Here is a 256418-nt window from a genome sequence, read left to right as displayed (position 1 = left end):
CACCTTCTTTGGATAGATCTACCCTCCGGCAAGTTTTTGTAAGCTGGGATGGTTGGTCAGCTAGGGTATCCAAGGGCAAATATTTGAATTGATGAGTGCTGCTTGGGACATGGAGGACGTGAAGCCCTCAATTGCGTCGCTGGCTTGGCTGATGCGTGCAAGGTTTGCTTGTGGTGATTTAAGCAAGGTCAAGAGGACAATGGTATCATACTGTGTCACATACTGAGAATATTTAAGTTGAAGTGACCTTTTCTTCTTCAATTTCTCATTGATGTTTTGTTCTGTGTTTGTGGAGCTGAATCTTTGTTTCTACTTGCAGTGTTGTGGATGAAGGCAGGCTACATATTAAGTGGTTTTTATGGTTCAGATTGGGAGAAGAGGCTTGAGGTATAAAAGGCATTCAACAACTGGGCACTGATTTTAGATTGTTCTCTTCTTGTACATATGGTTCCATATAGTCAAACCCCAGATGGTTGGAACTCATGTCTTGTTGTTGTTGTAGTTGGATAGGTGAAAGAGCTACAGGTAAACATTGGCCACTTATGTCTTCTTAGGCCTTAGCAGGTGCTCTTTCAATTTTACTTATATAGCGCAGCTTGTGCTTTTGGCTGTCAGTTCAAGCATTACAAGATTATGTTTATGCAGCAACATTTGCTCTGCAACTATATAGCTGATAATCACCACTGACATTTTGCTTGTGGATAAAACTACAATATAGACAACTGTATTGGATCTGTGACAAGGAAACTTGGTATTGTTGACTCAACTGAATTGGATCTCAAAAAACTAGTTGAAAACAAATTTATACATCACCATTAGCTCCTTCACATTACACGTTTATTAGTGACCAACTGATGAATAATAATATTATACAGAGCAATTTATTGTTGACAATTAAAAATAATGACTTAAAGAGTGGAGGATGAAGAACACTCACCCAAGGAAAAGAACTTGATGGCATCCTATCTTCCTGACATCAGATTGACTAGCGATTGGTTTGCGAAGGTGCCCATGTCCCAATCTTCAGTCGCCGAAGATAGTGTCATCAACGATACTACTATTTGTCTCATGCTTGGCCTCTGCAGGGGATTTTCTTGAGTGCAACACTTTGCGAGCCAGGCCATCTAGAGTAAGTGAAGAGATCATAAATGACCTACTGTTTAAGAGATAAAGCTTACATCCCTTCACTGTGAAGGAGGCTTAAAATAAAAGCGGATAAATTTATTTGTGCCAATGTCAAAGCATTCTAATTTATTATTCTATTTGTACTACTAACAAGTAGGAGTGACCTAGGTTGTAGTATTTGGGTAAGCCTATTATTCATGCAGGAGACTTGGGTTTGATCCCTGGCAACATTAATTTATGCTTATATCATTTTTTTTTCAAAAAAAATACAAATGGGCAGGTGTTTTGATTCTTGCATTAATTTTAACGATGTCTGTTTTTACCACTTGTAAGCAGGTGTCATAGTTATATTTATTTAGGTGCGCTATGGTTCCATTTAACTTGGCTACTGTTTAAGCATATATCTATGGTAAAAATAAAAAATAATACATTTCAGTTGTTTGGTGAAGGAAGGTTTCATATTATCCTATTTGAGTGGCTAGTTCCTCACCGCAAGAACAGAGTCGAGTGGATAGTCCTGACCGAGCCTCGGATCAACAAGCTTTTTCAGTTCTTCCTTTGGATCAGGTTTGCCAAGGGTCTCATCAAACTGCAGTATTTTGATATAAATGTAAATAAAATATTTTTTCTTAAAACTTCCTAAAGATCAAAATATGGATGTTACGGATAAAATGCTTAGGGAAGTGGAATACAACCAGAGCAACCAATCCCCTTGATTCTGTAGCCGAGCTATCGGTTTTCACAATTGCGTCTTTCGCAGAAATAAGTTCATAAAGAACAACTCCAAATGCATAGACATCCACCTTTGGAGAAACTTCACCATACTGTGCGTATCTGCAAGGGAAACCAACCGTTGCAAATTAGTTCTTTTATTGCTACATTATATACATGAATATGTGGTCAAATTGATAATAAAAAACAAAAACCAGACTGTCATTCATTCCTAAAGATGAAAATAGTGAAAGCAAATATGTATCTCAAAGTAGAGAAAGGCTTCCATGCTTCTTACTCTGGAGGCATATAACCAAATGTACCAACAAGCCTTGTTTGCAAAGATGCACCTACTTCAGTGAGTTTTGCTAAACCAAAATCTGCAACCTTCAAAATACGTGAATTATCAACGTTTGACGGGAGCATTTATCTTCCAACTCAACAACAAGGGCTACCTTTGCTCGGAAGTTCTTGTTTATCAAAATATTAGGTGATTTAATATCACGATGTATATACACTGGAACTGTATGCTCGTGGATATACTCCAGACCCCTGGCTGAATCAAGGGCAATTTGTACCCTTGTAAGCCATGGCAAAGGCTCTCTACTACCTACATGAAAATATATAAATATATGCAATGAAGATACTTCATCAAGGATTTTTTTTTTCAAATTAATAAATTCAAGGTAGGTTTCGTGCTTTGAGTATACTCTTTACCTAGCCCACGCAAATGCTCACTTAAGTTACCATTTTCAATGAACTCGTAAACAAGGAACAAGGAAACCTCAGTACAGTATCCAATCAAACGCACCTGCATAACATGGCAACATATTCTAAAAAGTTAAATTATTTGACAAAGTGATTGTGAAGGATTTAGTTTATAAAACATAAGTATTCTATCCACTTTAACAGTCCTAAACATTGTTTAAATTTTTAAATGCCGACTCGTGCAGGTCAGCACAGGCAGAATTTACCATTCCGCCCGCTGACTTGTGCAGCATCGTTGAACCATGAGATCCGCCACGACCTCACAGCCAGGGACAGATTTAGGAATTAAGATTTGGATGAGCTTGAAATTAATATAATAAATTATATATTATTATTTAAAAAAGTATAAAAAATTAAAAAATCACTACATTATATTATTGTATTGTTCAATAAAACAACTATAAAGATGAAAGGAAAAGAGAATGAAAATCTGATCCTCTTTTTCCACGGTCTCGATAAAACAAGAATGACTCTTGTTGAAGAGGAAGGAGGACTAGTGTTACTGTTGGTAGGCTAAAAAACAACAAAAGGAATGGAAGGAGGAGGATTGCTGCTCTTGAGAAGAGGAAGAAAGAAACGAGAATTGCCCTTTAAAGCGGTGGGAGCAAGGGTGCTGGGAGATAATAAAAGGAAAAGAGAGGACAAAAATAATCTTTTCAAAAATTTCTTAACTCAGTTTTAAATTGATTGAACGGACTTAAACCAATTAATCTTGGTTTGGTCATAACTTGACCAAATAAAATCCAAATCACCCCCGATTTGAATCAACATACTCCTTATCTGCGCACCTACCCATGGATTTTGTTTGACCTCAATCTAATTTTAAATTAACATCTTCATTTCGTGTTTGCTCATGTTAAATCAATTGAACCAACTTAAACCAATTAAACTTTGTTTGGTCATAACTTGACCAAATAAAATCCAAATCAACCCCGATTTGAACCAACATACACCTTATCTTCGCACCTATCCATGGATTTGTTTAACCCCAATCTAATTTTAAATTAACATCTTCATTTCGTGTTTGATGATTCGATTCAATTCATTTATTTATTTATTTTATTAAAAATTTAATACTTAATCAAATTTATGAATGAAAGGCCAAGGAAGGTGCAGCCACGTAAGGGATGAGCTATAGCCCAGGACTGCCCTTACGTGACTCTGCTCACGGCGGGTCACGGGGTCCGTCGCAACCTTGTCCTATTTATCTAAGATTAATTTTTTCCCTTCATGCTTCCACAAGGTAAACAACGTCCACAAGGTAAATAATGAAAAAGTTATTAGAAAAAGCTAAAAAAATATAAAAAAATTTCTAATCTTATCAAATATACTATTATTAATAAATTAAATTATTTTGTATATAAATTTAATTTAATTTTAAATTGATCAAAATAAATCCAAACTCAATCCAATCTATATCTACTTAATCATGCCATAATTTACTTGGTGAACTTCATTTAACCCTAAATCAACTTTTACTCCATAAAGATCAAATATTTCACAAGACAATATCAAATCTAATTAAAAATATACATCTATAGTAATCGAATATTCATAAAAATATTTCTAATTAATATATTTTATATTTAAAAAAGTACCAAAACCATCTTGGTATAACACGATACGGTACCGAAATCATATTATTCCGGTCATAAATCAAAACTCTGACACGGTTTAAAATTTTAAACCTTGGTCCTAAATATAAAAAATTTATAACAGATAAAGAAATGGTATGCAATCTCAGACTAACATGGGATCAAATTCCAAAATATATGCTTTTGGGAAAATAATGATGTGCTCAACTTAATGATTCCCTATGAATTCCCACAGAATTTACATTCAAATATTTGATTGCAAAAATAAACTTAAAATACTAAAGCTCATGAATTATGATTCTTAAAAACAATTATTTCTTCTCTATTTTATTCAATACATATTTTTATTCAATTTAACCCTTCCAAAAATATCTACTATGAATGTCGACCAGCACAGAGATAAAAAAGTGATCAGGCATGCCGAGGCATAAGATGGACTAAGAGAGTCAGACAGTCTGAACAAGCCTAGTGGGTTGAGCATGCTAGCTGAACCAGTTTGGTCGAGCACACCAATAATGTTCAGCATGCCAATGGTCTAGTAGGGCTAGGCACATTGGTCATGCCAAACCGATTAATTGGGACACTCATGTTGAGCAGGCCTCTTAGGTTAGATTAGTCAATCAGCCAAGAGGGCACCTGACTAGCTTAGATCATGCTAGCTGAGCGAGTCAAACAAAATATTTCAGGTGGAAATTTATTATTGTGAAAACAATCCCTTATCTATTCTACATAAGATTCACATTACTAGCATAAGAATTGTTATTTCGTGTCTATTCCAATCCACGAACCAAACTAAGGTACTTAGTAAGTTCCTTGTCAATTCACTTTGGCAAACCATGCACACAAGTCTTTAGCTTACCGTGATTTAAAAATAACGATACAGGGTGGGGGCATTCCAAATTCACCTTTTTTCTTTTTAAATTTTTTTCCAAAAGATAAGAGTGAACCATAAGCCATTAACTGGAACAGGGGCATTTCAAATTCTACTTACGTCAATGAGGTTATCTAAGGCTATTATTGAGTGGTGTCATATTATGTATTCGTAGCAACATGCTGGATAAAATAGAATACAAATAACAAGTAACTTAACTATTTCAAATATGTTGACAGGAAGTATCATGGTTTGGGCGGTAGAAACTTTTTTTGTGTCCAAAAAAAATAAAAACTTAAACATATAGATAATCCTTGGTGAGGGAAAAAACTTGCTGGAGGGTTGCAACTGTATAACTGGAGAAACTATATAAGGTAAATGTTCACCTGTTCAATATGGCAGGTCAGCTTGGTAAAACAGGCAAACAAACATATTCCAACATTTAAAAATACTTTTTAAACATGGTTAATCTAGTCATACAGGTCAATCAATAGGATTCATATATGATTGGATTCAGATGTATCCAGAATTTTTAAAAAGGTCATGAAGCTAGAACCAATTGGTTTGATGAGATATAAGTAGGACAACTGACACCGCTGAGGTTTCCAGCTGCTATTTAGGATTAGCTATATCAATTTTATCCAACCATTGGAATAAAATAAAGGCCAATTTCAGAAATTGATTTATATCAAAATGCTTCCGCAAGATTTGGCAACAATCAGGATCCCCAAGTGAAAAAATAACTCTCGAACTAGAAAATGGAAAATGAAAAAGGCCAAGCAAAATGTGTGAGTCGACGCATGTTGTATAGAATAATTTAAAACTTACCAAATTCAAGTGATGGACATTTGTTAAGACTTTCAATTCAGCAAGAAATTCATTAGTTGCCTGCATGTCCATTTTCTTGATTGCAGCTTTCTGCAGAAGGAAGATCAAAGATTAGGAGAGAGATTCTGAAAGGAAGAACAAGATAAATTGAGTAGAGGAAAAGAAAAATAAACATTCTTTAGGTGCACTTACAGAGAAGTGATCTTAAGATAAAAACTTATTGGATAACAAATTACACTCTTAATAATCCAAAGCCCATACTCAACTTGTAGGCTTTTTCCTTCAAAACTCCTTAACTGAGTACTAGAACATATTCAATTGCCTAAGCTATAGGCATTATTACACAAACTTTCCATGGATGAGAATATCAGGCAATCATTCAATGCCGTTACGTAAAAGCAGTCCGAGAAATCTCTAATTCCCACCTCAAGAAATTTCTGCTCACAACTAAAGAGTACATCTCTGACCTTGCAAGTTAAATGGAGGTTGGTCCAGTAGTCCAACTATTGATGGTATGGTTAATGAACTACTCTAAATAGTAAAAGTTGATCCCTCGAAGCTTTGTTATCATTTTTTTTCCTGAAATAAAAGATATTGAGTGACTAATAGCTACTCTTTTCATTGAATCTGAAAAGAGAAAAGACATTATGACCCAACACCTCCTCTTGACATATTCTTCCCAAACACATTAGCCCCTTCCAGTCCTTTCTATTCTATGAGAACATGGGGCAACTGGTACATCCTACAGGACCACATGACCCAAAGAAGAGCTAGACAAAACCTGAGCATAATACTCAAGACTCATAAGCATCTCCCAATACAGGAACAGATTTGCTATGGGTATCTGCACCCTCCAGTGTTTGTTATCATAATCATTAGTGAATCTAGTAGCCATGTTATAGAAAAAAATAAACCAAATAAAGTGGTATAAATAAAATAATCTGACTTAGTTTGGTTGGTGGGTGTCACCCCACAACCTAGGGGATCCATTGATAAAAGCAGTTCAAATTCAATGGTATTGTAATTGCGTCATGCAGCTAACCTCTCCTCTAAGCTCCGCATAATAAACAATTCCAAAGCCACCCCCTCCAATTTTATTTGTCAGACCAAAATCATTGGTAGCAGTAGCAAGCTCTTCATAAGGGAATTCCACTGATCTGTCAACAGTAATGCCTGCAAATGGGGAACTATCCACACGGGATGTAGCTCCTGCACTGTATATTGAAGCTTCTGCTTCAAAAAGAAAAAGGGTGTGTTAGCAACCAACAAAGTATTATGACCATACACTCTGAAGCAAAGTTAGGGATAATGAATTAATGGTCTTCATCACAAAGGAGTTTAGAAAGTTTTTCCAAGGTGGATAATCCAAAATTTAGAGACCTGAGTTAATTTCAGGATATTCAAATGTGATCATTCACAATCCCAACATAAACTAATCTCGCCCATATTCATTTGACAGAAAGATTCCAATTGAGGCAAGCTGACCAAGCTCATAATGATTCAAAGAAGCCTCAGCCCTTCCATTAAGATTACAATATTTAATTATAATAATGGCTAGAGTATCAACTTAACTAGGTACGCTAACACTAGTTTTAACCTTACTAATTTTATATCCCCATTAAATGGAAATGGAAAATACATTGATTAGTTCTAGTAACTTCACACTGATTTTATCTTTTATGGCCAATTTCTTACAAAGGATCGGCAACAGGAAATGCCTATTCCCCACCATTTTCTTAGGGCAAAATTGGCAGAATGGAAGCAATGTGCTGGGAAATGTTTGTGCAGCACATGCCCAAATCGAGCAAAAGAGATACTATGCAAACTTTGACCAGAGTCAAAATCTGACCAAAAGCATTTTTTTAATCTGATAAATAAATTAAAATTTACATTTTTAAACAATAAATTTTGTGAATCTAAACTTTCCTGCTATCTTTCTTTACTTCCAAGGAATCACAAATTAAGGAAAATTTTCTTTATTCATTTCTGCAAACTTTTTTTAATGCCTACTTTCTTTCCCTAGCTATTTTACCTCAATGTTGGAGACTGGCCCTACAGTGATAGCATCTGATTGGTGATCCTAGCAAAGAAAAAATAGTATGTGCTTGAGCTATTGTTTCAGCTATTATTGCTAAATTATTTTCATCACTAATTCCTTTTTTTCCATTGTTTTTACGACAAAATGCTCATCAGTAAAAATCTCTGATACTTCAGTTTGGAACTTCGTCACTGCCGTTTACAATGAGAATCCTTATATTAGATCAGAAGTTCAGAACCAGATGAAATATGTCAAAAATCTCTCAGACTTCTACAACATATTATTGTTTGTAAAGAGAGTTCGATGCTTGCATTAGCTGCATCTCTGTCTAATCATTATGCAACTGTGTGGTATGTAGATTTGGGATCTTGACAAGAGGTCCAGAAGTACCAATAAATACTCCTTTGTATGCAGTCCATAAATTATAATGTATCAATAATGTGCCGTAGATGTCTCCGTACATATAAAATATAGGTTAGACATCTTGTCACGATTGGGCATTCCGTACCTGACCGCATCCATTTCCTATTTTGTTTGCATGCAAGTCCCCAAATAGTGACACATGGCAACAGCCTTTCGGGCAGCACATTCTATGATGCCATATTATGCATAAACCAAGAATTGATTTTTTCAGTGATCATAGTAAGCGTAAGGTGAAACAAACATTCCTTTATTTTCTATTTTTTAAAAATCATTGTTCTGCCATAAAAAACTGAACGAAATTGAGAATGTAGAAAACACCAAAAACTCTGAATTTCCAATTCTAATGTAGTCTCAATATAGAATTATGATGGGCATGTAGCATAAGATACCTTCTGTTGGTGACAGGAACAAGGCTTTCTTTGTCTTCTTTCTCCTTCGATGGTATATGTATAAACAAATTCCCAATAGTAATGCAACAATTAAAGCTACAATAATCCCAGCAATAGCACCCCCAGAAATTCCTGTCGATTTTCACAACAGCAACAAAAACCTCCACATGAGTTAGTAATCCAAGGAGATTTACTTTTCCATGACAGATTTATACCCTTCTGCTACACAGATAAAAAATCTTTAAGGTAGAACAGCTAAGAAGACCTATAACCTGCACTGAATAGCATAGTGCAAAATTTGTATTAGATTACATTTAGAACCGTGAAAGTCACTACCGGTGAACATCAATATTTACCTTGAGGAAAGAGGGCGATAGCTTCCAGTTGGGTCTGCAAAATCAAGTAACAAATATTGTAGTCAGTATAATGAAACGAAAATGAACAAAGAAAGATAAGAGCCTGCTACTCTGGAAAAGCAGATGTACAAAATGAAACACAGTTACACTTCATTAAAGTCAGTGGTATGGTTTAAGAAAAGATACTCCAACAGCCAAATTTCCAACAGGGTCCAATAAGCTATATCCCAGTGCATTGAAAACCCTATGTTTGGCGGATGTGCTCAATCGGGTGTGAATTATCTTACTGCCGGAGCACTCTAGACTTTGGAGCTTAAGAGGCACATTTGAGAGCATATGGTGGCTGTGAGAAAATAAGAGACCTGTAGAAAAAGAAATTTTCTTCTTGTGGAAAACTTTGTTGTTGTATAAAGAGCACTTGAAGTGAGGTTTTCCACTTTTCTGAACCAATGATGGAGAGAAGTCTAGGGTTGACCAAGAGCCGAGAGGAACAGTATATAGGTTGTATAAGGTGGCATTGTTTTCTCTTTTCTTGTATTATTATTCATATATTATAGTGTTGTATTCTACCCATCTTAAATTTCTCTTGTTTTGTTCATGTGTGTTTGTGTCCTACTAAGGAGATAAAGATTTCAACATATACCCTTGTGGTTTTTAGCATGTTTTTGAGGTTGTGACGAATATGCACATGAGGGTTGTGAGCTTTTTATCTAAGAGAATTATGGATCCTAGGAGATGCTTTAAAGAGCATATAGAGATTATGGAAAACCAAGAGGCTTCTAAAGAAAAATGTACTTGCTTTCCATTGAGAGCTTTTTTTATGTATGAGGAACACTAGAATTAAGGTTTTCGCCTTCTTTATCCTAAGAGACGCCTTATTGAAGTATTTTGTCTATTTTTCTAATATTATTGCTCTCATATTATATAGACTTAGATTCATGGACTTCATGAATGTGGCTTACAAAAAACCATATTAAATTGCTTTTGTTCTCTTTTTATATGAATGTGCTATTCTACCAAGGGTTACAAAAATTACATTATGCGGCCTTGTGGTGAAGATTATTCTGCAACTTAGATATGCTAAATTTGGATTTATAAGTGTGCAATTTGAGGCGGTGGGATCTAGCAAGTGACATTAAAGCAGTCTTAAACTCTACATTGTGGTACTAAAGACATGCAATCCCATCAAGTAATGCCACTCAACAGTCATGAAGTTTCCACTAATTGAGTCAGTTCCTTGTTGAGGTTTAACAGATTGACAATCCACATACATATTGTTATTGTCACTTTTACCAGGGATATGTACTCAAACAGTGAACTTACTAAACCTCATCAACTCCTATGAAATTATAGAGGACCAAAAATCTTAGGCCTTGTTCACTATAAATTAGGAAATATAATCCAAGATTCCTAGAAAAGTTTTAGGAATGCCCTAGTATTCATAAAACAAGTTTGGCAAATCCAAGAAATAGGTATATTGTAAAGATACTTAGTTTAATTTCCAACACCATTAAATTGATAGCTTATATAATTATACTTCATTAACTAGTCACGGAAAAATCATAATCATAATAGCATCTCTTAGATAGGTTCTTTAATCCCGCCACCTCATGAGATTTATAATTTTTTCAAGTCTCAGAGCATGCTAACCAAACATGGATTTTATTCCATCACATAAATAAAACTCTCAGATAGTAAATCATGCAGTGCTATCTCGTAGGAAGCAGGGTAGGTGATGAAGTCGATTAGGCAAACATTTTTTTTAAAAATGATTAAAAAAAATCCTACTTTCTTGCTCGAGCGAAGTTACTAAATGTCTAAATCGGAATCCAATTTTCTCCCAACATGAAAAGGCCTCACCTGTGGTTGGTATAAACACCGTTCCGGAAGTGAAATTTGACCCGGGGTTATAATTCTGCAGCAAAGCCTCCTGCGAGGTGAAGTTGTAAGCGGCGGCTATGGATGACAGGTTGTCCGGCGGGTGGATTGGGTAAGTCTCGAACAGGCCGTAGGCACTCGACACCGCCTTATCTCCACAAGAGCAATTGACAATCACATTGATGTTCGCCCCAGCCTGCACGTTATTCTCTGGGAAGCTGTTGAAATGGGCGAGCGCAGCCACCGTGGTCAGGCTGCCGTACACGTCGCTGGCGATGCTTGTGTAGGTATCCCCCGAGACGACTTGGTAGGAGAAATTGTGGCCCAGAAATTCGCCATTGATGCAATCGCAGCTGAAGAAGACATGCAGTCGGTTACCGCTCAGGATGCTGTTGAGGTCACGGACGCTGGGGTTGTAAGGTCCGAGAGCGTTGAAGCTGGGGATGTCGAAGAGGGGTGCGATGTAGCTGGCGTTGACGTTGGGGGTTACGTAGTAGGCCCCGAGGGCGAGTTCGCAGCCGCTCCGACAGGCGGATTCCAACGAGGGAAGGAAAGGGGCGAAGGCGAGGATGAGGATGAATCCTAGCGAGCGAAAAGGCGCCATCTCGGAATGTACCTGGAGGAGGAGAACAGGGCCGATCGGAAACCCTAGCGAGTTTCCATGACGATGCTGCGCTGCTGCTTCCCGGGGACAGAGAAAGAGAGCGTGAGACGCAATCACGAAAGTCGTCAGCGGAAGTGAAGTCGTCGGTTGAAGATATTTTAAACTTGACAAATGAGAAACGGCCACGTACAGAGGGGGAACTCAGTACCTTGGTCCGATGGAGCACGGCAACGGATTTCTCGTGCCGGCGCGCGTCCTTTGCTTTGGCGGTCAAACGAAGTTAGTTGCCTTGACTGGTAAGCGTAGATTAGTAGCCGTCAGGAACTCGGACATAAGGGCCCCATAGGCCAGCACCAATTATAAAAGGGTAAGAATTATTGTATAGTGTTGGGTTCTGGTCGTTTTCAAAATATAATTCTAACTGAGGAGGTGAAGTAATTTTTTGAAAAAAAAACATCATAAAATACACGGTTGCTAAATTGGGCTAAAAACAAAACTATTAATATAATAATTTTAGACTAAAATTATATTAAACTTTTATTATAAATCTAATCATAACTATGAAAAATTTAGATGAATATAATATTTTTATAGGTAAAATTCAAAAGGGCTCATCCCTTTTTTCTAGTAACAACTAATTATCGTCACATTTAAATAACTATATAAAATATCTTTGAATTAGATTTTAATATTTAAATCGTAACAATAAGATGCACCGAGATAATTTTGATGTTCATTAATCAAATTAAGTTATGTTCTGTTAGTTTGAAATCATATCAAATTCAACATAGGATTTCGATCGATTTTAGTTGAAATCTATTAATCGATCTAAAGAGTTTTGATTGTACTCATTTTAGGTCTTGTGAATTTTTGAGGTTGCAAAGAATCCAAATATATCCTTCATTGTTTATTTCGATTTCTCCGAAGGTGGAATTTTATATCAGGCCTAACGTTTATGAGATATCAACTGATTCTTTCAATATCATTTTAATACCTTTGGAAAAACCGAAATAGCCAATGAATAGCATATTTGAACTTCTTGCAACCTCAGAAATCCACAGGACCTGAAATGGATGCGATCAGAACTCTCTAGGTCAATTAGTGGGTTTTAATCAAAATCCACTGATTGACCTAGGGAGCTTCAATTGCACTCATTTCAGATCCTATAGATTTCTTAGGTGGTAAGGAGTTCAAATGTTATCCATTATTATTTTTTGTCTTCCTTGGCGGAGATATTTTGAAAAAAATAAATTTGAGTCAAATAAATCGATAGTTGAGAGAGATTAGCTTTCCACGAGTGGAGAGGGAAGGAGAGAGAGATTGAGATTGCATGCAGTTCGCAAGAGGGGAAGAATGAAAAAATTAAATAAATTAGTATGTCTTTGGGTAATTACCAAAGTATAGTACGCTTTTGGTAAATTCAAAAAAATAGGTGCACCTTTTGATAAATTGCCACAGAAATAATATTTCTCATTTTAATACTATTTTATCATGAAAATAGGAAGTATGATAGGATTAAGGAAAAATATGTAGTGTATCATGCTAGAACTACCTTACCTAAGAATAGGAAGGTAGAAAATAATTTAGGTAAGAAATCTAAGAAAAATATATATTTACCTAAAAAGAAAAATATCCAAGGATTTAAGGAAAATCTAAATTTGAGTACTTAAAGAGAGAAAACCAAATCTTAAAGTCAAGACTTAAAAAATTAGAAAGGACTCTTAAGAAAATGACAAATGGAGAAAAGGATCTAAGAACAAAAATCTAGGTTAAAATAGACAAGATCCATCAAATGGTTGTAGGGGTTTGGAATACAAACCTAATGCAAGAAGGATGTACCTTCTTATCATAGAGTTCCATTTAGCTATGAAATCAACTCTAGGTATAGAAGTCAAGTCAAAGTCACAAGGAAAGTTATCCCTAAAGTTGACTTTGAGGAGACTAGTGTGACTAAGGTTTTAAAGAAGTTTAGGAAAGTCATTATGAAGGTTTCTAGGGAAATGATCCCTAGTAAGTACCTAGAACACCTAAAGAACACCAATAGATTTTGGGTTGCTGAGAGTGTATTCTCTACACCCTAGATGGGTTTAAAGGATATCAGTCCTAATTAGAAAGGTAGTTAACCTAACCATGAAAAAGTTGACATCTTAAGACATTTTCAAGGTGTTGTGACACTTTGAAAATAAAAATTTGATTTTTTACTCTTGAAGAGTAAATGTGTCAATTAAAATATTTGAGGAATTGAGTTTAATTAAATTAATATAACTAGGATAGAAGGTAAAATGTGCTAAGTTGGGATTTTAGCATATTTAATGAAAAGGGGGGCTTTTAGGTCAAATTATGCTTAGCTTAGTAAAAATGGGTCAAGGACAAAACTTAGATAAACGTGTAGGTATTCTTATTTATACAAAATTGTCATGCTTTACTTACCTTATCATATGTCATGCTATCATGACATCATATATATATATATATATATATATATATATATATATATATGATATATTTAGAGTACATTTTTTGAAAGTATGCATATGATGTATATCATGAACATTTTCATGCATTATTTAAATTTTTTTATAATTAAGGATAATAACATTAATTATCAAATGACATCCTAAGTGGATAATCAAAATTTAAAATACCTAGTTAAAAATGTATGATCCCTTAAATTAGGAAAAACCAATATTTACATCTCACAAGGGCAATAAGTTGACTTATATGTATTTTGATGCGTATAGATACAAATGAGATGTTAGGAGGATAAATAAAACTCAAGATATTGATTTATTGTATTTATTTGAGTCTTAGTTTCATCAAAATACATAAATTATGTGTTATTCAATCATGAGAAAAATAAGTATACAAGTCATATGCATTTAACCCAAATATCATGGTTGGAAAATAGTTTTTGAAAACCTTAGTAAAGACTATTCATTGATAGTAATCACCGTTGAATAGTTAGATACAAACTTAAGAGAAACATTTAAGTTTTCAATAATTTCCAATTACATGTCAATATTTAAAAATGAGGGTTATTATCATAGATTTTTTTCCTTAATAGTATATGACATAAATAATGTCTACCCAAAGTTTCATGATTTTTAAAATTATATAGAATTATTTATGGATTTTTGAAATTCAGTTTGAAATTGAAATCAGAAATTCAATTATGGTAATCGATTGGATCAATTAATTACCACACCCCTATCAATTAGGACAATCGATTAAAGTGAATTTTCGCGAGCACAAAGGCTCACGGAATCGATCAAGTGATCGATTAAGAGGTACTAATCGATTAGGTCAATTGATTAGAACTACGATAATTGATTGAAACTCAACTTTAATCTATTCAGAGAGGTTGTGATCAATTGGCTTTAGTACACATAAATTATGTGTTATTCAATCATGAGAAAAAAAGTATACAAGTCATATGCATTTAATCCAAAGATCATGGTTGGAAATTAGTTTTTGAAAACCTTAGTAAAGACTATTCATTGATAGTAATCACCGTTGAATAGTTAGATACAAACTTAAGAGAAACATTTAAGTTTTCAATAATTTCCAATTACGTGTCAATCTTTAAAAATGAGGGTTATTATCATAGATTTTTTTCCTTAATAGTATATGACATAAATAATGTCTACCCAAAGTTTCATGATTTTTAAAATTATATAGAATTATTTATGGATTTTTGAAATTCAGTTTGAAATTGAAATCAGAAATTCAATTATGGTAATCGATTGGATCAATTAATTACCACACCCCTATCGATTAGGACAATCAATTAAAGTGAATTTTCGCGAGCACAAAGGCTCACGGAATCGATCAAGTGATCAATTAAGAGGTACTAATCGATTAGGTCAATTGATTAGAACTACGATAATTGATTGAAACTCAACTTTAATCTATTCAGAGAGGTTGTGATCAATTGGTATCTAAAACCAATTGATTAAGAATGTTAATTTTGATTGAAATTGTCTAATTTTAGTCCATTAAGCATGTTTAGTCAAGTTAACCATCCCTAACTCTATGAAATATATTTGTAAGTATTTAAGGGAAATTTTCTTAATGAAAACAAGAACAAAATGGTTAAGAAAGACTAACTTGGAGTTTAGGAAGAGGTGTAGTTTCAAAATTAAATTTAAACCTCAAAATTTTAATTTTGGATTTCCTAAAGGTTTAGGAATTCTAAATTATTATTGGTATAATGATAGACCTTTAGGAATTCTAAATTATTATTGGTATAATGATAGAAGTTTGGAACATGTTTTGAGGGAGAGTTTCTCCATAAAAGCATGATTTAGATGTTTTTTTAATGAAAATTGGAAATCTTCATTAAAACGAATGAATGCTCTAGGGTGAACATACAATATATACTCAATGGTGAACATAGGATAAAACGAAGGGTATGAGACTTTTATTGAGTTACTTTGACAAAATTGACTCTTAAGGGAAATGGTTTTTGATGTTTGCCAAAGGGGAAGAAAATGTAGGATTTAAGTTAGAAACTCACATTCATGCTTTGAGCATGGGATAAAGTTGGAGTTGCCTAATATGGGTTATCCTAACTTAAAATATATTATTAAATATCAAAAGGAGAGAGATTGTTGGTACAATTGTCCCTAAGTCAAAGTTGACCAATTTGACTCAAGCTTAAGTTTTAATGTTTGACAATATATGAAGATTGCAAGTGCAATTATCCATTTGAGAGATTATTGGTGCAATTCTTCACTGGTCAAAGGTTGACCAGTTTGATATGAGATAGTAGTCAAGTAGGTCAAAGTTGACTAGATACTTGACTGGGAAAGTCCTAATTGGAGGTTAGGTAAGGGTAAGACTGACGAGATGGTTAACAGAGTAAGTCAAGATTGACTGGATACTTGACTGAGGAAGTTCTAACTAGAGGTTAGGCAAGGGCATAACTAACGGGATAGTTGGTAGAAGAAGAAAACCTAAGTGGATTATGGATGGTCGGACACTTGGTGTGAGAAGTCTTAATGAATGAAGTCAGGCAATGAAGAAAGTCTTAGTAAATGAAGTCAGACAGATGGAAAGTCCTAGTGAGTGAAGTCAGACAATTAGGAAGTCTTGGTGAGTGAAGGCAGACAGATGAAAAGTCCCGGTGAGAGAAATAAGGTAATTGGAAAGTCTTGGTGAGTGAAGCCAAACAATTAAAAATTCCTAGTGAGTGAAGCTAGACAGTGAGAAAACCCTGGTGAGCGAAGCAAAGTGAAAAAATCCTAGTGAGTGAAGTTAGATGGAAAAAAGTTCTAGTGAGTGAAGTCAAACATTAGAAAATCTAGGTGGGTTAAAAGTTGATCAGACACCTAGTGTTTCGAAGTCCAAGTGGTTCGTGGAGGACTGAACACTTGACACGAGAAGAAAAGTCCAAGTGGGTCAAAGGTTGATCAGACACCTGATATTTGGAAGTTCAAGTGGGTCATTGAGGATCAAACACTTGGCACGAGGAGAAAAGTCCAAGTGAGTCAAAGAATTAACTGAATACTTGGTGGAGAAGTCTCAATAGGTCACAGTTGACCGAAAATTGGATAAGAGAACCTTAGATTTGGATTAAACAAGTTAGGGTTGGACAATCGATTGGCCCTAAGTTAATCGATTAGGAGGTGTTGGTGCATGTTGCATTAATAATCTGATTTTGATGTATGACAAATATGTTAAAGTTAGATGTAGTGTGTGTCTAACCTTTTTATCAAATGTGCAGGAGTTGACTGGTCTGAAGGACCTGATATCAGACTGAAATTCAGCTAGATCTGTGGGACCAGATAGCTAGTGTGAAGTCTAGATAGGTCAATGAACCGACCTGACATCGGGCAAGAAGTCCGGTGGATAACCGACAGAAGTCCAGCTGGGTTTGTTGACCTGACAACTGACATGAAAACCTGGTGGGTCAAGATGCTAGTCAAACCGACTGCAAGTTGGTAAGTAAAGGTAAGTTACTAGAGAAGAGTGACTCAGTGAGGACATGCCTCGGTTGAGAGACACTAGTTTAGGACCATTTCAAATCCCTAAATTAAAACCTTGACTAGATCCTGGTCTCAGGGAGACAAAGTCTAATTACTACTCAGTATTATTACGCTAACACTTGTCTTGCAAGTTATTATTTGATTTATTAGACTAACACACTCTGTTGGACAAGAAGAACGAAAAAAAATCTTGGATGAATAGTACCCGAGGTGCTTTCCAAAGGATGGAAGGTGCCTTCAAGCAGTGGAATGCGCCTTCAATAAGTGAAAGGTGCCTTGGCACTATTCATAGAAGGCGCATTTAGTTCTTTGAAGGTGCCTTCCGCAAGACTAGTTTTGGACCTCGTCACAGATAAGGCGCAGCAAAATCGTGATAGAGTTTGTCACATTGAAGGTGCCTTCTACACCCTTTATAAGGGGGACTCAACCAAACTTCAATATACAACACTCATACGATCATTTGCGCTTCCGATTGGACTTTCGAATGATTCGGCTTCCTGCTACAACTCTGCTACAACACTGCCACGCTCGTCTATTGCTAAGAAGCCGACCAAACACCGAGCTCAAGCCGACCCTATTGAAAGAGTGGTTGGTAATCTTTTTCATTTATGTACTTAATTACTACAAAGGGATAAGTGCAGTGTGTTTCACTTGTTCCGAATTCTTTTGTATTCAATTCCCTCTTCCGGAGGTATCGAAAGATGTATTTTAGTGAATTACCCATTGATAGATTTGCGGGATCTGGGTCTTGGAGTAGGAGTCATCGAAGACTTCAAACCAAGTAAACCGACCGTGTCTGATTCTGAATTCTTACTTGTGTTTTTTTTTTATTTTCGTGTCTTCCACTACATGTATTTTATTTTTCAAAATCGAAAAGAATGAGTTTTTCAAAACCATGTGATTCACCCCCTCTCACGTTCGACTCGATCTAACAGAAGGTTCTTGTGAGAACACAGAAAGGGCATGAATCAATTGGGGAGAGCCTAATTGATTAGGGCCAAGAGATTCATGAAAGAGGAATTTGTAAAAAATAAAGTTGAATCGATTGACCCAATCAATTCAACCCTAATTTTCAGCCACTTCTAATCGATTACAAAGTGCTTTTGTCATGAGAAGAGGGAATCAATTAAAAAGACTTAATCAATTGGGCTAATCGATTAAGGTTTTTTTTTTTTGAGTGAATAGAGAGTTGCGGAATTGATTTGGTAATCGATTAAGACTCTCTGAATCAATTGGAAAGACTCACCATTCGATTAGATTTCGAAAAAAGAGTCGTTATACAGGTCATGAGCAAGTTGCTGATGTGATAATCGTTTAAGGAGAAGCTTAAGCGATTAAGATGACTGAGGTAACCCTAGAAAAGGGTTTTTTGTGACCGTTCTTCACAGAACTTTCGACGCCAATTCTTGAGATTTGGGGAAGATAAGTGTCATTGCATTTCCCACCTTCAAAAGGCATTCTAAGGCAAGAAAAGCTTAATCATAATGTATGTGTGAGAGAGAGCCGAATCCTCGGATTAGTCATCTCGAGAAGATGTATACCAAGTAAATTCTCGTATTAGCATTGAAGAGTTCTTCATTTTAAGTATTCCGCTGCAATTCATTTTCATCGAAGCGAGAAAATCTATTCACCCCCCTCTCCTTGTAACTCTCCTTGGTCCCAACACTTTCAATCCGCCAAATCAGAAAGATGTTGGCTATGATAAGGATGAAACTTATCCAACTAGAGGCACCTCCAACTGCTCGAGGTCGATGTGTCATGTTAGCAAATAGTCACTTCAACTAACGACCTATAAATAGCATCCTAAAGTCAGTTATAAAAAATACATATGTACTCATTTTCTATATTTTTTTTTCGAACTTTCAACTGCTATAAGGGGCTTCTCTGCTTTGACCTTTATCGAAAGAGTTAATTAGTGCACTTTTAAATTACCTTAAATTAACAACCATTTAGGTTATAACCAAATAAAATCTTTGTTTGCTTTCTATTCTTTTTATGTTAATTGTTTTTAATAAATCAGCGTGTCTTTGCTAGCAAGTTAGCAAGAGAAATTTCAATTTTAATTGTAAGTCGTCTATTCACCCCTTCGAACCAAGTAAACCGACCGTGTCTGATTCTGAATTCTTACTTGTGTGTTTTTTTAAATTTTTGTGTCTTCCACTGCGTGTATTTTATTTTTCAAAATTGAAAAGAATGAGTTTTTCAAAACCATGTGATTCACCCCTCTCACGTGCGACTCGATCTAACAGGAGGTTCTTGAGAGAACACAGAAAGGGCATGAATCAATTGGGGAGAGCCTAATTGATTAGGGCCAAGAGATTCATGAAAGAGGAATTTATGAAAAATAGGGTTGAATTGATTGTCCCAATCGATTCAACCCTAATTTTCAACCACTTCTAATCAATTATAAAGTGTTTTGTCATGAGAAGAGAGAATCAATTAAAAAGACTTAATCAATTGGGCTAATCGATTAAGGTTTTTTTTGTGAGTGAATAGAGAGTTGCGAAATTGATTAGGTAATTGATTGAGACTCTCTGAATCGATTGGAAAGACTCACTATTCGATTAGATTTCAAAAAAAGAGTCGTTATACAAGTTCTGAGCAGGTTGTTGATGTGATAATCGTTTAAGGAGAAGCTTAAGCGATTAAGGCGACTGAGATAATCCTAGAAAAGGATTTTTTGTGACCATTCTCCACAGAGCTTTCGACGCCAGTTCTTGAGATTTGGGGAAGATAAGTATCATTGCATTTCCCACCTTCAAGAGGCATTCCAAGGCAAGAAAAGCTCAATCAAATCAAGGTTCAAAGTGCTAAGTCATGTTTCGATTTGCATTTGCATTTGTTTCCTTATTTTGAGTTATATTCTTGTTCTTGAGCTTGTACGAGGTTTCTCTACCTCTGGATTATTTCCAAGAATGAGCTCTTTCATAATGTATGTGTGAAAGAGAGCCGAATCCTTGGATTAGTCATCTCGAGAAGATGTATACCAAGTAAATTCTCGTATTAGCATTGAAGAGTTCTTCATTTTAAGTATTCCGTTGCAATTCATTTTCATCGAAGCGAGAAAAGCTATTCGCCCCCCTCTCCTTCTTGTTGGGACCAAAAGTAGCTAGAGGGGGGGGTGTGAATAGCTCGTCCCTCGCTCGTTGCTCGGCGTTGCTTGTTTCTTCTAAGATGCGCAGCGGAAGTACAAGAAACAAATCACACAACGCTAACACGGTTGGTTTACTTGGTATCCACCTCACAAGAGGTGACTAATCCAAGGATCCACACCAACACACACACCCTCCACTAATAAAACCCTCCTTTATGGTAACTACCAAAGGCGGAAAAGCCCTACAAGACTCAATACAAGAAGAGAGGAAAGGGATACAAAAAATACAAGCTTACAAGCTTACAATGAGTGCAAACCCTAACCCTAGTTTATTCTTCTTGGCTTTGATCCGCCTCTTGACTTGGAGAACTTCCAAGATCCTTCAAGAACTGGCGATCTGAGCTTTGTGAGTGCTGTGGAGGAGCTGGCGAGAGATCTGAGATGAATCTGTGAAGTAATGCTGAAGAAATCGCACGCCAACAGCTATAAACGACGCCAACGGTCGAATCCCAATCGATTGGATTGCTCCCAATCGATCGGGGAGGCTTTGGATCGATCCACGGATCGATCCAGAGTGCCTCTGTATCGATCCACGGATCGATCCAGCGCTTATCGCGCGAAGCAGCAGCGTCCCAATCGATCCACTGATCGATTGGGACCTCTGGATCGATCCACGGATCGATCCAGAGGGGTTCTGTTCGCTGGGACTCACCGGATCGATCGGTGGATCGATCCAGATCTTCTGGATCGATCCACTGATCGATCCACGGATCAATTCAAACCTGCTGGATCAATCCACGGATCAATCCAAACCTGGTGGATCAATCCACGGATCAATCCAAACCTGCTGGATCAATCCACGGATCAATCCAAACCTTGGTTTTTATCCAAAACCAAGTCTAAAGCCCCCTAAACCAACATCTAGCCAACCATGACTTGTTGGTACATAAGACCTAGCATCCGGTCACCCTTGACCGGCTAGGACTCTCTCACCAAGTGTCTGGTCAATCCCTTTGACCCACTTGGACTTTTCTCTTCTTGCCAAGTATCCGGTCAGTCCCTCTGACCTACTTGGACTTTTCTTTCTCGTGCCAAGTATCCGGTCAATCCCTTTGACCTACTTGGACTCTCACCAAATGTCTGGTCATACCTTGACCCATTTGGATTTCTCTTGCCTGGCTTCACTCACCAGGACTTTCCCAATTGCCTAGCTTCACTCACTAGGTCTTTCACCTGACTTCACTCACCAGGACTTTCCCAATTGCCTAGCTTCACTCACTAGGTCTTTCACCTGACTTCACTCACCAGGATTTTCCTCCTGCCTAGCTTCACTCACTAGGACTTCCCAATTGCCTAGCTTCACTCACTAGGTCTTTCACCTGGCTTCACTCACCAGGATTTTCCTCCTGCCTAGCTTCACTCACTAGGACCTCCCAGTCAAGTATCCGGTCATCCTTGACCTACTTGACTCTTCTTCAATCAACCTTGCATTGTCAAACATCGAAACCCAAACCAAGACTCAAGCTTGGTCAACCAGTTCAACCTTGACCTAAGGGATGTTGCACCAACAATCTCCCCCTTTTTGATGTTTGACAATACCAACACTATCACTTACAATACCACATGTAAGTTAGGCTAATCCCATAGCCTAAACCTTCTTCATGCCACTAGGTAATGAATACATAAGTTAAGCCCTTCATTCTCCCCCTAAGAGGGCAAACTCCCTCTAGGTAATGAAAGTCTAACTTACTCCCTTTCATTCTCCCCCTATTGGCACATATCAAACCATCTTTGAGCACACATCAACCCGTGCCTCAATTTTGGGCACTCTTCAACAAATGCCCCATTGTTGAAAACTCTCCCCCTGAAGAGTTGCTCATCGTTGTTCACAACTTCACTCGTTGTGACCAACACGATAATGAAGGTCCCATACCCTTCATTAACCTTAACCCTACATTCTCTCCCAATGTAGGCAAATGCCCATCCTTGAGCATTATCCACTTGAAACCACTTTAACAATGAGGATATCCACTCCCCATTAAAGTTCAAATGCTCAACCTTGAGCATGTTCTTAACGGAAGGTTGACCACCTTCCAAGGTTCATGAAAAATAATTTTCATGTCTTTAAAGAGTCCCTCCCCCTAAAGACATGGTGGTGACTTCTGTCATTGCACCAACAATGACTTGGAATCCCCAAAACTTTAGGAAACCCAATTTTAGAAGTTTTGAGGTTCAAATATTCAAAATTTGAAACAAACCTCAACCTAAACTTCAACTTAGCCTTCCTTAACCAATCCATCCTTGTTTTCCACACGAAAACACCCTTTTTATGTATACAAATGTATTTTCAGGGGTTTGGAATGGTTACCTAGACTAAAATAGGTTCAAAATGCTGAAAATAAGCTTTCCCAGCCAAAATCAGCATCTTCGATCGATTGGAGTTGGGTTCCAATCGATTGAACCCTGCTGAATCGATCCACCGATCGATTCAATCTTCTTGGATCGAGCGATCTGCTGCGCGCTAGAATTGCCTTCTGAATCGATCCACTGATCGATTCAGACACTCCAATCGATCCATGGATCGATCGGAGCTCTGATAGTTGCTGAATTTCAAATTCAGCCAACTTCAGAAACCCCTAGAAAATTCTACAAAAATCCAAAAATCATGAAATTTCGTGTAGACATTATTTAGGGCATACTTTATCATGGAAAAATAGTTTTCTATGAAAATATATCATATCTTCAAAGATTGACACAAGCTTGAAAACTTGCTAAAACTTTAGCGTTTTCTTCAAGTTTGTGTCTAACTATTCAATGGTGATTACTATCAAAAGATAGCCTTCACCAAGGTTTTCCAAAATTCTTTTAAAATAATTTTCAAAACCAATATCCCATCACATTCCTTGGGCTTAATGCACATGACTTGTACATTAGCTTTCCCAATGATGGGAAAACACATAACTATGTGTTTTGATGAACCTAAAACTCAAAAGAATGCACTAAATCAACATGTTGAGTTTTGTTCATCATCCTAACATCTCACTTGTATCTATTGTGGACAAAACACATACAAGTCATCTTATAGGTCTTTGTGAGATGTAAAATTTAGTTTTGCCCTATTCTAGGGATCATGCATATCTATCTAGGCATTTTAGAGATATTAGACATCCACCCAGGATGTCACTTGTTAATAAGTGTTGTTAAATGCCATTTGTCCTTAATTACAAGGAATTAAACTTAATGCATGATTATGCTATGACATACATCAAAATGAAATAACTTTCAAAAGAAAGATTCCTATAATTACATGATGTATGTATGACATGACATGGTATTTTTGTATTTTCATAATAAGGTATGAGTGTAAAAATAAACATGATGTCATGACATATAATGGGCAAACAATCATGGCAAGATTCAGCATAAATAAAATATACCTAAATTACCTTTCTAAGTATCCTTACCCACTTAGCTAATCCCACTTGTTTTAACTTAAAACGTTAAACCTAGATTGCCCTAAATACTTCAAAGAAATGCCAAAACCTAAATTGACATTTCTATTTCTCTTGATTTGTTTATGCCACTTAAAAATTAAGCATATCCTCAAATGTTGGCATATTCTTAAGAGTAATCACATAAATCAAGGCCCGGATTGCCTTAAATTTCTAGGAGAATACCAAAATCCCAACTTGGTATTTCTCTAGGTTTTCCTAAACAGTGCCATTTTAAAATAAGATCAAGACTTCTCAAATTTGGCACATTTTACTCTTTTCGAAGAGTAAATAATAATTCCATTTCATTTTCAAAGGTTAACAAAAACCTTGAAAATGCTCCTTGAGTGTCAATTTCCTCAAAGTTGGGTTAACTACCCTTCTAATCGGAGTTGACACTCTCTAACCCATCTATGGGGTAGAGAAGATGCTCCTAGGAACCCAACACCTATTGGTGCTCCTTGGATGCTCTAGGTACTCACTAGGGATAACTTCCCTAGATACCTTCCTAAAGACCTTGTTGGGCTTCTTAGAAGCCTTGATCACATTTTCTAGGTCAACTCTAGGGATAGCCTCCCTTGTGACATTGTTAGTGACTTTCTTAGACTTCTTAGAAGTCTTAGTCACATTTTTCGCAAAAATACTCTTAGGGATAACTTCCCTAGTATTCTTGGCTTGACCACTGGACCTAGGGTTTGTTCCATAACTATATGGAACTCTATGGTACGAGGGCACATCCTTCTTAGCCTTTGGTTTGTATCCCAACCCTCTATGGCCATTGGATGGCTTTGATTTTCCTAGCCCTAGGTATTTCTCATTTTGCCCTTGTAAAATATTTTCCATCCTCTTTAGGGTCTTTTCCATTTTATCAAGTCTTGACCTCAAGACTTGATTTTCTATCATTAAATCCTTAGGTTTTGGTCCATGAGCATTTTTGTTCTTGGGCATGTATTTATTATCCTTAGTGTTCCCGCCCAAGTGTCTATCTACTTTCCTAACCTTAGGTTGGGTAGTCTTGGCATGTAGGGCCACATGCTTTTCCTTAATGCCCTCATGCTTTCTATTCTTATGGTAAATTGCATTAAAATGATAAAAATTAGAACTATCATGCTTTTTACCATAACGTAAAGGGGTAGGCTCAATAAATGTTACCTTCTTCTTTACCTTGGAGGCTCCCCCTTGACTAGTGCCTCCTTGAGCCTTGACCATCTTCTTCCCCTTGAGGCATTGACTTCGGTAATGCCCTTTTTGTTGACACAAGAAGCACACAATGTGCTCCTTGCTCTTCTTTGTCCCGGGGGTGGTCTCCTTGGGCTTCTCCTTGCCCTTTTGTGTCACTTGACCCTTCTTCTTGGCCAAGTTGAGACACTTGCTCTTGTAGTGCCCACTTTCCCTACACTCAAAATATATTATATGATTTTTATTTTTATTTGAAAAATTTATACCTTCTTGTGTAGGGGTGGTGCTTTCTCCTCCATGTGATGTGGATGTAGAGGCTTCCTCTTGATCCGATAGTGATACTCCTCCATTTGATTTTTCTTGACTTGTGGAGGTGGAAGCTTCTTCATCCTCTTCTCTTCTTGACCCGGATGTAGACGATTCTTCTTGCTCTTGATCCGGTGTCAACGAAGATTGCTCCCCCTCAATCCTATAGGTGGAGGCTTCATCATCTTGTACATGGAACAAGGAGTATGCTCCCTCCTTGTTCTCTTCATTGCACTCCCTTGAAGATGAAGCTTCTTCTTGGACTTCTTCTTCGGAGGTTGAGCATCTCTCAACCTCGGAGTCCTCCTCTTGATCTCGCTCCAATGAGTCTCCCTCTTTGGATTCCTCTTGATTCGGTACAGTGGAGGGTTCTTCATGGATTGTTGCCAATTTACTCCAAAGCTCCTTGGCATCGTTGAATTCTCCGATTTGAGCCAAAATGTGGCTAGGCAATAAGTTGACCAAAAGCTTGGTCACTTTATCATTTGCCTCGCTCCTTTGAATTTGCTCCAAGCTCCATTTGCTTTTCTTGAGAAGCTTGCCCTTGGAGTTTGTTGGAGCTTTGAAGTCTTCCATTAGAGCAAACCATTACTCTATCTCCATCATAAGAAAATTTTCGATTCTTGATTTCCAAGAATCGAAGCTTGTGGATGTGTACGGTGGAGCCACCCTCGTGTCGAATCCGAGCCCATCTCGAAATTCCATTGTAGAAGTTGAGCTTTTGAATTTCTTTGACTTTGACAATTTTGCTTCAACTTCTTCACCCTCTAGCTCTTCTTGTTATGCTTGACCCTTCCGGCGATGATTCCGGTGAAGAGCGGCCTCGCTCTGATACCACTTGTTGGGACCAAAAGTAGCTAGAGGGGGGGGTAAATAGCTCGTCCCTCGCTCGTTGCTCGGCGTTGCTTGTTTCTTCTAAGATGCGCAGCGGAAGTACAAGAAACAAATCACACAACGCTAACACGGTTGGTTTACTTGGTATCCACCTCACAAGAGGTGACTAATCCAAGGATCCACACCAACACACACACCCTCCACTAATAAAACCCTCCTTTATGGTAACTACCAAAGGCGGAGAAACCCTACAAGACTCAATACAAGAAGAGAGGAAAGGGATACAAAAAATACAAGCTTACAAGCTTACAATGAGTGCAAACCCTAACCCTAGTTTATTCTTCTTGGCTTTGATCCGCCTCTTGACTTGGAGAACTTCCAAGATCCTTCAAGAACTGGCGATCTGAGCTTTGTGAGTGCTGTGGAGGAGCTGGCGAGAGATCTGAGATGAATCTGTGAAGTAATGCTGAAGAAATCGCACGCCAACAGCTATAAACGACGCCAACGGTCGAATCCCAATCGATTGGATTGCTCCCAATCGATCGGGGAGGCTTTGGATCGATCCACGGATCGATCCAGAGTGCCTCTGTGCTCTGGAAAAATGCCTGGATCGATCCACGGATCGATCCAGCGCTTATCGCGCGAAGCAGCAGCGTCCCAATCGATCCACTGATTGATTGGGACCTCTGGATCGATCCAGAGGGGTTCTGTTCGCGGGGACTCACCGGATCGATCGGCGGATCGATCCAGATCTGCTGGATCGATCCACGGATCAATTCAAACCTGCTGGATCAATCCACGGATCAATCCAAACCTGCTGGATCAATCCACGGATCAATCCAAACCTGCTGGATCAATCCACGGATCAATCCAAACCTTGGTTTTTGCCCAAAACCAAGTCTAAAGCCCCCTAAACCAACATCTAGTCAACCATGACTTGTTGGTACATAAGACCTAGCATCCGGTCACCCTTGACCAGCTAGGACTCTCTCACCAAGTGTCTGGTCAATCCCTTTGACCCACTTGGACTTTTCTCTTCTTGCCAAGTATCCGGTCACTCCCTAAGACCTACTTGGACTTTTCTTTCTCGTGCCAAGTATCCGGTCAATCCCTTTGACCTACTTGGACTCTCACCAAATGTCTGGTCAACCTTGACCCATTTGGATTTCTCTTGCCTGGCTTCACTCACCAGGACTTTCCCAATTGCCTAGCTTCACTCACTAGGTCTTTCACCTGGCTTCACTCACCAGGACTTTCCCAATTGCCTAGCTTCACTCACTAGGTCTTTCACCTGGCTTCACTCACCAGGATTTTCCTCCTGCCTAGCTTCACTCACTAGGACTTCCCAATTGCCTAGCTTCACTCACTAGGTCTTTCACCTGGCTTCACTCACCAGGATTTTCCTCCTGCCTAGCTTCACTCACTAGGACCTCCCAGTCAAGTATCCGGTCATCCTTGACCTACTTGACTCTTCTTCAATCAACCTTGCATTGTCAAACATCGAAACCCAAACCAAAACTCAAGCTTGGTCAACCAGGTCAACCTTGACCTAAGGGATGTTGCACCAACACTTCTAACTCTCCTTGGTCCCAACATTTTCAATCCGCCAAATCAGAAAGATGTTAGCTATGATAAGGATGAAACTTATCTAACTAGAGGCACCTCCAAGTGCTCGAGGTGCTTTCGATGTGTTATGTCAGTAAATAGTCACTTCAACTAATGACCTATAACTAACATCCTAAAGTCAGTTATAAAAAATACATATGTACTCATTTTCTATAATTTTTTTTTAAACTTTCAACTACTATAAGGGGCTTCTCCTCTCTGACCTTTGTCGAAAGAGTTAATTAGTGCACTTTTAAATTACCTTAGATTAATAACCATTTAGGTTATAATCAAGTAAAATCTTTGTCTGTTTGCTATTTTTTTATGTTAATTGTTTTTAATAAATCAGTGTGTCTTTGCTAGCAAGTTAGCAAGAGAAATTTCAATTTTAATTGTAAGTCGTCTATTCACCCCTTCTAGTGTCATTATTTTATGTTGATTTTACTTATTAGAGTGTGATAATTTAGTTAAAATAATATTTCAATAAGTGAGACAAATTAAAAGAGACTCCATAACATCTATTACATTTCAACTGAATATTATATGATTTTGATCAACTATGTAGAAGTTAACAAGTAGCTATTATGACGTGTCATGTATGAGTTACTTGTTAGGTGTTATAACAATATCATTATTTTATATTAATTTTGCTTAATTGAAAATAACAACTTTATTAAACTAATATTTTAAATTATAAAACAAATGAAAAAACTCCACAACATTATAAGTAAATGTCATTTTTATTAAATATTATTTTAAAAAATGAAATAAAATAAAAGGGCACCTTTACTAGTGTTTTCACTATGGTGTCCTTTTCATAACTGTATCCCAATGTATATCCAATATCAATTTTGATTAATTTTAAATTATTTTAACTAAATGGTTGAAGAGTTTATTCCATGTATATTAATTTGGATCAATTTTGATTAATTTTATTTTATGTCATAGTAATTATAATAACATTATTTTACTAGAATAAAATATTTTCATAATTCATTTATCTGTATTTTATTGTGGGACTGATAATATGGACGGCGGGACGATATCATATTTTTCTCCCATTAATAAAAATATTTTTTAATAAATAAAATGTTATTTTAATAATAAAAAGGTAACTTTTATTTTTTATATATATTTTAAAAAATATTTAAAAATATAATATTTTTGCATGGCTCTTAGAGATGTAGAACCTTCTCTGACTAAGCCTTATGTGATGGTGTTATGTTATCATTAATAACTTTAATTCACAATTTTCATTTTACTCTCATAAATGCTTTCGTTTATTTTTTAAATAAAGCGCACTCTAATTTTCCACCAGGACGGGTTCGATTAGGCGTTTCAAGCACAGGTCGCACATGGCGGCGGAGGCGGAGGCCAGCGTGAGGAAGCGGAAGGCCGGCGAAGATGCCGACCACGGAAGCGGCGTCGACGTCCACGTCGAAGCAGTTGACTCGGCAACGGCGGAGCCGCCCTCGACGGAAGAGATTCCCAAATCATCGGACGATACGGCCTTCAATTCCAACCCTAACCCTAGCGAAAGCTTCCTCTTCGAGGACGATTACGGCTACTCCTGTTCGTGCGTCGACGATGGTGACATCATGAAGCAGTACACCGATATTCGCGCTGTGGAGGCCGCCAAGATCCCTTACCTCGGTGACAAGGTAGATCGACCTCTCTCGACCATATTGACATCGGGTTGCTTCTTTCAACTTTTGACTTTGGATTTGTACATCACGTTATTCTTCTTATTTATTTCATAATTTTAGCTTTTTTAAGTATGCCTGTGTATCTGTTGACACTATGGGAAAGAACTTTACCTTTCTTGGGAAGGGAATACTCTTTTTAGGAGAGCATCTGGAATGCAATTCCTGACTTTTTTGTTAACTTGAAATTGACTTCCACAAAGGTAAAAATTTTGCTATATCCTTCTTGTGATAAACCGGGCAGTTGAGAATTGCATTTATAGCAATGAACTTTTTTTTTTTCTTTCTGAGCTGTGCCACATGATACTGGAAAGCTTTGCAGTTGAATTAATATCACTACTATGGCCTTTTAACCTAGCTATGGTTCTTTATACCCTGGCCTATTGAACACAGAGTGATTTTGTGACTTTTATTTCAAAGGAAAAATGAAACATGAAGAAATTTGTAACACCTAAGTTGCTTGTTAAGTTGACTTGAGAGTTTATTTCGAGAATACCTTATATTATGCTACATCTTCTATCTTAGTCCCGGAAAAATTAACAGTGGTATTTAGACCAGAAGGCTGGGTTTACTTGGATGAACTACTACTTAACTAGTAGGGGGGAGGGGGGAGTGAGGAAAAATATCACAAAATTCTATACAAGTGAAGAAGTGATCCATGATTATATGATCTTCTCCCTCACTTCCATCTCCCTGTCATTTTTCTGCCTAAGTAAATCATGCCAAAGTGTACCTAAAACAGAAACATGGTTCTCATTTAGAATGCCGTACAAAGTTGAACACACATGATATTTTACTTTATTTAGTGAAGCCCACAAAATTGGCTAGAGTTTAAATTAATACCACTATCTGATAAACATAATTTTCTTGTATTGCACAACTACATTCACCATCCTGTAAATGGTCTTATCTTTTTCTAATTTCACAGGAACCCCTTTCCTCATTGGCTGCTGAGTTTCAATCTGGTAGTCCCATTCTTCAGGAAAAGATTAAGGTTTCAGTCGAGATGATATTTAACAATTCTGGTGTTAAAGTATTTTCTTTGCACCGACTTTATGTGAATATATGATTTCACTTGCAGCTCTTGGGCGAACAATATGCTGCAATACGACGAACACGAGGAGATGGAAATTGCTTCTATCGAGGTTTTATGTATTCCTACCTGGTAAATTTATGGTTCAATGGGCATTGTAATTGCTGTGTCCTAATTTCTGTGCATTAGTCAATGATATTTTTAAGATGTAAAACCAGGAACATATCCTTGACGCACAAGACAAGGCTGAAGTTGATCGTGTTCTTTCAAATATCGAACAGTGTAGGAAGACATTACAGTTCCTTGGTTATGCAGATTTTACCTTTGAGGACTTCTTCTCAGTAAGTTTTGTTACTTTGGTATTGGCTTGCGACATAATTTCCTGCTCCAGGCATGCGATTAATAAGCTAATTGCACTAAAGAAAATGGTGATTACTAGTGTTATTTTCATTTTTCATCTCAGATCTAATGGTGCACATCTCAAGATTGAGTGCTTTCATGAACTCTTTGTCTTCTCATTCAAACCTCCTTATTTTATTGTAAACAACTAAACATCTGTCTTCCATCTTTTTAACCAAGTCATCATGATAACCATGTGGCTTTTGAAAGATTGAGCTTGCAGATGCAAATGTGTTGGCCATACTTTTTATGTAATTTTGAACAATCATGATCTACCAAAAATTGTTTCTTTAGTTAACTCGGGGATTTCCCTTTTCTTCCTTGCAGGTAGATTTTGCATATGCAAACACAGCCATTTAAATCTGCAACTAGCATTAGTAGAATTTGGCTCCACTGTGAATGAGCTCGTAGTTTGATGACCATTTAAAGACAATTAAACTGCTGCAAATAGTATATTTCTGCAGATGCTATTTGCAATTGACCAAATAATTCAAAAGTGCCAGACCTTTATGATATGGATTACTCTTTGGAGGTTTTCTGTTGTCACTTTGAATTCCAGTGAAGGATATGCTTAGAACCATCATAATGCATCATGGAAATAGAATAACTACAATAATTTATACTTTTATTTATTTTATTCATCCTTGGATGACTTTTTTTTTTTCTATTTCACCTACTGCCCTTTGCAGCTCAGCTCTTTGATGGGCTGTGCCATCTTGCTTAACCTATATTTTGGTTCATAGGAACACCTATTCAATTCCAAATGGGATTTGATCAAATAGCTATTCTTATATTCAATATAATGGATAGATTTGGATTATGCTAGAATAATTTTTATTTTTAGTACAGCTTAGTTATTTATTCCTCCCATTAACCTAAGTAATTGTTAATCTGAGTTTTCTGGTGGAAATCAATACAAAGAGTAATCTCAGTATTCAAATACTGACAAAATATTTTTTATTTTTAATACAGCTTATTAAAAATAGGAATGAGAACAATAGGAATGAGACCATGCTTATTTCTATTTTCATTACTACTATTCTCCATTCACCAAGTATATAACTATTCTTTTATTGTCATTTGATGAACTAGATATGGTGTTAGATTTTCAGTATCATCAACACAATGTTAATACAAGATCTAGAAGAAATTAAGCTTCATGGGCAATGATTCTAACCGAATCTGTTCTCCTGACTGTTACTTTAACTATTAGCTTATTATGTGTGATTATTGCTTTCAGTGCATTCATCCGTGGCCTTTTTCATGTTTACCGTAGCTTGTTTGAGTACCTTTAATGAACACAAATAATGCCTTTGCTGGGCTTGATAATATAACCATCTGGGCTCGATAATATAGCCTAGAAGAAAATACTCTTTATCCTGAAGCTATCCTGATGCTGTCTCAGATATTCATTGAGCAGCTGGAAAGTGTTCTGCAAGGAAGTGAAACCTCCATAAGGTATATTTTCAACAAGAACAATTTGTTCTGTATTTGCCACCAACTAACAATATCTTATCATGTTAACCATTGAGCAAACTGTATATCAGCGCAACTAACATGCTTATCTTGCATATTAAGTCATGAAGAGCTTCTAAAGAGGAGCCGTGATCAATCAATCTCAGATTATGGTGAGATAAACTTCATCCTGTTTAATCCATACTTATCCTTGACAGAATAATTTCATCTAATGTTATTTCCTGTTCAGTCGTTATGTTCTTTAGATTTGTAACTGCCGGTGAAATACGCAGACGAGCAGAATTCTTTGAGCCATTTGTTGCTGGGTTGTCCAATATGAGTGTCAATCAGGTTGGTTCTGATTTCTGATCATTAATTGATTTTCCAAAATGGGTTTATTTGATATGGATCTCATCATGAGTAATATATTGAGAAACGAAACAGTTTCCTCTTTCAACTAGTTCATACAAGCAACAGTCAGATTTCTTTGATGGGTTTTATTGTTTACAGTTCGTCAAAGCTTCTGTGGAGCCAATGGGGGAGGAAAGTGACCATGTGCACATTATAGCTCTATCCGATGCCTTAGGCGTGCCTATTCGTGTGGTCTACCTTGATCGAAGCTCATGCGATTCGAGTTCTCCAACCATAAACCATCACGACTTCATCCCTTCATCATCATCATCGTCTGCATCTGATCACCTGACAAAATCTCGAGTGACTTTGCTGTATCGGCCTGGTCATTACGATATTCTGTATCCTAATTAAAAATTCAAGTTGGGTTCTTTCTTGCAGGGTGTGAGTTCCTTACTTAAAATTGTTATTTGACTTCTGATCATTGACTTGCACTCACCAGCTATCTATAGTTCGGCACTAGTTGCTCATAATTGTGATTTGTCATCAATTGTCCGTAATGCACCTTTATGTTTTCATAGCAAGACTTTTGTGCCTTAGGGTTTTGGTTTCAGTACTTTAGGTGCTCGTGTTAACCATCCCGAATGCATGCTTCAAATCCTTATATACCACACTGAAGGGATATGAAGTTAGAATTTCACAGAAATGTTAGGATGACTAAGAGGGTTTTCAATAATTCTATAAAAGATTGATTTAGCTGATTAAGAGTAAGGCAGATCTAAAACAATAATATTTTCCCACCATATTCTTTTTCTTTTTCTTTAGCACTGTCGTCGCTTTCAATCGCTGCTTTTGATCCCTTGCTAATCCCCTTAACAGTGGGAAGACAAGTTTTTGTTGGCTGGCTTTTGCCTTATTACATTGATTTAATCCTGTATATTGTGTATGTGTGTGTGTTTTTTTTTATGTTTGTTCTAAAAAATGAAAAATAAAATTTTATTAGCAGATGCCAATTAATCATCATTATCAATTTTTTTTTTTTTTTTGGATAATAGAAGTATTTACATCTTATGATTAGACTAATCTTTGTGATGATTGATTCGATCTCATAATTTTTCATCGATTACTAAAGTAAATTTAGAAATGTAAATAATAATTCACATACAACGATTTTTGTCTTGCAATAACAGTATTGTAAATCGCAAGATCTCCAAACTGAGGAAATTTCTTGAACTTTTCAATGTAAGAATGCAATGCTTGCTTTGCTTGGAAGGAAGTGAGTGAATGAATGAATGAGTCAATGAGTATGTGAGGGACTTTATTTATACATATGAAAGGGTATAAGAACCTCTTGGTTCAATTAGATCTTATCCATCCATTTCAAAATGGGTGATGTAGATCGCTTCCTTTCCTAAGAGACATACTACAAATGGGTGATGTAGATCGCTTCCTTTCCTAAGAGACATACTACCTTTGTTAGGATGTATACTAAAAGTCTAATTTTTTGTATGAACATTTATTTTGAAATGAGAATCACTTTGATCAAATGTTTGCGTTTATATATTAAATACAGTTGTCTATTTAATTTATATTATAGATAACATGATGTGTAGTGTCACACAGAAGATCATGTTATCAGTTTCTTATAAATTATAAATAACAACTCATAACCAAGATGAATTGGGACAAACCATTTGAATGGTTGTATTGTAATTTGATATTAGTTTATCTTGACTATAAAATTACATTAGTACACTATGTGTGTATTGAGCAGGACCATTTGATGTTGTTCCTTTTATACTGACTGCATAAAAGAACAAAACCTTTGTTATTATAGATGTGCATACTCTTAATCCTGATATAATAACAAACACATATACTTAGTATTTATTTATTTAATTTATCAATGGGTGAGATTTATTTCGTTAAATCAAGAGGCCCGATAAGTTGGGAAATAATATTATTTATATGGTGTGTTGTTGATTATAAAATGAAATTGTGTCCTAGTAATTTAGGTTGATGATGTTCCCTTGAGGAGCTCATAAGAATTGTCATGTAAACCCTGCAGGTGGACTTAGTCTGACATGACAATAAAGTTGAGTGGTACTACTCTTGGAGCTAGATATTAATTAAGTGAGTTGTCAGTAACTCATTTAATTAATGGACATTCGACATCTTAAACACAAGGAGATTAATGCACTCATGATAAGAAGGAGCCTATAATGTAATATGAGATTGGTGTGGTAGTTCAATAATAGCTCTTTAGTGGTATGAGTTATTATTGATGAACTTAAGTTGGGTGTTCGGGGCGAACACAAGAAGCTCAAGCTCATTAGGAGGCCAAAATCAATTCCTCCTTTAGGTCCCTGTTGTAGCCTCTTATTAAAAGCCTTTTTATCCACCCAAGCCCAGCTTCTTACCCAAACTTAGGGGCCGACCACATCCTTACTTGGTGCCCAAGCAAGGGGCCGACCAAGCCTTGCTTGGTGCCCAGGTTGTGGCACCAAGCAAGGGGTCGGCCAAATAAAAAGGGACTAAAAGTTTTTTTTAATTTTTAAAATCTTTCTTTTTTAGCCATCTACAAAGATTTAAAAGAGAAATTTTAAATTTTAAAAATTTTCCTTTTTTGAAAGCGTTTTTAAAAGAGAATTTTAAATTTTAAAATCTTTCCTTTTTTTTTACCATCTATAATGGTTTAAAAGAGATATTTTAATTTTGATAAAACTTTTCTTTATGGTAACCATGATTAAAAGAGAAGTTTTAATTTTAATCTTTCCTTTTTTGTAGTCATCTACAATGTTTAAAAGAGAGAGATTAATTTTTAAAAGTTTCATTTTGTAGTCATCCACAATAAGAAATTTAAAAGAGAGGGATTTTAATTAATTGTTAAAATTTCCTTTTTTAAAAGCCGGCCACAAATAAATGTTATGATCGGTTGAGTTAGAAGGGGGGGGGGGGGGGGGGGGGGGGAATGACTCACTTCGTTTTCTTGATCAATTTACTCTTTCGCAGCGGACACTTGAAGGCAATGCTAACTCTTGTATTTACTTGGTATCCACCTCCTCAAGGAGGTGACTAGTCCAAGGATCCACACCACTCACTATTCTTCCACTATCAAAACCCTCCTTCTCGGAATCACACCGAAGGTGGAGAAACCTTACAAGATTGCAACTCTCCCTCTCCAAAGTAAAGGACCACACTCACCACAATGAAGAAGAATAGGAAGATTACAAGCTTTAAAAATGCTTCTTCTTCGCAGAGTGAGATTTGAGAAAGTAGCGAGATAGAGATCTTGAACTTGAGCACTTTTTGAAGATCTTGAGCACTTGAGAGAGTTGAGACCTTGGAGAGCAATGGAACAGTATATGTTTCTTTTCTTATCTCTTTTATTTTTCTTCCATGCCTTTAAACATTGAGAAAACTAGCCGTTTCTCACGTAGCCGTCGTCGTGAATCGATCGGAGTCATATTTGGATCGATTCATAAATATCCGTTGGAACCCATCGTGTCACGATCAACGACTTAGATTGCTTCACTTGAGTTTAAATCGATCGGTGCAGTTCTTGAATCGATTCAGACCTCTGCTCGTGAAATCGCAGCTCTGTGAATCGATCGCCCGATCGATTGAGTAACCTCAATCAATCGGCTGATCGATCCAGGGGAAATCTGTGCTTCGCACAGAGGCTTCCTGGATCGATCGCTCGATCGATTGGATTGCCCCAATCGATCGGCTGATCGATCCAGAAGCATTCTGTTCTTCGCACAGAAGCTTCCTGGATCGATTGCTCGATCAATTGGATTGCCCCAATCGATCGGTTGATCGATTTAGAAGCATTCTATGCTTCGCACAGAAGCTTCCTGGATCGATGGCTCGATCGATTGGCTTCCTTCCAATCGATCGACTGATCGATCCAGAGGCATTCTGCCTCACAGCCGTGTCTAAATCGATTTTCCAATCGATTTCTGATACGTGAGGGATCATGCATCCAGCTTTATGACCTGCAGGAACTTCTCTTGCAAAAAATCCGGTCCTCGACCTTCTTGGACTTCTGTTGCCTTGCATCCGGTTTTCTGACCTGCAAGGATTCTTTTGCCAAGAATCCGGTCTTCGAACTTCTTGGACTTCTCTTGCCTTACATCCGGTCTTCCGACATGCAAGAACTTCTCCTGCAAACTCACACTGTATGTTAGATCCAACGTATTAACCTAAACTTAAATAATTGGCAACACATTGAAACTTCCAGGGCATGATTACACTAACAATCTCCCCCCTTTTTGATGTTTGATAATCTATTTAAGTTTAGGCCAATTTCCAATATACCATAATAAATAATGATTGCAACAACGCTGAAAATCATCTAAGTTAAACATAAGCAGTAAGTATGAGCATACACAGTAATCTTGAGTTTCAATTTAAATTTTATTTAGCATGAACTTCAACATATATCTCCCCCTTTGTTAAATATCAAAAAAACAGAACTCCCCCTCAAAATGTGTACTAAGCAAACACAATAAACCCAAGGATTACTTCCCCTAAACCACACAGATATCAACAAAATATAACCACGTGAATTGTATAAACAAAATAAAAGGTAGAACAAGTAGCATATCAGATATCCAAAAATAAAATAGAGTTCACATAAGAACTCCATAAGACGTACAATAATATATCACAAAGAGACATAAAACTCGATGAGCTCGTCTCCCGAAGGAGTGGGATCAGGATCAACAGAAGGAGCAGACGTAGTAGCTGGAGCAGGAACCGTCGCAGAGTCAGCACCAGCAACATCCTCAGCATGGGGGAATGGGAGCTGTGGATGGAACAGACTGAGACGGATGACCCGTCACCCAGGAGCTCACTAAATCCACTAATGTATCCATAGTCGCCTGCATCGAAGTCTGTCGATGGACCATGGTCTCCATCGTGGAACGCAGGTCGGCTACCTCCATGGTCAGCTCCTCCAGGCGAGTGTCGACAGTCTCCTCGAATGTCGGAGAAGCTGGCTCGAGGATATCCTCCTCAGCATCATCTGCCGCAGGAACCAATGCCTGTGCATCCCCCCTGCGGCGAGCCCTGGGTCCCTCACCAAAAGCACGTCCATCGCGCCATCGAACTCCCGCTGGACCACCAACTAAGCTCGTCTTCGTGAAGGAGCGGGAAGAAATCCGAGAATAAGCAACAGTCATGTGCTCCAGCCGTCCCCGGGAGACATCTATCTTCTGGACTCCAGCCAGTCTGTGATAAGATGGCCGAAAGGCATGTGGACCGTCTGCTGCACTGGCTGGGTAAAATGAATGATGCAATGAAAAATGTTCAGAGCGATGTTGATGTCAAGTGAATGACGAATGACATAAAGGGCAAACATGTGAGGGGGTCGCAGAGCGGCTAAGGCACGAGAAACAATGGGGAAAAGACAGTTAATGATCACTTTAAACAAGGCGACGTTCTCAGCCGATAACTCAAGTGAAGAAAACTTAGTGATTTGAGCATTTGGCCCATCCGGACGAGGACGACCAAAAAGAAACTGATGCATGGATGCAATGCTAAGATGCTCAAAAGGTGGAGGCAACTCATCAGGTAGAGTGGGATAAAAAATAAAGTCATTGTTGGATGGTAGACAACCCAGAAAAGATTGAAGGATTTCATAGGAGAAGTCCAAGCTCCGTTTTGCAACACGAGTGCGATAATTTACACTATCAGAAGTGTGCAAATTATTATAGAATTCAGAGACAAGACTTACATTGACATCCATCTCACAGGTTAACAATGAGTCAAGTTTATAGTGCTTGAACCGGTTATAGGTATCAAAATAAGACGTCCTATAGTATCGAAAATCAATAGATCTAGGAGTTATGTGTTTGAAGGTGTGTTTGCTAAAGGCTTGCTGCATAGCAGCATTAGGGAATCTCGAATCAGTAGGAGGTTGAGGACGTGATGGAGGTACGGACGATCCTTCGCCCGATTCACGAACTTTTTGTTTCTTTCTGTGGGATAGGAAATGAGAAAGAACAAGAGGTGGCACACGATTTTGCAGTGCAACATAAAGATGCAGAGAAAGATATGCAAAAATGCAAGGTTAGGGCAGGTAATGCAATGCATGAGGGATAATGCAAAACAATACACAAAAACACACAAGACATAAGTGGATTAGTTCAAGTATAGGAGCAAGAACCAAAGAAAAATGAGAAAGAAGTAAAGACAGTACTTAGGGTTTTGAGTTCGCATTGTGTGTGAGCGACGCGGAGAAGAAGAAAAGGGGCTGCCCTGGTCGTCAAGAGAGGAAAAAGGAAGCTGAAGGAAGGTTGAAGAGCGCCCTTCGTCAGAGAAAAACCTCCAGAGTGACCAGTCGATGCAGGCGGGAGAGTCGTCGGGGAACTTGCCTCAGAGCTAGGGCACGAAAACATCGAGAGAGAAAATGAGGTGGAGTGAGAGAAAAAACTATGGTAATCGAGTTTTAAGACGGGTTTTAAATCTCCAATCGATCGACCGATCGATTGAGAGCAGGTGAATCGATCAGTCGATCGATTCACGAAGCTTCTGTGAAAATTGGGAGATGCGTCTCAATCGATCCAACGATCAATTCAAACGGGATGAATCGATCCATTGATCGATTAATATGCATTCTGTGAAAATCGAACGAACGTCCTAATTGATCCATCGATCAATTGACCCTCTTTGAATCGATCCAGTGATCGATTCACCTTCTCTGAATCGATCCATTGATCGATTCAGATGCTTTCTGAAGTGAAATGCGAGCCTCTCAATCGATCAACTGATCGATTAGGAAGGCTGATATTTCTGCATTTTTGAAAACTTTCAGATCCAAGGATTGGAAATACACAAATAATTGTACACGCCTCTAAAAATCATGAAATTTTGTGTAGACACTATATATGTCTCATATTATCAAGGAAAAATAAAGGTAGACATAAATTGATTCTTCTTAGGGAAAACTTACACAAAATTGAAAATTGTCAAAAACTTTAATACTTTGAGTAAGTATGTATCCAATTGTGCAATGATAACTCTCATCCAACAACAAACTTCAATCAAGGTTTCAAACAAAAGGTTTATACATATTGTAAATTTGAAATTTCCAATCATAATCGTAGGGCTAAGTGCACATGATTTGTGCACCTGCTTTCCCTATGATTGGACAAATGAATGTTTCATATGAAAACCACTTTTCTTGACCAAAATAATGCATCATAACAAGCATCATGACCAATATAAATGTCCCTAACCTCTCACCCCATCTAAATCATAGTAAAAGAACAATCCTATGTTCTTGTGAGAGGCAATTTTAAGGTGAATAGAACTTAAATAGCTTTACCTATAAAGTGATCATGGAGGATGTGATTTAATCAATACAACACATTCCCAATTCCCTTCTAAGAAAGCTAAATTCAACTTCGGGAAGAGGTTTAGTGAAGATATCGGCTAGGTTTGATTTTGATCCAACATAATTTAAAATGATATCACCTCGAGTTACATGATCACGAATAAAATGATGTTTAACCTTTATGTGTTTCATTCTTGAATGATGAACATGATTTTTGGTCAAGTTGATTGTACTCACATTATCACAAAGAACTTGAACATTGTTATAGGTAAGTTTATAGTCCTCAAGAGTATGAGTCATCCACAATAATTGTGATACACACTCTCCCATGGCAATATATTCCGCTTCGGTTGTGGAGAGAGCTACACAATGTTGTTTTCTACTTGACCAACTTACTAAAGAAGATCCTAGAAATTGACAACTACCACTAGCACTTTTGTGATCCAATTTGCATCCGGCATAATCGGAATCAGTATAGCCCACTAGGTCAAAAGTTTCGGTTCTAGGATATCAAAGACCAACATTTTAAGTTCCCTTGAGATAATGAAGAATTCGCTTAACAACACTCAAATGTGGCTCCTTGGCACAAGATTGATACCGTGCACATATACCTACGGCAAAAAGTATGTCGGGTCTACTAGCCGTAAGATAGAGAAGACTCCCTATAGCACTACGATACACCTTGGAGTCAACTTCTTTCCCCTCAATGTCTTTATCCAATTTAGTACTAGTGGCCATGGGAGTAGATATTTCCTTTGCATTTTCCATTCCAAATTTCTTAAATAGCTCTTTGACATATTTAGATTGATAAATGTAAATACTTTCTTTTGTTTGCTTAATTTGTAACCCTAGGAAAAATGTCAATTCACCAACCAAACTCATTTCAAATTCACTCTCCATGTGATTAATGAATTCATTTAAATAATCTTTATTTGTAGAACCACAAATAATGTCATCTACATATACTTGGGCCACAAACATATCATTACTACTATTTTTCAAGAATAGAGTAGGATCAATTTTTTCTCTATGAAACCCTTTTGATACTAGGAATGTTGACAATCGTTCATACCAAGCTCGGGGAGCTTATTTTAGCCCATATAAGGCTTTTTTAAGTTTATATACATGATTTGGACACTCCAAATTTTTAAACCCCGGTGGTTGCTCAACATATACCTCTTCTTTTATAACACCATTCAAAAATGCTGATTTTACATCCATTTGGTATAATTTGAACCCCTTGTGGGCGGCAAATGCCAACATCATCCTAATTGACTCCAATCTTGCTACGGGTTCATAAGTTTCATCATAGTCTACCCCTTCTACTTGATTGAAACCCCTAGCAACCAATCTAGCTTTGTTTCTCACAACTATCCCCTTATCATCAAGTTTGTTTCTAAAGACCCATTTTGTATCAATAATCGATTTGTTTGTAGGTCTAGGAACTAAATCCCAAACTTGACTTCTCTCAAATTGAGATAGTTCATCTTGCATTGCTAAGATCCAATCGGGATCAAACAAGGCATCATCAATGGTTTTTTGTTCTATTTGAGATATCAAGGCGACTTGGCTTCCTTCATTTCTAAAGTAAGATCGGGTCCTCACTCCTTGAGTGATGTCTCCTACTACTTGATCTAAGGGATGATTTATATAAGTCCTAGTAGATCTTGATTCTTGATTTATTATAATTTCGAGTTCAAGTGGCAAAGATTCATTTTTATCACCATCACTTTCTTGATTTTCTTCTCCTTGATGATCTACTCCATCCAGTGTTAATTTCTCTAACTCAAAACGTATTTCTTCATCGTTTGTTCTTATAGAGTTCAAAGAAGGATTTTCTTCAAAGACAACATTTAGTGATTCTTCAACTAATTTTGATCTTTTGTTGTAAATTCGATATGCCTTGCTATGACTTGAGTAACCTACAAGGATCCCCTCATCCGCCTTAGCGGAAAACTTTCCCAAGTGATCTTTGGTGTTTAGAATATAGACCTTACACCCAAAAACTCTAAGTTGCTTAATTGTAGATGGTTTACCAAACCACAACTCATGAGGTGTTTTTCCTAGAAACCTATGTATTAATGTTCGATTTTGCACATAACATGCCGTATTAATTGCTTTGGCCTATAGGAAACTCTGAAGCGAATATTCATTTAACATGCTCCAAGTGGCCTATTGCAAAATCTTATTTTTCCTCTCAACAACTCCGTTTTGTTGAGGAGTCCTAGGGGTGGAAAATTCATGTTTATAGCCTTTTTCTATACAAAAATTTATGAATCTATCATTTTCAAACTCACCTCCATGATGACTTCTTATCTTGTTTATCTTATGAGCCTTTTCATTTTCTACTCTATTACAAAAAGCAATCAAGGTATCTAGAGTTTGATCCTTATGTTTCAAGAAAAACACCCATGTATATCTAGTGCAATCATCCACAATCACAAAGCAATATCTACTACCATTTAAAGAAATATATTTGCTACTATCAAATAAATCCATGTGAATGAGCTCCAAAGTATTTGAGGTACTTACAACGTTTTTACCTTTATGAGTAGCTTTGGTTTGCTTACCCATTTGACATGCATCACATATTTTGTCTTTTTGAAACTTCAACTTTGGCAATCCTTGCACCAACTCCTTCTTTAAAAGGTTTTTGATATTCCTCATGTTGGTGTGAGCAAGTCTCCGGTGCCAAAGCCACGTCTCCTCTTCTTTGGACATGTGACACTTAGCAAACACATTAGTAGCACAAAATAGTTCAACTTGATAAATATTTTCTCTTCTATGGCTTATGAGAATATTGATGTTTAGTTCACTATGCTTGATTAGACATTGTGATGAGTTGAACTCAACTCCATAACCCGAATCACATAGTTGACTAACACTAAAAAAATTAAAGACCATGCCTTTCACTAATAACACATTTCTTATTACAAATTTATTCGAAATTCTAATATCTCCTATTCCTATAACTTTTAATTCACCACTATTACCAAAAGAAATGGTACTTTTACTTTTGTGTCTAAATGATGAGAATTTTGAAGAATCCCCCGTCATATGCTTAGAACATCCACTATCTATGAACCATGTTGTTGGATGCTTCCCCTTGGCGCATGCCTGTTTAAACACGATAAACTAAATGTTTTGGTACCCAAACCTTGGGTCCGGTAGCATCAATAACAAATTGCTTGGGTACCCAAGCTTGAACAAACTTAACCCTTGAAGCATGATTTCTACTAATTAGAGACATGAATTTAACTTCCTTATCTTGTGATTTAAAACCTAGTCCCGCTTTGTTGTACACACCCCTTTGAGCTCCTAGAATCATGTCTAAATATTTTGAGCTTGAAGTAAATTTTTCTAGAGCACATCTAAGATCATCAACTTGTAATTTCAACGATACATTTTCCTTTTTAAGATCATCAAAATCATTTTTGTCATTTTCATGAAGCATGCAAGTTTCACATGACACAATTTCATTTTTTAAGTGATTTCAAGTCATTTTGCAATTTCTTAACCTTCCCTTTTGATTTAGCTAGTGCGTTGGTTAAGCATGCAATGGTGGCATACATCTTATCAAGCTTGGGAGAAATTACCTCGTCATCACTAGATGATGACTCACTTGAAGACTCTACATTCTCTCCATGACTATCTTCATCTTCACTATCTTCAACATGGCTTAAGGCCATGAGAGCCATGTGCTTTGAGCTCTTCCTTTCATCTTCTTCCGATTAGCTTGACGATGAGTCATCCCATGTGGCTTTCAAAGCCTTCTTCTTTTTCTTGATCTTTTCCTCTTGCTTCTTCAACTTTGGACACTCCGTTTTGTAGTGCCCCTTTTTCTTGCATTCATAGCAAATAACATCAGTTTTAGTCTTAGAATCCACAAGAGATTTACCTTTTTTCTTTTCATCATTGAAAATCTTCTTAACATCCTTTTTGTCAAACTTCCTTGAATGTCTCATCATTCTTCGAATAAAGTTCGCCATTTCATTAGAAGATAGCTCTTCATCATTGTCACTATCACTATCTTGCTCAGATTTTGAAGATGACTCCTTCTTCTCCTTTTTCTTTTCCTTGTGCTTCTTTTTACTCTTTTCACCTGCAACCAAGGTTATACCTTTCTCTTTGTAGCTTGTGTTAGCTTGCTCATGCAATTCAAGTTCACAAAATAATTCATCCAACTTTACTATTGACAAATCCCTTGATACCTTATAGGCATCCACCATGGATGACCATAATGAGTTTCTCGGGAAAGATTTCAGGGCATACCTTATGAGATCTCGATTCTCTACACTCTCTCCAACTGAATGAAGACCGTTTAAGAGTTCCTTGAACCTCCCATGTAGTGAACTTACCGTTTCTCCATCCTTCATTGTGAAAATTTGAAGTTGATTTATCAAGAGGTCTCTCTTTGCAATTCTTGAATTCTTGGTGCCTTCATTTAGCTCAATGAGCTTGTCCCATAAATCCTTGTCACTCTTGAAAGGTCCAACCTTGTTGAGTTGTTCCGAGCTTAATCCACATTGAAGAGTCACAATCGCCTTTGCATTTACTTGAGCCTTCATTTTTTGTTCAACGGTCCACCTTGATGATTCAAGCATTCTTCCATTTTCGGTTGGCGCCGTGAATCCCTCCGTGATTGAGAACCACACGTCAATTTCGGTTATGAGATAGTGTTCCATGCTGCTCTTCCAATAAGCAAAATTACTGCTTTCATAAAATGGTGGTCGTGAAGTACTATGTCCCTCCTTCAATGACATCCTGTAGCTCTTTAACTTGTGTTTTCTTGGCGATGAATCCTCGAAAACAAACCAATGCTATGATACCACTTGTTAGGATCGGTTGAGCTAGAGGGGGGGTGAATGACTCACTTCGTTTTCTTGATCAATTTACTCTTTCACAACGGACACTTGAAGGCAATGTTAACTCTTGTATTTACTTGGTATCCACCTCCTCAAGGAGGTGACTAGTCCAAGGATCCACACCACTAACCACTCTTCCACTATCAAAATCCTCCTTCTCGAAATCACACCGAAGGTGGAGAAACCTTACAAGATTACAACTCTCTCTCTCCAAAGTAAAGGATCACACTCACCACAATGAAGAAGAATAGGAAGATTACAGGCTTTAAAAATGCTTCTTCTTCACAGAGTGAGATTTGAGAAAGTAGCGAGATGGAGATCTTGAACTTGAGCACTTTTTGAAGATCTTGAGCACTTGAGAGAGTTGAGACCTTGGAGAGCAATGGAATAGTATACGTTTCTTTTCTTATCTCTTTTCTCTTTCTTCTATGCCTTTAAAAATTGAGAAAACTAGCTGTTTCTCACGTAGCCGTCGCCGTGAATCGATCGGAGTCATATTTGGATCGATTCATAAGTATCTGTTGGAACTCATCGTGTCACGATCAACGACTTAGATTGCTTCACTTGAGTTTGAATCGATCGGTGTAGTTCTTGAATCGATTCAGACCTCTGCTCGTGAAATCGTAGCTCTGTGAATCGATCGCCCGATCGATTGAATAACCTCAATCGATTAGTTGATCGATCCAGGGGAAATCTGTGCTTCGCACAAAGGCTTCTTGGATCGATCGCTCAATCGATTGGATTGCCCCAATCGATCGCTCGATCGATTGGATTGCCCCAATCGATCGCTCGATCGATTGGATTGCCCCAATCGATCGGCTAATCGATCCAGAAGCATTCTGTGCTTCGCACAGAAGCTTCCTGGATCGATCGCTCGATCGATTGGTTTTCCCCAATCGATCGACTGATCGATCCAGAAGCACTCTGTGCTTCGCGCAGAACCTTCCCAATCGATCGGCTGATCGATTGGCTTCCTTCCAATCGATCGACTAATCGATCCAGAGGCATTTTGCCTCACAGCCGTGTCTAAATCGATTTTCCAATCGATTTCTAATATGTGAGGGATCATGCATCCAGCTTTATGACCTGCAGGAACTTCTCTTGCCAAGAATCTGGTCCTCGATCTTCTTGGACTTCTGTTGCCTTGCATCCGGTCTTCTGACCTGCAAGGATTCTTTTGCCAAGAATCCGGTCCTCGACCTTGTTGGACTTCTCTTGCCTTGCATCCGGTCTTCCGACCTGCAAGAACTTCTCCTACAAACTCACACTGTATGTTAGATCCAACGTATTAACCTAAACTTAAATAATTGTCAACACATTGAAACTTCCAGGGCATGATTGCACCAACAATAAAGAAGTTTTATTTTTATTTAAAACTTTTCTTTTTAGCATTCACCAAAGATTATAAAAGAGAGGTAGAGAGTGCCTCATGGGGTACAACCCAAGCCTTGCCTCCTCTTCTATTGTGGTCGAAACTCTTCTCTTTTCTTTGGTGGCCGAAACTCTTTTTTTCTCTTCTCTCTTTTGCTTTCTTCCCTTAAGGCCAGCGGCACATCAAGCTCCATCTTCTTGTGACCGATTTGCTTGGAGAGGAAGAAGAAGAGAAGGAACTTTCTTATTTTGGCATCCCTTGGTGGCTGAAACTTGTAGGCAAAGAAGAAGGTTCGGGTGGATTTTATCTTGGCAGATCGTCGTCCACACGACATCCAAGAGGAGGAGAGGAATACAACATAAAATCAAGAGGTCTTTAAGGTACAAAGAAAGATATAACTAATTATTTGTTTCCGCTGCATAATTAGTTCATGTTCTTTGCATGGATCCTGAAATACCAACACAAGAGGCTATCGATTTTGTGTTTCGATTTTGTGCTTCTATTGAGGTCTCTGTAGTTAAAACTAGGGTTACTGTAAGAAGTTTAAATATTCAATTTCTTTTAAATACTTTGTTTAGGAAATGGTGGATGATCTCATACCCAAGAAGGTCTAGTGTATTGCTATGTTTAACCTGGAAGTCAATCCTTGAAATAGATATTTAATCAACTTCTGTAATATGGTTTAACTTCTCAAGAACACATAGGTTGAACTTGGAGTAAAAATGTTAAGTTTCGTTTCCAATCCAAGTTTAGCTTCTGAAGAACAACTTGGATTTAAAATGTTAAGTTTCGTTTGCAATCCAAGTTTAATTTCAGTAAAGCACATGAGTTGCTAGGAAAAATTTTGTACTTGTACAAATTTTTGAACAGGGAAAACAAAACAGAATTCCAAATAGCAACCAACAACCTCTTCATTAGATGCACCATTTAATCATCCAAAAGGCATTTAAATCTTTTTGATTATTTTTCATTTATAATTCCTAACAATCCCTCACATAAATGAAAAATAATGCATGCATGTTATCACCTAAGGAGAGTTCAATCGATAAGTTAATGCATCGGGAGAGGTAGCTTGTAGCCTTGAACCTTCCGTAGTGGAATGTTATCGAGCATACTAGGTTGCGCAGTAAACGTGATGTCTTGAACTGCTCAGCTATTTGTGTATACTAAGACAATAACACCCACACAAAGATTTATCTCACTTACTTTGGTTTCTCATGGTTGGTTCCGTTTTGGCCATGGATACCATCTTGGATTCATGAGTGTTTCATTGAAACGACTAGTTTTCACACTCACATAGGTGACACTTCTATCAAGAGTATCCTACCATACTTCACCTTATAAAAGTATAGAAGTCATTAAAAGCATAAGTTTAACCTCACTACATGTGGTAGGACAACACAAGTTTATCCTAGGATTGAGATAGAGATAATGATAATATATTTCGTGTGCTGTAACACAACTTCTGTAACTTCGTTGTCCCATTGAACCAAGATCTTGGGATCTCCAGTCAATAAGGTTGGGTTACCGCTACAGTCATTTTTAGTTGTAGATTTTTAATCTCATTCCTCTCGATGAGCAGTATACTTGATCTCGACTTAGCTCCTTCGTAAGAGGATCTGTCAAATTATCTTTGGACTTGACATAGTTGATTGCAATCACTTCGTTCGAGATCAACTGCCTAATAGTATTGTGTCTACAACGTATATGTCGAGACTTACCATTATACATACTACTCTGTGTCCTTCCAATCGCCGATTGACTATCACAGTGTATAAGTACGGCGGGCACAAGTTTCGTCCAACTCGGAATATCTTCCAAGAAATTCCGCAGTCATTCAGCTTCTTTAGCTGCTTTGTCTAATGCTATAAATTCTGATTCCATAGTTGACCGAGCTATGCATGTCTGCTTTGTGGATTTCCAAGATACCGCTCCTCCACCGATTGTGAATACATACCCACTAGTGGATTTGAAATATTTTGTATCTGATATCCAATTAGCATCACAATATCCCTCTAAGACAGCGGGATACTTTCCTTAATGTAATCCATAGTTCATAATATATTTCAAATATCTAAGAACTCACATCAGTGCTTTCCAATGGGTGTCGTTTAGATTACTCGTAAAACGACTCAGCTTGTTGACTGTACAGGCAATATCCGGACGTGTACAATTTGTGAGATACATCTAGTTGCCTATTATCCGAGAATATTCCAATTGCGATATGGGTTCATCATGATTTTTTGCTAAGTGTTGACTTAGATTCATAGATATTTTTACTGTAGAGAAATCGTTCACATTAAACTTTTTTTAATACTGACTCTACATAAGAGCATCTCTCTCACCTTTTTGACATTGACTTGGTACAAATGTATGGTGGCTGAGCTGTGGCTTTGGAGTATTCAAGATGATATAAGATGCCAATGTGACAAGATATGAATAAAGTATGTTTAACTTTGAAAAACTAGGATTAATGTGATAAGTTTTTAGGGTTTTCTGCAGATAAGTTGTGAACAAGTATAACATTATTCTAACCTTTACTATCATAAGTGGTTTAAGCAATAATACAACTGTTCTTTTCCACAAGATTACCAACTGAAGCATGCAACTTCTCGTGAGAAAGCGAATCAATGTGCAAGGATATACATGCCATGTGCTGCATCACTAGTTGCTCCATCTAATTATTTATTAGTAATAATGAAGTGTATCAATGGGTTAATACTAGAAAGGGGTAACTAAGGGGGTGATCATTTTGAGTCTGTGAATTGAAATGAGTTGTCTAATTACTTTCTTCAGTAATTACATTTGTCTTTCATATCTCCGTGCATGTTTAAATAGCTTATAGACATGGGGTGTTGTTACATGAGGTCTTGAGATCGAAATTTAGCGTGCTCGAGCATAACCTCCCTCATGTCTTGACCATTTGCACTAATGGCTAGTAGCCATCCGTGATTTACCTCCTCCGTGTTGACCTAGGGACGGATTGACGGGGGCGCTGAGGGCGAACGAATCACCTTTTGCCACATGTTTAAATAGCTTATATTTTCACCAAACCATTGAGCAACAATTCAACATGTTAACTATCAAACTTAATATCCTTAGCCTCTCATTTGATTTATAGGGATTGCGATATTTAATTTGTAGCGGATGCTATTGCCTATAGCTGTAGTATATGTTATTATTCTATGTTGTTAGGATACTATGCACAAGCTAACTGTGTTGAAGCTAAAAATGATGTTGTATGAAACAAATGCAATGACTAAGAAGAGGAGGATTTACTTATGCTTGAAGAGAGGAGAATTTAAGGTGTCGGAGGCTGCAATTCGAGTGCAATGAGCATTGCTAATCCAAATGATGAAAGACAAATTGTAGCATATATGATAAAGATAAGTGATAGTGATACCAACGATAAATTAAAAACACTATATATGTTTATCAAAGTGATTATATATATATATATATATATATATATATATATATATATATATATATATATATATATATATATATATATATATATATATATATATATATATATATATATATATATACTATTTTAAGTTATTAAAACAAATATATGTACTATTTCAAATTGTTAAATGCCACATATTTTTAGATTTCAAAAACAATACATTTGTAAATTTTGATAATTTCATTCTAAAATGATTTAATTTTAAATTTTACAAAAAATTAAAATTATATATATATATAAATATATAATTGATACCCTGCACACCCACAGTGCACCACAGTTGTGGATGATTGAGTGCACATTTGGACGCCTCGTATACTCAGTCGCCCATAGTGGGTGCACATCGTGGGTGTGTATATGTGTGAGATTTGTTATCCTGGACGACACGCAGTATGCACTTGTGCGTTGTCTATTTTTTTAAAAAGAATTTTGACTTGTGGTTAAGTCATTGAGGATTTTATTTTTATGATTTACTTTAGAGGTCAAGTTATAATATTAAATACTCACAAGGTGTATGACATAAGGTATGCGGGGTAACAAAATCTCTCTCTATCTATAGAGATAATGCCCTACACACACTCTTGTGTGCATGACTGAGGGCAGGTGCCACGTGAGCATCTTTTTTTGGTGCTTGCCACGTGGGACTTGCTATCAGAAGATATCATTCCATTCAATGTAGTTCTATAAGCATGTGAAGCCAAAAAAGATTGACTATTTTAGTAAAAGAACTAGTTAGGACGGGAAATCAAGTGATGAAATATTTTAGGTAGTTGAAAATAAACATAGATCTGGAGATTTCTGAATAGGTCAATCTTTTGAACTGTTGCTGAATTCATCGGCAATTAAGAGACAATCAACTGAAACAGCTTAGCAGTCAGAGGAAAAGAAAACAGAAACGATTCCTAATAATAGCACCGAGCAAAATACTCATATTTCTTTTCAGGTCATATATAAAACTAACTCAAGCAGTCGAGACCAGGCCGAGACAGTATTACAAAGAGTGCCAGGCCATCAACCATATTGTTTACTTGTTTCCAGATAGACGGAGTCGTTAATGAACCATAAAAACTAGAATTAAAGATATATAGTCCTATGTTTGAAAGGCACATACAAAAATATCAAATTAATAAACTAAGCTATTATTATATATTAAAATTTCATTGGTCACATTCAGATTAATCATCCTAAACAATTCATACTTCAATACAAATTATTTTGCAGGTGACAAAATATATAGCACAAAAATATAGCATTTATCATGCATGTCAATTATGTAACACAAACAATACATATATCACAAAACTCATATCATTTAATAAACATGTCAACCAATCAACCAGCACATCTGAAGGAAAATTTACAGGATAAGATAACCAATACAACGAATTTAGATCTTGTTTATCAAGGTGGCAAGTAATCAAGTCATTAACGTGGACATGACTTCCATTTTAATAAGATAGGGTTAATTTGGCCTGCATAATTCTTAAATGAGCATGAGAATAGGCAATGTGATACACTCATAGCCGATGCATCCATAGAAGTTGTTTTTGTGAAAGCATTTAAAATAGTAGATAGAAGAGAACAAAATAAAATATAACTCTAAATTACATTTTCCTTTGGAAAATAAGGTAGTCTAGTTAATAGGAAGCAATTTGATGCAAGGATTAAAAAAAATAACATAAAATAATAAATAGATCTTGTAACCTTTCTCAAATCAGAAATTCATGTCATTATTAGAGATTTAGTGACACAATCAAAAAAAACTCAAACTAACTGGAAAAACCATTGCATAGAAAAGAAATATGTTAATGAAGCATATATCGGTATTAATTGTGGTTATGTATTGCCTTGTAGCAGAAAGTGGGAAAATAAACAGTGGTCTTCAGGTGATGTTTCATGTCATTTTCCCCCCTTTGTATGGAGCTCAGCTAGGGGAGTTATATAATGGGATTCATCCTCTCAGCAATTGTCCATATTAAAGGATACATGGATAACTAGAATATATATGTCTGAGATGAATGCTTATGCAATGAAGTGGCATTTCTTTGTTTATTCTTACCACTACATTTTGTGAATGTTAGCATATTTTCACCATATATCATCAATACTAAGCATTATAACAATTAGGGGTGAGTATTCGATTAATTCGGTCCATAAATTAACCGAATTAACCGAAAACTGATTTAGTATTGGCTAATCGAACCAAATCAAAGTTTTACTAAAACTGAATTAACCGAATTAGCTATTCAGTTAACACCGAATTAATTAAATTTATTTAAAATAATAATAAAAAGAATTTATACAAAATTAATATCAAATTAACCGAATGCTCACCCCTAATAATTAACAATAAAATAACTACATTTATTTTCAACCATAATAAAAAGAATCCTAAGAATTAGCAAGAACTTTACCTTCACAATCATCATCAACTGAATGGCCGTCTGAATCTGTTCTCTTATTTTCTGCACAACAGTAGCATAAATACCAAGTGTTGCACTAAAATAGGCATAAAGATTGGTATATGGGACTCATAGCTACCATAGTAAGAAAATATAACATGATTTGACATATATGATGATATGCCATCTTTATCTTCAGTTCTTTTCCTTTTTCTCCTATCCATGGAACTTTTCCAATTGTTTCTAGATGTGAAGGGCACTGATCTAGAGATAAAATTATCCAACGATAATCTTTGACTGAAGTTCCTTTCCATGTTGTACATCGTAAGCTCCTTATCATACATTGAAGCTTGTGAGAAAAATTGTTTCATGCGTAACTCACTTTCTTCTTCCTGGAAAGTTGCTTGTCATGTCAAATTTGTTTAATATTGGCCATTTCAAACAGCAAATTCATTTTGGAAGTCAAGAGATATTTTAACCACTGAACAACATGCATAACTAATGGATTATATTGTCATGACTACCTTTGAGGAAATTAAAACTGAAGAATCCTAGGTTTATTATACACACTTTTAATACTGAGCACAAAAACTTACTTCATATAGGTTTATTTCAAGAAGGGAAGCTTTTATACAACGGTAAAATTGTTTCAAGTCGCGGAAATATTTTTTTATAATACAGGATAAGACTATGCACAATAGATTTAATATGGTCTGACCCTTCCCGAGGATCCCGTATTGATGGAAGTTTCATATATCGTGTTGCCCTTTTATACAAGTTTACCTCAAATCTAAAACTAATCGACCTTAAGTTATCATTTTTCACATTGTTCAGCTTTGTAGTTGCATTTTCCATAGATTCCTTTCTATGACTACATGTATTTAGAATTTGTTTATTTGATATAAAAAAAATGGTGCATTAACCTGTAGGAGTAAGAAGTGATAATTAATAAGTGAATTAGTATCTGAATGAATTCTAGAATGTTGATAGATCTGACAAAAATAGGTAGACTTTTGTGGTAAAAGGTGATTCGCTCGTCCCCAGCGCTCCCGCCAACCCGTCCCTAGGTCAACACGGAGGAGGTAAATCACGGATGGCTACTAGCCATTAGTGCAAATGGTCAAGACATGGGGGAGGTTATGCTCGGTCACGCCGAATTTCGACCTCAAGACCTCATGTGGCAACTCTCCATGTTTTAATCATAAACCATCGTACCGCCCCGAGGGGACAACCGAGATCGGGATGAGGGCGGGCGGACTCGCAACTCGATTCGAGCTCCGTCCACCTCCAGATCTGCTTCCTAGTCTGATCTACCTCGCACATCACAAAAATAGGTAGACTCTTGGTCTCCACATAAGAGGAGAGATGGAATTTAATTTCTTCAATGAGCACTCATTTTTTTCTCCCAGGAAATTAATTGTCAAAGTTGATATAGGCCATATTTAAAAATAAAAAATCATTGTAAATATGAAGAGTATCTTTGACCACTGAACAACAATCATTGCTAACTTATTCAAGTTATATTTGTGTGACCAGCTTTGTGGAAATTAGAACATGATCTGTTTTTTTTCTTTTTATAAGAAGTTAGTTCACATAGCTTATTCTCATATCTAATATATTTAACTTATACGATATAGATCAATAATAATTTGCTAAGGATATAATTTGTTCACTATTAAAATTTTATATATATATATATATATATATATATATATATATATATATATATATATATATATATAGTGAAAACTATCATCGAATACACAAAAGTAATCAAAAGATATAACTAGTGTGATATATATGCCTTATCACACTAAAATATAACAATGTTAATGTTGGATAAAAAACTATTGACATCAAATGTAAGACCACATGGTCTTGGTCGATAATACATTACAATAGTAAAAGTGAAGATAATTATAAACCATCGACATTCAAAACTTAAGATTATTTGATACAGAGGACGAAGTAAAAATATTTGATACAGAAGAAACCATCAAATTGCGTGGGCTTTAATTCCCATTAAAGCCTAAGTGGATAGATAGTTAAATAAATTCATTTATTTTATATAAAAAAAAAATTCACACACATATATATAATCTTGAATTGTAGTGAACTGAACCATAATCAGTGGTTTCGAACCATGAACCATAATCGAACCGTCGAGCTGTTCGATTTTTCGAACCGTCGAACTGTCAATTTCAAACCATGGTCGGATCTAATTTATGATGCATCTATTGCAAAAAGGCACACTATTTGTGAGCAGTGTTGGGAACTTCATAGTAAATTGCACAATTGAGAGTGTGAACATATAGCGAATAAACAACAAAATGAAGCAACACTAAAGGGGTCAATTGGACTCAATCAAATAAAAGTTGAGAGGTTGACATCTCTTATTGATAACCTTAAGAAGCTTCTAGGTTCTAATTTAAAAGTTGAGAGTGTAATCATCCGCCTTCTACTACTAGGCTATAAGGCCGATCGCTACAGTTATGCTGTGCTAAATGACTAATGCGGAAAAACTGGATTGATGAAAATCTTACTAAACTGATTTCTATAAAATCTAAACTTAACATTCTAGGTGTACTTAAGGGTTGTACACCTGTTAGGGAAGACAATCTATGCCTCTCAGATGACCTGCTAGCTGTAATCAGGCATTTCAATCGATCCCTAGATCGATTGGGCTGTCAGATCGATCCCGTGATCGACTCAGCTGATACTGGCACGGAAGAAAACTCTCTGGATCGGTCGGCTGACCGATCCATAGGCTGTCGCTTCTGTACGTGGCTGGATCGGTCTACCGATCGATCCAGAGGTGCACTGATCGGTCGGCTGACCGATCCAGTGGCTCACTGATCGGTCGGCAGACCGATCAGCAAGCTTTGGTAACCTCTGTTCGCGAAGGCCAACTTTCTGTTCGCGACTGGATCTGACCGATCCAGTGGCACAGCACAGACTCTGATCGGTCTGTAGGCCGATCAGAGTTCTGATTTCGCTCCTGGAACTCTGATTTCAGCACTTGTTCGTGCTAAAACATCACACAACAGTTATAGAATGCATGTAAAGCGTTCTAATATCTATTAACTAGCATTCTAACATGATCTAGTGCAAAGCTTATTAATTCATAGCATTTAAAACCACTAGAACTGCATAAAAGTATCTTAAAACAAAAACTAAGTTCTTAATCTGCTAACTCCCTAAGGATCTTTTATTCCAGTTCCTGCCACACACATCTTGATCTGCATTGACCTCCAACCTCCACTGCTAGTCCATCTTTCCTTTACCTTTATCTGCAGTATAAGGAAAAATAGTATCTGTAAGCTTAAAACTTAGTAAGAAACCATCTACCTCACAAAAACATGCAACGATGCACATATGATTTTAAATCATGCTGTTTGAAACATATGCTGGATATACTGAATAAACTAGCATGGCATGACATATAAGCATACAATCATGACATATCTAAACCTGAACATAAAAACATGTATAACAACTGCACATAAAGTTATCATGCATATTCACAGGGAAAACTAAACTGGAGCATGATACTGAACTGAAACTGAACTGCGCTAAAACTGATCTTAAACTATAATCACTGGATTAGATTAAGAGTTTGAAAGCTAATATCATAATAAGTGAAAATAGTAATCATGCTGTTTGGGCCCGGCAACTGTACTTGCTATGCGCGCATCCCTAACTAGACCCGGGTTTGCAAGTCCCGAATTTAGTAGGGTTAACTAGGTTATCTAAACCTAGAACTAGGTTATCTAAACCTAGGGACCGACTATGGGAGCCCAGCCCAATGGATATCTAATCCAGTACAGTACCACTGAAAATAAAATACTGAATATAGCTACTAATTGCTTATTTTGCTGTTTCTAGGTTATCTGAACCTAGAGCTAGGTTATCTAAACCTAGAGGCGACTGTGGGAGCCCACCCATTGGACCGTAGTCCCATGTAAGCTGAAACTAGACTAACATACTGATTTAAATGCTACTAATGCATTTAACTGAGCTGTTAAACATAACTGAGGTGGTATTTAGCTACACTAACATTTTACCGAACACTTGGTGTGCTCCAACTCTCTCCTCTAATAGGGAGATCACCTCTAAGCACCCGACAACGTCTAGAATCTCCAACTAAAGGAGACCAACGTGTCCGGCCCGTCTAGAGGTGCTCAACTAGATCCCTAATCCTCGAGGAGGGTTCAAACACACCCTATGTGCCGAAAAACCTGCATATAACTAAAACTAATGCGTAGAAAACCAAACGGAGCTATTATACTGCAGGTGAGGGGTTTCTTACCTCCTATTCGTAATTTCTTACGATTCAAACCGCTGGTTTTCCGATGGAAACGGTCCTCTCGACGATCCACTTGCGTCTTCGCGTTCCTCTCGTGGAGAAGAACCTTTTTCGTGTTGGAGTCGTCGTCGGAAGAAGTTCCCTTGGCCCTTGGGGCTTGGTGTGCCGTGAGAAGGAGGAGAGGGAGAGGCGACGGTGAGGGTTTGAGAGAGGAAGGTGGCGTGAGGTTTTGTGAGGAGAGTTGCCGAACCAACACAAAATAAACCAAACCAACTTATGTTTTCCTAATTATACTAAATAATTAACTCGGCCAAACCAATTATAAATATAATTGATCCCCTTTCCTTTCAGCACGGCCCTGCTGGGTTCAACCGGTTACTAACCTTATCCCGTATACTATAGGTCTCGAGTTCGATTCCCGCCTAAGCTATTTTGCGGTTTTAATTATTTTTGCTACTTCCGATACTCGGAAAATTCCGGAAAATATCTAAAAATTCCAGAAAAATTATAGAATAATTCTAAAATAGTTTTGAGAATTTTCGGGTGTTACAATCCCCCATACCTTATAAAAAGTTCGTCCTCGAACTTAGAACAATTCTGGGTACTTCTGTCTCATGCTGGCTTCTGTCTCCCAAGTTGCCTCTTCTGCTGTGTGACTGTGCCAAATGACTTTGATTAATGGTACTTCCTTGTTCTGCAATTTCTTAACTGCTCGGTCTATTATCTGAATAGGCCGACTATCATAACTGAGGTCCTCGCGGATCTGTACCGACTGGGGCTCAATCACCTGGGTGGCATCTGGGTATGCTTCTTCAGCATGGAGACATGACATACGTTGTGGACAGTTGACATTTCCTGGGGTAGCTCTAGCTCATATGCTACCTTGTCCACTCTTCTGCTAATAAGGTATGGTCCCACATATCTGGGACTAAGCTTGCCCTTCTTCCCAAAACGCATCACTCCCTTCATGGGAGCTACTCTGAGGAACACTGTATCCCCGACTGAGAACTCTAAGGGTCTGCGCCGTGTATCAGCATAGCTTTTCTGGCGGCTCTATCCTCTGGCGGATCTGCTGTATAGCTGCTGTGGTATCTGCGACTAGATCTGTCTGAAGCTCTAGTTCCTTCTGTTCACCACTCTCATACCAGCAGATTGGAGATCTACACCTCCGCCCATAGAGAGCCTCGTAAGGTGTCATGCCGATAGTGGCCTGATAGCTGTTGTTGTAGGCAAATTCTACTAGACTCAGATATTTGCACCAACTTCCTTTGAAATCTAGGGCACATGCTCGGAGCATATCTTCGAGTACCTGATTTACTCGCTCTGTCTGACCATCTGTCTGAGGATGGAATGCTGTGCTGAACTTTAACTTCGTGCCCAATGCTGACTGTACACACTCCCAGAAGTGTAATGTAAATCTGCTGTCTCTGTCTGAAATGATGGTTCGTGGGACTCCATGTAGTCTGACGATCTCCTGGAGATACAACTGAGCTAGCTTCTCCATGGAGTAGGATATCTTGATAGCTAAAAAGTGGGCTGATTTAGTCAACCTGTCGACTATTACCCAGATGGCATCAAAACCATTCGTGGTTCTGGGTAGTCCCACTATGAAATCCATGGAGATATCCTCCCACTTCCATTCTGGAATCTGTATAGGCTGCAGAACTCCTCCTGGTCGCTGATGTTCTGTCTTGACCCTCTGACAGGTGAGGCAGATGCTAACATATCTGGCGATGTCTCGCTTCATCCCGGACCACCAAAACGGTTCTTCGTGTCTTGATACATTTTGGTGGAACTCGGATGCATCGATAGGGAGTCCTGTGAGCCTCATCTAAAATCCGTCTCGTAGCTCCTCCCGATCCGGAACACGTAGTCCGTCACCAAAATACAACACCCGCTATCGGACACTCGAATTCTGATTCCGCTAGCCCTTGCTTGATTTTCTGAATTTCCTGAGCTGACTGAATATCACCAAGCAAGGTAGACTCTAAGGTCATAGTAGAGAGCTGTCCCACGATGAACTCGAGACCGAAATCTACGATCTCCTTCTGTAGGGGCGGTGACATAGCTGTAAGAAATAATAAGGTAGCACTGGATTTTCTGCTAAGTGCATCTGCTACCTTATTGGCTTTCCCTGGATGGTAGAGGATGTCCACATCATAGTCCTTGACCAGCTCAAGCCACCTGCGCCGTCGCATGTTCAGATCCTTCTGAGTGAAGAAATACTTCAGACTCTGATGATCTGTATACACTCTGCACTGAGCTCCATATAGGTAATGTCTCCAAATTTTGAGAGCGAACACTACTGCTGCCAGCTCAAGGTCATGAGTAGGGTAATTCTTCTCATAATCCTTGAGTTGTCTGGAGGCATAGGCAATCACCTTGCCATTTTGCATCAGTACTGCTCCTAGTCCCAACTTAGAGGCATCACTATAGATGTCAATGTTAGAGTGTATACTAAAAGCTTAGCTTTTGGTATAAATATTTATCTAGAAATAAGAATCACATTGGTCAAATGTCTATATTTATGATAAATGTAGTTGTTCAATTAATTTATATTGTAGATAACATGGTGTGTGGTGTCACACACAGAAGATCATGTTATCAGTACCTTATAAATTATAAACAGTAGCTCACGACCATAATGGAAAGGAACAAACCATTGGAAGGTCGTAGTGTAATTAGGTATTAGTTTATCTTAACTATATAATTACACTAGTACACTTAGAGTGTATTGAGTAGGACCATTAGAGGTCGTTTCTTTTATACTGACTTTATAAAGAAACAAAGACCTCAGTTATTATGGAAGTGTGTGCTCTTAATCCTAATATAATAACAAGCACATATATTTGATATTTATTTCTTTAATTTATCAATGGGTGAGATTTAGTTCGATGAATCAATAAGCCCGATAAGTTGGGAAATGATATCACTTATAGTGTGTGTTGTTGATTATAGAAGGAAACTGTGTCCTAGTGATCTAGGTTGAGAATGTCCCCAAGAGGAGCTCATAAGGATTGTCATGTTAAACCCTGCAGGTGGACTTAGTCCGACATGACGATGAAGTTGAGTGGTACTACTCTTGGAGCTAGATATTAATTAAGTGAGTTGTCAGTAACTTACTTAATTAGTGGACATTTGTTATCTTAAACACAGGGAGACTAACACACTCATAATAAGAAGGAGCCCAAAATGTAATTTGGGATTGGTGCGGTAGTTCAATAATAGTTCTTTAGTGGAATGAATTATTATTGATGAAATTAAGTTGTGTGTTCGGGGCGAACACGGGATGCTTATTTTCATCGAGAGACCAAAACCAATTCCTCCTCTCGGTCCCTATCGTAGCCTCTAGTATATAGAGATTTATACCCACCTTCTTACCCATCCTATAGGGGCCGGCCAAGCTAGCTTGGAGACCAAGCTAGGGCCGGCCATGGGTATGTTCATGGGTGAATTCATGTGGCCGGCCCTATTAAAATAAAAAGGAATTTTAATTTTAAAAATTTTTCTTATGTGGATAATATAATTTAAAAGAGAGTTTAAAAATTTAAATCCTTCCTTTTATAAGATTCTACAAAAGATTAAGAGAAGAGTTAAAATCTCTTTCTTTATTTGTAGATTAAAAGGTTGATTTTAATTTTGGTAAAAACTTTCCTTTTAATTATATTCATGATTTAAAAGAAAGTTTAAAAATTAAAAATTCTCTTTTATTAGTTTCTACAAAAGATTAAGAAAAGATTTAATATCTTTCCTTATTTGTAGATTGAAAGGAGATTTTAATTTTTAGAGATAACTTTCCTTTTTGGAAATTATCCACATGTTTAAAAGAAAGATTTTAATTTATAAAATTTCTTTTTATTAACCAATCATGAAGGGATGAAAATTATTGGAGAAATTTTTATAAATTTCTAGAAACAAATTAGGAAGTTTTAATTTTTGTTTTAATTAACACTCTAATAGTTTTGGGGAAAGTGGTGGCCATTGCAATTAAAAAAAGAAAATTGTTTTAATTAAAATAATTTTTCTTTTTCATGGCAAAGGAATTAAGGAAATTTTTATTTAAATTTCCTTATTTGCCAAGACCAAGGATTATAAAAGAGGGGGTAGAGGAGGCTTCATTGTGAACAACTCTATTATTTTTCTCCCTCTTTTCTTCCTTGGGTGTGGCCGGCCCTTTCTTTCCTCTCCTCTCCTTTGTGTGGCCGAAATTTTCTCATGGTGGAGATAGCTTTGGTGGCCGGAACTAAGAAGGAGAAGAAGGAGAGAAAAGAAGCCTCTTTTCTAGCATCCCTTGGAGCATGGTGGTGGTGGTCGAACCTCTTCATCCTAGAAGAAGTTTTGATGGCCGAAATTTGCAAGGAAGAAGAAGGTGCTTGGTGGTTCTCATCTCGGAAGATCGTTGCCCACACAACGTCCGAGGTTAGAAGAGGAATACGGTAGAAGATCAAGAGGTCTTTCTAAAAGGTATAACTAGTAATTTTTCTTTCCGCATCATACTAGTTATTTTTGGAAATAATACCAAATACAAGAGGCATGCGATTCTAGTATTTCGAATATGTTTTTCGATGTTGTGTTCGTTTGTTTTTTTCCTTGTGATTTGATTGTTCTTTTCGGTTAACCTAAAGTTATTTTAGGAAATTAAATATTACCTTTCCATAAAAGGTTTTGTCTAGTCGGTGGTGGTTGCTCCCATATCCAAGAAGGCCATGTGCCTCGCCACGTCAGTACTGGGAACAAATTATGGAAATTAATATTTAATGGAATTAATAACTTAAGGTGATTTGGGTCGAACGTGTTAAGTTCCGCAGGAGACCCAAGTCAAAACCTAAAAGAACGAATAGATTAAGTTTTGGATCAAACGTGTTAAGTTCCGCAGGCGATCCAAAATTTAATTTAAAAGAACACATGGTAGCTAGAAAAAGGTTCAGACCTTTGTACAAAATTTTTGTACAGTGGAACCTCTAGGTTTTCCGAGTAGCAACCAACAGTCAAAGCTGCTGGTGTTGTCTGGTAGAGACAAAATGGGAGCACTGGTCAATCTCTTTTTTAGCTCGCTGAAGCTGTTCTCACAGTCCTCTGTCCACTGAAATTTCCTGTTCTTCCTGGTAAGAGCTGTCAGTGGGGAGGCTATCCTGGAGAAGTCCTCTACAAACTTCCTGTAATATCCTGCTAATCCCAGAAAGCTCCTGATCTCGCTGGCGTTCTTAGGTCTCTTCCAGTTACTTACTGCTTCTATCTTATTGGGATCTACCATAATACCATCCTTTGAGATGATGTGACCCAGGAAGGACACCTGGTCTAGCCAAAATTCACATTTCGTGAACTTGGCGTATAGCTGGTTCTGCTGAAGGGTCTCCAATACTAGTTTCAGGTGCTCTGAGTGTTCTTCCTGAGTTCCTGAGTAGATAAGAATGTCATCGATAAAGACAATAACAAACTTATCTAAATACTCCCTAAATACTCTGTTCATGAGATCCATGAATGTAGCTGGAGCATTTGTCACGCCAAAAGGCATGACTACGAACTCGTAATGTCCGTATCTGGTCCTGAATGCTGTCTTCGGTATATCACCCTCCTTGACCCTGACTTGGTGATATCCTGATCTGAGGTTAATCTTAGAGAACACTGCTGCTCCCTTTAACTGGTCGAACATGTCATCTATTCTGGGAAGAGGATACCTGTTTTTGATCGTGACCTGATTCAGTGCTCTGTAGTCTATGCATAGTCGCATGCTTCCATCCTTCTTCTTCACGAACAGTACGGGCGCTCCCCATGGTGAGTGACTAGGGCGTATGAAACCCTTGTCAAGCAGCTCCTGTAGTTGCTCATGAAGTTCCTTCAGTTCTGCTGGAGCCATGCGGTAGGGCGCCTTGGAAATAGGATTGGTGGGGAAAAGCTCTATCTCAAATTCAATCTCCGACTGGTGCTAGGCACTCTTCAGGGAAGACTATTGGTAGTCACATACAACTCGGACCTCTGCTAGTTGTCCTTGTCCCGGCCGGTATTGACTACATGTGCTAGGTACCCCAGACATCCCGAATCCATCAACTTCGTGCCTTTCATTGAGATTTTCCGCTTTTCTCTTTGGTTCTCCGAGGTATTCAAACTGTATTTGCTCGGGTTGGAATATAATGTACTCTATGGAAGCACCGTATCTGATCAGAAAGTCCATTCCAAGGATGACGTCATAGTCAGTCATTTCTAGCACTATCAGATCACAAAAGAGCTCTCTGTCTACTATAATGATCAGCACTGCTCTGAGCCAGTGCGTGGATGCCATGATCTCTCCCGAAGGTAGTGCCGTCAGAAACTGACCACTGAGTACCTCTGGGGGTATTTCTAATTTTTCGGAGAACATCCTGGCTATATATGAATGGGTTGCCCCAGTATCAAATAGAACAGTAGCACTATACTGAAAAATGCTAATCTGACCTGTGACAACTGTCGAGGCATTGGCTACGTCCTCTCTGGTGAGTGAGTAGATCCTCGCATTCGCCATAGCTGGAGGGGCTTCTAATCTACCCTGGCTGATATGTGGACCCTCTAGAGCGGCCTGCATCTGATATAACTGAGCTGGCTGGCCTGCGTACTGAATCTGCTGTGGCTGAGGAAGACCGGTCTTGTTCGGGCACTGCTTGGCCATGTGCCCTTCTTGTCCACATTCAAAGCATCCTCGTGTGCCCTTGCGACAAACCCCTGGGTGGAATTTCCCACAAGTGGCACACTTTGGATAACTGGGTCGCTTGCTAGATGGTCCTCCTTTTGAGTCACTCCCTGATTTGCACTTGTTGTTGGAGTTCCCTTTCCAGTTGGAGCTGTGGCCTTGCTGTTTTTGAGTGTGAGAGTTTCCTTGGCCTTTGGACTCTGAGGGGACTTGCTTCTGCTGCTTTATGCTGTTCTGGTAATGCTCTGTGGTCAAGGCACTGCTCACTAACTCCTCTGTGGTTTGTGGCCTATGTATGCCACCAGCCACGTTCACTGCTATCTCTGGCCTCAGCATCTTGAGCATCAACCGGATTCGTTCCTTCTCTGTGCTGACTAGCTCTGGGTATAGACGAGCCAACCTGTTGAATTTCTTCACGGCTTCCTCAAGCGATAGGTTGCGACGAAACTCGGTGAACTCGTCGTAGTGGCGGTTTGTAACCCGCATGAGAAAGAATTCCTCGAAGAATTTCTCGAAGTCAGCCCATGTCATCCGGTTCACCGGGCGCTTCGATTCTTTCCACCACATACGTGCGTCTCCTATCGCAGAAGGAGGCACACTTCACCTTCTCGTGTTCGGGCCAGAAGCTCCATCGTGCTCTCCAGTGTTTTGAACCGGCTTGTGCATCCCATGGTTCACTAGTGCCCGAGAAGCTCTGGCTTGACCCGCGCCACTGGATCGGATAGGCTTCCTTTCTTGGCTCAGTTGCTGGAGGCTGGAGTGGTGGAACCTCTAAGACTACCGGAGTCGCCGATTCGGTTCCGGGGTGATTGGGTATTCTACTGGTTAGCCTTTAAGGTGGTTATTTCTGTCGCTCACCAGTCAGAATCGAGCCACTAATCGTAAGGTCGGGAGGAGGCACCGAATCGCCCGCTTCTTTGGGGCTCAGAGCTAGTGCCCTTCTAGTGGGCGTCCTCGTGCCATTTCTAACAACATAGAGAACATAACATAACTAAGGTAATTGCAGTTATAAAACTACTGATATCATGTTAAAAGACTAGCACAGACTAACAGGCAATAGACATATAAACATGAACTGTAACTAGAAAGCAAGAAACAATAAAGAGAGTAGAGGTATCCTTACTTGGAAGCTGCAGGTACAATGCTGATGTGTGTGTAGGAAGTATGGAATACTGCTCTGATACCACTCTGTAACCACCCGCCTTCTACTACTAGGCTGTAAGGTCGATCGCTACAGTTATGCTGTGCTAAATGACTAATGCGGAAAAACTGGATTGATGAAAATCTTACTAAACTAATTTCTATAAAATCTAAACTTAACATTTTAGGTGTACCTAAGGGTTGTACACCTGTTAGGGAAGACAATCTATGCCTCTCAGATGACCTGCTAGCTGTAATCAGGCATTTCAATCGATCCCTAGATCGATTGGGCTGTCGGATCGATCCCGTGATCGACTCAGCTGATACTGGCACGGAAGAAAACTCTCTGGATCGGTCGGCTGACCGATCCAGGCGTAGCCATATGCGTCTGGATCGGTCACCGATCGATCCAGAGGTGCACCGATCGGTCGGTGACCGATCCAGTGGCTCACCGATCGGTCGGCACCGATCGCCAAGCTTTGTAACCTCGTTCGCGAAGGCCAACTTTTCGCGATCGGATTGGTCGATCGACCGATCCGGGCGTATGTCAACCTTCATTTGCATACGGATCGGTCGGTGACCGATCCGATCCAACTGCACTACGATCGATGCAGTACGATCGAGTTCGATTTCGCCCGAACTCTGATTTCAGCACTTGTTCGTGCTAAAACATCACACAACAGTTATAGAATGCATGTAAAGCGTTCTAATATCTATTAACTAGCATTCTAACATGATCTAGTGCAAAGCTTATTAATTCATAGCATTTAAAACCACTAGAACTGCATAAAAGTATCTTAAAACAAAAACTAAGTTCTTAATCTGCTAACTCCCTAAGGATCTTTTATTCCAGTTCCTGCCACACACACCATCCTTTGCATTGACCTCCAACCTCCACTGCTAGTCCATCTTTCCTTTACCTTTATCTGCAGTATAAGGAAAAATAGTATCTGTAAGCTTAAAGCTTAGTAAGAAACCATCTACCTCACAAAAACATACAACGATGCACATATGATTTTAAATCATGCTGTTTGAAACATATGCTGGATATACTGAATAAACTAGCATGGCATGGCATATAAGCATACAATCATGGCATATCTAAACCTGAACATAAAAACATGTATAACAACTGCACATAAAATTATCATGCATATTCACAGGGAAAAACTAAACTGGAGCATGATACTGAACTGAAACTGAACTGCGCTAAAACTGATCTTAAACTATAATCACTGGATTAGATTAAGAGTTTGAAAGCTAATATCATAATAAGTGAAAATAGTAATCATGCTGTTTGGGCCCGGCAACTGTACTTGCTATGCGCGCATCCCTAACTAGACCCGGGTTTGCAAGTCCCGAATTTAGTAGGGTTAACTAGGTTATCTATGATGGACCGATGCGGCCGGTTAGAAGGGGGGGTTGAATAGCCCTGAAAAATCAAACGCAACCCTTTCTCGTACGATTAAGCTAACACATAAAAAGTAGATTAAATAGAAAATAAAGCATAAAACCGAGGCACCGAATTTGACTTGGTTACAACCGGGGAGGTTGTTAATCCAAGGATGAAGATCGCACTAAGAGCTCCTTCAGGCGGAGAAGCCTCGTTTACAGCAAGACAGAAGCTAATCTAAACAGTGAAAGCACACAAGTGTTGTTTACAATTTCTGAACTGATTCAAAGCTTCTGGACCAAGGCTATATTTATAGCCTTGGTCGGGGCGCCTGGAAAGGTTCCGGGCGCCCTGGGGGGGATAAAATTTATCCCCCAACGTTCAGATCGAGATAATTTTCGATCTGGTCAAAATTACTGTTCCGAGCGCCCGGAAGGGTTCCGGGCGCCCCGGTCAGTTCCGGGCGCCCCGGACCCCGAAAGTCAACACAGTTGACTTTTTTATCCGGGACCGCTTCTCTGGTTCAGTCCCGTTTCGGTACGGTTCTTCCGCTCCGGATCCGCTTGATTGGGTGATCTCTGCTATCCGGAATAGGGCTCACCCGAACCCAACTTCCGGTCTTCTCGAGCGGGCTTCCCTCCGGCTTCTCGTCCCTCGGAACCGCCGCGTGTTTCCTTCTCGTCCGCCAGCGTACTCATCCGCAGTCTTCGTCCCTCGGATCACTAGCTGCGTCTCTTGCTCCCGCTTTCGTCCCTCGGAACCACCGCGCGCTTTTCCTTCTCGTCCGCCGGTGTACTCTTCCGCAGCACCTCGTCCCTCGGACTGCTGTCCTTCTCGCTAGCTGCGTCTTCCGCTCGAATACCTGTGTTCCTAAGCTCCTGCTTACTTAGACACAAGGTTAGAAAACAACAGAACCTAACTCAACTTGTTGATCACACCAAAACCAACCTTGGGGTTCCAACAATCTCCCCCTTTTTGGTGTGATCAACCCAAGTTAAGCTAGGGTTATCTAGATAAAAAATAAAGTAACTAAATTTACAATTTAGTGCACAAAGATAGAAAAAAAATAGTTTTAGGCTACCTCCCCCTAAACTTATACTTATCCTTCTCCCCCTTTGATCACAAAAAAATGGGGTTCCAAGGAAAAATCTAAGGGTTAAAGACTTAGAAAATTTTGAAAAGCTACCTGAAAAAAATTTCTAAGTCAAAAGATTCTAAAAAATTTCTAAGTCAAAAGATTCTAAAAAATTTCTAATTCAAAAGATTCTAAGTAAAATTTTAAGTAAAAGATTTTTAATATATATTTTTTTAAAGATTTTAACTTAGGAAAAAATAATTTTTGAAAATTTTTCTAAAAACTCTAAGTAAAAATTATTTTTGAAAATAGAATTTAAAAAAATATTTTAAAAAAATTTAAGTCAAAATTTTGAAACATGTTTGAATAACTTTTTTTTTTAAAAAAAAACATTAAGTAATTCTAGTATTAATGCTTTATTAATTAATCATTTATTTCAATATTGGCTTCCAGGCAGTGGCGAGGCACTAGGCCTTCTTGGTTATTGGAGCAACAACCACTTTCTAGTCAAAGCCCATAAAGAAATTTTTAATTTTCTCACTTAAAGTGCTAACTTTGATTTTAGAATTTACACTAAGCAAGATTTAGGAACCCAATAAAGGTTCCAACCGACTGGATTAACTAAGAATTTCTTAGGGACATATTTTCTAGAGATATTTTTAATTTGTCCCTGGTGATATCTATAATACCAATTCAAATTATTGAACCTTCTAAAATCGGTTTTAGATGAGCAAGCAAAGTTTTTTAAGTTTTCTACTTGAATTTTTAAATTTTGAATTTCTAATTTTAATTTTTCATTTTCTAAATTTGATTTATCTAGCATTTCTAACAGACAAGATGTAGCTAATATTGCTTTTAAATCTTTATTTTCATTTTCTAATTTGCAGCAACCTTTTGTTAAAATTTTAATGAATTTAAACATTTTATCAGGAGGAAGAGATCGTACCTCACTTACCTTGTCGATCTCGTTGTCGGTTTCTCCCCCTGAACTGCTGCTCTCTTCGGACGTGGCTCCCCCTTCATCGATGCTTTCGATGCACATTTCGGAAGAGCTTGACTCGTAGTCGTCGTCTTGATGACTCGCCATTAACGCGAGCCCGGAGAACTCCTCGACTTCCGATTCCGACGACGTATCGTCCCACGTCGCTTTTAGGGCCTTGCGCTTTTGGATAGGCTTCTTACCCTTGTCCTTTCCTTTGTTCTTCAGTTTAGGGCAATTGTCCTTGACATGCCCTTCTTCATCGCAATGGTAGCAGCGGATGGTTCTTTTCTTTCTTCCCTGCGGATGGTTAGATTTCCTAGATTTACAAATATTTTTAAATCGTCTTACCATCATTACCATTTCCTCGTCGTCGAGAGAAGATTCTGACTCAGGTTCGTCTCTCGAAGCTTTAAGGGCGACATTATTCTTGGGCTCCTTCGGACCTGCACATCTTGACTCATGCACTTCAAAAGTTGAAAAGAATTCGTCTAATGAAATTTTTTCTAGATCTTTTGAAATGTAAAAGGCATCTACTAGTGATGTCCATTTTGAGTTTCTAGGAAAGGAATTTAGGGCATACCTTAGCGAATCTCGGTTACTTACCTCTTCTCCGAGATTCGTAAGTCTAGTGATGAGTTCCTGAATCCTCGAGTGTAGATGTGCAATTGTTTCACCTTCTTCAAATCGGAGGTTTGTAAGCTGGTTACGAAGTAAATCCCGTCTTGCAAGTTTGGCTTCGGATATTCCTTCGTGTAACTCAAGGAATTTCTCCCAAAGCTCCTTTGCCGAGTTGTAGGTACCGACTCGATTGACTTCTTGTGTTGGAAGTACACTTAGCAGATGGAATTCTGCTTTCTTGTTTGCCACGTGGTCAGCCTGCTCCTTCTTTGACCATTGATTTCTTGCTTTGCCCTCTGGTGCTTCATAGCCAAATTCCATTGTTAGTAATAAATCATAATCTGTTTCAAGAAATACCTCCATTCGCTTTTTCCAGCTAGCGAAGTCCCCTTCGAATTTTGGTGCGTGGATGTTAGATCCGGCCATCTTGTTGCTTCGTTCGGCGGTTAGTCCTCCTGAAGCGACTTGGCTCTGATACCACTTGTAGGACCGATGCGGCCGGCTAGAAGGGGGGGTTGAATAGCCCTGAAAAATCAAACGCAACCCTTTCTCGTACGATTAAGCTAACACATAAAAAGTAGATTAAATAGAAAATAAAGCATAAAACCGAGGCACCGAATTTGACTTGGTTACAACCGGGGAGGTTGTTAATCCAAGGATGAAGATCGCACTAAGAGCTCCTTCAGGCGGAGAAGCACGAAAGACAGAAGCTAATCTAAACAGTGAAAGCACACAAGTGTTGTTTACAATTTCTGAACTGATGAAAAGCTTCTGGACCAAGGCTATATTTATAGCCTTGGTCGGGGCGCCTGGAAAGGTTCCGGGCGCCTGGAAAGGTTCCGGGCGCCCTGGGGGGATAAAATTTATCCCCCAACGTTCAGATCGAGATAATTCTCGATCTGGTCAAACTTATTGTTCCGAGCGCCCGGATGGATTCCGGGCGCCCCGGTCAGTTCCGGGCGCCCCGGACCCCGAAAGTCAACATAGTTGACTTTTTCATCCGGGACCGCTTCTCTAGTTCAGTCCCGCTTCGGTCCGGTTCTTCCGCTCCGGATCCGCTTGATTAGGTGATCTCTGCTATCCGGAATAGGGCTCACCCGAACCCAACTTCCGGTCTTCTCGAGCGGGCTTCCCTCCAGCTTCTCGTCCCTCGGAACCGCCGCGTGTTTCCTTCTCGTCCGCCAGCGTACTCATCCGCAGTCTTCGTCCCTCGGATCGCTAGCTGCGTCTCTTGCTCCCCGAGCAATCTTCCGCTCCGGCTTTCGTCCCTCGGAACCACCGCGCGCTTTTCCTTCTCGTCCGCCGATGTACTCTTCCGCAGCACCTCGTCCCTCGGACTGCTGTCCTTCTCGCTAGCTGCGTCTTCCGCTCGAATACCTGTGTTCCTAAGCTCCTGCTTACTTAGACACAAGGTTAGAAAACAACAGAACCTAACTCAACTTGTTGATCACACCAAAACCAACCTTGGGGTTCCAACAATCTAAACCTAGGGACCGACTATGGGAGCCCAGCCCAATGGATATCTAATCCAGTACAGTGCCACTGAAAATAAAATACTGAATATAGCTACTAATTGCTTATTTTGCTGTTTCTAGGTTATCTGAACCTAGAGCTAGGTTATCTAAACCTAGAGGCGACTGTGGGAGCCCACCCATTGGACCGTAGTCCCATGTAAGCTGAAACTAGACTAACATACTGATTTAAATGCTACTAATGCATTTAACTGAGCTGTTAAACATAACTGAGGTGGTATTTAGCTACACTAACATTTTACCGAACACTTGGTGTGCTCCAACTCTCTCCTCTAATAGGGAGATCACCTCTAGGCACCCGACAACGTCTAAAATCTCCAACTAAAGGAGACCAACGTGTCCGACCCGTCTAGAGGTGCTCAACTAGATCCCTAATCCTCGAGGAGGGTTCAAACACACCCTATGTGACGAAAAACCTGCATATAGCTAAAACTAATGCGTAGAAAACCAAACGGAGCTATTATACTGCAGGTGAGGGGTTTCTTACCTCCTATTCGTAATTTCTTACGATTCAAACCGCTGGTTTTCCGATGGAAACAGTCCTCTCGACGATCCACTTGCGTCTTCGCGTTCCTCTCGCGGAGAAGAACGTTTTTCGTGTTGGAGTCGTTGCCAGAAGAAGTTCCCTTGGCCCTTGGGGCTTGGTGTGCCGTGAGAAGGAGGAGAGGGAGAGGCGGCGGTGAGGGTTTGAGAGAGGAAGGTGGCGTGAGGTTTTGTGAGGAGACGAACCAACACAAAATAAACCAAACCAACTATGTTTTCCTATTTATACTAAATAATTAACTCGGCCAAACCAATTATAAATATAATTGATCCCCTTTCCTTTCAGCACGGCCCTGCTGGGTTCAACCGGTTACTAACCTTATCCCGTATACCATAGGTCTCGGGTTTGATTCTCGCTTAAGCTATTTTGCGGTTTTAATTATTTTTGCTACTTCCGATACTCGGGAATTTCTAGAAAAATATCTAAAAATTCCAGAAAAATCATAGAATAATTCTAAAATAGTTTTGAGAATTTTCGGGCGTTACAGAGAGGTTGACATCTCTTATTGATAACCTTAAGAAGCTTCTAGGTTCTAATTTATTAGTGTAGTCAACTATGTTTCTAATCTCTAGTAGATTAAATGTCTTGAGTACAATCCTTTTCAACCCTTAAATCATCACATAACTCACACATCAAATATCTTTTCTGCATATCCCCCATGTCCAAGCAATAAGAAATTAGACACAACCGATGGTTCTTTGACTAATGTAGCAAGTGTAGATGTTAAAATAAGTCCATAATTCATGTCCCCATATTATCCACAAACTTTATCTTTATTAAAAAGTTTGCTCTAGACTTATGTTGCAACGTGATCTTTCATTATAATTATCATGTATTTCACACAAGGATTCAGGAAAGATGATGGTAATAAAGTACTAGATGGACTCTACCATCTTGAGACATAGATTAGTCAAACATTACCAAAAAAAGACAAGTTGCCTTCCTCTATAGTTTAAGAACTTTTTTATTTAATAATGATAAGATTTAGCTCATCATCAGTGGCATACATCCATCATTTACTACCATTTTTATGATCTAAAGCATAGATAAATGTTGAGAGTTTCCATTAATTATAAAGTGCGTGACTTGCTAAACACAAACGTGTCTTTTCCATTAAGTAATAAAAGAAGCTCTTTTCTCTTTTATCTCATTCACAGTGATATTTGAAGTCTTACTACTAATGTTTCTAGGGCAAAATAGTTTGTATCATTCAATGATGATTGTACTTATATTACTTGGATTTTTTTACTTAAACATAAATCTGAGGTTAATAATGTTATTCCAATTTAGGTTCAATATCAAAATGTTTAAATAAGATAATACTAGATATTATCTCAATCATGTCCCAACTCCTCATTTTAAAAAAGAATGCATATTGCATGAGTACTCATCTTATGTCAATACAACACAACAACTCATAATTGTAGAAAGAAAAAATAGTCATTTCTTAAGGGCAACTCAAGCCCTTTTATTTTTCAAAAATGTGCTTAAATCTCTTCAAGGGAAAGAAATTCTTACAATTGTTCTTCTTATAATTTGTTTGCCTTCCAAAATCCAGGGATTCAAGAGTAATGGAAACATTTTCAACATTCTATCCAAACATACACACTAACTGTCCCTAGCAGATTTGGATGTGTCATTTTTCATATGCATAGTTAAAATAGAGGGAATCTAGACACAAGAGCATTAAAATTTGTATTTGTAGGTCATTCCTCAACTCAAAACAGGTGTTATGATATCAATTAAAGAAGTTCCATGTGTTCACAAGCGTTCCACAAGCATCTTACTTTAGCACACTGCACCTTATCTTCAAGCTTATTTTCAAAGAGAGAATTTCATAATGAAAGATAAGGACACAAATTTCTATTATTATTTCCAACATCTAAGTCAGTCTTAATATATATCAAATTCTGTGTAAATTTGTGTCAAATTCACTATGAACTTGTGTCTAAGTCTGTGCATGAAAATTCTCTTATCATTGAAAATCCTCAAGCCCTCTTATTGTTGTTTTGAAGAGGCAAATCGATGGTGTTGCTCAATTGCGATCCCAGGATTACAAACCGTTTGCTTTCAATTATAATACATTTATATTAAATTTTAATTTTTCTTATCAAGTGAAATATATAAAGTAATATTACCTCTTTTTATAAAAAAATATTTTAATTCTTAAATACTCTGTTAAATATATTATTTAAGTTCCTCAAACTTAAAGTGAATATATGATAGATCTTCTTGGTCTTCTCTTCGTTCTTTTAAATTTCTATGTTGATGTTGAAAATAAGGATTATAGAGATAAGTTGACTATGTTACACTTTTTTTATTATTTCCGTGTTAGGATTTTATGTTACATTACTTTACTTATTTCTTTACATTATTGAGTTAAAATTTTTGTCGTAATCAATGTTCTTTTACTAAGAATTCATGATTGTTCTTTGTAAATACTTCTTTCAGAATGAAATTGATTACAAATATAAATATTATTCATGGATGATTTAATAATGTAGGATGAAAAAGAATTTATATCCATAATTTTAAAATTTTCATTCATATTTTTATGTTAAAATTATAAAAAATTATGTATAAATAAAAAAGCAACAACAATAAAAAATTCAGTTTACAGCTAAAAGTCCAATTATACTTGCAAACCAAACATGTATTTAAAATTTCACATATACTTACTTTTAATTATTGATAAAAAATAATATTAAATCTATCACAAATAATGCAAACTCAAAAGAAGTCGTACTCAGAAAATAAAATTAGAATATAATTTATAATTTCACCTAAACCTTTATTATATAATAAGGACTTGCTTTTGTGTAACAGTTATATTATTATAATGTGATTTAGAGAATTAAGTCTCAAAAATAATCTCATAGGTAAATTTACATATAATTGATAGACTTTTTGTTGAGATTGTCTATTGACAGCAGTTAAGTTCACGCTCTAACTCTCCCGTTACAATGCAACGATCTGATTTAGATTAATAATAATAATAATAATAATAATAATAATTTCCCACCATTTTCTTTCTCTTTTTCCTTTGAACGGCGTCGCTGTCAATAGCTGCTTTTGTTCCCATGCTTACCCCTAAACAACATTGGGGAAAACAAATTTTTGTTGGCTAGCTTTTGCCTTGGGTGTTTTTGTCTTTTTTATTTTTTTAATATATCTTTGTTCTAAAATTTGAGAAAATAAAATTTTATTAGTCCGCCTATCTGATTAAACCCATTAATCATCATGATAATTCAATAATGGATTAAAAAAATGATAGTAAAAAAATAGAATCTATCATTCTAATCTTTTTACATAATCAATTTCATGATTACCTATGAAGAAATAAATCAAAAAGTTATAGTTGACCAATATGAAGGAGGATTTTTTTTCCTCCTCCATACTGATCAACTATAGTTAGATCCTGATTAATTCGATTTGATAAAAATTAGTGGATTAGAAAATGAAGAAGGGAGAAAGGGATGATTAATTTGATTTGTTAGAAATTTATATTGACCATCAGAATAAATCAAAAAATACAGATAGATCCTTTCAAACAATTCAACATCATAAAATTTTTAAACTCCCTCTGAAAAACATATTCGGGATAAAATTCAAAAACTTATTGTCTAAGAAGTGTACCCTACCTCTTATCATTGAACTATAGTCCCGGGACACCATGACAAGGAGATGGCAATTAATCATCATTATCAAACATAATTGAGCTTTGATTATAATGATGAAGTTTATGATAAGGAGGATCCTTTGTAGGAAATCCAAATGGAGCCCATCGAGTACAGATAAGGGTTCCCTTTCATCGATTTGATGGCTCCTTCAGTAATTTGATAGGTTAAAGCTAATTTCAACCGGTTGTTCCATTGAACGGTAACGGAAAGAAATTAGGGCCCCGGATCCTCCTCGCTGCTTGAATTCCCCCTCCAAATGCGGTCAATAATTTAATCGCGCTTGGAAGAGAAAGGAGGACAATAACAAAAAAGAAAAAGGAGCTTCCTTTTTTTCCCCTTTCCTCCTCCTCCTCCTCCCTCCTCCTCCTCACCGTTTTCTTTGCGTCCTTTTTCCTCTCCTTCGTCCTCCCGATCTCTGCGATTCTTCCCTGGACCCGTCCCGCGGACGCAGTTTTGGTTCTGGATCGACGTCGTCGATCTCCTGCGACCGAGCAATTTGGCGGCGAAGGACCGGCGTGTTCGACTTTGTGGGGGACGGGGAAGGAAGCGGATTTGGTGGAGAAAATTAGATTTTTTTTTTTTTTTATCTTTAGGTCATCTGCCGGGATCTCTGAACGCGTTCCGGTGGTAGCTCTTTCCTCATTTTGGAGAGCGTTTTTGTTCGATTTTGTGGTCTGCGGGAGAATGCCAGCGCGTGGTTCGGGTTGAGGGCGGGGTGGAGTGTGCGTCCGCGTTGATGAGGATTGACTCCGGGGAGGAAAGAAAGGTCAACGCTTCGCCATGTTCTTCGCCAAACTTGACGATTCTCCTATGTTCCGGGAGCAGGTGAGAGACTTCTTAGCTGATTCGGTCTTGATTTTATGCAAGTTGTATGGGGATTGTGGTTGATTGACTCTTGGATTTGGGAAAGGTGATTACTTTCCGGACGAAATTCTGCAATGTGGCTACTTCGTTAACGCAATTTAGCAACTTCTTGGCATTTTAGATTCTTTTGTTTCGCCGAAGGTGAAAATTAACACCTGTAGTTTTCAGCAACTTGACTATGATCATTTGTGATCCAGCAGAAATGCGGTGTTTGAAGTCAAGTCTAATCACTCCATCACTGGGTCATAATTGTTTTCACTTTTCTTCATGAGGGTTATTTTCTTCAAATTGAAGGGCCCTTGGGATAAGTTGTTCTATGTTCATCGAGTTTTGGGGAATCAAGCACAAGATCTCATACCGAGTACTTGGATAATTCAATATGGGTTCCATCTGAGTGGATGGAAATATGGTGAAAAAAAAATTAAAGGGATTGTAGATGCACATTGTGCATATGTCATAGTAATCTAGTTTCCCTTGAGGCAAAAAAATCCAGTGTGAAGGGTGACAAGAATACTCATTTAGTGCCTTAAGTAGAATTTGTTGATTAACTATCCTCGAACTGAATTTTAAGGTTCAGCCCAAGTAATGCACTGGTAGGGTACAAAGAATGTTTCAAAAATCCAATAGTGACAAAGACTCACTTAACACCATAAGTAGACTGTGGTGATTAACTATACTTGAACTGAATCCAGCTCAAGTAATGCTGTGGTATGGTACAAAGTGAGCTCTTTAGTACTAAAAAATAAGTAAACTGTAGCTAGGTTTTTGAATTTTTCTTACATGTATTAAAATTTATTATATTTTCGTTTATTTTTGAATTTTTTCATTGGTTCAAATAATACTGATTCGAATATCTTTTCAAGTGACCAATACTGATATGGCTTCCATGATCTAATAATGGCACAACCTCATAGTTTTACAAGTGCACCAAGCTCACTTCCACACTGCCCATTTTAAAATAATTCTTGCTACAGTTAGGTTTGATATATCTGATAATGAGCTTGGCTGAGAAAGAATCTGTTTGCCTTCTTGTGTTTTGCTTGCTTTGTTACAGTCCATAAACTAATTTTAGGACATAATAGGGAAAATTTACTTCTGTAACTGTTGCTCAATACAAATATTAGCTTTCGTGGTGCCTAGTCATAGCATGAATAGTAGACAACAAACAGTTCTTTGGGTTTCTGCTTTTCAATTTATTTCTTGTCTTTGTTATACTATTTACTGTTGCTCTTCTGCTTGACAGATTCAGTCACTCGAAGAAAGTGCTGAGTCATTGAGAGACAGGTGTCTAAAGTTTTACAAAGGCTGTCACAAATACACGTATGTTCATATTTACAGAAGTTGCAAGTGTCTTTTTTTAGCTGAAATTAATTAATTTTCTCATAGTAAGAATACATTAGAAGTATACTTTATCACATTTTTCGGTCTTTGGTGTTCAAAATTTCTTGCTGGCAAAATAAATTGTAGGCCTTCCTGCCCATTTTTCTGACAGTTTCCTAAATTCACAAAGTTTGATGGCAATCCTTGTACCCAATTGAAGGCCTATCCTTACCAGGACATTTATCGACTAAAAACAAAGGTTGTATAACTGTATGTTATTTTTTTTATCTGAGAACCTTCTAATCAAACTGGAAACCATCCGAAATATGATACCTATTTGACAGGCTGTCAAACTTAACCATCTGTGCCGAATGTAAAATAAACATATGTTATTTTCTCCATTTTTATCTTTGTACTATGACATTATTGGATTGCATGGCATAAAATTTGTTCTCTTATAACATTATTGGATTGCATGGCATCAATCCTTTCCTCCCATACAATGACAATGTTGGATCAGACAACAGTTGCAGTTCAACACTCAAGCCAAAGTCTTCACCATACGTTCATAGTGCCTTTTAGTTATTTTCATTCAAAATTGTTGTCTATTGCCTTGTAGTGAAGGACTTGGAGAAGGATACGATGGTGATATAGCTTTTGCAAGTTCTCTTGAAATGTTTGGAGGAGGCCATAATGACCCCATTAGTGTTGCTTTTGGAGGTCAGTATTTTAGTTGCATAATTTCCTCTTTTCTTTCATTTCTTTATTTTTCAATATTATGTGAACATTGATTGTTTTGGATATCACAAGGTGGTAGAGCTTTGCATACTGTTGAATGGAGGATAAAATCTATGTAGCTAACTCCAAATACTTGGGGCTTGCTTGGTTTGATGACGGCGAAGATGATCATGATGTCCACGTTAACGTTTCCATTCCAACTTATTTGAGCTTAAATCAGGGTCAGCCACAAGTGCTGTATTATAAAGATGTAAAATATGTAACAATATAGCCTTTTTATAGAGTTCAATTGATGGATAAAATCCATGTAGTTGATCCCAAATAATTGGCACAAAGAAGGCTTGATGATGATGATGAGCAGGAAATATATATATTTTTAAAACATTTTTTCTTCTACAGAAAATTCTGTTTGCTTGGCCTGTAATTTCCATCTTGAGGTTTTTATCTACTCTAACTTGTGAAAACTTAGCTTTGTAAGAGCTATTCGTAGCTCCTAATTTAATCATCTGATTGCAGGCTTTTCATAAGTACATATTTTTTCATGCTTGGGAATCTGACTATTTAAACAATTATTTCCTTTCCTTTTCTTTTTTATCTATGATTTTAGTGTGGTATTTTAAAATAAGAATATCCTTGTTTACTTGTATGTTATATTATTTTCAGGGCCTGTCATGACCAAGTTTACTATTGCTCTGAGAGAAATAGGCACCTACAAGGAAGTATTACGTTCCCAGGTAACCTATCTGAATAATTTTATGCAAAATTTACTTATTTGATTGGTGGTGATTGGCTCATTGTCGTGTGGTCCTCATTTAGCAAAAACACAGCTTAGTTTCTGAATTCAACCAGGATGAAAAACACCATTTTCCATTTCCCAAGTTTAGATTTACCAGGAAACCTTTTGATGCAATTGGAAAATGTTGAAAGTGGGGTAGAGCCCATTCTGTTCCAAAATGACTATCCATTTGGGAGGAGAAGTCCCTCAATAGAATGCCATGAATTGGTACAGTTATTCAGTATTCACTTGGTACTAGGGCATCAAAAGTTCGACATTAATTCATCCCCTCACGCCCATCATAGCTCAATTTATGAGTCTGATTTTCGTACCATGTTGAGGCAGGAAGGTAGTCATTTGATCCAAATTTATAGCTACTTGGGAAGGGATATCCCTCAATATAAACACTATGGACCATGGAGCTTTCAGATATCTTTAATCGTTAACTAAAAAATGGATCTCGTCAAAATAATGGAGACTATGTTTCTTGCAAAATTGTCAATCTTTAGGCTGGAGTCATTGAAATTTCTCTTTTAGGGGGAAAATGAAAGTTTGATCATCAAGTTAAGATTTTTGAATGAAGGATAAAATCATTGAATTATCCCGTTTTGTAGGCATATATGTAAGCAAACCCTACAATGTTGACCTAAGGTTTAATATGGTATTTGTTGTCCCCACGTTTTAATTGATTTTAGTATTTAGATTGATCATTTAAGCTATTATTATCCTAGTTACTCCATATTCTATGGCTATGCTGATTACTTACTAATCAATGCTTATTTGGTTTATAGTTGGGGAGTAAGACACACAGGAAAGGAAATGAGGGAAGAAAAAAAAATTGGTTACATTTTGCATACGCTCTCTTCTAAAAGAAAAAGGAGAATTATACCAGGGATACATTTCTTCGCAAGTGGAACTCTTTAATAGCATGTTAAAACTTAATTTTGCTTTCTTCTTCCTGGTATTGTATAGTTTAAGTATGACATTTATGGTTATCTACATTTAAGTAATTAGAGTATGAGGACCTTCTAATAAGAGGTTGAAGGAGACTAAGAAAACTCTAGTCAAGTCAATATAAGTAAAATATGATTTAATTGATTTGAATATTTCAAGCGACTGTGATGTAGCTATAGATAGATAGAGGTAAGGTGCATGTAGCTATCTAAATTGTTGAAGCAAACTTGGTTTCATAATGTTTATGATTATCTATGAAAGTTTTTGTAGTATGCAAATGTGTTTGCCTGATCTAAAAGTTCAATTTTTAGATCTATGTTTGATTTTTGTTCTAAGATGTGAAAATATTGACTTGACCTAACTTCATTTGAAAAAGTTAAAATGAGTTGTTTTAAAAATAATTCAAATGATTGTATTATGAATATGCAGCATTTTGTTTCTTCAGGTGTGCTTGTGTATGCACATGTAACCACATATTTCTGTAATCTTTAATTGGTTCACTCTACAAAGTCAATTGTTCACTTCAATGAATCTAACTTAATATGTTTGGAATAAATTAGAAAAGAAAATAGTTTTCTAGTTTTTTTGAAGAGTAGACAAGAAGGGAATACCAGATAGATTTTGATGAGTCAATGAAAAGAGATCCCTTACTTGAGATGCAATATTTAATGGAACTATTGTTTTATGGTTTACAATAAACTGAGACCATACTAGCATCTAGAGCCATTGAGCAACTAACTAATATATACTGGATTCACTCATTGATGCGAATAATGATGGATCTGTTCAAAATTTATTTTGCTTGGAAACTTAAATTCTACAGACGAACATAATTTTGAAAAGTTGAGGTTGGGCTGCTTGGAGTTACTTTAATTTGGATCAAATCTCTGATTTATCTTTCAAATGTGTTGGATATTTCTCCTATTAACACCTAATCTGTTCCATGATACTCTTAAGTGATTGTTTACATGATTCATGATGCTCTCCTTTCTATAGATAGTGTGCATCTTCAGTGCGCTTGTATCTTTTTTAAGTCAGATATTTTTCTTCCCTTTGCTTTTGGATTTTTATGCATACATTGTATTTTATTTGCTTATCTTGTTGATCATTCCAGATTGAACATATATTAAATGACAGATTGCTGCAATTTGTTGAAATTGATTCACATTCAGTCAAGGTACAGTAATAGTCACTAATTTCTGTGAATATATTGGTAAAATTTTCAAACCAATGTTTTCTGTACTGAAAATATCACCTGATGCAGGATGCTCGCAAGCTCTTTGACAAAGCTACCCTCCAGTATGATCAGGTTTCTTATAAGATTATGATTTGGTGTAATCATGTTGTGTTTTGTTGAGCATCATTACTTATTCCTGTGACTGCATTCAAGTATCCTTGATTTCTTTGACAGGATTAGATGGCAAATCACAATAGCCTTCTGAGTTATCAACCTTTAATCTTATTAAAGTTGTTTGTACAATGAATAATGTAGTTGTTGTACTTAATCTGGAACTGCTGCTTGGAAGTCCATAATATGTCATTGCTGTTGAATCAATTCAACAATCAAATTGCTGCAGATTAAAATGGTTACTTTATGGCAATTGGTAAACCTAAATGAAATTTTGGTTTACTTTGTTCCTATGAAGAGCAGAGAATTTACTAGTGCTCAATTTCTTATGAAAGGAAAGAGTAGCGGTTATAGATCTATACAATAGAAGATATTGCCTGGACTTCTAATCTTTATAACAAGAATCAATAGATAAAGTCAGGCCAAAGCATAATATAGAAGAATAGAGTCTATATTGAGTAATCACAACTCTCAAAAGTTATGCACAAACAATTTGACATCCATATCTGAAGATGCTTTGTAGAACTTCAGTAAGGAAGGGTGCATGCATGTTAACTATCATAAGATTGCAACAACATCCATGCATTTTGCTTAATAACTTGAGTAAGGAAGTAAGGAAGGGTGCATGCATGTTAACTATCATAAGATTGCAACAACATCCATGCATTTTGCTTAATAACTTGACTCCATGCAAACCAATAAACATGATAGTGCAAAACATCACAACTAATGTGATACATCCAGAACCACAAGTGCAACAATGGTATTGACAAAATGCAACATATCAACTACCAACAATTTAAAGGACAACACTTACAATAGTATAAACCATATCAATAAATGAATAACACTGAGCAAAGAAAAAGTGGGATCAACACCCACAAATTTGAACCACAACTAAATATACAAACTCAGTTGTTGATTACAGTAAAACCACCCTAATGCAAATTGGATGGATTCAATCTGAACAAGTTCTAAATCTCATATCGAAGAAGATCCAATGAGCCACACTAAGACATCTTGTGAGATCATGGTGGATCAACAAAAAATGGCAGTATTCAAGTCCATCAAGAACAATGCAAAGGTCGTATTTCTTAAGTCTTTCTGCTACCCTAGCTTTCAAAAAGTTTTATGTAGGTAGTATACAATGCAGTCATTGCATAACCCGTGGTATGCTAACTAATATGGTCTAACATTTTTTTATTGAAAAAATACATTTAATATATGGCAATAATGTATAATATCATGTACTAAAAACTATGAGTTTATATATACGGTATTAGATAAATTAATCAACCTAAGCAATCAATTTGTAAAATGCTCACATCTGTTGCTTTTCATTCAATTTAATCATCTTAAGAAAACAATAATCTTATATACAATATCTATATGAATCTAATCAAAAGCAATACATATAACAAAAAAATATATAACATTTAATTAATGATGTTCACCAACTGATGTGGCTTATATATATATATATATATAATTTGACCTAATGAATACATAAAATTCCCATCTTCTTTTTTTATTACTTTATTATTCCTTTTAATCTACCTTAGATATTCCTTCCATCAACATAAGATAGTTATTCTGAACTATCGAATTTGTTGTTTTTCAAAAATACTCCTTTGAGGTCACCCATCTTTTGCCTATTATTCACACAAAACCTGCAAACCAAAGATAAGAATTATGTTATTCCGGCTCAGTTCCATTCGCCGTTCCTAGCCAATTTCATTCCATGAAATAAACATTAACTTATATCATTGCTATCATCACACTACCCTTAGTATTTGGTAAATGTCAGCTTGATTTTGATTGTTTTCTTTTGCACTTTTGATATGAAGAAAATTTTCTTGTCAATGTTCTTTCTCTGGCTTATTAGAAACTTTTATTTGTAGTAGAATATGTGATATTGATATTTACAGAAATTATTCAATATGGCTTTCTCAATTTTCAATACTTAGTTTTTGTTGTTTTATTTTTTGCCACAGGCCCGTGAGAAGTATCTGTCATTGAAGAAAGGCACAAAAGCCGACATAGTGACTGTCTTAGAGGATGTAAAGACAAGACTTTACCTTATATATATTTTTTGCATTAGTCAAATTGATTTGCATTCCTGTCATCACCCTTACCTTTCTCATAGTTTATATCAAAATTTTTGAATCTAAATGTAGTTTATGTATTGTAGGAGCTCCATAATGCAAGGTCTTCATTTGAGAAGGCTCGTTTTAATCTGGTAAAAGCATGCCTGCTGATTTAGTAGTTCTCAACTTGACATTCACTTTGACTGTTCTCATGTGATATACTAATTACTAAGTTGAGATCCTTGCTATGCTCAGGTTACTGCTCTTTTTACAATTGAGTCCAAAAAGAAATTTGAGTTTTTGGAAGCTGTTAGTGGAACAATGGAGGCTCATCTTCGCTATTTCAAACAAGTACTATCTGTTTGGCAATTTATTGTGTTAATCTTCTTTGTGGATCAAATTTGCACCTTTTTCACTGGCCACTTGTGCAGGGATATGAGTTGTTACGGCAGATGGAGCCATACATCCATCAGGTTCATTCTTTATTCTTAATAAACTAACTTATTTTGTTGGTTGCCTTTTCATCTCATACTTACAAACTCCTTGATATCCAAAGATATGTTTGTGGAACTAATAGCTAAATAGCTTTTAGCCTTTGTTTGACAGGAGAAATTCACTTCTACTTGCCTGACAATTTTATATGATGAATGATTCTTTTCATATGGGTAAATAATTATTTTGGCTTTTGTTTCAAGAACCATTTAATCAGAAGTTCTAGAAGATAACTTTATGATTTTGTCTTATATTGATTGAATTGTTGATCTGAAGGTAACAATACATCTTAATTATATATGTAAGTCTCGCTGAATCCCCTTGATGAAATGTCATTGAGGGTACTAAGTGAAACACGGATTAGATAAGAAAAGGACTGTGAGTAATAAAAAGAAGTATGATTTTAATATGTAGGGATATTATTGGGCTTAGGGGACCTTTGTCCCACTTGCATCATGTGTAGACATGAGAGCTCTATAGTGCCTTGAAAGAAACATGATTATGCTTTTGGTTTCCTTATCAGCCCAGGCATTTGGAATGTTTTATTACTTGAAGGAGCACTATTGACATTTCTTTTTTTCAATAAGTAAACATGTATTAACCAAATGTAATGTACAACATCAACCTTGAACATTTTATTACGTTTGACAAAATGCCCGATCTTAGTAGATGTTCAAGGTCCTGCATACATGAATCTGTATCCTCCTGAAGATACTCTCTACATCCATGAGCTCCCTCTAAATAAGACACCTGTTCCTGGTCATCCATGTATAATGTATCATGCATGGTGCTTTTGTCCAAAGTCAATTGTGTCGATTGTGTCTCTTAAAGACTCTGAACATTCTTCTATATGTAGTCATTTCTTCCTGCATCTCTAACCAACCTTAACTTTCCTCCAAAGTACCCTGGGTTTCCTCCGCCACTGCAAAGAATGCATATTTTCTCTATAACATGTGGTAACCAGTCTCGAGTAGGTAGCCTCCCATGTGCAATCGGATATTACTCCTATTTTCAACCTAACATCTAGTGTATAACTCCTATTTTGCTATTGGTAATGGAGATTAAATGAAGCATGGAATTCTATTCCTAGATGATGACTGTGGCGTTCATTTCTCAATGTGAATCCAACCAGATTGAATTTGTTTGGGTACTGTACAAAAAGCAAACCAAACTGTGTTCCTACAAAAAAAAAAAAAAAACTAAACCCTTTGTCTTGCTGCTATTTTTCATTTGTTTTGGTTTTGAATTTAATTTGGGTTGATTCAGTTCTTTGGTTTGAACTGAATAATGGACTCTTCTAATGATGATAAATTAATGCCTTTTTTGTTTATATCTTGGCTGATGGTATGTGTCACTATGTAGATGGAATTATGATTCTAAAGATCGGGAGTCTACAATTACTAGGCTTAAACTTTTGAACAAACCATGTTTCTAAGTTGGTCGCTATTCTTCTTAGTCTTACACAACATTCTTGCTATTATGCTTGAAATTTGAATCACAGCTATGATTTAATTATTCGATCCCTTGTTTCTTTCATTCCTCATCCAGGCTCATATTTGTTATGACTTTATCTGAAACTGTCATGCCACTTTTATTTGCCTTTCTGTTGAAAGGTTCTGGCTTATGCACAACAATCAAGGGAACGGTCTAACTATGAGCATGCAGCTCTCATAGAAAGGATGCAAGAATTCAAGAGACAGATTGACCAAGAAAGTCAGTGGTCTCCAAATGGGTTAATGGACTCGTCTAATGTTGATGGTATGCAGGCCATTGCTAGAAGTTCTCACAAAATGATAGAGGCGGTGATGCAATCAGCTGCTGAGGGAAAGGTATATTGCTGGAAAAGTCCATTTTATGGCTCTAATTTATTAGCTACGTTTGTCCATATCATAAATAAGCTTAACTACAGTTATTAAACCAAACTGTTCTACTTTCAATTCTTTGTTTCTTAGTTTGCTTTCCTATTAAGATTCTGCATATTATGTTTTTGTAGGTTCAAACAATTCGCCAAGGATATCTATCAAAACGGTCATCGAACCTGAGAGGTGATTGGAAAAGAAGGTTCTTTGTACTTGATAGTCAAGGAATGCTGTATTATTACCGGAAAGAGTGGAGTAGAGCCTCTGTAGGTCTTTAATCATGATTAATTGAGGTTTATTTTGTTAGATATGCATTTATTTCTAGGACTTTATGAGTTAGCCCTTTTTAAACCTATCTATCTTTGAACCTTGTTTGCACTTCAGGGAGGTAATAATTCCATTCAAAGGGATCAGTCTGAACATGGTCCTGGATTGCTAAGCCGTTGGTTCTCTTCTCATTATCATAGCATACATGATGAGAAGTCTGTTCCGCGTCATACTGTGAATTTGCTGACATCAACTATAAAGATTGATGCTGACCAGTCAGACTTGCGGTTTTGTTTCAGAATTATTTCTCCAACAAAGAATTACACTTTGCAGGTGATGTTACCATACTGAAAAACCATTGGTAGTTTCAAGGTCATTCATTGAATTTTTTTTATCATTAGATCTAAATTTTAGAGTTTTTCTGTTGGATATTTCTGTTGTTGACTATTGTCCCTCAGGATGTAAGCCATCTCCAACTATCTTATGATACCAAATACTTGAATGCATATTTTACTAATGCAGGCAGAGAGTGCAAAGGATCAAATGGATTGGATTGAAAAAATTACAGGCGTTATTGCTTCTCTGCTTAATTCACAGTCACCTGAACAGGTCTGTAACTGAACCTTCATGAATCTTCTTGTCCTCAGAGTTTATAATAACCCCTCCATATTATTTCCAGCACCTCGCTCAGCCTACAAATATTGGCTATCATCATTCATCTAGTAGGAGCAGCTCATTTGGTAATCTTGATGATGCTGTAAATGAAGAATTAACAATGGAGAAAAACTCAGCTAGCAGGAACTTTGGATTTCATGGTAGAAGCTCACAGAATCACAGGTTCAACTCAAAGCAAGAGAGGACAATTGATGTTCTAAGAAAAGTACATGGAAATAATGTTTGTGCTGAATGTGGTGCCCCTGATCCTGACTGGGCATCCTTGAATCTTGGAGTGCTTCTCTGCATTGAGTGCTCTGGGGTTCATCGCAATCTTGGTGTGCACATCTCTAAGGTAAGAATCACTGATAATGCATATTGCACACTATGAATAAGATGTTACATTCGAAGAACAACAATTATGCAACCAACCATGCAGCATGCTGAACATATTAGACTTGTTCTTCCAATTCTTGCAATTTATCGTGTTCCATTATGGTTTCTGCCAATATGCTGCCCCAACTACATTTTGATACTGTGATTGTGTTTTTAGTAAATGGATGATGCACAACTAGTGCTGTCTTTTTTCCATATTATGTTGGTGTGCTATTGGCACATTGTTGGTGCAACATAAATGTTCTTAATTCCAACCGCGTTTGCTGTTTTGACTGGGTAAGAAATATGATACTTAAAATAAGAGATCTAAGGAAGACATATAAGCTTAAGGCAGAATATAGAGTTCAGAGGTAGAATTGGAAGTTCCTTTGCTGACCGAACTTCAACCACATTTTTTTTACTCATCTGATTTTACTGTCTAAATGAGTATTATAATCCTGTATTTCTAGTCTTCTTTTTTTTTGGCACAGTTGGTGTACCTCAATTACGAAATATTTGAAAAGTCTTGCTATGGTTTTTAAAATTCGATTACTATTCACTTAAGCATGAGCATAAGGATTTGCATGTGTATTCACATAGAAGTGGCAGGTGTTCTACATCTGCGCTTAGGATAATTTTAAACTAATAATGGCCATGAACATTCAGTAGTATTGAGATTACTATTCCATTCTTCTTTTAATGAATTATCTTATAATTTGTTCTACACAAAATAAAATTCTTTAGTCCTGTGGGATTTTGCTTTGAAGTTTATAGGAAACCGTTCTTTGATCAGTGTCAACTGTGAAGAAATACTTTTACATTGACAAAATGTTCATTGATTGTGGTACAATTCTCTATGTTTTGTAGTTTTGGCATGCCTTTGCATATTATTATCATGTTTTATTTGTTCCAGGTGAGATCTTTGACCCTTGATGTGAGAGCATGGGATCCTTCAGTTATCAACCTGTTTCAATCGTTGGGCAACACATTTGCAAACTCCATCTGGGAGGAATTGTTGCCATCATCAAGGAATGGAACATGTGAGAATGATACTAGGTAAAATTTTATCTATAGAAAGGAGGGAAAACACACACAGGCACACTTGTATATCTACTAATGTAGATGCAAAATAGAGTATGCTTATGTCACACTTTCTGGATTAAAGATAATGAAATTCCATAATCATTCCATGTAGTTCCCTTGATATTGACAAGAACCAAGAGCACATACCTATTAGCAAGCCCAGGCACCTTGATCCTATTTCAGTGAAAGAGAAGTTCATTCATTTAAAGGTACGTTCTAATTTAATTTCTACATGCACATTATTCTGCAAAAGGCGAAATCCATCATCCTTGCGGCCCCTCACAACTGCCCCACACTATTGGACGGGAGTAAATCAGGTACCGAGTAGGCCCCATGTAGGAGGGTATTTCCACGGCTTTCTCAGGATTTGACACCTGCTCAATTATGCAAATCTACCACATGGTTACCGGCTTGGCTATGTCCTGGGGCTGACATGCACATTATTGATTATATTATGGATTGATTGAAATTATCTTTTTATCATTCGATTCTTAACCTTTACATTTGGATTATCAAAATTATGAATTAGAAAAATTAAAGTCCATAGAGAACTTAAATTCTGATGAATATGTGGTTCTGGTGATGGTGGTGGTCAATATAACACTTAAATAATTACAACACAAGCATTCTATGTTGGAGATGTGCCAATAACAGTTAAGAGGATATTTATTTTAGATACAAGAATTCTATACTGCCGTACCTTGGGCATAATCAGCAGTAACTGTAGATGATTATCTTCCTATCCCTAAATGTTTGAGATGTGCTTTGTGCTTATTATTGTTCTCTTTTGATCATTTGTCGCTATATTGAAGGGAAGCCTTGGCGCAACGGTTGTTGCTTTGTGACCAAAAGGTCACAAGTTCGAATCTTGAAAATAACCTTTTGTAACGAAGCGGGTAAGGTTGCGTACAATGGATCCTTTCTCGGGACCCCGCATGGCGGGAGCTTCGTGCATCGGGCTGTCCTTTTTGATCTCATGTCGGCGTTGTTTATATGCTAGTCCCTAGTTATAGCAGTCTTGTATCTTGCCAAAGATTCTGCAGCCATTTTGAACTGAAAATTCTGTGTTCCTTTTGATTTCTTCGTGCTCCGATTCTTCCAGTATGCAGACAAGTGTTTTGTTAGTAGACCAGAGGCAAATCAGCTTCTAGTAGCACAACAGATGTGGGAGAGTGTCAATGCAAATGACAAGAAAGCAGTGTACCGCCTCATCGTAACTTTCAATGTTGATGTCAACATTACATATGAGCAAGCTTCTTTGAATTCAAGTTAAGTCCTGTGAATTTATGCTTCTGCGAGAGTGACCAACTGCATTGCTTGATTGAATATTATCTGTTTACTAGGTTATTCTCAGCAAAAGCCTTCCACCACAAGTTTTTCTAGTTCAACAAGCACAAACGACGACAGAAACGAGTTGGATGACTGTTTCCAAGGTTTCTCCCTACTTCACCTGGCTTGTTGGACAGCAGATATTGGAATGATAGAGCTCCTCATACAATATGGTGCAAACTCAAATTCTACCGACTCGAGAAGAAGGACGCCTCTTCATCATTGCATTCTCAAGGGCAGGCATTTGTTTGCTAAACTACTGCTTTCCAGGTGCTATGGCAATTCTGATTTCCTAGAATCTTGAAGTATGTCAAAGTATTTGAGATACTTCTACAGTTTGACTTCACTTTTCTAATTAGTTAAATAGGAAATGTTTTGATAATGATTAAAACATTATCAAAATGTTTTAATCATGACTAATTAAGAACTTTTTTATGTCTACTATGTTTAATGAATGATCATGATGCAGGGGAGCAGATCCACACGCGACTGACGACGATGATAAGACCCCCCTACAATATGCAATAGAAAGCGGCGACATTGACTATGAAGATCTTCTGGCCCTCTTGGATAGATAGTTCAATGGAAAGTTGGCAGACTTGCAGCTAGAAAAAGGATTTCCCAACAGCAGGTGAATTACTATCACTTGAAGCAATGCTCCGGCCTTGGAAATCTGGACAATGACTTGAATGTATACGGCGAACATATCGGCTACTGGCTTGGCCCTCAATTGTATGCAGAGTTTTGAGTTTTGCGAATTTCATTCTTCTAATTGTATCGAACTACCTGGCCTCTTCTTCAAGATTATCACGAAGTTTGTACATATTGTTATGATGGATTAGTACTAGTGTGAAGGTGTTGTAATATCAATGCAAAGTCTATGTCGATTTCGTTTACTTTCTTGTGACTCGCTATGTTTGTTTTGATGTCGAATGAGCTTGAATCTCGCGATTGAATATCTATGGCTAACAAGGCTTCATTCTCACAGGCTACAGAACTCCCTTAGCCAACCCCACTTAGTCTGACTGATACGATCGTTCTATTTGGCTAACCTGATTACGAGGATTGCTGGGTTCCTAAGCCACCAGTCAGACCAACCTGCTACTGAGTTTAATTGAATCAACTGACTTAAACTGCCTGATGAACTCAGCCAGATCAATCAACCTGCTTGAACGAGGATGAAAGATAGAGATTAGAAATTAGAAAATCGATCACCTACTTCAATTGTTATTGCAACCATAAGTCATTGCAACAATAGATTATAACATTCGAACCGACATCAAACAAGAAGAAAAAGCTGAGAAATGTTGTAAATCAGTTTACACTTGAAGAACCATTAGGACATGAATCTGCTTCCTCTACTTGCGATAAAAATCCATTCTCGAAAAATGCCAAATGCAAAGCTTCGGTACACTGCTTTGCCTCATTGTCATGAACGACCAAAGAAATGTTCACCTGTAAAAGAGACAAAGAATCGCAGCATCAGAAGGGAACACAGCACAAGTTAATAAATCACACAATCAAGACCAACAGGCCAGTCGGTTTCAACTCAGCCATAGGCCAACCCGATCCTGTTGACGTGGTAGAATACAGATTGTTAGTTAATACCTTCGATGCTCCCTGAGAGATCATTTGAACGTTGATTCCGTTCTTGCGAAGAACATTGAACGCCTGAAGACCAAAAGCATTTCATTAATCTCTATCACTAGCATGATGATGAATTGACATAGAAATTGATCGGCAAGAAAGCAAGGGAGAGTCGATCGTAAAGAAAAATGAAAGTGCAAGTGTCTGCTTTAATCCATAAATGAGATCCAATTTGACCTTCTCTAGTACTAAGGAAGATCTCTGCACGTTCCCAATAAGAGAGATTATTGATCTGTGTTGAAGGAGATGAACCACAGCAATCTTCTCCAGCTCTTCGATCACATGATCAAGCTCCTGCATTTGGTTGTTTGAGATGCATAAAATTTTTGGTCAATCTGAAGTGTCTTGTGATAATAAGTACAACTGTGTAAAGTTGAATGACTAGATATTGACAAACAAAAACAGTATCGTTTGGCAAATGACTCCCGTAGACTTGGCAATAAACACACGGCCATATTTAGAGACAGAGTTTCTTTTATAGTTCGCTAGTGGCAAGTGAAGATTTTGATGGAAATCAAATTTAGCAAACCTGTTGAATTAGTTCTCTACTCCATAATTTCGAAGGATCTAACGTTAACGATATACTGACTTCGCTCGTGGCCACACAGTCGACAGAGATTTCCAAGTCTTCAAATATAGAGAAAACCTAAATGATATCATCAAAAAACAAGTGAAACTATGATTCTACGATACCACTAAGCGAATGAAACGATCATAAACCTACCTTTGCTAGAAAACCGTACTGTCCAAGCATTTGAGTGCTGACAATATCCAACATGGTAACGTTTGACTTCAAAACAATGCTCGTCAATACAGCCTTAAATGTCCAAAATGAAGGTCATGTGTAAGGAACAAATAAAAAACCAGTATCATTTCTTCAAATAATCGGTATTAGAAAAAAAAAATATATTTCACTACTGACCTTGCTCATGTCTCTCGCTTTAGTGATGACAGTTCCAGGAGCTTGAGAATTGTAGGAATTCTTGACCCTAACAGGTATATCACCTTCTCTGGCAGGCCGCATTGACTGGGGATGCAACACCTAAACTCGCAAAATGACTAGCATATTAGAAGATATACAACTAAACAGTCAAGTATAGAACATTGATTAAGGAACCAACACACAAACGGTTTCAAGCTTAAGAGGTACTAGGCTCTTGAACCATCAAATAATCTGATTTTCCTAAAATTTCTGAAGCAAACAAACCAGGAATATACCTGTGCTCCAAAATAAGCAAGCTCAGCTGCCTCTTCAAATGTCAAATGAGGAACAGGCTTCGCATTTGGACATATATTAGGATCGCATGTCAATACACCATCAACATCTTTCCAAACCTGTTGCATTATTTTTTCAAAAAAAAAAAGATAGAAATGTGAGATATTCTGACACACGACAAACCTGTCATGTATACAAATTGCTCGAGCAAGTAACATTAGAACTGACCTGGATTTCGCGTAAGCCCAATGCTTTACCTATTGTTGTTGCAGTCAAGTCACTTCCACCCCTGCCTAAGGTAGTGACCGCACCAGATTTCCACCCCTGTAGTTTTCAAAATATGCACAAGCATTTCGGTGTTTCAGTGTCCAATTATAATATTATATCAGCAAAACTACAAGAAATTAGGAATATGTTAACCACCTTTCCAAGAAAGCCAGTGACAATGGGAATTGAAGGGTCGATGGCCCAATCCCCATGTAATCTCTTTGCAACAGCTGGATAAGTTGCTTCCAAAATATCCGCATTGGTAAAATCATCTGTCGTAATAAAGCCAATGTCGAATGCATCGTACTGCAAATGGTTTAAAGTCATGTAAATAGCAATTCATTACATTTCGAGTGACAATTCAAGACATGGAATTCAAACAGGAGAGGTTGGCAATACAGGACTAGATGAAACACGCATCATTTATTTTCCATCCTTATCACTTTTTCACTCGTCAAGAAAACTGTTTTTCCAAACATATGACCAACTGGGTTCGTGTGCACACAAGAATTTATGCTATAAGATCAAGGATTTCATTTGTCAGTGTGATTTTTCCATGTCAAGAATGCAGACAATCACATGGCGAAATAGCCACCAGAAAATCACTAGTAAAGTTGACACCAATTGTTTCTACGTTAATATATTGTTCATGAAATAAAAGCTATGTAAACGGCAAATTCACCATGTCAATATTCCAAAAACATGAACTAGTACACCATATTATCTAACATTACCTGTCGTGCTTTGATACCCATTTTGTTCAAATATGCAGCAAAAATCCGTGTAGACATACATTCACCAAAAGAAACTAGATAATCGCGTGTACGAGGTGTTAACTCTTTCATGATGGCAATGCCTTTCAAAAGTTGCTCTAGCTGAATCAAAAAACCTGCAACCATTTATTCAGATGCTTTTAAAAATAGATTACTCTGCATAAATCCCATTCTTTTATTGACACTGACTGGGAACTGACTATTCATGTATACAGAAAATAAAAAATTAAATGGAGAATGAGTGATAATTTAAGGATAGAGATTTTCACCCTAAGATCAATTCAAGGCATTGAAAATTTACTAACGCTACCATTGGTAGACTGAAACCAAGTACACCTCAACAGACCAGTTGGGTAATCGCTATCTCAGTAACTGCCATTTGGAAGTCTGAAGTAGCTGAAACAGCCAATTCCATTGTCATCATTGAAATACTTTTAGCCATTTCGTTTAACAAATAAAGCTACAAGCATTTTGCAAGCTTTGGATGGAGCAAGATTTGTGTCCCTATATACATTTTTACAATTTTGAAACTTATTTCTGAAATCACAGGACTCCTGACACCGAAGTTATGTAAATGAATGTGCAATGACAAATATATAGCCTGAACAAGTGTATTTTGGATGATAGATCAAACTGTTTGTACACGCAAAGATGAAGTTGGTCTGGATATGGATAGGGAATTAGAACAGAAGTGCCAGGTTTCGCTCATAATATCACTACCAACATAACATCACTAAAAGGCGGTTCTTTGATCTTCAAAATAATAATGCTAACAAAATAATAAGAACATTTATGAGACTAAGGTTAATTTGATAATACTTGTCTCAAAAAGAGGTTGGCTTATATAATAAACTGTACAAACCTAACTAAGTGATAAGATAAAGCTTCATTCTAAGCAAAGATGAGGAGCCAAATTGATTATTTGTGAAACAATCAATGAACTCACCAGAAATAACCGATTTATCAAGTCCAAGTTCATCAACTGTTCTGGACCATAAAACAATATAATCATCAGAAGAAAATCTCTAGAGCAATTAAAAGAACCACTAGAATCTAAAGAATGCATAGGTTCATACTTGAGATGCAACTCTTGCACGTGAAGAAATTCACGCAACTCAGACACTTTAGAAACACCACAGCAGACTGCTTTTTCTCCAGCCTAAAAGCCAAAAAATATTTCAAAAGACGAGAAAAAAGATCAAGGCTCGGGCCACATGCATAAGAAAGGATAAATATATCACCAGAAGAAGATTGTTTGTTGTCTTGCCCATGGCGGATAGGACAATCACCGGCCGTTCCTCCGGAAAGCTGAGAATGAGACCAGCAATTTCTTTCATCCTCTCAGAAGAAGCCACCGACGACCCACCAAACTTCATCACGACGCTGAGCTGTGCGGCATTTCCAACAGCAAGTTCACTCAAGGAGGCATCTTTTTCCACAATGGCAGAAGCCCTTTTCTCGCAACTCACTTTCAAAGTTCTCCTCTTTCCAAAGCTCCTTTCATCGTTAAACGTCGAATACAGCTCAAATTCAACCTTACTGCGCAAGCTCGCCGACAAAGCGAAAGAAGTCGATAAATCCCTCTTAACTCCTGGGCAACAGGTTCGGCTACCAAACCGCGCTGTGGTCACTGCCATGGCTTAGTGAAAAAACGAATTTTTCAGGTGCTCCTGCAATCGAAACAACTCAATCCGTAAGAAAAAAGATTTAAGTATAGCTCAATCACACCTCAAAATCCATTTAGTTCCGATTTTAAAAATATAGACCAAAAAACGAACCTAAAAAACCTAGAATGAGATATAAAGAAAATGCATCGCATTGGAAACCCGTGAGGTAGGATGAGAAAACCTAATTTTTCATAGTGAGAACGATGATGATCAAGGAGGTAACAGAAAGCGAGAAAAAAAACTTACTTTTTGAAGCAGAATCGGGAAGAGTGTGATCAAGGGATGAAAGGATTAAAGAGAATGGCTTCTTCCACTTCCTCTCCCTCTCCTCCCTCTCTTCTTGCTAGAGCGGGAGAGAAGTTGAGTGGGAAGGAAGCGCGGCGGCGGCGGCGAACGTGCTGTGTGACGAAGAAGCCTATTCAATATTCATTTCGAGAAACTTTCATTTCCCCCCCTAAATTTTCATTTATTTCGCATACAATTTAAAAGCCTTCAGATCAATTTTTAAAGGCAAATTTCTCAAATTAAATGAATTTTTTATTTCAAAATTCAATTATTTGTATTTCCTTCTGTATTTTTCTCCCATGAAAATTATTTAATACTCAGAAAATCAATTTTTCCTTTTTAAAATGAAATGTTTTCCAATTTGTTATAAAATATTCAAAACTGGTATTAGGGCAGTTTTGGGGTTTGGATTCTGATTATTACTGGTGAATATTAATATTAAATATTAAGGAAGTATTTAAATGAAAAACAGCAGAGATCTCATGCCAGTCAAAGTTTGCTAGCTGAAGTCTATTTAAAAATACCTTTAATATTTAATAAATTTTAAGAATACTTTTAAATTTTTAATTAATGATTAGAATACCTTTTCTAATTTTTATTTGAATAAAAATATTATTTAATGCCTATATTAAATCAATTCCATATATCAAAACAACTCTAAATTAGGGTTGTTGGACTAGGACAAGTTCTCCTTAATTTATTTTTTCTAAGAGAATGTGAGTCTCCATATCGGTAAAGAAATATGAAAATAGAAATATTTCAAGATAGAAAATCCATCAGATTTTTATCCTAAAATATTGTTGTCCTCGTGTTTTTTTATCGATCGAACGATCATGATATCCTTAAGATGTGTATGGTATCCTCGTGATGTGTAAGATATCCTTAAGATGTAATCTGATCCGTCCGATCGATAAGGAGACACGGGAATAGAGATATTTCTGAATAAAAGATCCAAATTCCTAGAAGCCGCTAATATAATTAAAATTTCCACAATTTAAATAATATAAATTTAGATATAGTTTTCTCTCTCTTTTTTTCTTAAAAAAAACAACATTCTATTTTTTTTTAAAAAAATATATATTAAAATATTTTATCATTTTTTAAAATTATGAAATATTTTTATTAGTATTATTATAATAATTTTAAACAAAAGTACTATAATAATATTTAATTTAATCTAATCAGAATAATTTTAACTAAGTTAAAAAAATATTTTACTATAATAGTTTTTTATGGGTAATAATAATAATAATTAAGAAGGAGCAATTTTAACTTTTTATTAGAGTAGTTTTAGTTAAAATTATTAATATTTTTTAGTTGAAAAATTAAGTAGGGGTGTTGTTCTGATATTTTTAAAAGTTAGAGTACTTTTTGACTATATAAAAAAAACTTAAGCCCACCAAAAGCCTTCCTCTATATATATATATATATATATATATATATAATTAAAATTGATGGATTAGAGGGAAGTTGGGATGAGTGTATTCATCTTTTACCATCATATATAATTAAAATTTTTAAATTTATAGATAGAATCTTAAGATAAAAATTTTGATGATTATTTTTCAACTGAATTAATAGTATTTTTGATGTTAGATATTATACTATAAGCTAATGAAGTTGTCTTTGGCCTATTAAATTTTTCATTTTAAGTTTTAAAAATTTTTTTCTCGACCTAGGGAATCAATCCAAGTCTATTTAAAAAACATATGGAATTATCATATCAGCTGTTCATAGAGTTAATAAAAAAAAATGATCTGGATGAATTTTTTATAGCAATTCATAGAGTTGATAAAAAAAAACGATCTAGATGAATTTTTTTATAGTGATCTATTTCATCGTCAAAATGACCCTTATAAAAAAAAACTTTTTATAATGATCAATTTCATTATCAAAATGACCTCTTATTAAAAAAACCTCTTAAGAAATTTTTTAGAGACACAATACTACTATGTTGATAAGAGATATCATTATCGAGACAACACCTCAATCAACAAACTCTTTCAAAAAAAGTTTATTTGTTACTTAAAAAAAACTCATACCCAGAATTCAGATAACATATATCTCTATACTTACGATTTGCGTTAAGTTACTTGGACAATAATGCAAATCTATCACGGTCTGACCATATACGTTACAGTCCATCCACTCGATCCATCTGTTGCTTAAATTATTTAATGGGCAGATCAATTCGATCGATCCAATTTAAATACGACTCTAATATCATACCATCTGTTGCTTAAATTATTTAATGGACAGATCAGTTGGATCGATCCAATTTAAATACGACTCTAATGATATCACGCCAGTCATCTTCTAACTAAGTTGGTGCACAAACACATGGATTTTGACTAGACATTTAATTGTCGGCCAACCTGAAACAAAAGTTAGTGGACGAATTGACCACCACATTCTCACTATAATAATAACAATAATAAAAAATATATATTTTTTTCGAGAATGTAAATTGGAAAATCATAAATATATTTATAATCCAAATTCAACATTTTCAAAAAAATAATAATAAACTGAGTTTCATGTGCAACCTCGTTTTCAGAAAGCTCCATTGAAAAAAATAATAATTAATTTACAACTGCAGAAAACCTGATTCATGTTCTTGCTGTTGCACTTTTTCATATGGGAACCTGATTCATTTTAATGGTCGATCAAAAATTTTCATGGATCCTTGGGTGAATCAAGAGGAAGGAACAGAAGAATCCAAAAGATTTAGCCACAGCCATGTGGTGGGAAGGCATCCATGTGCATGGTTTGTTCCCCCAGCATTATCTATCCTCTTCCCCTGTCTCATGCCTCATTTCAGATCTAGTTTATAGCTAGCTCCATTTGTGTTGCAGATGCAGCACGAACAAGCTTTTCAAGCTTGTTTATGTTGAAGAATTAATCGCCATGAAGATCCTGTTCCAGTGCCCTTGCTGTTCCTGCTTCTGCTTCTTGGACAGAGACAGAGACAGAGACAGAGAAACAGAGGAGGAGGATCGATGAGGAGGAGAAGGAAGATCGAAATGATCGAGTGAGTTGCTGGCGTTTCTTCTTCTTCCTCTTCTTCATCTCCTCACCTCAACTCTCGCGTTCATCTGTAAAATGGTTGCAAATTAAATAAAGTTTGAATTGTTAAGAGATTCTAGGCTTTGAATTTGTGTGAGATTGATGTGGAGTTTGCCAAGCTAGCTAACTTTGACTTAATAGGGGAAGAAGATAAAACTTAATCAACTTAAATCTAGATGGTAGAAATCTGAAATCAGTATTATCATAAAAACCTTAAAAGTTACCTCCACGGTACATCTTGAAATTAATTCTCAACGGATACAAAATATCTTAATTTACTCTTTTTCACTCTATACAAAATATCTTAATTTACTCTTTTTCACTCTATACAAAATATCTTAATTTACTCTTTTTAAAGAGTGAAGCGCTCTGAAGAAGCCGTTAAGTTGATGGTCTCATCTTTCACTTAAGGAGTTGTTAAGTTGATGGTTCTCTCAGATGAATCTAGTGGTTAACGCGTGAGGTGTTATCATAATGAGATATGAGATTTAAATTTCAACAAAGTCGAGGTAAATATCTCCCTTATATGCTAATCATTATTCCAAAGGCTAATAATCATCCGTAATTTATCTCCTTCATGTTGAGCTTGAAACGGATTGACGGGAGCACTAGGAGCGAACGTATTCATCTTTTTTATCACAATTGCCGCAACGAATACTTCTAGATTTATCCGGAGACGAATCGAGAGGAGAGCTGTCTAAATGTAGGCACGAGGAAATAGTGCGGATATCTGGCAAATGATCAATTAAAGTCAAACTAAAATCTTATCATTTTTTGACTTTGGTAACTGCTTTATCATGCATTTGCTTCTGAAAGAAACACAACGAGCAAGCCTTTTCATTTGTTTCAACGCATGATTCCATCGCTGTTTTCTGGTTTAACTAAAAAAAAATACTAAGAAACAGAATTTCCACGTTTACCACGAGGGATCCGATCCAATCCCACCATTACACGATATGTCTGAGTGAGTGGCCTTTCCCTTTCACAAGTCACAACTTGTCTTTTGTCTTCCCTCTCCTTCATTCTTCTCGTGCCATATTTCTCTCGATATATATCTTCTTCTAAGAATGAGAAAGAAGAAGAAGAAAAAGAAATAGTGATAGCATAATGGATTCTTCTACAGAGCACGATTTCTTAGGAGCGGAAATTAATGGAGGCCGGCCAAAGAAACCCATCATGGAGAGGAAGAAGTCCTTCAGAGGTACTTCATCAAGTTCTTTTTTTTCTACTTCTTTTCTTTAGTAAGAATTTTTTTGACAAAAAGGAATTAATACCAAATATACATAACTATTTTCGATAATATTCATGAAGAGATATCGAGGATGAGTCCGGAAATCATAAGAAGTGTGATGGCAACGACCTCTTCCTCCTCCCCAACAACAAGGAAGCCCGCACCACCTTTGCCACTTCTCACCTCCTCATCAAGGTACTAATCACCTTAATTATCTACTAAAGTAAACTCTTAATTATTTTAAAAAACTTAATTAGTTGGCATTTAATTGAGTAGTCTTAATTGTAGATCAAAGAATGATAATATTTGGGGTCCAGTGGCTCCCTTCACCATATTCTACAATGGCTCTGTCTTAGCGTTCAATCTTCCACATGACAAGGTAGATAACTACTAATCACTGTTAATTAATTAATTAATTATCATTAATCCACTTTTGGGCATGTGTTTACTTTGACTTGTGTAGGCAGAAACCCTTCTGAAGCTGGTGGAGGGAGAGGAGATTGCAGGTCTGGTTGATGAAAGAAATAATTAGTTAGGGTGGTAAATGTGATGTTTAAATTTATTTGATAAGATAATCGAATTTGAAATAAATTAAGTTGTCGAAATGATTGTTTAAGTTTTGTTTAGTTACTTTTTTTTGAGTTTGAGTTTGATTCATTCATATGTTACTGAACTTTTCATTCAAGCTTGTTTGATTATATGTAATTTTGATATTTCTAAATTTATTTTAGTAGTTAGTGAGCTTAATAATTAATATAAGTATTTTTGTTCATTTTAAAAGTTTCTTTATTTATTTACTAGGTCGATAAAAATTCTATTGATGAACATGATTCACAAATTTTTGTTTATAAATATAAATGTGTTCAAACTCATTCGTTCAACCTTGTTCATTTAATTGACACTGTGTGTATTTATCAAACAAAAAATAAAATTTTATTAAATCGAATATCAAATTTATTCACAAACGCTTAATTCATTTACGGTCTTACAATTAGTAGTCTTTCTAATTCATTAGAATTTGATTGTAATTTACTTGAGTTGTGTTATTGCTCTCGAGTGACTAGGGCCGATTTAGTTGATCTAGTTGAATGGTTAGGTCGAGAAGATCAAGCGGATCATATTAGATTATATATTTATTTGTTTATAGTTTTTAGGGCAATTTGATCCTTTCCCCTTTTATATTTAGAATTTAGGTATAAAATTTTATACTCTGTATTTTTAAGTATCAATTTTGAAATCAATAATATGGTTAGTTTTTTTTTTTTTTCTTAATTTCTACATGGTATCACAGCGGTTCTCCTTCTCTGATCTAATTTTTTCTGTCGTCCCTGTTACTACCTCCTGTTGTCATTGTCGTCTCCTACCGCTACTATCAATTCGGCGCCGACGCTCTTTTCTATTGATTTCAGCAGCGACGTTCTTTTCTACTGATTTTGGCGCCGATGCTTTATCCTACCGATTTCAGCGTCGACGTCCTATCCTGCCGATTTCGATGTCGACGCTCTTTTCTGCCAATTTCGACATCGATGTTCTTTTTTGCTGATTTCAGTGCCAACGTCCTATGTTGCCAATTTAAGCGTCGATACTCTTTTTTATTGATTTCAGTGTCAACACCTTGTGTTACCGATTTCGACACTGATGTCTTTTTCTACTAATTTCGACACCGACGCCATGTGCTGTCGATTTCTACGTTTGATATCCTTTTCTGCCTCTGATTCTTTGTATGACCACGGGTTATCTTGACACCAATTTTTACGGATCGTACAAATGTATGTCCTTACAGTTTGATTATTATGAGCATTATTCGTTCTGTCATCATGCCTAGTTGTGCATATGTTTCATGGAAATCTAATCCGTATATGTTGGAGCAGTTTCAACAATTCCTTGCTACACAACATTTTGTCATGTCAGCTTTCCCTCATATAAGTTTGTCATCATCTGATATTTCAGGTATATCTTCATCCTTGTGGATTTTAGACTCTGGTGCCTCTCATCATATGTCATCTAATTTATCATTTTTGTTTCTTTTTCTCCCTATTCTTATATATCTATTGTGACTGTTGATGATACTCCTATGTCATTAGTAGATGTCAGCTTAATTGTTACATCTTATTTATCTGTTACTAATGTTTATTATATTCCGAGTCTTACTTTAAATCTTGTTTCTGTTAGTCAATTATATAAGTCTAGATACCTAGTTTTTTTTTCTTCATCCAATTGTTATGTTCAGGACCTGCAATCTCAAAGGCTAATTAGGACAGGTCGTAGGCAAGAAGGACTCTATGTTTTAGATTAACTCAAAGTACTAGAAGTTGTAGCTTTGAGTATGAATTTATCATCTTTTCATCTCAGTCGTTCATCTTCTGATTTTTATTTGTGACATGCTCATTTAGGTCATGTTTCAACGTCTCATTTGCAGTTTTTAGCTTCTACAGAAGTATTAGGACCTTTAAAAAGCTCTTATATTTCTGATTGTAGTAATTGTAAACTGGCTAAACTTTCTGTCTTACCATTTTCTAAAAGTCTTTCTTTTTCTTCTGCTTTATTTGATCTTATCCATTTTGATATGTAGGGACCCTCTTCTATTCCTACAAAGGGGGGGGGTCAAGGTATTATGTTTCATTTATTGATGATTGCACTCGTTACTCTTAGGTCTATCTTATGAAACACGGATATTATTATTTACCATTTTCAACAACTTCAGAGCTCTTGTGAAAATTTAACATTCTCGTGTCATAAAGTATTTTCGTTATAATTTGGGAGTGAATATACTTTGAATCATTTTTCACATTTACTTGCTTCTGATGATAATATTTATTAAACCTCTTGTACAGATACTCCTAAACAGAATAGTATGGATGAACGAAAATATATGCATCTTGTTGAAATAACATATTCATTTTTATTGCATGCCAGTGTTCCTAGTACCTTTTGGGGGGAAGCAATCCTTATTGCTGCTCACGTGATTAATAGAATTCCAAACTCACATAATTTAGGCTTATCACCTTTTGAAAAATTATATGGGCATGCTCCTCTCTATTCCTCTTTACGTCTTTTTGGTTGTATTTGCTTTATCCTTTGTCCACATGTTGAGCTTAATAAATTAGCCTCTCGATCTGCTCTTTGTGTCTTTTTGGGTTATGGTGTTACTCAAAAAGGATATCGTTGCTTTGATCCCGTTAGTCAAAATTATATGTATCTCGTCATGTTGTTTTTCTTGAGCATATTCCATTCTTTTCTATTCCAGCTAGTTCACATAATATGTCAAAGTCAGATCTGCTTTGCATTGATCTTTTCAATACTGATACTGAAGAAGTTTCACCCATGACTCCTACTGGTAGTTCAACTGAATCTGGTACTTTGATTCCTGAGATATCCGCTCCACATGCTCCTCTTTCTACCACTACCCAATCATCTCTTGAGGTTGCGGATGATCCTTCTCTCCATCGTCGTCAATTCACTCATGTTAATAAGTCTACTAAACTATCAGATTTTTTCTTATTCTTATTATTCTCATTCTTTTGGTTCATTTGTTGCATCTATTCATTGTTTTTTTGAGCATGTATCCTATAGAGAAGTTGTTTGTTGTTGGTGCAGCGGGCCGGCAAGAGGGAGGGCTTGTATTCTTTTGGTTCTTATTATTCTCTTTTTATTTCTATCAAATGATAAATATCTCCCACTGCAACAGCCACCACTTTCGTAGCATTGCCCATGTAAACAGTAATTTCTCCTTCATGTAGTTGTCGGGTTTCCTGGAACCCTGCAATAAATTACAGACATGATCAGTGGCTGCCGTATCTACACACCAGGTACCGGTAGATAACACCACTAAACATATTTCAACAACTAATGAATAAGATACACCTATATTGTTCTCATTTCTGAGAGGACAGTCCACCTTAGTGTCCAAATTTTGTTTCCAATCATTATAATTGGGACTAGTAAGTTTATTCTCTAGTATAACAGCTAGGGGATTGAAAACCATTTGAAATCCAAAGAATCACAAAATATTTGGTCAAGACCAACACCTCAAAATCGTATACAAATTCAGACATTTGTAAGAGAAGGTTTTATCAATTAATTTTATTATCTTGTCAACTTAACTTTATGACAAATAAAATTAATAGTTGGTTTGTCTTTGATCAAATATTTGGTCAAAACCTTAGAATTTAAAATAATATTGATTCCTCAAACAATATCATTTAAATTCACCAACATCTCAAATACCGTGAATTTTGTATGCCACAACAGTATGGACGTATACAAATTCAAACATTTGTAAGAGGAGGGTTTTACTCATTAATTATCTTGTCAACCTAAATTACCTCAAACACCATGAATTTTGTATGTCATGATAGTGTAGACATATACAAATTCAATCATTTGTAAGAGGAGGTTTTACCCATTAATTTTATTTTGTCAACCTAACTTTATGACAAATAAAATTACCTCAAACACCATGAATTTTGTATGTCACGATAGTGTGGACGTATGCAAATTCAATAATTTGTAAGAGGGGGGTTTACCTAGCTTTATGGCAAATTAATTGTTGATTTTTCTTCGGTCACACAAATAATAGCAGTGACTCCGATGGGGAGGATACTATTAAATATGCCTAAGTGTATATCATTACTTGATACTAAGTCCACTAAATAGAATTGTGCCCCTTCATATGGAGAAGATCACACACATCCTAAATAATTTCCTATAATCATCCATTTAGGAAGTTTGATCTAGTGATCTACAAACAAACTCATCTGATGTGGAGGAAGACACTCAGAGTCAACGCGCAAGTTTGAATGCATCACTTACAAACCAGTAATAGAGACCGTGAAATTTAATTAAATTCCTCTCCTACTTAGTTATTTAGAACGAGGAATTTTATCATGCACACAAGCACACAAACACAAGCACACACAGTATAAAAGGCAATAAATAAGAAAAATAATTTTCCAACTATTATGACCATTATCCATAGCTGTCCTCCGTGTGCCATCAACCCTAGTTGCTGCCATCTTTAGCCACCACCATTGAGTCTAGTCGTCGCATCTATCTTGCTTCTTTTTCTGCTGCACCTCTGGTCCTCAAATAGTCCCACGCCTCGCAAAGATACGATCCGTGACAAAAATAAAATTTTACATTTATCGATTCTATATTCTACAAAGGAATGTACATATAATCTAGATCGAACAAAATGTAAAATCCTAATAACTAATATAGCTCCTGCTGTATTTAATATTACAATCATGCACACGCATAAAATGCCCTCGACATGTCCGAGGGTCCAATCACACACAAACACAACATGGCCATAATAGTTGGATCTAGGGTGTCTGCAACCACAGAGTTAATCTATTTGCACATCCTACTATTATCATGCCTAAATTATGTATGACATATGCATAATTAAACTAAAAACCAAACACACAGAGGCTAAAACCCAGCTCTGATATCAATTGTTGGTTGCTACTCGGAATACCGTCCTAATTCCCTTGTATAAAAATTTGTACAAACATAGAACTATCTTAGCTACCCATGTGCTCTACTGAAGTTAAATTTGGATTGCAAACGATGCTTAACATTATGAATCCAAATTGTCCTTTAGAAGTTAAACTTGGATTAGAAACGATATTTAACATTTTTACTCCAAGTTTAACCGATATGATTTTCCTAAGTTAACCATATTACAGAAGTTAATCAAAGATCGGCTTCTAGGTTAAATATGGCGAGACACTAGGCCTTCTTGGGTATGGGATCATCCACCAATTCCTAGACAAAGCCTCACAAAGAAATAAGATATTTAACTTCTTACAGTAACTGAGTTTAACTATAGAGACCTCAATAGAAACACATTATCGAAATATAAAATCGAAAAATAAAATCGATAACAAAAATGATAACAAAAAATCGATAGCCTCTTGTGTTTGGTTTTTCAAGATCTATACAAAGAACATGAACTAGTTATGATGCAAAAACAAATAACTAGTTATACCTTTCTTTGTAGCTTATAGACCTCTTGATCTTCTGTTGTATTCCTCTCCTCCTCTTGAACGTCGTGTGGGCGACGATCTACCAAGATGAAATCCACCCAAGCTCCTTCTTTTCCTCCAAGACTCTTGAGCCACCAAGGGATGTCAAAATAGGAAACTTTCGTCCTTTCTTCTTCTTCTTCTTCTCCTTCTAGTAACCGACCACCTATGTAGAGTCTTCTCCTTTTTCCTTCAAGTTTCGGCCACCATGGAATATGGATGCCAACCTTAGAAAGAAGAAAAGAAGAGAAGAAGGAAGGTGTGTCGCCGGCCTAAGGAAGAGAGAGGGAGGAAGAAGTCGGTCACACCAAGGAAAAGAGAGGAGAGAATAGGGTTGTATCCATCATGAGGCATCCTCTCCTTCTCTTTTATAATTCTTGGTCAAGGCAAAAAAGGAAAGTTTTAAACATAATTAAAACTTCCTTATTTGTGGCCTCCCTTTAAAAAAGGAAATTTTAACAAAAATTAAAATCTCTCTTTTCTAAATTTTCTATTGTATATGGCAATCAAGGAAAGTTTTAAAATTAATTTTTCTCTTTTAAAACATGTAGACAACTATAAAAGGAAAGATTAATTAAAACTTCTCTTTTTAAAACATGGTTACAAAAAGGAAAGTTTTATCAAAAATTAAAATATCTCTTTTAAATATTATAGATAACTACAAATAAGGAAAGATTTTAACAAAATTAAAACCTCTCTTTAATCCTTTGTAGATAGCTATAAAAGGAAAGATTTTAAAATTTTAAAACTCTCTTTTAAAACCATGAGGATGACTATAAAAGGAAAGTTTTTAATAAAATTAAAATCTTTCTTTTAACCATTATAGATAACTACAAAAAAGAAAAGATTTTAACAAAATAAAATCTCTCTTTTAACCATTGTAAATTACTACAAACAAGGAAAGATTTAACAAAATTTTATTTACAAAACTTCCTTTTATTTTACTTTGGTCGACCCCATGCTTGGTCGGCCCCTACTTGGGCTCCATGAAGGGCTTGGCCGACCCTAGCTTGGGCTCCAAGCTTGGCTTGACCGGCCACAACAAGATGGGTAAGAAGCTTGGCTTTAAGTGGATATAAGGCTTTATAAATAAGATGCTACAACAGGGACCGAGAGAAGGAATTAGTTTTGGTCTCCTGATGCGCTTGAGCTTCCCGTGTTCGCCCCGAACACTCAACTTAAGTTCATCAATAATAACTCATACCAATAAAGAGTTATTATTGCACTACCGCACCAATCACATATTACAATATGAGCTCATTCTTATCATGAGTGCGTTAGTCTCCCTATGTTTAAGATATCGAATGTCCATTAATTAAATGAGTTACTGACAACTCACTTAATTAATATCTAATTCCAAGAGTAGTACCGCTTAACCTTATTGTCATGTCGGACAAAGTCCACCTGCAGGGTTTACATGATAATCTTTATGAGCTCCTCAAGAGGACATCATCAACCTAGATTGCTAGGACACAGTTTCATTCTATAATCAATAACACACCATATAAATAATATCATTTCTCAACTTATCGGACCTATTGATTTAACGAACTAAATCACACCCTTTGATAAATTAAAGAAATAAATATTAAGTATACGTGTTTGTTATTATATCATGATTAATAGTACGTACTTCCATAATAACAGAGGTTTTGTTCTTTTATGCAGTCAGTATAAAAAAAACTACCTCAAATGGTCCTGCTCAATACACTCATAGTGTACTAGTGTAATTTTATAGTAAAGATAAACTAACACCAAATTACACTACAACCACTTCAATGGTTTGTCCCATTCTATCTTGGTTGTGAGCTACTATTTATAATTTATAAGGAACTGATAACATGATCTTCTGTGTGTCACCTCACACCATGTTATCTACAATATAAATTAAATGGACAACTACACTTAACATAAATGTAGACTTTTGACCAATGTGATTCTTATAAATGTTTATACAAAAAGCTAGGCTTTTAGTATACATCCTAACACGGCCAACTGAAATAGGGCTCACCCGAACCCAATTTCCGACCTTCTCCTCGAGCAGGCTTCCACTCCGGCTTCTCGTCCCTCGAACGTCGCATATGTTCTTCTCATCCACCGGTGTACTCTTCCGCAACTCTTTCGTCCCTCGGATGCACCGAGCCTGTCGACTCCCTTCTCGTGCCGTCCTTCTCGGCAGCTATGTCTTCCGCTCGACTTCCTACGTTACTAAGCTCCTGCACACTTAGACACAGAGATTAAAATAAAACATGACCCAACCTAACTCGGTTGATCACATCAAAATAACCACGGGGTCCAACAATCTCCTCCTTTTTGATGTGCATCAACCCAAGTTCAAGTTAGGTTAAAACAAACAAGTAATAATTTAAATAAATTACAATACTAATAATTTAAGCATAAAAATTGCAATAAAAGAAATTGCAACATTTAAATTAAAAATTTTTTAAGCTAAAATAAAAATATTCTCCAAAGTTATAATAATTTTCTCCCTCTAAACTTGTACCTATTTCTCCCTCTTTGATCACATTAAAAAAAAATCAATGTACAAAATTTTAAAAATTCTGAATAAATATTTTCAAGTTACAAATTTTCAAGTTAAACAAAATTTGAAACAATTTCCAAGTTAGAAATTTCCAAAAAGAATTTGAAACGTTTAAATAGTTGACAAGAATTTAAAAGCATTATCTTAATTGCTTATCAGTTTGCCAATTAAACATTTAATTCGATAATCGGCATCCAGGCTGTGGCGAGGCACTAGGTCTTCTTAGTTATTGGATCATCAACCACTTCTAGACAAAGCCTTTTAAGGAATTTAAACATTTAAGTTCTTCTGAAAGCCTTGATTAACAGAAGGTTTAATCTAGATATGATTTTGGAACTCAATAGAGGTTCCTTCCTATTGGTTAGTTAGATATCTGAGGGTACATATCCTTTAGGTATTCTTCTAAGTTGTCCTCGATGTTTTCTAATATACCAATTTAATTTTCCATAAATCTTAAGTTTTGACTTTTGAAAACTGTTTGGCTTTTGACAATATGTATCTTTTTTCAAATTTTCAATTTACAATTTTAATTTTTCATTTTCTGATTTCAAGTTATCTAACATTCTATTTAACTCAGCATTCTCTTTTTCTATTTTTACTAAATCTTTTGAAAGTACTTTAATGGACTTAAAAGAGTGATCAGGTGAAAGAGTACGTACCTCACTTACCGTAAGTGCTAATACTCTCTCTTCATTGCTGCTTTCTTTCGATGATCCTCCCCGTTCATCTATGCTCATCTTTGAGATGGTCTCATCATCTTCTTGATGGATTGCCATTAGGGCTAGTCCGGCGTATGCTTCGATTTCAGATTCGGAGGATGATTAATCATCCCACGTGGCTTTGAGGTTATGTTTGGACCGAGCTGGTTTCTTGTTATTTTCCTTATCTTTGCTCTTCAATTTTGGGCAGTCATCTTTGATATGCCCTTTTTCGTTGCAGTTGTAGTAACGGACGGTCCTTTTGTTTCGATGATGCCTTCTTGACTGTGATTTAAACTTATTAGACTTAAGAAATTTATTGAACCTTTTTACCAGTAGAGTTGTTTCGTCTTCATCGATGGATACCTCGGACTCTTGATCTTTCGTTCTTGCCTTTAGCGCAATGTTGAGGTTTGTCTTTTCTATGTATTTTGAATCAGTGATTCGAGATTCGTGAAGTTTGAAAGTAGAAAATAGATTTTCTAGTGTACTTATCTCAAAGCCTTTAGAGATGTAGTATGCATCTACTAAGGACGCTCATTCTGAAGTTCTCGGAAAGGCGTTGAGTGCATACCGGATCGAATCTCGGTTTGTTACAGATTCTCCAAGATTGTTTAGCTAAGTTATCAGCTCCTTGATTCGTACTTGGAGTTGCGCTACCTTTTCTCCATTGTTCATCCGGAGATTTGTTAGTTGAGTTCGGAGGATGTCCCGTCTTGCTAACTTCGCTTCTAAAGTACCTTCGTGGAGCTCCAGAAACTTCTCCCAGAGATCTTTGGCGGAGACGTAGCTGCCGATTCGGTTGACCTCCTAGGGCGGAAGGACGCTGAGCAGATGGAACTCTGCTTTACCATTCGCCACGAAATCGACTTGCTCTTTCTTCGTCCACTGATGTTCTTCTTTCTCGGCTCCTTGCTGATCCGTAGGTGCTACAAAATCATATTTTATTATTAATAGAATATCAAAATCTGTTTTAAAAAATATCTCCATTCGGCGTTTCCATGTTGCGAAGTCTCCGTCGAATTTTGGGAGGTGAATACTTGCATCGCCCATTGTCTTGATCTTTGTTGCTTCAGACGACGATTAGTCCTTCTGAGGCTGTTGGGCTCTGATACCACTTGTTGGCGCAGCGGGCCGACAAGAGGGGAGGGGTGAATTACTTAAAACAAAAAAATGTACCCTCCTCGTTCTTTCAACTCTTAAGGTGCAACAATAACAAATAAAAATAAAAGAACAGAATTAAAGAAGAGACTCAGGGATTGACTTGGTTACAACCTAGGTGATTGTTAATCCAAGGCGGTTGAAAAAACTCAGTCAGAATCTCCTTCTCTGAAGGCGGAGAAGTCTTTTACACAATAAAAGCTTAAGTAGTTGCTAGGAAGTTAGTACAAGAGTTGTTGATTAATTCCCTAGCTCCAGGGCCCTTTTTATAGGGCTTGGAAACTCTATCTTCGGCTTGAGGGCACCTCCCATAAGCATGGAGAGCGCCTCTAGCATGACATTTGGATAAAATTTTATCCAAATACGAAACGGTTACTTTGACTGGTTCAACTCTATGGAGGGCACCCTCAAAGTGGAGGGCACCCTCAATGCTGCACCGTATAAATAGCTTCAGCTTTCATTTGAATCTTCCGCCGCTCTGTTCGCTTGGGTGATTGCGGCCAACCGAAATAGGGCTCACCCGAACCCAATTTTCGGCCTTCACATTGAGCAGGCTTCCGCTCCGGCTTCTCGTCCCTCGAACGTCGCGTATGTTCTTATCGTCTACCAGTGTACTCTTCCATAGCTCGGACGCACCGAGTCCGTCGGCTCCCTTCCTGTGTCGTCCTTCTCGCCAGCCGCGTCTTCCGCTCGACTTCCTACGTTCCTAAGCTCCTGCACACTTAGACATAGGGATTAAAACAAAACAGAACCCAACCTAACTTGGTTGATCACATCAAAACAACTACGAGGTCCAACATTTGTAACCCATTTTGGCATAGTGCTATGGCTAAGGAACTAATTGCTTTACATCAGACTCATATATAAGATTTGATTTCATTGCCACCAGGAAAATATACTATTAGTTCTTGTTGGGTATATAAGATCAAAACTAAATTTGATGGATCTATCGAACGATACAAAACTCGTCTTATTGTTAAAAGTTATTCTCAAGAGTATGACATGGATTATAAGGAAACATTTGCTCTTGTTGTAAAAATGATGACTGTTCGTACTCCGATTGCTATTGTTTCTGTTTGTCGATGGAGAATATCTCAATTGGATGTCAAGAATGTATTTTTTAAATGGTGATCTTTATGAAAAAGTTTATATGACACCTCCTCCTAGTATTTCACACCAACCTGATGAAGTTTGCAGGCTTCGTAAAACCCTTTATAGTCTCAAACAAGCATCTCGTGCTTGGTTTGAGAAGTTCTCTACAATAATTACTTCACTTGATTTTCATCAATCATGATTCAGCATTGTTTATCAGATGTATGGGTGCAGGTCGTATTCTTTTATCATTATATATTGATGACATGATTATTACTAATGATGATTCTCCCTGAAGTCTGAGTTGGCTCGTTGTTTTGTTATGAAAGACTTGGATATATTACGTTATTTTCTGAGCATTGAGATTGCTTATCCCCGGAAAGGTTATCTTTTATCCCAGTCAAGGTATATATTTGATCTGTTTAAGCGTACTCGTCTTACTGATAATAGAGTTGTTGATACTCCTATTGAGACTAATGCTCGATATTCTCCATCTAATGACTCACCTTTGTCAGATCCTTGTTTGTATAGAACTATTGTTGGAAGCTTGGTTTATCTCACCGTGACTCGTCCAGATATTATGTACTCTGTTTATGTGATTAGTCAATTTGTCGCTGCACCAACAATAGTTCATTGGGTTGTTATTCTTCATATTCTCATATATCTTCGGGGCACTCAATTCAAAGTCTTTTATTTCCTTCTACTTCATCTCCTGAGCTACGAGCATACTCCGATGTGGATTGGGCTGGTGATCCTACGGATCATAAATCTATCACTGACTTCTACATTTTTTTTTGGTAATTTCCTCATTTCTTGGAAAAGTAAGAAGCAAGATGTTATTTCTAGTTCTTTTACAAAAGCTGAGTATCATGTCATGACCTTAACTACTTGTGAGATAGTTTGGTTGCGTTGGTTGTTTGAAGATATGTGTATCTCTCTTCATCAACCTACTCTGTTATATTGTGATAATCATAGTACTATTCAAATTACACGCAATTCAATTTTTTATGAGCAGACGAAACATATTGAAATTGATTGTCAACATTACTCATCATCATTTTCAGATTGATACTATTACATTACCTTTTGTTTCTTTAAAACTACAAATTGCTAATATATTTATCAAATCACATTCCGTAATTCAATGCTTTTAACTGTAGTATCGCGAGTTTAAGAGGATGTTAGATTATATATATATTTGTTTATAGCTTTTAGGATAATTGGATATTTTTCCTTTTTATATTTACAATTTAAGATTTCTTAACGACTTTATACTCTGTATTTCTAAATATCAATTTTGGAATTAATAATATAATTAGTTTTTTTCTTTTCATAATTTTTACGGATCGGATGGTTGATTTATTGGATGCCATATAGAAATCGAACCATGTTAACTCGGTGGATTGAACCAGGTTTGATGGATCTAAGCAATTTGGCTAATTCAACTTTGCCGACCTGGATGGCAATTTGAAAAATAAGGCAAAGGACTAGGGTAAAATGAAAATTTTACTTTTCGTTATGCCACAAAAGAATCAAAGAGAGGATTGGATTTTTTTAAAAAAATCTCGAGCGGCTGCGTTCGGTTCTCCTCTTACATCGCCTATCTGCTCCCAATTTCTGCACTCTCGCCTCTTCTCGCATCGCGCCGGCTTCGATCTCGAGGTATTCTCTTGTTTTCCTCTACTTTGTTCGTCCTGATTTTGTTCTATTTTGTTTTTTCCGTCTTTCGACGCCGCAAATCAAGGGTTTGAGATCACGTTGCTTTTCTTTGCTTCCTTGCCCTGTGTAAAAGGACAACCTTTGTTCGATCCTTGATCGATCGGATTGTTAGTTCTTGAAAAAAAAACGTTTTTTTTACCTTGAATGTGTGTTTATGCAATGATCATGATGTGATCCTCTTGTAGCTTCCACTCAGAGGAAGGATGTTGGGAATTGTCAGGCGCAAGGTTGGATGCGAGGTTTTCTCCGCGATGGTGAAGAAATTATTGTCGTTTTCCCCCTGTCTCATTTCTCAGCCTCTTTTCTCTCTCTCTTTTTTTTTTTTTTGCTGAAAAAAAATCTGCCTTTTGAATGTTTTACTTTAGAAATTTTCCCTGGCGCTGCGGAAGGTTCTACCCACGGGATCAGCTCTGCCGATGAATTACTCGACAGCAACAAAAGAGGTGAATTTTTTTTACGCTTGTTTGTGGTTTCATGTGGCAAAAAAAGGCGATTCGCTCGCCCCCGCCAACCCGTCCCTAGGCCAACACGGAGGAGGTAAATCACGGGTGGCTACTAGCCATTAGTGCAAATGGCCAAGACATGGGGGAGATTATGCTCGGTCACGCCGAGTTTCGACCCCAAGACCTCATGTGGCAACACTCCATGTCTTAACCATCGCACCGCCCCGAGGGGACGCTTGTTTGTGGTTTCAGCCGACCAGGGAGAGAGAGAGAGAGAGAGAGAGATGGTATCTGCTGATAAAGATGCATGTCGTGGATATTGCTTTATATTTCAGCAATAATAATTAAAATTGTTTTTAAGACCATTACTTTAGGGCACTCTATGATCATGACTGTGTTCAGATTAGACAATGTTGGGCCAATCCTTCTGATAAAGATGAACGGTAGCCTTTAGGCAATCCATCCAATTCAAATAAGTGTGTGAAATATTAGTGTCATTCTGGTTCTGTGTGTCTCTATTATTGAACATAATGTGGAGCTTAGTTTCATCTTTTTTTTGTTCTCAGATTACAGTGCGTGAAGCACTTAACTCTGCCCTGGACGAAGAGATGTCAGCAGATCCCAAAGTTTTCTTGATGGGTGAAGAGGTAACTTGCTGAACATAATTGTTGAGGTATTACATATTTTGATTTTTTTGCCTAAGAGTTTTCCAATTTGTTAGGTCGGAGAATACCAGGGTGCCTATAAGGTTAGAGATTCATGCATTTTGGGCTTGATTTAACTTGTGCAAATTCTTTTGTTCAAGTAGATTATCTTTTTGAGTGGTCCTTGCTTATAGATATCCAAGGGTCTTCTCGAGAAGTATGGTCCTGATAGAGTTCTTGATACCCCAATCACAGAGGTTTGTTTAATAATTATTTTTGCCTTTCTTTTTTAGAATTGGATGTTTTCGCCATGTAACCTTCTTCACTAAGTCTTTATCTTTTTTATTGCCAGCACCAATATGAAGTGTAAGATGTATAGTATCACTCTTCTACTTATCTCATGCATTTATTTGTGCTTTCAGGCTGGTTTTGCAGGGATTGGTGTTGGTGCTGCTTACTATGGCCTTCGGCCTGTCGTGGAGTTCATGACATTTAACTTCTCTTTGCAGGTTAGAGTTGTCATTCATCTTTTTATCAGCAGACTTTTTGTCAATGATTTCTTTGTACATTATAATGGAATCTTCTTTAGGAGTAGATTGGCTAGTCCAACAAATGTTAGTCAAACCTTTTCTTATCTATTTTTACAAACCAGCTAGTGAATGACAAAGAAGCACTATACAAAAACATGACAGTGTTTAATCTTGATGCCATAAACAAAACAAAATTTGTCTATCAAATAATCTATCATGGTTTATTAAGTTATTCTATTCTAAAGATAGAGAATAGTACTAGCAAAGTGGATGAATTGGGATAGTTGTGTTTGAGACAACCCAACAAGAAATGAGAGGAATGAGGTGAATGTCTTTACAAGCTCATGCACACCTGATGGTTTGAAAAATTAGTTCACTATTTCACATCAAATCATGGTTGTTTCTTTTAAGTTCTGAATTGAGAATTGAGAATTGAGAATTGAGAATTGAGAATTGAGATGTAGCCTTATGCATTATCATTGGAAGTGTTTTGGTTGCAGAAGCTACCTTGAAGGAGCCGTTTTTCTTCCATTCCACGAGGGCATTTGACAAAATGCTACAGTTAAAGGTTCCTGAATCATAATCTAATCATGAATGCCACACTTTGCCAGGGGACTTCCCATTAATTTGGAGGTCAACTGTATCATGTGACAAAATTTTCAAAAAAAATGGTGAAAAAATATATCCTTGTTTTAATGTGAAATCACATACATGTATAGTTTAATTGTTTACATAAATTTTACAAAAACATATATATCAGCAAGTAACGTCATTATATCAACACTGAACTGCTTACAACTATTACATCTGCATAAACCTAGCAATCACACAAACTACCAACCATAATGTAGACATACACTAGAAAACAACAACGGAGGACAATTGTGGTAGAAAATAATAGCATATACTGAAATTGTAACTCAAGGAGCTCAAAGACATTGGTGTATCCATGAATGACCTTCTAGTAATTACCAAAGCATCTATTGTTCTGCACTAGTTCACTATATGCAAAATGTTTGAGGCAACAACAAATGGGTTGGGAAAAAACCACTGAATAGGGATGCAACAAGTATGAATGCTTGCATATGGATAACAAAATTCAGTAATAAAAATATTAACCAAATATCCCCTGATAAGCCATGGAAGCCTTTGCATTAGTATTATAATCATCCCATTTCATTTCTATAGAATAGAAGTGCCCCTTCTTCAAACTAGAGAAGAAGAACAGATGTGACAAAAATACCTATATTTGCTACTTGTATATAACTTGGGATCAGGATATGGGATAAATATAACTATTATAATGGTTAATTCAACTGTCAGCATGTATCACATCACTATCAACATAATATCCTACCTACATGTCGACTCTTATGTTGCTAGCATAGTAGAACCCAGGATTTCTCCATGCCTTCTTGCTGCTGATCATGAGTGTTACTTCTACTCAAGCATGAGTTTGACTACTAGCCAACATAGTTAGAGATAGTTGTGTCCATCCCTTACACTCCATTGTATCTTGCAACTTTGCAAATGGGCAAAATGATACCATATATAATCAACAGGAACTTTCTGACACAGCATTTCAACTTGCATTTAATGTTCAATGACATGAATAAAATTGCTATCACGTGCTATGCTACAACGCATGCCATGTTTTATCTTGTACCAATGTTTGATTGCATGGATATTTACTTCGATTTAATGACTAGAGTAACATGCATTTACATGGTCATCAGTATTATTATCTAATCGGTACATTGTAAATGGTGCATCTAGGATATAAATCATCATGCAATATAAATAAAGAAAAAGCAAACAATGCATGCCATTTTATACAACACGCAATTAATAGGTTATATTAATGGGCAACATAAGTAAATTAAACAAAAAAATAGTAGCTGAATTATCCAAGTTTATTCTTGGCTTAGTGGAAGTAACACTCACAATTATTCTTGATGTTCCAATGATACAGAGTTCTATAATTATAATATTATCATGGTAATTGTTGGTAGCTTCTAGGGATATATGTGGTTGGTTGGATAATATCACAATTCTCTTACCACTACACCTAAACTCTCTTCTCTATTTCTCCCCTTTTGGAAGTTAAGTTTTTTGTTCTTTCTTTTTTCCATTAGCTTTTCGTAGATTGTACATTCTACTCAGAATTAAATCATTTGGGTTTAGGATCTGCTAACACTTTAAGCAACAATAACTTGCTATATCGGTATGCTGATTGTCTTCAAAATGTCCTTTATGATTTGTCATCTTATGCCAAAATTGTGTTTATTACAGGCAATTGATCATATTATCAATTCTGCTGCGAAATCAAACTACATGTCTGCAGGCCAGATATCTGTTCCTATAGTATTTAGAGGACCAAATGGTGCTGCTGCTGGAGTTGGTGCTCAACACTCACAGGTGACCTAAAGTCCTAGGTTTTGTTATTAGTTATTTCTTCTAATATTATCATCAACACATTGAATAATCCACTGTTCATTGTTTAAAACATCTATTTATTTTCATCACAAAACATTTTACCAAAGTGTGGGCTTCTTACTAATGCTATTGGATTACATCAAAAGGCAGTGATATTATTTGAAACCATCATCAATATACTGGATGTAAATGTTACTTTTACATATTTTGAGATTTTGATTGCCGTCAATTAAGTTTGCCTCCGCAATATTATCTAGCACCTTAGCTACCAAGGAAAATCTATTAGCACATATCTTAGAACTAAAAAATTTTCCATCTCATTTCTTCATTCTTTTTTCTGTGAGATGGAATTGTGATTACCCCTAAACCTTCTTTCAAAGAGGAAAAGGACATGAACATGTGCTCTCGTTTGTCCTTTTTTCCCTTGCACTTTAAGTTCTTAGCAAGATTTTTGGACTTTATACAAAATGATGCATGTCTTCCACCTTTTACTATATGCATCTAATTAGCAAGTCCATGCTGATATTCCATCGAAATAGTAGGTCATATGTTATTGAGGATCTGTCATCTCTTAGCTTTTTTTCAGAAGGGCGAATGCACCATAGAGCTCTTACATTATTGCAGACAAATAACTGCTTTGCACATAGATCATTTTAATCCTAATTTTCCTTTTTGCACTAATTTTAAATCAACAGTGTCACTAGGGATTTTAATGACAGATTAAGTAGTATTTGAAATATTAAATTCTTAATATGCGAATTCTTCAGTGTTTTGCAGCATGGTATGCCCATGTTCCTGGTTTAAAAGTGTTGACTCCATATTCAGCTGAGGATGCTCGAGGTTTACTAAAGGCTGCTATTAGGGATCCTGATCCAGTCGTTTTTCTCGAAAATGAGCTTCTGTATGTAGCGCCTATCAAATATTTACATTTTATTTTGAGCTTGATAGTTGTATTTCACATTTTCTTTCATTTTTATTTTCAAGATATGGAGAGTCATTCCCTGTTTCTGCTGAAGTACTTGATTCTAGTTTTTGTCTTCCAATAGGCAAGGCTAAGGTATGAATTGCTATGCGGGTTAAAGTAATGGTCATTTTCCATGTTAAAAGGTCTATTTGAGTTGATTTTTAAGATCTACGTTTGACAGATTGAACGGGAAGGAAAACATGTAACAATCACTGCATACTCAAAAATGGTTGGGTATGCTCTGCAGGTGTGTAAATAACCAAATTCGATCGATTTAACTCATATTGATCTGCGATCTTATATTGTTAGACTTTGTTTTTCTATTCTCCTATTCATGCTCCATTGTCTTAATTTACCTAGTGCATGGTGAGATAAACAATGATTCTGCAGTTTAATGACTCTTCATTTCTCTACTTTTGGTTTGTGAGGAATCTTTATTTTCTAAACATAAATCCATTTTCCTTTTGAATCATATTAAGGCTGCAGAGATACTTTCGAAGGAAGGAATCAGCGCTGAGGTAAACTGTCATTATGGAGTTCTGTCGTCCTTATAGTCCTTTAGTTCATCCTTCTATCTTGTCGAATTATCTAAGAAACGATATTACAGGTTATAAATCTCCGGTCAATTAGGCCACTAGACAGGGCTACTATCAATGCTTCTGTCAGGAAAACAAACAGACTGGTTACAGTTGAAGAAGGTTTTCCTCAGCATGGTGTTGGTGCTGAAATAGGGTAAGCACTTCATCTCTCCCAGTCATGTCTCGCTAATTCATGCCTGACAACAATGTTATCCCGAGTAGCATGTCCGTGGTAGAGGAAAGCTTCGAGTACCTTGATGCGCCGGTAGAGAGGATCGCTGGAGCTGATGTTCCAATGCCCTACGCTGCAAATCTTGAGAGGATGGCGGTTCCACAGGTGATTGTGTAACACATCTCCGTATCAGAATTATCATATCCTTGTCGACAGTGTCTGAGAGACATGGTTTTCTTTTGCTTATAACAGGTAGACAACATCGTCCATGCAGCAAAGCGGGCATGCTATCGATCGGTTCCATTGGCTGCGACAGCGTAAACCCGAAGTTCCGAACTTCACTCTCACTTTTGCCCTTTTTAGCCGTGACACCCTTGCCGCGAAATAGTGTTTCACTTCAATAATTTGGATATCGATATCACAGAATCAAATGTTGGTTTGTTGCTGAATGGCTTGAGCCACTAAATTTTTTCTCTCTTGACCATTTGTCATTTTTGAGTAGTTTGCTTAATAATGGATCCTTTGAGAAGTGGCAGCTTGTTTTTTTTTTAAAAAAAAATATAACTTAAATGTTCGAACTACCATTCCTGTTAGTTCGTCTACTAAATAAATTTAGAACAAAATTTATGCACATTCAGAAGTGAAGTCGATCGTTCGCATATTTGTTTCATTTGAGATTTGAATTTTGATTTTCTTATTGATGCAATGCACCTACTTTTGCGTTTCACTACCAATCCAATAAGGTGGCGTTTGGTTAAAGAATAAAGTGGCATTTGGTTAAATGATAGGAATGATTATAAGTATGGATTTGATAGTAAGGTGGAATGAGAATGAGAATAGAAATGAAATCCACTTAATTATATGTGTTTTGTTAATTTCCATAAATCTAAAAATCATTCTCAAATTGTTATTCTCAAATCCACAATTCAAACATTATCTTTTATTATTATTTCATTTCCTCATTCGCAAAATGATCAACCAAACACTTCCTAAATTTTACAAAGGAATAGAGGATTCCACATCACATAAATGCAACTACTCATCTATGTAAAATCATAACTCCTTGTCATCGTAAAATTATTATCGTGTGATGTTATGATTATAGATTCAAGTCGCGAAAATAATTTTTTTTTGTGATGCTGCATTTTGATGGATGATTCAAGATAGGGGTGCAAACGAATCGAATCGAGTCGAATATATAGAAAAATGTAAGACTCGAATACGGCTTGAAATATGTATATTCGAGTTCGAGCTCGATTCGAAGTTCGAAAATTTTAAAATGTCTGGTTCGAGTTCGGTTCGAATTAGGGCTCGAGTTCGGCTCGAAATATTCGAACATGTTCGCGAATTATTCAAATTATTGTTCGAAAATAAGTTCGAAAGACTCGAAATTTATTTATTTAATATATATTTAACTTATATTAATAAATATTATAGCTCGCGAACGGCTCAAATAATATAATTTGGACTCGAGTACGAGTCGAAAAAAATTCGAACATGTTCGAGTTCAGCTCGAATTCGATGAATTCAAATACAAATCAAATATTTTTCAAGTCGGCTCGAAAAACTCACGAACCGACTCGATTCACTTGCAACCCTAATCCAGGAGGTGGATGGTCTTCCCGATTGACTTATCAATAAATCCGGAAACGTACGTGACATTGGGCTGTTACTGTAGAATTGGCTCTCACGATCTTTTCTATCCCAATTACGAATTGAACCATGCCCAGGACTGGGTATTGGAAGTTTTTTTAAGATGATTGATAAGACACATCTTGTCAATCAAATTGTCATTACCAATAAATAATTAAAATGCAATTTCTGTGAATGTGTCGCAAGATTTAATACCAAAAGGTTGGATTACCCATGAATCGGTTATTTATTTAATTTATTTTTTACTGGAAACAATCGGCAAAAAAAGGAAAATTGGCTATATAACTGGTTCTTGCAGGGATGGGGAAAGGGTAGACGATGGAACGGGAAGAGAATCGATTTGATACGCAGTCTTCGGTCTCATCGGGGACTGGTTCTTGCCACTTTTCGCTCTTGTTCGATCCAAATCAATAGAACAAGAACCAAACGATCCATTGTGAGCTACGTAGGTCCGTGAAACGCTCGGATCGCCCAGTTTGATTCGTTCACTTGCGCATTCTTGTTGATTTGTGCGTCCTCTCTTCAATCTCTCGGTTCTGCGTCAGATGAGCGGATAAAGATAGGATCTTGGGCAGAAAAATGTGATCCCTGAAACGGATGAATCGTCATCTTCTTATTTTTTCTTTTTTTTTTTTTTGATCGGTTCTTGGCAAATGACTCTTCGATCTTTCTTTAAGTCTCTTCTTTGTTTTTTCCCCCCTTGAAGCTATCGATCTTAGATTCTTGTAGGCGTTGCGGATTGCCTCTCCAGAAAGTTTCTCCCAATTTTTCTTTTGCTGGTTTACACTATCGTTTTGATTTCCGATGATGCCTCTTGAGGAGTTGCTTTTGGCTGTTCTTCAAGTTCTTGATAGTAGTAATAGTAAGTAATTGTGAAGAACATCGTCCTGGGAACAACAAACACCCAAATGACTGGAAAATAATTGTTCTTGAGAAGTTGGATTACTTATTGAAATGTTGGTTCTACAATCCATCAAAAGAAGATTAGATTTCGCCATACAAGTAATAAAAGATTCATCTGACTAAATCTTTCAGCTGGTCTTATTACTTGTTGTTCATGATCCCCAGTTACTCGTTTATTGAATAGAAGAAGATTGTAATCTGAACTAAGTGATTTGTTTCCCCTTGCAGACCATTTCAAGTTATCCTCTAACATCTGAATCTATCTCTTTCAGGTTTGACATCTTGCTTGCTGCTTCGGGATACAATGCTGATCTTGAAGTTTGCATTTGCTTCTTCCACCGGTCCGCTATGGATTTGCGAATTTGGGAATTAAGAGCTTATCGTATAGCATATTATTTTGATGGTTTCTGGTCATATATCCTAAGTAATTTTGTTGTGCCCGATTAAATCCGTGATGATCCTATATGTATCACTTTGCCGAAGTGGGGATTGTAGATTTGGTGTGTGCCAGAATGGTAGGAGAAAACCATTTACTTCAATTCGCTATAGGGGATCAGATATAGGATAGTCTATAAGCAACATAGTCCCAATTTTATAGGGAAAGTTTCGTTAGAAAATAGTTTGTAGTAGGATTTATAATTGTCCAAAAGTGGGAACTGTTATGAACAATAGTAGTGGTTAGGCAAACAACACCCACATTGGAAATAATGGGGCTTTCCCAAGTATCAGCTGAACTGCCTGATGAGTCAAAGGCAACATCGAACCCATTTTTAACCACTTCTCAATTTGATTATATTACTAGCTGCGCATCGGATGTTCCACTTGAAGGAAACACTGCTAGTGGTAGTTCTCGTGCTTGTACATTCTCATCCATCGATGATTCTCAGAGAAAAACCATAATGGATCTTCCAAAGCTCACAGATGGCTTGTTCAAGTGTAGACATGCCACCAATGCAGATATGGATATTGAATGCCTGAAATTTGACTTAACTGATGCGAATTTGCAGATGTCTATGAGATTGGATAACAGTCATAACACTAGTCAGAGACCAGTGATGAGGATCGTTGGTTTTGAATCAAGTCGTTTAGTTTCATATGTAAATGGCTCTAATAATGTCATAGAAACTCAAACTTGTGATGCTCAAGATGATTGTGTCACCTCAAGGCCTCAGTTGAGGAAAAGGATATTATCTCCTCAAAGTACCACAGTTAGTAAACACTTCCATAGTGATCCTATAGATGTTTCTTCTAGTAACTATCAAATTGATTCGCATTGCTCAACTAGGAAATGTAGCTTCTTGTCGTTCCTAAATTCAAAGAAAACCAATTTGGAGTGTGTTGATGTGGTTCCAGTTTGGCCTGTTTCGAGTTTGACCAGCTCTTTAGAAACTAGTAAAGAGACTGCTGATGTTCTTGTTGATGGCCCCTTGTATGATAAAAAGGTTCCATTTTTTCATTGTGCGAAGTTATCATCATGGGAAGCTGATCAAAGCAAAGAGACTACAGAGGTGAGAGTCGATGCTGGAGCTTACCAAGAAAATGCACCCTCAATACCACCAACCATGTCGCCTCTTGGACGTTTATGGTCTGAAAGAATGAAAACTCCAAGAGTTCATAGGAACATCTCAAAAGAGGATGAAAGTGACTTTTTAGATTGCAAGTCCTTCGAGGCATACAATGCTGTAAGTGTTTTGACATTATCATCTGAAGGAAAATGTAGCAGAGCGGATAGATATCGACGGGAAAAAACATCGCCTGATGGAATAGATATTAGTCCAATTAGAAGGTTCCAGGCATCACAATGTTTGCGTCCTCGATCTGCCCCTACACCTCAATATATGAATCATGTTAAAAGCTTTAGAACGCCTCCTGTAAGGAGGTCTTTGGTTGGTTCCTTTGAAGAGTCTCTCCTATCTGGTCGATTTTCATCAGGAAAAACCGGTCAGGTGCAAATTGATTACTAATTTCACTTTTAGATGTTTTAGGTAATTTAGTTGTTGTTTTTCTTGGAATTTGACTATTCAGTTTAGTTTTGCTTCTGCCTGTTTGCAGAGTTTTGATGGTTTTCTTGCCATACTAAATGTGACTGGTGGCAACTTCTCACCACCACCTCAGAGACTTCCTTTCGCAGCCACTAGTATAGATGATTACAACTCAATGCTGTACTATGCATCAATTGATCTTGCTGGAAACTTGCCATCAAACAAGGGAAGAGGCCCAAAGTTAAAACGAAGCTTGAGCAGTAATGAAGATTCTCAGGCAGCCAAAGGCCGCTTGCGTATACCTATGAAAGGCCGAATACAACTGGTACTAGATTTTTTAGCCTCCAAAAATTGATTTCTGATCAAGTAAGTTTACACCTTTTATCTTGTTTATGTGCCAATGGGTCCTACACTTGTTTCAGGGGCATTGAATACCCACATAAATATGAAGTTACATTAGCAATATCGTAGGAATTTGTTTCTTTGCATGTAATATATATTAAGGTTCCAGTTTGTCAGTGGATATCTGTAGTTGCTTCAAATGTTCATTATCACTCGGACAGAGTTGTCAAACGTCATGTTTGTTTGTTTGTTGCACCTGTCATTTTTATTTCATTGGCCTCTAAGGTGTTTGTTGCTAAACTCACCAATCTGTTGCTTCCGATAGGTTCTCAGCAACCCTGAGATGACTCCTCTTCACACATTTTTTTGCAACTATGATTTAAGTGACATGCCTGCTGGTACAAAGGTGCAACCATTCTCCAACTTCTTTAAAGATATGAAGCTCTTTTTCCTTTAGTTTTGTATGGGTTTGACATTCGATTATTACCATCCATTAAACAAGTTGACATGATGTTAAGATGAAGGGCTTTACTGATCTTCTTTAATCCTCACACAATTTGTGATACAATGATTTTCTAAGCCATAAACTGTACTCTTGATGACTTAGTATTGATACTGCAAAGATCTTCCCATTGTTTAAGCTGGCACTAAGTATACTTCGAATTTTACATTTCATTTTCCAGAGTTTTTTCTATATATACTTAACGATACATTATTTGCTGATTACACTACGATTTTCAGTGGTAAATACAAAGAAAAACCATATATTCATGCTTGCCATAGCACGAGGAAGGCCCGTGATATTTTGATGAGTTTCTTAAAGACTTTGTCAACACCGTATAGCTCCTTAATTTAAGATTTGTTTGGAGAGCCCATCCAGCATATTGTTCAAAAAAATCAAAATCTCATTTTGCTCAGGTTGTCATGGTCAATTGTTGGTTGATGCTTATTGCCTTTGGTCATGAATTCCTATACTGTTTTGCAAGAGTGAAATCTACATCAGCTATATCTTTATCAGCCATTGGTTTCCTGCTCCATCTATACCATCATTGAACACAAGAGAGGATTTAAGAATGTAAAACTAAACTGAATGCTTCCTGTAAGCATAAACTTTGGGACAAGCAGTCATCGTTACTTAATAGGTTTAACCCTTTCTCAACCACAGAACAACCAATGATGATGATGAATTTTTTTGTCATCAAACTGACATTAATATTGGGTTCAATGAATATGCTTTTGTCTGAAGTGACATGAGGTTGTAGCATAACTATTTTGAGTTCATGATCAATTCCAGAGTAAATGATTAATTTTGATCTCATTACTAATTTTTTTAGTATTTTGATGAACACTGCAATGATTTGTTCTGCAATTAAATGAACCAGACATTCGTTCGTCAGAAGGTCACATTGGCTTCTCATACATCCTCATCTACTTCGAAAAAAGGAAGAGGAGTTGCTGAAGTCAAACTTCACTGTAAGATTACGCCAGCTTCTGTAGAAATCAATTCTATTGATTGTTCGATAAATCTGCTAAGCATGGTAAATCTTTTAGCGGCGATAGAAATCTGGTTGCTTTGACTTTGCAGGCTGTTTTCATGGTAACAATGATCAGCCGAATGAGATGGCAAACAAATCAAATGGCAGATGGGAGATGGACTCCAAGTATCTATTATCTGATAGCCATTCGAGACTATTGAATCAGTTTGATTCGGTAATGAGTGACAATCGTTTTGAGGACGATGGCAAGTTGACACCTTGTCGAATGGATATCTCTAGTTTAGCGAGAACCGAATCTGCTCATAGCTCTCCCAAGATCAACAACAGGGGCACTGGTGCTCTTCGTTATGCAATGCACCTACGCTTCCTGTGCTCCCCTTACAGGAAAGAGTTGAAACTAATACATAGATGTAAATCTGATCCTTCCTCACTTCCTGGTTGCGGCAGAAGCACTTCCAATCATGATGAACGTCGCCACTTCTACCTCTATAATGATCTTAGAGTTGTTTTCCCTCAGAGGCATGCAGACGCAGACGAGGGTGAGGTATGGAACTTAGCGAAATGCACATTCTTTTCCTTGACAACCATATCATTCTACTCTAATTAGGCAAACACTATGTATATTTTTAGTACGATTACGAACAGATCTAAGGCTGTGTTACTTGTCCAAGCGCTCGAGTACTTGTATGCATTGGTATTCAGATTCATTAGGTAGGTTATGAGCAAACCTCAATTGTTTCCCTAATCTCCTAGAAAGATTTCTCTAACATTCTTTGGCAAAATTATTTGTTCTTGCAATCATGAAAAATTCAGAACTAACCACATCTACTATCTCATTGCCTGATCTCATTTTAAGTCTGCTTGCTGCTGTTTGATGCTCTTCTCTGTGCAAAACTTTGATCATCTGTTTACTGATGGAACATTGGCAGCTGAGGGTGGAGCACCATTTTCCAGCCAACCCAAAGTATTTTGACATCGGCAACTGATAAGGTTCAGCATTTGCCATCTCAGTTAAGTTCGATATCGCCGTGCCCTTGTTCATCTGAATCAACAGCTACTTTTTTTGTATTTTGTTGTTGTTGTTGTTTATGATCCTTCCTATTTGTACAGAAACTTGTTCATTTATTTATGAAATTTTCATTCCATCTGCTTGATGGTTGTTGATCCCAGTGGTTGACTTTATATAGTTCTGAATCCTCTAAATAATAATTTTAAATAATTTAGAGGGTGTAAATTAATAATTTTGTAAAATTTCAGCTTTATTATTAATATATAGTTTCATTTTTTTATTCTAAGGTAATTATAATTTCATATCATTTTAATCAAATATTCTTTTTAAAAAATGAATTTTTTATACCAATATCTAAAAAATTAATTGTTATAGTAAAATTATTATTATGTGACTTACAAATCACGGTTCGAGTTTTATGTATCGAAGTGTCCTTTTAAAAATTATTTTTAATATTCAGCTAATTACAATTTATATTTATATTTAAAAAATCTTTAAACTATAATTTAAAATAGTATTAAATTTAGAATCCTAAAATATATTTTAAATTCAAAATTAAATTTCTCAACTTTTTTTTACCTTTAATAATAATCCAATCTATTCTGTGATATTGTTTTTCTATATTAAATGATATTAAAATTTATGTTATCTATCATTCTACTTTCAACTTTCTTCTTTCTGTTCTGCCATCAATCAACATAAATAACTCCATTTTTTTTCTTGAAAAGTTCGCCCAAAAATTGTAAATGAAATAATTTATTTTTAAGTCAGAATTATTATTCAAACATTGCATCTCTATAGCTATAGATAAAAAAACAAATGATTAATCAGGTTAGGTAACATCGAGTCTGGGTAATCGATCCGATTCTATGAAAGTTTTCCACCGACCATCAAGGTAAATCGGGAAGCGCTCGCAGCAGGCAACCCAGGAACCCAATATCCTTTAGTTACGTGTCACATTTGGAGAAAAAATTCCTACAAATTCGTCATAGATAAAGCTCGAACCGCAAATATCTGAATGACAACCTAAATATCCTACCGTTACACCCTAGTCTCAGGGGCCTCTATAGCTATAGACAGCTAAGACTAAACATGCATAAACACAATTTGATTTCACAAATCAATCTTAGCAACTGTGCAATGTATAGTTAAACCTCATAATCTATTAATCCAATTTCATTACAATGAATAAACCAATCAAACAATATCAAACATTAAGAAAATGGCAATGAAGGATGACCTCAAACTCAAAGCCTTCCAAACAAAACACATGTTGCTAAAACACATCCATATAAAATGAAACAAGAACAACTAAATGTTAACCTATGACAATCAAGTAAGCTTGGACTAGCTGTCCCGATTCGATATAAGAAGAAGTCGAGATGTCGAACCAGACTACTTAAGAGGCTTTTCCAACTACAAGGCTTGGGCAATCCGTGGCATGAGGAGTTTTTCTTAATACTCTCAATTTCTTCCCTTTCTTTTCTTTTCCTTGACTAGTATCAGAGTCCTGATATCCAAATAAAAGCAAGAGAAAAAAAAAAACGATTTTAAAATAAGTTTCTGGTGTTATTGATGTTAGAAGCATAAATTAATTGCTGGAAATGCATAATAATAATAATAATAATATAAAGTACTAGTAAAGTTTTTTTTGTCCGTACTTGCTTGTTGATCCATCCACAGTTTGCTTATGTTTCTCAGTGTCCTCTGCACATTTTGAAGAACATGTTTAAATAAATTTATGTAAAAAATCAAAATGCAGCCCCTTATTGACAAAATATTCCCTATTTAATGACCTTTTTGTAACATGATTTATTTAAAACGTCTACTTTTTGATTTAAAATTTTTTAAAATAAGAGTACCTTTTTGGAAGATTTCGGAGCCGTCGTCGGATTCGTCGGCGTCGGTGGATCCGGCGAAGTAAAACCTAAAACTCGGCGATCCGGGAAGCTGCTCGTCCCCGGCGACTCGCTGCCACAATCGCCTCCCCTTCTCCTCCGGCAACTCCTCCACCGCCGCTAACTTCCCGACGCCATGCTCGCCGTCCGCGTCCGAGGAGCGGAGCAGCTCAGTGGTGGAGACGGTGCTCAGGCGGCGCCCCCGCCGCGGGGGCCGCTTCACCTCCATGATCTTGCGCTGGACCGAGTAGGGCCCCGGCCGCAAATCCTCCCCCTCCAACTTCGACGCGGCGCAGCCCATGGAATGGAACGAAACGAATCGAGGTCGGTAGCGATGCGATGCGACGCGCCTCTCCCTCTCTTGCTGGGGCCTCTGCTTGATTTCTCGCAAGAGAGAGGAGGAGAAGGAGAAGGGGGAGGGACAGGTGTTAGGTTTTGAAGGCGGCGGAGAGAGTTTTCAGGTGGCCATTTGCCATTATTAGAGCTACTCCCTGCTCGCCGTCGCGACAGGGTGGCGCCGCGCGATAACGTTGGCATGGTGGCGGAATGGGAATGTCTTCTGGGCCTCTGTTTCGAACTGGATATCCCGCGACTCGGCTACCAGGATTCGACACGTGTCAAGTCGATCATTTATTTATTTCTCCATTGCCCGTCTGCGGTGGATGAAATTCAGTCCGTCCAATGAAAATTTTCCCAAAAGTACGAATAATGAATACCTAGATAACTATCAATCGACTTTGATGTCGCACCAAAGGGGAGATGGGCAAAATTCAAAGTAAGACCCCACAATATGTTTATATGACTTGCTAAAAAATTTAGTTATAATTTAATTTAAGAAATGACATTGAAGAATTAGGAATTATCTTTGAGCATCAATGAAAGGCCAAGTAGCTCAAGTCACTAGTTAAGTCACGCGGATAAGAAGAACAACCATGAAGAAAACGCAAGTCATCACGAAAATCACAATCCAAGTGAAGCAAGAAGTCTTGAAACTCTCTGAGTACACCTCCATGGCTCGTTTATTAGCACGGCTAGTGCTCGCCAAGCTATGCTCCACAGCATTTTCTGTTGAATCCAGAATCTGCGAGGACAATAGGCAAAGTTGAAGGCTTTGTTAGTTGAACAAACATGAGCAACTCATGAAGGTCAAATGCAATTTTTGTGAAATCCAAAGAAACTGACGAAAATATAATTTCTCAGGAGTAACACCACGCGAAAATGAAGCCATGACTCGAATCAAAACATTTTGAATAAATCAACCTTTTGAAACTTTAGCACTTCTATATAGTACAATGCATTATATATCGGCATTAATTGATAAAACACAATCAGCATACAGAAACGTGAAGTGGATCTATTTATATCATAATGCAGGAATATCAAGTTCATCTAAATCCTTTAAAAATCCAATTGTCAGTCTGATGGCAGAGCTTTTGATCCACTTTTTAACCCAGCATTTTCACCAGAGTTGTGGCATAACTCATGGCACTTTAGAAGGTGAGCTAGTTTTATAACTTGTATGGTTAAAAATCCTCTTTCACAACATTATGAAACTTTTTACATTGATGGTGAAGGCCTAATACACATTCCAACTTCACCTCCGCTGATGAAGGTGAATATTGTCTATTGTCCAAACAGCTAAGATTCAGATTTTCTCCCCATGATAGAATATCCAATACATTCTTACATTAAGTACTAGATCTATTTGTGAGCTTTGTAACAAAGTTGGCAGAACAGAATGAAGGAAAACTAAAGAATTGACTTGCCTTCTCCGTATCTTGCAAAGATTTATTCATCAACAAACTGCTTTCCTTGAGCTGCCGAGCTAACCCAACCATTTCATCGGTCAGATCTTCTTGAAGTTTTCTGTTTTATTAAAGAAGATTAGTGAAAATACAAGAGTATTTTTCACTAGGTGAATGGTTCCCTCAATGGCAAGATATTAAAATGACACTTTGGAAAGTCTACTTGAGCTAGTTGTATAAAGGATATATATATATATATATAGAAGTAGCATGAGCCAGCATCTTTGTTGGCTAGAAATTAACATTACATTACAGAAACTATGTCAATCGGTTTGGGTGTGTCTGATTTTACTTGACTACATCAACTGTGAGATAAATTAGGGATCATATCTTCATACCTACTAAATGGTAACAACATCTATTTACTTCTAAACTATATACTAGTAGAGTTGAAGGGGGAAAGGGCAAGCAAAAGCTATGACCAATTTAGAAACTGAGATTGTGGATGGCAAAATCAGACAATCAGCATGAACTTCAAAATGGGTTATTATGAAGTCAAACAAAAAAATGGAAGAATTGAGAGATGAAAAAATTACTATAAATATGTATAAGAGAACTTGACAAACAATAAATAGAAAGGGGAAAAAAGTGAAGATGCTTATAAAACTAATATATAATAAAGTACCATTTTATGGTTAGAGATGTATGCCTAGCTCAAGATTTTTGTGCCTCATTTACTTCATTACGGTGAGACTTTAAATGGTAAGCTTTACAACACATGGAAAGGCTCCTGGCAGAGAAGTGACAAAAACCTACACATGGCAACTGAGTGACTCCCCAGTCAACTACCATACTCATGGAATATAAATTGATCCTTGTAGAAAAATTGTTAGTGTTTTTCATTCAACTAGGCACTGACAATGATATTCCAGGTCAGCCAGACTTTTGAACATGAAAAGCATGATTCATAACTTGTTTGAGCACATCAAGGGCCAGATGACTCAAGGCATTTTTGTATGTCTGGTACAGAATGACTAGATCATACTATTTTGGTGGGATTATTTAATAATCTATGAAAATGATAATGAGGCCAAAAGATCAAAATGGTAAGGCAACTACAATAAGGATGAGCAGAAAACAACATTACCAGTCTATGTAATACAAATACAAATAAACAAATACAAGTTGATGCATTATATATGCATAATACAATAAACAAACCCATTTATGACATAACATATATTTATAAACAAGCATAAAGCATACCTATGTTTCTCAATATGAGCTATAGCTGGTGCATCCAACTTAACTGGTTCTGTTGAATCCCTCTCCTTAGCTTCATCTCTGCTTTCCTTGCTTTCTAACCGTGCTCTATTAAGCATTTGAGATGTCATCCAAGTCAAAAATTACAGTTGAAATGTCAGATACAGGATTGTCAGACACCTACGTAGGAGATTTGTCCAACTCCTGAATTACTTTTGTGGTCCTTCTCCTCAATACAGAAGAAGAGCTAGTGTGGTTCGCAGCCTCATGTGTTCCAGAAGAAGCCTCCTCAGATACATGAGAAACCTCTTCAGTTTCTACCTGATCAGTGCATTAATCACTAAAATCCATTAAGGGAAGGATATATGGAACAGTGAATGCCAAAAAATAATAATAATAATAGTTGCAGAGGATCTATGAAATTCTTGGAAAAACAGGGTATATATCAGAAAATTTGCTCAACAAGAGGGAAAAGGTAAAGAACACTAATTGGGGAGCTAGATATTGGAAACATAATTTTTTTTTCCATAAACTTGCCCTTGAGAAACACTGATTTAGCCAATTCATGGTACCACCATGGCATAGTTCTATGCTAAAACTGAGCTAGAATTACATGTAGGATATGAGCATGTATAAAGTAATAGCAGGAAAGAGTTCTTAAATACACCCATGTCCCTGACGTTAGCACTACATGCATGGGCATGAACACATCCACAATCCATCACTCTTTCGATGATAGAAATCCATACAATTTAATACCATCATCAAGATGGATTCACCCAGAACTCCTAATAATCCATTTTTATTTAGGCCATTGAATATACGGAGTATATTATGACCTCATTTTCAGAAGTACCATATATCTGCAGTTAACTATAAAGCTTTCTTTTACATCTTCTAATTCAAATATAGTATCCATATTAAATCATATTTCTAATTCAGAGAAGAAAACACACTTACCAAAGGAGCAGCTAACTTGGCAGCAAGGGCTTCAATCTTTTCTGAATATTCATTCAATTTTGCTTTTGAAATGCTGGGAGGAGATTATAGTAGATCGGAAGTTACAAAGATGAATTATGATGACAAAACCACAAAGCATCCTACTTTATAGCAAATTAAGTAGTGTAGAGTTGATTGGTTTGGCATTAATACATATAACTGAGATCTTTATTAGTGGAATTGAACCACAAAAAAATCATATAACTGAGTCTATTGGCTTGGCATTAATACATACAACTGTGAAAGACCACGTTGCAACTTTACCAAATTATACTTGAATAAATTATGGAACTACAATCCTCAAGACTGAATCTAAGTTAAGTTGGGAATTGACACAAAAGATAGCAGTTTGCACTTGACACAAAATGATTCAACAAGTTCATCCTTCTAGCTTGTGTTTAAAAATTCGTGGATCATCCATGCCATGCTGAACTTCCTGGGTAAGATTAGTTGCTGATCAATGAAGGTTTTCAGTCTTACACAACTTGCACGAGTACCAAACTATTTGGCAAGAAAATGCAAGACAAATATTAGATGGTATGACAAGTTTTGTTTTCCATAAATGATGCTTGGTTGAGAGACTAAAAACTTAAACAACACCTCTCCTCATTGCCAACAAAACAACTCCTTTTATCTCCTTTTTATGATAATTTCCCCACTAGCATTCCCGCTTTACTCAAGACATAATGGATGACTTGCACTGTTTTCCCAAAAAAATATTTGTTTTCGATCAAATATTTTCAAGATGAAAAAAAAGAATTGAAAAGACCACAACAAACCTGTGTGTTCCATTCGGTGTAGTCTCGGCACTTAATTGCTCTAATTGTTCCCTTAATGTTGTGATATACTGTCAAATGTCATAAATTGACGACTTTGTGAATTGAAAAATAATAAAAACATAGTAATACAAAATTCTTTAATCATCAATTTATGGAAGCACAAACAAATTAATGAAGTTCATATAGATTTCTACCAAACTGAAAAGCCTTAGATATGATAACAACTGCATGTAGCGTAAGTTGTGGCGGTTTCCGAAGAATTACAAACTTTCAAAATAGTCAAAGGAAAATACTAGGGAATAAGAAAACAGTGGAAGAATATCAACTTGCAAGGAATACGTGAGTATCTGGTTTTTGGCTTTAATGTCTTAGTGATAGTTTTATCTTCTAACCAAGCTATGTGAACATAATTATGTGAATATAAAGATGTGCATAAAGTAGGGGTAATCCTGAATCTAAAACTTTTTCTGTCATTAGACCAGCTACTCAGTTGCTGACTTTTTACTGGGCAGAAAAAAAACCTAATTATATTTGACTTTTAAACCAAAAATAGTTGTGGAAGTATAGAGCCATCGAAGGAGAGCATATGCAGCTACCTAATGAAAGCAAAATCATAGCTAAAGGTGCTATCATGGAAGACTACAACAGCCAAATACATGCAGAATTCTTAGTAATGAAGGCATGACTCAAGGGTTATTGTAGGAACTGAGATCCCCTACTCCAGATCTATTCCAAAGTCTGTACCAAGACATAGTGGGAGCCAGTCTCTTCTGTTGGGATCAATCTAAATTGTGGTACGGTCAGTTTAGTAGATTTCTGTTCAATGGAAGAGCTACCTGATTTTTAATGCTTATCATGTTCCAAAAGGAAAGAACCATGTATCTAGCAAACACCAAACACTCCCTGATTTGGTACACTGTTATAATCATCGTGGTTGTTAAAATAAATTCACTATGTTTCTTTTGCTGTTATAAATACACATAACTTACAGAATAACAGGGAACAAACAGCACGCATTGTTGATGCCAGAATTGTGAAGAAACAAGAAAGCATCAATCAAGGTCCCCCTTTAAGCAGGATAATGAACCATGAAATTTAACTAAACTACAGGAGAAGATGCAGAGTGAAATTCTCCTCAGGTACATAGTTACACTTACATGTATGAGTTTTGTTTTATTCTGCTGCCTCGGAGCCGCTTCCAACAATCTTCTCAAATTGACTTCAGTCTTACTGAGACCCATTGCTGGCACATAAAGATAAAGAAACAAAACTTCATGAAACAAGTTAAAGTCCAATTGTTCATCTGGTGCTCTGAAATAAGGAAAGAAATATAACACCACACATTCAAACCATTTCAAGACAAATACGAACAAAGTGATTCCCTTTGAATAGAGCATCAAAAGAGGGAAATCGTTTTTTTCTATCAGTTGAGGATCTCTTCGGATCCGTCGACGGAGATACCTTCTATTGATCCTCGCCGATCAACTAACGAGCTCCGATTCAATACTAGAGGAGTGTTAGGGTGTACATACAGAGGAAAAAAGCCGTTCGTCGCCGCCCAAAGAATCGTCGGAGATAGCGTTGCGGTAGCGCAGATTTCTGGACACAAGATCCTTGCTTCCGCCTCACCAAATCGTCGCCGGAGGAGAGCCGCAGAAGGATTCACCGTGGAACCGTCGAGCGGATTGAGATCCCATTTTTCCCTGTGTCGCGGTGTCCAAACGACAGCACACGGCTCAGCCCGGCCCGGTCCATGATGTGAAGTTAGGCTTAGGCGCGTGCTTGGAGCCGTTAGGCTTAATATCTATAAAATAATATGTAAATAATTTAAAAACTAAAAAATAGTTAAGAATCTGAAAATTCAAAAAATAAAAAATTGTAAAATAGAGGAACAAAAAAATCATAAATAGAAAGTAAAAAAAGACAAATATATTTAAAATTTTGATAATTTTTAATTAAAATTTAAGCTTTATTAACATGTTAGGAAAATTTTTAAACTTTTCTATAATTATTTTTTATCAAATTAATAATTTAGATGACCCAAAAAAAATTATTTAAAATAAATAGACATTTTGTTTGTTTATAGAATTTCATTCTTTGTATTTGTCCCTTTTCTCTAAAGTTTCACTTTAACCCGTTATCATGCACATGCACATGCACATGCACATGCACACGCACACGCACACGCACACGCACACGCACACGCACACGCGCGCACACACGCGCATGTAATGATACTATTCATCAAATCTCGTGGGCATATACTCTTGAGCAGAATGGTATAACTGAATGGAAACATAAGTATTTTTTTGAAACAACTCGTTCATTTTTACTGCTTCTTATTGTTGTCGCTATCTCCTACTGTTGTTGTCAATTTTGGCGCTGACATCTTTTTCTATCGATTTCGTCGTCGACGCCTTGTGCCACCGATTTCGGCGTCGACATTTTTTTACCTATTTCGGGGCCGACGACTTGTGTTGTTGTTTTCGATACCGACGCTCTTTTCTATCGATTTTGGTGTCGACCTCCTATGCTACTAATTTCTACACCGACATCCTTTTTTGCCTTGGATTCTTCGTGTGATTACGAATCATCCTGACACCAGTTTTTACGAATCGTACAGATGCGTGTCCTTACAGTTTAGTTATTCTGAGCATTATTCGTTCTGTTACTGTACCTGGTCGTACAAATGCTTCATGTAAATCTAATCCATATATGTTAGAGCAATTTCAATAGTTCCTTGATTTACAACCCTCTACCATGTCAATTCTCTCTCATGTAGGTTTGTCATCGTTTGATATTCTAGGTATATCTTCATCCTTGTGAATTTTGGACTCTGGTGTCTCTCATCATATGTCATCTAATTTATCATCTTTTATTTTTTTTCTCCCAATTCATCTATATCTTTTGTGACTATTGATAGCACTCCTATGTCATTAGTAGGTATTGGTTTAATTATTACATCTTATTTATCTCTTACTAATGTTTATTATATTTCGAGTTTTACTTTAAATTTTATTTCTGTTAGTCAATTATATGAGTCTGGATACCTAATCTCTTTTTCTTCATCTAATAATTATGTTCAAGACCCGTAATTTTAAAGGCTGATTGGGACAGGTCATAGGTAAGGACTCTTATATTTTAGATCAACTCAAAATACCATAAGTTATAGCTTCAAATGTAGATTTATCATCTTTTCATCTGAGTCGTTCATCTTCTTATTTTTATTTATGACACTCTCGTTTAGGTCATGTTTCAATGTCTTGTTTGCAGTTTTTAACTTCTACAGGAGTATTAGGACCTTCAAAAAGTTCTGATATTTCTGATTATAGTGGTTGTAAATTGACCAAATTTTCTGCCTTATCATTTTCTAAAAGTTTTCTTATTCTTCTGCTCCATTTGATCTTATCCATTCTGGTGTGTGGGGATCCTCTCCTATTCCTACAAAAGAGGGGTCAAGGTATTATGTTTCGTATATTGATGACTGCACTCGTTACTCATGGGCCTATCTTATAAAACACAGGTCTGATTATCTTACAATTTTCAACAACTTTAGAGCTATTGTGAAAACTAAACATTCTAGTATTATAAAGTATTTTTGTTGTGATTTAAAGGGTGTGTGTGAATACACTTCGAATCAATTTTCATATTTACTAGCTTCTGATAGTACTATTCATCAAACCTCATGTACATATACTCTTGAATATAATGGTGTGGCAGAATGTAAATATAGGTATCTTGTTGAAACAACTCGTTCATTTTTATTGTCTGTCAGTGTTCCTAATGCCTTTTGGGGGAAACAGTCCTCACTGCTGCTCACGTCATTAATGGAATTCTAACCTCATACAATTCAGGCTTGTTACCTTTTAAAAAATTGTATGGGCATGCTCATGTCTATTTCTCTTTGCATGTTTTTGGTTATACTTGCTTCGTCCTTCGTCCACATGTAAAGCGTAATAAGTTAGCATCTCGGTTTGCTCTTTATGTCTTTCTGAGTTATGGTGTTAGTCAAAAAAGATATTGTTGCTTTGATCCCTCTAATCAAAATTTATATGTCTCTCGTCATGTTGTGTTTCTTGAGCATATTTCATTTTTTTCTATTCCAGCTAGTTCGCATAATATAACAAAGATAGATCTGCTTTGCATTGATCATTTCAATATCGACATTAAGGAAGATTCACTCACAGCTTCTACTGGTAGCTCAACTGAATCTAGTACTTTGGTTCCTGAGATATCCGCTCCACATGCTCCTCCTTTTGTCACTATCCAATCATCTTCTGAGATTGTGGATGGTCTTCTCCACCATCATCAATCCACTCGTGTTTGTAAGTCTACTAAACTACCAGATTTTGTTTACTCTTGTTATTTTTTTTGCTTCATTTGTTGCATCTATTCATTGTGTTTCTGAGACTGTATCCTATAGAGAAGTTGTTTGTAACACACTTTGGCAGAGTGTTATGGCTGAGGAACTAACTACTTTGCATCAAACTCATACATGGGATTTGGTACCTTTGCCACCAGTAAAACACATTATTAGTTCTGCTCGTTGGTATATAAGATCAAAACTAAAACACATTTTGGATTTACTACGTTACTTTCTAGGCATTGATGCCGCTTATTTCCAAAAAGGTTATCTTTTATCTCAGTCAAAGTATATATCTGATCTATTTGAGCGCACTCGTCTTAATAGAGCCGTTGATACTCTTATTGAGATTAATGCTCGATATTCTCCATCTGATGGCTCACCTTTAGCAGATCCTAGTTTGTACAGAACTATTGTTGGAAGCTTGGTTTATCTTACCATGACTTTGTCCAGATATTGTGTATGTTGTTCATATCTATAGTTCATTGGGTTGCTATTCTTTGTATTCCCAGGTATCTTCAAGGCACTCAATTTCAAAACTTTCTATTTCCTTCTGCTTCATCTTTGGAGCTGCATGTATACTCTGATGCCGATTGGGCTGATAATCCTACAGATTGCAAATCTACCACTGACTTTTGTATTTTTCTTGGTAATTCTCTTATTTCTTAGAAGAGTAAGAAACAAGATGTTATTTCTAAATCTTCCATAGAAGCTTAGTATCGTATCATGACCTCAACTACTTATGAGATAGTTTAGTTCCTTTAGTTGCTTGCGGATATGAGTATCTCTCTTTATCAACTACCGTTTGTTTATAGCTTTTAGGGTAATTTGGTCTTTTCCCCTTTTCTATTTAGAGTTTAGGGTTTCTTAACTTAATTATATAAGAATTTATATTATGTATTTTGACTATAGATTTTGGATTCAATAATATGATTGCACGTTAAATTTATAATATAATGTATAAATATACATAAATTATATAAATTAAATATTTACCGTCAAGTAATTGAATAACATTATTCAATACTAGCATGATTTATTTTATAAAATTTTTAATCCGAAAATAAAGTAGAAATTATATTATTAATCATAACTCATTATGTAGCATGTCTTATATCACCTGATAAATTGATGAGATACAGAGATGGATAGATATAGTTATGATTTTTTTTAAATGAGATACAGGTGGATTAATGTGACTATATCGATATACAGAAAAGCCAAAATAGATGAATTGCTGTGTTGTGATATAAAAAAAAAAAAAAAGAAGAAAGTTGTAATAAAAATTGGCTTGATTTTAAACTTTACTAAATCAATTGAGAGTTGATTATTAACTACTCTCATGAACATATAAATATATGTTCATATAGGTTACAATTCATCGACTAACTCTGAGATGATCAGTTCGATCCTATGAAAATTTTTCATCGACTATTAGGGTAAATTGGGAAGTGCACGTGGCGGTCAGCTCAGAAGCCCAGTATTTTTTTGTTGCGCCCCTCATTTGGAGGAAAAATTCTTGCAAATACACTATAACTGGGGATCAAACCGTAGGTGTCTGATGATAATTTAGATGTTCTACCGTGGCACCATAGTCCCGGGATAAAACAAACTAAGAGCATCCACATCAATTACCCTAAATTTAACTTTTACCTTAAATTTTACATTTTGCATTAAAAAAACATCCGCATCAGCTACCCTACCCATTCCCTAAATATACATTCATGAATAGTAGTTCTTTAAATTTAGGAATGGATTCCATTCCCTGAACATTAAAATACTATTTCTCTCTCCTCCCTTTAATAATAAAAAATTTATCTCTCCTTCATCTCTCCTCCATCTAATAATAAAGAATATGGAGGAAAGAGAAAAAATAATAAAAAAATAAATATATGGTAAATTATAGGGAAGCTGATGTATTATGTAGTAAAAAATGAATATCTAAATTTAATAAAGTAGTTCTTTTATCTTAAATTTTAGATTTTGTATGAGGATACTGATGTAGATGCTCTAAGATTATATGTTCATGACGATTATATATATATATATATATACACCATGAAAATTTATAGTCGGTCATTAATATAAATAAGGAAGCGCTTGAGGCGCATCAACCTAACCTTCTTAGGACAAATGCCAGTTGAGGGAAATTCATATGTAAATTTGCTAAAATTAAGACTTATCTCTAGAAAACTGAGAAAGCTTAACCCGGGACAAAAAAATTAAAACAATCAATTAGACTTCCTTCAATCCACATGAACAAAATGCAATTAATTAGACACCAATGTATTTGTTAACAATAAAAACCCTTCGTAATTTGAGATCAAAACTTGTGGGTCAAAACATCCCAATAAGGAAAATTACTCAAACATATCGAGAAATAAAAAATACAAAAATTGAAAATGAAAAATAATGGACCATTTTAATTATCAGACACAAGTACCATTTTGCAATTTTTTTTTAAAAAAATGTTTATACAGCAACAATAACTCCATCATAAAATTATGTTATTGATATAAAATGAACACAGTAGCTAATCTGTTTCATTCTTACATGGGGAAAAGAAATAATTGTAACCGTCATGAACATAGTTTTAAATACTTGCAATAAGATCTTTCATCGATAACGACTTCACATCATGGATTTCTCACTTGCAATTCACATCCTGCTCTCGCGCCAAGGGGAGTGGTTGAGACCCATATGAACATATACCAAATCCATAGCTTGGCCAACTGAAAGATAAGCAAGAGGGAAAAAAAAACTGTCGCTATCGTCTTCTTTGATTCCACCAATCAGGGATCTTCAACCTCCTGCTCCGATGCACCGCGAGGTTGGCCGCAGGAAGTTTATAACGCACCTGCCGCCATATCATGTTCACAGCATCTTCGCTTTTTGTGGGGTACTGGAACTCATAGTGGCGGGTGATGCTCTTCAACTTTTTCCACATATCCATCCATTTATCCTTCTGGATGTTGCGGAGTTGATTGACCATGTAACCAGGCCGAAGGGCTTCTTCCACAGAGAAGAAAAGAGAGAATTCACTGTAATCAATCTCATCCTCGAACGGGAGCTCAATCCGATCACTGACGATTACAGGGACGCAGTGACTTACAATGGCATCGAACAAACGGCACGAAGAGGGAGTATCGCCGGCAGGGTGCAGGCAAAATTTGGATGACCGCATGCCTTTGGAGGACTGGTGCACCAGGAGCAAGTCAAATACAATTGGTTAGGGAGAAATTGACAGCAAAAAAGCACAAGTAACTAAAGAGATTATGGAGTCAGTATCTCACTGCTTTTATTCCTTCTCCAGAGGCCATGCTATTTTCATAGTGCACATCGTCATAGCCTTTGAGAATCTTTTTCAATTTGGACCGAACAATTCCTTCCTGTCAATTACAAGGCCATTATTTTAACAAAAATAAAGGAATAAAAAAATGGCAAGACCATAAACCAGAAACATGGCAGACCAAAACTTAACAAACATATATTAAGGATCATAGAACTTACATACATCTTTCCTAACAGTTCTTCCTCGAAAGAAAAGAAGAGTAGGACGAGATTCAAATGGATCAGGAAGATCATCATCGAGAAAAGAATCCACAACATGCACATAAGGTGCAACGACATCTTTGCTAAGGGAAGATAAATTCCTGGGATATCGTCCAAAATCTGCAACTACCAGAATGGATGCATTGACCTGATCCCGCAAAAATCTGAAAGCATTTGGATGATGCATAGGAATTACATGGTCACGACCCCCTGAGCGTTCCCAGTATTTGGATTTCTTTAAAATATCTAGGAGGTCAATCTACAATCAAGAAACTTCAAAATGGTCACAAGAAATTCTATCAAAAGAATATTGCCATAATAGCAATAGAATTTCAAGCAAGATAGGGAACTGTTATTGAATAATAATTTCTGATTACTCAAACATTCTATGATACGAGAAAACAAAGAAAAATAATATACAAGAGAAATGAAATGAAATGAATAGATAGCTTCAAGTGGGTCTTAAAGTGTAGGAAACATGCAATCTATAAGAAATGACTTCTACTCCTACATTAAGCTTTTAGGTAAGTCATTAAATTTATGGACAATTTGTAGAAAGCACAGCAGCAAAACTGGCAAATAAAACCTTGTGAAACTAGCAAGTTAAAATTCATTAATCAGAAGCTAACTTATCAGAATTTTCTATTATCTATTTTACTATGCAAGGCTGCTGACTACTTAATTGATATTTAGATGCACAACAACAAGATCACTGAAAGTTCCATAAATCAAAAGTAACCACTTTGCTATAGGCTTTCAGTTTATGTAACATATCGATGTGGTTATTCAAAAGGCAAATTTGCCTAAGTTAAACTATCTCCTAGGTATTTCTAGAAAATTGAACAAAACTCAATAGCAAAACTAAGCGCAATGATTTGAGATCTCATGCAGTGTTGGACAACACAAACTAAGCGCAATGTTTCAGTAAATTACCAGAACTCAATACTAATGCCTCCTATATTGTCTATGTTGATCGTATCAATAAGTATTGTGTTGTGCCAATGTTATAGAAACTTTAGGACATGAAACATAAATCTTCATTAATCATTGAAGCTTATTTCTCTAAAATTCTAATTCAATTAATTATCTAGTTGTGATGGTTTAATTAAAGTAAATAAGTAGAAGAACATTATATATATATATATATATTTATTTATTTATTTATATTGCTAAAAGAATGATGTTGATGCTTTAAACATTAGTCAAAATGATTATAATATTTCTTAACTTATTGCTCCAATTTTTTTTTTACTGAAATGATTTTTTTAATTGTTATAATTTATATCTAGAAGGAAAAAGTCAAGTTGAAGAGGATTGTAGGATAAAACTCATCTGAATGCATTCTTACATGCTTCGACACCAGTGTTGACACAGGGCAACACCAACATTTGTACCATTCTAGTAAGAGATAAAATCTCTCTGACGAGGAACGTGTCCAAAACAAGAGATAAGGTCTAATTAATTCAACAAACTCCCTCAAGTTGTTCCCAAGGTAAAAAAAAAAGATATCTTTTAGAGAGATAAGATCTAATTAATTCAACAAACTCTATGTCAATTAATGAAATTTCACAATGCCCGATGAAAGACTTAAAATGTCCTCTAGCCCAATTGTAATCCAAGAGTCTACTCTTTGAAGGGATCCAACACACTTAAAATTTCAAGCTTTACGCATATTCCTTGAGTGTCAAGTCTCCTACTTTTTTGAAGTAACGTGAGAAGTTTTCTTAGGATTCAAGCAACATTGAAGAAGGTGGGGTGGGATGAGGATCCAACGGAGGAAGAGTTTCAGAGAAAGTATCCCGGGATTTTTACCTGTAGTTGTCGATCAATTTCCGTGTCCGGATCGGTCATATTATGCCCATGAGTGTTGAAACTAAGCGACGAGAAGAAGGGCACAAAGAACACATCCGCAGCCTCCCCATCAGAAACCCTAACCGCCTCGGCGCGCCCGCCCGCGCTCCCGCCGGGCACAAGCGACGCCATCATCCAGTACTCCACGCTGTGCTGCCTCTTGAGCCCCGACGTGCGCGGCCACCGCGGGAACCCTCCGCCCCGATCTCCGGCTCCACCCCCGAGCATCTTGATGTGGAATCGAGGCGGGAGGTCGTACATGTAGACATTGAGCGGCGGAGTCCGTTCCCAGCCGCCGGCGCAGCGGGGGGAAGAGAAGGACGAGGCGAAGGAGGATAAGGGGGATCGGAGATCGCTGGAGAAGAGGACGGAGAATGAGAATAGGACGACGACGACGAAGGCGATGGAGGCGAGAAGCTTCTTCTCCGCCATGGCGAATCTCCGCTCGCTCTCTACCGCGGTGGTTCTGAACTTCTGCGGTGGAAGGGATCTGGGGACCTCACGTGGGCTGCTGCTTACTCGAGTTCAAGATCTTTTTCCTTATCAACTTAATACACACGCAACTTCCCATATTTCAATAAATCGGATGGAACATTTCATTTGCCCCCAGTTATTTTGCCCCTTTCAAATAATTCCTCAAACTTTTCAAATTATCATTTTATAAATATAAGATATATTAATAAATGCTGAAATACAAATTGGTGTTTGAAAGTTGACCAGTAACGCATTGTGGATGAGAATTATTATTATTATTATTATTATTATCAGAAATAAATAATTTCGATGAAATTTATGTATGGTTTTATGTTTTATAGTTAATGTATATTAGATTTAAATTTAAAAAGGATAAATATTCAGATAAATAAATAAATGACACGAGGGTCATAATTTGATTTATCATATACTATTTTGTCGGGGCGCAACGGAGAAGCAGGTGGCCCGTTTGCCGTCTTGCGTGCCGCGGAGAGTAATATATAAAAACCGGCACTAGATGCCCCTCCTCTGCCTCATCGCATTCGATTTCGATTCGTCGTCTTTAGGGTTTCTTCCGCTTGCTCAAGATCCCATCTCCCTCGCGAGAGATGGCGTGGGGGTCGAGGGATGCGGCGGCGTTCAAGTGCTTGATCCTGCTCGTCCTCCTGTACGGGACCTTATCCTACGTCGCCTACTGGATCATCCACATGAAGCACGTCAGCCCGCTAGGGGTCGACGCCCCTCTGGATCGGTTTTCGGAGGCGAGGGTCGTCGAGCACATCCGGCGACTGTCGGTCGATATCGACGGGAGACAGGTGGGTGGCCTCGGATGAATTTGTTGGTTTCGCGTGGAAAAAGAAATGGTTCCTTGATGAGATTTGGTTGGCAGGAAGGGCGGCCCGGATTGGAGGCGGCGGCGAAGTATATAAGGAAGGAGTTGGAGGCGGTGGCGGCCCGAGCCGGAGCTGATTACAGGTGAATTGGGTTTGGTTTGAGAATCGAAGTTATTGTCTTCGCTAAAAAATATCGCTGCTTGACGTTCTAGATGACTTGTTTTTTTTGTTTGGAATCATTGCCTTCGCATCCCTACCGTTATTAATCCAGCGTTATGTTAATTTTGTCTTTTTTTGGTGAATATAGTTATTTGAAATTGTTGCTTTTCAGTCTTTCTGCTCAGGATTCACCGGTATTATGGTTCTTCTCTCACCCATTCCTTTAAACTTATCAGTGAGCTAGCATGCTTTGTATGGAAATTAATGTATGTCTGTTCTAGTCTTCATATTAACAGAAAGCTTGTAAAAACCTCTTAGTCGGCATAGGTTCATTCAACAAACAAAGGAAGACAATACAACTCATTGAAAGCTAAAGTGTAGCGACAATATGATCCCGACTCCCAAGATGGGAAAATAAACGTCAAGAAGAGAAAATGAGGAATACAGGACCACTTTTTATTCCAACGCCCAATTAGATTGTTAATGTTTGTTTCAGCCACCACTATCGTAAAATCTTGAGTTAATAATAAAGGAAATAGTTTTTGTATTTGATAAACCTCCTAATCTGATTTATAAATTATAGTCTAATACGGATACCTCTATTATTTAGACCCACTTAGAATTCAACCATGAGACAAGAGAAGAATCAAGAGAATCATCCGGGAAATAATTGAGAAAAATCACACAAAGGGTTTTAAACTCATGACCTTAGCTTGAAGATGTGGTTTAAGATTTGTATTATTATAATGATGAAAGATTATTATAAAAAGGCAAAGGCAACCTTATGTACAAGGCACTGTACGACATCATGTTGGTAAAACCAAATATAGGATACATCTTCTACATTTTTTTGGATAAGTAAATTTTTTGTTAGCGCAAATCAGAGTACAAAAATCGGTCTTTAGGAGTTCCTCATGTCTAACGAAGCATCAGATCAGAGAAAACACACAGGGATCGGTATATATAAATTTGCTCACACTTGAAGATCCTTTCAATGTCTAATTGTCCTTCGCCAAATAAACTTCTATTTCGATCCTTCCATACAAAATGAATCATAGATGACAAGGCAAGATGGCGAGCTTTTGTCCGTATCGGCTCCCATGATAGTGTCTTCCGAAGACTCTTAACATCCGTTGGTAGGTGGACATCCTTGTTTGCTTATAGAGCCAGACTCTAATCCTCCTCCATAATGCTGCAATAGGGGCACCCGAAGAATAGGTGCTTCTGTGTCTTACCAGGCCACAAAAAGCGCATTGTTGATCTTCTAGGTAATCCTTTCTATCTTTGATGGGGAGACGCCTCTGCGCCAATATCTAGAAGGTGACTGCATGACTAGGCTGTAAGTAAGCCTTCCACACTATCCGAGCCCATGGCTTCTTAGGACTAGGATGCCTAAAAAAAATCATATGTTCGTGCTAACTCCATCCCGACACAACCAATTTGTCAGTCTCCTTTGGGGACCAATAGCCAATAATATAAGATCATGTATATGTAGCAGTCGCTTGATCAAAGGGGAATCCGAGTGGATTGCCTCTGCCTCCCATGTCCATACATGCCTCAAGTAAGTACGATGGACCCATTTGATCTAAAGGGCGTCCTTCTTTGTTTGTATCCGTCACAGAACCTTAGCTAGGAGTGCTAGGTTCCAAACCCGCAAGTCCCGAAATCTCAAGCCACCTTCCTCTTTAGGCTTGCACATATCTGCCCATGACACCGGGGGATACTTAGAGGTCCACATGAAAGACCTACACATGTTATAGATACGGTCAATGATGCCCACTGTAGTGGGAAGATGGATAGCACAGAAGTGATGAGTTGTGCCTTGCTAGTGTAGGATAATGTCTTTTGTGGCCAAAGGTTGATCTTTCGGACGATAGACTCAAGTAGGGGAATCCGAAGTCGATGAGCAACTAGTGGTATATCCCCAAATATTTGAAAGACATCATGCCCTCCTGAAAACCAGTGATGGAAAGCACCTCCTGTGGGTTGTGTCATCAACTCTCGCCAGATATATGTTCAACTTCAATCTATTCACCTGAAGTCCCACATCGCCCCAAAGTTCTGTAAACATGAAGATAATATGCCAACTGAGTTTGTATCTCCCTAGCAAAAAAAAGTAAATCATTTGCATATGCCAAGTGTGCTAATATGAGGTGGACACACTGAGGGTGGAACTTGAAGCCTGGGTGTAATGTACTCTGCTATATCTGCATCCCAAAGATCTCGACACAAATACCAAATAAATATGACAATAATGGGTCTCCCAGTGCAGTCCTCTACCCCCTTGAAGAATCCAAATGTCCCCTTGTTGATGGCCAACAAAAAAGAAGTGGCGGTCATACACTACATGATCCATGCAATAAACTGCTCAGGAAAATTAAATCTAAGAGGAGCCTCAGGTAAGAAATCTCAATGTACTGAGTCAAACGCCTTCTGGAGGTCAATCTTCATAATGCATTTGGGAGAGATGCGTTTCCTGTGCTAAGTGGATGTTATTTGTAATAAGGCGGCCCTGCACAAAAGCTGCCTAAGATTGGTGAAGGAAGTTTGGAAAGAACCTTGTAGAACACCGTACAACAAGAGATAGGTCGGTAATCAATCGCCTTACTTGCATGTGTTGATTTTAGAACTAGGGCTATCAAAGTATGATTCCATCTCCGCAACAATTTGCCACTATTGAAGAACTCCAAGACTGCTGTAGTAAAATCTGCCCTTGCCGTCTCCCAAGCTTGTTTGAAAAACTTAGATTCGTATCCATCGGGGCCCTCTGATCTCTGATATCAAAGAGCACCATCTTGACCTCTTCTACTGTTGGTAACCGAACCAGCTGGGCATTCTGGTCTACTGAAATAAGCCAGCCAAACTGCATGCTGGAATGGGAGATGGTTGTTCGGTCAGGTGCTGTGCAAGCTGACTTTGAAAGTGGGCTGTGAATACACGAACAACCTCCTCAAATGACGTCGTGATGCTGCCGTTTGAGGCCTCAACTGCAGTGATTTCTTTCCTCCGGTTGTTCCTTTTAACTAGAGCATGAAAAAAGGAGGAATTGCGGTCTACTTGTTTGGAATACCCTACCTTTGCTCGCTGCATGCAGAAGCTGTGTTCGGCGGTGCTGAGGCAAGCTACAGTTGCTGTATTTCTCTGTAGTTGTTGGTCATGCTGCTGTGTGACAGTCTGGCATCCTGGACCTCTTCTTATCTCTGATGAGCAGCAACCGCTCTTGTTGTAGAGGATACATCTTCTACAATTCTTTCTTTTTGTTGTTACGCTGTTTCTACACTTCTGTTCACTATTTTCAGTTAGATATTTATCATTTGATGCGTTAACAAAAAAATCCAGTGTGCTATTTTCTTCTGAGAGGTTGGACTAAATACTTGGGATTTTTTTTTCTCCTAGTTGTTGCTTCTCAGTTCTTTCCAAGGTTTTAATCATAATTATGAAGGTATAATCCTTCTTATATCACTTGAAATTTCCGATAATTATGGGTCCACTACCTTAGGATTCATGTCCAATATAGTGGAACACAAATTAAGAATCGTGACCTAATCATAACTATTTGACATAAATGCAAGAAAACTTTGGCAAGACAATCCAAAACCAACTTAGAAAGCACATATTAGCTACCAATTATAGTATGTAAAACTCCTTATGGAGCTTATGTTACAAACTTAAACATTAGCACTATCCTCTGAAGTGTTGATCGATATTGGTTGGTATTGCCTAAATATATTCTTTTTGACATCAACTAATACTGCATCATGCTATCATGAGTAAATATCATTTTTGATACTCATGTCGACATAGTTTTGGTGGTATTGATAGAGATAGAGCTTGGCTTGACCAGTATTGGCCAAGATTGGAAGATTCCCTTCCAATGACTTACCCTTCAACTTTGTGTTACGATTGTAAAAAGCAAATTCAAGCGCTGATAATAATAACAAGTTTTGATGTTGAAGTTAGAGAATCATGATGCATCTATATTTTGTTATTTAGTTGCAATTGTGTTAGTCCAAGTCTCACTCTTCAACTTCAACTTCAACTTTCAGTGGTTAACCATGATATATTATGTATATGTGGATAACCAATATCAATGCTAGATGTCTTGGAAGCCTTTTTTAATATCGGTTTCATAAAATTATATGGTTAATTTTACTAAGATGCTACAGAAATCAATGCTCCTAGCAGGGCTGATAGTGAGTTTGGTACATTAAGGTATGATCATTAGCTGATATGTTTCTTATATTTTAAATTTGTTGTTCTATAATTTTAATTTAATTGAATTTTAAATTGCTATTAACTTATATTTGAAGATAAACATGTTAAGTCAAAGGAGGATATAAAAAGTCTTATTTGAGTTTATCTTGTCATGCTTCTAAGAATGGCAAGTGTTGGCATGATACAATACCAAATTGTACCATCTGACTGAAGAGTGAAATGCTGCTACTTAAACCTTGATTAGCACCATCAAGGAATAAATCAATAGTAGGCTAGAATTCATCTAAGATGTGTAATGGAAAATATACTAGACATCGCAATCCAGCAAGACTTGTTGGAGCTGATAAAACTAATCATTTTCAGAATTCCATGGTTTTATGTCTTGCAACTTGTGTCAGCACCACTTTGATCATTTAAGATAATGTCACCACTTATTAGACCTGAAGCTTTGAACATGCTATGTCAATAGCTGGTGTTTTTCTCAGTTTTTTTTTTGTTGCAAAAATTTGACATCATGAAATGAAATATTTTCATCGATTATCTTTTGTACCACTGTCTCTGTTGTTTTCCTTTTTTATTTGACATGAGTTGTGACTTATTGAGTCTCTTCCAGTGTCATATATACTATTTCGCTACTGCTCCAAGTTTATTCTTTGGAAAACCTTCTTCATGGAGGATTATGAGGTTTAACTTGCCTTATTATATAAACCTAAGAGTTGCAAAATCAGTAAATAGCACATCTGAGTTCATTAACTCTAGTTGGATGTACATTGGTAGTAGGTTAGTGTTTTCTACCTGTAAGAAGATTTAGTTGGTGGTGAGTTTTAAGTTTTAACATCCACTTGTAAATATATAAAACATTCATGCTTGATGCAGCGTTATCCAATTAATATATAAAACTAAGGTGGCGTTTGGTTAAATGATGGGAATGACTATGGGTATAAGTTTAATAATAAGGTGGAATGAGAATGAGAATGGAAATGAAACCCACCTAGTTATATGGGTTTGGTTGATTCCCATAAATCTAGAAATCATTCCCAAATTGTCATTCCCAAATCCGCAATCCAAACACTATCTTTTACTATCATTCCATTTCCTCATTCCCAAACCCATCAACCAAACATCAATAGTTTTTAGTACAAGGATATTCTTGCTATCTTTTATTGGCAATGGACGGTTGAGTTAGATACTCATGTTGATGCTATCATGAATTCATGATTCTTCATGAATTTTTGAATTGTAATACAAATAATGCTAATCTTATATTCTTATTGTTATCTACTTGTGTAGTGTAGCTAACTCTATATCATGTGTTGCATAATTTGGTGATGCTAGTTAATGATTTAACATCTGCAGAATAGAGATTGATGAGTCACTTGTAAATGGTACTTTCAATATGTTATTTTTACGCCATAGCATCTCACTTGGCTACAGGAATCATAAAAATATAGCTATGAGGTACATCCACTCTCTTTTCTTTATAGCTTAATAGTGATAAAATACTTTTCTTGTTGTTAATATGTCTTGTTTGATGTTTACAAGTATACCTTATTTTTCAAGAGGGAATTCACTAGTAATTTATTTTGCAAGTAAGATGGAAGTGATAGAGATCCTAAGAACTGGGAATTGGATAGTATATATGTGTTCATAACTTCATATGAAAAGTGGTGCATCAGGTGTTAGTGTTTACACAAATATTATGTGACTTGTCCTGTAGTTGGTGTTAATTGGCAAGTTCCAAATTATTTAGGTTATAAAACTTAACATCTGAACACTAGACCTGAATTGAATATTTTAAACCCAAAAAATATTCTCTTGAGGCAGATTTCTGGTTTTCATTAGTTAACTTGGTTATTTAGATTTGTGCTTTGAAACAACTGAAATTTAGTTTAGTCAGATCGAGTCTTTTAGTGGTTCCTTTTGAGCATGTTAAGGCTTTGTGTGTAATTTTTTAGTTATGTTGGAATTGTGTTCAGTCTTGCAATATCTTATAAAAATAGAAAAAACTTAAACCTGACTCGAGTTTCAGTTCTTGAAAAATTAAGAAGAAAAACTTAGTTTATGGTTGAATTAGTTTGGTGGAATTATGCCACTCTCTATTGTCATACGTATCACTTCATGTTTTATTCTGCATGTTCATGCACAAACCTGTTTTATTATGCATGTTCATGCACAAACCGTAGTTCTATCCTATTGTAATAGGATCTTGTTGAGGCATCATACACTGTGAAGATTGATAAAACATGTTAGATATTTTTATTATGATCCTAAAATTAACCAGGGTTCTGTATTGAATTTTCAAATTCAATTAGCGATGAAATATTATATATATACTTTTTGGGTGTGTGAATATTGTAGTTTCATCTTCTAATTGACTCACCAAAATTACAGGATCTCGTCAAAATTTTCAAATGACCATGATCCATCTGTTTTAATAAATGGACATTTTGATAGTCCCCTTGGCTCACCTGGTGCAGGTGACTGTGGTTCTTGTGTTGGTGAGTCTTGTTACATTGATTGCTTACACTTTATGTGCTAAGTGTATTTATGTTTGTTCTTTAGTTGCTTAAAAGATGCTTCATATTGTTTTTCTCTGTAGCCTCAATGCTCGAGTTGGCACGAGTTATTATTGATTCTAATTGGATTCCACCTCGACCTATTATCTTTCTTTTCAATGGTGCAGAAGAACTATTCCTTCTGGTGAGAAACTAGAAATTATTTGACATATTTGATTAATTCGCTTATGGTGCATTTGGTTTAGGGTATAAAATTGATAAGGAATAGAATAGAAATATCTAGGGAATGGATTGAAGGAATATAATAAAAATATTTATTTATATATTATTTTAGTTCATAGAATCCAATAGATGTTTCATTTGAATTTTTATGTTTGATTTATAGAAATGTACTTAGACCAAGGTTTAAAATTTGGACCCGTGCTAAGCTTTCGGTCCTAGACCGGAACGATATGATTTCGGTACCGTATTGTGCCATGGCAATATAGTTTCAGTTTTTTTTAAATACAAAATATATTCATTAAAAACTAAAATATTTAACATAAATATTTTAAAAATAAACAATATAAAAATAATCTTTAAAAAAAAGGAAAAGATATGAAAATAGATAAATAAATAAATAAAAATTTTATTTTAATTTTTAAATTAAAATAAATGGAATATAAAATTAATTAGATAATTTTATTAGGGTTTAATAAAGTCTCTTTAGATTATCTCCATCATAGATAGGAGTTGATTTAATAATTAACCTAAGTTTAATTTAAAAAAATCTAAAATTCAACACCACTCGCGAGCTCGTACGACTTTGGCGCTGTCGCAGAGTTGCGCGACCAGCCATGGCCGCCAGGATTGCATGACTCCTTCGGCGTGACCGCGTTGGCCGTGCGACCTCTCTGCAGCGACCGTAGGGTCGCACAATGTCTTCACGGCAGCAACGGAAGGATTATGCGACCCCTCCACTGCTGTTGCAGGGTCGAGTGACCCCTCCGCTGTGACCACGGGGTCGCGCAACACGTCGCACCTATTGCAGGTCTGGTTCCCGTGTCGGTCGCCGAGCGAAACGAGATGTTTCATCCGTTTCGACCGTCTCGGTATGACACTTTAAGACCATGACTTAAACGACCAATAAATGCTCCAATTAGGCAATGTGAAACTATGACAAATATACATATCAAATGAGGAAGACAAAAAAGACTTGGTTAATAATAATAAAATAAGATAAAATTTATTTAAGTATAGATGATGATATAGTAGGAGATAGAGCTCAATGACGTAAAAGGATCCATATAGCCGACTCCATCTAGTGGGATAAGGCTTGGTTGTTGTTATAGTAGTAGTAGTATTTATAGAAATGTAATTAATAAATAAGGAATGTTTTTTATAATAATAAAATATCCCTATGTGAAATAATTTGTCAAGATTATCTAACTTGCAGATATGTTAAATGGACTAGTCTAGTCTCTGTCATGGTTCAATTGACCCATCTAGCTCACACCGCTCCATCAGATCACTGGGCTGACCAACACTTGTGTTAGGTCGGCTTGTTTGGCCACCATGCTTGTTCAATCTGAATGGACCAATCAATCCATTTAGCCCGGTTGATCCACTGGGTTCCCTTTGTTTATTCATAATATATATATATATATATATATATAACTATTTATAGTTATTCAGTGGGAAGTTATAGGAAATACAGTAGCTTTTTCCGATGAACTGAATGCACCATTAGTGTTTGAATTTCTTTTTCAAAACTAGTGGTGTAGTATTTGCATTTTTGGTTGTATTTAAAATGGTAGAAGTCATTATGTAGCAAGTTTCTGGTACTCCATTTTCAATTAAGCAAATTTACCTTTTTCATGGTTACCTTCTCTAAACGAACTGTATCCTACCTTATTAAAGGAACTATAGTGAACCTAGATGTAATCTACTCAAAGTAATTGTGCTTGATGAATTTATGTGGTAATTTGTTGTATTTACACTAGAAATGATTTTTGATGCCATTATTGACACTATCAATCTGTCTTGGCTGCATATTGTTACTGTGACTAAGTAATCTTTCAATACAAAAATACATAATTTGTTTATATCATATTTTGGGTTAATGGTTAAATGTAGCCTATATCTAGCATGTTTAACTAATTGAGCCTAGCTTTCATTTTCTTGACAAATCACTCTAAATTTTTTAATTATATAGCCTATCATCATCCGTATCACGTGGCACCAATTAGCACATTTGAGATGAGTGACGGCCATGTCTTATATTTACTTCAAAAATTTAACATACAATTCATTGATATTTTAGGCTTTGCAGAAAGGATAAATATTATAATGCATTCATGTATTTATGATAGAGACTATTATATATTTAGGATTCTAGACATAATAGGGACTCTAAAAATCCATGCGGCCCAAAGTCCACTACATTATATACCCAATTAACCTAAGACTCTTAGCACTTCTCAAGTTGGAGCTTAGATATTGGTCACGTCCAACTTGTTACATGAACTAGAGATTGGAGACTAAGACATGATGGTAATAAGTGAAAACATATTACTCACATACAAGCCAAAAAATTTAATGTAAATAAAACACACAACTAATTACCCCTTAGACCTTATATTAACAAAGTTCTAAAACTAGATGGAGTGCACAGGTGGGAGTCCTTCGACATCAAAACACTATGACTAATAAAATAAATACTCAAGGTTCTGGTGGAAAGATGCACAACTCAATCCTTTGCTAAAAGTGACAAATTGAGAGTAAGATGGTTTCTTTTAAGTCTTCATTGGAGAGGAATAGTACAACTTGACTCTTTGATGGATGCAGTAAAATGAGAATGTGACATTTTCTATGTGCTTGTTTCCTTGTTTCTAAGCAATGCTTATGCAAGATGCAAATAAAATAGAGTCAATTTTTGAAGGATGACGATAAATCAAGAGGATAAGAAATCTCTCTCTCCATAGATCCGGATCTGTAGCTACTAGACATGGTGAAATAGTTAGATACACAGCAAATACAAGAGCAAGATGAGTAGCTATAATGATTTAAATTTGAATGCTTTCAGTAATCTTGAAGAATAAATCTAAGCTGATGACATTGAGATCAGCAAGGCCATATACCAAACAGAGGCAAGCTTCACAGGATATTGGATTTTGTTGAAGGGCCTCCTTCTTACCCTTTAATATATATTATTGATAAATATAAATATTATAATAAATCCTCACCTTTTATATATTTGCATTATTCATTATAAGATTCAAATATACTATAGAAATAAAATATATTCATTTGATACAACCTACAATACTTATGTGGAGATAATCGAGAAGTCTACGGAATGATGCCACATAGTGGATTAATTGTCAGAATAAATTTGAGAAGTCTGTCATTGGAATGACATGGGAGAGGAGGGAATAGATTCATTTTGGAATGTCGCACAAGGAGACGAAGGAAAAAATTCATCTTGAATTTTTTGCAAAATGACAGAGAGGAGAGATGAGATCCATATAACATATGCAGAGAGAGTAGAGATGCATGTGATGATGCACAGAATGATTTCACACATAGGCTTAATCAAAGATGATGATGTGTGGAATGATCTTGTATGGAGGTTCAGTCAAAGATGATGATGCATACATAAGCTGCAGGATAACTGGATAACGATTATCCTGCGGGTTGTATGGATTCCGTTGATTCAATTGTGAACGTCGGAAACAATCTTCTAAATCCATTGATTCATAAGAATATCAAGAAATAAGGAAAAGAGGATAAACGGTACCGTCGAAATTATTATTCATCAACAACTAAATAATTATTTAAATAAACCCAAAAGCCTAAGACAACTTGCAAAGACGGAAATACCCTAAATACAAAAAATCCCAAAAATTACTAAAAATCCCGAAAATGACCAAAACTAGTAAAAAAAGATGTTCGGAACCTTCGAAAAGCCCTAAACGATGTTTTTTAGACCCGAGAGTGTCCAGTTACAAGTTGCACCTAATAATAAATATAAATCTCTGAATGAACTTCGATTTGGCACGTAGATCGTCTTTCTTATACTCGAGTCAAAAGTTATGGCCCGTTGAAGTTTGGCTCCTCCTGCGCCAGCTACATCAATCGCCCCGGGTTGAAAAAAACTCGTCCTTGAATTTACAGTAGCCTCATCAAGACCCATATCATCATGCCTAACACCGAGCTGCATTATTAGTTTTATCCAGATAGCTTTGGCAATTGTTAGTGCATCCAAAAGTTGGATTTCGACCATGCATACATGGTATCTGGGGATAACATTGGCACCTCATCTAGAGCTACCTTATCAATGATTTTCTACCCTTGTCTTGAACTTGGTGTTGCTAAAATTGATTTGTGTTTTTAATTTCTCCCATAAGCTCTTCCAAAATTGATTGATAGTCTTGGTATAACGATCTGAAGTGATGGATCGAAGATGTTCATGTAAACACACGATCTCCTAGAAGTAAAGATGGGCAATCTAGACAGCATTCATAGTTTTCCGTAAGCTGCAATATAGGCCATCTGGGGAAAACTGTCAACTACAACAAGGATAGAATACGAGGTTCATTGGTTGCGGAGTAAACCCATTGCCTCCTCTTTTTCCCAAAGCCTTTCCAATAGTTCATCGAATGCTGACTTCAAGTTTATCTCAGGTATTCCTTTCAAACTACCAATACCTGCCACAACAGTCTTGAATTGCTCACATGTCCATTGATGAAGCAAAGTAAAATTTTCCAATCTTCACTGCATCTTTGATTTGGGACTTGTCCTCATAGCACTGTTTTTCAAGTTCCTCTACAACATCTTCAAACAAATCTTTATCTGTCAGCCTGATGAATGTGATGCTACAGCCAAGTAAGGTGCCAAATCTTTGACCTGCACAAAATAGTCAGGCCATTGAGTTTTAGCTCTAAGAACACTTGAAGCAACATGGTCTTCCATAAGCTTGCGAAATTCATCACGGTTTTTGCGCTCTGCTTGTCGAATTTGTTCCTTTTGTATTTTCCTCTTTTCCTCCTCTTCTTTCTCCAGGTCATGTACATATTCTTGAAAATTGTCCAATAGATCAATCTTTGTACTTTTCATTCGTGGATTGAAAAACCACATGTTTAGATTCTTCCTTGTCTTCAAGAGACTTCTTCTCCGCACTGTCCTCCGATATGACATGCATTGCATCCTCAGCTAATCCACCCTCCAGAATCTCCTCTTTCTCATCGTTTTGAACAAAACACAAACATGGAAGCTCTTTTCCACGAACGGTGCCTCCATCTGGGGAATTTTTAGTGTTCGAAACCTACACACGTGTTCACCAACTTCATCCACCTCGTCATCGTCATAAACTAGATTACCAACTATTTTGATCTTGTCGTCCACATCTTCCTTATAATAAAAAAATTCCTTCCACCTCATCAAACCAATCAAAGAATTCCTCGGTTCGAAAGTACCTCAAGAAGTTCAACTAGAAACCCAATATTTGTGTTCAGTTTATCTTGACCACAGTTTTGGCAATTGTGATAGAGTTTTGCAAAGTGGAATCTGAATTAAGATAAGATAACTTATGACCTTTGAGATCTCGAGCCACTAGACGCAGGGATAACTTTGTGACTTGTCTTCGTAGATCTTCAAGTATTTCGCCTTGGGTGCTACAATCATGGTGCAAGGCATCCATGGGATCTATAGCTCCGGGCAAGATAGTGATTATCTTGCGGGCTGTATTGATTCTTTTGATTCTACTACTAATGCCAAAAATAGTCTTCTAAAATCTGTTGATTCGAAAGAATACTAGGAAATAGAGAAAAGGAGATAAACGGCATGGACAAAAATATTATTAATCAACAACTAACTCTAACATCAACTAAACAATCATTTAGCCCTCATGGCAATGGTGCAGCAATAACGCCTTTTTAGTTTCCCTAGCATCTAAGGAAGGAGTCCCAATTTCGGCGAATTAACGGATGAATTTCGTTTAATGGGCAATTGACCTAAGAACGATGGGTTGTTGGCCCTCACTGCGAGCGCTTCTCGATTTACCTAGTGGCCAGTAGGAAACTTCCGTGAGGTCGGGCATGTTGGATATCTGTTGCCAATTCAAAAAAATATATTTGAATAGACCCAAAACCCTAAGACAACTTGCAAAGACGTAAATATCCTAAATACCAAAAATCCCAAAAATGATCAAAAATAATAAAAATGATGTTCGGATCCTCTTAAAAGGCCCTAAACAATGTTTTTTTATTTGAAAGTGGTCGGTTACGGGTTGCACCCAGTAATAAATATAAATATATGAACTTCGATTTGACCTGTAGATGGTCTCATTTTGATACCCTAGTTAAAAGTTATGGCTCGTTGAAGTTCGACTCCTCCTGTATCAGTCATGCATCATGAGCTCCTGTGGAAACTCAACAAGCAACATTGATGTGTGGAATGACACACGTAGGAATAGAGGACGATGATGAATATGAGTTTTAGAGACTTGACAAAGAATTGTCAATCCAAAGGGATTGTTGAATTAGCGTATAAACAATTGATAGCAAGCAACAACAATGATTGTTGTTTGGATACTTAAAAGAAACTAGAAGAACAACACACGATGGAGATCATGGTATGCAATTTTGAGATATGCCGATCAACACGGGTTTGCGGCTGCCTCGCAATAGTGTAGAGGCAGTTGTGACCCTTCGCGACCTTATGGCGGCCTGGTGTAGTCACAAAAGTAGCCATCACCTCTTGGTGGCCTCACGAGATCGCGGAGGCAGTCGTGGACCTCACAACAGCTTTGCGAGGTCGCAGAGGCAACCGTGGACCTCTTGGTGGCTTCGTGAGGTCTGCGTTTCTTTTTATTTATTTTTAATTCTATTCCTTTACATCTCTTAGTTTTTTTTCCCTTCCGTTGATTTTTTCCCTCCTACATTGTTATTTTTTTCTTCTACATTGTTATTTTTTTCCTTCATTCGTCCAGAGGGTAAATAGAGAGAGAAAACCTCTTTACCTCTTCAAGGATGGTTAATTTTTCCCCCCGTCATCCATCAGATGAATAAGAAAAACAAAAAACTCTTAAAAGATAGTTAATTTTTTTCCCACCATCTCTTCATGAGTTAAAAAAATGAGGAGATAGATTCTTAGAAATAATAAATATAATATAATTTATAATCTTAATATTTATTACATATATAAATTTAGTTTAATTTTAAACTAATTAAAAAAAATCCATATTAAATCTAGTTTAAACCTACTAAATCCTTATATATTTATAACAATTAAATATTAATCAAATATCTTTTAATTAATATATTTATATTTAAAACAATATTGAAACTATATTAGCATGGCACAATATGATACCGAAAGAATATCGTTTTGGTCATAAATTAAAATTTATGGCTCAAAATTTTAAACCTCGATGGAGATATCCTATTTTAAGAGGAATAGTTTGGAAGATCTGCAAGCCAAAAATGTTAATACAAGAAAGGTGAGAGAGGACAACGATTCGGCTACTAAGACAACCATAAAACGAAGGGTTCTAGTAGCAGGTGATTCCCCCCTAGTGCTAGAAGGCAAATTCCATTAATCGATGAGCAAGATGATTTTCATGGTGGTGAAGTAGTTAAAGAGAGTACCTTTTATAAGAAACGGAATGCATAGATTGAGAGTCACGCAAGCGTGTGGATGGACACAGATGAAAGTGACAATAGAAGTTCTAATGCACAAAGGCGCGCAAAGTGCGGGGATGGGTACACAGACAAAAGTGAGGAAATGAAGGAGACAATGAATGGGCAAACACACGTGTAGTGCATGTGGATGGAGGCGAAGCGTAGACAATCGCGCATGGGCAGAGGTCGAGTAGCGCATAGGTACATACTAACTCACATGGAGACACACGTATCGTTATGTCACATGTTTGGGCTGAGGCGCCATGAGAAACATTAGATACCTCGCTATTGGCGCTAGAGAATGTCATGAACAACAATGGAGGCCCTCACGATTAACATTGGAGGGTGTTGTAGTGCAAAGGAGCATGTGAGCGGAGGTATTACAAGTGTCGTTGGCGCAAAGAGGATCATAGAGAGAAAATAGATAAGACGATACACTTGAAGGATTGAAATAAAGGATTGGGAGGAGGAGTTGGCTCATATGAAGCTAAGAGGAAATGTAGATTTCTTCATTCTCAAATCTCTACCTTTATATAAATATTATTGATAAATATGAATAGCATAATAAAACTCTTACCTATTATACATTTGTATGATACTTCATAACAAGATCCATTCTCCCTTCAAGTAGAATGCCATGGTCTTCAAATTAGGAAGATGGAGAGCTCATAGCCTAATATGAAGGAAGGATCAAGAGCATGAAGTTGGTAGAATGATGTCGCCCAAGGCTAGAGATGGATATTGTTAGGCCGAGGAATTATGATGCCTTTTTGTTTGTTGATCAATGTCCAACAATTGACATTGCTTGCATCACAATAGAAAGTGAAGGAGACATCAACACCAATAGTGGTGGGAGAGAGTGCTCACATAATGCATATAAGCAATGGAAAAGTTGTGTTGAGAAAACATCGTGTGTAGGACTTGGAAGGCTCACATATAGCATGTTGCAATGAGGCATTATGTTCTGAGGAGATTGGTTGCATGGGTGAGGGCGTTGTGGCGTCAACCCATAGGCATGTAATAACAACGGTGTGAGGGAGAAAATGGTAGGATTAGGAGAGATCATGGAGGGGGCAACCTCTCCCTAATGCTCTTTTTACGAGGAGTGGATTATGGATGGATGGAACAAACCTAGGGGCTTGGGAAATTAAATTAAATTGTTTTCTTAGATAAATGGAAAGAAAATTAAATTGTTTATTGTCCAAAATACCTTATCCTTCTCAACCTAAGAGCTAATACTATATAAGGCTTAATTTTTTATTTATTTGGAATTAATCGCGTGGATGGATTCACGTCAATAAGAATAATATTATAGTTCCCCAGTTTGCCTAAGTTGGTCTGAAATATAATGTTTTTCATATAACGTCCAGGGTTCTCATGGCTTTGTCAAGACACACAAGTGGAGCAGTACAGTTGGGGCTTTTGTGAATATTGAAGCATCTGGAACTGGTGGTTTTGGTAAGACAGTACTCTTGGTTGATTCTTGTTTCTATTTTGATTAAATATTAATATCTTGTTATGCCCCTTTTCTTGCATCAAAACAATTTGATTCAAAACTTATGGGAAATGAAAGTAAGTCTAGACTTATAACTTTCTTTCAGAAAATTCATTTAGGAGATAGTACTTGATCGTGAAGAGAATTTTGATTGAATTTATGGTGTTTGACAAAGAATAACAACACATGCTAAAGTTCTAACTCGGTCATCTAAGATGCTTTAATCTCTCAACAAACACTACTTTAATTGAGACCTAATACTAACCAGATGCCTTTTCTATTAATCTTTTTGAGAAAGGGAAAGGAAAAAAATTCTATGCAAAGGGATTGAAGAATGGAAAGTACAGGGTGATATTTACAATCAAGGAGAGAGAAGTGAAGCACTGGAGAAGTAAAGAAAGAATAAATGTCTTGGAAAAATTAGTCTCTTCAAAGTTCTGACATCTCAATGACTCAATTAGCTACTTAAAGATTTGGTGAAGATCTCTTGCAAGGCTAGCAAATATGCAGTTGTTTTTTAACACCAAAATGCAGTTGTTTCTCTCAATCAGATTGTTCAAATTCTGCCACGTTTAATGACTCTGGTGATCTTAATTTCAAGTTGTTTCTCAAGGAGAGTTAGGTGCTTGGTAAGAGCATTCACAACAGAGGCAGGAGCAGCGGCTGCAGTGGTAGAATTGTAGCCAACAGTGCTTTGCTAACTGACAATAAAGAGAAGTCAATCTTCATTATCCTCTTGAAGCAATATACTACGGATCCTTCATGATTTGAATTTCGTGTAAGACCCCCTATGTAGTTTACTTTTGGAACCCTCTAGAGACAATGGTTTTGACCAAGAATTTTCCTGAGCAGTTCAGGGACCCGGAGGACTTCTCTTGCTTTGTTGAGTTTTGTTGTCCAGAAAGTTTTTGTGAATTGATGCTTAAGCCAATTACAAGAATATGCTAAGAGCATGTGTTGCTTGTGGGTCTAATCTTTCTCATCCTGAAAGAATAGATATAGTTTGTTTCCATATTGCATGCCCGTGATTCCACTTTACATAAAAAAAAAAATTCCACAACATAGGTCGAGGGCATTTGTTGGTGTTATTGAACAGTGCTAGGAAGATTGTACCCCAAGGGAATCCTGTATCACCACTTAAACAATTTGCTCTTGAAAAAGTTTCTGCACCTGCTACTGAGGTGAACTAAAGCTCCTGTAAAGTAAGGTCGTGACCTGAGATCTCCACATTTCACTGAAACCTATGACCTCAATGCATGCTTTTAGTGGTTCCCTAATCATCAGCAGAAATATGATTCAGGAACAAGACACGATGGGTGTTAAGAAATCATCAAGGAATCTGACATTGAGATGGCTTTAGCATGTACAAGAGATGTAATCTTCTAACAAATACCAAGGTTGATATTTCAAATGTTTTTTTTATAGAGTTTTTCCCATCCCAAAGCCTGATGTTGTAGTTGTTTATATAAATATTTTCTTCATCCCAAAACCTTTGCAGAATTCATAAAAACAGCTATAGGTATGTCTGATTGGAGGATAGCTGATGTCGTCTCCTCCAAAGTGAATGAGGATTCCAGGTGGGCATTGAAAGCTTAGTTGTGGCAGTAAGAATATCCTACTTGAGAACCGTCATTTGAATGGGTGACATGCCCAAATTTAAGTGGTTTCAAAATGCCAAGGCAATTTGTCATATATAAGTGGTGTCCCCCATGGAAGGAACTGATTCTGTTGTTGTTATTTAGAATTACTTAAAGTTTTATCACTCAGATAAACTATAATCTTTAAGGATATGGCACTGCTTTTACTTGCAACCAGCAAAGAAGCTTAAAATATTCATCCTTTTGAAATTCTATTATAATATAAACCCTGTTAATCTTTTTAGACATAATACATCATCAGTTATTTTATTTTATTTTTACTGCTTATTCAGCATTTATGGTTGCACACAGTTTCAGAGTCATTTATCTAGTAGCATTCACCAAATTTCCAAATTGTTGGTGTTTTGAATAATCCAACCGCATATCTCTGTATGTGGCTAGTTGAGGATGTTGCCATTCAAAATTCTAATTCAGTCAATTGAATTATTCCTAGTATTAGAGTGGTCGGGCAGTTTTAAATTTTACTTAGTTGAGTTAAATGATTTTGCATTGATACCTCCTCTACCTTTATGGCTCATGTAATAAGATAGAGTTTCTAGTTTCGAGAGAGTCATATCATCAAGTTCTTCAACTGCATATCTGAGCTTCCCAAAATGCAACATAATGTACTGAAAAGTTGGACAATTTTATGGTGAAGTTTAGTTCCATTTGGAGTTTCTAGTTCTTAGTTGCACAAGAATTATCAAGACATGAAGTTTGACAATTTTCTTTGATATGGGAATTCACTGATATAGTATTAAGTTGTATGATAGATGACATAAGAAGTTCTCAGACCGTAAACTGACCATTCATTTGATGTCACCTATTTTTTGATGAATTTGGACATTTTTGGAGTTGCTTTGTTGATTTATTCCCTATCAAACAGATTTGGTTTGTCAATCGGGACCTGGATCCTGGCCTTCCTATATCTATGCCCAATCGGCAAAATATCCAATGGCAACCAGTGTAGCACAGGTAATATTGTCTTCTATACATAATGTATCCTGTTCTTCGTATATTTTTGGAGTTGCTTTGTTGATTTATTCCCTATCTTGCTGTGTTTTTACAAAAGGTCTGCCTTTACCTCATTTTAATTAGATTTACAACTGAAAGTGGTTGGTGATTTCATGGATATCGACTACTTGACTTTTCAGACATTGATTAGTTGGTAATTAAAGCTGTTAAATTTAGGGAAAGGGAAATATTCTATTTGCATATGTTCTAAAAGGATAATTAACTGTATATGTAGGATCTCAATATAAAATCCTAAATATCAACATGGGAATGAACGAACTGCGCCAATGACTCTATTTATCTAATACCACTGACACTCCTCCTGCTATATATATATATATATATATATATATATATATACCAACTTGTTACATGAATAAAAACTAGACTAACACATAACAGTATAACACAAAATGGAAATATAATAGTTGTGCGCAAATGAAATAAATTTTTAAAAGAGTAGAGCACACAACCAATGATCCCTTTGACCTCAAATTAGTGCAAAACCAACATTGTCTTTAAAATGAGCACTTCAACAAAGAGAGAGAGGATGAAGTGAAAGAATGATGAAAAGACAACTCAGGAACAAATCTCTTGAGTGAGCTTTTCCTTAAAGCTGCACATACAATAACACACAATAGATTGAGCTAAAAATATAGTACTTGAGGATCTTTAAAGAAGTTGGATGGCACAACTCAACCATTTGTCAGAACTAGCAAACTAAGAAGATGATGTTTTTCTTTATTCAAGTCTTCACTGGAGATGAATAACACTGATACTTTAAGGATTTTTTCAACTATCTCTATGGAGCCCTGTACTACTTTCAAGTTTCAAAAACAGGTAGAATAGTTTTGATTAATAGTGCACTTGATCCACCCCTGGTGACTTTCTCCCTCTCTCCAGTTCCGAAGTGGGTAATTTACTTAGTTGTCATTGACATAGTTTTCCTATGATGCAGGGAATAATCATTGTGAAAATATCTATTACTTGGTTGCGTGGAATAGGATAATTTTATTGTACATAAAATGCTGGTATTTTTGGCTGTGCATAACATTGCTCGTCTTGGGAGGTGGTCAGCTGTAATAGAGGACAAACAGAGAATATGGGTGGAAATACTTTCCAGTGTTTATTTTTCTGGTTGGAAATGATTTGAGATTACTAACTGATTCAAAATAAAATAAATTAGTTTAAATAAAATCACTGAGTCATAGGTCTGGATTAATATTATATCTATGTTTGTTTGACTTTTCCAATTTACCCTATCCATGTTTTGAATTTATAAAAGCTTATGTTAGAAGCTCGGATCTATTGTTTGAGGCAGTTTAAATAAACTTTTCTAATTCCTCTTGTTTCTTGTTGCAAGATCCAACACAACTTCCCCTCGTTAGAATTCATTCCATGACTCATAATATTAATTCTGTTAAGACTTTCTTCCTTATACACCAGCCACAACTCTGCCTCTACTTCCTTCACCATCTTCAATCTTCCTTGCCTGTGATGATAGCTGCAGACCACTTGCACACTTCCACCCTGTGAAACCACAAATTTGATCAATCACCATCCTACTCGTGAATAGATATTTTGCTACTAAACTAGAAGGAATCACTAGAGAGAAATAAATTTTGCTTGTTTAATAATGATTTTGCCTATTATATTTCTAAGATCCTTCAGTTTATTTATTTATATTGTTTATGGTTTTGTGGGTATTACTCTTCATACTTTATTTTGTCTCCAGTTATTAATTATACTTTTGTAAACAGGATATGTTTGGTATTATTCCTGGAGATACAGACTACAGAATTTTTGCAGAGGATTATGGGAACATTCCAGGACTTGATATTATCTTTGTTTTGGGGGGTTACTTTTATCATACCTCTTATGACACTGTGGAAAGACTATTGTATGTGTCAATGATTTCATTTATCTTAGACCTTTTCATTCTAATATGACTTTGATGTGTTCCAACATATTTATTGAAAATACTTGAATGCAGACCTGGAAGCATCCAAGCACGTGGTGAGAATTTGTTCAGATTGACTCAGGCATTTGCAAATTCTTCTGATGTGTTGAACGCTAATGAACGGTCTCTAAAAGTTGCATCACTAGAAAGCACGGAAGGTCGTGCTGTTTTCTTCGACTATCTTTCTTTATTTATGGTATGCATTTTTTAACTTGGTTCTGCAGCCCAATTATCATGAATATCTGTTTGAGGCTCAGGATAATTGGAGGAGACAATGAATTTAGTATATTTACTTGAATTATTAAAAAAATATTTTTTTTTTGTTTATTTCAGGTATATTACTCAAGAAAGTTGTCCATCATTCTTCACAGTATGCCTGTTGTTTTCTTGCTTCTTGGGGCATTTTTTCTGCACTTCCCAAATACTTCAGTTAATATCTGGTTTACAACCTTATTTGATTTTATAAAAGGTATCTTTCCTTATCAATACAGATGCAATTTTTTGATGATTTTTTTTATTACAACTATGTAGTCTTTGCATTCTTGCATTTAGAATTACAGTTGCGCCTATTTTCCTTTCTTAAATCTGTGTGATGGTTAAACTGTTCATGTCAATATGTGATTGGCAATTTGGCATTATATTTAACCAATAGCTTGAATTTTGTTTTCTCATTCTCATAGATTGTCACTAGTCTCATCAATTAATGCTCTAGCCAGGAAGAACAGATAACAATGTTGGGTCCTTTAATTATTCAATCACCCTTTCTGTTGGATTTTGAGGAAATGAATTCAATAAAATTCAGATATAATTCTGATTGTAATTCAGCTGATTTAGTTCTCGTTGGAAAGAACTGACAAGAGTATTTGTAGAATGAAAAGCTGGGTAATTTGCACTCACCTCTATCTGATTGTGTGACACACTTTCAAATTGAGACCTCTTAAGATTCTAAAATTGTGTGACACACTTTCAAATGATTTAGTTGGCAAAAAAAAAATATATTTGTCAGCAAAATCTTGAAATTCTTGCAAGCAATAGATTTAATTACTTGGATCTATTAAGATCTTAAAGAAAATAATTAATAGGATGAAGAATGGATGATTGAAAGGAAAAGAGCCTTAAGAGTCTTGTGATTGATGTGCATCTCTTTTAGCTAATGTTTATGACTATGGTGCAACCGGACATAATTTGGTTAGAAGTGTTGAGCTGCTAGGAAACAACATCTACAAAAAATGTAGTAGTAGATACAAGGATGGGAAGATGGATTTCTGTCATTACTAGTTTGACAACAATTAAATATAGACGCGATAGATGATAAATAGGAGAAAATAAGTTGATGTAGTTAGATCATGTTCAAATGACCGACAAATTCTGTAGTTAGAAGTGATGAATTAATTGGTTGGAAGGTGTAAGAGATAAAAGCAAACCCAAAAAAATAGTTGATGTAATAAAAAATTGCTTATATAATTTGAATAAATTACTAATAATATAACCTTGAATAAAAGCTCAATGGAAGTGATATTCATATGACCAACCCCAAATAGTTAGGACAAATGATCATAATGATTACTAACCCATTGAACAAACAGATGTTGACTAATTGTTAAATCAACAACCTTATTTTAATAATTATTGAATTGTTTAAACCTCATTTCCTGTTGCTGAGCTATCTGAACCATCAATGGGGTTTGGCAGATCTCAGTGGACCACAGCAGGAGCTCGCTGAGACCACTGAACCATCATTGGAGCTTGTCTTCCACTGGAGGTCATTGAGGCTTCATTAGAGATTACTGGAACTCATTGTACTGTCCCCAAAACTCATCAGACAATAGCCACAGATCTTTGTCAGCTCATCTGCTGATTTTGTTTCACATGGTATAGACTATAGAATTAAATTTGAATCGGAACCAATTAAACCTGAAGTTTCAATGTTTTGTATAGCAGTACGCTTTCCTGTTTAAGATGTTGGTAGTTTTCCTTCATATATTCTGATATGTTTACAAGTTAAATAGATAAAAATTGATATATAGGATGATGCAATCATATTGCATTCATCAATATTTGCATTTCTTCTTCAAAACTAAAGCTGAAGTTCTGAGCTGACAGTTTCGTTTTTCTTTATATATAAGTTTGTAATCTATCAACTTATATAATGGTAATGAAGCTTCTATGTGACCCTTTCAGAGTTTGTACTTGTTTTATTAACTTAAAATGTCATACTTTCACTACATTGCTTTCTTTATTTTCTTGCAGGAATGTTGTTTCATGCTCTTAGTCTTGTGTTTGCAATTGTTGTCCCAGTCATGTTTGCTGCTTTAAGATTATTATTCTCAACCCAGGCGATGAATTGGTAGGTAGTTTTTCTCCCTGGAAATGATTCTGTCATTTCTTATTTTTGAATCTTATGTAGGAGTCTGGTTGAATAAGCATGTGCAATGCAATAACTTTGATCAACTATCGGATTTTTCATTTAACCTTTTCATTATCATTGTTGGGAATTATGGTGCATACACTGAGTTTCTATTTTCTTCATGTTGATTATGATAATTATCATCGTAGAAGTTTATTGTCTTTTTCTAATGGAAGTTAGCAATGTACATCTTAATCGGTGTCATACTGGTTCATTATTTTTCAAAAGTTGTTTCTAGTTCTAGTCTTGGCTCTAATATTTTCATGCTAAGCATTCAATGTAATTTAATTGCATGGCTACGAACAAGAACAAATTATCAACAAACCAGAGTGAAGTACCTTAACTGCAACATTTCAGAATTTTAACACAGAAGTGTTAGTGTTTGAAAAATTTTATTTAGGTGATACGCAATGATAACACAAGATACCTAAATCTCACATCTACATTTAAACCATGGTTTAAAGTGTCGTGCCGAAACGGTCGAAACGGGCGAAACATTTTGTTTCGCTTGGTGACCGACACCGGCATGACCCCAGCACTAGACCCATGACAACTGCATGGTCGCAGCGGAGGGGTCGCTCGACCTTGTAACAGCAGTGGAGGGGTCGCGTAACCCTTCCGCTGCCGCCGTGGAGAGGTCGCACGGTCAACGCGGTAGCGCCGAAGGAGTCACGCAATCCCTGTGGCCATGGCTGAGAGGTCGCGCAACCTCGCGGTAACGTCGAAGTCGTGTGGGCTCGCGAGTGGTGTCGGATTTCAGAATTTTTTTAATTAAATTTTTTTAATCATATTGCATTCCATAGTCTTTCTTGGGATTCGACCCTTGCTTAATTCTGTAAACCTGCCATGTGATAACCAACTCGGCAATGTCCTGAGAGCGTCCTTTCATTAACCAAGCTTTTGTATTAAGTGATCATCCATCAAATTTATTAACCAACAGGGGATGTTATACATGATTGTTGCTAGTGTCAGTTAAATATTTGTGTTAAGTTGGGTTAATCAACATGTTCAGCTTGTCCGGTCTTCCTGCTCAGGTGGAGTGTTAGAAATATGAAAGTATGAGGCTTCCTCCTCCGTGATCCAGTCAAAGGCTATCCAACAGTCAAATTTATCATCATTCATGAACAACTTGTGTAACTTCAAACATTCAACTGGGGGAGTTTGAATGTTTCAAGATTGACCTATATTGCAGGGCAAAGTGAGTCTGTCTCAGGATTAATGCTATAAGACAAGATAGAGAAAGCTTAGAAAAGTTGTCAAAGTCAGTTTGGTTTCTTAAATTTGGAACTGCCATTTTTACTCTTGATTTTTAAAATTTTCCCAATTACCTTGTTCTTGACTACTTTATACAATCGGGACAATTTGAGTTGATGTAAAGGTAACTATAAACTTCAATATGTAAATTGAAGTTTTTAAAAGTTGAGGTGCTATCGCAATAATAGGGTCAAATCCTTGGAGCCTGCATGAATTTTCTTCAGTATTTTACTAGAACCATTCAAGAATAAATAGTACACACTGTTGGTTTTGTTTCGTACAAAAAACTCAATTCTATTCAGTACTCTAATTTTCAGAGAACAACTGTCTTTTTCATGTCTCTGATAACTTTACAATATGATTCAGGGATGTTATCTATCGATTGTTTTGAATTAAAATTTGTTATCACTTTCTCTTTAGATGATCTTGTATTCTATATTTTCTATGCATTTTAGATTTTGACCTTCTATGTTTCCTGGATTTTTATTGGGAGATATAAACTAATCGTTCATACTTATAGGTTTGCTCATCCAATTTTGGCATTCTTGATGTTTGTGCCTAGTTCCCTTGTTGGTTTATTGCTTCCAAGAACTACATGGGGAAACTTTGGGCTTTCACAAAAAGCTTCACATTTCAAACTGTCAATAGAGGTTTGATGATTCTTCTTAGTATGCTAGCTGAATATTATATACAATTTTGATACATTTCTCAAGTTCTCTGATCACAACTACATTATCTCAAAATTTTAAAATGTTTCCCATGAATTTTTAGATCATATCAGATGAAGTGTGCTTTTGGGGAGCCTTCGCGTTATATATTTCAATGACGATGGTAAACCAGCTTTCATTTCTATTTTATGCAACTCCTAATCACTAAATCTCTATGCAGATACCATTTGCTTTATTCAGGTTTGGCTTTATTTCTCATGTGTGTAAATCAATCAAGTCTATTGTAGTTGATTATAACCTAGCTGATATTTTCATATTATTCAGAAATAACAGGGAAACAAATTCTTTCAATGTCCCCACTTGATTCTTGTCATGGATCTTTTCTCCTTAAATATCTTGTGCAAATGAAACAGATAAGAAGGGAGATTTTCTTCCAATATTTAGTTTACATGCTGAAAAAGAAATTTTTGAATTGTTAATATATTATTGGAATGTATATTTGTTTTTTATATATCTACCAACACTTGATTGATCACAAACTTATGTATAATATACTGATCTTAAAGGGGGTACATGAACAATGACAACTATTCAATTATAAACTGTGAATTAGTGGGTGAAGAATCAGGACTCATATATTTGATTATCTAAAAAAACCATGCTCATGTATATTTACATAATTATATTGAATTAATTGCCTCAAAGATGTCCAATAATTCTTGCTTATAAATGTGTGAATCTATGACTTCTCAAGGATTTAGTAAATATGCTGATTAATTAAGTAGTTATAGACGTATTAATCTCCTTAGGATTGCAATTGCATCTTTCCCTTTGATGGAATGACAATCTATTTGAAAGTTGTCCTCTCATGAAGACTGGATCAGGGGCAATTTGCATGACAACGTGAATATTATAATGTTGTTTCATTGGTTCAGGAGGACCCATGCAGCTACACAATAACTATTTGAGCCAACAAGCTCACATGTGCTTTGGGTCATACCTTTCTATTTTGCTTTGCATCATGCATTCTGTTGTTCATTTTACAAAGATATTCAATTCCCTCCAAGAAGAACATCATAACCAGGTGAAGATCATCAATCTTCATAGCACTGCCAAATTTGTTTTAATTGGCCAAGGTGAGCCTTTTGCACGACCTTTAGTGACCAAAAATCCCTTGAGAGTTACCTCTCAATGACTTGGATAGAAAGTTCATGGAACTAGTTGACCACATTGAGTACATTCACAATAAGGTTGTGGTCTTGGCAAGCAACTCATTCAGATTCCCTGATCAAGCTTTTACTACACATACGGGATCTCATCCTTGAGATTGCTGGTCACCTGAGGCTTTTAGACAATGATTGGCAGAGTGGTTTTCACACGATGATGGAGTTGCTTGGGCTTATGATTTCTTCCGAAGTCCTAGTCCTAGGGTGCCATGGGCCCGTACAATGTGAAAGTCTTATGTTCAGCCGAATCATTTAGTCACTTTCTAAATGCTGACACGACGGAGGCTCCCTACCTGAGACCTATGGGAGAATCAGGAGGATCGACCATGCACGTTTTGCGAACAGTGCTAGAGACTCGGGAGCATATGCTCTTCCAGTGCCCCCCGATTGCAAACCTATGGCAGAGGATTCAAGGTTTGCTGCATATGTGTCCAGGGATGTCCACCTATCGGAAGACAATCCATGCCTTTGGATGGTATTATAGAGGGAGCAGGATGGTGACAAAGGCTCATCATTTAGCTTTATCGTCGCTTATACATTATGTGTGGAGGGCCCGAAATCGTAGTTTTTTTGGTGAGGATCATTTAGATGTAGAAAGGATATTTAGGAGCGTGCAGATACATGTATATAGGTCTTTAGGTATTTATTAAGATTTGATACTACATTAAACATGAATAGACCGTAAAATATCATTTTCTACATTTTAGATATATGATATACCACTTTTATTTATCAAAAAACAATAAGGGAGGTGTTGATGTATAGGTGCTACCCGCATAGGCGTGGTGCAGTGGTAAAGCACTCAGAGGAGCAATAAGTGGACTGGGGTTCAAATCCTAAATGGGATGAATATCTTGGAGGTCAGCTTGTAAGTGTGCATAAGCTGTGCTTCTAAGTGTGCATAAGTTGTGCTTTGGATTTACTTGGTAAGCGAACTAGGGGGAAGGTTGTCTACCTCTATGATTAGTCAGACTAAGCCTGGACACCTAGATTATCAAAAACAATAAGGGAGATGTATGGACTAATAGTGTAAGATTGTTTTCTTTGCTAGCTAATTTGTTGCATGTATTTTTCTAGCTAGGATAATGATTCCTCATGTAGTAGTATTAGTCTAACAGTCTAATCTATAAAAGTGTTTAGATATACTGCCCTTTTTTGTGGTGCGTACTTTTCGATTAGATATATAAATATCTCCCCTTTTACTAGTATTCTCAATGCCTTGAAATACCCCAACGTCCAAAGCACTTGGTTTATACGTGTTGGTTGTTGACAGAGCTAAGGTTTCAACCTCTTGGTTTCTACAGTACGAGCACCCAAGAGAATTTTCTTCCTAGATTGAGAGGTGACTTGGCATGCTAAATGTTAATGTAATATGGTATACTTCTGAATGTCTGATGATATAAAATTGAATTTACCAAACCATGCCCTGAGATGTTCTGGGAGAATGCTTAGCGCAGGTTAGCTAAGTATAAATTCTCTCATATTCCCTGCTTAACCTTTCCTGTATTTTTAAAATGCAAAGATGTTTTCCCATTATGAATTGATAATTCCATTCGGCACTGTTTTTGTCTGAGTTGTTAAGTACTTGTTGCCATTCTGAAAGCTAATTTGAGAAGTTCTTTTTGGTGCCATTATACATTGTTACACCTTCAATTGGCATCGGTCTCTTTCATGTTTAATTGCTGCCTTTGAGCCTTGGACTAGATTGATTTTTTTGGCTCTCTTTTAACAGATTCCATATGCTCTATTGAAGTTGGATATCCTAACTGCCAGTTTCTAAATAAGATTCTCATAATGCTAATCATTGCCAAACTTTTATGCTCACTTGATTCATAAAAACTTGCAAATTATTCAGAATACACGTTTATTTTGAACAGACTTATCTTCTGGCTCAGCTTGGAGGTGGTTTCTTAACATATTTGATATCATTATCTATGCTTATTTCTTGGTTCTCCTATCGAATAGCAAGCAAGCATTGTGGCCGTCAATCAGTCAAGTAATTCCACTTCCCACAATTTCAGTGAAACATTATTCTTGTTGAAACAAGTAATTATTTCTCAAGAGAGAATTTTTTCTAGATAATGCTTGGAACAACTAACTAATTGCAAGTTAATATTTAGTATGATTCTGCCCAACTAGGAGTAGTTGATTGCATTTTAAAAAATAGGTTAGTGAATGGAAAGCAGAACTAATTGATCTTAGATAGCTATTTGAAGCATTTTATTCATTTGAAGTTCAAGCCATCAGTTTATTACTCGCTATTCTTCAATGGTAATTTGACTGAATCTCATGTATAGGGAAAAAAATATTCAATTGTGTTGATCAAATACCAACCATCCCATAGGGTTTTATTGGGTCAGACCTACAATAGGCAAGCATGGCAGCAAGGGAAAAGGTAATGATGGGAGGAAAGCAAGAGATAAGGGTTTAGGACAATGGAGTAGAGTGGAATACACTTGAATTATCTACGTGAGATTTTCAACTTGTGATGGGGTTCGATCTGTCTTCAATTTAGCAAACAGGCAGTTTCGGTTAATGCAAAGGTCAACTAATGATGAGAACACAAAAGAGAGCAAGCATGAGGAGTTCAAAAATCCTAATAAAACCAGTATTGGTTAACATGTATTATTATATGTTATATTAATAACCTGGTTCAGCTTGGTTTTGGCTCTTGTTAGACCTAATTGAACCTATATTTGAGTTTACACACCAGACAGTCCCAGATCCACCTATTAAGGAAATATTAATTGAAGCTAATTAGGTCTAAATTTAACTCACTCTATCCATGCCAAATGTAGGCACGACTTGATATAGAGCCAATTCCACTCCATGCTGATAATGAAATTGTGACCAAAATTAATAATTTTAAGCTGTGTCTTTATCTTTCTTTAAAGTTTGAACTGCTGCCTTTCTTCATGAAATCTTCTTTTTGTTTCCCTTGTCATTTCATTATTAAAAAGCCAGTAACTATTTGGCTCTGCTTAGGCCTGTTTTCACCTGGTATGGGTTTGATCTGCTGGATTTGTGCCTGGGTGTGATGTTGTTGCAGTTGGTGTTCCTAGTTCAGCAGTCGCTATTAAAGTTGGGTGGTATGATGGGCCTGGTAGCCTCTTTGGAAATTTTGGTAGCACAGATCTTCATTGATAGGGGAAGGACAATGGTTCATGGATGGTCTACTGTAGATGAAAGCCAAAACTCTCGATGATATAATGAGGTGGCAGTATGATTAGCATGGGCTGAGTTGAGGGCTCCTGGACATGAGTGGTTAATCATAGATCTTCTATGAGTTGAGGGCTACCCTGGGGCGTGAGAATGAAATGGGCATACTTGAGGTTATACAGGGGATCCCTTGTGGTTGCCGGTGCATATATATGACAGTGCAAGGGATCCAGTGAAGAGGCAATCCTTCCTTTGTTGCTAAGATCCAAGAGGAATTAGCCAATGTAATTAGAGCAGAGGGGAGGAGATGCTACTTAAGAGGAAGATGGTATTGATATGTTCAGAAATGGATAATGAACTGAGTTCCAGAGGTGACTGATTGTGTACTTTTTTCAATGTGGCTGATTGTGTGTTTTTTCTAGATGGTTGCTCATACATGATGAGTGGAAACTTTAGGCTGTGCGGAGATTAGGAACTAATTGGGGATGTCGGCTGCTAGTGGGTGGAGATTCTATGCCGAACAGCTTGGGAATTGGGCTGTTTGGTCACATGGGCTGCACAGCTGTAGTTAAAGATGGCTGTCGTAGAGAAGGAAGTAGTCAGTGTGGGCCCTGGAAGCTAGCAAAATAAATTCTGTAATCTTTAGTAGGTTCCATAGAATTTTGAAGGACGAAAAGGTAGACAATAGGGTACAAGGAAATTTTGAAGGACAAAGGGTAGACAATAGGGTACAAGGAAATCATGCCACTACTACAAATTCATTTTCTCTTTCTCAAACGTGGAAACCTAGGGATTTAGCTGCTTTGATACAAAGTTGATCTATTAACTTCTACATTTTTTTCTAACAATTTATGATAGGTCATAGTCCCACTTCTCAAGCCTGCTGGATAAGATAACTTTTGGATAAACAAACAGTATGTTACTTTGTGTCTTTTATTGGCTACGATATTGTGTTAAACATGAGTTATCAAACTTCTTAAAATCAGTCATTGTGATACTGACAGAGTCCAAGAATTGGACATCAATTTAGTCATGCTACATCAGGTACATACTAATGCTATATCAGGAAAAATAATATCATTATAGGAAGTTGATCTGATGCATAATCATTTCTACTACAACAGGTGGAATGCTTTAGGGTCATTCTGTACTTGCTCTGTTTAAGAACATATTCATGCAATAGAATAAACCCAAAGACTTGAAGTAACTAGGCATGTTGCTCAAAATGTGTGTTCACAACTGTCAACTGGCATTCTATGACTAAATGAGTCCCCAACAGTCACCTGGCATAAGTTTACAAATCAATGGTCTAATTTCTGCCATTATTTACTGATATGCTTTGCTTGGGTCCAAAGCACGAGCCTGAAAAAGGATATCTGATAAAATCTACAACTGAATCAAATCATTTCTAGTTTCTCAGTGAAACCTGAAAGACCAATGTTTTATGATGAACGTCCTGTTTAGAGACTGAAGGATGATAAGTTAAAATTTCCTAGATATTAAAATAGCCTACCATCCAAGTACATAATAGGGAACTCAATTTCATATGATAAGGCATTCAAGAGCTCTGGATATCCTCCCACTGTACTTGAGTTTACCATTACACGGTATCCAAAGTAACTTATATACAGCAAATTTTCACCGTTGCTTATTTTATTTAAGATATTCTTTGGCTTATATGGAAGATTATATATTTTCATTTTTGCATGGAACAAAGACAATTCCTTAGGTCATGCTCTTATATGGTCGTGTAACAAATTTACAGGTCATTAGCAGGCTATTTGATTCCCATGATCCCTAGTCTTTTATACTCAGTTTATTATGGTGGGTTTCTTGTCCAATTTCTGATTGAAAAGATGGGTATGATGGGATCACTTCCACGACCTTTCGGTTAGTTTTCTGATCTTGTTTCTTTTTATCCATAGGATAATCATGATTTTAGACCCAAAAATTCATATAAATAATGCTAGTTATGATAATTGCTAAAGTATCTTCTCTATACATTTTAACCATGCCTTCTTGCTTCTAGATCTTCCAATTTTATTTTTTTTTAAAAGCAATTGTCCGCAAAATCTGTACTCATCATGTTTTTAAAAAAATGACGATGTCAAATATTCAAACCCAAGTCCCGCTTGGATGCACTCTCTGCTCATGCTGGATCATGCTTCTTGTAATTTTTGCAGTGATTATTCTCACATGATTTAGCTATCGTTTGTTTTATCATGTGATTGTTATACCTTATAGTAGGTAGGACCAATTAATGGCCAATTCAATGTTTTGTATTTATTTATTTTACTCAAACTCTTATCATCCTTTACCCGTGTTGGTTCCCACTATTTGGGTGATCTACATGAACCTTTTCTCTCCAATGAGATCTATACAAGATTACATCAATATTGAAATCTCTTTACTTTTAATTCTATTACCTAAAGTTTTCTATAGCCTCTCTCTACCCCCTATTATCTTTAACTCTCATCAATTCCACTTATCTAGCTATAATATAAATTCTTGTCTTTGTAAATGTCTATATGGCCTTACCTATTTTCTCTCGTTCTTAAAACTTGCTGCTGGGTCTGACAACTACCAAGTGCCTAATTTTAACCCAGACTATCAATTGAAATACAAAGAACAGAAATGAGTGGGATCTAGTTGTTGATAAAGTGACTCTTTTGCAGGATATTTTGTGCAGGATGCTGTAGTTGCAGCTGTAATTGGACTGGTGACTGGTTGGTGTGTTGGCCCACTTTTACCAGTTGTTGGTCATTGGTTGGGGAGGTCATCTGTTTTGCAGTGCTTGGTACAAGTTACTATCCTTGCTTTGGCTCTTTCATCCCAGTTTTTTCCATACAGTGTTGATGCACCAAAGAGGGTTGTGCTTCAGCACACATTTACTACTGTAGGTATGTTACTACAAAAGATATACATGCCATATGTTAGTAAGGGAGGTGGTACCAATTTTCTGTTTTAACTGTTTCTTTTGATAAGATCTTTAACAAATCTGCTTTTTTTCATTATTTTTCCTGATTTCCTCAATTTTCCTGAAACAGCATTTCTGTTTGAAATTCATTCTAGATCAATGGGTTTCAACCCATCATCCATCTGAATGTGGCACCGCAAAACAGTTGAGAATCTGTTTGATTCAGCAACTAAATGGAGTGGTCATCATAAATGCCAGCCTTTCACTTGTTTCCGTTACTTACTGGAATATATTACCTTTATATGTTTAACGCACTGGACCATACATTCATCATCCTACAGCCTGAATTACAGTTAAAAATATTTTAAAATTTGTTATCACCTGTTTCCAAAATGATACCAGTAGGTCCAGTACACCAAACAACCCGCCTACACTTACAAAATCATTTAAGATAACATTATGCAAAATAAAAAAGGGTAATGGAAGGAAGATGAGAGGAGGAAGACAGGAATAGGAAGGCCAGCCTTTTTATCTCATTTTATTTCTAAGCTAAAGAGTAAATACAAATATACACTCATTCTTTGCCCTCTCTCGCATTCTGCTGCCATGCTGTGCCAAGTTGTGGGAGCAGCACAAACCCTACCCAGATTCTAAACATAAGGGCAGGAACTTTGTGCAAATTTTAGCATTTGCTGCTTTCAATTTAATGTAAAACACAAAAGGTTACTTCAGTTTAGGGATGTAAATGAACCGAACATTCGTGAACAAGCTTGGTGTTCGGCTTGATAAGAGCTTGTTTATGTTCGTTCAATACACAAGATTAATTAAATAAACAAGCTTGAATACATATGTGTTTAACTCATTAACGTTCGTGAATAATATGTACGAACCATGTTCAATATTAAAACTCTTATCAGCATGCTAAATAAACAAAGAAACTTTTAAAATGAACAAACAAGTTTGAATTATCAAGCTCAATAACCAATAAAAAAAGAAAAAGTTCAAACAATCAAACAAGATTGAATTGAGGGTTCGATAACATCTAAACGAACCAAGCTCAAGCTCGAGCTCATAAAAAATAAGCCAAGCCAAGTTTGAACAATCATTTCAATGACTTGGTTCATTTTAGACTCGACTTGACTTAGCTTGGCATGACTTGGCTTGGCTTATCAAACAAGTTTGAACAATCCAAAGCTTGGCTCAGCTTGATTTGTTTACAACCCTACTTTAGTTGGAATGCACAAGATGTTGACTTCGTAACTACAATAACTTGTTAGCATTCTAATGCCGGGTAGGATAGCGATTATCTTGCGGGTTGATGCGAAAAGGAAAATTGAGAAGACAAGAAGAGGAGCCTTCGAGAAGGAAATTTTTTATTAAAACTTGAGGGGTTAATCCCTCAACATCTAAACATGACTCTTATATAGACCACAATCTAAGACTCAAATAAGGAAAGAAATTATAATAATTACAATTAACAAATCTTAGTTCCAATCTTGTAAAGAAAGGAAATAGATTTTCACCCGAAAAGGAAAGTAATTAACTTAACGATCTTAACTCAAATCAAGATGCGGATCAAGACAAATCCTCTCTAAAAAAATACCAGAAATATGAAAATTACCATAAATATCTAAAAAATTAAAAATTACCAAAAATAGCAAAAGGCCCTAAAAAGAGTTTAAACGTTAGAATTTGGGGCTGAAAATTGACAGTTACGGCTCAAATTCTGCATGCGTGATGATTGATAGAGCATGATTCCGAGTCCCGACTCAAAAGTTATGCCCGTTTGAAGTTTGAAGTTTGAAGTTTGAAGACTCATATTTGACTTCAACACTTGTTGGGCTTGCATCACATTCCTATGTACTTGTTGGACGTATACACTAGTTTGTGATATGTGTTGACATTGAAGTTGCTTTAACAACCCAACAACATGCTGTGCAGCTTTTAACCTTTGAATTCCATAACAGAAATGTTCCTTAATTCAAAAAAAAAAATCTTGTGAGGATCACAGGTTAAGTTGTTGGACCACCTCTATCCATTCATAAACCATGATGCTTCAAAGTCCATACTTTCACTATCTAAGACGATGTTTGTTTTTCATATCTGCTTGTATTGTATACCTGTTGCATTTATATGTTCTAGTTTTATGTGGTTGCTTATGCAAGTGTAATATTGCTCCTTTATTTTGCATTGATCAAATTGCCAGGTTCTGATTTTTATCCAACGATTTTGGATTTTGTGAATGCCTTCTTCTCTTCAGAATGCTCCTGAAGCTTCAAAATTTGGGCATCAGTTTTTCTAAGAGAACTATAATTCTGATGGTGGCACTTGGGTGGTATGTGAATTGTTGAATTTAGAATTAAGCCTTACTAGTTGTTGAATTTATATTCAATAATTAGCATTTATTTTTCGAAGGCAAATAATCTCTACTATCTAATTTTATCAAACCCCTCTTCATGGTTGCAAGTGCTGCAGTCAGGTGTTTGTTTTGTTTAAATACTTATTATGTGTAGTTTGTAGTTCTACCTACCCTTGTTTTTGGGATAATTATTTGAACTTATGACTTGGAAACTTGCTTCCCTATGGTTTTCATGGACTGCTAATGTATTTGCTACAATTGCTACGGTTTTCATTGTCTCTACATTTGCTTGTCTTTCCACATTCATGAAAATCTTGACTATAATAACTGTTGCCTTAATAATTGTTTATTTTACTTTCTGAAATTTAACAAATTCAGCATGCTTGTGCTTGATTAACTGATGAATATTTGTTTAACATGCAAATAAGAAACTTAAATAATCTTTTTATCCAAAAAAAGACAACATGAAAACTTACAGCATCACGAGTTTAACTGGTTCCTCATTTTGCAGGCGCTATTCCCTGTTTCTTTCTTGTTCTCTGAAAGTTTGAAATTCCCCACCGAAGGTTCTAAAATATTAAATCACTATGCAACTTTGCCACATGTGTCTGTTCGTGATTCTGTTTTGATTTCTGAGACTGGTCATCGTAGGCTTCATTTGGAACTTCATCTAGGGTAATTTTCACTTTGAAGATAATGTTCTATTGTGCATAGAAGTAGAATTATACACATCTCTCTTTAAATTCTACCTTCTATATGAAGTAGAGATTTATTCTGTTTGAAACTGGTACAGCTCGGTAGGAGAGATTTGGGTGACTGTCCTCAACATTACAGGTCCATTGTCAAATTGGTCTTTTGCAGATTACAGGCTTCCAGGTGAGCGCCATGGTTATTCGCTACTTTTGCCTCTAAATCCATTATTCCAAAATTTAACCTGTTGACCTTTTTCGACCCTCCAGCTCCTGAGAGTTTTAATGGTGGTCCCCCATCATATATATGCAGACTTAGTGGAAGTAGCAAGGATAACTGGACTTTCTGGCTAGAGGTATTCCTTAATATGCCTTTATTTAAACCAATATGGATGTTCTCATGTTATATTGAACCTCGAAACCTTTAATTCGCCTTTGCTTGAGTGATCTATAAACTCAAAGGTTTCTCAAATTAATTTCACACGCATGTCGAATGAATTACAGGCCAACAATTCCGAGTCACTGAGGATGGATGTCGCAGTGCTTGATCAGTATCTTGTTGATGACACTCAAAGATTGAAGAGCTCCTTCCCGAGTTGGGCAGACTTAACCGCATTTACAACCTTTTTCTCAAGCTATTACTTGTAGGTACCCGAATCCAACTTTAGTGACCAAAAAGCGTAACCTTTGTTGCAAAGTCCACATGTACATTAGCTACTTTAAAGGAAAATGATATAGCTTCTTTTTCTCTCATTCTTTCCTTTTCTCCTGAAATAAATATTTCAAGTTGGGAGACATTTTGCTAGTTGTAACTGTTTGGAGCTTTTTAGTTCCTTCGTATTGGAAAAAGCATCACGATGAACCAATTCATGATTTTGAGCACCGATCTTATGAGATTTTTTTGTGATTGGAATATAACAACATAACTGCAGCTAGTTATCTTGTAATGGAATTGTTCTACTAATTTTCGCAGTGAATATGTCTGAGTGTTGCATGTGTGTTAACACGTGGTGTATATTCTTGTTGCTACTTGAAATACCAGCAGCAAGGTTTCGTAGTGACATTGAAGCTGACAAAAGCAACTTTGAAACATATTCGGAAGATAACTAATTTAGGCTGACTAGGGACGTAAATATGGATATTAACCCACTGTTTTCTGTTTGGCTTTCTAGCCATACCTGTAGCACCAGAAATAGCTTTTTGAGCAACTGCTTGCTCCTTTGTAAAAAGCTCAAAATGCAATGGGTGGTATGTGAATTAAGGGTTTAGAAAGCATCTTCGTGATCAAGTTCCACTCCTAGATCGATCTTCTTTATCACAATTATTTAAAAACAACTTAAACACAATACAAACTGAGGTGGTATACAAAAGAGAATTCTCTCCATGATGAAGATATGCTCACGAACATCCGCAATTCTACTCTTGCGCAAACGTTTTGATAATTTTTCCATTTGTTCGAACTAAGATTAATTTGAACGTTAGAGAATCTTCACCAAAAACTCCCCTTAATTTCTAGGCACTAAGATTTTATTGGATCATCTACTTGTGCGCAAAATTGAAGGAGAAACTTCTTTTGGAGAAAAAGATATTCTGACAATCAATCATTTGCCCACTGTGCTCAGCGCATCATCTCCACAAATCTTAGATAGGATCACAAACCAATATTAGTATCAACTCTACCTTAACACATTGACTAAAAATATTTGAATCTCTCACTACCTCTTATGTCATCCACTCTAATAAATTTCATGATAAAATATATCAAGTGTCAATGAATTATACCATCTCAATATAATTTCTTTAGTTTCACTTCAAGATGGGATAATATTGCAAAAAAGAACCAGAAAACAGAATTTGTGATATGCTACAGATCAAGTATCAAAGAACAATTATCTGGAAAATAACAACCATCACAGAAATAATTTTGTATAAGCTTAATAAACCTAATGTTGTGCTGTTTCCATGGGATTTACATGTCTCAAGGCTGCACGGCTTCCAGTAACTTTTCGTAAACCTGCCTTGCAGATAAATCCTCGATCTGAAGCAAGCATTCAAATATATAAGCATATGCACCATGTGATTTGATAATTCAAGCCATAGAAATTGATCTAAAAAATATTTACAGATTTCAACATCGTGATTATAATTCCTTTTTTCCCTTTCAAGGTTAGTAGATTACAAGGGGGGTGTAGATGAGTGCTGTGTTGTTATATATTCGAGTCAAGATCTTTATTGACAAGTAGATTTAACCACCATCAAGATAGTTCTATGTGAATCCATAAGGCCATACCTGTGCCACTTACACTCTTTCAGTTATGTTAAGTTCCATAACTACCATTTGATGGACCTAGACTCCTCGTAAATTTAACTCAAGGTCATGTTTAAGCGGAGAAGAAAGAAGGGTGATGAAGGGCAAAAAAGTTGTGTTTACTTGGAGGGAAATTTACAGGAAGGGAAATGGGAAAAAAAAACTAGGCTCTATAACAACTGCACATTTACTTGGATAGAGTTCAACATACATAGGCTTATAACCTACTACTAGCACATGCCAACTTGAGAAGGTTATGCTCCTATTTCATCTGATTTGGATGGAAATAAAACTAAGGAAATGGATACAGACATCGCTCCTTGCAAATTTTAAACCTAGAAGTTATGATATACTACTTATCAATTGTTGCATCAAACAATTAATGTACACTCATTTTTAAAATTTTAAACCTAGAAGTTATGATATACTACTTATCAATTATTGCAGCAAACAACTAATGGACACTCATTTTTAAAATCTATCATAATGATATGTGAACTCTTCTTAGCAATTATTGCCGACTGGTTTTTCTAAATTCATAACAATCATCTATATACCTGATATTTTACAATAATTATCTTACGGTTTGACATCTCTTTATATGACAGTCACTGACATTTGAAGCTCATAATACTTCCTGACATATAAACACATCAATAAGAAGGTGGTAAATAAACCAAGGGATATGGCGGTGAGTATATTTTATATATAGTCTACTTTTTATCTTTCATTATGTTAATGAAGTGGCCAACAAGTTGAACCCAGAACACAACTCTTGGTAACCAATATTGGATTGTAATCGAAATAAAGTTTATTAGAAGTAAGCTTCATCATCAATTGTAACTCCTTTTTCCAGATGAATGGTTTGGTTGGGCTGCCTCTTCTTAAAAGCAAGTTGCTAGAGTTGGTAATGCACTTTCAAAATCTTGGTTCTTCACCATATTTTGGAAGGCAGGGTGTGGCTTAATCTTTCAGCAAGAAGAATGGAGTCGAGAGAAGCTGCTGCTAGCAGAGGAATGAGTTGTTTCTTGGGCTCGCCAAGGGAAAGAGGACAGCCTCCATCTATGGAGACTAGTTAGTTGAATTGGCAATTGGTTATCTTTCCAGCCTAGGCATATTTGTGTTTTTTTGGAGCATGTTCTGTGTCAACAATTCTTGATTCTGGTATAGTGCTCTTAGCTCACATGTTTCAGGTCTGGTTGAACTAGTTTACTCATGTAATCCTTTTGGACAATATATTTTGAGTGAATGATTTTAATACATGTGAATATTGGATCATTATCAAAATCAAGAACAAAATTACAGTATCTTACAATGAGAAGCTTTGACTTGTTGTTCCATCCTCTCTGTAGGGTCATTTGGCTCAATCTTAAGCCTAACACCTGTGGAAAAGAATAATCAATATGACTCCAATTATATCAAATAGAGTTTGAGATTTTAGCATTTATAAACAAATCAAACCTTGCCCATGAATTCCAAAAGCTCACTGTTAGCTTCTCCTCTAGCAGCTGGAGCAGCTATGGTAACTCGAACATCATCAGCATTGACTCCTGATGAAAATAATGTCAATTCAATATGGGGGAAATAGTCATTATGCACATAGCTTGCTTGCAAAACAAATGCAAAGGATATACAAATATATCAGAAAAAAAATCATAAAAGAAAAAGAAAACTTGTTAGACAATTTGCCAAGTAGAAAAGAAAAACCGAGTTAGTTGCCTGTGTGAAACTATTCTAAGATGTACACTGAGTCTTGCACTCTAGCAGCCATATCATGGCAAAAACAAAAAAAAAAAAAATTGTCACTTTAAATCGTATTGTCCAGGTCACTAGGAACGTGAGGCCATAGAAACTAATAGTATGTTTGGTTCATAGAATGGAATTTGTAAACACCAAAATAGTTATTCAAAGAAAATGAAATTAGAGTATAATAGAAAGTGAATATGTATTCCTCGGATTGATTCGCCATTTAAAATCTCATGATATCTAGATAGACATGGACTTGGTGTCACATTCTTCCCCCTCACAAAAGCATATGATAATTATGATTTCTTAGACGCCAGGTGCAACTTGCTCTTGGTTACAAACCTCCCCTCTGGCTTCTTCTCCAGAAACCAATGTACTCTCTTCATCTCCAGTGGTTCTATCACTTGTCTGGCAGAAAGACCCTCCAACATCTCCTCCTGTAGCTTCTACGTTCTCCATGTGAAATGCTATATCTGCTTCCTCAAAATTACACAATTAAGAAATCTCCAATCTAGTTAAATTATTATTTCTTCTTCCAAAACGCAGCAGAACCCCAAAACGCAGCAGAACCCCAAAACCCTTTTTCCTTAGTAGTTTCCTCCTTTTTCATGGTTCCACCTCCATATAGGTGCACTGGCACCATGTGCTGGCTAATGACTGATGCTCTGGCTCAAAAAGCTTGGATTGGTTCACAGAATAATAATCTCAACATATGATACAGGAAATAGCAAACAAGGGTTTAGAGGCAATAACAATTCTGTGAGGATTTTATTCCAAGGTCATTTGTAATCAAATGAAGGAATAGTTATTCTGCCAAAATAAAACAGAATGGAATAGATATTATTGCAAACCAAACATGGTGTAAAGAACAAAAAAAGGCTAATTTATGTTAATCTTCTGACAGATATCACATTTTACCCAAAGATCGGGATGGCACAATCATGATCCAAATAAATCAGTTTTCACATAATGCTTAAATAGCAGCTACTAAATAAGTACTCAAATAGAACCAAACTCCAGAATTTTAATCAGCATATGAATAGTAGAATCAACCAAATGGGAAATAGATAGTTACTTATTATGGCTGATCGTTGAGCACGATCTTCTACTTCTATTGCTACTTGAACAAGGCCACCATCCAACTGAGATATGCATGGGGGTACAGGAGCATCCTGTAATTATTGTTTTTACCATGATGGCGCATATATGAAGTTTATTATTATTATGGCTAGCAAAAAAAAGATGTCAATATCTGGAAACAAACTGCATAAAAGAAAAATCGCAACAGATGATGTCACACAAATTGGGATATAAAATTGAGTTTATACATAAACCAGAGATTAAACCATAGCAAGAAAAATATTTCAGTAAATACACATCCACAAGGGTAATGCTGACACAAAGTAATAGTTTTCAGTTGGAAATGTCAGCCTCATACAGGTTCACTTCTATCTTGCAACTTTACTTTTCTTCCTCTTTATATAAAATCATAATTCATAAGCACTAACAACACCAACAGAAAAGAAGTAACAGCGTCAAAATAATAAATACACATTATTAGGTTTTGTTATCAACCATTAGGATAAAAAAGTTTATGAATGCCTAGTACGAATCACAAATGAAAGAGCATTCAAGTAAAGACCAATAAGGCTTAAATGATGCATAAATGAAGTTTGAAATAACAAAAATCAGAGAGCTGGCAGTGTGATACTCATTTTCCCAGTCTTTTTATTGGTCTTATGGATTCACATGCTTAAGTTTTGAAAAAGGGAGAGACGCAACCATCATTCTTAACTTCATGGGGTGACTTAATTTACAAACAGAGAAAAATAGTTGCAGCCAGAGCATAAGTCCTAATGAGTTATGAAATGTATGGTTTGATTTAACTTGCCTAATATGAAATACACCTTCAAGGGAGCTTTTAAACCTGTCACTATGCAAAATTCTATTATGCTCAACAATGGCATATAGATACTATGTCAAAGAGACTCATGCCTAAGCATCAGAGCAGAAAGACAATGGTAAAAGGTAATAAGGAAAACAAATAATGCTAGCCCGATTGAAACAGTTCGAAATGTAGTACAAAATAACCTTTTAGTAACAACAAGAATGCACCTGTGGGTTTGTTTCTGCAGCAATTGAACTCAGTGCGCCATCAACAATATAAATGAAAGAGGCATGTTCCAAAACTTCTTCAGAACGGTAACAAACAAAAAGTTCACAACCGACACAGTTCATGCGATATTGCTTTTCCAGTTTTCCTTCACCACTACAAAGAAAATTCATATGTTCCATAAGCTAATTATCATTTTCAAACAGTGGCTGAAGCAAGTCACGGGAATGTTAGACCTATCATGATAATGAAAAAACAATATGGTATAACTATAAAAAAGGGCAGAACCTAACAATATGTTACACCTATCATGCTGAGTCGTGCACCATCATCCCCTAACATGAGTGGCTCATGCAATTGTCAACGAGGCAATGTGGGCCTTCATTTGTTAGCATAGCTACATCCCCTTTCCCTTGCTTTTGAACAAGTAATACATAATAAATACCGCCTTATAAGGAGCATTTGAGGGTGAGTACTGAGTTAAGATGAAACTTCTTTTAGACATTACCTAAATAGCTCGCTTACATGTCGGTGGGTGTTAAACAACAAATCATGGAGCATACCAATGAGTGAAGTGTGTTGTGGTCTTGGTTGTTTTGACCTTGTTATTCTTATTTGCATGTGTTGTTGCTACAATTCTTGACCTCCACAATATTCATCATGGTAGATATAAGATAATTCTTACTTATTGCTTGATAATTTAACCACTTAATATTAGTATTATGTGTTATCTGTTTAATTGCATCAGACTATAGTTATAGTTCACTTTTACTGCTATCATTATTTTCAGTTCATGATTATCCATATGCATCATAGATAATAACACAATGTTTATTGCTTAAGGTTTTAGCTAGCCCGTTGGCTTACTCACAAGTGCTCATTTTTACAGTATCTCACCCTCGATCTCATATTGATGAATGTGTGGATTGTCTGACAAGGACAGTCGTACCCATGATGAGCATACACAGAGTTCCTATACTTTGGAGCTCCACTTTGAAGAGTAGGGGAGACTCCAAAAGTCACACACTCAATTTTGTTACAAGAATCTTAACATGTTATATAACAATTCATGATACTATTAGCTTATATGTTTCCTTGCAAGCTACATCATTCTTCCTGCTATTACACATGATATAGTGTGCATTCCTACCAACTATTTCCCTAGTTGACATCTTTGATTGTCTTGCCTCAAAATTTATCCAAGGTAAGTTTCTAGGTCATAATCTTGGTCATTAGATTGCTCAGAGATGGATTGCATGAGCATCTTGAAGGTTTTGGTTTTCACAGACTTCGTCAGCCAAATTTATGCAGACTTGAAAACAAAGTTGATTTGAAATAAATAACAAAAACATTTCCCACAAATTATTGATGCTAGATAAATCAAGTGGAATTCAATGTTTTGAAGCAAACGATTGATTTGAGGCCTCAATAACAACCTGTAACTAAGCTAACCCGCTTAGGGCATTCACTAATTTCAATAGACAAGGAAATCAATTTATTCCATTACAAGCACGTTCAATATCCAAGTACAATATACCATATCATTCCAATATAAGGAAAAAAACAACAAAATGATCAAAATATTTAAGGGATTGTATATCAATCCACCCAATGTAAATATGTACCGCTTTAGAAGAACTTTTCCTGCCTCCTTAACGTTCAGCCTAGAAAGATGTTTCATCTGGTCCAGTACATGTGCTTTGTCGGTTTTTCGCCTAGGCATCTTCTGCAATTGAGTATCTTCATAACAAACACATCAATATAGAAGATAATTGATAATTTGTTTCAACAACTGTAGAAAGTAAGGAACAACCATTTACCATGTGTAAACAAAGTTTAGGTTTATGGAAAGTAACAAGAGACTTCACCATGTATAAACAACTTTTTTAGGTTTAAGAAAAGCAACAAGAACCTTCCATAGCCTCTTGAATATTCAAGATTTAGATACAGAAAACTGGTACAAAATGTTTACTTAGAAATCACAATTTAAAGGCATTTCTGTTATGGAATGCAACTAAACTAAGAAAGACCCGACCATAATGGCCTAAGAGCTATTATTCATCATGACTAAGCCAAGTTAGTCCCAACTATTAGGTGTGTTACATGATTTGTCTGTTGAACTCTCTGTAAGGCATATTACAAGTAGTATTCAGATTTCTTAAATTGCTTTGGCTAAGCTGACTAGAGAATTCCCCTTCTAAGCCTTACACCTTTAGCTCGACTTGTCTAACTAACTGTACACATGTTGGTTGCATTGTTGTAAATTTTTTATTTATCTCATAACCCCAAACATCCATCTTGGCATATTTTCACTGTTGCTATATTTTACAAAATTTTCCTTTTTGTTTGAATAGCACACAACAATCACAATGCTCCATGAAAGCTTAGCTACCAGCGATTATTTGGCTTTTTGCATGGTACATATGAATAGAAATTTCTAGAGAAAAATAGGAAAAAAAAAACTATTTTTAATCAAATCAAACATTGTCAGCAACTTGCACCTTACTCTAATTTATTCTGCTACATAGTCGATTTACACTTGACATGAAATAATGCATAATACTAGGTGTCCCAAAGCATTGGAATGTTGCACCATTTCATTCACTTCACATATATCAAGATTATATTTCTAAAAATTTTGGTCATTTTTCTTCTTTAGGATATTTCCATTTAAACATTTACAAAGATTTCTCCTTGACTAAATGATCCTTATAAACAAACAAGAAGAAAATGTGAGTTTGAACTATTAGGGGCCAGCAACATAGCCATCATCTTTATGTTGAACCCTTTATAGAAAACATAATCCTTGGTTAAATTATTCTCAAACATGAAAAAGGGAAATAACATTTGAAATATTTATATGGATTGAAGAAGACTCTATGCTTGTAAATTATTGTGGATGGTGATTCTAGAACTAGACGCATAAAGTTAGTTGAGTGAAGAGAAAAAACACAGGAGATTAATTCTTGCACCAGTTCCTTTCATTAGGCTTTTTTCAAGATTTTAAAAACTATGCTAACTAGAGATAACTAAAATTATCAAAGGGAACTAGCATAATTTAGGCATCATGTAGGGTATAATAGCAAACATGAAAAAAAAAAAAAAAAAAACTCGCCTAATAAACTCTAGTATCGTACTCACTTAAACAAACCTGCTTCATCTATGCACCATCAACCCTCTGGTAATATTCTTATGCAAAAATAAGCAACAGAAAGAGCATACAAGCCATAGAACTGGCAGACTTGGTGATGCCTATTCAACTACACTGCTCAACGGGAAGGAATACTACTGCAGTTGGGAAAATTCACTGCTCAAGACATAACAAGTCACCAAGTAGGTATTAAGAATGCATACTCCTCCAATTTATCCATCGTTAAACGATAATTCCTCCTTAAATACACCGAATTTACAAACTGTTCGCCAGCAAAAGGACCTCTTTCGAGGGAGCACAGCCTGCGTTGGTTCGGATCGGAAGTAGAACCAAACTTACAACGCCAAGAGCCAAGACCTTGCTCATAAATTAAAGAGATCAAAAACCCTAGAAAGGGGAAGGGGGAGGAACAACGGACCCGTGATGAGCACGTGAGAGCTGCAGTGCTTGCAGTAGTAGACGAACAGATCGGAATCGGGACCGTCCGGCGCCGCATCTTCGCTCGAGTACGTGTGCGTCGTCCGCTTCGGCATGCTGCTTCTTCTCGCCGGAGTCGCCTCGCCTAGTTCGCTGACAGCGTTGCGGGCTTGGGCTCGCTCGAATGCGACAAAACGGTTCCTTAGGGTTCTCTTTTATCGGTTTTTTAGCGCTTTTTTTATTGAAATAAAATTTACTCCAAGGTTAATCGCTCTTGAATTATTCATATCGAATTTAAATTTTAACTGTCAACTTTTTATTTTCAAAACTTCTATTTTCGAGTCCATAATACATTAATACCTTCAAAAAAAATACTTTTAAAATATTTTTTTTATCTTTGGTTATGTTTACTTTGAAAGATGGTCGTGGGAAAAAAATCTGCTCGGAAGAGTAAGACAAAGGAAAAAAAAATCCAATGAGAAAGAAAAGAAAAAATCTGCACGGAAGGAAGGAAACAGATGAAAAAGAAAACAGTTTGTTACTGAACTGTAAGTTTTTAGAATATCAAAATCATTGTATCATAATTCTAAAATTATTAAATTACGTACTTATTTTTTATTTTACTGGAAAAAAATTAGTTTTCTTCTACATGTTCGAAAAATCTATCAGTCAATTTCAGCTTAAATCATCTGATAAACCTAGAGAACTCAGAATGATATAAAATTATTTCATATGTATTTATTTAGTTCTCGTAATTATAAAAATATTATCAAATATCAATTTAATTTAATATATTGAGAGTAATAATTTTTTAAATATCAATTAATTTTTCAAATATATTTATATTTAAAAATTTATTGTTCTCGGAGGTTCTTGAGGTTAAGGTCGCGAGTGACCTCGGAGGTTGCTCGTGTTCACGAGGCCGAGTTCACTTACAGTGCGTAGAGCCATCGTCATGGCTACAAGAAATAGCTTTGCACATTTCAACATTGAGAGGAAATTATTTTCCATCCGATTTGAATAGAAGTAAAAAATAAAAATGATCCATGGATAGATTCATTAATCTATTGATTCATTAGGTCAAAAAATAATGAAAAAAATGATATGTTGATGGATTCATAAATCTATCAATTCATTAGGTAAAATAATTTATCATCCTTGGAAAACTTTTGAAGTACCTAAGAAAAAATTTATACTATGGAAGTAAACAGAGTATTAGAGCATCAAAAATTATTTTCATCTTATATAATTTTTTATTTCACATAATTTTTTTATCTTCTACGAATATATATTTATATATTTTTTATGTTTAATAATTGTGGTATGCAACTCTTTCACCAACTAATCTTGCAGATAACCCCTCAATCCCATATAATTTCATACTAGCATAAATTGGAAAGAGGTTATGCAAGTCCATCAAAGGCCAATATTCTTAGATTTTTTTTTTAATCTCTTATATTGGAGAGTTTAATTATTGCTTTAGATATTCCGAAGTTAAAGAGTCTCTATTTGTTTGGTATATATTTTTTTATTCACTTCAATTTAATTGGGAGGATGAAAATAATAACTTTTTTTTAGAAACTAATTATTTTTTTACCTAATAATACATAGATTTAAGAATTCATTTATAGATATTTTTTTTAACTTTCTTTCCTCCTCCTAATTTAAGAATTCATTTATTTTTTTTAAAAAAAAATCTTCTTCATTTTTGTTACCTTCCTTTTTTTCCCTTTTTATTTTCCATTCCATTTCCCTCGAGATTTTCATCTTTTATCCTTTTTTTCTTGGTTTTTTTAAAATTTTAAAATCCTTCTCTTGAATTTTCATTCGGCATCAAATATATTAGTAGAAAATTAAAAGAGTATATTTTTTTAATTTATATCTTTAAAACAATATTTTTTTAAAAAAAAATATTATCAAAACAACAACCTGACTTATATAATTTGATATTTAAAATACTCCGGACTTTAGGTGGAATAATTTTGTTATTTTTAAAAAGATATTATATATATAATAATAATAAACAGAGATCTTTTCTACTTCACCTATAAATCTATAACATAAGTATGTACATTAAAAAATTAATTTTTAGAATATTAAGCCAAATCTCAATGTATTGTTTCATGTATAATTCTAATTATATGCTTATTAGATAATATGGTGTAGAGTATAAAATATAGTATAATATTATTTTATTCAATCTTTAGAACACACTAACCTTATCATAATTGTCCTTAATAAAATTATTATTGTAGCCACCTGTAAAGATGTCTAGACCCCTCTCGAGGAAGGATTGAGCTTAACCTAAATTGAAAGGGTCCAAATTTATTTAGTAAATTATTCCTCCACCACCAGTTGATATAACGATGGCGACAACGATTGATGGATGAGGAGACTAAGAATGGGGGATGAAGGTGAATCTCTATTATAACAGATCTAAGTAGTCGTAGGCAGCGAAGGATGAATCCATATTAAGAATTGACATCCGGGTGTGGGACTCATCGGTGTCGATGGTGTTAGAGTGTATACTAAAAGCCTAGCTTTTGGTATAAACATTTATCTAGAAATAAGAATCACATTGGTCAAATGTCTACATTTGTGATAAATGTAGTTGTTCAATTAATTTGTATTGTAGATAATATGATGTGTGGTGTCACACACAGAGGATCATGTTATCAGTACCTTATAAATTATAAACAGTAGCTCACGACCAAGATGGAAAGGAACAAACCATTTGAAGGTCGTAGTGTAATTAGGTATTAGTTTATCTTAACTATATAATTACACTAGTACACTTAGAGTGTATTGAGTAGGATCATTAGAGGTCGTTTCTTTTATACTGACTTTATAAAGAAACAAATACCTCAGTTATTATGGAAGTGTGTGCGCTTAATCCTAATATAATAACAAGCACATATATTTGATATTTATTTCTTTAATTTGTCAATGGGTGAGATTTAGTTCGATGAATCAATAAGCCCGATAAGTTGGGAAATGATATCACTTATAGTGTGTGTTGTTGATTATAGAAGGAAACTGTGTCCTAGAGATACTAGGTTGAGAATGTCCCCAAGAGGAGCTCAAAAGGATTGTCATGTTAAACCCTGCAGGTGGACTTAGTCCGACATGACGATGAAGTTGAGTGGTACTACTCTTGGAACTAGATATTAATTAAGTGAGTTGTCAGTAACTTACTTAATTAGTGGACATTTGTTATCTTAAACACAGGGAGACTAACACACTCATAATAAGAAGGAGCCCAAAAATGTAATTTGGGATTGGTGCGGTAGTTCAATAATAATTCTCTAGTGGAATGAATTATTATTGATAAAATTGAGTTGTGTGTTCGGGGCGAACACGGGATGCTTAATTTTATTGGGAGACCAAAACCAATTCCTCCTCTCGGTCCCTATCGTAGCCTCTTAATTATAGAGTACTATACCCACCTATACCCACCTTGTTACCCATCTTATAGGGGTCGACCAAGCTAACTTGGAGACCAAGCTAGGGCCGACCATGGTTTGGTTCATGGGTTCATGTGGTCGGCCCTAGCTTGAACTCAAGCTTAGGTGGCTGGCCCTATTAAAATAAAAAGGAATTTTATTTTAAAATTTTTCTCATGTGGATAACATGATTTAAAAGAGAGTTTAAAATTTAAATCTTTCCTTTTATAAGATTCTACAAAAGATTAAGAGAAGAGTTAAATCTCTTTCCTTATTTGTAGATTAAAGGTTGATTTTAATTTTGGTAAAACTTTCCTTTTAATCATGTTCATGATTTAAAGAGTTTAAAATTAAATATCTCTTTTATAAAGCTTCTACAAGGATTAAGAAAAGATTATATATCTTTCCTTATTTGTAGATTGGAAGAGATTTTAATTTTTTAAAGATAACTTTCTTTTTATCCACATGTTTAAAAGAAATATTTTAATTTATAAAATTTCCTTTTTATTGACCATCATGAAGGGAAAATTTTTAGAGAATTTTTTTATAAAATTTCCGGAAACAAATTAGGAAAGTTTTAATTCTTGATTGAATTAAATTTCCTTTGCTTGGTTTAAAGTGGTCGGCCACATTGTTGATGAGGAAAAAAATTATTTTTAATTAAATAAATTTTCCTTATCAATGGAAAAAGAATTAAGGAAATTTTTATTTAAATTTCCTTATTTGCCAAGGCCAAGGATTATAAAAGAGAGGGTAGAGGTGCCTTCTGTTGGTTGCTACTCGGAAAGCCTAGAGGTTCCACTGTACAAAAATTTTGTACAAAGGTCTGAACCCTTTCCTAGCTACCACGTGTTCTTTTAAATTAAATTTTGGATCGCCTGCGGAACTTAACACGTTTGATCCAAAACTTAATCTATTTGTTCTTTTAGGTTTTGACTTGGATCTCCTGCGGAACTTAACACGTTCGACCCAAATCACCTTAAGTTATTAATTCCATTAAATATTAATTTCCATAATCGGTTCCCAGTACTGACGTGGCGAGGCACATGGTCTTCTTGGATATGGGAGCAACCACCACCGACTAGACAAAACCTTTTATAGAAAGTTAATATTTAATTTCCTAAAATAACTTTAGGTCAACCGAAAAAAACAATCAAATCACAAGGAAAAGAAAAACAAAAGAACACTATATCGAAAACAAATTCGAAACACTAAAATCGTATGCCTCTTGTATTTGATATTATTTCCAAAAATAACTAGTATGATGCGGAAAAGAAAAATACTAGTTATACCTTTTGAAAGACCTCTTGATCTTCTATCGTATTCCTCTTCTAACCTCGGACGTTGTGTGGGCAACGATCTATCGAGATGAGAATCCACCTAAGCCACCTTCTTCTCCAAGCAATATTCGGCCACCACAAAAGCTCCATGAAAGGATGAGGTTCGGCCACCACCAAGCTCCAAGGGATGCTAGAAACGAAGCCTCCTTTCTCTCCTTCTTCTCCTAGCTAGAACCGGCCACCATGGACTTCTCTTATGTTGATGCCACCGGCCACAAAGGAGGAAGAAAAGAGAAGGAGAAGAGGCCCTAGGGCCGGCCACACCAAAGAAGAAAAAAAGAAGAAGAAAAATAATAGAGTCGTTAGCCATGAAGGCACCTCTACCTCCTCTTTTATATTCCTTGGTCTTGGCAAATAAGGAAATTTTAATAAAAATTTCCTTAATTCCTTTGCCATGAAAAGGAAAATTTAATTAATTAAAATTAAAAACCTTTTCTTAAATCATATGGCCGGTCACAACCAAATCTCCAAGCAAATAAAATTTTAAACACAAATTAAAACTTCCTTATTTGCTTCCGGAAATTCTCCAATATTTTTTTCCCTTCATGGTGGTTTGTAAAAAGGAAATTTTATAAATTAAAATATCTCCTTTAAACATGTGGATGATTTACAAATAAGAAAAGTTTTAATTAAAATTAAAACTTCCTTTTAAAACATCTCTCCACAAAAAGAAATATTTTAATTAAAATTCTTTTCCTCTTAATTCCATGTGATCACGTTGGCAATTGGCAAGCTTCTCACATTGACTTAATTGCCAAGCAAAAACGTGACTTAATTGCCAAGCAAAAAATATGAGTTGCTGCTTCTCACGTTGACTTCATTGCCAAGCAAAAACGTGACTTAATTTGCCAAGCAAAAATATGAGTTACTGCTTCTCACGTTTTAAGCAAACGACATCTCACAGCAAGTAAATATGAACTTGCTGTTCACGTTGATCACAATAATATAGAGCATTTTTGGATAGTTATACCAATAACATGGACTATAAGATGAGCTTAGATGGATACACTACTTTATATATTCAGAGGCTACGATAGGGACCGAGAGGAGAAATTGGTTTTGGTCTCCCGATGAAATTAAGCTTCCCGTGTTCGCCCCGAACACACAACTTAATTTCATCAATAATAATTCATTCCACTAAAGAACTATTATTGAACTACCGCACCAATCCCAAATTACATTTTGGGCTCCTTCTTATTATGAGTGTGTTAGTCTCCCTGTGTTTAAGATGTCGAATGTCCACTAATTAAATGAGTTACTGACAACTCACTTAATTAATTTCTTAGTCCAAGAGTAGTACCACTCAACCTCATCATCATGTCGGACTAAGTCCACCTGCAAGGTTTAACATGACAATCCTTATGAGCTCCTCTTGGGGACATTCTCAACCTAGATTACTAGGACACAGTTTCCTTCTATAATCAACAACACACACTATAAGTGATATCATTTCCCAACTTATCGGGCTTATTGATTCATCGAACTAAATCTCACCCATTAATAAATTAAAGAAATAAATATCAAATATATGTGCTTGTTATTATATTAGGATTAAGAGCACACACTTCCATAATAACTGAGGTCTTTGTTCCTTTATAAAGTCAGTATAAAAGAAAACGACCTCTAATGGTCCTACTCAATACACTCTTAGTGTACTAGTGTAATTATATAGTTAAGATAAACTAACACCTAATTACACTACGACCTTCCAATGGTTTGTTCCTTTCCATCATGGTCGTGAGCTACTGTTTATAATTTATAAGGTACTGATAACATGATCTTCTGTGTGTGACACCACACACCATGTTATCTACAATATAAATCAATTGAACAACTACATTTATCACAAATGTAGACATTTGACCAATGTGATTCTTATTTCTAGATAAATGTTTATACCAAAAGCTAGGCTTTTAGTATACACTCTAACACCTTCATGGAGAACAACTCTATTATTTTTCCTCTCTCTTTTTCTTCCTTGGTGTGGCCGACCATCCTCTCCTCCTTTCTTCTCTTTGATGGCCGAACCTCATCCTTCTTGTGGAGACTCATATGGTGGCCGGATCAAGTTTAGAGAAGAAGAAGAAGAATGAGAGAAAGAAAGCTTTGTTTCTAGCATCCCTTGGAGCATGGTGGTGGTGGCCGAACCTCTTCATCCTAGAAGAAGTTTTGATGGCCGAAACTTGCAAGGAAGAAGAAGGTGCTTGGTGGTTCTCATCTCGGAAGATCGTTGCCCACACAACGTCCGAGGTTAGAAGAGGAATACGGTAGAAGATCAAGAGGTTTTTCTAAAAGGTATAACTAGTAATTTTTCTTTCCGCATCATACTAGTTATTTTTGGAAATAATACTAAATACAAGAGGCATACGATTCTAGAGTTTCGAATTTGTTTTCGATATAGTGTTCTTTTGTTTTTCTTTTCCTTGTGATTTGATTGTTCTTTTCGGTTAACCTAAAGTTATTTTAGGAAATTAAATATTAGCTTTCTATAAAAGGTTTTGTCTAGTCGGTGGTGGTTGCTCCCATATCCAAGAAGGTCATGTGCCTCGCCACGTCAGTACTGGGAACCGATTATGGAAATTAATATTTAATGGAATTAATAACTTAAGGTGACTTTGGTCGAACGTGTTAAGTTCCGCAGGAGATCCAAGTCAAAACCTAAAAGAACAAATAGATTAAGTTTTGGATCAAACGTGTTAAGTTCCGCAGGCGATCCAAAATTTAATTTAAAAGAACACATGGTAGCTAGGAAAAGGTTCGGACCTTTGTACAAAATTTTTGTACAGTGGAACCTCTAGGCTTTCCGAGTAGCAACCAACAGATGGTGGTTGATCTTATCTGAAGGTTAGGGAGATTGTGCGCTAGCTCAGGTGAATGATCTGTTAACCGACGAAAGACTTCTTTAACCGATGATAAAGCTCCTCAATGATCCTGCGCACAATCCGACAATTCAATAAAGCGTTAGTGACCAAAGACCAGGGAAGGGGTCTAACAAGGTCCTCCGACACTCAAGTCAATACGTTTTCTGGCAAGTGGACGAAGAAGAATAGTCGAGGATACGCGCGAGAGCAAGGTTTAGATGTACCTTGCCAACAAAGAGGATCCCCTTTTTATACCACCCCTCACAACTTTCGTGATCGTAAGGTGGTCCCTTGCATCGGAGTTTGTTAGGTGATGGAAAGAGTACAGTCTGGGTGATCTACAATGATGGTCTGAGGAATTTTTTTTACCAATAGATGTACCTCTTTTGTCGCTTATGGCTTAGGCCTTTGGTAAAGTTATTAAAGTATGTTGTTATAATGGATCAATTAGTGAAAAAATTCGCAAGGAATATTCCCCGACATCTTTGATAGACTGTTAGAATATTGTCTACTACTTATCTGCTAAATATATCTCGGTCGATCCTTAAGCCGGCTGATTAATTGACAAGTCTTTCACTTATATATAATTCAAACGATCTTTTATTTGGCTAGGCATTTATAGTAAGCTCTATCAAATGAAACATCTTTAACCTGTATTAGTATCAATATACTCTGTTGTGTGCTAAATACCGTGAAGATTTGTTCAAAGACAGGTATGGTGCGCATAGTATGCTAAAGATCTATTCAAAAAGCCATATAATAAATTATATATGTTAAAGTCTTTATTTTTAGAGCCAATATGACCTTAGGTAATTTTAAATCCAGTCGGCCTCTGCCCGACTAGCTATATATGTAGTGCCTCTTAAGGATAAGTATCTTTAAGGTCGCCCGATCTTTGCCCAGCCGAGTATACACAGAGAGTCTTATGTTTGACCGACCTTTATTTGACCGGTCATATATTAACAACTTTGTAAGACTAAGTGTCTTTAAGCTCGCTCAGTCTTTACCCGACCGTGTATACACAGAGAGTCTTATGTTTGACCGACCTTTATCTGACCGATCATATGTTAACAGCTTTATGAGGCTAAGTGTCTTTAAGCATGCCCGATCTTTGCCCGACCATGCATACACAGAGAGTCTTACGTTTGATCAGTCTTTATTTGATCGATCATATATTAACAGCTTTGTGAGGCTAAATGTCTTTAAGCCCACTGATATTTGCCCGACCGTGCGTACACAGAGAGTTTTATGTTTAACCAACATTTATCTGACCGATCATATATTAACAGCTTTGTGAGGCTAAGGGCGCTAAGCCCGGTCGACCTTTGCCCAGCTAGGCGTACACAGCAAGTCTTATGTTCAACTAGTCTTTACCCGGCCGATCATATATTAAGAGTTTTATAAGCCTAAGGGCTCTAAGCCCGACTAGCCTTTGCCCAACCAGCCGCACACAGAAAGCCTTATGGTCGATCAACCTTTACCCGACCGATCGTATATTAAGAGTTTTATGAGGCTAAGGGTGTTAAGCTCTGCCGGGCGTACACAAAAAGCCTTATATTCGATCAGCCTTTATCCAACTGATTATATATTAAGAATTTTATAAGGCAAAGTTTCTTTGAGCACGATCGGACTTGGCCTGGCGAGGCGTATATAGAGAGCATTATGTTCGACCGACCTTTATCCTGTCGGTTATATACTAAAAGCCTTACGAGGTTGTGCGTTAAACCTGGTCGGGCTTTGCTTGGCTGGACGTGCACAAAAAGCCTTATATTGGATTGGCCTTTATCCGACTGATTGAGTGTAAAGAGTTTTAGAAGACTTAAGTGCCTAGAACTCGGACGACCTTTCATCTGGCCGGGCTCCTTAGAATTCGGTTGATCATTTACTGACCAAGCGTATTTTTCCTTTAGTTTTAGAGTAAAGTCTTAGAGTCCTTATATTTGACCGGGTGTGTATCCGATCAACCTTATCCGAGAGTCGTGCTTTAGGCCTTCGTGGGTAGGACCCGAGAACCTTGAGGTTGGGCGATCAATAGGACCAAATGTAGAATGCTCCTCTATCCTGACTTTGACCGTCACATCACCTTGACTTTGACTACCATGTCATCTTCTAGATCCGCTCGCCATAACCCATATTAGTGACAACATCCAAGGTGGCAAAAGGTGACCGTAGAGTTTTTGAAGTTTCCTTCTATCGAGAATCGGAGATTGTGCAGTGGGGGGAAGATGGAGAAAATTGAGATTGAGGCGGGAGACTTAAGAGGGCGCACATAGGGTTCAAACTCTCTCGTCTGATAGTGAGAAGGAGTCTCAATGACCTTCATTGTTGCAATAAGCGATAGAGTTCTTGTTGTCCACAGAGCTCTTCGAAGAAGAGTGGACTGAGGCTAGTGGCCATAACACGGAGGTATTTTGGCCAGAAAGGGCAAAAATCAAAGAATAGTTTTGAGAATTTTTTTTATTAATCTCAGAATGATGTAAAATCTCACACTTCTAATAATTTACATTTCAAGTTATATTTCTCATTTGTTGATGTGGTGTGAATCAAACAAAATTAAAGTGGTGTTTGGTTTGATATGTAGGAATTGAAATGAGAATAGATTTAATAGTAGATCAAAATGGGAATGAGTTTAGTCATTCTAATATTGTTGTTTGGTTTATAAAATGGGATTAGGTATGATTGTCAAACTGCCACTTAAATCGATATGATTTGTGATAAACTACAACTCTATTCCATCCTATGAGATATTGTAAGGGCAGTTCATAACTCCAGCATTGTTTCTAATAAACAAAAAATTAGGGGAAAATGAGGTTTAGGGCAAATAAGTGTAATTAATAATTCCTGCAATATTTATGAGCAAAAAAAGGATAAGATTTTAGGGACAAATTGAAGTTACGTGGATTGCTTACATCAAGATATTGAGGGGAAGATTCATGGCGAGGAATTTATCAGCGAAGGCTTGCACTGATTTATAGGAGTTGAGTTCAAGCTCGATGAGGTCGATCTTAGCAGAGGGAGTGTTCTAGAGGATGCGCTACTTAACGACATCGATTGCCTCTTTTGGTGCAATTTGCCCTGAGTCAAAGTTGACCAAATTGACTAAGCTTGAATTAGCTTAAGCTTGATCTTGATATTTGAGTTTTAATGTTTGATAATATATGAAAATTACTAGTGCAATTGTCTATTTGGAGATTGACGGTCAAAGGTTGACCAAAAATTAAGTAGATCAAAGGTTGACCAGAAATTAAGTAGGTCAAGATTGATTAGATGCTTGACTAAGAAAGTCCTAATTGAATGTTAGGTAAGGACACGACAAATGGGAAGGTTGGCAAAAGAAAGAGAATTCAAATGAGTCAATTTTGACCGGACACTAGGTATGGAAAAATCCCGATGAGTGAACTCAGGTGAAAAGCCCAAGTAAGTGAAGCTAGGAAGTGAGTGAAGCCATATGGAAAAATCCCAATGAATGAGGCTAGATGGTGAAAAGTCCTAGTGAGCGAAACTAAGCAGTGAGGAAGTCCTAGTGAATGAAGTTAAATGGTGAGGAAGTCCTAGTGAATGAAGCTAGTTAGTGAAAATTCATGTGGGTCGAGGTTGACCGAACATATGGTGTTCGGAAGTCTAAGTGGGTCATGGAATATCAGACACTTTGCACGAGTGAAAATCCAGGTAGGTCAAAGGATTAACCAGACATCTAGTGAGTGAAAGTCTAAGTAGGTCATAGATGACCGAACATTTGGCACGAGACGATAAGTCTAAGTGGGTAAAGGTTGACCAAACACATGACACAAAGAGATAAAGTCCAAGTGGGTCAAAGGTGAAGGATCGTTACGCATGTGAGAGGGGTGAATCATGTGGTTTTAAAAAACTTTTCTTTTGAAATTAAAGTATGCACCGAAAAAATCAGAACAGCGACAAAGACACAGTTAGTTTTACTTAGTTCGAAGTCTTCAGAGTCGTATCTGTGTTCGACGAGACCTGAAGCACATACTAAAAAGTGATCTTTTGTTACAGTAAATACTAATAAAGTTCAGTTTATAAATAGCGTATATATTAAATACATAAATAAACTAAAAATAAATATATTACATTAAATATTTAAAATAATTATATAAATACTACTCGTGCGTCTAGCTGTTGTAGAGATAAAAATATTTATTAATAAATCTGCATAATCGAATTATTGGATTATTTCTTTCTCAATCGATAACATTAATAGTCCATTTAGTGCATTCTGTAACACGAAGACCAATGCAGTGGTTGCAGGCAGTAGCAAGGCGACAAGTAGTAACCACTATGCAATTAGGTCGCAGTTCGCACAAGCGACTGAGGTGGCGTGCGACAGCCCCATGCTACGCAATTAGGTCACCCAAGCAAAGGTTGCCCGCCAGCCCGCGTCGCATGAGATAGCCACTGCGAGAATCGATTCAATTAAGTCACACAAATGGTCATTATTACACAATTAGGTTACAATTAGTGTCATGTGTTGCAAGATGAAGAAGATGGTCAAAGAAGAAGATTATGATGATCTCTTATTCAGTGGATCCGTGCCTTAGTAGAAAGAACGTCGGAGAAGAAATCACGTGCAAAGAAGAGCAACACCGTAGAAGAAATTGCGTGAAAAGAAGAGTCATGCGTTAGTGTGTGCCTCGGAGCCGTGAGAATAAGTTTAACGACCATTATTTAAGGTCCATATCTCTCATTTTTTTAGTATAATTAAAAAAATGAGCCCTCCATTGGGTTGGGCCTTGAGGCGGTTGCCTCTCTGGCCTCATGGAAGTTACGGCTATAGGAGTTTTCGACGACTCCTACTCCATGACCTAAGTCCCATAGATATATTGATGGGTAATCCACTTATAGTCATTTCTGGAACCGTCTGAAGATGGAATCGAATACAATAACGATGTAAAGGACAGTGTAACAACCTACACTGCCTTAGCAACAAAAAATAAATGACTCAAACAAAATTGTTACCAACACAAGGTTAATCGAAGTCGAGAGTTCATGCATATATTTGGAAAACCTAAACTGAGATGATGACTAGATCTTGGTCTCAGTGAGACAATATCCAACTTATAAATCTATATAAATTGTTCATGCATATGTTTTTCTAACTCTATTTTGTAGAGACAAACGTAGACTTTCGAATGTTGCATATGTGGCAACTGACAGAGCTTGATTCCGAGTTTGGAGTCAAAAGATCTGGCCTCTAGAAGATTGGTGTGTCAAATCAGCAGATTGGAAGTGCCTCAGATGGATTAGAGGCACCTCAAATGGGTTGGAGGTACCTCGGATGGATAAGAGGAGCCCTGGAGAGCGCTGGAGGCGCCTCAGAGAGCATAAAAGGTGCCCTTAAGCGGATAGAAGCCACAGTTTACGCTCTTTTTCATGACCAAAGCTGAAGGGATTAGTTTTTACGATTGGAGACGCCTTCAAGGGGGGTTAGAGGTGCCCTAAACACTACTTAAAAGCCCTGTTTGACCAGCAAGCAAAAACAAGTGATTCATAAATTATATACGAGCTTGGGCGATCCTTCTACTACTTTGACGGCGTCAAATCTGCTGTGCTGCTGTCGTGCTACCACTCTGCTACTTTTGACAGTTGCCGGCAGACCAACACCAATACCCGAACTCTTGATTTCGACAAACCTAGTGTTGGTAACAATTTTGTTTAAGTTGCTCATTTTTGTTGCTAGGGCAGTGTAGGTTGTTACACTGCCTTTTACATAATTATTATATTTGATTCCCTCTTCTGGCGGTTCCGGAAGAGATTTATATTGGATTACTCATCAATATGATTCGGGAGATCGTGGGTCTTAAAGTAGGAGTCGTCGAATGCTCTGAATCAAGTAACCGACCTAGTCTTGTGATTTTGCTTTTATTTAGTTTTTCCATTGCACTTTTTATTATGTTTTTAAAGAAGGGACTTTGTTTTTAAAATACATGTGATTCACTCCCCTCCTCCCTCTCATGTTTGCTTCAATCCTACAGTTATTTCATAATGGATGTGTGAGAGAGGGTCGGATTTTTAGATTAATCATCTCATTGAGGTGGATATCAAGTAAATCAAGGCGTTAGCGTTTGTTTTGAATCTTCCACCGCAAATCATCATCGACGAAGTGAACAGAGCTAATCACCCCCTCTAGCTCTCAGAGTATCCCAAGAGCCTCGAGGTTCCTCACTCTAATGGCGACGTGGGCACAACAAAGGGCCATCACCCCTTTGTCGTCTCTACTCCAATTCCACTGCTCCTGCCAGAAATCGATCAGATCTGAGTCAGCTTGAGCTTTTGATGGAATAGTTAGGGACTTCGATGAAAAAATAGTGGGAATGGGAGGAGAATAGGCGATGATGATGGTGTGGCCAGAGGCATCGATGCTGTCAGTGACCTTCTTGGAGGTGGATCGGGAGTCAAAATTAAACCACTTGGCCCATGGATTCCGATGGCTTCCCTGAACTATCCCATTCCTTTGAATTGGTTTGTCTCCGGTGATCTAGAGATTGAAGGGAAAGGATTTTGTGCTTGCGCTTGCTAGGGTTGACCAACATCGATTGTCATCCTGCCATGCTGTCACCTTTGACTCTACGACATGTGCGACGATAATGTGGTGGAGGCATGCCCTATTTGTATGAAGGAGAGAAATGAGCGACAAAAAAGAAAAGATAAGAATTAATTCTAAACCCGCCATTTTTATTGAGTTTTATCCATTTCCGATTATTTAGGAATAATTATTCCATTCTTTTGTTCTAAACTCCCAAACCAGCTGTCACCTAAATAGCATAACCTAGATAATTTTAGGGGATGAAAATATTTTAAATATTAATTTATGGGTAGGATTTTAAAATTATTAAAAGAGGAGATAAATAGGAGTTTTTTTAAAAAAATTATCTTTATGTTTTTTCCCCAAATATATCCATTAGAAATTATCAAACACGTGATAAAGTTTACTTTCACAAATATAAAATAATTTTTAAAACTAAATAATATCATTCACATTTTATCATTTTAAATTTCATGAACTCGATCATAATTTACCAGTTAAATAATAGGCCCGACATTTTCTATCAAGTTATAATTTGCCCCCCTTATTTAAAAAATAATACTTTACTCTTTTGACCTCAAGTTAAAATAAAAAACATGATAATGACCAAAATAACTTTGAAAGAGAATAAACCCTAACTATGTTGAAAATTTATGTGTTGACCTAAAATCTTATTTCTGAACGTTAAAAAATTGGTATTAGCGAAAATAACCTATTGTTGGGACCTTGACATTTGCTAGAGGGGGGTGAATAGCGTCTCACCTAAATCGTCGTTTCCTACGCTTGTTAGTGCACAACGGAAACAAAAATACTAACAAACAAAATGAAAGCTAACCCTTGAAAATAATAAACAAGAAGCAAACCCAATGACACGTTGTGTAACGTGGTTCAGAGATGAAACTCCTACTCCACGGTTGTTCGTAAGGTGGATGATCCCGATCCATCGGTGGATGACTCCCCGGAAAACCTCCGGCTAGCTCGTGTAGCTCCTTTGTGGGTGGAGAAACCTCGCCACAACCTTGTACAAACACGCTAGATCACTTGGGCACTAGGAAACTCTAATTAGGGTTAACCACCACTAATTTCGTCAACCTTTACCAAGCTTCCAATGCTTGGTTATATATGCCACAAGTTAGAAAATCCTGCCTACCAGTCGACTGTCAAAACTAGTAGCCGACTGTCTTTTGTGGAAATTCGACCATTGTAGTCCAACGACTCGATATCAGCCCTCTGTTCGCTCTCAGTCGACTGCACCAGTCGGTTGATGAAACCATCAGTCGACTATTATAGTAACGCTATAGTACTGCTACAGTACGCTACAGTGCTGCTTCAGTAAACCCTAATCCTATGATTTAGCCCCCGAGTACATTCACTTAGCACTCGTCCTCGCCTAGCCAACCTAGACTTAGCCTTCTGACCTCCTCCATCAGCCTTACGTCCCTCGGATGTCTCCCCATCCTTCACGTCTTGTCTTTTGGAGTTTTCATTGGTCTTGTCATTGTTGTCGGGTCTTCTTTTGCCAAGAGGTCGCGTCTCCGGGACTTCATCCATTGGTAAGTCACACTTGGACTTACGTTGCCAAGACTACATGCTTGGACTTACACCGCCAAGACATCCTTGGACATTCCTCCTTTGCCAAGATCACACTTGGACTTTCCTTATTGTACCTGTATCCTACACACTCACAATGCATATCAAATACAACAATAAACCTAACTTAAACCTTTGCCCAAACATCAAAACCTAGGGTACCTAGATTGCTCCAACACCTATTACTTTTGTTCATGTCCGAAAACTGAGAAGACGACTAGCTAGGAACGTGATTATGGTGTTAATGGGAAGAAACTCTGCGCTTTCCTGCAAAACTATGAGCGTTAGTGTCGGGTCAGGGAAGGAGTCCCTGACATTGACTATCCGACGCTCAAGTCAATCTTCAGTTCGGGAGGAAAGAATAGTAACAATGAACAATAACAAAGAGCATGTAGAATAATGAAACATTGCATACCTTTATCTGTATATGGAGACCCCCTTTTATAATGCTTCTGTAACGTTTGTGCACACATCCCAAGTATATGCAAAATTTCCAAAGCTTCTTAGAAAAAGACAAGTCAAAAAGTATCCCTGATACTTTTCCTTAAGTGAGCATGCAAATCTCTAGTGTGACAAACTAGAAGCTTCTAAAGGACGATTTGCCTGTAGGATATTCTCTGTTGTCGACGACACAAACTTTTAAAAGAGTACGATAAGACGTGTATGTGGGTCCCATTGTAGGCTGACCGGGAGCCACTCGGCCGGGATGTCATCATGCTGAATGGAGCTATCGGTCAGTTCTTCACTTGGCTTTACTGTTGCTGAGAGGCGTATTGCGTCCGATGGGCTGAGGCGGTGGATCATATAGTATTTTCCTCTTAACCTCGACTGCAAGTGCGAAGGACGATCGCTTAGACGATCTGGTCGACCCTTTACGTCCGACCGCCTCTCAAGGCCTATTCGACCAACTTTGTCTGATCTGCATTATGCAGTCTCATAGTCCACCCAACGCTAAGATTTTGACCGTTTAACTTTGATATCCACGTCAATTGATCTTCACTGCTTTGACATCTATTAGATGTTAGTGTTTTTAGATTTATGTGGTGTCTTAAGATGTTTGAACACTAACCTTGTAGTCATAATAACCTATAAACTTCTTTCCTAGATTTTATAATGTCTTTCATGTGCGTATTAGTATAATTTTATGACACCAACACTTCACTCCTACTTAATTGTACTCCTACTTAATTGTATGCCACATTTGATGATGAGAAGAAGATTTTTAATGATGAACTTTGTTTCATCTTATTTGATTTTAGTTCATCAATTTAAAATTTTGACTTTTTTTTTGTTTAATGACGATGGTAGAATGAGTTTTTGGATGATTATCCCTTTTAGAATTATTATTTTTCTATTATTTAAATAAGTGCATATATAAATTTTGCAAGGGTTTAGATCAAATGAGTATTTAGATTTTGTGAGGCTTCTATTTTTTATTCTATTTATTTAATTTTTCAGAATTATTTTGGTCATTATAATTTTTTTTCATTTTGACTCGAGGTCACAAGGATTAAGTGCTATTTTTTAAATATAAAGAGATAAAGTGTAACTTGATAAAAAAATACACGGGTTTAAAGTTATTTAGCCTAATTTAGTAATTTATCTATGTAAACCGACCCTCTTTTGGATATAAAACCCATGATCGACCACTCCGCATATGTTGCCTATACAAACCCATGATCGACCGTCAACGTATATTATCTTTTCATCATCGGACGCTCAAGATTAAACCGCATACATTGTCTCTAAACACAAGCGTCGTAGCCCAAAACCACGAATCCCGGACGGTCACTAGTTTTCCTAAGTTACCCCCACCGTGGTGCTCTTTTAAAGTTTTGTATCGTGTGAATGTTATCATTTTTGTGTCTTTTTTTGTCATTCCGCCTATTTAAATTCCTGAGCCCCATTTTGCGAAGGAGTCTTCGATCTGTCTCTTCTCTCCTCCGCTCGATCTCTCTCGAGGGTTGCTGCCGCCGCTGAATCCGACTAGGGTTTTCGGAGAACCTCCCTCGATCCGCCCCCAAACCCCTCCCGATCCCGTTCGCCGGCTCACGACCGTATGGCCGAGGATGCGACTGCCGCGCAAGCGGCGTCGTCCCCGGGGGCGATCGGGAACAGTTTGATCCCGATCGTGAACCGGCTGCATGACATAATTGCCCACCTCGGGAACTCGTCCAGCGCTGATCTCCATCTCCCCCAAGTGGCTGTGGTGGGGAGCCAGAGCAGCGGCAAGTCGAGCGTCCTTGAAGCGCTGGTTGGCCGGGACTTCTTGCCGCGGGGGTCAGATATTTGCACGCGGCGCCCGCTGGTCCTGCAGCTGGTACACAGGCCGAGGCGAGCGGATTCGCCGGAAGGAGGGGAGGAGTGGGGAGAGTTCCTCCATATTCCTGGGAAGAGGTTTTTTGACTTCAGAGAGATTCGCCGGGAGATTCAGGTGGTTTGAGCTTTTGTTTTAGGGTTTTTTTTTTGTGAGTTTCGGGTTGTTATTTTTACTGTTCTATTATTTATTCACGATTTGCCAGCCTTTTTTGTTCTTTGGGCTGGAAGTGCTTGCTTCAGAAATGCTGACTTGCGTAATGCTGTATGATTTTTTTTTTAAGTAACCGAAAAGAAATTGTTATGACGAAGGGTTCATTGTGGTTTTACTAGTTCCTGTTGGAGATGGTCTTTCTGACGTTTAGTCTGATTGAATTTGTTATTGTGCTGTTACGCCCAAGAAGCTGCCCAGTTTCATTTTTACCACTTGAATTGTCCTTTCATGATTCCCTCCAAACAATTAAGATCCCCTACATTATGCTGTCCACTGTGATGAAAGATGCTATCTTTCTGTTTATTACTAAAATCTCTCAGAGGCTTAGAGCCCATCTATTTGTAAATTGTTGCAGAGGTTCTTGATTAAAATCAGGTTCAAGTTTATTGAATATAAGATGGTTTGATTTTGTGTTTGTGTTAGGTGCATCTTACCACTTGTTTTATATGTCCATGGATACGATACTTTGTTATCTATCTTCTAAATGCTTTCTTCACTGACCACCTGACGTTATTTCTTTTAAATCATTTATTTATTTATTTTAATTTCACACCTTGGCATGGGAAGTTGTAGTTTTAGTCACTGTATTTTCAATTATTTGAAATACTATTTAATTAATATACTGTTAACTTCAGGCAGAAACAGATAAGGAAGCTGGGGAGAACAAGGGTGTTTCTGATAAGCAGATTCGCCTAAAGATTTTCTCTCCAAATGTCTTGGATATTACTCTCGTTGACTTACCGGGAATTACTAAAGTACCAGTTGGCGACCAACCTAGTGACATCGAAGCAAGGATTAGAACAATGATATTTTCTTACATCAAGCAAAAGACATGCATCATATTAGCAGTCTCTCCTGCAAATGCCGACTTGGCAAATTCTGATGCACTTCAAATGGCAAGACTTGCTGATCCAGATGGTAAGGGGCTCATACCATTGTCACTTGAGAATGTTTGGAATACATTTCTCAAAGTAACCAATCGCCATATCACTAACTACTGTCAATTGCTTTTTGTTAGGATCTCGAACAATTGGGGTCATCACTAAGGTTCTGTTTTGGATATTTGAGTACTGACTATACTGTCAAAGAGTTGTTTATCAGTTTGAGGCTAATTGTTTGCCTTTTCTGCAGTTGGATATAATGGATAGAGGCACTGATGCACGCAACTTTTTATTAGGAAATATAATACCACTTCGGCTTGGTTACGTGGGTGTAGTTAACCGTAGTCAGCAGGTATCTTTGTTCTTATAATTAATATATATTTTCCCCTTCGAATTGACCCAGTGATAGTGATCATGCATATTCTGAAATATGTTGTTGCATTTTAGTTAGTTTATTTCTTCAAATACATCATTGGATCACTTTCATGATCAAGAAACCCTAAACCCTATATCTTTTTATCAAACCTAGATGTGATATCTCAAAGGTTTGTAGCTCAATTAAAGTCAGCGTTATCAAGTAGTCTCTTATCAAGTAGCTCAATTAAATACGGTTTGATGACTATACTTTCACTAGTTACCATATAACTACATTTGAAAGAACTTTTGTTAATTATTTCACTTCATTCTTTTTGAAGCATCATTCCCTATTGTTTTTCCTAATCAATATCATTTTTCCATGTGTCTCGTGCAATATATTTGAGGTTCAATTTGATTTTAATTTTATTGTTCAGGATATCAACCTGAACCGCAGTATCAAAGATGCATTAGCATTTGAAGAAAATTTCTTCCGCAATCAACCTGTATGTTCTGTTTTACATCTTTATATATATATTGTTTTCTTTTTAAGAACATAAGAAAGGGCAAGGGTTCCTGCAGGCTTATCATGGTCTTTCTCATTGTTGTGGGGTCCCACAGCTAGCCAAGAAATTGAATCAAGTAATTTCTCTACTATCTTCAATTTTGTGCCATTTTATTTAATTTTGTTGGAAATTAAGTAAAAAGGAATGCACTGATTATGTTTTTTTTTTCTATATAAGGACTATTTTATAATGTATTTCAAAGTTTGTTTCCCTTTGCCATGTAGATCTAATGTGCTATTATCTTTTTGCTATTTAAAAATTATACTATGCCCCTGCTTCATAATTTTGCCTCAGAAATACATATCCATTTGCAATCTTGATTAATCTGCTTTTTCTGTTTTTTGTGCAAATATTATTCTATATTGTATTTCATAAAAATTCAAATCATCCATTTGCTGTCTTGCTTTATCTGCAGATTTTGGTTCAACATATTAGGAATGTGCTTCCAGGATTGAAGTCTCAGATAAATGCAGAATTGGTTACTGTAGCAAAGGAGCATGCATCCTTTGGTGAAGTTGCTGAATCGAAGGTTTTAATATGCATCATAATATAACACCTAGATTCTTTTTGATTGAAATCTATATATTCTTATATTTCTGTTACTTTTCTTCTGCGCTGTTGTTCGAGGAGAGTACTGATTCCTATTTCCTCCCTTTGAGTTTGTAAAGTTGTGATATAGCAGATTCATGAATGTTGGAGATGCATGCCCAAAATTTTAGGAGCTTGATTGGAAACTAGTAAAATGTCAATTCTACTTTTTTTATGCAGATTAATTTATTCCACATGCATCTCATTGTTCCATTTTGTTAAATACATTTATCCTTTAGTTAGCCATGTCCAGATATCTATGACTAACACAGTTTGATAATAGTAATGATAGTCCTCCTTTAGTTATTATTACTTTTCTGGAAGATGACGTTGCAATTAGTTTGGTACATTGTGTTGGAACCCCAAGGTTATTTTTGTTGTGAGAAATCTAGCTAGGTCGACGGGTCGATTGGATAGCTGACACGAAGACGAAGGTTTTGTATTAAGTTCAGTGGATAGGACTATTTGGAAAATCTCGAAGGCATGGTTACTCTAATGATGTCAGATGACTCACCATAGCCCAGAAGTTTATCCAAAGAACGTCTGTTGAGCCCAAAGCTAAACCTTAATCTAACACATAGTTAAACCAAACCCTAAAATTGAACTTATCTCATCTCACAAAAATTATAGGAGTTGGAAGATCAAAAAAGACATTTTATTGTTTTAGGCAACTCAACCCTCTCCAGCCAGCCCACCGAACCAACACATTGTTCTAAGTCGCTATCAAGATATTTTAAATTACTTGTGTAATTGGTTGAGATTAGTTTGACCATATATCTTGCATGATTGAAATGCATGGAAGAACAACCCTAATTTCTTAGAAGTAGTTTTATTCTCTCCTTGGCGGGGACTGCTCATCTCATCTCCTCTGCTCCCTATTTTCCCTATTTTGCTATTAAACTTCTTTAAAGAGAATAAGTACACTGATCCATGAAGGAGTTTCATTCAAATTCCATTGTTTCCACACATTGATACTTGTTTTGGCTGTCTATTGTACTGTTATGGGATCCTCACAGTGCAAGAGGTTGTTTCCACAACTCTAATCGGTGACTGATGTCAAGATATTAGATTAAAAAAAGTATACCTGTTTTTGATTGAGCAGATTAGTTTTTTTCTTGTCCTAGTATATAAACTAACAAAAATGCTTATGAAACGGGAGAGGTTTTGGTAGATGAGAACATAAAGTTGCTTGTTAGGAACTTGATTGTGAAATATTTATGATTTTATTATGTTATTGCATCCAAATGTTTTTTTGTTCTTGATTGTGTCTTTAATATTCTCCTCTACAAAGTGTTCTCAAAACAACTAATCTGTGTATTGTTTTATGTGCAGGCTGCAATGGGAGTTAAACTGCTAAATATCCTGACAAAATATTGTGAAGGTAGTTAGAAATTGATTAATCAAAATTCTGTTCTTTTTCTCATGATATGTCTTTTGACATTTTTTTGTTTCATTAAAAATTTATGAAGTCAATGATTTAAATTTTTACCCAATGCTATTCCTATTGGAGTTTTTAAGAATTTGAGATTTACAATCAAATTAATGGAGAAAATTTAGAGAAAGGAGGAACGGTTTCTTTGTAAATTTTGTTAACACAATAGAGTTCCTAGATAGAGAAATTCTTGGTTTCAGTGAATGATGCAAAGTCCAGTACTTATGTTGATATGTTATATTGATGTGAAGAAAGACAGGCACAATAGTCTACGTAGTATTTGAGCTCTCAGGAGTATGACTACTAGTTTTCCTATAACTCTAATTTACATGAAATATCAAAGTCATAATTTTCACATTACTATTATCAGATTATATGGGATAAAAGTATCCATATAGCCGATGTCACCTAGTGGGATAAGGCTTGGTTGTTATCGTAGTACTATTATTAGAACTTTTTATTCATGTTCAATATAAAAAATATTTAGTGTTGATTATGCCCCTATATTATCATGCTAATTGATGAGAGTCTAAATAAAATTAACTTGAAGCTTTAAATATGTGGAGAAACATAAGAAACTAAAGGTTTTATATTAAATAGATTACAATTGAGTATATAAAAAATATTGTTTCAAAAATATGAAAAGAAGCAAGAATTGTTAAAGTATGCAATATCTTCAATTTATTATTTAACAAGTAAAAATAAATATCATTGATAATTTTTTTTTTAAAAACAAACGTGCATTTGAAATTAGGAGCTTTGGGGGTTTCACATGATTGGCATATTATCCTTAGGTTAAAAGCTAAGATTTGCAATTTGTGGGATGGTCAATCATAGTTTATGAGTCATAATTTTGACACTGGTGAAACAACATTTATAAATTGTACATATAGCTTTAATGTAAGATATGGTTAGTATTTTTTCCTTTAGATTGCTCCTTATAGCTTACAAATCAATATCTCTCATTGATTTTTCACTTCCCTTGACTCATATATCTAGTCAAATTTTGTGATTGTTGCAGCTTTCTCATTTATAGTGGATGGAAAAAATGACGAATTGTCAACAACTGAGCTTTCTGGTGGTGCACGGTTACATTACATATTCCAGTCTATCTTTGTCAAGTGTCTAGAGGTTATTCATTACTTTGCAGCTGAGCTTTGTCATGATTGGATGCTTGATATGCTAAATGTCTTGTAAATTAAATGCTAGCCATCTTTAACTTTTAATTTCAAATACTATTGTTTTACTCTTGCTACCTTGCATTTGAATGTCATGAGGTTGGAGTCTTAATTGAAACCTCAGGCTTTTGAATGTTAATAAACTTTATGAGCATCTGATTTTTTGTACAGGAAATCGATCCTTGTAAGGATATAAGTGATGAAGACATCCGCCTTGCTATTCAAAATGCAACTGGCCCAAGAAGTGCACTCTTTGTCCCAGAGGTGATAGTGAATTGGATGGTGTTGCATGCTATTATGTGATTATTTCCTTGCTCTGATTGAATTTTTTGTACTTTTATTGCTATATTGTGCTTTTAGACTTATCAATAACAAATGACCAGGTTCCGTTCGAAGTTTTAGTGCGAAGACAGATAGGTCGCCTACTGGATCCAAGCCTTCAGTGTGCAAAATTTATTTATGATGAATTAAGAAAGGTATACACTGTTTGAAATTTCTTACTGATTTTTCCTCCCCTGAAATGACACGATCTTTTGTATTATTGTAGATGAGCCACCGTTGTTTAGCTGGCGAATTGCAGCGTTTTCCTGTCCTTCGTAGGTGTATGGATGAGGTAATTGGGAACTTTTTAAGAGATGGCCTTCAACCTGCAGAGACAATGATTACTCATATCATTGAGATGGAGGTATGAAATTACCCTATTCTTGCCTGTTATTTTCCAAAGCCTGCTAGTTATTGGCTACATTTCTATTTATTCAGTCATCTCTTGTTTGCACCTTTTCATAACCCAAGTAGTTGTGATGGAAATTGAAAAGAAAAGAGTAACTGTGAATAGGTTGAGCGTTCAAGCATCCAGTGACATCATTGTAGACAGTCTCTTTGACTATAGTTTTAAACATTAGATGCTTGGCAGTTGGCACCATCCTTTCTTGGTTTTTACAGTTTAAAATATTTATAACTTCCTAATTTAGTGATACTGGCTTATTAGTATTATGTTGAAACTATGTATGTTTTCTTCTACATGATCAACAAGGTTGGTTTCTGTGCATCATTGAACTCAGACATCTTGTTCCTTTTCTTTGGATGCATTAATTGATGGTTGGCTTCATTGAACTCTGACATCTTTTTCCTTTCCTTTGTATGCGTTAACTGATGGTTGGTTTCATTGATGAAATGATTCCCTAGTCTAAGTATATTTGTGGCATTAAACGGCTGCTTTTGATTTGGGTCTCTATTCTTGCAGATGGATTACATTAATACTTCTCACCCTAGTTTTATTGGTGGAAGTAAGGCTGTAGAAAATGCACAGCAGCTGGTTAAATCTGTTAGATTGGCAGCGGCAGCATCTAGAGTAAAGGTATGTGCATCCATCTATCTTTTGGTATCGTTCCTTCTAGTTTCTATAATAGAATATAAATGGTCATAGTTAATGTTTTAATTTTCAAGTCCTTATCCCACACTTGTTAGACTCTTAATAAATGAGCATGACATGACGTATTTCACAATTATGATATTCTTCACGCTTGTATACATGGTATTAGTAGCATTCATAATATGGATTACTTTTTTTTTTTAAGAAGCTACTTTTCAAGTATTAGAAATATATATATTACAATTGAGGCTACAGTTTGAATAAATCACGATATAAAACTTGTATATATGTTTCATTGTTCTTTATCCTATACATACTCCACTTTGATTGAATTTTCTCTATTTGTTCCCCGATTTTGAACCTAATATGTACCTAGAAAGACCAGAAAATTAATAAACGAACTTTTAAACAGACATACCAATTTTATTTTTTCTCGAATGAACAAAAACCAACCCATGACCACAACAACATGAAAAAAAAATCCATATGCCAGGTTGGCACTAGCTGGGGCATCCTTTCTCATGGACACCAGCAGGGTAAAAGGCTACTGACCATGCATGTCTGCCTCCACCCTTGAGGATGGTTCAATGTAATACACATGCAGACAGGAACAGGGAAATATCCCGAGGAAGGCTAAGCCTCTGTACTGTAGATGGAAGTGATATTGTAGCCACAGGGGCATTTTGGATTCTCTCACAACAAAGAGGCGATCAGAGGGAGTTATTCACATGTAAGTGCATTTCATATAAATGAAAGAAGATGGAAGGTCAAGAGATAGCTGGCGCTATAAAAATACACAAGATAAGAAGGAAAAAAAAATGGAAAAATGCACACCTTTAAAAGCCTCCTTGAAATCTAAGCAAGCCAGGAAAGAAGATAAAAGGTCAAGAGATGGCTGTGCAAAAATAATACACTTATGGGATGAACAAAAATTCATGAAGGGTAAACGAAAGAAGAAAATCTCCTTAAAACCTTTGCAAGCCAGGAAATTCTTTGGTTTTTAGCTATATACACTGATAGTGTGCTTACTTGTTTGAAACAACGACGAGGGTAGGGGGAAGTTTGTGAATTTGCTTTTTGTTATGCCATATAGTATTATTGATATTGTTCTTCTGGGTTGGGTGAGGGAAGAAAAGTGGAAGTTAGTATTTTGTGTTATCGCATCATTCTAGGGTTTCAGCCAACTTTAACCCACTATATTGTCTCATATGGAACCAGAATGTTCTCAAAACATAAAGTGGTGACCATTTGCATTTGAATACACAGGACGGAACTGACTCAGATAAGTTGCAAGCTTCTGAAAAAAAACCCCGGGCTGTCCTTGCTAGATCTTCTGCAAATGGAGTTGTTCCTGATAATCAGGTCATTACTCTGATTCATGAAACTTCTAGCACAAACAGAATTTTTAATATGAAGCCATGCCTAAGCTTCTTTTGACATTCTTATCTTCTTTCTGTTCTGTTTAATGATAAAAGGGTGCTCGAACCATTGGGGACTCTGAACGACCTGGTTCATCTGGTAAGAAGCAAAAATTATTTCCATTATTTAAAATCAAATAAAGGACCCTTTCAGAAACTTGTTTTCTTGTTTAACTTGATATTTCTTTGGAAATGATAAAAGAAACTTGTCAGATCCCTCAAGGCTTAATGCTAGTAATTATTATATGTGGCCAGTGAAGTTTGTTAATACACTTGTTTCCTGAACAAGAGTCACCTAATGCATAAATCTTTTCCACTCTATTTAATTTTGGTTCATAGGAAGTTCTGCGATCTTAAATATTAATCCTCAAAACTATTATATCCATCCACTTACTGATATCCCTCAGGTGGTACAACTGGAACTAGCTGGGTTTCATCAATCTTTGGAGGTGTTAGTGAAGAACGAGCACCCCCGGCAAAAGACGTTCCTTTGAATAAGCCATATAACATGCCTGTTCACAGTATTGAAAGTTCACTATCCATGATCCAATTGAGAGAAGTAAGCCTATCAAATCAATGAATAGAAATTGATGTTTTCCTGATTTTTAACTGCATCAATTTATTAAATGGCTTTTATTGTTGTATAGCCACCAATAATATTAAAACCCTCGGAGAATCAGACAGAACAGGAGGCTCTGGAGATAGCCATCACCAAATTATTGCTGAAATCATATTATGATATTGTGAGAAAAAATATTGAGGACTCTATACCAAAGGCTATAATGCACTTTCTGGTAAGTGTTGATATTCTGTCTGTTTATATATCTATACTCTCGTCCCCATGGGATGCTCAGTTGGTTAGAAGATGACAGACTTGTTACAATGGGGCAAGGGATCAATTCCATGCGTCTGCCTGCAAAAAAAAACCCTTCCACCCCGTAGCCAACTTGGCAGTCGGCTATAAGCTGACCCCATAATTTATCTCCCTTTACATAACATGGGGACAGGTTATGAGGGGTGTTTGGGGTGAGTGTAATCACCTTTTGCTACAATATATCTATACTCTCAAATCCAAATGCTTCCCCATGCCTCTTCCATCAAGGAACCTTTTCATCAAGAGAAGCATTTGAAAATATTGTTATTTTTTTTACTCTTTTTTTATCAGCAACGGTGTAATCTCTTGATATCATATCTAGTTTTATGTCTTGATGCTTCCATGTTGAAGTGTGTTTATTGTCAGTGAACATTGTTGACAAAGTCTAAAAGTTCAACAATTCAAATATTCTGTGTTGGTGTTGGATGTCTTCAATATGTTTGTCCCACAACTATTTTGTGGTGGATATATAAAATTTTATTTTTGAACCGTTAACATAGAAATGGTTAATGTGGTAAATTATTGTGTGATTATGGTGAATGTGGTAAATTATGGTGTACTACATGGGTTAATGTAGATAACCTTCAATTTTCCCATTCTAGCTGAAATGTGGTAAATTATGCTGTACTACATGGGTTTTTATTCATTGTGTGATCTAACATTTTTTTTTTCCTTTTATCTGTTAAGTCTGCATCAGAAATATCAATCGGAAGTTGGTAGAATCATGTACTCAGTATCTCGTCGGAAGAATGCCACATCCAAGGCTATAGAACTTGTGATATCCAAATCTCATAATTACTTCTAATTATGCTAACTTGTGGTCCTTTGGGTCTTCCTCCATCTCTTACACTATATGTCTCACACTTTCAATTTAATTAATTAATGCATCTAATTATAAATCTATTAGTCTTTTCTGAATGTGTACCTACGATCTTAACTTGCTAGCTTTGGATAAATTTCCTTGAATACTTATATCAAGTTGTCTGACATGTTCCCATTAATTCTAGATATTATCAATAGAACTATGTTGGATTTCAATTGAAGTAGTAAATCAATCTAGAATTGTTTCATCTCGAATAAAAAAAGCATGGTCTGAGAAGTTGATGCAATTCGACCATTCTTTTCTGTCAATTCCTTCTGAAGACGAGTTCCACTAGGCAATACAATCACTTCCACGATCATTTGAATCCTTGTCATTATTTTTGTTTGTAAATGGTTGCAAAACATAACTAGTAAATTCATGAGCCCAACAGCTTCTGCGGGGCTCTTTCAAGTCTCTCTGTTGTCTCCTATTGACATTTATGTTCTTACTATGTCATTACAGTTCTACATTTGTGGGTTCGTTTTTTTATCAACCTCCGTTGATTTTTGGTTATTAGAATGGATTAGCCATTTTTGAACTCAGGTAAAGAACTGTTTACATTTCAATTCTTGTTCAGGTAAATCACACAAAACGTGAGTTGCATAATGTGTTCATAAGAAAGCTCTATAGGTAAAGAACAAATTCCTTATTGCATATGTAGATCCACCAGATGCAACTGTCAAAAAAATAATACGTGCATATAATTATCTAAATAGGGAACACCTATTTGAAGAAATGCTACGGGAACCTGATGATATAGCTGCCAGAAGGAAAAAATGCCGAGAAAAGCTCCGCATTTTGCAGCAGGTTTACAAGGTAAGCTTGTAGCTTAGCAATGCAATAGCTCAAAAACAATTTGCTCAACTTTCACTGTTTACATTCACTCATCCTGATGTCCTTTTTTGATTGCTAGACGCTAGATGAGATACCGCTTGAAGCTGAAAGCATTGAGAAAGGATATACACTAGATGCCAGTGAAAGTAGTCTGCATGGCCTGCCTTCATCTTTCTATGCAGGAAATAATGACCTAATGTCGCCATACACAGCTTCACCTAAGAATCCAAAAAGTCGCAAGTCGCATCACTCTGGCGAGCAACCATCAGCAATGTATTCCAGCTCCGACGTCAATGGGCTGGTATCCTATCCTGTTGTTGATGCATGATCAGTGTTCCTTTTTAGTCCAGTTTGAATGTTTGCCTCGTGTATAGTTTCCTGAGTCGTAGTAGATAAAGCTGTTAAAGAACTGTGGCAGCTTGCCATTGGCGTTGGCACTCATGCTTGATGCGGATCTGCTACTGCAGTATCCAAATTCAGTTCAATTTTTTTTTTTTAGCAAGTATGAAGCTAATCTATAGAGTTCATTATTTTAAGTATCTTTGGCAGTGACATATTCCACTATCATTATATCATTTGTTTAGAACAATCTCAAAATGTTTTTGGTTATTGTGATTGTTATTTAGTCAAATGGATGTTATTCTACTTGAAGCTTAATGTCAAAGACGTGATTATTAGTAAATTATATATATTTTTTCTTTATTAAAATGATCTTCATTTTTCTTCCTAAATTATTTTATGATTGAGTTTCTTAAGAATATTCTTGTTTTGCAATATTTTATCTAATTCAAATTTGGTAATAATTGTTTCTTATTTGTTTTACTTTTGACAATGTATTACAGTAATTTAATTTCAGATTGTCAGCTAGATGATTGTGTAGTTATACTGATGTTTAAATTTTTGTCCCACCATTTTTTTTTCTTTAGAAGTTAAAGTTTGTATTTAATCACATTCATTGTGATGCTAAAATGAAGTTTAGTTTAGTTCGATTATTGTAAGATTGAGTTTATAAAAGAATTATTAGTTTATGGTCGCCTAGCTTGTGAAGCTGGTAATTAATGTCCAACACTCCACCTGCAACTAATTAATGTTCTAGCTAACACTACCTGCCTGCTGCGGGGGAATCCATTCATTTATTATCTTTTTCGATTTTCAAGGTCATTTATATTTTTAGCTTTATTTGTTTGTCTCTGGAGCAAATACCCATCACTGACAATGAATAAGCAATTAAGACCTTGAATAAAGTATCCAATTTAGGTCTCACCCAATTTATTACACAAAAATATCATCACAAAAATTATTGTGAAGTTGCTTAGTGAAATAACTTAATGATGGATTTGTCAAATTTAAACTTTAGATAGTGTCTTCGTATAATTGTAATTTAGTATGTTTGAGAGTTTTGGCATAGTCTACTAACCTGTTTGATGAAATAACTTGATTGATTGAAAACATTTTCGTAGGTCAATTTTGACTTAGTAATATAATTATTGTGAAAAGGTTTGGCCAAGTAATTTTGTCTCTCAAAAGGATTCTTATTTTTGTATAAAATTCAATAGGAGGGGAAAAAAGGTGAGTGGGACTTACACAGATTATGATAGTGATGTAACACTTTAAATGCTCACGTGAATATTTTAGATGTCACCTTTTAGGACGATATAATGACTAACACATAAATTATTTTTATCATAAAATTTAGAGTTTGAATTTGGATATAAACTCGAGATAAATATTTTTCTTTATGTATTAATCATTATTCTAAAGATTAACAATCAATCATAATTTATTTCTCCCGTATTGACCTTAAGATTAATTGACAGGACCGCTAGAGTTGAACGTAATTATTTTTTACTATCGTGAATATTTTAGACATCGACTTTTAAATAAATAAATAAATATATATGGACGGGCCTTTTTCAACTTTGGTAAATCTTATTCTTTTGATTTACCAAAGTTGAAAAAGGCCTGTACTTTATATTTTCACAAATTTATGTATTTATTTATTTTTAAATAATGTAAGCCTTCAGATTTTGCCCAATTAATTTGTATCTTCTCTTATGTTTCGCCGAGTTATGCCCATTTACGTATGAAAATTTTCTTTTAAATGGGCACAAAATTAAAAGATGTTGCGCTCATGCATTGTCCACTGCGACTACTTTTTGATTTATTTTGATGGTCTATGAACAGCCAGAAGATCATACGGTAGAAACTTTCATTATCATTTCAAAGATATGCTCGATCTGTTAAGGTACTGTGTCAGGGACACTTTACTAATAAATCTTTTTAGAGAAAACTTTAAGAAGCATGCTTATCTTAGGAAACGTGCACACGCGCTACAGGAGTTCTATATAAAAGGGGTCCAAACATCAACGGAGATACGCAATACACAAGATATTGTGCTTTTTACAGTTCATTTTTGCTCTGCCTTCTATTCATCACCGATGACTAATTTGAACATCGGAGGACCAATACTGAGACTCTTTTACTGGCTCGGTATTGACATAATCTATGTTATAAATCCAAGTAAAATTTATAAGTAATTAGCAAAAACACTATATCTCTAACTTTTTATCCCATCAACTTTGGATAGGATGAATGTGAATTCTAAAATTATGTAAAGATGTATCATCAAAATGTGCGAAATGGATAATATTGAAATTTACTCCCGCGTCCAGTAAAATAGTATAGTATTTAAATATATAATCGTCAAGGGCAAATCCGTAATTTCATTGCGCATCTCATTCTCGTCCCCTGTTAATCTTTTTGACTTTTGACCGTGACAGCTGAAGAGCGGAGCCAACGAAGGGCATCTCTGCCGCTATCTACCGGCCGGATCTCCAGGAGGAGGCGAGAGACGAAATCAGGGGCTTCGATGGCTTATCGATTGGCGTTACGGCCGGAGACCTTCCTCTGCGTCCCTCAACCGAGCGGCCGCCGGAATGCCAGATCGTACAGGGCGCGGATGGCCTGCGACAGGTTGGTTCCCTCTCCCCGCCTTCCTTTCTGCTTCCGTTCCCCGATCTATCGCCTAGTCGGCAATAATACAGGAATTGTGCGGTAGGGCTAGTGAAGATTCAATTTTTGGACGTTTTGGATGCGCTCGTCTTTACTGACTGTTCTAGATGATCTTGATCCAATGCTGGAGGCGTTGTGGTGTAGAACCATTGAGATTCATGTTCTAAGCGTTCTAGATGTGCTTATTTTGGTAGGGTGGATGCTCCAAAAAGGCCCTTTACCCCTCCCCGCGAGGTACATGTTCAAGTTACCCATTCCATGCCGCCCCAGAAAATCGAGATTTTCAAATCATTGGAGAATTGGGCGGAGAACAATATATTGGTGCACCTGAAGTCCGTAGAGAAATGTTGGCAACCACAGGATTTTCTTCCACAGCCTTCATCCGAGGGTTTCTATGAGGAGGTTAAAGAGCTGAGGGAGCGCTCTAAGGAGATTCCTGATGATTATTTTGTTTGCTTGATTGGAGATATGATTACGGAAGAAGCTCTTCCCACTTATCAAACAATGCTAAACACTCTCGATGGCGTTCGGGATGAAACCGGTGCAAGTCTTTCTTCTTGGGCAATCTGGACCAGGGCTTGGACTGCTGAAGAAAACAGACATGGTGATCTTCTAAACAAATACTTATACTTGTCTGGAAGAGTGGACATGAAACAAATTGAGAAGACGATTCAATATCTTATTGGTTCGGGAATGGTAAGCTCTCTCAGTATGTTGAAATTGCTTACTTGTTTACTTTTCATAAAGGTGCATTCATTGTCTTAAAGAAGTTTCACCATTAGAACAGTAGGTCCACTTGAATTTAACATGGCATGAGATTTTCACCTATGCAATTAGAGATCCATCATCATTTTGGCTAAAGAAGCATGCCATGTATATGCAATCTTTTTGAGTTTCACTGCATCAATTGTTAGTGGTATATCTAGTTTACAAGTCCAATGCAATTGTAAGTCTTGAAACTTGTATTTGCACGAGACTTCTGAACTCTGTTGGAACTTTTTGTTAACTTTTTCTTGTTGGAAGTTTGAGTCCTGGTTTGGTTATAAGTTTGCTTGTGATGTTGTTTGCAGGACCCCAGGACAGAGAACAACCCATTTCTTGGTTTCATCTATACCTCATTCCAGGAGCGAGCTACCTTTATATCCCATGGAAACACTGCTAGACTTGCTAAGGAGCATGGGGATCTCAAATTGGCACAGATATGTGGAACAATTGCATCAGATGAGAAGCGCCATGAAACTGCATACACTAAGATAGTCGATAAACTGTTTGAGATAGATCCAAATGGCATGGTTCTTGCATTTGCTGACATGATGAAAAAGAAGATCTCGATGCCTGCTCATCTGATGTACGATGGTCGTGATGACAACCTTTTTGAGCACTTCTCAGCAGTTACCCAGCGTCTTGGCATCTACACAGCCAAGGACTACGCAGACATACTGGAGTTCCTCGTTACAAGGTGGAAAGTAGGCGAGTTAACAGACCTCTCTGGCAAAGGAAACCGAGCTCAGGACTTCCTTTGCACTTTAGCTCCAAGGATCAGAAGGCTCGAGGAGCGAGCACAGGGAAAGGCCAAGAAAGCACCGACCATACCTTTCAGTTGGATTTACGACAGACAAGTGCAGCTATGAAAAATCAGCAAGATTTTATCTTTTGATGTTTTCTTTTTACCTGTGAATAAGCTACTGGTTTAGCTCAGTGCAAGAATGAATGCCTGTGGGTTTATGTTTCTTCATGGTGAATTTTCTATTGATTCTAATTCATAAAACTTGCTTTGAGGCAGCTTTCAATTCATTTTTGAAATAAAACATCTATTCCAAATTCATTTTGTCTTCAGATACATGCTTTGAAATATTAGAAAGCACTTGTACACCATTTTTTTTCATGGTCTCTGTTCTTGTCAACACTCCATTTACACTGTCTTTAGCACTTGCTGCTATGAGTTCTCCTCTTGTTTCTTCAGGAGATGAACATGTTGTATGATGACCTCATGGCGTGATGCCGAATAGAAACTATATCAATTAAGTTCATATGGATTATTCGTTCCGAGGTTTGTATGGATCAGTCCAGCACAAGTCTTTGTCTGCAGCCTGTTGCCATCTCTTGTGAAAAGTATTCATCTCGGCGACGCATCTCTTTATTACCTGCACAACAAGAAACCAAGTGTTTGATTCTTGATACATACCGACCGACAAACACACACGACTAACTTGATGTAACAATGGTTGATCCTAGAGTGTCACAAGTTTTGATATTGTCATGACATTGGAACTTTGAGATAATTTTGAAGAATCAAGATGATACTAAAATTTTTAGGGGTACTTCTTGCAAGGGTATTACGACTACAAATGAAAATTGTGCTTGCTATATGGCATCAACAAATGAGTAAGCGAATTGTGATACATACAGCAGTTCTATTGGCTTCCTTTTGGCTTCCTTTAGAATCCTACAAATACAAATATATATATATAATCGTTGAGGTTCGATACAAGAATCCAACACGAATGTGAATCCAAGTGTTTGACACGACCATTTCTAAAGGGAAGTTGAGCATTGGCTTACTTTTCCTCCGAGTGTAGGAAGCCCCTTGTGCACAATGTATTCGCTATCCACCACGCCAATCTTTTCGGTCCTGTCGCCCTATCAAACACATCTTAACATGTTAGAACTCAAAAATGGCACAAGGAAGAAAGCGCATCACTAGTATCTTTCAAAATTCGCCCATTATTATGTTTACTCAAGTGGCTCTCAAACTTACCGCCAAATTTTGAATCTTCTAGTCATTGTACCATAAGCATTGGCTACAATTTTGAAATCTTACATGATACTTCACAAACAAACTAACTTTGGAGGTGTATGTTATCGAACGAAAACTCGGTGGATACTCTATGATAAGTTTAGCGAAAAAGGAATAGAACGGGTAAACAAAATCCATTTCAGCACTTAGTTTTGTAGAATGTTACCTGAACACAATAACCAAACTTAAAATCTATGCCCCAAGCATGAACCAAATCATTCTGTAAACAAATACAACATGCAAAGATCAGCTCCAGACGTATCCTAAACTTTAGGATACAATATGATATAACGATATACATACTTGAATCATAGACCATACACATCTCCATGCAGCTCTTGAGAACACAGGAACCATAATTTCTGCAAACCTACAAAAACAAGACCAACTCACAACTCACTTTTTGTTTCTGAAAAATACTAACAAGATCTAAGTTCTTCTATACTTCGAATGAGTAGCTCACCCTGTGCATGGAAATTGAGTAGCATTCTCGGTGCAATTCTGAGAGAGATCAAAAACTCTCCTGCTCGATGAATAATTTTTTAAAATTTTTATGTCTCTATTTTAAGTTAAAACACTGAAAATGGGAACAACACATGCCTGTGCACTTCTCTTTGGCTCTGACGTTTCGTGAAGATGTAGTGAAAAGAACTGTTGTCACCAAGTGCAGGTTGTGAAATATCAAGGTCCTCCCTTTTAACAATTTCCAAGTATCTATGGTCATCATCGAAAATGTTTTGGAACGATCATGATCACATAAACCAAAACAAAGAACTCAAAGTTATTTATAAGAGTTTGAAAAATCTCTTCAAAATGCAATTCTAAGAAGAAGTACCTTCTTTTTTTTGTTCCTTCTTCGAAAAATAGCAAATGGTGTGTGTATAGTTTGTATTCGAATAAGGATAAACAAGACTAACCTTCTAGGATGAAAGTGTTCAACTCCAATGTCTTCATCCCAAATAAAGATGTACTCATACTCCGCGACTATATCCGGGTGTAAGAAACGTTTAGCAAACCACCTACATTAGATCAAGAAGATAACCTCTAGTTATAGCACGAATAGTCTACATTCGAACATTTACCATTTTGCTTCAAAGCCAAAAAAACCAACAACAGAAAAGAAATCATTTAGAAAGAAAGTACCACTTTGTTTGATACATAGCTGAGACATGCAAGACTCGATTGCTCCATTCCAAGTCATTCCATTCATCGACAATTCCATCGTAGTGTAAGAGCATTACAGTGAAATTGTTGCTGAGGAACTAAAGGAAAAGAAAGTTAACAAGAAGTTAGCAATGGTAAAAGGGAGTAAAAATTGAAGTGTGTTGTTTTTCCTATACCTTTTCAACAATTTCATTCACAATTTGTTTTTGTGGGATTCCGACTGCTAGAGCAAGTAAGCTTTTCGAAGAACTTTTGTTTTCCTAGAGATCAAACAAGAGTTTATTAGGAAATCCATATGTTTTTTTAACAAATTTAATTCAAAAATTTTGTAGTCTAGTTCATTTTTTACATATATAAAATTGTTACTTTTAAGGATCAATGTTGATAATTTCGCTATTTGTGAATGTTGTTATTCTTATAAGTTTATAGAAGTTGTTTATTGTTGTATGGGGACCAGTGTAAATACATGGATTTCTTACTCGTGCAAAGGAATTCTTCCTTGGCAACTTGGACAAAAGGCTTTATAAAGATTTCATTTCAATACATATCGACGATCTTTTACGTTTCACTTCTTTGACATTGTCTTTTAGGTTAAATAGGCCTCAATGCATTGTATGAACACATAATTTACTTGGTTGTGTCTTTTGACTTACATAGGCCTTGATATGGTGAATATGGATAACCCCCACATAGGATCGGAAGGTTAATCTTCTGGTTGACATGGAAGTCAAGGTCTAAAGATGAGTCAACCCAAACAAAGTGTCGATCGGACCATCAGAGACCATCAACTGATCGGTTAACCTCGATCCTAAGGGTCTTGCTCCCTTAGTACTTCACCCTGCCAACTCGAAGGATCCCCGACTCACTGGTTTGCGCTCCCCTACATCATCCTGATTGAATCTCCAACTCACGAGACTTTGCTCCCCCACATCCTCCCGACTGGATCTTCAACTCATTAGGCTCTGCACCCTTCAACTTCTTATAAAATGGGAAAATATATAAGCAAACCCGTTATCCCATGATCAGAGATTGAGTCACCTTTTACTAACCCATTATCCCACTATTTAGCCAAACCCAAAAACCCCAATGAACCCTTTGACTCATGAGCTCATTTCATAATTAATGTTGCGCCTAGAGCATTGACTTGAGCAGCGCCTAGGATCCCCTAGTTTGCTAACTAACACCCCTTCCTCCTCCTCTACTCCTTGGTTGCGTAGGTTTTTCTCCTCTGAGGTCTTCTTGTGGTCAACTTTGAAGTCATCTCACCAGTAGTCCAGCTTTCACCAATTTTAGACGGGATCAAGCCGCAACACATTGTATAAACACATAATTTACTCGGTTGATCACTCTTATTTTGAATAAGAAATAGCCTTTTATCCAATGTGATATGGGGATACCTCGTGGTCTAAATAAAGGGTCTTGCTAATGCAGAGTCTTGAAGAAGGATTAAACCACACTAGGTCAGTTGTATGCAGTTTAATCCTGCATTGCAAAAGGGTACTAATGCAACAACTTTATTGTTGAGCCAAGGCTCCCTTTCAATCTTCGTAGTCTAAATAAAAAAATAAAAAAAATATATAAATAAATAAATAAAATACAAACTCACTTTTGTATGAACACGACCTCCAGTAAGTTTATGCATCTCCAAGTCGGTCGTTAGGGTAACTATGCCTTTAGGCAAAGCTTCAACTCCCACACTTCTATTTTGCTCCTAAAATGCAAATAACAAAAATACAACGAGATTAACAATGAATACAATACAAAAAAAAAAACTTTTTCAAATGCACACAACAGCATAGCCGAGCTGATATTCGGGTGGTAGAATTGCATCACTTAGAACCGAGTTGGTATTCGGATGGTAGAATTGCATCACTTAGAATGCCCCCCAAGGCTTCCCTTTTACCGTCAAAATTCCTATCTAAACCACTCACTTGTTAATAGACAAGGCACATTTTGATGATAAAATAGAGATCATGGAGGACACTCACGTCAACCAAGCCTCAAGAGCATTTTGAAAAGACTAGTAAATGTTAGGAGTGACTTGGAATATTATAACTACTTCAAAACAAAAGAAAAATACCATGCAAGGATCAATGACACTCCGCACCTCGTCCGATCTGAATTGAATCCTCTACGAGTAAACAATCACATATATCGCAATCTATTAGATGAGGGCGATACCGATGTGCATTAATTCTTCGTCAAATGAAAGTATAAAGTACCTTTATATCATCAACTAAAATGAATGGAAGACTTCTAGCGAACAACAATATGAAGAGGAAGAGAGCGCCGGCGAAGAAGATGCAATGACATAACTTTCTCTTTAGGGACATGGCACTGGATGAACCCTGAAAGAGTAACAAAGGAACAAGGAATGAATTAAAATGATCGTTCGTGCCACTTCTCAACCATTGTATAGTAACTTCTTTTCTTATTTTGGGAGAAGAATAAGTGGCTTTAATTCATGTAAACAAACAATAATTATAACTGTTTGAACACATGGAATTCGTTCCTTCATTGAGCCCTATGCGATATCATTACGATCATGAGCCGATAACACGGCGCGCGATAACAAATTTAAATCCCCAAAAAGGAGGGAAATGACTCACAGAGTTGCATGATTTCATCTTCTTTTGCACAGAGACTCTGAAACAAACACAACATGCAAAAAAACTTCTTTGAGTTAGAAGATCAACAAGAGAAGAAAAAAAGAAAAAAAAATCATGATAAAAATATCAACCAAATAGGAATATGAATGTTGAGCCTCAGGACTTAAACTGAAGGGTTTTGATTAAAATAAGGATTAAGATACAGTGAAGTGAAAACATATTTATACATTTTCAAAATGATTCAAAAAAAGACTCTTAATTAATATATTAATTTTCTCTAAATGAAAATAATTTATATGGTAATCAATTGCAACTTGCCTAGTGAGAAAATAATGAAAGCATGAATTAATAATCAACGGCTGAAATAATTATTTTTTTTCAAAGAAATATGTTAAAACAATTAACAATTTTCTCTGAAAAAAGGGAAAATTCGGAAACTAATGAAGTTTCTTTCTCCACACGTGTTCATAGAATTATTATTATTATTTTTGAATAATTATTTTTGGTAAGTTTACTATCAAAATATTCAATGCACTTTGTTTTATTAATAGAATGCGTATAAATGCTGATAGAATTAATGAATATATATTAATTGTATGTGCTTGCATATTATAAAAATATAATTGAATTTTTAAGGAAGATTTGATTATTTCACAATTGTTTTTGGTAAGTTGTGATGCGATTTTAGCTGTAGTTCTACTCTTTTATAATTGTCGATATATATATATTTCTTATTTTTAATGGTTGAAAAGAGAAAGAGGTATTAAGATTTTTACTACAACATATTGTTCATCAAGATCAAGATATTAACTTACTGGCCTAAAAGCTTCTCAATTGCACACAAAAAGCACATCCAATGCCTTTTCTTATAAATCAGATATAACACAACAGCTCAAATACATTTGCACATTTCCTATGAACTCTAAATGCATATTTAATTGCTTCCATATCCAAAGCAATGGCAGACAATATCAACTAAAAAGAAAAAGAGAGAAAATCAAAAGAAAAATGAAAGAGGCCCCAATTGGAGATTGTTTTAATGAGGAAGGTAAACACGGTGGAAATTTCTCATGTTAAGTTTCCTCCTGCAAGTTGGGCACTTCTTCTGTGTCCGAATGGAGGTCTTCGTGCAGGTCATGCAGAAAATATGCCCACAAATAGTCGACGCCGCTTCGACCAACTCCTCCATGCAGATCAGGCAAGTGTAGGGCTTCACGATTACTTTTGCAGGCTGAGGCTCAGGCTCAGGGGACATCAATCTCTTCCTCTGCAATTTTCCAGAAAAAAGTGCTTGAGATTTGCATAGAACTCAATAGAGGGAAAAGATTCACAAATAGTTAGGACATGAGCAGTTTGACAATGAGGATGAATAAAGTTCCAGATTCCAGACTAAAAGTGGGCTTTCAAGCACTACCAATCAGTTTCAAGAGCTTAATTGCATAACTGATTTTCCCGTTAACCAAATTCTACGACTGTCATCACTGCAGGAAGTTATCAAAATCTTTAGTGAATAGCCTCAGCCAATATCTAACATAAAGATGGAGATTTCGGGAGTGGAGGATCAACTAGTAAGAACACATACCGATGAAAACACTTACCGATGAAAGATTGCTGACAAGTGCACTATAAGACTACAATATCTGTCGCAAAGTCTTAGCATGACAAAAACGTCTTGTTTTCTGATTTTACATTAATTCATAGTTAGCATTGAGCTAAAGTTTCTTGCCAACATCTGACCGAAGCCAGTACCATATGTAAATTGGAGGATCACTGGTCAAATTAACCTATAAATTGCCTTGATTGTTCAGTCAGTTGAAGGACTATTACATCTATTACCTATTTAAATATTCTTTAGAAAATAAGCAAGCAAGTGGAAAGTTATTCAGAAAAAATATATATAAAAAAGATGTAAACAATACAATGAAGGAGACTAACAATGACATCTAGTAGAAGGAAAATAAACATTTACCTTAGCATCATGTCCATCCTCTAAATCGATGTAAGGATCCCTGTCAATACTTGTCCTGCTATTAGAACTTCTAAATGGTCTCTTGCAAGCAAACAAGGATGAGCTTGCAACTTGTTCCCCTACAATGACTGAAAAATGGATGGATCAGAAGAACCAAGAGAGAAAATGAATAAAGCCTGATGAGTTCTACAATACAGCATTTAAGAGAATATCAATCATCCTCCTCCTGATCTAAGTCCATTCTTATAAATGGAAGTTTGCAGATATAGACTAGTGGCAAAAAGGCCAGAAGGCACCTTGAGAGAATGAACAATTGAAATTAATGCTACATTATACACGATTCTAAAAACAAATTGTAACTGCTTATAGCACTAACGGCTCATGGTTCTCCATCATAGATAACAATGGCATACACTAACCTGAATTTCTCATATTTAACTCCAGATCATCATCTAATATCACTATCACTGGTCGGGTCCTTTTGGTACGACTCCTCCCCTAAAACAATACAAATTTAACTGATAAGAAAAAAAGACCGTGGTATAAAGACAAGGATAACAAATAGGTAGATTAATTAAATCAACCATAAAAAGAAAATTTTCAAATAATAAATCGAGCTGTAGATTGCAACTATTTGGCATTGACAACCTTCAAAGGCAAAGATTAAAATAAATGACAAGATTGGTATTAGCTAATTTAACTATTTAAGATATAAAATTTTCACAGAATATTGATAACTATGGTTTATTAATATTAACTTAGATTTCAGTTACTAGTCACATTTATGAGATATTTGCATATGTAAAAGGATATATATGAAAACTATATTTTGTAACAGCATACACAATCATAAGACTTTTTTGTGTAAACTATATTTTGTAAGGACTATATACATAATTGCTTTTCATACATAAGATTAACTCACCGGTCCATCTGAACATCCTCATACTATACCCTATTGTGGGAGTGGGTAAGCATGGTTGATAGTACCTATCCAATAGATTTTTTTCTCTTTAAACAAAAGGTTTACACAGTGATATGAAGCTCAAAAACCAACCCATGTATTCATTTTGAAAGCACGATCTTTGGCAAATCAATAACAACTCAATCACCCAGTGTCGTTGGGTAAATGTTAGGGGTCAACACAAATTCACATCCAACCCAGTAAAAAATTTGGTTCAGCGAACCATTGAGCAACTAGACAAGAGGCTGATTTGCACTAGCAAGCAGAGGGGATACCTGTATGTAGGAAGTTGGGTAAAGTGCGTCCAACCAGGTACCTCGTGTTTCTACAAGGAGTCCGATGTGGAAGGGTCCAGGTGTGAACCTTCCCAATGCACAAGTCAATTCAAGAACTAATAGGAGAGGTTGGACATGCCAAAGAGATTAGTAATATACCTCTCCAGACTTGCATATCCCTAGGCAGGCATGTTTCCTCACCTTCTGGAGATCTGGGATGGTAAGGTCAGACTGTCCATTGCCTAAAAGGTCAGGCCGTATTGAGGGATGCAAAGATGAAAATTTATTCGTCCTCCTCTGGACGAGCATTGTGAGCAACACAGCAGGGCACATTGATCGCAGAGCATCACCTCACTAGTAATGCTTTCTTGTGTATCATGCTTCAAGCCCCCAAGGTGTAGCGCAGAAGGTGGACGCATGACATCTCTGGCGTAATGGCTCGGGGTCAATTCTCAGGAACCGGCTGGAAGTACCTCGTGTTGGTTTTGATGTGATCAACCAAGTCGAGTTAGGTTCTGCGTTATTTGATATCTTGCGTCTGAGTGTGTAGGGACTTAGGAACACAAGAAGTCGAGCCGAAGATGCGGCGGACGAGAAGGATGACACGGGAATCGAGTCGACGGGCTTGATGCATCCGACGGATGAGAAGCTGCGGAAGAGTACGCTGGTGGAGCGAGAAGGACGCGCGCAACGCTTCCGAGGGGCGAGAAGCCGAAGCGGAAGCCTGCTCGGGGAGAAGGAAGATCAGCTAAGAAGATGATCTGCCTTAGAGAAGGCACCTTAAATGGTGCCTTCCATGAACAGTGTTGAAAGCGCCTTCCAGCTTGTTGGAGGCGCCTTCAGATGACCGTTGGCCGAAGATAAAGTTTTATCTTCGACGCTAAAACTTGTCTTATTGAAGGGGCCTTGAACCCAATTGAAGGCGCCTTCTAGCTTCGGACGGAGTTTTCCAGAGGTTATAAAATGACCCCTGTAGTTAGGAAATTGACAACAACTTCAGTATTCAATTCCTAGCTAATACCTGAGTTTTTCAAAGAGTGCAAGAGGTTTCTCCGCCTTCAACAAAGGAGATATTTTTAGTGGAGCTTTGCAACTATCTTGGATTAACAACCACCTAAGTTGTAACCAAATAAAAATCCTAGTCTTCTTATTTATTATCTTTTTAAGTTGTTACTCCTTTATGTTAATCAGTTTTGCTTAATTAAATTGTGCATCCTTGCTAAGCAAAAGTAAGAGATTATTTCTAACTATTATTTCAGGCTATTCACCACCCTCTAGCCAACCACACCAGAACCAACACTAATAACTTAGGGTTTACCCCACCATGTACCTAACGCTTGTGTACCTGCATTTACCTCCCTCCATATATGTGGGATCAGCGTTAGGGGGCCGCTAAGGTAGCGGATCTACCTTTTTTTTGGTGTAGCATGCTTCAAGGTTGCAAATATCTCAGCCTAGAGAGGTGTACCCATCATCCTTTTGTAGCAGTCTGAAGTGCCCAGTCAAGTGGATGGAATGTAGGTCTTGTCACTTGGGCAGGGTTTTGGGTCAGGTCAGCCAAAATGTTGTGGTTGCTGGGGTTCATGGTCATCGGCCTATCTCAATCTTTTTCCTCTTCCAACTGAATCCCACACCAGTAATAGCTCCTGCTATTTTGTGCATGAATTCCGCAGGTGTCTAGCTTAACTGATTCTTATTTTGTATTACTTAATTATTGTGTAAGCTATATTTCCTTCGGTTAGGGTTATTAATCTTCACAAATGACAACATGTTGACATTTGTAAATAAAGAACCAAGCATAAAGCAATCAAAATTTATTTAAAATCAAACCAACAGTGCAAGGTGCCCTAGTGAAGGTAATGGTTATGAGAGAGTTTTTCACAATGGAATCTACTTTATGTAGGTAAGTGTGATAAGATTTATGTTTGATATACTAAGCAACACTTTCATTCAATCAAAGAACACAATAGAGAAAATTATACCACAACCACGAGAAGTAAAGCTATCCCCAATTCATGCAAGACATGGATCCAGTAATAAACAAAGATATGAGAAGTAAAACAACAAGAACTTACCGTGGAAAAATCTATTGATGACGAAAGAGCAACAACTTCATCCTCTAATTCATCCGCATCAATCAAAGGAATTGGTTGGGTGCAAGATCCTTGTTGTGGTCCAGTAGCATGGCAGGGGTTATAAACAGCGGAAGTCCCCTCTGAGGGATGGCTCTCTACTGGAAGGGAGTTGAGGTCTAGATGCAAAACCATCTCGCCTCAAATTCTATCCCGCAAGTGCTTCTTCGTGCCTCACCTGATGAATCAAAGTTGGAATTTGCACGATCAATATATCGCTCAAGACCAATGTAGACACGGAACGATTTGTACAACGATAAACTACAAAAGCAGATATGATTTTTGGCCTCTTATTCTCGTAATCCCGATTCGGAACGAAGGGTTAAAGTAGATCTAGAAACCCTAGATAAACGGACGCCAAGCGACGAAAAAATTGCAGACGATTCAAGGAAAAGCCCCCCAAAAAAAAAGAAAATTCAGATTTCCACCCAAAAAATTCCAAAATAAAAAGAATAAGATGGTGATATGATGAAGATGATGAATGGATTAGAAATCATACATACCGGCGATCAAAAAAATTGGGCCTTGTAGAGAGAAACCTCGAAGCTTTCACAAAGAATTCCTTCGATCGGAGGTTCAGGGTTTCGGAAGACGATCGAGATGGATCGTCGGAGAGAAAGGGGGATTTTTTGCGATCGTCGTGCGGTGGAATCGGCTTCAACGACGTTTAAATAGCCGAGCCGCCAGAGCAGCAGGAGGCCGGTTTTGAGGTCAGCGCATCCATGTGCGAACGTTGCTCCAGACGTCACCGTTGGGTCTCCGCCACGTGTAGATGTCCGTGAGATCAACGGTCCTCGTTGATTTCTAAAACACCATCCTAATTAAAATTGTAGAAGATAAATTGGCCTCTTAACAACGTCAATGTGGGTCCGACACCGGATTTTGCGTCGGTCTGTTCAGACCGTATATACGACATTATTGAACTACTTTGGAAAATTTTCTAAATATTATCGCGTATCTAATTCAAATTTTATCCCTCCGAATTTATTACTATACCAAAAATAATAATAACAATAATAAAAAATTTATTCACATTTTTGTTTCATACAAACAAAGCATAATATTTTTTTAGACATATAATTATTCTAAAATTAATAGTCGTCCATAATTTACCTCTTAAATAATTTTGAGTTGAAACGACATCAACTAATAAATTTGACAAAATTTATCTCTATCGATATGTACATTAAGATTTTACTAAAATATAAATTTTGTCTTTAATTTTATACTAAGACGATGCGAACTGAGAGATCCTAGGGCTCGATTTGTGCTTGATGGCATAAGCAACTACGACACAAAAAGGGAAAGGGCTCAGCCCTATTTTGGTTGTTGTTCTGACAGAATAGTAGGTCTTCACCTGCTGTTCGATGGCCAAGGAGGCTGGGGGCGGCCAGAAGATCTAGCTACTACAAGAGCTGCTAGCGGTGAGATTGTGGGCGGCGGCAACACTAGGATAAATTCCTCTTATTGTTGTCCTGCGTCTCTTGGATCACTTGCTGGTGGCCGGAGGTGGCTTCTAGCAGGTAGCCGGAAGTTGCTAGCCAGTAGTGAGGGAGGTGGCTGCCTGCTCCAATGGGCAGTGGCACAAGGAGGTCTTCCTCCTTGGTCGGCTGCAAAGAGTGTAGGGAGAGGAGAGGAAATACTAATCAAATTTGGTTATCCAATTCCAATCAATAACTCTCCTCACGGAGAGGTATACATTACTCTTGATATAATGTGTCAAATTGGTATTCGAAAGCACACGAATATAATTAAGATAATGAGACGAACGAAATTGATTGATGGACGTAGAGAGTTCGGAATGATATACAGATCTTATGTTTTCGTGTTATTCTCTTGATTATATTTATGTTCTCAAATATCAATTCGATATATTGTATTAAGAACAGTAAATTCGTGAACCTAGAAATTTTTTTAATGTGATTGCTACATAGTACCTCAAAGTTATTGTCCATCCGATTGTATTTAAAAAATTATTACTCTCAATATGGTGTATCAAATTGATATTTGAGAGTATAAATATAATTATGAGAACGAGACGAATATATAAGACCTAGTTCAGTGTGATTCCAAGCTCTTTAGATTAGGGCCGGACCTTCCATGAGGCCAAGGAGGCTGCCGCCTCAGGGCCCATCACAGGAAAGGGCCCATTTTTTACAAAAAAAAATTATAAAATATAAGGTCGTACCGATAAACCCTATTTTTACAGAGACAAACATCGTCGATTCTCAGTTTCTCACGGAGGCGGCACACACCGACGTTGCACACGGCACACATCGTCGTTCTTCCCACTGAGGCATAAAAAGAACGAAAAGATTGGGTCATTGGGAGCAGTGCCGTGCAGAATTTGGTTAGTCATCTTTTTTACTTTTTGCATCAGTTTTAAACATTTAAGTTGAATCTTCATTAGGTTTTATCTTTTTGCATCATTTTCTAAACAATATGAATATTTTAGAGTTGAATATTTTCTGTTTATAATTGATCAAGCTCGATCTTCTCTTCAAGTTCGATTTGAACAATTTAAACAATATCAAGAGATTTTTTGGTTTTTATTGAATTTGGAAAAGTTAAAGAGTGAGCCTTTAACTAGCCTGATGAAGTCTTGTATGCAGCTTCAATAATTTTTGAGTCACGATAGACGTTCAGATATTAATGGCGATGAGTTGTGTTCAGGGTTGATGGTCGTGAGATGCTATTTAACAAATGAGAAAAGAGCAATTAATATGCTACAATGTTTGACAAAACTGAATGGTTTATTCCCAAATACTTACATTGCCTATAAGATTTTGTTAACAATACCAGTAACAGTTGCATCGGCAGAAAGAAGTTTCTCGAAGTTGAAGTTAATTAAGAATTATCTTCGATCAACAATGTCACAGGATAGACTAAATGGGCTAACAATGTTGTCGATTGAGAAAGAAATAGTCAGAGAATTAGATTATGTAAATTTGATAAATATTTTTGCTTCTAAAATAGCTAGACGAGTAGTTTTTATGTAATTATTTCAAATATGTATTAACTTTTTATTGATATAATATATTATTTTTGGTTTATTTATGTATTTAGTGTATTGTTACGTGTAAACTGAGCATTACATTTATTTATCGTCACAAAAGGGCCATTTTTTTTTTTCGCTTCAGGCCCCGTCGAACATAGGTACGGCTCTGCTTTAGATTTATCAACAGATTTGGTCGAAACAGTCAATGGAGCTAGAGAGTTCAAAATGACACGGAACAAGGACCTATATGATTATTTGATTTCTCCTGATGATATTTATGTCCTCAAATATCATTTTCATACATTATATTGAAAGCAACAAGTTTTTGAATACTTGTTCAAAAAATCATATTTGTATTCAAATATTTGTTTCAGTAGTAAATTGGCATGTGAGAGCATGCTAATAAATTTAGAGAATTCAGAATGACATAAAATTAAGTCCTATATGTCCATCTCATTTTCTTGATTATATATATATCTTTAAATATCAATTCGATATATCATAAATATTTTTTTAATCATTTTTAAAAAGATTTTTAACTGTCCATTAATATTCCGAATGGATTGGACAAAATATAATTGGATACATAATTTTGTAATCTTAAAATGAAAGTAATTTAGAAATTTCAGAAACTTTTGTAAATGGTAAGTAGTTAAGTAATTTGCCGTAGTATATATACAAGTTCATATGGAGCACCGGGTTGTGCCCCGCTCACGAGTCTGAGCTAAATTGAGTCCAACGGTCTGTTAATTGAGTCTAACTCAAATGGAGTCGACACAACTATCAATAGAATTAAAGATAATAAAAAACAGGACTTATTTTCCAAAATATTTTTCTCATTAAAAATTAAATAATAATAATTATAACATCGACCAATTACAACTATGCCAATTGCAATCTCTGATTAGTAAAAAAATCAAGGCAATCGGGCCAGGTGTAGGACTCGGTCGACATAGATCAAGTCAAGTTAGTCTCGCTTACAGCAAACTCAAGTCCATGAAACTCGGATCGAGTCATCTATTCATGATCGAGCACCACTCAAGTAAATCCATGTTAAATCCAACTACCCAGATCTAGGACCGGGCTCGAATACAACAAATATCACACCCTTAAATGAAAAAGAAAGAGATATCCCTTTTCATATGAGATCTTTGTAAGTTGACTATAATTTTTTTTTTTCAAATAAGATAATTCAAAGATAAATTTTAAGGCACATCTAAGATAACTTAATATCTTTTACTATAATATAAAATAACTCTGACATCCTATGAGAGTAGCGAGTTAATTAGAGGATGGTAAATTTATTATAATAAGATAAAGAGTCAATTTCTATATTATTAAAAAAAAAATTTCTCCTACTTTATTTATCATTTGAAGATTAATTATAAATTATGATCAAAATTTACCTCCCTCATCCTAACATCAACTTTACTATCATATAGACAATAACATACATATATTAGAGGTTGTTTTTTTTTTTATAAGTTTTTTCTTCTTCAACGCTTCCTAAGTAGACCTTTAGACGATCCCTAAGTAGACCTTTAGACGATCCCATCGAGGTCTTGACTCTTGGTCTAGCTATCTCAATTAGTTGTGAGGCTCTACCTAAAAAAGTCGTTAATAATTTTTTAAAAAACTAGTATTAACTTTTAAATATTTTATAAAAAATATTTTTTAAAATTTTTTTTTTTAAATGTAAAATCTTACTATTTTATTAAAAATCTCTCCCCTTTACTAACTAACTTTGGTGAAGTCTAAAATGAATTTACGTTATTATCCTTTTTTCTATTCACACTAAAAATAATTTCAAGGTTTATTAGTAATTTTCTTTGATTGTTTTATATAAAAAATATAGTTCTCTTTAGTCCCACGTCTTAGAATTGACAACACTATGATCAAAGAATCTTCTATAAATATTTTAGGCCAACGATGTTAAAAAATATATTTTTCTTAGTTTCTTTTATTAAGATAAGATAAGACAAGTATAATATTAAATTAAAATATTTTTTTACATAGGGAAGCCCATTACAATAGTTTATTACTGGGATTCTCTAACGTGACACTAGAAAATCCAAACAATTCAGATTTTCAAAAATCTAAATAATTTATATATTATTATATTACACATGTAACGCGTGTGTACGATCACACTAGTATTAATTAAAAGTTTGTATTCACACTTCAATAATAATTTTTTATTGATAAAATTATCAAATTATTTATTTATTCTTGAGATATTATTGAAAGTAAATAAAATTTTATTAATTATAATTTTGAAAATTTTCTTTTTATGAAACTATATTAACAAATTAAATATTGTCGTATTCTACAAGTCCAATAAAAAAATTAATTTTTTAATAAGATTTAGCATCTCAACTATTTATTTTAATTATAGATTTATTATTTCCTTTTTTCTAAAGTATTAAAATATTTAACTGATTTTTTTAAGTTTTGGTTTTTAATACGAGTAACAAATCTATAAAGTATAAAGTCTATTTTTTCATTGAATATTTTTTTAAAATTTTTGATAGATTGTTTATATATCCAATCAATTTGATATTTAAAACAACTTAGTGTTTTTTCTGTGTAAACGAGCCAAGCCAGCTATTGAGGTCTCGATTGAATAAAAAGTTTATTCAGGTTTATTTGATTAAATTAGTAAATTGAGTTCGAATTTAATAATATTTAGTTGGAGTGTCAATTCAGATACATCGAGTGGATTTATGTCAGATTAAAAAAAAAGGGCATTATAAAAAAACTTCTAATCCAAATCTAACTAAATTTGAATCAACTTGAAAACTATAGATCTGAACTCAAATTGGGACCAACATCAATAATTTGATGAATCCTATTTAAACTTTTATTATACAATATTATTCTTTTATTCTTTAACAAAATAATTAAATAAAATTCAATATACACAATAATATATTCATTTAAATACATAATAACAAATTATATTTCGTTGATTTTAAAACTTATTTATCTAAACTATTAATTGCTTCATTAAAAAATAATTATTTAAAAAATTTAAATCTTTCATAAAATAAATATTACACTGAAAAATTACAATACCAATATAAAATTATAAAGGCTATGAGCATCGTAAAATAACTTTTAAATTTCAATCTCCACATTTAATTCAATCTAACACAATTTTTTTTTCGAGTCATATTTTGGGTCTAATTCGATTTAATTTGAATCCTAAAATTTTCCATCCTAATCTTATATTTTTCATATTGACTTGGACCAGATGAATTAACAGATCAAATTTATTTTTTACACCCTTATTTAGAAGAAAATGATAAATTTAATTAGGCTAAGTGACTAGTTATGAGAGTGATCTATTTGAATCTATGAAATTTTTTACCGACCATCATGATAAATTAGAAATTACGCATGACAGATAGTCTAGGAGTCCAGCATCCTTTGGATACTCGTTTTATTTGGAGGAAAATTTTTTATAAACATATTATAATTAGAAATTAAACTACGAATATCTAGACAATCTAAATATTCTATCGTAAAATAGTAGCCTTGGAGACTTTACACGCTTATTCTTTTGAAAGAGAAAAAAAATACGAGATCGCATATTTTTGATAGATAAAAAAATCAATTAGGTTTTAAAAAATAACATATACAATTGAAAAAAAACAATAATAAAAAATTAATATAATTTAAATTTTAAAATTAATATAAAATTAAGAATATGTATATATTTTTTAAAAATATAAATAATATTATAACATAAAACAATATGGTCGTAATATTTTTTAAATTTATATATTTAATTTTTTGAATTAACTAATTTTAAAGATAATCTTATCAAAATTTATCTAGATAAATCAAGAAATACTCGGAGTGCTGACTAATATTTTTAGGCTAACTTTATAGTGTTCTATCTAAATCATCAGTATTTTTAGATCCATTTCTTACTTAAGGAAAACATTTCTTACAATATATTATAACTGAAATTCATACATTAAAACTCTTAATTATTTAAGTTAAGAGAGATCTAAATACTACACTATTACTTGAGGGCATTAGTGACCTATTTTTGTAGGTGGCCTATTTAGCTATTTTTGAAAGTTACTGTGCGCTTTAGTTAATAAATGAAATGGATTTGAAAACTTTTGAAATAAAAAAATAAAATAAAATTAAAAAAATCAATACTGTATTTTTTTTTAACAGAAAATTGTAAAGGTCGTGCTCATCGTACCAGGCGTTGTATGATTCCGCGTTTTCTTCGCTAGCCGAGTCGTCGAGGGACGATCAAGGAGAGGTCGGTCGCGGTTGTCTCCGATGTCCACGCTCCGTTTCGGTTCCTCCCTGCCAAATCCCTCGCCTTTCCCTCTCCTCCTCCTCCTCCTCTCTTCTTTTGGCTTCCCACGGAAGAGAACCGATCGATCACGACGCGTTTGCGCAATGTTCCACCGGATGCCATTTTGCGCGAGAGCCACTGTTGCGAGACGGCTTAGCATGTAAGCCTCCGAGAATCTCTTTTTTCCTTCGGAAGATGCTGGTTTGGATTCGATTCCTCTGTAGTTTTCACTTTCTTCGGTGTGTGCAAGTCTCCTCCTTGCAGCTGCTTCCAGTCCGAGTAGGGTTGGTCGCTTTACGGCAACATTCTCGCCTTTAGCACTGAATTTGGGTGATTCTTTTGGTGCTGTTTGATTTATTAAAAAAATTATTTTGACGGATTTGATTTTATTGAAGAATATTGGGATCCCGTTGTGTTGGAATTGGATTCAATACACATTGAGGATTAATATATGTAATAGTGTGGAATCCTTGACCGTATTTTGTATCTCTTTTGAAGATAATATGAAGTGAGTTCACATTGAATTGTCTTTATCCCCTGGTTTTACTTGAATTCCAGGTCCTGCAAAGAATTAAGGATGATTCACAGAGCTGGGAAGTAGTTCTTTCATGGTGCGGAGCTTCATGCTGTTGGAAAGTGAATGGAAACTCCTGATGTCTATCCCTTGACTGGATTACAGATTGGGTAAACTCACTTCTTCTATTTGTTCTTTGAGGTCTTTTGTTTTTGTAATTAATTCTTTATAGGAGATACCTTGCAAAAAATTTCTGGATAGAACCAATCAATTAAGACTGAAAAGATAATATCTAAAAATAATGAGTAAAGTATATAAAGAAAAGTAATCCTTCCTTGGACTGCTGTTCTTTAAAGTGCATAATAAATCCCACGAAGTTCTTCCTAACTCTTCATGATAAGTATTCACTCCATCTTGGTGGATAGTGTGCATAAATAAATCACTAATGTATAATTTTTTCTTCAGGGACATACAATCCTATGTTTCTCAGGCATTTCTATATGTTTCTTCAAGAAAAAGGCTCTTTGTTATGGTAGATAACCGACCTTGGTCGGTGAACAAGCAATCCAAGTCAACAAGGATATGGCAATTAATGGTCACAAAGGTCTGATTAGTTTTTCATTTATTTGTGACCATTCTCCCCTTTTCATTACTTATTTTGCTTGTTTTGCTACTTAATATTCAGTATAGGATGTCTCCATTTATGAACACCAGGGCTGCTCAAAAAACACTAGCTGTAGGATTCAAGGATGATAGAAATGATGACTATGAATCTTACTTTGGGAAACTAAAGAAGGGAAAAAGATGGCTCCCTTTAGTGGATTCATCTAAATTGCAAGAGAAGTACTTTCATGCAGTCATGAGCTTGAACCAATCTCTGCATGGGTTTATAGTATTCGAAGTGGCATGGAAAGATGTTCATGGTATTAATTACCTAAATGAACTTCAGGTACTACCCGTTGAATATCTGCCATCTCTTTTCTTTGCTTTTTATTTGGACAATCTTGTATGTTGAGTGGAAATATATTTTGTTTTCAGACTGACACATATTTAGCTCTAGAAGTCAGAACCATGAGGAAGTGGGAATTCTTTGATCCTGAGCACGCCTCAAGTTGTATAACTTTGTGGTTCTCTGAGTGCATATCAGAAACACAGCCACTAAAGGACTTTCTAAAGAAGTTGTCTGATTTCGATCAGCAAAGTTCTAGCTGCCAATCTCCCACTAATCAGGAAGTATCTTCTCTAGATGATCCATTTGAAGACAATTTCTTAGACGTGCAAGAGGTTCCCTTTGCAGTAGGAGATTTGATTAATGGAGAACTATGTGATAGGGAGAATGCTGACGAAAAGAAGCCACTGGTGCGAATGGGCAAAGAGGACGATGCTTCTATATCACCTGCTCACTATTCTGACACGTTGATACTTTTTCGGTTCAATGACAGTTTATTACCATTCAAGTTGAATCAAATCATCATGTCTGATATCAGGCTTCTAACTTTGCTTGAGTCTGGTCTTCCTTCCTGGGTTATATTTTTCCAGTCTTACCCTCTGTTCTGTTACATTTATCGGCCGTGGATGCGGCTTCTGGTGAGAACAGTTCATATACTGATATCACTAGTTACAGTTCTTGTTGGATTCTATGATTTGTACAAAAATGTTCCTCTTCTAAAGGCCACAGCAGCTCGCCTTTGCGGCCCATTCTTTGATTGGATAGAAACATGGGATATGGTTACTAGGTTAAGGTACCTTGGAACAATGTTTTTCCTCCAAAACATTCAAAGGAGCTTGAATTGGCTGCTTCTTATGGCTCGTACGACCAAAGCATTAGTAGCTGTGATATCAAAACCATTACTTTGTCCTCTTGGAGAAATCATAGAGTTCATCTCTCCATTATTGAATATCTTTGTGGAGATCAGCGAGTTCTTTTATTCAACGGTATGGTCCGTGGTGAACTTGATCTACACCATGGTCACTGTCTTTGCTGAGGTTTTCTTGCGACCATTTGAGCTTGTATATAATTATCTCCACACTACTGGTACCTTTTTGAGCACAGTTTTTTGTTGCTACTATTAAAATCTCAGTATTAATCTTTCTTTCTTTTGCAATGCAGCAACTTTGCTTCTTCCAATCTTTGGTTGCATCTGGGAAATATTTCTTTTTCCTGTTCGTTGTTCTGTTACTTTTGCAACTTGCGCCCTATCTTTAGTAACAAAAATATATTATTTACTCAAAGATATTTGGGAGACCATCAGCAGTACTTTTGAGTTTTCATTTCTATCTGAGACGGAACAAAGTTCATTCGATAGTTCAGCGTTGAAAGACCTTTGGAATGATCTTTTCTCTCAGGTCTGCAGACTTTTGTTTACTCTTTTCTACTCATCTATTAAAGAGACTTCATTCCAATTGATGACAAATTTCTTATCAGGTTTTTCGAGCAATTAGGAGCATCATAAATGGTTTCGCCGCCTTTTTCATTTCATGCAATCGTCACCGCTTGAGGTACGAACAAATTATCATCTTGCTATTATAGAATCCTTTGGATTTCAATGAGCTTAGTCCACAATAGAGTTACAAATGTCGATTTAATTGGACAGGTTGGAGACCTCTAGCTCCATTTTCTAGATTTCGCCACCTCCAACTACACCCACATACAAAAATTGGATTCCTTTAGAATGTTGAATAATCTCCACTATCCTCGTTATAAAATCTGTCTAAGAAAGAACACAATTAACATTTCTCCAAGTCCATAACAGAGCAAGATATTAAGAGAATTCATTGGAATGTATGAACTAACTGGTTCCATGCAGCTTATACAACCACATATGTGCACTGCCCCAGCACTTGACTCATTCCGTCGACGTAACATGGCATCGTCATCGTCTGTATCATCGTCACCGCGATGCGCATGATCCAAAGCGTAGTAACAAGGTAAACTTATCGTGAACCTTATCATGTCACCGCAAAACTTGATTGCTGAGTTTGTTGTGCTTTCTTTATCAAACTGTGCTACTTTGCCTGAGTCGATAGCTGTTCTTCTTTATCTCAGGAACCTTATCATGAATGCGATCACTGCAAGTAGAGAGATCCTTAATTTTCAAGTTAGTTGACTCTATCAGAGTGTGTATCAACTGTACTCGTTCTGACGTTCAGAATGTGTTAATAAACTGTGAATGTTTAACTGCTTTTTTGTAACTTGCAGAAAGGAAATGTACACTTGGTGATTAAATATAAAGCAGATGAAGATTTATTTATTTTTAATCGAACTGTAAATAATCTACTTAGGTGATATTGTTCCCGTGATTTGCAAAATCACGATTAAGGTAGTAGGATCGTAGGATGGAGAAGTACTGAGTCGATTGTAATCGAATTTTTGGGATCAATATGATTTTATAATCTTACCGTTCTATACTTTGACAGGTCATAATTTTTAAATCACAGGATATAATATATTAATCATTTTTTTTTTTTTTGAGATTTTGAATAATTTTTATTATTGTATTAAGGTTATTTGCTAGGATTTTAAGACTATTTACAAATTCAGTTGATATTTGGCGGTTTTAATTATTACAAGTATTTTCGAATTAATAGTTGGTTGCCACGCCGTCAGTCAAAAGCGGAGCCCGTTACGAAACCAGAGTATCGCCATATCGCTACCCGAAATGTCGACCTGCTACGTTAGTGGAAACTCGTCGAGAGGCCCAACAATCCAATCTCTGGGTAGGCGATACGGGTAGCGTACGCTGCGTACTCTTAAGCTCATCGAGTCGGCCACTATGCCCACTCGTCCCATAACGGCTCACTTATCGAATTGGTTCCTCTGGGACAACCCGGATCCGATATCGAACCGACACGGCCACCGCAACGACCACTACGTCAATGCCCTTCGTCTATTTATTATTCACTATATTGCCATCGCCTTTAGGCCTCGTTGAGTTTGAAAGAGTGGCATAATTGTTATTTAAGAAAAAGAAATGCCCATAATCGATCCTATAAGATAAACTGGTTCTACTTATTTTGTTCTTCCATTTTGAATGCATTTCTCTTGAATCGAATCAGAGAGAGCGGAGGGCCACTGATCCATGATCGCAATCTCGCTTGTATACAGTGATCCACGATTGGATTCGAGTTGTTTCGGGGCGTAAATGCCTGAAATCTGAAGAAGATGGAGTTCGACGATGACAATGACACCAATAACAAGTAGGTTTCTGCAATCTGTGCTTTGGTTTAAACTGTTTTGTTTTTTTTTCGATTGATTTGTCGGTGGCACTGTTTGATGTTACTCCGAGTGAACAAGGGTGGTGTTGCGATACCCGATCTGTAGCATTGGCGATTTCTCTAAAGTTTTTCAGCGCGCTGTTCAGATCTGATCATGTTTCTTAGTTCCCCCAATTTTTTTTTACCTTGGGCAGTTGGGCTCGATCATTCTGCAAGTTCATACCTTCTTGTTCTTTAGGGATTCATCCATGTGTTTTTATGTGCATTTCCATTTGTCGTGTAGTTGATTTTGTTTAATCTCTTATTTCTGTCGTCTGCTTGATCTACTGAATTCACCGTAAATATTCCCATTGATAATATTGATTTCCTTTTCTTGTCATGTATATCTATTCTTTTTTTTGTCAAAGTCTTCATGAGCTTCATCCTGAAGTTGCAGTGCGATGTGGGAGTGGCAAGGAGACGAATTTAATCTGCAGATAGACACTAGAAACGGTTTGTTAATTTTTGAAATAAAATACATGTTTGGCTTCGTCTTATGATCAATGGATTCCGCAGAGTTGTCTCACTTGTTCTGGGACAAATTAAGTCAAAGTGAAGATGATTTGTGGTACACTCCGATCAAAGATTGCGCCGATTTCGGACACTCGTCGCTCTCCGATCTTAGAGGTACGAAACCTTCTCCATGATGCTTCTCGATTTGTTGCTTTGACGTTGAACTTTCAATGCAATGGGAAATGTGTATTCAGGCGAAGCGGCTACCAAGACATTGGAGGGCGGTAGGGACTCCCTGCAACCCAAAAGAAGGCGCATGCTGCAGTTCACTTCTGATACTAGTGAATCTCCAAGCGAACAAACGAAGGTCGCAAATTTCTGGTTGATTGATCAGTTTTTTGTTTGTAGATTCACCATGACTGATTCTTATGGACTTATAGGTGACAGTGATGGAAGATGAGGTTGTAGAGAGTTTAGAGTGTACTGCCCAGTGGACTTCAGTCTTCTCTGGTTCGTCTTCCTTTAGCATTATGAAATGACTCAGTAACCTAAAGGTTTATTCTGAAGTTATTGCCTTCTTCAGAAGATAGTTCTGGGTTGAACTTTGAAGGTCTGGATCAACCATCAGATGGGTGGCTAGTAGATTGCTTGAATGACAGTGAGATTAAGTGCAGCCCTGATGAGATGTATGGAGTTTGGAATTTTATGCTTTTGATCTCTCTCTTATGAAATGCATGTCTTAAAATCATCATAACATGGCTTGTTCCAGGAACACTGTTGTGGCCTTCAATCAACAAGCTGATATTTCTGGTCTGTATATCATTTATTTCTATTTTTTTTTATTTTACTTCTTTTTCAATTAAGGTTTTATCTATTGACTCATAGCTTTTCATCTGTCTATAGAGTATTATCAAGATTTGCCTGCAATGCAGGAGACTCCAGCTCCAATTAATCTGGAGGATTTGAAGGACACACATGGTGATTGAATCTTCTATGCTGATGTTCCCTATTTGTATCAGAATTTCCTCATTTTCTTCTCATATTTCAGGTAAGAAGTCTGGTATCAGAAGCCCACGAAAGCTGACCACTTCAGTTGCGTATCCCTTTGCTCTTATCAAGCCTTGTGGAGTTCATGGGGATCTTACTTTGAGCGACATAAATAGACGCATTCACGCCCCGCCACCCTCAAAGTCGAAGCACGAGAAGACTGATCTGTATCCAACATCGGCTTTTTCCGGGAAACCTGTGGTTGTGAAAACAAAAATCCGCACCGAAGGCGGACAAGGTAGCATCACGATCATGAGAACCAAAGGCTAGTAACCCGTCGTGCACACACCGCTTCGATGTTGGATTGCCGCGTAAGCTCCGGCCAGGTTTTGTAGAAAAGTTTGCTGCTCTTAAGTCTCATCTAGGTGCTGCATTTGTCACTTGGAAGAATTTGGTGAAGTTGGTTGTCCTTTGGGGGCTTATGCTTCACTCCTTCAGTTGATAATTAGTGCTTATCCTACTCTTTTTGAACCATGTCTAATTAATCATGAGGATTTCTTTTTAATAAATTTGAAAAACACAAATGGATTCTGAGGGTCACTATCATGAGGGTCGAACACCATATGCATATGATATATCGTGTAAGAGATTTGAATCCTTGTGAGAAATCATTCTACCTATGATCTCAAGGCATAAGGCATTTGGAAGGGAGGAGATTTGAAGAAAGTCATTTAGAAGAGAGATAAATTATGATAGTCAACATAAATCTATCCTAAATCCTAAAATTTTAAATATATCCTTATGTTAATACGGAAAAGATAAATCACGAATTACTAAATCAAGACATAATCATTGTGACAAAAGATGAATACGCTCGCCCTCGTCAATTTATTCCAGAACGAACACGAAAAAGGTAAATCACGAACGACTACTAACCTCTAGTACAGTGACTAGCACATAAAATCAAGACATAATCATGAACCATTTAATGCATGGATTAAGATCCATCTTTCAAAATAATTACTCCAAATCGTTGACTAGCATAAATTGAAAATAAACATAAACTAAAATTCAATCTTTTTCTTCAAAAAAACCAAAAAGGAAAAAAAAAGAGAGAACTTATGAGTATAACTTGGGCTTCAGAACTCCAACGTAAGGCAGGTTCCTGTAGAGTTCATTAAAATCCATGCCGTAGCCCACCACGAAGCAATCAGGGCACTCGAATCCTCTATAGAACTTGCCCTCCCCCACGAGCTCAAGGCGAACTTTCCTTCTCGCAGGTTTATCGAGAAAAGTGCAGACCGAGACAGAGACCGCACCTTTGGAACGCAAGTGCGCGATGAGGGCGGAGAGAGTGTGCCCCGTGTCGACGATGTCCTCGACCACCAGCACGCGGCTCCCTTCCACGTCGAGCTTGAGGTCGCTCGAAATCCTCGGCGCGCCGTTGGACTCCGTGCCCGACCCGTACGACTCCACCCGGACGAAGTCGACGCGGAGCGGCAGGGAGATGCGCTTGACGATGTCGGCGAGGAACAGGAACGCGCCGGTGGCGACGCCCACCACTACGAGCGGCGGCGAACCGCCCTCGAAGTCGAGAGAGATCTGGGAAGCAAGCTCCGCGACGCGGCCGAGGATGTCGTCCTCCGTCCAAAGGACTCGCTCGATGTCGGGGTGCGACGGCGAAGCCATCGGAGGGGCAGGAGAGAGGAATTAACGGGAAACCGAGAAATTGACCTCGATTTAGGGTTTCCACGGCCCTACCATCCGATTAAATACTAGTAGTCCTGGCCTCCTGGGCACGGGATACCCAATTAATTAGAATGTGCCAAATTCGTTATAACGCGGTAGGGATCCATTTTCAACGGACACCTCTTACTATTAAATTAAGGGAAAATTTACCTGCAGTTGCGATCACAATTTAAACTGTATATAGTCCTATTGTTACGATATTAATTTATTTAATTATCTTTCATATGTTTTTACAATATAAAAAATATAAAACCACTATAATTTTTTAAAATTTAATATATTTTTTAAGACTTTTTTTCTACCTATAAAAATTATACTATATTCTCTTTAAATAATTCTCAATTGGATATAAAACATATTAAATTATTTTTAAATAATACTAAATTTAGGAAGAATTATATTAAGTAAAAAATATATTTAATTTGATAGAAAATATATTTAATTTTAATTTAAAAAGAATTAATTATCTAAAAAAAATGAGAAATAATTAGGTGAGAATTGAAGTAAACAAAACTTTAGGATGGAAATAAAGTTTGTTTTTTTCAGATAGGAAGGCATACAAAGTTGAAATTATATTTAGAAATTTTTCTCCCATTTACTCATAAATTAAACCTTTAATTTAGATTTTTTAGGGTAAAGTATAGAGGACGTCTATACTACTAGACTGGTTAATTATCATACCAAAAAAGAGAATATATGCATGTATTTAATAATACTAAAAGTATATGGCCTTTTATTTACGGAAAAAAATAAAACAATTTTAAAAAAAAATCATATACGTTTTTTAATCAGAAAGGATATCACCCATCCCGGTATAAAATAACATAGCTATTATTAAATACATTATTCTATATTACCTTCTATAATACGTATTAAATCCGGAATCTATCCAATAAATGTGACCTATTCAATAATATTCACATAATAATCATTACAATTTATTAGCTACTATAATTCACATCATAACAACATAAAAACTATAAAATACAATTACGATTTATAACTAGTACAACATAAACTTTCCTTGTTCTATAGTAACTATGATTTTATAACTACTATACCATAAAAAAATTTTATTCAACAATATTCATATTATAATAGCTATAAATTATAACTAATATAATTAGGTAGCATAACTACGATGACACTTATTTATCATATTCATTCAGCTGATGGGCCGATTCATAATTTAATAGTTGAGATAATAATATCAAAGAGTATATGAAAGATTACCGTGTCACTGATAGGCCGAACACTCCTGTGTACGTCCTTTTGATTTTTATCCTTTATTAAAAACCGACCAGTAGAATAGCATAAAAGTAACCGCCATCATGACGATGTGTGAGAAGAAGGCCAGGGCACAGCAAAACATAAACAATGGTGTTACAAATTTGCCTGTGAGAAAAAATAAATTATCAGCACAATTTTTTTCTCTCAGTTTTTTTGTTTTTTTTTTCATCACAATGGAGGGTAGAAGTACGAAGACAAGGAGAATCCAAGAAAGAGAAGGCCGCCAAGGGCGGCGACGGTTCTTTGTGAGATTTTGGATGCCAACATGCTTCCTCCAATCACTGCCAGTGATGTGCATATTGTGTGACCCAGAGTTGCTCCAATTGCAACTCCAATTGCATTCTTGTGGGTCGCCAACTGCCAGATCAAGTGATTGTGTAGATGGTAAAGTTCAAAGAGTCTGAAGAATATGCATTTAATATACGTATCCTTGTTCTTTTGAATTCTCTATACTTTAGACCAGCTTATGATTTTGCTTCATCTAATTAAATGTCCATTTATTCATTATTCATGTCCTAAAAATCATCAACTCAAAAGAAAATTGTTTTGCCATTGTACATTTTACATTTCAAAATTATATTTTTATTTTATACGTTATAACAACTACAAGATCACAATTGCTATGCGTAGCTGCTACAATTGAGTACGTAGCATCTACAAAATTTTAACTACTATAACTATACAATTGTAGCAAATATGATATCATAATTGTTATAACATTAATCATAGCTGCTATAATCTTGTAACTGCTACAAGAATGTCAAAAATAAGAATAATTTCAGAAAGTAAAATGTGTAGTGACAGAAAGGGCCGCCCTTTTGATACTAAATGAAAAAAAAACTCTTTACAATTCCAATAAAAGGGGATTTCTTTTGATTTTTGCCCAAAGAAAATCTATGATAACCGAATGTGATTGAATTTAAATAAAAGAAAGTTAAATAAGTGGGAAGGGATTAGAAGAGAGCTAAATGGAATGGGTAACCCTTTGAAAAAAGATGAAATTGTAATGTGCTTATAACTTTACCCATGAGCAAATAAGTCGAGGAGTTTATAACCTCTAATTATGAGGAAGACAAAAAGGAAGGGAAGCAAAGTGGAGGAAAGAGGACGAAGGAGGAGTTCACTGAAGTTGGGTTTGTTTGAATAGACACATAGCATGGGGAGGAAGAGAAGGAAAGATCACAAAATATCAAATTTTCATTCAAGCGAAACAAAGCTTAAGTTGTTGACCTTTCACCTACTTTGAGATGTCAATGCATGATGCAAACAAGAATACCATGTCAAAGGGAGATGATGGTAGATGCATTTTTCAGAATCCATGATCTTACGTACCGCAATGGTTGCTATCTGGCTGCGATCTCCCCATTCGGCCAGAAAGGTTAAAATAAACGACTGCAAACAGAAGGTAGTTCATCAATATTCCATTTGATATGTGAGCATCAAGGTAACCAGATTGGCATAGTATTCAAAAGCACCATCCTCAAACACTCATCAGTCCCTACACGCACACAGTGATGGTGTACCTAAAATTGGACAAGAAAACCTATTGACCTAGTTCCAAGGGCTAAGCCCTCTCATTAGTTAACGAGTGAGGAAGTTCAAACCTCCAAGAATATAGGTGTGCAAAATCTGGTAAAGAAGCGGCGCAATGTTGACTTTCCTTGCCCGGACTCCAGTTTCTCTTCCACCTGCATTAGTTTGATCAGTGATCAAGAACTAGGAGCTTCTACTTCCACAAGGGTAAGATAATGCAACAGCTATAATTTGATATTCTGATTCTAAAATGAATAAACAACTACAAAGTAAGTAGTACTGAGAGTGAAAGCTACCATGCACGATTGCTCAATACTCCATACAAACTGCACCATCATGAAATATTCTCGCTCTAATGAGAGGTTAGAAATTTCATATGATTGCCTTTCTCGGAGAAACATAAGAACAAAGCAAGAAAAGAGATGAATTTTTCTAGAATGGCACGAAGAGCATCTGGATGAAACACCATTTTAGCATTTCTGGAAGAAAAAAATAACAGAGAAAATTGACTTGAGCAATGGGCAAGAAGAGATGTTAAGGTAGAAGTCGGTAAATAGAGAAGCAGAATATAAATAGTAGAACAACCACTGCTAGTGATTTCCATAGTGAAACATTTAATTTGATTTTTGATTTTATTAAAATGAAGTTCACATTTCATTATGAAAAGCGATGATGCTTAGGGATGGTTAAAAAGTAGCCTATAGAGAGTTTCACAAAACTCCAAGAAGATTTGAATTTTAAACAAAATTGATGATAAGGAGGGAAAATTTCAAGCCATTGAACCAACTTCCCACAAAAATATAGAAGCCCAACACCATAAAGCAATAAAGCTACAAATTTATAAGGAAAAGACAAGTAAATTTTAGCTAAAGAAAAGGTATTGAAGAAACATACTTCCTCTATTTCCTTCTTCTGTGATGCCTTGGGACCTGATCTCCAGGCAATGTACAGTAATCGCAAACCAAAAACTGCATAAAGCACTGAATAGCAAAAGGAAATATTAATAGTTTCAAAATACTCCAAATAAACTGCAATCGTTAAGCTTGCAACTATTTAATAACACCTAAAAAGGTATTTTTCTTTTTCACTATGTCTTTAGTAGGATACAAGTAATAGTATTATTGAGAAATTAGTTGATTCATTCTACAACACATACGAACTGTATAAATGGTAATCGCACCTAAGAATGAATGAATGTAGTTCAGCAATTAATGTATAATGTCAGCTGAATGCACAGAGGCAAAATTTGGAGCAACATAATTTACTTAATAAACCAAGAACAGAAAGAAGATTTACCAAGGGACTGGATTAACTTTGACAGATAAACCTAAATATAATCACAAATTATTTTAGACAATTTAACAAGAAAACAAATCTATCATCCAAAAAAATTATCTTGGCAAGATATTAGATGCAGATGTGCAGCACATAGAACACCAAAATAAGGTTGCAGATTCTGCCTTTCCTAAATTTTGCTACTAATAATCAAACTACATCAACAAATTTCTTAAGATGCACTCATAGTATCATATCATGATTAAGCAAAATCATTAAAAGCACTAGAAAAAGAATGCCTTATCATTAACAATTCAATAAGAAATTGAATAGAGCAACTGTTGACTTTTTTGAGCAACAATTGAACTGCAGCTAAAAGTGAAAGATTACAAAAACTAAAATTTTTTTACCTGTAGCAGCACTATTCGTGTGCTTCCTTGATATTAAATTGGGCACAATTCTACCGAGCCCAGTTGACAGTACCTAAAGGAATAGGTAAAGTAAAACACAATATACAGGAGCTGAAGAGAAACAAGTGAAGAAGAACAAATTATCCAGCATTACCGTCATCACAACAAGGGCACTAAGTGCACCAGACAAGACAATTGACTTCGGGTGGCGCATTGCCATAAGAGCCGCAATTATAAAGGTCTCATCCCCGATCTAGCGAAAAACGAATTCTTCTATTAGTTAAAGAACAAAAGTTGATATGAAGAAAAGTTTTGAAAAATGTCCATCAAATCGATGACTAATGAGCACACACCTCACTGACGATGATCATGGACAAGCTAGAAAAGAAAGCATCAAAGACACCCAACCCATTCTGTTCCAGGGAAACAACTCCTTCCCAACTTGCATCCTCATCTTTCTTGAGCGGGTGGGCTAATATCTGCGGTAAATGCAACTAAATAAGTCATTCCTCAAAATCAAACCCCAAAGACAATCATTTGACCAGGAGCTTGTAGCGCACAGAGATCTGCTCACTTTCGTGCGTCGATCCAACGGTCTGGCCAAGACGGCCGAGGTATTATCGCCACCATCCGTCTCCGCGTCCTGAAACACAACAAGTTCCGTGGAAATGCTCCAGCTGAACACCAAGAAGCCGCGACAATTCGATGAAGGAAGAAGAGGCTTACCTGCGCCAAGGCCGACAAAGAAGTCGAGACGAGGAGGAGGAGCAGAGCGATCCAATAGAGACCGAATCCGGTGCCAGCCCTACTCATCGCACCGGAGCTGAAACCCTACAAGCTGATCGATGCTATGAGATCGAAGGAGGAGGAAGAAATCGCGTGGATCTGCTGCCTCTGCGAAGTTGGTCCGCGTTCGAAGCTGCGTCGCGTCGATCGAAGCACCGGTAACTTAAATATCTTACATATTATATATATATATATATATATATATATATATATATATATATATATATATATATATAATCGATCTGCGACACGCTTATGTGGCGAGTTCCACGTCATCCGCGTGAGAAGTTATGAGCAGAATCGCGTCAAACTTCTCCTCGCGCGATTCTTCACCACGAAACCTAGCCACTCCTCCCTCTCCGAATCGCCGAACGCGCCTCCCTCTCCGAATCGTCGAAGCGCCCCTCTCGCCGCAAATGCGCCCCTCTCTCGCTGAAGCTACGAGACCAGACGTACGACTCTCTCTCGCAGCGAGCCTTTTCTATCGTGAGCTCTCCCTCGCCGTGAGCTCTCCAAATCGCCCATCACCCATCCCTCTCGCGCCGAAGCTGGATCTACGACTCTCTCTCTAGCCAAAGCGCCCCTCTCGCCGCAAGCTCGCCTCTCTCGCTCTGAGCTCTCCTGCGGCGAGCTCTCTCTCGCTAGATCTAGGGTTTCTCACTCTGCAACCTCTCTTCGCCGACAAACTCCTTCACTGGTAAAAGCTCGTATACTCAGACGAAAAATGATGTTTCTTTAGAGTGACCTCAGTTGCAACTTTGAGATTTACCTTCCGGCTTTTATATTTTCTAGCCTCATCTAAACCTTCCGGCTTTTATATTTTCTTGTAAAACAGATCTTGCAATTTTTCTTCTGAACATCAAATTCAAGTGGCCCTGCAGCCTCTTCGATTTGTAATTTATTAACTTTTAGATGTTTGAACATAGCCTTATGCATTATTTTACTGTTTCTTTCCTGAGAATTTGCTTCTGTTTATCAGAATCGCTTCTGTTTTATATCGACAGAAAAGGAAGATGAATTTCACTAGTTTTCTGGAAATGTGTTTCATTTAGTCTACTCACTTTATTGAATATGCTTTGTGATAAATAGAGTACCATTTACAATAGTCTAATGAATGTAGAATTACTTCAACCATGGAAGGCTCCTCTGGAGGGAGGGAGTCAACTTTAACTTTGATGGTGAGGAATATTTGTGGGTGTTATCTTACAAACTTTGCATTTACATCTGTCAAGAATCTAATGCAGGCTTTTGTCTCTCATTTTTCTCCTATTTTAAGTTATTCATGGGTTCGATCAAATTGATCTATTACGTTGAATGAGTGATTCCAGCCATTGAATTTTGACTTGGTTCACAGAACATGGCGCTTCATTCTCCTCGATGTCTAATTTAAATTCTTTAGACATCCATAGCATATTCTTTGTGTGTGAGTGCAACATGAAATTTTGCTTAGCTCATTTTTAAAATCAGTTCTCAAAAGCTTGTGTTTGAACTGCTTAATGTTGGAAAATTTTGGCAGTTTAAATTTACAAGAATTTGCAAATTTTGAATTTTGATAATTTACTAGCATCAATTATCTCAAACAAACAGATTATTATGAGATAATAGTGGAAATGCATTAACGTGAGATTTGTTTCGTGGAGAATAATCGCGAGGAGAGGTTTGACGTGATTCTGCATTCGCGGTGTTATCAACTTCTCACGCGGATAGTCCACTGGGATGCAGATGGTACATGTTATATTTTAGTCAATTCTTTTACTTTTGTAGAGTAATGTTTATCCTCAATTTTATATTTGAACTATGTTAATGCAGGTGGGAAGCCACTGGAGCTCAATAGGATTCTTAGACCTGGAGGTTTCTTTGTTTGGTCTACAACACATGTTTACTGCTAATGAGAGGGACCAAAGCATCTGGAAGTGTAGTGACATTTGTCAATTTCTTTAAATTTCATGACCTCCTTTGTCATCAGCAAGACTACGTGGCTTTCGGGAGTTAGACTATCTTAAAATTTTATCTAGCACCCTTTTAAATTTTTTTCTAGATCCGCTACTGACATTGACTACTTGACGCAAACTTGGTTTGTAAATGGTTAAATGTTGTAATTCTAGATGTAAACTTGGTTTGTTAATTTATATCATTAAACACTGTTGAATAATGTTGGTGTTGTAATTGTGGTATGATAATGGTGTTGTAGCTTTCAATATATTTGAGGATCTTGTTAGTTTGGTCCTCTTCAATTTCAACATGTAGCTATAATGAGTCTCTAATGTTGTTCTTGGATTGTCCACTTATTGCTTTTATTTTGTAGTAGCAACTGTGTCTTAGCACTGCATCAGTTATCAGTATTGATCTCCATAATCCATATGCAAATGCATCTGATCCATGATATGACATGTGGAACTTGAGTGGGAGAGTGGATCATTCCTTGCTCCCGCTCAAGTTTCTGAGACATTTGAATTTGAGCTACAACAACTTCAATGACCTTCATATACCACGCTTCATTGGCTTCCTAAAGAGATTGCAGTACCTAAACCTCTCAAATGTAGGCTTTGCCGGCACAAGAAAAATGAGGAAAATCGAACTATTTTTGCCTTTAGTTGTTAGACAATAATTACTCATGGAATGAGAGAGAGAGAGAAAGAAAGAAAAGGAGACTCCTTGAGAAGCTCCACGGCAGAGAGGTGAAGCAAATTTATGATATTTTAACTAATTAATACAAAATTCAATAAAGTTCTTTCACTGAAACAACAACAACAAAGTTTACTAATATACACAGGGAGATCACTTGTAGGAAACAATGAAGCAAGCAACTAGTATATAATTTGACACGAGAATAAACAACTTCACGAGGCCAACATACTGTCGTTACAAGAGATAAAGATACAGAATTAAGAAATGAAACTATCATTACAAGTTTAAGCAACTGGCTATTTAGAAACAAATTACAACACCCGAAGCCAACAAACAAATAGTTACAGTCCGATACCTGACCCCAGAACATACAACACAAGAAGAAAAAAAATAAAATAGTAGAATTAATTCAACCTTTGCTCTTTCCCCTGCAGCTCCAAGTGCCACATGCAATGGATAAAAGTGGTCTGGCCATGGATGTGCCATTCTAGCATTTGGTGCCTTCTTCATCATATCTATACAAATATAAAGAACATAAGATTTTCAGTGCAACCCTAGATTTGTTGTCAAAACAATAATAATAAAAACTACACGAAACAAATCTCACGTTAATGCATTTCCACTATTATCTCATAATAATCTGTTTGTTTGAGATAATTAATGCTAGTAAATTATCAAAATTCAAAATTTGCAAATTCTTATAAATTTAAACTGCCAAAATTTTCCAACATTAAGCAGTTCAAACACAAGCTTTTGAGAACTGATTTTAAAAATGAGCTAAGCAAAATTTCATGTTGCACTCACACACAAAGAATATGCTATGGATGTCTAAAGAATTTAAATTACACATATAGGAGAATGAAGCGCCATGTTCTGTGAACTAAGTCAAAATTCAATGGCTGGAATCACTCATTCAACGTAATAGATCAATTTGATCGAACCAGTAAATAACTTAAAATAGGAGAAAAATGAGAGACAAAAGCCTGCATTAGGTTCTTGACAGATGTAAATGCAAAGTTTGTAAGATAACACCCACAAATATTCCTCACCATCAAAGTTAAAGTTGACTCCCTCCCTCCAGAGGAGCCTTCCATGGTTGAAGTAATTCTACATTCATTAGACTATTGTAAATGGTACTCTATTTATCACAAAACATATTCAATAAAGTGAGTAGACTAAATGAAACACATTTCCCAAAAACTAGTGAAATTCATCTTCCTTTTCTGTCGATATAAAACAGAAGCGATTCTGATAAACAGAAGCAAATTCTTAGGAAAGAAACAGTAAAATAATGCATAAGGCTATGTTCAAACATCTAAAAGTTAATAAATTACAGATCGAAGAGGCTGCAGGGCCACTTGAATTTGATGTTCAAAAGAAAAATTGTAAGATCTGTTTTACAAGAAAATATAAAAGCCGGAAGGTTTAGATGAGGCTAGAAAATATAAAAGCCGGAAGGTAAATCTCAAAGTTGCAACTGAGGTCACTCTAAAGAAACATCATTTTTCGCCTGAGTATACGAGCTTTTACCAGTGAAGGAGTTTGTCGGCGAAGAGAGGTTGCAGAGTGAGAAACCCTAGATCTAGCGAGAGAGAGCTCGCCGCAGGAGAGCTCAGAGCGAGAGAGGTGTGCTTGCGGCGAGAGGGGCGCTTTGGCTAGAGAGAGAGTCGTAGATCCAGCTTCGGCGCGAGAGGGATGGGTGATGG

At 36.4% G+C, this 256418-nt stretch overlaps 19 protein-coding genes, 2 long non-coding RNA genes and 1 pseudogene across 37 annotated transcripts; 12 read left to right on the top strand and 10 right to left on the bottom strand.

Annotated features, from left to right (window-relative positions):
• Nucleotides 1-736: 736 nt before the first annotated feature.
• On the bottom strand, nucleotides 737-11851 carry LOC122051364 (chitin elicitor receptor kinase 1-like). Of its 2 annotated transcripts, XM_042612471.1 has the most exons (13): nucleotides 11795-11851; nucleotides 10965-11660; nucleotides 9105-9138; nucleotides 9021-9025; nucleotides 8749-8880; nucleotides 6941-7131; nucleotides 5899-5988; nucleotides 2554-2647; nucleotides 2292-2446; nucleotides 2135-2223; nucleotides 1821-1959; nucleotides 1616-1714; nucleotides 737-1124 (listed from the first exon to the last, which is right to left on the bottom strand). In XM_042612471.1, the coding sequence occupies exons 2-13, from the start codon at nucleotides 11584-11586 to the stop codon at nucleotides 963-965; spliced, it is 1812 nt and encodes a 603-aa protein (XP_042468405.1). In that variant the 5' UTR covers nucleotides 11587-11660; nucleotides 11795-11851; the 3' UTR covers nucleotides 737-962. The 2 variants fall into 2 exon arrangements, with proteins under 2 accessions (XP_042468405.1, XP_042468406.1); XM_042612472.1 differs by lacking the exon at nucleotides 11795-11851 and having other exon boundaries at nucleotides 6941-7128; nucleotides 10965-11735.
• A 17521-nt stretch (nucleotides 11852-29372) lies between these two features.
• Nucleotides 29373-33556, top strand: LOC122051363 (OVARIAN TUMOR DOMAIN-containing deubiquitinating enzyme 1-like). The gene is made up of 8 exons (XM_042612470.1): nucleotides 29373-29743; nucleotides 30714-30779; nucleotides 30867-30950; nucleotides 31037-31159; nucleotides 32623-32675; nucleotides 32796-32845; nucleotides 32923-33023; nucleotides 33183-33556. Exons 1-8 carry the CDS (start codon nucleotides 29438-29440, stop codon nucleotides 33435-33437), a joined length of 1038 nt encoding a protein of 345 aa, XP_042468404.1. The 5' UTR covers nucleotides 29373-29437; the 3' UTR covers nucleotides 33438-33556.
• Nucleotides 33557-74676: 41120 nt separating this feature from the next.
• Nucleotides 74677-89451, top strand: LOC122051361 (ADP-ribosylation factor GTPase-activating protein AGD3-like). Its single transcript, XM_042612467.1, has 20 exons — nucleotides 74677-75235; nucleotides 76518-76594; nucleotides 77214-77314; nucleotides 77996-78066; nucleotides 80176-80238; nucleotides 80326-80370; nucleotides 82404-82469; nucleotides 82601-82648; nucleotides 82752-82847; nucleotides 82928-82969; nucleotides 84602-84817; nucleotides 84982-85113; nucleotides 85232-85447; nucleotides 85637-85723; nucleotides 85794-86123; nucleotides 87057-87199; nucleotides 87339-87435; nucleotides 88329-88494; nucleotides 88570-88825; nucleotides 89025-89451. The coding sequence occupies exons 1-20, from the start codon at nucleotides 75191-75193 to the stop codon at nucleotides 89131-89133; spliced, it is 2406 nt and encodes an 801-aa protein (XP_042468401.1). The 5' UTR covers nucleotides 74677-75190; the 3' UTR covers nucleotides 89134-89451.
• A 303-nt stretch (nucleotides 89452-89754) lies between these two features.
• On the bottom strand, nucleotides 89755-94534 carry LOC122051362 (aspartokinase 1, chloroplastic-like). 2 transcript variants are annotated; one of them, XM_042612468.1, is made up of 14 exons: nucleotides 94372-94534; nucleotides 93700-94128; nucleotides 93535-93617; nucleotides 93405-93445; nucleotides 92420-92574; nucleotides 91842-91991; nucleotides 91647-91742; nucleotides 91421-91537; nucleotides 91125-91244; nucleotides 90927-91019; nucleotides 90732-90848; nucleotides 90380-90496; nucleotides 90164-90226; nucleotides 89755-90010 (listed from the first exon to the last, which is right to left on the bottom strand). In XM_042612468.1, exons 2-14 carry the CDS (start codon nucleotides 94093-94095, stop codon nucleotides 89870-89872), a joined length of 1689 nt encoding a protein of 562 aa, XP_042468402.1. In that variant the 5' UTR covers nucleotides 94096-94128; nucleotides 94372-94534; the 3' UTR covers nucleotides 89755-89869. The 2 variants fall into 2 exon arrangements, with proteins under 2 accessions (XP_042468402.1, XP_042468403.1); XM_042612469.1 differs by lacking the exon at nucleotides 94372-94534 and having other exon boundaries at nucleotides 93405-93440; nucleotides 93700-93723.
• Nucleotides 94535-96962: 2428 nt separating this feature from the next.
• Nucleotides 96963-97548, top strand: LOC122053594. The gene is made up of 2 exons (XR_006132260.1): nucleotides 96963-97177; nucleotides 97266-97548. It is a non-coding gene; the product is annotated as an uncharacterized LOC122053594 (long non-coding RNA).
• A 948-nt stretch (nucleotides 97549-98496) lies between these two features.
• Nucleotides 98497-99412, top strand: LOC122053593 (protein TIFY 9-like). 2 transcript variants are annotated; one of them, XM_042615612.1, is made up of 4 exons: nucleotides 98497-98677; nucleotides 98788-98902; nucleotides 98984-99086; nucleotides 99171-99412. In XM_042615612.1, the coding sequence occupies exons 1-4, from the start codon at nucleotides 98584-98586 to the stop codon at nucleotides 99237-99239; spliced, it is 381 nt and encodes a 126-aa protein (XP_042471546.1). In that variant the 5' UTR covers nucleotides 98497-98583; the 3' UTR covers nucleotides 99240-99412. The 2 variants fall into 2 exon arrangements, with proteins under 2 accessions (XP_042471546.1, XP_042471547.1); XM_042615613.1 differs by having other exon boundaries at nucleotides 98517-98677; nucleotides 98996-99086.
• Nucleotides 99413-111766: 12354 nt separating this feature from the next.
• LOC122051360 (pyruvate dehydrogenase E1 component subunit beta-1, mitochondrial-like) lies at nucleotides 111767-118206 on the top strand. Its single transcript, XM_042612466.1, has 15 exons — nucleotides 111767-111891; nucleotides 112134-112202; nucleotides 112314-112391; nucleotides 112958-113038; nucleotides 113113-113139; nucleotides 113230-113292; nucleotides 113458-113544; nucleotides 115858-115983; nucleotides 116769-116902; nucleotides 116986-117058; nucleotides 117147-117212; nucleotides 117445-117483; nucleotides 117573-117697; nucleotides 117766-117880; nucleotides 117968-118206. Exons 2-15 carry the CDS (start codon nucleotides 112152-112154, stop codon nucleotides 118034-118036), a joined length of 1134 nt encoding a protein of 377 aa, XP_042468400.1. The 5' UTR covers nucleotides 111767-111891; nucleotides 112134-112151; the 3' UTR covers nucleotides 118037-118206.
• Nucleotides 118207-119617: 1411 nt separating this feature from the next.
• On the top strand, nucleotides 119618-125260 carry LOC122051359. 3 transcript variants are annotated; one of them, XM_042612464.1, is made up of 7 exons: nucleotides 119618-119813; nucleotides 120544-122217; nucleotides 122324-122578; nucleotides 122921-123001; nucleotides 123978-124068; nucleotides 124181-124635; nucleotides 125021-125260. In XM_042612464.1, exons 2-7 carry the CDS (start codon nucleotides 120979-120981, stop codon nucleotides 125075-125077), a joined length of 2178 nt encoding a protein of 725 aa, XP_042468398.1. In that variant the 5' UTR covers nucleotides 119618-119813; nucleotides 120544-120978; the 3' UTR covers nucleotides 125078-125260. The 3 variants fall into 3 exon arrangements, with proteins under 3 accessions (XP_042468398.1, XP_042468396.1, XP_042468397.1); XM_042612462.1 differs by having other exon boundaries at nucleotides 119618-119817; XM_042612463.1 differs by having other exon boundaries at nucleotides 119618-119877.
• A 988-nt stretch (nucleotides 125261-126248) lies between these two features.
• LOC122051357 lies at nucleotides 126249-127709 on the bottom strand. Its single transcript, XM_042612461.1, has 3 exons — nucleotides 126963-127709; nucleotides 126762-126807; nucleotides 126249-126610 (listed from the first exon to the last, which is right to left on the bottom strand). Exons 1-3 carry the CDS (start codon nucleotides 127297-127299, stop codon nucleotides 126565-126567), a joined length of 429 nt encoding a protein of 142 aa, XP_042468395.1. The 5' UTR covers nucleotides 127300-127709; the 3' UTR covers nucleotides 126249-126564.
• Nucleotides 127710-127842: 133 nt separating this feature from the next.
• On the bottom strand, nucleotides 127843-133547 carry LOC122051356. Its single transcript, XM_042612460.1, has 8 exons — nucleotides 133317-133547; nucleotides 132942-133027; nucleotides 131785-131852; nucleotides 130967-131039; nucleotides 130191-130327; nucleotides 130010-130114; nucleotides 128765-128864; nucleotides 127843-128079 (listed from the first exon to the last, which is right to left on the bottom strand). Exons 2-8 carry the CDS (start codon nucleotides 133023-133025, stop codon nucleotides 127903-127905), a joined length of 744 nt encoding a protein of 247 aa, XP_042468394.1. The 5' UTR covers nucleotides 133026-133027; nucleotides 133317-133547; the 3' UTR covers nucleotides 127843-127902.
• Nucleotides 133548-138633: 5086 nt separating this feature from the next.
• Nucleotides 138634-142103, bottom strand: LOC122051355 (probable arabinosyltransferase ARAD1). The gene is made up of 4 exons (XM_042612459.1): nucleotides 141512-142103; nucleotides 139662-139958; nucleotides 139441-139536; nucleotides 138634-139343 (listed from the first exon to the last, which is right to left on the bottom strand). The coding sequence occupies exons 1-4, from the start codon at nucleotides 141980-141982 to the stop codon at nucleotides 138915-138917; spliced, it is 1293 nt and encodes a 430-aa protein (XP_042468393.1). The 5' UTR covers nucleotides 141983-142103; the 3' UTR covers nucleotides 138634-138914.
• Nucleotides 142104-142478: 375 nt separating this feature from the next.
• Nucleotides 142479-179069, top strand: LOC122051354 (annotated as a pseudogene).
• Nucleotides 179070-179997: 928 nt separating this feature from the next.
• LOC122051353 (UPF0235 protein At5g63440) lies at nucleotides 179998-188148 on the bottom strand. 3 transcript variants are annotated; one of them, XM_042612457.1, is made up of 7 exons: nucleotides 187930-188148; nucleotides 185986-186100; nucleotides 184363-184516; nucleotides 183323-183389; nucleotides 181963-182051; nucleotides 181815-181883; nucleotides 179998-180231 (listed from the first exon to the last, which is right to left on the bottom strand). In XM_042612457.1, the coding sequence occupies exons 1-7, from the start codon at nucleotides 188042-188044 to the stop codon at nucleotides 180172-180174; spliced, it is 669 nt and encodes a 222-aa protein (XP_042468391.1). In that variant the 5' UTR covers nucleotides 188045-188148; the 3' UTR covers nucleotides 179998-180171. The 3 variants fall into 3 exon arrangements, with proteins under 3 accessions (XP_042468391.1, XP_042468392.1, XP_042468390.1); XM_042612458.1 differs by having other exon boundaries at nucleotides 183323-183419; nucleotides 185986-186086; XM_042612456.1 differs by having other exon boundaries at nucleotides 183323-183419; nucleotides 187930-188147.
• A 17458-nt stretch (nucleotides 188149-205606) lies between these two features.
• Nucleotides 205607-217237, top strand: LOC122051352 (dynamin-related protein 3B-like). The gene is made up of 20 exons (XM_042612455.1): nucleotides 205607-206137; nucleotides 206869-207151; nucleotides 207252-207280; nucleotides 207365-207466; nucleotides 207906-207974; nucleotides 208051-208110; nucleotides 208450-208563; nucleotides 209955-210003; nucleotides 211076-211185; nucleotides 211404-211496; nucleotides 211616-211708; nucleotides 211780-211917; nucleotides 212476-212589; nucleotides 213871-213966; nucleotides 214080-214122; nucleotides 214430-214581; nucleotides 214670-214816; nucleotides 216336-216388; nucleotides 216475-216574; nucleotides 216672-217237. The coding sequence occupies exons 1-20, from the start codon at nucleotides 205763-205765 to the stop codon at nucleotides 216918-216920; spliced, it is 2469 nt and encodes an 822-aa protein (XP_042468389.1). The 5' UTR covers nucleotides 205607-205762; the 3' UTR covers nucleotides 216921-217237.
• A 2130-nt stretch (nucleotides 217238-219367) lies between these two features.
• Nucleotides 219368-221425, top strand: LOC122051351 (stearoyl-[acyl-carrier-protein] 9-desaturase, chloroplastic-like). Its single transcript, XM_042612453.1, has 3 exons — nucleotides 219368-219565; nucleotides 219799-220300; nucleotides 220675-221425. The coding sequence occupies exons 1-3, from the start codon at nucleotides 219462-219464 to the stop codon at nucleotides 221233-221235; spliced, it is 1167 nt and encodes a 388-aa protein (XP_042468387.1). The 5' UTR covers nucleotides 219368-219461; the 3' UTR covers nucleotides 221236-221425.
• Nucleotides 221426-221640: 215 nt separating this feature from the next.
• On the bottom strand, nucleotides 221641-223807 carry LOC122050253. The gene is made up of 9 exons (XM_042611174.1): nucleotides 223742-223807; nucleotides 223545-223663; nucleotides 223319-223420; nucleotides 222993-223115; nucleotides 222865-222924; nucleotides 222705-222771; nucleotides 222568-222621; nucleotides 222167-222244; nucleotides 221641-221748 (listed from the first exon to the last, which is right to left on the bottom strand). Exons 2-9 carry the CDS (start codon nucleotides 223637-223639, stop codon nucleotides 221641-221643), a joined length of 687 nt encoding a protein of 228 aa, XP_042467108.1. The 5' UTR covers nucleotides 223640-223663; nucleotides 223742-223807.
• Nucleotides 223808-227001: 3194 nt separating this feature from the next.
• LOC122051350 (E3 ubiquitin-protein ligase RNF4-like) lies at nucleotides 227002-232190 on the bottom strand. 2 transcript variants are annotated; one of them, XM_042612451.1, is made up of 5 exons: nucleotides 232018-232189; nucleotides 231458-231692; nucleotides 228563-228641; nucleotides 228144-228271; nucleotides 227002-227441 (listed from the first exon to the last, which is right to left on the bottom strand). In XM_042612451.1, the coding sequence occupies exons 2-5, from the start codon at nucleotides 231647-231649 to the stop codon at nucleotides 227211-227213; spliced, it is 630 nt and encodes a 209-aa protein (XP_042468385.1). In that variant the 5' UTR covers nucleotides 231650-231692; nucleotides 232018-232189; the 3' UTR covers nucleotides 227002-227210. The 2 variants fall into 2 exon arrangements, with proteins under 2 accessions (XP_042468385.1, XP_042468386.1); XM_042612452.1 differs by lacking the exon at nucleotides 227002-227441 and adding an exon at nucleotides 227448-227958 and having other exon boundaries at nucleotides 232018-232190.
• A 6549-nt stretch (nucleotides 232191-238739) lies between these two features.
• LOC122051348 lies at nucleotides 238740-242751 on the top strand. 5 transcript variants are annotated; one of them, XM_042612447.1, is made up of 10 exons: nucleotides 238740-238993; nucleotides 239392-239517; nucleotides 239813-239951; nucleotides 240033-240296; nucleotides 240386-241382; nucleotides 241458-241693; nucleotides 241773-241846; nucleotides 242155-242275; nucleotides 242394-242445; nucleotides 242547-242751. In XM_042612447.1, exons 2-9 carry the CDS (start codon nucleotides 239474-239476, stop codon nucleotides 242424-242426), a joined length of 1908 nt encoding a protein of 635 aa, XP_042468381.1. In that variant the 5' UTR covers nucleotides 238740-238993; nucleotides 239392-239473; the 3' UTR covers nucleotides 242427-242445; nucleotides 242547-242751. The 5 variants fall into 5 exon arrangements, with proteins under 5 accessions (XP_042468381.1, XP_042468382.1, XP_042468380.1 ...); XM_042612448.1 differs by having other exon boundaries at nucleotides 242394-242464; XM_042612446.1 differs by having other exon boundaries at nucleotides 242394-242751.
• A 623-nt stretch (nucleotides 242752-243374) lies between these two features.
• LOC122053592 (protein XRI1-like) lies at nucleotides 243375-245610 on the top strand. Of its 4 annotated transcripts, none has more exons than XM_042615610.1 (9): nucleotides 243375-243544; nucleotides 243999-244054; nucleotides 244118-244228; nucleotides 244309-244421; nucleotides 244495-244564; nucleotides 244638-244740; nucleotides 244824-244864; nucleotides 244940-245032; nucleotides 245103-245610. In XM_042615610.1, exons 1-9 carry the CDS (start codon nucleotides 243510-243512, stop codon nucleotides 245369-245371), a joined length of 891 nt encoding a protein of 296 aa, XP_042471544.1. In that variant the 5' UTR covers nucleotides 243375-243509; the 3' UTR covers nucleotides 245372-245610. The 4 variants fall into 4 exon arrangements, with proteins under 4 accessions (XP_042471544.1, XP_042471543.1, XP_042471545.1 ...); XM_042615609.1 differs by having other exon boundaries at nucleotides 243993-244054; nucleotides 244641-244740; XM_042615611.1 differs by having other exon boundaries at nucleotides 243993-244054; nucleotides 244958-245032.
• Nucleotides 245611-246018: 408 nt separating this feature from the next.
• LOC122053591 (hypoxanthine-guanine phosphoribosyltransferase-like) lies at nucleotides 246019-246833 on the bottom strand. The gene has a single exon (XM_042615607.1). It carries the CDS (start codon nucleotides 246728-246730, stop codon nucleotides 246161-246163), a length of 570 nt encoding a protein of 189 aa, XP_042471541.1. The 5' UTR covers nucleotides 246731-246833; the 3' UTR covers nucleotides 246019-246160.
• A 1297-nt stretch (nucleotides 246834-248130) lies between these two features.
• Nucleotides 248131-252235, bottom strand: LOC122051347 (GDT1-like protein 4). 2 transcript variants are annotated; one of them, XM_042612444.1, is made up of 9 exons: nucleotides 252025-252235; nucleotides 251873-251941; nucleotides 251652-251792; nucleotides 251453-251551; nucleotides 251299-251371; nucleotides 250508-250593; nucleotides 249685-249768; nucleotides 249413-249472; nucleotides 248131-248437 (listed from the first exon to the last, which is right to left on the bottom strand). In XM_042612444.1, the coding sequence occupies exons 1-9, from the start codon at nucleotides 252109-252111 to the stop codon at nucleotides 248249-248251; spliced, it is 888 nt and encodes a 295-aa protein (XP_042468378.1). In that variant the 5' UTR covers nucleotides 252112-252235; the 3' UTR covers nucleotides 248131-248248. The 2 variants fall into 2 exon arrangements, with proteins under 2 accessions (XP_042468378.1, XP_042468379.1); XM_042612445.1 differs by having other exon boundaries at nucleotides 251652-251777.
• A 101-nt stretch (nucleotides 252236-252336) lies between these two features.
• On the top strand, nucleotides 252337-254236 carry LOC122051346. The gene is made up of 2 exons (XR_006131432.1): nucleotides 252337-253809; nucleotides 253894-254236. It is a non-coding gene; the product is annotated as an uncharacterized LOC122051346 (long non-coding RNA).
• Nucleotides 254237-256418: the final 2182 nt, after the last annotated feature.

Source organism: Zingiber officinale, chromosome 3A, assembly GCF_018446385.1.
Source record: "Zingiber officinale cultivar Zhangliang chromosome 3A, Zo_v1.1, whole genome shotgun sequence".
Classification (NCBI taxonomy): domain Eukaryota; kingdom Viridiplantae; phylum Streptophyta; class Magnoliopsida; order Zingiberales; family Zingiberaceae; genus Zingiber; species Zingiber officinale.
Note: the sequence above shows the minus strand (reverse complement) of the source record. Positions and strands in the feature narration are given on the sequence as shown.

Coding starts and splice junctions, on each gene's coding strand:
- LOC122051364 (XM_042612471.1), bottom strand. CDS start 11,586: ATGGCGCCTTTTCGCTCGCTAGGATTCATCCTCATCCTCGCCTTCGCC. Junction 2,648..5,898: donor ATGTCCATCACTTGAATTTG/GTAAGTTTTAAA, acceptor CATGTTATGCAG/GTGCGTTTGATTGGATACTG. Junction 1,125..1,615: donor CACTCGACTCTGTTCTTGCG/GTGAGGAACTAG, acceptor CACTTACTCTAG/ATGGCCTGGCTCGCAAAGTG.
- LOC122051363 (XM_042612470.1), top strand. CDS start 29,438: ATGGCGGCGGAGGCGGAGGCCAGCGTGAGGAAGCGGAAGGCCGGCGAA. Junction 32,676..32,795: donor GGAAGTGAAACCTCCATAAG/GTATATTTTCAA, acceptor TTGCATATTAAG/TCATGAAGAGCTTCTAAAGA. Junction 32,846..32,922: donor TCAATCAATCTCAGATTATG/GTGAGATAAACT, acceptor TTTCCTGTTCAG/TCGTTATGTTCTTTAGATTT.
- LOC122051361 (XM_042612467.1), top strand. CDS start 75,191: ATGTTCTTCGCCAAACTTGACGATTCTCCTATGTTCCGGGAGCAG. Junction 82,848..82,927: donor ATCTTCGCTATTTCAAACAA/GTACTATCTGTT, acceptor CCACTTGTGCAG/GGATATGAGTTGTTACGGCA. Junction 82,970..84,601: donor TGGAGCCATACATCCATCAG/GTTCATTCTTTA, acceptor TTCTGTTGAAAG/GTTCTGGCTTATGCACAACA.
- LOC122051362 (XM_042612468.1), bottom strand. CDS start 94,095: ATGGCAGTGACCACAGCGCGGTTTGGTAGCCGAACCTGTTGCCCAGGA. Junction 93,618..93,699: donor CAACAAACAATCTTCTTCTG/GTGATATATTTA, acceptor TTTGGCTTTTAG/GCTGGAGAAAAAGCAGTCTG. Junction 90,227..90,379: donor CTTCCTTAGTACTAGAGAAG/GTCAAATTGGAT, acceptor TTTGGTCTTCAG/GCGTTCAATGTTCTTCGCAA.
- LOC122053593 (XM_042615612.1), top strand. CDS start 98,584: ATGGATTCTTCTACAGAGCACGATTTCTTAGGAGCGGAAATTAATGGA. Junction 98,903..98,983: donor CTTCTCACCTCCTCATCAAG/GTACTAATCACC, acceptor TTAATTGAGTAG/TCTTAATTGTAGATCAAAGA. Junction 99,087..99,170: donor TCAATCTTCCACATGACAAG/GTAGATAACTAC, acceptor TGACTTGTGTAG/GCAGAAACCCTTCTGAAGCT.
- LOC122051360 (XM_042612466.1), top strand. CDS start 112,152: ATGTTGGGAATTGTCAGGCGCAAGGTTGGATGCGAGGTTTTCTCCGCG. Junction 112,392..112,957: donor ACTCGACAGCAACAAAAGAG/GTGAATTTTTTT, acceptor TTTTGTTCTCAG/ATTACAGTGCGTGAAGCACT. Junction 113,140..113,229: donor AATACCAGGGTGCCTATAAG/GTTAGAGATTCA, acceptor CCTTGCTTATAG/ATATCCAAGGGTCTTCTCGA.
- LOC122051359 (XM_042612464.1), top strand. CDS start 120,979: ATGGGGCTTTCCCAAGTATCAGCTGAACTGCCTGATGAGTCAAAGGCA. Junction 122,218..122,323: donor CATCAGGAAAAACCGGTCAG/GTGCAAATTGAT, acceptor GCCTGTTTGCAG/AGTTTTGATGGTTTTCTTGC. Junction 122,579..122,920: donor TGAAAGGCCGAATACAACTG/GTACTAGATTTT, acceptor TGCTTCCGATAG/GTTCTCAGCAACCCTGAGAT.
- LOC122051357 (XM_042612461.1), bottom strand. CDS start 127,299: ATGGGCTGCGCCGCGTCGAAGTTGGAGGGGGAGGATTTGCGGCCGGGG. Junction 126,808..126,962: donor CTCCGAAATCTTCCAAAAAG/GTACTCTTATTT, acceptor CAAAATGTGCAG/AGGACACTGAGAAACATAAG. Junction 126,611..126,761: donor GTGGATGGATCAACAAGCAA/GTACGGACAAAA, acceptor TTTGGATATCAG/GACTCTGATACTAGTCAAGG.
- LOC122051356 (XM_042612460.1), bottom strand. CDS start 133,025: ATGGGTCTCAGTAAGACTGAAGTCAATTTGAGAAGATTGTTGGAAGCG. Junction 131,853..132,941: donor ATAAAACAAAACTCATACAT/GTAAGTGTAACT, acceptor GACATTTGACAG/TATATCACAACATTAAGGGA. Junction 130,328..130,966: donor CCAAGTTAGCTGCTCCTTTG/GTAAGTGTGTTT, acceptor TGCACTGATCAG/GTAGAAACTGAAGAGGTTTC.
- LOC122051355 (XM_042612459.1), bottom strand. CDS start 141,982: ATGGCGGAGAAGAAGCTTCTCGCCTCCATCGCCTTCGTCGTCGTCGTC. Junction 139,959..141,511: donor AAATTGATCGACAACTACAG/GTAAAAATCCCG, acceptor TCTTGATTGTAG/ATTGACCTCCTAGATATTTT. Junction 139,537..139,661: donor GAAGAACTGTTAGGAAAGAT/GTATGTAAGTTC, acceptor TGTAATTGACAG/GAAGGAATTGTTCGGTCCAA.
- LOC122051353 (XM_042612456.1), bottom strand. CDS start 188,044: ATGCCGAAGCGGACGACGCACACGTACTCGAGCGAAGATGCGGCGCCG. Junction 184,517..185,985: donor GGAAAAGTTCTTCTAAAGCG/GTACATATTTAC, acceptor TTTTCTTTGTAG/TGGTGAAGGAAAACTGGAAA. Junction 181,884..181,962: donor TTTTGGAATTCATGGGCAAG/GTTTGATTTGTT, acceptor TCTTTTCCACAG/GTGTTAGGCTTAAGATTGAG.
- LOC122051352 (XM_042612455.1), top strand. CDS start 205,763: ATGGCCGAGGATGCGACTGCCGCGCAAGCGGCGTCGTCCCCGGGGGCG. Junction 211,709..211,779: donor TTTATGATGAATTAAGAAAG/GTATACACTGTT, acceptor GTATTATTGTAG/ATGAGCCACCGTTGTTTAGC. Junction 216,389..216,474: donor TTCATAAGAAAGCTCTATAG/GTAAAGAACAAA, acceptor TTATCTAAATAG/GGAACACCTATTTGAAGAAA.
- LOC122051351 (XM_042612453.1), top strand. CDS start 219,462: ATGGCTTATCGATTGGCGTTACGGCCGGAGACCTTCCTCTGCGTCCCT. Junction 219,566..219,798: donor GCGCGGATGGCCTGCGACAG/GTTGGTTCCCTC, acceptor TTATTTTGGTAG/GGTGGATGCTCCAAAAAGGC. Junction 220,301..220,674: donor ATCTTATTGGTTCGGGAATG/GTAAGCTCTCTC, acceptor TGTTGTTTGCAG/GACCCCAGGACAGAGAACAA.
- LOC122050253 (XM_042611174.1), bottom strand. CDS start 223,639: ATGCTCTTACACTACGATGGAATTGTCGATGAATGGAATGACTTGGAA. Junction 222,772..222,864: donor ACTCAATTTCCATGCACAGG/GTGAGCTACTCA, acceptor TTGTTTTTGTAG/GTTTGCAGAAATTATGGTTC. Junction 221,749..222,166: donor TTCCTACACTCGGAGGAAAA/GTAAGCCAATGC, acceptor CTTGTTGTGCAG/GTAATAAAGAGATGCGTCGC.
- LOC122051350 (XM_042612451.1), bottom strand. CDS start 231,649: ATGGTTTTGCATCTAGACCTCAACTCCCTTCCAGTAGAGAGCCATCCC. Junction 228,642..231,457: donor CATCAATAGATTTTTCCACG/GTAAGTTCTTGT, acceptor GTATTGTTTTAG/GGGAGGAGTCGTACCAAAAG. Junction 228,272..228,562: donor GTTAAATATGAGAAATTCAG/GTTAGTGTATGC, acceptor TCCATTTTTCAG/TCATTGTAGGGGAACAAGTT.
- LOC122051348 (XM_042612447.1), top strand. CDS start 239,474: ATGGAAACTCCTGATGTCTATCCCTTGACTGGATTACAGATTGG. Junction 241,383..241,457: donor TAATTATCTCCACACTACTG/GTACCTTTTTGA, acceptor TTTGCAATGCAG/CAACTTTGCTTCTTCCAATC. Junction 242,276..242,393: donor ATCCAAAGCGTAGTAACAAG/GTAAACTTATCG, acceptor TCTTTATCTCAG/GAACCTTATCATGAATGCGA.
- LOC122053592 (XM_042615608.1), top strand. CDS start 243,510: ATGGAGTTCGACGATGACAATGACACCAATAACAA. Junction 244,229..244,308: donor GTCGCTCTCCGATCTTAGAG/GTACGAAACCTT, acceptor ATGTGTATTCAG/GCGAAGCGGCTACCAAGACA. Junction 244,422..244,494: donor CTCCAAGCGAACAAACGAAG/GTCGCAAATTTC, acceptor ATGGACTTATAG/GTGACAGTGATGGAAGATGA.
- LOC122053591 (XM_042615607.1), bottom strand. CDS start 246,730: ATGGCTTCGCCGTCGCACCCCGACATCGAGCGAGTCCTTTGGACGGAG.
- LOC122051347 (XM_042612444.1), bottom strand. CDS start 252,111: ATGAGTAGGGCTGGCACCGGATTCGGTCTCTATTGGATCGCTCTGCTC. Junction 251,793..251,872: donor CGTTGGATCGACGCACGAAA/GTGAGCAGATCT, acceptor TGACTTATTTAG/TTGCATTTACCGCAGATATT. Junction 251,552..251,651: donor CCATGATCATCGTCAGTGAG/GTGTGTGCTCAT, acceptor GTTTTTCGCTAG/ATCGGGGATGAGACCTTTAT.